The sequence below is a fragment of the Amia ocellicauda genome, chromosome 21, assembly GCF_036373705.1.
Source record: "Amia ocellicauda isolate fAmiCal2 chromosome 21, fAmiCal2.hap1, whole genome shotgun sequence".
Classification (NCBI taxonomy): domain Eukaryota; kingdom Metazoa; phylum Chordata; class Actinopteri; order Amiiformes; family Amiidae; genus Amia; species Amia ocellicauda.
This window is the reverse complement of record NC_089870.1, coordinates 14,897,996-15,112,623: the sequence shown is the minus strand read 5'-3', so window position 1 is coordinate 15,112,623 and position 214,628 is coordinate 14,897,996. Positions and strand designations below refer to the sequence as shown.

The 214,628-nt window shown below is 42.4% G+C and overlaps 12 protein-coding genes across 16 annotated transcripts; 6 read left to right on the top strand and 6 right to left on the bottom strand.

Moving 5' to 3' along the window:
• Positions 1-18,627: 18,627 nt before the first annotated feature.
• Positions 18,628-21,827, bottom strand: arf6a (ADP-ribosylation factor 6a). Its single transcript, XM_066694064.1, has 2 exons — positions 21,679-21,827; positions 18,628-21,530 (listed from the first exon to the last, which is right to left on the bottom strand). The coding sequence occupies exon 2, from the start codon at positions 20,669-20,671 to the stop codon at positions 20,144-20,146; it is 528 nt and encodes a 175-aa protein (XP_066550161.1). The 5' UTR covers positions 20,672-21,530; positions 21,679-21,827; the 3' UTR covers positions 18,628-20,143.
• A 6,003-nt stretch (positions 21,828-27,830) lies between these two features.
• dorip1 (dopamine receptor interacting protein 1) lies at positions 27,831-33,820 on the top strand. The gene is made up of 5 exons (XM_066694748.1): positions 27,831-28,137; positions 28,948-29,472; positions 30,126-30,215; positions 30,948-31,082; positions 31,323-33,820. The coding sequence occupies exons 1-5, from the start codon at positions 28,055-28,057 to the stop codon at positions 31,504-31,506; spliced, it is 1,017 nt and encodes a 338-aa protein (XP_066550845.1). The 5' UTR covers positions 27,831-28,054; the 3' UTR covers positions 31,507-33,820.
• An 18-nt stretch (positions 33,821-33,838) lies between these two features.
• On the bottom strand, positions 33,839-48,440 carry klhl28 (kelch like family member 28). Its single transcript, XM_066694747.1, has 7 exons — positions 48,344-48,440; positions 48,098-48,179; positions 45,864-46,124; positions 45,048-45,685; positions 43,278-43,721; positions 41,656-41,864; positions 33,839-41,382 (listed from the first exon to the last, which is right to left on the bottom strand). The coding sequence occupies exons 3-7, from the start codon at positions 46,122-46,124 to the stop codon at positions 41,219-41,221; spliced, it is 1,716 nt and encodes a 571-aa protein (XP_066550844.1). The 5' UTR covers positions 48,098-48,179; positions 48,344-48,440; the 3' UTR covers positions 33,839-41,218.
• A 1,479-nt stretch (positions 48,441-49,919) lies between these two features.
• Positions 49,920-72,863, top strand: togaram1 (TOG array regulator of axonemal microtubules 1). Of its 4 annotated transcripts, none has more exons than XM_066694247.1 (22): positions 49,920-52,207; positions 58,512-58,629; positions 61,948-62,067; positions 62,631-62,885; positions 63,137-63,348; positions 63,684-63,913; positions 64,445-64,545; positions 64,664-64,831; positions 64,943-65,011; positions 65,734-65,894; positions 66,100-66,298; positions 66,703-66,879; positions 67,073-67,193; positions 67,319-67,424; positions 67,514-67,749; positions 68,027-68,185; positions 68,477-68,603; positions 68,776-68,891; positions 69,039-69,219; positions 69,377-69,596; positions 69,982-70,068; positions 70,745-72,863. In XM_066694247.1, exons 1-22 carry the CDS (start codon positions 50,261-50,263, stop codon positions 70,999-71,001), a joined length of 5,367 nt encoding a protein of 1,788 aa, XP_066550344.1. In that variant the 5' UTR covers positions 49,920-50,260; the 3' UTR covers positions 71,002-72,863. The 4 variants fall into 4 exon arrangements, with proteins under 4 accessions (XP_066550344.1, XP_066550343.1, XP_066550345.1 ...); XM_066694246.1 differs by having other exon boundaries at positions 69,036-69,219; XM_066694248.1 differs by lacking the exon at positions 68,027-68,185 and having other exon boundaries at positions 69,036-69,219.
• Positions 72,864-75,878: 3,015 nt separating this feature from the next.
• On the top strand, positions 75,879-84,181 carry prpf39 (PRP39 pre-mRNA processing factor 39 homolog (yeast)). 2 transcript variants are annotated; one of them, XM_066694566.1, is made up of 14 exons: positions 75,879-76,033; positions 77,384-77,922; positions 78,099-78,224; positions 79,429-79,547; positions 79,890-80,057; positions 80,670-80,835; positions 81,134-81,241; positions 81,422-81,586; positions 81,910-82,036; positions 82,236-82,504; positions 82,762-82,943; positions 83,038-83,112; positions 83,324-83,441; positions 83,580-84,181. In XM_066694566.1, exons 1-14 carry the CDS (start codon positions 76,021-76,023, stop codon positions 83,634-83,636), a joined length of 2,232 nt encoding a protein of 743 aa, XP_066550663.1. In that variant the 5' UTR covers positions 75,879-76,020; the 3' UTR covers positions 83,637-84,181. The 2 variants fall into 2 exon arrangements, with proteins under 2 accessions (XP_066550663.1, XP_066550662.1); XM_066694565.1 differs by having other exon boundaries at positions 82,759-82,943.
• Positions 84,182-85,270: 1,089 nt separating this feature from the next.
• On the top strand, positions 85,271-87,842 carry faua (FAU ubiquitin like and ribosomal protein S30 fusion a). Its single transcript, XM_066694564.1, has 5 exons — positions 85,271-85,411; positions 86,015-86,096; positions 86,271-86,415; positions 86,815-86,870; positions 87,427-87,842. Exons 2-5 carry the CDS (start codon positions 86,022-86,024, stop codon positions 87,550-87,552), a joined length of 402 nt encoding a protein of 133 aa, XP_066550661.1. The 5' UTR covers positions 85,271-85,411; positions 86,015-86,021; the 3' UTR covers positions 87,553-87,842.
• A 238-nt stretch (positions 87,843-88,080) lies between these two features.
• On the bottom strand, positions 88,081-90,784 carry fkbp3 (FKBP prolyl isomerase 3). The gene is made up of 7 exons (XM_066694563.1): positions 90,638-90,784; positions 90,139-90,240; positions 89,841-89,945; positions 89,504-89,639; positions 89,063-89,130; positions 88,810-88,907; positions 88,081-88,359 (listed from the first exon to the last, which is right to left on the bottom strand). The coding sequence occupies exons 1-7, from the start codon at positions 90,740-90,742 to the stop codon at positions 88,305-88,307; spliced, it is 669 nt and encodes a 222-aa protein (XP_066550660.1). The 5' UTR covers positions 90,743-90,784; the 3' UTR covers positions 88,081-88,304.
• A 1,102-nt stretch (positions 90,785-91,886) lies between these two features.
• On the top strand, positions 91,887-150,842 carry fancm (FA complementation group M). Its single transcript, XM_066694559.1, has 23 exons — positions 91,887-92,448; positions 92,566-92,738; positions 92,840-92,917; positions 94,040-94,198; positions 124,684-124,815; positions 125,056-125,188; positions 125,814-125,918; positions 126,217-126,309; positions 127,732-127,925; positions 129,708-129,914; positions 130,062-130,293; positions 131,202-131,353; positions 131,680-131,838; positions 142,438-144,349; positions 146,258-146,346; positions 147,019-147,090; positions 147,368-147,481; positions 147,636-147,798; positions 147,942-148,048; positions 148,225-148,779; positions 148,906-149,230; positions 149,969-150,260; positions 150,352-150,842. The coding sequence occupies exons 1-23, from the start codon at positions 92,004-92,006 to the stop codon at positions 150,512-150,514; spliced, it is 6,054 nt and encodes a 2,017-aa protein (XP_066550656.1). The 5' UTR covers positions 91,887-92,003; the 3' UTR covers positions 150,515-150,842.
• soul3 (heme-binding protein soul3) lies at positions 96,643-109,105 on the bottom strand. Its single transcript, XM_066694293.1, has 5 exons — positions 108,522-109,105; positions 101,081-101,175; positions 99,675-99,816; positions 99,143-99,326; positions 96,643-99,003 (listed from the first exon to the last, which is right to left on the bottom strand). Exons 1-5 carry the CDS (start codon positions 108,769-108,771, stop codon positions 98,832-98,834), a joined length of 843 nt encoding a protein of 280 aa, XP_066550390.1. The 5' UTR covers positions 108,772-109,105; the 3' UTR covers positions 96,643-98,831.
• A 40-nt stretch (positions 150,843-150,882) lies between the features above and the next one.
• Positions 150,883-158,874, bottom strand: tpp1 (tripeptidyl peptidase I). The gene is made up of 13 exons (XM_066694561.1): positions 158,740-158,874; positions 158,205-158,276; positions 157,704-157,843; positions 156,704-156,854; positions 156,425-156,546; positions 156,121-156,299; positions 155,760-155,958; positions 155,469-155,657; positions 154,515-154,587; positions 154,032-154,152; positions 153,188-153,346; positions 152,973-153,098; positions 150,883-152,572 (listed from the first exon to the last, which is right to left on the bottom strand). Exons 1-13 carry the CDS (start codon positions 158,769-158,771, stop codon positions 152,432-152,434), a joined length of 1,704 nt encoding a protein of 567 aa, XP_066550658.1. The 5' UTR covers positions 158,772-158,874; the 3' UTR covers positions 150,883-152,431.
• A 547-nt stretch (positions 158,875-159,421) lies between these two features.
• Positions 159,422-169,205, bottom strand: mis18bp1 (MIS18 binding protein 1). Its single transcript, XM_066694560.1, has 17 exons — positions 169,177-169,205; positions 167,671-168,622; positions 167,149-167,316; positions 166,332-166,699; positions 165,940-166,013; positions 165,518-165,648; positions 165,325-165,415; positions 164,917-165,065; positions 164,652-164,818; positions 164,364-164,442; positions 162,122-163,844; positions 161,797-161,966; positions 161,418-161,554; positions 161,136-161,281; positions 160,931-161,015; positions 160,657-160,711; positions 159,422-160,508 (listed from the first exon to the last, which is right to left on the bottom strand). Exons 2-17 carry the CDS (start codon positions 168,518-168,520, stop codon positions 160,405-160,407), a joined length of 4,497 nt encoding a protein of 1,498 aa, XP_066550657.1. The 5' UTR covers positions 168,521-168,622; positions 169,177-169,205; the 3' UTR covers positions 159,422-160,404.
• A 59-nt stretch (positions 169,206-169,264) lies between these two features.
• Positions 169,265-173,175, top strand: LOC136717093 (uncharacterized). The gene is made up of 5 exons (XM_066694562.1): positions 169,265-169,320; positions 170,159-170,863; positions 171,280-171,474; positions 172,024-172,240; positions 172,558-173,175. Exons 1-5 carry the CDS (start codon positions 169,272-169,274, stop codon positions 172,745-172,747), a joined length of 1,356 nt encoding a protein of 451 aa, XP_066550659.1. The 5' UTR covers positions 169,265-169,271; the 3' UTR covers positions 172,748-173,175.
• Positions 173,176-214,628: the final 41,453 nt, after the last annotated feature.

Genomic DNA, 214,628 nt, shown 5'->3' with positions numbered 1-214,628 from the left:
TGTTGTAGTGCACTGCTTCTCTCTGCAGTGCATTTTCACTATTTCCTGTTTCTTCTGCCAGCAAGGGCTCCTCCTCAGTCCCAGTGGGTGGGTCCAGTATAAACACCTCACTGAATTGAATGAATCAGGGTTGAAAGGATGGGTGCAGCTCAATACAGCACCCCGGTAGTGTACCTACGACGAGAGAGAGAGAGAGCATGCTTTGGAAACGGACGCCCACTGATTTCTGACGTGCCATAACCCATGAACTCTCTTCAGATTTAACTTTTTGGGAAAATGTGATGTTGAAAAAAAAAAAATGTATATCCAAATCTTTAGTTAAAAAGGATATGGGTATTAACTGGCTTAACACTTACATACATTCAAAATGTGATATTACATTGCAGTGTCAAAGTAGAGTTGTATTATATCAGTAGGTTACCTGTCCTAAGCCAAACCTGCCTTTATCAAAATTTATATTTCCCAGTATGCCATGGAAAATATGGAAGAGAGGCATTTGAGGAAAATAAATTATGAATCAATTACATATATAAATCCTAATCATCAGGACAAGCTGAATTTTAGCTTTGAAGTTTACAGTGGCGTGAGCAGGCTGAGGGGTTGGTATGCAGCAGAAAATGTATGTGATGTAAGCATTACTCAGACTTGCAAAGGTTGGGAAACAATGCATTAAAGCACAGACATACTCGAGAAATTTCCCCACACCCAAAACGTGTTTACTGCCGGCAAGGGTTTAGTGAGGTCTGTAACAAACCCAGCAGCATAGTATGGCACGATAAAAAAAGGTTCAGGCTGTTGTGTAGATGTGCAGAATTCCAGCGATCCCATTGGCGGAGCAACGTTCCAGAACAGTTCCAGAACCCCACCTATCGAGCACATCAGGCAAATAACGGATTGCACCCCATAACGGGCACACATACAAACAGTGAGACTGCATCTTAAAATAGACTCACGTAATGAGGTCCTGGGGGAATCAGGTTGGAAGCTGTTCAAGAATCCTGCAAGGGCAGAAAAATGCAGGGAAAGCAGTTTAGAGAACAGGGAGGGGGAGATGGGGACGCCGGTGTTTTAAGTCGATGAGACTCGGCTACAGCACTGCTTTAGGAAAGCTAGCAGGTGCGCTGGAGACAACACAGCGATTGCATGCTTGCTTGTTTCCTGTTTAACACACAGGAAAGGGACATTTATTTAATTGTGTATTTTACAGAAGAGTCCTGGTAAATGTATTTAGGTTGTATGATTTATTGTGTTACACTTCTCATTTGCAGTGCTTATAATTGCATAACATTTTGTGGTTGCACTGGAACACGTCTCTGTATTTACACCCAATTACCTTAACTTCACCCCTCCAGCTGTTGGAAAAAATGTGTCTGAAACGCCACATGGCCAGGAAAGGAAGAAAAAAAAAAACGTGATCCCAGTTAAACAGATACATTCAAACTGAACTTTTGCATATTTCTCAAGTGCTTGAAAACTGGATAGGGGGGTCATGGTAAAAAAATCACCAAGAAAGCAAAAGCGTTCTCTTTAGTTTTGTTCCAGGGTTTATAGACAGGCACCAGTTCTTCATGTCATGGAATGATTAGTAATAACCTGCCCTCCTTGTTCTGGGCTCCACATTACTGGTACACACAGGCCTTAATAAGAGGAATATCCATTTAAGACCCTTCAATCTTGATCACGTTTTCCTGTCTGTTGATGGCGTATCAGATTAATTGAACTGAGACCAGAACTGACAGGAGAGTTCAATCTACACAAAACACAGTCAAATGACCATATCCTTCTCAAAGCTATAACTCTTGAGCTGTGCAAAGGATGCTTGGCTTTCTTTGCCTTCCTGTACATAAAAGGAGGGATTACAGCTTCCAAAGTAGAGGTCACATCAATCTGTATGTCCTCACGTGTCTACTCACACACACAGCAAACTGACGCCAGCCCAGACTGGTGCTCTGTAGCTCTGGTAGTGCTGTCCTGGTCTGTGTCTGAGATGCTGAGACTCTGTGGCCAATATCACAGCTTTTTTTTTGGAGTACAGCAACAAAAGCCACAAGGACAAATGATTCAGCAGAAAAGAAAAGCCCAAATCAGAATGAAAGTGTGCAGGCCGGTAAACAGGCAGGGTGGGTGTGGCCAGATCAGCACAGACACGCTGTTGTTCAGTGAAGACACAAGGTGGAGTTTTTTCACGCTGGCGGAGTTTCGGTTCGGGGCTGGTGACATCATCAGTGGGGTGAAATGCGATGCCTGCCTGGTATTCCATTCCAGTCAGTTCATCACTTCGTAGGAAACACAACTCCGTCACACGTCCCTCACCTTCCCCGGGCCGAGACCTCAGGTCGGCTGCTTTGGCTGCCCCCCTTTTGAAAGTAATAGCGAGAACAATTCATAAAGGTCAGCAGTCACTCACGGCGGTATCTTCTTCTACTAGCGTCCGAAGCAGATGTCTGCTTATCTCAGAGTGGTGGCTCGGGATTCAGTGGCTGTCCTATTCAGATTCTCAACCAGCTGCTTAAACAGTATTCTTTACATTTCATGATGGAGTGTGGGACGTTGTGGGGGGATGCATGAGGTGACAGGGAATAAAGAAGTGTCAGAAACCTATTCAATAAAGGGGAAACTTAATTTGCTAACAAACACTGTGACATCTTTGTTCCTCTTCGTCAGCGTCATGGCACTAAATAAGACAGCTGTAGAGATGTAAGCGAACAGAATAGGTTTTCTTTATGCTCCTGTAGTCCAGACGTTATTGATTTCCATTCGCGCTGGTTCAAAAGCTTAATCACTGTTGTGCTGCTTTTATAAAAGAGTCAGGAAAAGGTAAAAGTGAATGGCACTGTAATATTTTTAAAAACATATTTTAAAATGAATGTTCAGCACAAAACACTCACACAATAAGAACCGTTTCTCTTCTTAATGAATGCTTCATGAATGCAAAAACCTTGAGAACCTGAATAATGCTAGACATAGGAATGAAAGAAAGAATGAAAGGAAGAGAATATAGCCCTGAGATAAATCAGGCATTTCACAATGGTTCTGTAAAGGATGAAGAGAATGTCAGGCTGCTGCTGAGTGTGACGTAGGCTGGGCTGGGGGTCCGCAGCAGCTGGGGACAGGTGTCATGTGTCATTGATTCCAATAAAAGCTCTCCAGACCCAGCTAACACCCCAACGCACTCCAACCCCGGCCAGCATGGGCTGTGCATTCAGGAAAGCACCAGGGGAGCCGGGAGAGACATATTTCATTTTTGTTTTTTTGAGTCAAGGTCACTGGCAGCCCATTTCTTAATTAAAATCTATTCGTAGGAAGCTGCGTGTTTTCAGAAGCCCCCCGCTTCCCTGCTGAGTCGATAGCAGGATTTGATGCGAGGTGCTCTGCCAGCAGCGCACCAGGGAAAGCTTTTAACAAGTGCATTAGGACACACGATTTGCCTTCCATTCCATCCAATCAAGGGGGCAAATTGACAAATATATAGGAAGGGGCTGGGAGGCGTGTTCAGAGTGCCATTCATGCTATCAATGTAAGACGGGCCCTGTTGTGCCACACCGTTAGCTCTACAGGAGCCCCCCCACCCCGTTCACCGTGTGAAACCACAGCTCAGACTGCAGGGCTGCAACAGGCCTGTTTCCCCTGAATTCGTGCAAAAGCAGGTTGACACAGGCTTCACACGCAAACCATTAGTCAGATTTTGCAGTTTTTTTCCATTTTAGTTTCCACTGTGAAAAAACAGAGTTTCCACCAACCACTAAGTTTGAATCGGCCATCTCCTCTCACTCACACCTGAGCCAAAGAGTGCCTGCCAGGCTGGGGCCTAGCTGTGTACCCACTCTGGCGGGTGTTGTGTGTGAGGGCACGGCTCTGTCTCTGTCTCACCAGAACTCCTGTAAGTCGCGAATGAGTTATGTTTTCTTTACTTTTCTTTTCCATTTCTCGACGTATAACCTCGAGCCCCAGATAAGGCAGGAATGTGTCCAGCGGCAAGGCACAGTCAACATTGTGGCGGAGTTAAATTATCAGAACTGTTCACGAGCTTGAAAAGTGGAACATTTACATATTTGACCGTTTTTGGCTTTAGGATCCCCCCCCCCACAGCCTCCCTCTTAGTTTGCAGATGTACAATAATCCACCTTAATTGCGATGTGTGTGTGTTTCAGTCGGGCACATGAGATGCGCAGCTCTGATTACCCCTGTGGGTGCGCGCAACATCAGGTGGCAGAGCAGGGTTCTCACCGAAATGAGAAAAGGAAGAGCTCACATCCGAGCGCTTGAAAGCTTGCTTGTGCTGATCAGACAGATTCAGCTCTCTTTACAAGTGCACTACTGTTGTTTTAAGTCACTGGCAATGGTTAGCGGTGAGCACAGCGTGAGTCATTAACACTGTGGCTCCACCTGACTGACAGAGCAGACTGCAGGGCTGGGCATGGGATACGGAGAGGGGAGGAGGGGAGCCATTTTGGGGGGTATGACCTCACTCCCAAACAGTGGCCGCACTCATAAACACTTCCTGCCTGGCTAGGTCAGCAGAGCAGAGAGATGATGGGCACAGATGTGTCAGGGCTCAGAAGAAGAGTGACACACAGGCAGCCAGTGTCGACGGGCCAGGCGAGGAGTAATGAGTCAGTGTCTCTTGTATCACTCAGACTCAAGGCTGCTGCGTGCGTTTGTGAGCCTAGAGCTGGAGCGGAGAGCTGCAGGCTTGTGCGTGGAGTTTCTTTCTGTTTTCTTTCCTTTTTATTTTCCCTTCCTTTTTCGGGAGTTTTGGAGGTACTCCACGCTGCGTAGTGGAAAGCGCCGAATTACTCCAGAGCTGAACTGAAAATGAAGTCATCAGCCATGGTGCTGCTGCCAGGCCGTTGCCACAGGAACGGGGGGAAACAAATAGAGTGTGTTTTGGCAGCTTCGAAACTGGCTTGATGCAGGCTGAGGGAGCACCAGGAATAGGAGTGAATAATCTCTCTTCAGCAGATACTAACACTGCTTTTATGAACAATTGCCATGCTACAGCACCAAGCAGCAGTTACCATGCGATTCTGCTTATTGTGGGAGCTGATGATTAATGTGCTTTGACAAAATCTCCCTGCACTTCCCCATGGCTCTCCTGTGTTCACGTGTATTTTGCCCTTGTCCAGACTTACCTCTATCACATCGTTGAAACAGACTGACAGCATCTGTGCCAGTGGTCAATACTGATAGCTACTGCCATCAGGTATCAGTAATTGCCATTCATGCTCTGACCGAGAAGGGCATTGCTACACAATAAATATGTGGGTTTTTAAGGAGTGCATTAAATCTTATAGACGCACAATACGATTTTTACGGGTTTTCATTGGAGATTCAAGGGCACATTTAAGTATGAAATTACATGAAATAAATGTTTTGTATTCACATACTGATGAGCTCCATTGTGTGGCCACATTAAAATGATTTACACAGTAATGTCGGAAAATCATGTTCCCAGGATAATTCCCTAATTTCATGAGTAAGCAGATACTGTGTAACATGCTGATTTATGCCTCAGCAGTTACCCAAGAATAACCATGTGAAAAGATCTTTATTCCCTTCCCCCCCCCAAGCTCCCCCGTTTTGAATCATCTTAATTATATACCATATGTGATTTTCTTCCTGCAGATATGAATTAGAGTGACTGTACGGCTGATTATCATGTGAGTGTCGTTGTCGGGAGCAAGTTATTTTTTCACTGAGGTTGCGGCAGGGGTTTTGGCAGTTGCAGTGGAAATAATCCGGGAATCACCCGCGCATATCAAACCATAAACCTTATTACAAGTGATTATAGTACAGTTCACACAGTGATGTCCTAATTTTGGGGACTTTTAGATGGGCAGCCCCACCGTTTGCCAGTGGAAAAAGCTGCTCTGTATGCAAAGTCTATCTCGGCCACTCCTGCATTCCTGTAGCCCTCACAGAAGTTCCTCTTATCTACCAAAATGAACCAAAACAAACAACAACCAAAAATCTCCCAACATCACGTGTCCGGCGACTGTGCTTGCCGAGACAGCGATGAGGTAAGTCAGCTGATACCTGGATTAAACCAGGGCTCCCAACATCTGAGCCCATGGTTTCGGTTAACCGGATTCAAGCAGAAACTGTTCAATTATATAAACTGCTATAGAGTTTCAACTGGGTTCTCATGCTCCCGGGAGAGGAAAGACGCAGAGGCACAGTAGCACAGCACTGCAGATCACACACTACACGCCTGCTCGGGCAAAGCTAGACAGCTGGGGACATTTAATTCGTATCACACACACACACACACATATATATATACTGTATTATGTAACAATGTATTGTATTAGCACAGTCACTGAGGGGTCAGCGGACAGTCTGTGTGCAGGGTGGCCTGGGGGAATACCTCAGGACCACCTTCCCAGGGGAGTGGCTGTATCTTTGCTCGTCTCTGGCGAGGGCTGTAACAAAGAAGGCCGCTCCCCTTGACTGGGATTGATGGCTGTCGTAAAGGAATACAATCTTTCTGTAATAAAACGTCTGGTTGAAAGAGTGACCATTACTGCCCAGTTAAATTGCAATTACCGCCTAATGTCAGCCCTTATCGCCTCGCCTTGACTGACTGCAGGACGCCCCACTGCACTCTGGGACCGGCGTCAGAGCCAGCTTTCCTATTTCATCTTTGACGGATTCTGTCTTCCACGATGACAAAATGTGTTTGCCGACAATAGCACCTTTGTTTAATCGGAGGAATGTCACAAAATGTACTTCACACGTCATTAACTTACCTTTTCTTTCCTTTTTTTTTACATCTGTTTTCATGGGCCATTTTACTTATTCACCAGGAGTCAGAGAATGTGTCATCAGAAGTGTGTGATGATCTGTCTATACCGCTCTGGCAGCTAAATGTAGTAAGTAAGGTTTGACTGTATTGTCGTTTGTCACAGGTGAAGCTTGTATAAAGTGTGCATTGTGTGTTCATAAAAAATATTCTTCACCGGGACAACCGAATCAGGAAGGGTCGCTGGCAGAAGTCTGAGAAATCACAGCACTGCAAACAGAAAGAGGCTCTCTCCGTGAAAACCCCTCTAGGAATGAAACAGAATCTCGTGTGTGCGTGTGCGTGTGCGTGTGTGTGTGGCAGCAATCACAGTTGAGCAACTTTTCAGGCCAAAGAGCGTAAAAATCTATTTATACATCTGAATACTCATACTGTTCCAAAAAAAAAAAAAAAAAATCCACAGTCATTCAGTAAGACCAAGAGAGTGTGTGCGCAGTGTGTCTCCGTCCCCTGCTGGGCGTGTCCGTGTTTGAGGCGGGGAGTGTGCGTGTGTGAGAACCGGACAGAGCGTGCGTTTCTGAGGCAGGAGGGCTCATGCCAGTTCCCCTTCAACTGTGTGGGAGGACGAGGAGGCGCGGAAGCATGCATGCGGCCGATCGTGGCTTCTTCTGGCCTGCGAGTGAGAGGGTGACAGAGTGAATGTGTCTGAGGCCGCCTGCAGTGGAAAGAGTGCGTGCTGTTTCCAGATCTGTGTGTGAGTGGGGTGGGCGAGAGTACAATGGAGCGTATGACAATGCACACTCGCCCACTGGCTTCTTTCCTGGCCAGCTCATACTCCACCGGCCCGGCCCTGCGAGGATTATCAGTATTCCTGAACAGTGCAGCTCCCCCACTCTCCTCTCTCCTCCCTCCCTGCAGAACAGAGCCCTTTGTGCCACACTGCTCACTATCGCTGGCATCCCTCCCAGGCAGCGCAGCAGCATGCTAGGAGAAGTACAGTAACAGAGCTCAGCTGCTACCAGTCCATTAACACCAATGTTACCATAACCCTTCATTTGCTGGGGCACACCCAAGTAACATGTTTCCACCCCATCTACCTGCTGGCAACTCACTTCGATTGACACACATGGCATGATGATTCCTGGACGGGAAATATTATGGACCCCATAGGAAGGCATGAATTTGGCGTCTCCATTCTGGACAGGCATGACATCATCAAACCACATGGAGAGTGATGGATTGTGGTTTGTCCGCATCCCGTCTTTGCGTAATCCCCTCTGTGCCGGGTCTCTTGCCAACACATCCATGCTGACAAAACACAGAACCAGAATCCCACTTGAAGCACTTAGAAACTGTTTGTTGTGAGGAGGGCCCGTCTCTTTAATAATCCCAAACGCAAATAAAGAGCCTCCTCCAATCTGGGGTGGGATCGCGGTGTGTTTGTGGGGGCAGGGGGCACTCAGCCCTGACAGCAGATATGACTTTCTTTCTTTATTAGGAAGCGGGGGTGCTGGGGGATAGACTGAGACTACAACACAGCTGTCAGAGAGACTGACCAACCCAGGCTGATGAGGGCAGGGAACATAGCTTTTGTAGAGCATGGGCAGTTGCTTTAACTTGTTATTATTTAATTACAACACTGCTGCATTCAGCCAAAAAAAATATATACCACGGCAACATAAAGTGACCGAAAAACCCCAAAACAACTTTAATTGATGCCGTTTTTTCCTTACAACTAAGGGTGTTTCCCAGAATTCCCTGGGACAGATAACCGATAGCAGACTTGATTGGGACTCGCTGGTTAGGAGCAGAGCACGGCTGCATCCAGAGACCCCTTGTGCGATTGTGTAATCCTCTTGGGTGGTTCGTATGACTGCAGTATTGACTTAAATAATTCGGGGCTCGTTAGATTGACACCAGAGCGTCTTCAGAGCTGCTCATGCTCTGCACTGCCTCTGAATATTGATGGTTTAAGCAACTGCCCAGTGGTTATAGACAGTCCCAGTGATGTAGTGTGTTAAACAGCCTTTGGCGTTAGTAAATTCGGGTTGGGGGCTGGGAATCCTGGTTGGTGTTTGAATACTGGAATTTAATCCTTACTGAAGGGGCTGCAGAAATGTAATATTTTGAGCTGCGACTTTGTGGTGTATAATGCAATTCTAATCAGAATTTTTAGTGGAACTGATTACAATTTTAAATGTGTTAGAACCTTTTTGAATCGTCTTTTCTTTACCCTGTATTTGTTTTTAAAGATGGTTATCAAGACCTAATCCATTACTGATCGCATGCTGTGTTGGTGTGTTTGGCAAGGCACAGATTGTGGACCCAGTTTTACTGAATTGACCTTGCGTGGGATACGACTACAATCTGTCAAAATATTCCTGTTAATAGGAATTGGTGGAGTCGGCCACACGTTGGTAATATGCCAATATTACACTGTAACACCTGCCGTGTGGATTTGAAGAGGTGGTGGTATTACTCTGGGAGAGAAACCCCAGTAAATCATCCCTTATCTGTCACAATGCATTGTTCATTGATCAGGCCGACTCCTCTGTAGCAGCCTTGCGAAATCTCGGCCATGTGCAGCGCTCTTGTAATGCGGTTTGGGAGTTACGTAAACGTTTGCTTCCAGGAATTCTGTCGAAGGTTTAACACAACACCTAATAAAAATACAGGTCTCTAATCCACAACGCTCCGCCAACCCTTAGCAGAACGCTTTAGTATTGCCCAAAATACTGCCGTCGGCCCACACAATTGCCATTCAAAACATCTTGGTCAGGACTATAAACACGCTTTTGTTTCCTCAAAACAGAAACTCGTATTTTATTCCTCTGTGTCTATGTATCTTCCTCTCTTTGTCTTGATGTAGGTTGGTGTGGCATTTTAAGTTTTTATCTATTTATTTATAGATCCCAGACCATCAAAATATGAATCCAGCTGGCAGATACCTGATCCAAAAATAAGGTGGTTTTAACTTCATGACAGAAAATCTAGGCTGGTTCTTTGTAGGCTTCTCGGCTGCAGAAATCCTAGACTTCTCCTTAACTTCTCCGAGTCCAGCCCCGTGCTTCTGCCTCCCACTCGTGTGACCTGGGGCTTAACGGTTACGTTTGTCCAACACTGCGGATTTCTCCAGTGCTTTATTGTGAAACCAAACGAAAGCAAATCAATACTCTGTAATCGAGCCTTTTTCTTGCCCGTAGTGATGCTGGACTGCGGGATATTGACGCTGGGGGCTGGGGGTGCTCCTGGGTTGTGACCGCTCTGTGCACATTGATCCCCACGGGGAAATGGGGTGGGGGGAAGTGGTCGAGTGGAATTGCAACTCAGAGAAGACTCCAGCCACCTGGGCTCTGAGAAGGATGGATGCATTTCCTTCTCTCTTCAACTGAATGAGCACATAGGACAAAATGGAGGTCTAAAGAAGTGGAAATGGCATATAATATATCATAATACGGTCTGATCATGTCAATCTTTTTATTCTATTCTATTCTAGTGTGAAGGCCAGCATGGCTCTCCCCCCACACCGCTTCTCTACGGCCCAGCTTTACTTTATTGCCTGGAAAGCAAAGCATGCCTGTTAACTCCCTCCACAGCCCTGGAGTTGATGTGACGTGCAAGGGACAGGCGAGGAAAACTAAAATGCTGCTGAAGATTAGTGACAACGGGAACAGACGCAGCTGTATCCTATGAATTTGAGCTCATAAAGTTAATTATACCTTCTTATTACTAAATCCAGAGAATCCACGCCCCTCTGCAGCTGGCCTTCAGACGTTTGTGAGGAGGATGAGCAGATGATGCAGGGGGTACGGTCTCTCTGAATCACAAGGTGAACACACCCACAGCCTCACCAAATCACTGTAGGACACGATAACTACACTCAATACCAGGGAGGTAAAAAGGGGAAATATTACATTAAATAGGAAGTAAGAGGAGTGAATTTCCATATATTTAATAGAGCATTGGGTGTGATGGTAGTTTCTGTTTTTAATCCCTAACAGGATCCTTGCAGCCTCTGTGCCGGTCTGTGCTTTTCATGCAAACCCTGCACGAGTCCCGATAGCTGCAATGCAGTCACTTCAGTAACACAATCAAAGGCGAGCAGCAGGACAGAGCTGTTTGTGTACTTCTGAGCAGCACTGAGGCCTAGTGACTTCCCTCCCTCCCCCCCCCACGCCCACAATTAGACGAGTTTTGCATTCCTTCCCGGCTGGAGCGAGCGAAGCAGGATCCCTCCCTGCACTGACTAAGCCGTGCAGCCGACCTCTCCACGGGGCTGCACTCCCGACGCTCAATGGCTTCTGGCGCTGCACCTCAGCCGTACCACAGTATTGCACAACCTGCGTGAGGTCCCAGTGTGCAGCTCAGACACCCCTGCCTGTAGCCAAGCTCGTAGACATTGAACTGGCAAAATCATGATGATCCGCAAACCACGGTTTAAGTTGCGTAAATGCTGTATTTTGATGTGCTTTGTACCATTCTCTGAATTTTGACAAATGCTCTCTAAGGGGAACACACTGACCCCTTATCATGAATAAGTGAGCTGTGAAGCACACGGAGGAACAAAGCCAACTCTTAAGTTTAATAGCAAGGCGGTTTAAATATTAACACCATTTTTACCGTCCTCCCAATTGTGGTTGCCATTACTACTCCCACCTGACACCCCTCTCTCCTGCCAGCCGAACAGGAAGAGCCCACAACCTGCGGCCCAGTGCTGGGAAACTTTACATCCCACCCCAAAGGGTAGTGACATCACCAAAACACCTCCACATGATTTAGGTGGAACTTATTTTAGCTGGATGAACGAGAGGAGGACAAATTGTGAGGTTTTAAGTTTGCTGGAATAACAAATACCTCCTCTCCCCTGTCCATATCAAGAAAAACTGAAATGTTAAAACAGCTCACTTCATTTTACAGCAGAAAAAAGAAACTATGCATTCTGAGAGAGAGAGGGAGAGAGAAAGAGAGGGAGGAAGGAGGGGGGCTTACTGGAGGGGAAATGAAAGTTTCAGATGGTGGCTGACTTAAAGACATTGTGCGTTGCATTCAGTTTAGTCACGCTGCTGAATAGCACACACCGGAAAGTGACTAAAACTGTCCGTGTGTCAAATCCCGAGCTCTGAAAGCTTTTCCAGAGGCCAACACTGACATCACACCGCAGAAACAGAGCGAACCCGGAGACCACCATTCTGCACTGTGGAAGAAACAGCTATCATCAAGTCATCAAGTTGCTTTATTAAAAAAAAGGTGTATTTACACATTTATGGTAAATATACCACTAATAAAGCAGATCAATATTTGAACTGAATTATTTAAGGCAACAAAAGCAAGGAAACCATTCGGCCCTGGAGAAGCAGAGCCGTGCAGCCTGTCAAAACTTGGCCCGTCAGTCGCCCGGTCAGCTCTCATCTCTCCGAGGTTAACTGAGGTCAGTCAACTCCAGCACTGTGTAGTAGATGGTCACACAGCGTGGCCTTGCAATGGAGTTCTTAGTTTGTCAAAGCCTGTGATCGCTTCATAAAGTCCTGCTCAAATACTAGCTGTGTGTGTGTAGAGAGAGAGTGTTGACTTGCAAACTAATCTTTGGTCTCAGTCTTTTCTTTCGTTAAAAGCGAAGTGAATATAATAGCGCTCTGTGATTGCTAGCAAAGGAATGCAAGGAATTCAAGATCACAGTTCAGAAAGACACTTTTTGTTGGTCTGTTTGTTTACTATGTAGAAGTCCCTGCGTGGCCGTGTCTCTTTTCCTTCCAGTTTCACATACATCAAATACAAACACCGGTAGTAAACTGAAAGAGACTCCTCAGAGGAAAGAAATTCTTACGTGGCGCTCCGTCTGTGCAAAAAATAAGAGGAAGGGACGTCTTTTCAAACTGAATTAGCACGATTTGTCAGGAATCGAATGCAAAGGGATCATCTCTTCTCCTGTGTGTATATATGCAAAATGCAAAGAACTGCTCCAGTGAACACATTCTGAGCTTAAATTTGGAAAGAGAACATCATGCCTCTCTAGGTCCAGGACTGCCAACCTTTGTCCCCAAGAGCAGGCCAGTACAGGATGTCTTTAACTGCTTATAATCCAGAGAGGCAGTGGGCCATGTGGACCGGGGATCTGCACTGACGTCTGACACTGAAATACAGCACATTCGGTGCTCGGTATGGAACAGGAAACTGTCTGCTAAGATGCAGTGCTCAGAGTTAACAGGCACTCCAGATTGTAGAGGAAACTCAGACACTACAGGGCAGACATTAGGGCATCAGCAGCAGGGCTTGAACTCATTTACAAAGAAAATAAGCTTTCAGTCAATGTTTTTACCATGTTTGCAGATAGATTTGCAAATGTTTTTCATGTGTGGTCTTCTGAAATAAATGTGTGTGGAGTCCTGGTTAACAAGACTTAAAATACTTCTTAAGTGCCTTTTTTATAGCTACTTTACTACACACCGATAAGTCACACAGGGGTAAAAGAGACAAGGTTGGAGACTGCAAGGAGGCCACAGTCTGCTACACAGACTGAAGTGCTCAAAGTCCATGAAAAGTCAATGTTTAAGCCAAAACATTCTGCCGTGTCAGATAGCACGCAAAAATCCCCCACCAAAAAACTGCAGCTTAAAAAGTCACCCTGTACTTTGGTTTTCGCTTACTCATATGGAGCTATAGGAACAGATGTATGTTCAGAATGAGTACAGAGGTTAAAAAAAAAGTAAAGCAAATAAACCACACACACAAAATAAAACCACCTAGTGTATAATGTAACAATTGAACACATATTTATCATGTAAATATTATGTAAATATAGGTGATAATCACAGAAGAGCCGAGGCTAGTTTGTATGGGGGCATAGCAAGTGTCCACAATTCAGGGAAATAAATAAAATCAGATTTCAGGTTTGTTACCTTGTGATCACCCTTACAGAGCCCAGTCCCATAATCAGATAACCTTCATCTTCATCAGCCACTCCTGGTTCTGTTGCTGAAAATCTGTCCCCTTCCATTCCTCTCCAAGGAGCAGCACTTACCTGGGGTCAGAGGTCAGCTCCTTTCCCTCATCTCATCCTCTCTTCCCTCAGGCCCGCATGCTGCGGGTCCAACGCGACTCGAAAGTCTGTCACGCTGCTATTACTGCACCAGCACTTCTGTCTATACACTTAAATATAGCTTGTAACCAAACTGCATCTTGGTCCGGTTTCCTTTGTGAATTTGACGTGAACTGTACTGTAGTGTACTGTACTGAAAGTCCCACTGTACTTAGATATTCCTCCACCCCTCCTCCATCCTCTCACACCCACAGCAGCAGCATCTGAAAATGCGGTCTTTAACTTTAACCCTCTTTAGAGAGCAGGGTTTATGATGTGTATACAGTCCAGAACAGGCTGTCAAAACGGGGCCACCCCACCATCACCACCAACCCCACCTCTTAAATCACCAGGCCGTCACGTTGCTCTCCACACATCAGAGAGAAGCACATGTAAAACGTGGAGAAGCTAAAGGCGCCGCACACAGCCGGCGAGCAGTAACGTGTTTTACAGCCTCACTTACCGGGTTCTACAGTTGCGCTGAAGGGTCACAAACAGGTCAAGCGCAATTAACCAAGGTCTCACACACACACAGGCATTCCTTAACCAGCGTGGCTGTCTTTATCGGGCGAGAGGAGGGGGGAGGGTAAACAATGGCCCTGTTGAGACTGAATGCGTCGTAAATCTGTCGTCAATTTCCTTACAAATTCCGAGGGTGTCAACAGCGTGTGGGCACGTGAGCGCCGGGGCCGTGCGTGCCGGGTGACAGAAGCGATGCTCTCAGACAGCTCCATCTGCGCCCCGCCACTTGCAACATACGCACACAATCTCCTGCAACATTACAGACAAAGGTGCGGTGGGGAAAAAAAAAAAAAAAAGAAAGAGCACACAATATAAATTTAGTTCAGATTAATAAACGAGAACTTGCAGTGTCAGCACGTGCTTCTCTCATCTCTTATCAGGCCAGACCATCAAAAACAATCCAACGGCATCTTCCCGAAGGCAATCAGCCCACACGCGCAGTACACAGCCAGGACAAAGAAACACTTCCACCTGCAAACTCAACATCCCACGGTTCACAAGAAACCGATTCGCCATTTGCAATGCCGGAACGCTTTCCTTGCGGGAAAACGAACCTGAACGCTGCAGCCGTCATCATCCTTGTAAGGTGAAACTGATAAGAGGTAGTAATACTAGGCTTGAGATTGCTTTCTCCTTTGTGTAGGGAATCAAGTGGGAATGTTCGTTTTTAGTTAAATTTCTCCTCTAGAAGCACTGGAAGGAATAAACATGACATCGTACACAGCCAAGCTAGTTTGCTTCGGTTTCGGACTCAAATATCCGCATACGTGGAGGCCCTGAGCACTACAAACCCTCGGAAGTCCCCAAACTCTCACTGCAGGTCTGGATCGGATCACTCACTGAATGAGATCAGGCTCAGAAGTGGCACTGGGGACAGCTCTGTTACAGCTCCGTTTTTAGGCACTGCTCACCACAGCCACTGCCTTAAGCATAGTGCTCGACCCATCAGATCCTTATGAAATCCTGCTTGAGGTCTAATCTGCTAAAATATGCATATGGTGGAAATGGCCGATTACCTTCCAAACTGTTCAATCTTACTCATTCTCCTATTGTATCGGTGGAGTTTCATTTTCTGCAGTGCATCATGGGCACTTCAGATTGAGGCGGTTTCTCCTCAGGTCTGAACAGTTGCGTGTGAGGCATTAGGTGGCTGGATTTCATCACGCCCGTTTCTTCTAACAGTGACACACTCACAGCCTTTTCCAATAACGGGTGAATAGAGACATTTACTGTAAAAATCCAAACTTTGCCACAGCTAAACCACAGGTTTCAAACATGGGCCAGAGGCTTCCAATAAGGGAACCTGGTGCAGCTACACAGACCCCACCCATTTTCAATTTCAGTGATGCAATCTCTCTTGAATTGACACAAATACAATAAACGTAGCTCTCTGTGGTCAGACTGCACAACCAAAGAAGAGCCTATCAAAGGGAAATCTTTTTCTAGACTTGATTTCCAGGTGATCATGTATCCAGGTGGTATCAAACCGACCTTAAGCAGAGGTAGAAAGCAAACCGAATTCACTGGTGCAATCCATGAGCAAATTATATTTTGATCACTACCAATAGAGCTTGATCACATTATCTTTACCATCTTCTCAGACACCAAAGGCACCAAAACGGTTATTCTCAAAAATTCATCTAATGATAAAACTGTCTCTGCTGGTTTAACCACTAGAAACACACACACCCTCGAGAACCAGGAAGTGAGAGATTGTGATAAAAGCTAAAGCACTGTAAATAAAATGTAGTAAAATGTATGATGGTTCCTGGCACAGGGAAAATCACTGAACTGAAGGGTGTTAAAAAAATGCAAAGCTAAAATAACCCAGTTAAATGAGGATATTCAAAACCACTAATAAATGAAAGGACATTAATAACTGCAACAACTGCTGATGCTCAAACTGTTAAAGACATATGGTTTTCTTTTTTTTGTAAAAAGCCACAAACTCAGGAAATCGCAGCTGACGGCAGAACAGTTGAACATGGCTGAAAGCAAGGCTGAACTGACACGAGTCCGATATACAAAACTGCACCACGTACAGCAGCAGCTGTAAAAGCAATTCAGAAGTGGGTAGAGGGTAGAAGTGCATGGTGACCTTTTTATTTTATTTTTACAGCCACTGGAGCTGTTCGACAGTTAGATACCAACTAAAGGGAATTCAACTTTGTACGAGGAGTAAAAGCTAAGTTTAAATAAATCTTTAAACTGTCTTTTTCCATTTTCCAGCCGATAAAAGAACAGCATCATTCTAACAGGTTATTTAGTCACTTGCACCTTTCTGAATGAACTCTGAACAACTTGGTGCTTCACTTTGTGTTTAGTCACCAAGGGCAGTTTAACAGGAATCAACTCTTTGCACTTCAACATACAGAGGAGGTGGAACGCACTGCATTATTGCCAAATCACAATGTTTAATCTTCAACTCAGTGCTAGGTCAAACTCCACGGCTATAGTTACTGAAAAATAAACACATTTTGCAGGTCAAAACTTGCAAGCAGATCACCTAGCAGAGACAAGCACAGCTTTCTGCAAACCTTTCACAATCCACAGCCTAAAAATCTCAGTCCACTGTAAGATTGTGCAACACACAAAAAGGAAACCCCTTCAGCAGGTTGTAAATGCTACATTATGCATGCATTATTACAAACACACATACACGCTGCTCAGCTCGACTGAACACTGAGCGTTTGTTCTCGCAGGAACACCTTTCATCTCTCAAGGCCACACCTCAAACGGCAGTTTCATCAGGTGGGTTTGTGGTTCAGTTCTGCGGACGTGTTGAAATTAAGGAACAGCAACTGTAATCGCTAAGTGATTGAACTGAAGGTGCATTAATTGGCCGTATTGCTCATCACTCCCCGGAACAAGACCGATAACCGCCTTACCCATCACATTTCTGACCTGAAGTGTCTCATTACTCGCTCTAGAAAATAAGTTTTCTTAACAGTTTTCATGAGCAGAGATTACAACGAAACACAGGACAGGCACACAAGCTAAAGTATAAAACTCTTCACCAATTAACTTTGCTTCACCCCCCACCCCTTTTGCTGCTGCAAGTGATCTTTACCGGGGCACTTTATTTTGGTACACTATTTTACTATTTTAATAAATGTGATTTTTTTATGTAAAACAGGTGCATTTCAAAAAGTGGTCAGGAAATCAAGCATACTATGACAGAAGGCTGAAACACTAGAATTTGATTTGCTCCTTACACTAGGGGTGGTGAGTTTTACTATATTTATTAACCACAGAAGACTAAGGCCAACTGGCAGATGTAAGCTCTCATGCAAAGAACACTTGAATTAGACCCATCTCCTACTGTGAGCAGGCCTTGGAGTGGCTTCGTTTCAGTTTTCAAAGGAACCACAAAACTATTTTGGATGCATTTTCACAGTTCCCTATACATCTTGTTTGACACCATTGCTTTCAACACCTGCAGTTTGACAGGGTTAATTCCATTCATAAAAAACATGAAGAATAGTGGCGAATATTTTACTCTGTGCTTCTTGTCTATTAAATCATGGTTACGATTCTTACCTTCACTGAATTTCCACTCCTCTACATGGGAGCTAGGATCAAACTCTGACACAAAGCAGAAAAAGAATGACTTACAAACCCTCTGTATATGAATAATAAATCTGTTTTGTAATCATCACAATTAAAGTATATCTTTATGACTCAAGTTGCATGCAATAAGTATCTTATTCACTTTCAGTACAAGATTCAGTTAAGATAAATAATAAATGTCTATTGATAGTGAAGAGGCAGCAACTCCAAGACTCCTCAAGTTTGAATCAGGAAGTCAGACTTTCTCCCAGAAGTGTTTCACCTATCCTTAATTGAACCCAAAACACAGAGGCAATGATATAGATATATACACTAGTATTCTACAGTATATGGCTTAATTCCCCTCCACCATGTTGAACATACAAGACAGACTGTCTCAAATAATGTGATGCAGATTTTTTTGTTTACTTTTACTACTTGAAAGATTTTTTTTCTATCCCTTAGAAACACAAGAGGGAAAAAAGTATGCAGAGCTTATTAAATCTTACCCACTGAGTCACAATTACAAAAACAGATAATGGAAACTTTTTATTCCACAGTATTTTTTTTTTTTTTTTTACACCAGCTACACTATCAAAAATCCCCCCCCTTTTCCCGATGCCACTAATGTGCACTAAAACGCAATGGCAACTGTTCCTTCCCAACACATGGGGCTGAACCACAAGGATTATGTATCCCCCGGATTGTTACAGTCTTGTTTGTGAAAACGAGAAAGAAATCATTTAAATGGCTAGTTTAATAAGATTTGTTACAATTACATTATGTCGTTCTGTACATTTTTTTTTATTTTTTAATCAGCATAGCAAATAGAAGAAAACAAAAAAAAAAAACAAATAAAACATGAATTTATCATTTAATTACAGACCATATAGGATTTTTGTAAATGTATGACAAGAGCCAATCCTTAAGCTGATTTTTTTTTGTTGGTTGTTTTTTTATAAGAAAGTTTTAAAATCACACACCTTTTGGACCAGTTGTAGAAATGAAACTGGGAAGAAAGAAAAACGCGTTAAATGTGGAAAAAAAAGGGTCAGTTAAAAACCAACTACGTGTTCCTTTCAACTGCAGGATTAAGTTTACTCCCACCCTACTAGTGCGCTCCGCCTAGCCGGCGCAGCCCTGCTCAAGCCTCCTTCTCTGGATGCGTCATCTGCTGTGCAGCTGCAGATGAAGCAGTGCTGGGACTATTGGGCAGATAAGAAACTGCAAACTGATTACAAGAACTGAGCAGGGTCTGTCAAAGTCCAGCACTCCGGGCCCCCAAACGTGTGCTCGCCTAGGCTTGTGTAATAATACTATGACCGCGCTCCTGCAGCGCAGATTCCCGCAGATCTGCACAATCCCACCGCTCCCATTGGTGGAGCTGGAAATCTGCGCAACACGAACGCGACCTAAAAGTCGATTAAAAAAAACAACTTTAAAACCTGTGGAAAGGGGTCCTTCAACGGGACGGGAACGCTTAGGAACGAATTTAAAAAAATGCATATATATATATATATATATATATATATATATATAAGTTGAGCATTTTCTTGTAGTCTGTGTACTTAGTACAACAACTACAATAATACTTCACGACGTTTGTAACAGATCTGGCTTAAATCTTGAAAAATCAAACGAAAAACAGATGGTGGCCCTTTCAACTCAAAAAGCCCCGCCACAGAAATGGTTAATACAAAATTTAGAGAGAGGCCTTATCTTGAGGATTTAAACCAATATTTGCGTTTACTAATTGAATAAACCGCAGGCCTGAACAGCATACATCAGCCAAATGAATGAAAAGTCGCAAATCTACAATCAAGCTCTAAAGAGGAAACAGGAGAACTTAAGAAAAGAAAAAAAAATCTGAAAAGAGAGAGAGAAAAAAAAATCCCCCGCCCAGTCAAAGGAAATGACAGAATAAAACGAAGAAACCGAAAGACTTTGCAATAATCTCTGTAGTTCCTATTAAAAAAAAAAGTCTCTGACGGGATATCACTCCAGTCATGAATAAAGAATGACCTTCTACAGAGCAAGCGCCAAACTAAAGCCAGCCAAATGGTCTTTTAAGAGAAATGATTAGTTATAGGGGTCATCATAATAATCAAAAGAAAAAAATATAATCAAAACTTCTCTTTATTATATATTCTTCTGAGAAGCCATGTTATCTGTTAATTGCTTCTTCCTTATTTTATTCTCGTATTATTCTTTCGGGTTTTTTTGCTTGTTCTATCTAAACAGTCATCGGTGGACCATTAAGATTTGTAATTAGAAGTCAGCCAGGTGAGCCCCTCGTACAGTCCGTCCCCGGTGGTCGCGCAGGAGGGCTGCACGTACCAATTCCTATCCCGGATGCGGGTCAAGCCCAGTTTCTCCTGGATTTCGTGCGGCTTCATGGCATCGGGCAGGTCTTGCTTATTGGCAAAAATCAAGATAATGGCGTCCCTCATCTCCCGGTCGTTAATGATGCGGTGCAGCTCCTGCCGGGCCTCGTCTATCCGGTCGCGATCCGCACAATCCACCACGAAGATTAACCCCTGAGTGCCCGTGTAGTAGTGCCGCCACAGGGGCCGGATCTTGTCCTGGCCCCCCACGTCCCACACGTTGAATTTGACGTTCTTGTAGGTGACCGTCTCCACGTTGAAGCCCACGGTGGGGATGGTGGTGACGGACTGTCCCAGTTTCAGTTTGTAAAGGATGGTGGTCTTCCCGGCGGCATCAAGTCCAAGCATCAATATTCTCATCTCCTTGTTGCCAAAGATCTTTGATAGCATCTTCCCCATCTTGTAAACAGTGCATAAAGATCCAATTGGAGAAAATCGGGGTGTGGGGATGGGTGGGGGTGGGGGTGGGGGGTTCTCGATCACGTCTGTACTTGACACCCGATTATAGCAAATGCCCTGAATCTGGTCTGGTATTGACTTTGAATAATCCCTTTCCCCCGATCACAACAATGCGTTGGACACCATTGACGGGACACCAGGTGAAGAAATTCAAAAAATGACAGCTGGCAGCAGAAGTGGATACAGTTGTAAACAATGAAGCAACTTTCAATGCCGATACAGTAGCAACAATGTGTCCATGTGAATAGACGACTCCCTCTCGGTGTCTCTCGTCTGAACAGCCAGGATAATCCACAAGGACACCAGGGCAGTCAGAGATCCTCTACAAAAGACACAGGTGGCACGTTTGGGGCAATCACAAGTCAAACGAGGCCATCACGGCCGTCACAAGAGCGCAGGAATCCAGCTGCCTTTACAAAGAGGGTGTGGGGGGACAGCGATTTCAAATCCGGATTCAGGAAAAGCGCCGGTATCCACACAGGCGTCCCCTAAAAAACCGGGCCTGCACGTCCTCGGAAAAGGGGGGATCAACTTCAAAAATAAAAAAGTGACTCGGCTGGAGGAGCAGCACGGTCTCCGAGCAGGCCCTCTCGAAAGCCTGCCGTAGTTCGCACACTTCCTCTTGGCGTGTCTCCTCCGCGGTGTCCGCCGGCCCCGATTCGGTTTTTTGTTTGTTTCAGCGAGTCCTGGCTTCGGGCTCCCGCCGGGTCTCCCGCACGTCGGTCGGCGACGGAACAGCTTGGGCTGCGGCAACGCCAAAGGTCATCGGCTCATCCGAGCGCTTCCTCTGCTCGTCTCCCTGAAACACAAGAGCGGTAGAGAAAAGGGAGGGGTGTCAGAGAGCACAACTTTCAGCGCCGGTGCCCGAGTCCACACGCCCGCGTCTGGGGCATTGCTGGCCAGGGCTCCGCCTCGGCTCCTGCCGCGGTCGAGTGTCTTTGTGTTACCTGCTCTGCGGCCCCCCGGTCCCCGGATTGATCCACCCCGCTCTCGCCTCTCTCTCTCGCCTGCTCGCCCGCTCTCAGTCGCTCAGCTCGGCGGCTCTGTACCGGAAAAGGCGCGGACCCAGATCACCCGCCACTTCCTCTCGCTTTCAGGCAGCTTTTTTTCCCCCTCCTTCTGGTTTCCCCTGTGCGCATGCGCGTAGTAGTTACAGCCGGCAGACTTTGACAGCGCCGGGCGCGTTACGAAACGGAAGCCATGTGGGCTCCGGTGCTCAGAATGGGTGGAGCCAAAATGGCGGACAATGGGGCTTCGGTTTCATCACATGGAGGTGCGTTTTTATTCTTCTGTAATCGTTTTCCTGGATAACTAACCGAGCTAATGCGGCTGTCTGTTTGTTTCTGTTATTTGGAAGACTTAGCAGGTCGGAGCAGGGGTGGGCAAGAGGGATCCAATACAAGAGCATGCAGACAGCCTGTGATGCAACGTCATCGTACGTGAAGAGGTGGTTCGTTATGACGTAGGCGTCTCTCAGTGGGCGCTGCGACGGATTTCAAATAATGCCGCAGACCACGCCGCACTGGTGATTGACAGCAGGCCCAGCCTCTCCCGGAGGAGTGCTCTCTGTCTGTGCGCTGTCTGAGACACCGCCTCCCAGCTATATTAGCACCCCCCGTGTAAAAATAGTTTGTGTTAGTGTGTGATGCTGGTGTAAAAGTGAAGTGTTTTTGGTTTTATTTGGGCTGTTTACAAATGCATGATCCTAAAAACGTACCAGTACCACAACTTGTCATAGCTCCTGATTGCATTTTATAATGAATTTTCCTCCTACTTTGAAAGTAAAATAAACTGTAGGGAGGTAGTAATTACACACTGTCAAAATAGTGCATCACCTATTTCTAATAAAACCCATGAATTGCGGCCAGTATAAATGAAGCACTGTTTTAAGTCAGTAAGTTTCCTTCTAGTGGTTACAATAATTGTGCCAACCTGCATCTTGCTTTTGGAAATATAAAACACTACAACTTTTTCTTTTTAATCCTACATGGGTAAAGTCCATGTGCTGTAAATAAAACATGCACCCGACTTTTAGTTGAAGGATTCTAGTTAGGCTTACTGTGAACCACACAAGTAGAAGTAGAAGTAGGTCTTTCCAAATATAGTGTGTGCAAAATTGTATTTAAATACACAAAACAACCTCTAATGCAACTTTAGTACAAGTGGTAGTGCTCCCCAAGGCCAGTGTTCAGGGCAAATAGCCATTTACTGAAAGCAATACACGTGAGATTCAGCATGAATCAGTTGCAAACATTTTTGCTCCCCTTATGTCGAAACACTAAAGTTTTACATCAACATCATGACCCCAGGGGATTTTTACAACAGCTGCACAATTCACATGAGTTGTGTGTTAAGCAATTTTAAATAACAAAACAGATGCTTTTTTTAGAGGAAGAAAATAGAACAATAGTCCAAATGAATTTCACGAAATGTCTTGACGATACAGCTCGATGACAGTTGGAAACACGCTCTTCAACATTGGTCTGGCACAGTTATTTATAGACATTAACAAACCCAATTTTGTTTCTGTTGGGGTTAGGAAGTTGACACTATCTGTAATCAGATATACTGAGACCATTAATTAGCTCAAATAAGCAACACCACAGTGTGTAAACAGCTAAAGAATTTGATGGAAGGCCAAGGCATTATCAAGAGAATTATTTATTATTTATTAGATCTGTATAATTGTAAATATAAAATATGGCTAGTATCCGTTTTGGTTTATGTGATCGGTGATGTTCCTTTAATAAAATGTGCTAACATGAATCCTTTTTACATGGTGGTTGTTTTACAATTCTCTCATTCCAGGAAGTGTGTCACATCCTGAGACCGACCAAGAGATATACATAGATAATTTGGTCAAATAAAATGCTGAGTCCAAACACCCATAGGTGACAGAATCATCAATGATACTGAGTATTCAATTACACACACAATGCAAGGCGTTGTATTGAAGTTAGATGCCATAAGCTTTCTTTAATAGTTTCAGTTCAGTGGACGGCACAGAAAGACTAAACATATCTAATATTAAATCACTGACATTTCCATGCCTAAGTAGGAAAACCAACCTACTTTTCTGTATCCGGCACACTTGGCAGTTGGAGGAGGAATGCAGTCAAATCCAAATGTCCAAAAATATTGCTTTCTTAACCTTGGCTCTGATGGTCATTTTCACACATTTTCAGCCTGCCTCACTCTCAGTGTTTTACATCCTTAAGTTCCTATTCACATTATGGGCCTTCATGACTCAGTTGATCTACCAAACAAACATTTCCATTTATTTCCGCTGAGATTAGATGTATAATATAACCAAGATTGTGTAGAGCTCACACCATTGTTTGCAAAAATAGAAAACATAATACAAATATGTAATAATGTTCACAAACTTTAAAAATACACACACACACACAAAGTTCCATGTTATTTTCTTTGCATATCCTTGTATTTAAGTGTTCATAAACTGCCTACAGAAGCTTCTTGCACCCAGGAGCTATTCAGTATAACCTGAATTATTCTAATATTTTTTTTAATGATCAACTTGGAAAATAATGTATTTTCTTACAGCACCCAATGGGATACAAACCCAATTTAAATAATACATTAAACTCTCATTTAGGGCATTCAAGTTGAAATGCTAAAATACAAATGTGAGAAACAGCACCTCCTTCTGTCATGAAATGCACACTGCATGAAGCTCTAGTTGAACGGTACCTGGTACATTAAATAACATTTTTATATAGTTTTATAGAAGGTATAAATATGGGGGAGAGAGAGTCTGTTATTGGTGATCATTCAGTTGCCTATTTGGTCACCCAGCTAGGCAAATTAATTCGCTAAGGGGCATTAAATACATATTTCACATTAACTGGTGTCTTTAATTGGACTCACAGGCACCAGAGTTCCCAGTTTCTGACCCACACTGACAGAGAGCCCCAGCTTCCTGTGACCTGGACCCGAGGGCAGAAGGGGACAGGGGTTCTGTGGGTCCCAGTGAGACTCACAGTGGAAGTGTGCCGAGACAGAGGGGCCGGGGACAGACAGCAGCAGGTGATGCCACTTCCTGAATGGCTCCTGTGTGCGGAGCCTGGCTCTGTGCCGGTGTTTGATGTCTTCGAAGGACAGGCGGGCCCAGTCAGGTTTGCTGTGGCTCCTTTTGCTCAGCCTCTTCCCTTGAGCACTCTCCCCCATCCCAGGCTGCTCCACATAACTGCTGGCCCACCTTTCTGTATCCCTGCTCTGATTCTCTCCCACCAACTTGGACCCCAGCTGCTCTGCCTCAGTCGCACACTCACCTCTCTGTGATCCCATGCCCTCCACTCTCTCACCGCTTGGCTGTAACATATGCAGGGCTGGGAAAGAGGGGCAGGGCTTCCTTGCTGAGTTGAGAAGGGGTTTCTTCCCAGACCCAGAGGTGCTGGCGGAGCTCAATTTGTCCAGCATCCTGCGGTAATGTCTCTGCTGCTGCTCAATGCTCCTTAGGTTGTAGTGGCACTGCAGGTCCAGGCTGCGGACCAGGCTTCTGTGCGCTCGGGCCTGGCATTTTGGAAGACTGTTTGAAGTGTCTGGCAGCCACTTCTGCATTGTGTTATATATCTCCTATTAGGAATTAAAATGAGCATGACAACTGATGTGATGAAGGTTGCACTTTTAAGTGAGAAAAGTTACTAAAATGAGAATGGAACAGAAAAATCTCTCTGTATACACTCTTACTAACACACGAGTACATATAAAACAATCTATATAGGGACTGCGATAGTTCCCCTTTAATGGATATTCTAAAAATGAAATGCATATCTTTATTATTAGCTGAAGTTTACAAAGCATTTGTTTAATCATCCCTGTCTGATAAAACACCTTGCAACCAGCAGGCAGTGTTCGTAGGTTCTGTGTGAAACTGACTTGCAGATGCCAAAACAAGTGAGAAATGAACAATGACAGAGGAGAACAGTCTCACTCTCTCGACTACAGACAATGCATTTCAAATAGAGTCTAATGGACTTACCTTACAGTTTCAGCATCTGTGTGTGTGGTGTGTAATTACACTCCCCGAAGGCACCTTGTAATAATAGGAATTGTAACAGAAATAATGACAGACTCACTTGGAATGTAAACAGGTATTTAGAGCCGAAACCTGGAACGCATGCTGTAGTTCCTACATTCCTATATTACAATCTGCAAAGCTGTTACGACGAAGTTACGACGGGAACAGGGGGCTGCCGCAGTATACAGAATGAGAGGTAATGTAATATCCCAGTGCATGGCTGTGGGCGCTCATGTGATCCGCTGATTAACTGTATTTACAGGGCTTCACTTGTCGCTGTATGACTTGCAGTTTAATTTGGCTGTGTGGCTGTAGCTGTGGTTGATAGTTGACACCATCTCACAATGGTGCAGCGTGACTTTCTTCCAGGGGCTCAGAGAAATAAAAAAATGAGAGAATTACCTGATTCAAGTTGTCACCTTCAAGATTAAACATTTTATCTGGTTGTATAAGAATGACTGTGTTTTTACCACAATACACCACACTTTACTGTATTTTTACCACGGTACACCACACTACACTATACTGCTGAGGTAAAACAGGCAGGGACTGAGGCCTGTGCAGGACGGGACGATCAGCACTTGTCCACAGTATACAGGAAAAAGATAATGCCAGGTCGATGGCCGTGTAATATTAAACCATGGCTCAGGTAACTTTTTTCCTCATTCACAAGGCAGTGAAGGACGACATGACATTAAAATTTCAACAAGCACTGTTCTTTCCTTCATCATTTCTTGCTTTATTTGTTTGCCATTTTCAGCTTTTTATCTCCAGTGGATATGGGACTAGCCAACTGAAAATAAATAGATGTAAAATATCAGCCAATGCCCAACTGAATCAATCGATAGACATTAATGTAGATGTTATAGAACCTTTCATAGTGGGTACTGTGTATGAAATTGCATAACGAGTCAGGCAATATAGGTGTGTGAAGTAAAACAGAACAATAAACAGTTCAATCAAGTTTGAGAATAATAAAAAAAGAAAAAGTATGTAAACAACAGTTCTAATTTCAATGAGCTTTGTTGGTTTTGAGAATAATATGAAAGTTTTCCTAATCACCTGGCACGATTGTGTCATCTTAACTAAACAAAATAATGAATGAATAAAAAATCTCCTTCAAGCACTAGATGGCACCATGCTACACAAAGTCCAGAGATTGCTGGAAATGACTGGATTACACTGGCATGAGCTCTGCAGTCCCGTGGCCTCCTGATATTAAACAACACAACATTGGAGATTCAACTCATCAAGTTACCAACATCAAATGAGTCATACAGTTATGTTCTTTCTTTACAGGCATATTCACAGCAGCAAACATTTGTATTGTATCTTAATTTTCAGAAGAAAAAAAAGAAAGAATTAGGCTTAGTGTCAGTATTAAGAAGGTTTATATATTGAGGTTAAGGTGTTAAAAGGGGCTTACAATGTGTATTTCTAACCCTAGCAATTGCAGAATGCCAACTTTGTGTTGTTTCTGCTATATTCAACCAAAGTTAAATTGCAGTTTCAAGCGTAACCTGATTCAAGCTGCTAATCCTAAACCTAAACCATTTAATTTCACGGTGAAATGTAGCTAAAACAATAACACACAAATATGACTCTAAGAAGATAACCCAAATATAACAAGCACCTAAGTACCCCTATTGAAACCATAACCCTAACCTTGACCATAACCCTAATTACTGAGAAACCTAAACCAAAAAATCAGAATCACAACATGCACCATTTGAGCACATCTGGGTTGTGCTAGCCTGCATGCTCCAAATCAGGGTATGTAACTGTCTTGTACTGTACTTTATTATCACTAGCAGTTGATTGTTTGCTGTAATTGTAATTTAATCACCTGTATATATGTGACTTTGGCACTCATTTCACCGCCTCCAGAACGTCGATATTGCGTCATAGAAGGTGAGCGGATCAGGCCACTGTCAATCAGTATGCGGCGAGATCTGAGCAAGCCCCGCCCACTCACGTACGGCTTCGGACGTGCGTTACGTGCTTACGTGATTACGTGCGTGCGTGAGCGGCGCGTCTGCCGAGTGTCGGGCAGTGGTGGGTTGTGGCCCAGAGAGAGAGAGAGAGAGAGAGAGAGAGAGAGAGAGAGAGAGAGAGAGAGAGAGAGAGAGAGACTCACACAATAACAAAGCCAGTTCCGTGTGTGACAGGCAGGGACGAGGGCGGTTTAGGTCACACGAAACGACAACGACAAAAACACCAGAGAGCTGCAAGAAGACCCGGGCGACAGGCCGACGTGGAGACATGAGGAAACCCAGAAGACGATGGAGAGTAAATCCTACTCGGTGAAATACACACAAGACCTGAAGAGCCTGTACGCACACGCACACGGCACGCAATATGAGCGGTAGGGCATCTCTCTCTCTCTCTCTCTCTCTCTCGATGTGTTTGCATTGAGGCTCATGTCGCCCGATTGCTTCTGTGTGAGCTGACAGGCTCATTTGATCGGGGTCTGCATTGTGCACAATATATACTAAAGAGTCGATGGACGCCTTAGCTAAGTGGCAATATTTAACACGTCCACCCTGTGCCCTTGCATGGTATTGGTATTGCAAAAAGTAGTAGCCTATATATATATAATCATAATATAAAACTTGAAAACCAGATGCATTTGTAATTTGATATCTATTGTAATCCATGCACAGATCACTTGATTCAGTAGGTTATGTTTCATCATGCATAGAGATAGTATATTAGTGGGATAAATAAACTCTATGGTGCATCTTCCAAAATATATGTATCATGTATGCATTCCTATACAAGCATATGAACACATGATTATGACTTCATCAGCGTTACTAAACCCAGTGATCATTTTCTAACGATCAGGCTTGAAGTGTGGCAGGGGTAATCTGAGTGCACCCTGCCTGCTAAACACTAATGGTGCTCGGAGTGAAGAGTGTTAGTGCTGTTGTGTTTTGTGTTAGCCTGCAAACTGTCCACATTGTGGTTAAGCCTTCTTCTGTTAAAGCTTTTGAGCCTGAGCCAGCTCAGTTCCGCCCACGCTGTTGGCAAGTCTGGTGCCTCGAAATGAATAGGAATAATCTTGTATTTGATCTAATGGAGCAAAGGAAACGTTACACATAAACAGGTCACAGTGTGATGCACTTATCTTTTTTCCATATGTTTTTATATCTGTATATATTTGTATTCAAAGGACAAAGACTTTGTTTGAAGAAATCCGTGCCTCAGTCAACAATAATGATAACCAGGACCGGTCCTTCTGGAGACCCGTGCTTCCCTGGGGTGGGGTCTACACTATCAAGGCTGGGCGGAAAGCCATCTCCTGCACCCCCCTGTACGTCAAGATTAACCTGAAGAACACGTGCACCATCGACGGCTTCCTTATGCTGCTCTACGTCATCCTGCGGGAGAACCAGACCTTCCCCAGAGAGGTGTCCATCTACCTGGGGAAGGAGTTCGTCAATCACTTCTTGTACCTGATGGATTCCTACAACTACACCACGGTGAAGCTGTTGTGGATCTGGGACAAGATGGAGAAGCGGCAGTACCGATCGGAGATCCACAAGGCTGCGCTGGAGATCGACCTGTTCGGGAACGAGCACGAGAACTTCACCAAGAACCTGGAGAACCTCATGTCCACCATTCAGGAGAGCTACTGCACCAGCTGGAACTGTCCTGCCCGCTTCCAGGAGTTCATCCAGAGGACAATAAACATTAAGTAAACAGGCACCCGTTTCTTACTCTTTGGTTTGTTTGAATGCTGATGGACAAACTTTGTTATTGTGAAGTATTTAGAGAGAGTGAGGTCAAACTAGCTAATCTGAATCTACAAACATGGTGATGAACAATAGATAGAAACAACAGCTCATATAATTTGTATTAAACTTCTCTGTTTTCCACCAAGTCAATGGCCTCTAGATATACTGTGAGCCTATAGCACAAGTATCCAAATTAACCATTATCATATATAAATGTACACATGGTGACCTATTAACAGCAAGTTATGAATTCTTGGTGAGAAATGAAATGAGTATTGATGTTTTCTACAGTGTAGTGCTTAAGGCAAACACCTTAGCCCAGAAATGTGCTTTGATTTCTTCCCTGGACAGTTCATCACACTAAAATAAAGTACAGCTGTCCACTGCTGAGTTCTCTGTACCGATGGGAAGGAAAGCTGATCGGTTACCAACTGTAACGGCCGTAATTGTCTTCTTTCTGGGTTCGCTGGCTATGTGATCGACCCTGGCCAAGCTCAGGGGGTTTGGATGAGGTGTGTGTATAGACAGTGGGATGGGAGGGCATCCACCTCCCCTAGCATGTGTTTCAGCTGTGGGGTGACATTTAAATTGAACTTTCCTTCCTCTCCTGCAGCCCTCCACATGAATTGCCTCACAGAGACCTCATTCAGTCAGCAGTGGATGAGTTCTTCTGTCCCAAGATAGTGCTCTGTGAGGAATTGGGGTAAGACTAACACAATACCGATGCACCTGCTTGTGAGCTGAGAATTAACTGCGAAAAGGACGTTTAGGAATGAAGAAAGAAGGCTTACTTTTCAGATGTATCGTTTTCTTTCTGATGGTATACAAAATTGGAAGACTTGCGTGTAGAGTTTCATACACCAATTGTGGTATGCAAAAAGTCCACAGCAAAGACAAAGACTTCCTGAAAATCGTAGGTGCAGGAGGACTGTTCATCTGAAAGAGAAGGGTTTGTATCATTCCTCCTGTGAAGTACTGACGTGGTCTTCCTTTATCTAGGAGTACTGCTCTAGGATCTCTGAGTTACTTGCAGGAATTCTTTGGCACTGCCTTCACATCTTAGTAGGTCAAAGCTATACATTTCAGTATGTTTGTCAGTGCAATAAAATTCCAGGGTGTCTGTGCTGTTTTGTGACGAAAAGGTCATACGAGAAAACGATTGCAAAACTTCAAATATTTATTTTTAAATGTGTTTTGGCACTGTATTAATTCCAGGCAGTTGTTTTTAGTATCATATTCTTTTTATTTCCATCTTCTGATGATTTATTTATTCAGGTGCTTGCATACTTGACAGTGTATGCAATATTTCAAATTGCATTGAATGCATCCTCTCGGCCAAAAATGGCGGAGTACATTGAAGCGTGCAAATGACAAGGGAGCACACTCCGTTCGTGCAGGTGTGTTGATCGGGGCTGTTGGCTGTGCTGCCTTGCAGGTGTGACGGGCTGAGGGAGTTCTCTCCCAGGGAGTTCTGCCACGGAGCCCCCCCCTTCGTCATCCTAAACATGCAGCTGTGGAAGTCCGAGGAGCTGGCGTACGTGCCCTACCACCTGGCACTGTCTGAGCACAGGTGAGCAGTCCAACCCCACGCCAGTGACCCAGAGATCCCCCACTGTATTGACTAAAGCGTTTAAATATGTACTGATGCCACTGATCCATACAAGAGCTTAATTAGGTACTGGTTCACTTTTGGTAGACATGGTTCTCAGAGCTGACACGGGATGGCAGGGACCACTGCTCAGCATGGTCTGATAGCTTCAACCCTGGCCGAGGAATAACGCGCTTTTGTTTTCCATTTGACGTGTGGCAGGTATTTACTAGAAGGAGCCACACTCTTCAACAAGGAGGAGCACCATTACTCGGCCGCGTTCCAGATCGACGGCTATTGGATGCACTACGACGGGCTGAGGAATGACAACCTCATCCTGCTGAACAAGCCGCCGGAGCTGCTGCTGCTGTCCTCACTGGTCTATATCCGCGCCCCTGAGAAGTGAGCGCGCCGGGCGGCGGGCGGGAGAGGAGGCAAAGGGAACAAAGGGTGTTGTTACAAACCAAGGAGTTTCTATATTTTTTAAAAAGGGGGTTAAATGTATACCTTTTATAAGAGAGAACCAGCCTAAATTTGTTCATTCACTTAAGTTGACGCAGTTAATGTTTTATTCCGTTATACTTTCTCACTAGGGCCCTGTGTTTTGCGTAGTTTGCCACAGCAATTGAATGCACAAATCACACAAACCACATGGCCCTCTTTATCACAGTATTGTCTTACCCTTTGTGTTGTAGTTATTTAGCACTGATGAATTGGGACGAGTTCAAGTCAGTATTTTATTTGACCACAAACAAACAAAAATAAAAACCTAGGTGTGCGTTTGTATATAATATTGTCAAATGACAATATCTGGCACAGAAGTACAGCCCTAAATATTTTGTTAATGGTAGCTTTACTGTGCTTTGTTGTCTGTATACCAAAAGTTAACCCACTTATTTAAACAACGCCTGGGTTTAGGTTTAAGTGAATAGAGCCCTATTCTGCCAGTCTGCAGTTATTCGAAAATAGTACTCGGCTTGCAAATTTGCAGAGCTTTTGAAAAAATGTTTTGGCTTGCTTGGAATCCAAGAATATATCCCTGGACTATAATAGTTCTGATTTCAGATTTAATTAAAAGGTGCTTTATGGGACGCTTGCAGAAGGAGGTGGCGAGAGTTGCTCTGTAACGGTGTCAAACCAGTGTGGTGACCAGCTCTGTGGTGTTTGGTATTTGGGAAAGATAATATTTTATTCTCGAGCGTCAAGATTTAGTCTGTGTTTCACCTGTGTGGGTTTCTAGTTCCTCAATGTGCATTTCTGTGACTTCCAAACATTCGTCGGAGGAATAGTCTACCTGATGTTGTGTCTGAACTGATGGATGTGGCTCTTTAAAGATAAGGAGACTTATTTAAATAGTTTCCCAGTTCAAGGGAAGCAGATAAGAGACATATTTGCTCTTAGATTCGAAACTCGATTTAGATTGCTGGAGGCTATTCAGTTCTGAGCTGGTTATTGTGAATGAAGACGGGAGCTAAGAAGAGAAATGCCCATCGGTACTTTGTGGTTCTTCCCGGACACGCATGGAACTTGGGCTTCTCCACATCACATCTCGGTAAAGACCGGAGAATCAGAGGACGGATGCACTTTGTCTTTCTCTCTAAAGCGAATCTTAGCCCTCAAACCATTGTTCTGCAGTCTTGCACAGATGTTAATTCCTTAATACATGTCACCCAGTAAGGATCACAAAGGAGTAACTTGTACAGGTGCGGTGCTTTAGAAGGATGCTTGCCCATATCTGCAGCAAAAATAGCAATGACTTATTACTGCTTTTACCGAATGAAGATTTAAGACGTGATCTCTAGGGTGCCAAAGTGATATTTGCTTGGAGGACTCCGCTAGGGGAAGCCAGAAGCCATGTTGACTTGCTTTCCACTCCGTTATGCGGGTGTTAGTTCTAGCAGGGTACGTAGAAGACGTTTTGGACGTTTTATTTTTTCCAGGTATTCTTTTGGAGATAGATTGTATAGATTCATAGGTAAACAAAATAAGGATCAGGTGTTAAGTAGTGTCCATTAGGTGAACTAGTGTTCTGTTTGTACATGTTAACAAGCACAAGACAACCGGGGTGTTTGACTTTATCAAAGCAGTGCAGAACATAATGGAGTTTTTAGTCGTTTAAGTGAGGAGATGTATTTTGTGCACCAGCTATCAAAATAGATAAGAGGGTCATTCTTGAGCCTTTTATTGACATATGATTCTTCACAACATTGTCCCAGCTAGGCTTCCATAGTAAACTCTCGAAGGAGGGGAAACATTTTAATACATTTTTCTGATTTTATCTGAAGTAATCTTTCACTGAATCAATGATTGGGAGGATTTTAACACTAGCAACACTATGGTTTCTTAACCTCTTCGCATTAATATTTTGTAAGCTCATCTTAATATTTACAGATCATGAATGTTTTTGAAATGTTCATCATAACCTGTACAGGGGTTCATTTCCCATTCCATATTTTCATATCTTGAATACAAATACATACTGTAATTGTTAATTGAACTTAGCACTGTTTCATGTTTATAATCAGAAACTTGTTTTACAGTCAACCCCCAACTATGCAGTTATTTATATATTTTGTTTTGTAAAAAGGGAAAATATTTTTGTATTCAAATATTGACCATAATAAACTTGTTTAAAGCGACTCCTTTTTCTGGACAGTACTTGGTCTATAGTGAGAGACATTTTAATATGAAGGAAAAAATAAAAAGGTTTTTACTTGTAAAGCAGTCATGAATGCAGCTTCTTTTTCTTTTTGTGTTTATTTAGGAAAGATCACACATTCAATGGAATATTGTAATAAACAGTGATTAATTTTGCAGTTTTCACAAGAAGCATGTAAATCTAAACACTGCGCTTTGACAGATGCGCAACAATGATGAAAACGTATGCAACAGTCATTTTGCTCATCATGATAATGTAAACGAAGGAATCCCGCAGGAATCAGTTTTAATTAACACCACGACACAGCAGTATATACACAGAAGAGCACGTTTTAAAAAACATCGACATTCACAGACTTATACACTCTTGCCGTAATCTGGGACCCACGGACAGTACCCCCATCAGACAAAAAGGTTTTAAGAAGTGTTTAAAAATTTGTTAGAGTTCTTTAGAGGAAAGCACAGCGCATAAGGCAAACTTTTCACTATTCTCGTCCAATTCTTTTTTGTTTCGTTATATCAGGGTTGGAGTCAACTGCAATCACAGCTACAATATTGCGACCGTATGTATGTCTGCATGACTAATTGTCGTTGACTGCAACTCTGGTATGTACACACAAACGCACACGCTCACACACGCGCTGCCGTCTGAAAACTAAGCAGCCCAGCATGAATATACTTTAGAACTGAACATCTTCACAGAATCTATCCTTTGCATCTGAACTAAAATGATTTTCATCAAAAGCCAGAAATCCATCAAGTTCACTCAGAGCAGTTTGTTTCCAGCACCAATGTGTGTATACTATATGTGTATACAAACATATGGTGAATACAAAAATCAATATATATATGTATATAACCATGGACAAAAACTATTTGCACACCCTTTTGGAAACTAATGATAATTGAATGACATGTACGCACAATATCAATGATGAGATTGATAACATTTAAGACAAATTCGGGCAGCCTATAGGAGGATGAGCAAACTTTGTCCATGACTAAAATTTTTCAAATAAGTTAAAAATCTGAGATGACCTTTCTTTTGTTTGTTCTATTTAAGGCAGGCATATATTTAGCTTTTTAAGTCAGCTAGCACTATTTCTCACATAAAATACCTAACCCCCTTAAAGATATAACGGCTACCCCTTTTGAAAACACACCTCATGTAGTTGTTTCCATGCATTTACAGACCTTCTCTTGCTTTTGCAAAATACTGTGTTCTGAAGCACAATGCTGAATGATTGAGAAATATTCAAATGCATCTGTCTGGAGAATTGGGATCATCGTAGTACTGCTGAAGACAGGGGTAAGAACATTTAATGCCATTTCTTCTCAGGTATATGAGTGAAGACCCATGTGAATTGTACAACAGAACTCAAGATTTTGCATTGAATTGAGATATGAATGATTATGTAAATAATGCTTAATATTTTCTGCTGGGCAGCCATACAGAACTTTAGGGGTATGTATCCAAACTACACAAGAAAAAAAAAAAAAACATAGAAAATAAATACAAATAAAAATATCAGTATTGATACACACTCCATAGTTATGCATCTATTCCAGTAATGAGACACTGTACTGGGGATGAGGGGTGGGTAGAAAACGCAGTTCTACACCTGGGATTCAGGCACACACACACGGGCTCAACAAGAGGAACTGGGTGAACGAAAATTTGGCTAACATGACATCAGTTTGAAAAGATTGGTTTTGTTTTTTAGAGCAGAACAAGTTACAAATCCGACTTAAAACAATTCTTAGCGGCTTACTCGTCTTCCATTCCGATCCTTCTTTAGAAACGAGCACTTCGGTGAAAATGATGGCAAGCAGGAATGAAGCCAGGCAATGAAAAAATTCAAGGTTTCCCTACGCTTATGAACACTCCCAATTGTTTTATGGAATATTTCCATTTGTTAACGCAACAGATCCACCATGCATCTTGGAAACAAAAAGTTAAATAAAATCAACGCAATGATCTGCCAGATAAAAGCAATAAACCTTAGACCGCTTAACCTCTACTGATTTTACAGCCTCAAACCTTTTCAAGGGGCCCACAAACATCCCACAGTCCAGTAGTATCAGAGTGGTAACACAGCTCAGCACTTGTGTGGCTGTTCTCATTGAAATGTGAATTGTGTAAACTCGACAGATTTGTCCAAACACAAAAAAATAAGAAACGCTGCTGTACAATTCCAAGTGGATGTCACAGAGTGAATACGAAGTTTGATGACAGCAACTTCTTTCACATCCACAATCCTCTGTCCCAGTTCCCTGCAGGGAGAGTTCGGTCCCCCCAGAGCAGGTCTGTGACCATGTGTGCTCACCACCAGTATCAACACTCGAGGGTCCTCAAATGCATCACACTTATTGCTAAAGGCCAAACAAACAAACTAATAACAGCCTGAAGATGTTCATTTAGGTAGGCTTCCCTTGACATTAATGAATCTTGCAAAGCCAAAAATACAATCAATAAATGAATGAAAGGGGGATAAAGAGGCTGATCTTATGTGAACTGAATGTCATAACGAGTTTGAGATTGTATTTCTTTCCAGTGAAGAGCTATCATGATTGAACATGGAAGAACATCTACCGAGCTACCGACACGCATCACCAAGAGATACAAATAAACCATAACAGATACGTACAACAATAGGTCTATGCATTTGATTCACTTACATATAAATAAATGGCTAATAGAAAAAACCTGTACAAAATATTATTGCACTATATCGTATAATACCTATATACATGTATATTAGACTCTTGACATCAAAAGTTCCATGAAATGATGGTTTCTTAGTATAGGTTTTGGTCAGGGCCAAAGCGGAGGTTAGAAAACAAGAAGTGGGAACACAAACTAAACTATAGTCTTGAAATAACTGGATTGAATAAGACTTGTATTCGAATGGCTTGAGAGGTTACCTGGTTCCTCTGGTACCAGCAGCTGGTTTAAGCTGGCAGGCTTATCCCCTGTATCTCCACTAAGGTCTTCCCAAATCTTCACTGAACTGGACACAGAGTTTGGGATTGGAAATACACTTTCCTTAATGAAATGCAACTGCCATTATATATTTTTTTATCCCAGGGTAAAACCAAGACTACATGGTTAGAATGGCTAAGTGCTCTTGCTACCAATTTAAAAATAAAACTGCAAAAGAAATCCACAGGCATTGTTGTTGTCCTTTAATTCTTTTCACACAGTTTCAAATGACATTAAGGACAATTTGCCATGTTTTCACCATCCACAGTTCTACTGTTGCCCCTCTACCCTGGGACAAAATTTGAGAAGGGCAGTAAAACCCTATCAGGAGGCCCAGGGCTCAGTGCATGCTGAAACCAGCAGGAGGGTAGTTTGGCTGGCCTGACAGCTCCCAGGTCACTGTGTTGGCACGGAGCAGCACAGAGATTGGCTGACCTGCCCTCCAATCACATGGCACACCCCTGGCTGCACAGCTGCAATCCAGCAGAGGAGATCAGTCTCTTAGCTCCTTCCAAGGAGCAACGACCGATAAATGGTAGGGAATTAAATCAATACACAAAGTAAACCGACAGGAGTTTAGTCTCTCTCTACTACATACACAGCTTGTATAAAAACACGGTACCACTCCCAAGATCATTTGCTGAGAATGCTACTTCAAGGCAACTCGTTGGTTAACACAAATTCCATCTCTGCTATTCACCGATCCCTCTTCCCGGGCCTCTGTAGTAACCGTACCTGCACACAGTGTGGCTCAGAAGTGTGGGAGACCTTACCTACACTGCAGTATTATTTGATTAAACTTAATTCCAACAGAGGGTAATATTTCAAATATGGAATTTATAGTGTTGAGTAACACCAATACTATCTTAACTACCAAACAAATCTATTATGCGTTGTCAATGCAAATGGCTCAATTTCACACTTTGGATTCAATCTAGAAGAGATTTACTGCAGTGAAGTCAAACCAGAGCCAAGGTTTTAATTGTAATCCAACTAATCTTTTGCTCTTAATAATCTCTATTGAAATAAACAATAGCTTAACTTTTGTAGGGAGGTCCGATACTACCGAGCAACACGGTGTACACCGATAAAACCAAGGTGATTATAATATTGGTGGTCCCTTTTTACAGTTTGTAACTATAAGAGAGGTGCAATTATGGCGAATGTCAACACTGTAATATACAGTACAGTCATTTATTAAGAGTGGATTCACATTCCCAATATCAGTTGAGAAGAATGCTGTTGGGTTCCAAAATGGCCACAAACTTAGAGATATTATTCAAGTACCTGCACAAGGCAGGGCCAAGATCAAACAACTATCAATAACTGCTCCCAGTGACAGATGTTAACTTTGGTATACCTGTGTTTTAAAGGTACATGTTAAATAGGATCAACTTTATAATCACCTGGCTTGTCTGCATGTGTATGTATATGTATATTACATACACACACACATATATGTATGCATGTTATGTTTATATAAATAAACATAACATACATACATCCAGAGAGAGAGCGAGCGAGAGAGAGAGAGAAATTCACAACAATGTGGTTGGTTTCTGAAGGCAAACACAGACAAGAAGAGTAACAGATGAGTTCGGAAGGATATCATTTCTCTTGACTAAGTGGTCAAAAAAAGACAAGAAAAGGAAAGAACAGCGCTCATTACAGCATCTCCAGCACTGCCATGTGTCTGCCTCTCTCAACACACTCACAAAGTTGTACTGACATTGTTTACATGTTTTACATTTCCATCAATGCAATGTCAGAGAAACCTCAGCTCAAGGGGAACTACACATAATTACGGTATACAAAAGACACAAACACACGCACAAACAATTTCAAAAATAATATTCATAATAAATAAAAAATAAAAAAGTCTTATTGCATTCTTAAAAAAGCAAACAAAAAACAAAACAATGCTACGGACCTCAATTTAAAACAATATGGGCAATATCCACTAGATTAGTTGGTAAGTGCAATGCAGTTCTCTATAGTTTTCTGACATGCAAATATTATAATCACTCTCTATATTTTCCGTTTCCATATGGCCCAAAGTACATAAAGAATCATTTTTCCCGCAGTTAACCCCTGACCCCAGTGTAGATCTGCAGAGTCCCTTAGTCCTGCAAACACCCTGACTGCAACAGAAGTCTCACTGCGCCTCACTTGCCACCTCAGCTATATGACACGGGTGCCCTCCCTGCCACTCTGTGGGATTCACAACAGGGCTGAGATCTGTGGAGTTACCTTCTTTTCTCTGGTGTGCTTTAGTACACTGTTCTGCTCAGGAAAGATGGGATAAGGGGATGACAAAACCAGGGGGTTCAGCCAGCCCTCTCAACCAACATCATACTAAAGCTACTTTTAATTGCCTTTCATATCTATTCATGTACAGCTTTTTAAAGGAAAAAAATAGGAATTACCAACACACTTCAAAGACCTCACAGCAGTCTCAACTCCATCAGCAGCATCCGTATGTTTGTGAACGCTGAGCTGAGCCATCATGCTTAACATGTATCAACTGTCCCCAAATGGCTGAGTTTGTATAGTTATGCGTATGTCTGTTGCATTAACGGCACCTGTAGCTGCAGCAGAACCCAGGAGTGGCACGAATTTGCTCACAGGGACCAGTTACACATGTGGCATCTGTTCATTCATTTTTGGCACTTTTAACGTGGGTTGCTGCTTCCTTATGCAGGAGGGTAAAACCACAAGCAGAAATCCATCTCCAGCACTCCCAAGACACCAACCCAACTCACACAGGGATGCGCGTTCAGTAACCAAGTACACCAGAGAAAGGAGAGGATAACTACGACATGACTTGACTGAGGCCTGTTTACAGTCTCTCTGGGGTTTTAGGTGGCAACAACAGTACTAAGGGATGCAGGCCTACTAAGGCACAGCGATTTATTGCATGGAGCCAGCTTATCAACCTACTTATATATTTTTATAATGATACAAATTCAGTCATGGAAATAAATTGGTAAATGAGGGAAGCGGGGGACTCACAGGCACAAAATAAATAAAAACACACACACAAAATAAATACATATAAAAAACAACTAAGAAACAGTTAAAGTAATTCATGCACTGAGGAACGTTACACTACAACAAAGACATCGTTAACAGCTTTATCCTGAATCCTATGATAGCACCAGATAGAGTATCATTTACAAAATCCGTCTGCAGTGGCTATGCGTGAAGGATTACATCGTTCATATTCCATACGTGTAAAACTACGGGAAATGTTGGGACAAATGTGAAGAATTGTTTAGAAACTGAAATGTAGAAGCTTCTTTACAATTAAATTGGTTAAACTGGAGATTAAAGTCAGTGACCTAAAGGAGGGTAACGTCCTATCACTTCTATCGCACAGGAAGCCAGGAAAGTGACTTGCACAGCTCAGTGAAGTGTATTGCGCTTGTTTATTCACTATTCACTCTCTCAGCCACTCGCTATCCCCCCCCCCCCCGCACTCTCACCTCCCCGTCACCCCAACGAGAGACCCAGTGCAGAAAACATTTACAGGCAATGCACTAGAGGATTTTTTTTTTTTTTTTTTTTTTAACTTTGATTATTTACAGAAAAAAAGGCAGCCCTTTTTAAGTGAACAAGTTTGTATAAAGTTTTTTCTTTTTTTTTTTTTCTGTGAAGCATTGGTTCGTTTTACGTTAACAGATGCAGTCAGACTTCTTGTGACCGGAGAAATGCAACCTCCAGGCTACAGTCAGTCAGTCAGACAAACCACAAACACACACCGATACTCTCAACCCTACACACACACACACACACACACACACACACACACTAAGGATTAGTAAAGAAAACAGCGTTTCTCTGCCAACCGCCAATAGCATTGGAAAAATGTAAATACGAAAAATGTAAAACTAAATAAATAAAAACAATATTAAACAAAACAAAACAAAAACGACCATTAAAACCTGGAGTGCAGCTAAGGGGGGGGAAAAGAACAATACATTATAAAAACCACAAAGATTGCAGAAATGTGGCTGCCTTTCTACCCCTGACTGGTACCTCCTCCTTTTCTCCACTGGGCACCAGGTTAGGGCAGCCCTCTGCTCCACTCCAGCAGAAATCAAACAGCGTAGCGCCCAGCCTCTTCCTGCTTCGTCCACGCACAGCTCCTAGTCCCACCCGGCATCGGCAGCTGTTCGCCGTTTCCTCTTTGTTCATCTCCAGTCATTCCATCTCCTTTAGTTCCCATTTCCTCAAGACCCTCTCGCCAAAACACATCATGCAGAATTCAACGTCTGAGTCCCATCCAGAAAAATGGGTACTTATCCTACTTTTTAGTTTCACATTCTTCTTTTTCTTCACCTCCTTTCCTCATACCCTATTCACATCCTCCTACCACCCACTTAAAAAAAATAAACAAACAAAACTGACCAAAAACGAAAACAACAAGCAACAACCCACCAGTCCATACCTCCCTGTAGTCCAGTCACTCTAACGGTCAGAGGGCAGTCAGGCCGAAGTTACAGCGACAGTACTTCATGCCGCTGGAGTCCAGCCAGCTGTCTGTGATGGGGTCGTACCTCTGGACTGTGTTCAAGTACGACGACCCCGAGTGACCCCCGACCACATAGAGGTAGTTATCCACGATGGCTGCGCCCACCCCTGCGTGAGAAGAAAACACACCCATCGGTCAGCACGGTGCAACACGAGTCTGACACACTGTACAGCACAGCACAAGCCAGAATCGGCACAAGACAGAAGAGTTCATTAGGTTTATGGCAGTCACAGTGCCCCCCTAGACCTGCCAATTCATATCACGGTCATTTACAGAGCTGCACGATTCTTATTAGAGTGGCCTGATAATATTTCAGTGCTAAAATTCTCCAATAACCCCGTGAGCAGTGCAATGCTGTTGCTAAAGGAGCAGTCACTCGCCTGTCCGCGGTTCGCTCATGGGCCGGCACGCCGTCCAGTGGTTCTGATGAGGGTCGTATCTCTCGATGCTGGACAGGTGAGAGACGCCGTTGTGTCCGCCCACCACAAATATAAACCCCAGCATGACGCCCACCCCAAAGTTTATTCTCTTATCCGCCATCGGGGCCACCATTTCCCAGGAGTCCTTACTGGGGTCGTACCTCTCCACACTGCGAAAGAAGCAAGAGTTTGAAATAAATCATGTGCATGCTGGGAGTTAAACAGTCCGAGAGCGAATACCTTCTCTATTCACAAAGGATACCGGACAGAAAAATCCAGATCCCAGTCGACTCTATGTTCTCTTTGAGGTACCAGAGTGTCTAAGAGACAGTAACTGCAAGAGAGGTTTTGTCTAGGGAACAGAGCTCCATGGCAAATGTACTTATTGTTCTCATATATCCCAGTAACTCAAACACATACTGAAAGCACAGTACAGCAGTTAAAAATTAAAAAAAAGTGTGGCGTTGATCAATATCTATGACCTGCCCGTCTCCTTCTGTCTGAGGCTAGGCACAGATGTATCTATTCATGTCTTGTTCTAATAAGTACCTCTTCAGATTGCACCCAATAATCTTGCTACCAAAAATACATAAAAGGCAGCAGTATCTATTTTTCTTCAATCTCTGGGTTTGATGTGTCACTCAGCCTCCAGGGATCAGTGAGTGAGGCTTCCGAGAGGCCAGCGTGTCCCCTGGCTTTGCCGTTTGATCGCCTCACTGGGCAAGAGGGGGCAAGGCAGAGCTACTCTCTCTCTCTCTCTCTCTCTCTCTCTCTCTCTCTCTCTCTCTCTCTCTCTCTCTCTCTCTCTCTCTCTCTCTCTCTCTCTCTCTCTCTCTCTCTCTCTCTCTCTCTCTCTCTCTCTCTCTCTCTCTCTCTCTCTCTCTCACACACACACACACACACACACACACACACACACACACAACCATCCTGCCACACAAACACAGCCTGTCCCTGCTGGAGCAGAGGGGCTAGCATCACAGCGAGATAATCCACTGTACTCATACTGCCATATGGTGTTCATTTTTTGACTGTATGGTCAACCGTCCCTCAGTTTTTCAGCTTTCTTCAACCTGCCGAGCGCTGGGATTCATTCCCAACACTACCGATGTAGACTTAACAAAAGGAACCAGTTTGAGAGACTCTCCATTCCCAGGACAGCAAGCTGTTTTCATGTGAACGTCCTTGGGGCCCGAATGAACATTTTCCTTGATTCTGCTCACTGGAGATGCTCAATGTTACATAACTACCTCTGTGACAAGTATTTATAATAAAAGTTGTACTCTTCTGTGGGATGAGACTCAATTAGCAAAAAGCAACAAAGCCCTTGCCATTATGTGGAGTGTGAAGAAGCAGTTAAAATTCTGTTCCTCTGCATTTAGTTAAACATTTTAAACCATTCAAATTTTTAAATTCTCTCTGGAAAATCTACCCATCTAGACCAGCCAGGCTGCCCCGTTTATAATCTTTTTACACTCAGTAAACTCTCCAGTGAGGGTGCACCGGTGTGACTCTGCGTTTGTGAATTTTTGTGTGAACACATTTGCAATATGCGTGTTTGTACGTGTGTGTACATCTCTCACCTGTTCATGTGTGCAGGGCCGTAGCCCCCGATGGCGTAGATCATGCCGTCCAGCACGGCTGTGGCGAAGCAGCTCCGGGACTTGATCATGGGCGCCACAGGCTGCCACTCCCTCACCTTGGGGATATACTTCTCCACCGACTGCAGGTAGTACTGTCCATCATAGCCACCCAGCGCGTACAGCTCCCCCGCCAGCACCACCACTCCCAGCGTGCTGCGGCACTCCGCCATGCGCTCCACGGCCACCCACGTGTTGGTGTCGGGGTCCCAGCTCTCGACGGTGCTCTCGTGCCGCCGGTAACTGATGCCCTGGCGCATGTGCGTGGCGATTCCCCCCACCACGTACACCTTCTGGTCCAGCACCGCGATGCCGAACTCGTACCGCGGGACGCTGAGAGGCGCCAGCCCGATCCAGGAGTCTGTCTGAGGGAAATACATCTCCATACTGGGGGGGAAAGACAGGGGCAAAGGGTTACTAACCAGACTGAGGGGCTCCGTTTTACATCACAGGGGAGACCAGGAGAGGGAGCTGGGATTGCTGGGATTTCCTCTCTTTTGGTTTTTCAATTAAATGTTTACACTTTAGAATAAGAAATCTATTCAAGATTTCCTCAGTGTTATTTTTGTCCATTTTTAAAGTGGTTGCATTAAACACCTCTCTCTCCTTTTGGGGGGTCTAGAACATTTCCAAGATAGGTTGAAGATGAAAAAATAATGGTACCGTACTATACTAAGGACATTACATAAGCCAGCAGTGAAATGCTTGCTCTTGGGTAATCATGCACCAGAATACCAAAAGATCAAGCTTTTACCATCTCCACTCCATTATCTAGATTTAACGGTTATTCTACCAAGTTAGTTACGTTCAGAATACACATACACATTTCTGAACATGGAATTCTGCCAATCACGTCGGTCCAGCGACTGTGCAACCAGAACAGATTTCCTGTCCAATTAATGGCTCCAGTATTTCTGCCGTTTAAATTACACTCACACACCCATAAATAAAAACAAACTTTCTTCCTACACTGTGTGTAAAACATGGCCTTCTTTCATAGCTCTTTCTAACTGGTACTCAAAAAAGCTTGCTCAAAGGGACTTGCAATTCAGTAACAGACCAGGCTGAAGATTCAAGGATAAGCCTAATCGACCACCAGAAGGTGACAATATAACTCTGCACATTCTTGTAGTTTTCACACGCTAGGAGTCCTAGCCAGGGCTGTACAGCAATAGGCCTAGCACAGGAGTTGGAATACCTTTCAAGAATGGCACATATACAACACTGCATTATGACAACCAGCACAGAATATCCCTTTAAAACACATCTGAGGGACCTTCAACAGGGTTTCTCTGTCAACAACCTCAGCTATGGCACAGAATCAGTTTTAAACACTGGGACTTGAACCAGAGAGCTCACTACTCGCATCACTCCCCCAAAGCAATACTCAAAGACCTACTGAACTGGCCGTACTAAGGACCCGGGTCAGGCCAGCCGAGAGTAAAGCCACCCAAAGATTAAAAAACAACCTGGATCTTGGAGCCAATGAACTGGAATCATGGCATTCCAATAACATACCACACATGTACATTTTTTAACAAGCCAACAGACTTTTGTTTGTAAATCAGAAATCAGGACTACATAAGTTTGTTTGTTTGTTTTTAAGGGGGATAAAATTCATTCACACTAGTCTTTTTGTGCCTTTGGATTTTGACATGAAAAGACCCATGCTGTCACTCTATAACCTGCAGTCAGGGGAGACAAAGACGTTACCTCTCCAGCGTGGCGAACAGCCCGGCCTTGCCTCCCACAGCGCAGAGCACCTTAGGGGCGCAGCGGGGCCGGGTGGACAGTATGGTCTGGTAGGACAGCCGGTGCTCGGGCATGAAGTGGTACTTGAGCGCCTCGTTGAGCAGGTGCTTGCAGGCGTGGTCATCTCGGATGAGGTGGTTGGCCTCGTACAGCCTGGTGAGGAACTTGACGCTGAGCAGGGGCAGACGCACGCAGTGCAGCAGCTGGGCCAGGTACTGCTGCCGCTCCGTCACGTCGTATTTGATCCAGGACTCCAGGGCGTAGAACACCGTCTCCTCCGTCACCACGTTCAGGCAGTCGTTGGACACGATCTCGTCCAGCTCGGCCCGCGTCAGCTCAAAGAACTCCTCTGTCTGGCACACCTCCTCGAAGTTCTGGCAGATGAACTTGGTGGCGGCCAGGAAGAGGTCATGGCAGCCGTACGTCTCGGCGAACCGGGAGATGCCGATGCAATTGCCAGCGTCCAACTGACTCTCCAGGAAGGCACAGCACTCCTTCAGCACCAGCTTGACCTGCAGCAGGTTGGCAGCGGGCAGCAGGGACTCCACAGTGTCCTGGGAGATGAACACAGTGCCAGTGTACGCGTACTCCACGATAGCCTGCACAGAGACACGGGAGATTACTGAGCATGAGCTGCCACCTCCAGAGCAGACAGCACCTTCACTCATGGCAATAAATACTGTATACAGCAGTGTAATTCTGATCAGTCTAATCCTTCTATCAATACATAGATCTCATGCCTGAAACTCTAGCTGTGTAGAACCAGCCTGTGTGTACCTGCAGTGCCGCCTCATCAATGCACTGGAACTCCACCTCCGAGTTCTCCTTCTCCGAGAGGTTTCCCGTGAACATGGCCTTGAAGTAGGGGCTGATGCTCGCCAGCACCACCTTGTGAGCGTGGATCTTGGCGTCCCCGACACGCAGGACAATGTCACAGAGCTCGCGGTGCTGCCGGAGGAGCTGCAGGCCCTGCAAGAGCTGCTCGGAGTGCGGCCGTGTCAGACTGGCAAGCATGTAGGACTGGGCTTGCTGGTCCATCTGGGGGCACAGGAGAAGAAAAAGCCGCAATGACCCATACAGCCCCACACGTCCCAGATTTAAATTGATGTGCAGCTGTTCGCAGTCATACTACTTTACTGCTAACAGCTTCAGTTAATGTCAACTGATCCGCCTCATACTGACAGGGGCAGCACCTATTCACACAAAGCAGAAGCTGTCCGTGGTTATACTACTATTCTAATGCTAGTCTATATTAAACTTAACCTACTGTAAAAAGTCTAGAAACAAATATAAAAAGGGGACAATTAATTTCACAATGTTTACCTAAAAATGAATGCAGTTTGTTTTGCAGTATTAATAGTGATTAAACCCCTGGATCCAGCTAGCTTAAGACCAAAAGATCAGATCATTGCTACCAAAGCAGGAAAGGAAATGAGTCGAGTAGGGTTTTAAAATGTGCTGGAGGAGCTTGTGCATCTGCAGGGTGCTGTTTCGAGCAGCACGCCCTCCTGCAGTCTGTTTCTATTTGCTTTTAATATCTCTGCTAGGGGGGAAAAAAAAGAGATTACAATAAGCAGATCTCTAAAACATTATTGTAAAGCCTTTTTTTATTCTTGCTGATGTTGGACAATGCTTTGAAAAGGTCTTTAAAAGTTCAAACCACAGACTGGTTTAGCAGTGCTGTCAGTTCTGCCTACTTCTCCTCTGACTGTGCACAATCCTCTGTGGGCCAGTTTCTATACAGTAGCAGGTCTCCCTCCTGGCCTTTGGGCCAATTAAAACAACACACTCAGTACACAGACACGATTCTTCCAATTAATGATGAAAACAACCCCCCCTCACCACCACTTCTTCACTTTAGATTTGTTTGTTCAGCAGAATCACTTTGAGCAATTTCTGAAGTCTTACGTCAATTTGTAATCTTCATTGATGTCTGGTTGGAAGTTAATGATACATAAATGTTAATTCAATTTGCTATCAACCAAAATGTCCAGTGTTTGAAAAGTCTATTTCTAAAGGAAAGCTTCCGTGTATTTATATATTTTTTTATTTTCTAGTAGCATTATTATAACAAAGAAGTAGAAAAATCAACAGTATTGTATGTAACTTCTCTAAAGCTGGTGTGTCGGTGGTATGGTTAGAGTACTCCCCCGCCACCGGTTCTCTCATGAGAAAGCAAACCTTGAACTTGGTACAAGTTGTCCCCACGTTTATCAGAGAAGGAATCAAGCCGCACCAGAAACCAGATGTACTTAGCTTGACATTGTGGAGGAAGCAATCAATCATAAAATAACATTGTGTTGTGTTTATGGTGATGAGACAATATGAGACATAGACATGATTCAGTATAGGGAAATACAAACAACGATATCAAATGTTATAGCACAAATTGATGCCGATGTTGTAGGCTGTGAAATGAGTTATTAGGCTATACCACACCATCACACGGTTTCTATCTGAGCAATTATTTACTTTGTTGTCAAAATGGCCACAAGATCTAACATAAGTACAGCAAATCGTTTCTGAAGTGCATGAAGAATGTTCCACCTATTCAACTGATTTTTGCAGCACATATGTACTGTTCCTTATTGCACATTAAATATCGATATAACATTGACACATGTGTTAAATAGCACTACTATCACATTACCTACCTGGTTACACTGGTCAATAAGAACAGAAGGATAATCTAATAAATACAAAAAAGGTCTGGTCAAGAAAGATGCGATATGTAATATGACTTATGCATGCACCTTAATGCATGCTCAATTTTGTCAAGCAATTTTATTTTCCTTCTTTACTCTGGGGGGGGCTGTCTACATCAGTTAGCAGCATGATATAAGGGCTATTGCGGGCCTTGAGTGTGACAAAACAAGTGCATTTATAGGAGTATTATTACTATATAAAAACGTAAACACCACCCAGCTTTACCTCCTTGAAAATTAATAAATAAATACAGATTAGATGGCCTATTTCTCAATGCACCGGCAGATATCCAAGCACAGACGTACCTGTTTTGCGCTTCTCTGTGCCGATCAGACGTGTGTTTATTGCGGCGGCGGAGAGGAGCCCGGCAGCAGGAACCGCGGTCGTCTGTCAAGAAAACAAACACAGACAGGTTGGGCCTGCGTACCGTCCGGGAAGGGCTTCGACCACAAGGCAAACAGACGTCGTTTTCGGACCCTTAAAACGTCGCATTTGCAGCGATCTCCATAACCCCGATTAACGGCGGCAGAGTCGGCCCGCCTGCACCTTACCGCTTATGCATTTAGTCAGCAGCAGCCCCGGTCCGCCTGCTTCACGTTACGCTGCGTCCTTCTCCGTACCCTTCCTTCCCGTCTCTCCCTGCTCTTCCCTCTCTCTCTCTCTCTCTCTCTCTCGTAACCTCCTCAAAATAAAGGACTACAACCCCCAGCGTCCCAAGCGTCACGCATAACAAACACGTACCGCTAGTGGCTTCTTTTCATTGAAGAAAACAAAAAGGCATTGTGGTCTGCATGAAGCATTATACAGAAATAATCAGGCCTATACACCGATCAGCCATAACATTATGACCACTGACAGGTGAAGTGAATAACACTGATAATCTTGTTATCATGGCATCTGTCAGTGGGTGGGATATATTAGGCAGCAAGTGAACATTTCGTCCTCAAAGTTGATGTGTTAGAAGCAGGAAAAATGGGCAAGCGTAAGGATCTGAGCGACTTTGACAAGGGCCAAATTGTGATGGCTCGACGACTGGGTCAGAGCATCTCCAAAACTGCAGCTCTTGTGGGGTGTTCCCGGTCTGCAGTGGTCAGTACCTATCAAAAGTGGTCCAAGGAAGGAAAAGCGGTGAACCGGCGACAGGGTCACGGGCGTCCAAGGCTCACTGATGCACGTGGGGAGCGAAGGCTGGCCCGTGTGGTCCGATCCAACAGACGAGCTGCTGTAGCTCAAATTGCTGAAAAAGTGAATGCTGGTTCTGATAGAAAGGTGTCAGAACACACAGTGCATCGCAGTTTGTTGCGTATGGGGCTGCGTAGCCGCAGACCAGTCAGGGTGCCCATGCTGATCCCTGTCCACTGCCGAAAGCGCCTACAATGGGCACGTGAGCATCAGAACTGGACCACGGAGCAATGGAAGAAGGTGGCCTGGTCTGATGAATCACGAGTTCAAGGTGTTGACTTGGCCTCCAAATTCCCCAGATCTCAATCCAATCGAGCATCTGTGGGATGTGCTGGACAAACAAGTCCGATCCATGGAGGCCCCACCTCGCAACGTACAGGACTTAAAGGATCTGCTGCTAACGTCTTGGTGCCAGATACCACAGCACACCTTCAGAGGTCTAGTGGAGTCCATGCCTCGATGGGTCAGGGCTGTTTTGGCGGCAAAAGGGGGACCTACACAATATTAGGCAGGTGGTCAGAATGTTATGGCTGATCGGTGTATGCTGTCCTGTCATAAACCTGTTTCCTGTCAGTCACTTCTGGCATACATTTTTACTTCCACCAGACGTTTTGGAACATGCACACCTTTTTATTTCACCACCTGTTTTTAAATTCCACCACTCTTCTTTTAATTTCGCCACCTCGTTTTTAATTTTGAAACCTTTTTTGAATTTCACTTTGCCCTTCATGGACATTGTAGATTAGCACCAGTGTGGGATTACCTAAATAGGCTAGTGCTAACCGTGGGCTGTGAAATCAGCTGTAAAACTACAATTCCCACGCTGTCCTCCTACGTCACTTCCATGGAATGGTAATCCTGGCGTCACCATGGAAGCGTTCCGTTTGTTCACATGACATCTATTGATACGTCAGCGGCCATTTTGAAGTCACACTGTGTTGTGGTTGCTGTGGGATAGCAACAGTGCAGCCAGCGCTCTTTGCATTTCGGAAATGTTGCGGCGCTGGATGGTCACAGTCTGTAGAGGGATGAAGAACGCACTGAACATTGGCCATCGGAACCATTTTGATTTTAGACTCTGGATTTGGTAACCGACCTTCTCCTTATCTTTACAAGTACTTGTTTAGACTTTTCTTTCTGCTGTGAACTGGTTATATTAGACAACGTTTTAAATACGCGGCGTTACCGACTGGTGCGCTGGCCAAGTTAGCTTAAAATCAAATCAGTCTCGTCTAGCCTATGGCTTCAAATTCAACAAATTACAGAGGAAAGACGACCATTCATAAATGTCAAATCAGGATAGCGGAAAAACAGTACTAGTACTTCCAGCGCTGCCGCCAGGCAAGACTCGGGCACCCTTTGGCACCCCCTCGTTCAGGAGCAGACGGACTCCTTGTCCCATTGGAGAAGATGCCATCCTTGAACTTTTGCAAAGTCGCAAAGCGAGCAGGCGCATCGAAGCTGTCCGGCAAATCCGTGCACATCTGCGGGTAAACGCCGGCAAACTGCTGTATGCCAACAAGGCAGATGTGCTCGAAGCTATTAAAAGGGTTTTTCAAATCGATAAAAGAGAAGATGTCAGCAATGCCTGCACACAGCTCGTGTTGGAAATAGTTGCGCTCCCGGATGATGATCTGCACTGCTTCAGGGCACAGATTTTGCAGGAGCTGCTGTGTGAACTGGGCAGTGTTACCCCGGCCGTGCGCAGATGTGTGCTGCAGACTCTGCACAAGTTTCTCCACAACAGGCGCAGCCCCGATAAGCTCTTCCTCGGTGTAACTAGACCCGAAGTGGAAAACCAAGATGGTAGCGTGAGGGCGGCCACGTTTGCCATTCTTGCGGTCCTGTTCAGCCTAGAGTCCCAAAACATTGACTTCTATGACTTGATTGCATTCCTGACCATAAAACTGCACGTCTGCGCTGAGACGGACGACCCCCTTCTGCCATACATCACCTTGGAGCACATCAGGCGGCACCTTGGAGAGGAGACGTACAACTCCTACATTGAGCGCTTGCCACGGTCTCTAAGGAGGCTGCACAAGCACTTTGTACAGGACCACTCTGTGTTCATTTCCAATCGGGGGCTCCAGGGTGAGCTTCAGTGTCCACAGCCACACCAGGATGTTCAGCCATCCCCTCGCAGGCCGAAAGTCTTGCCGAAACTGGTTCCAGAAAACAGGCGCTACCATTTACCTTGTGTGACTGGCGCACTAGTCCTCTACCCTGCCACCATGAAGTTTGGATTGATACCCCACGAGTTACATGAGCGCCTTCTGGACAGCAAAAACTACCAGAGCCGGACCCACGGGGTGGATGAGCTGAAGAGCATCATCTACGACCTGGACATAGACCCAGTGCCTCCTGAAAACATTATTGATTTCATCAGTTTCACACGGACACTATTGGAAGACAGCAATTTTAAAGTCTTGTGTGGCACTCTAGAAGTCCTCAACTTGGTCATTGAGAAGTTGGGATACAGTGTGGAAACCTATCTGAAGAACTTCGTTTCTGCTGTGGCTAAAGTCCTGGGCGATACCCGCGCCGTTACCAGGAATGAATACATGAAAGTTTACATGCAGCTCATGAGGATTGTGGGGCCGCAGAAAGTGCTGGATCTTTTGATCGTATACCTCAAGCATAAAAACTCCCGAGTCAGGGAGGATGTCGTTAACATTATCACCGCTTCCATTCTGACCCACCCAAGAAGGGACTTGGATATAAAACATCTGTGCATCAGTGTGTCTCCTTGTCTGGCCGACAACAAAAGGAAAGTCCGCCACGCCGCCCTGGAGCTTTTCGCCTTGTTTGCGCACTCCATGGGTTCTGGCAAAACGCAGCCTCTGGTGAAGGCTGTGGACATGGTGGAGCTAAATGGAAACGTGGAGGGTCTGATGGCAGCCGTCCAAGCCCGGATTGCAAGACACAGCCTCCCCAAACTGACCCCGGACGGTATGGTGGAATATGCACTGACTATCCCCAAGCCGGGCCAGCGACGGGGACCCCAGTTCGGCTCTGGAGCTGATGTGGAGTGGTTGATGGCCGGGGGGCGCATCCAGAGTGCCCAGAGCCACTTGTCGGAGTCGGACCGGGAGCCGCTGTGGACCGAAGCCGAGGAGATCTCTGTGAACAAGCGGATCATCAGTGCTGGAAAAGGCAAGAATAAGCTGCCGTGGGAAAAGGACAGCCTTCCCGCAACAGGAATGTCCCCGACAGACACCAAGTCCACTCCTGGGGTAGGTTTCCCTTTTTTTGTGTAATGCTTATGCTCATTTTTGACGTTATTTATATACAATTAAGTTAATGCGCAATTCTTTAAGAGGGAGACCGTCATATTTGGTTTTGTCAATAATGTTAAATATGGGTAGGCTAAGTTACAAAATATTTAAGGCACGCACACGCATATAGACAATATCAAATATAGAGTCGTAAATTTGATTTATTAAGGAATGCATAGAAACGATTTTTACGATTATAAAATGTGTATGATGCAAAGTATCATTTAGACTACCTAATATTACATTTTGAAAGATGTAACTATTTTTATATTACGTCATACTGCTCATAATGTATCGACTTGGGTACTTGCGTTCGAAACAATACGTCATAGTGTTCAAAGGATTGGTCACATTAAAGATGCCCCCATAGAGTACATCTTAATCAAATCAGACATTTAATCAGTCCGTTCATCAGTATTTATAACCATTTAGCCAATTATTTGATCAGCCACTAAATCAATCAACCAATTCATCAAGTCTGATTATGTATCAATATGTAGTCAGTTGATCAATCTACTCTTTGGATATGCAATAGTCCATTACATCCCATAGCAGGCTTACATTACATAGGTAATCATTACCTACAACACCCACTAGTAATAAATGGGCCTATATAGTAAATATTAGAGGTAACCCATTCTATAATAATAAAACCTGTGCTTTTTTCCCCTCAACTAAAATGAAGTATAGGCCTATATCCTGAGCAATATTGCAAAGATAATTTAACAACTAAAATAATGTAAGTTAATACAGTGGATGATAAATACATCAGTTTTTTTTGTTCTTTTCATGAATTAAACAATTACTTTCCCCAAAACACTCTACAAGAGATACATGAGAAGCAGAAGGTCCTCGCCTAGCTTGACTTCTTTTCTGTAATAATCTTGTAGTTGTAAGTAGATCTAGGTTCTGTGCTAAATGTATGCATTTCATTAAACACTGCCTCTCACACAGCACTTGCACTGTACCCAACCCACAAGCTTATTTAAATGGTCTTGTTTAGAGCGGTGTCAAGGGAACAGTTGCATATAACCCTCAGTATGGAATGTAGTTGTTTAATGCAGCTTGAATTAATTTAACAAACATGTTCTGAAATGCTTCCTATAAACTGCAATTTAGGTGCAAAGCTTACCTAGTGCATTGCCATGAGAAGATGGTTTAGTGTTTTCCGGAGGGAATTGTGAATAAACAGTAGTTTTGTTTGGGAGCATTTGACACTGTTCTGTACACAATGTACCTCTGTTGCTAGTGTCTTCAACTGGAATACACTCCATGTAACATTGAGAACATCTTCCAGTCCTGAGTCATATCAACACTTATATGGACACGCACTACTTAGCCTACATATTGCGCTATCCCTTCAGGCAATTTTCCAAGCCTCCTCTTGCTATCAGGGTGTCCGTCTAAAGCAGTGCTGCTCAAACCCAGACCTTGAGTGCCCCTATACAACAGGTGTTATATGTAACCCTCAATCTTACATTTCTTAACACCTGGAACATTTTCATTATGATCAATTAAGCAGGTGAATTGTTAAATTTGGTTGTTAAGAGATCATTTGGTATAAACAATTAACTATCCTTTTCAGACGTCAATGCTCAAATTATTTGCTTAATTGATCAATGACTTGCCCAGCGATGGCCTGGCATTCTGTCCTGGGTGTATTCATACCTTGCGCCGTATGCCATGTTGTGATCGACTCCGGCTTCCCCGCAGCCCTCACCAGAATAAGCGGTTTCGAAGATGGATGGATGGATCAATGACTTCAATGTGTTCCCCAGTCTTTCTAAACTAACACTTTCGGGTGTCTGACAATACTAACTGGATATGGGTTCTCCAGGACCGAGTTTGGGCTGCACTGATGTAAAAGCTGTTTATTTCTCACGGGGCTTTTATATTGGATTTCAACATGTCACTGTATTCGAAATACATAAAAGCACCTGACACTTTATTACTGTACGACAATCCATCTCGAAGTGTTTGTGTTTAGGGGAGTATCTGGCATTCTTCCACCTGGCAGATTTTCTAAATCAAAATCAGGGCTAGTGGATAGTAGAAAAGATGCGCCCCAAAATAAATTAATACAAATAAGAATATTTCGACAGTTCAGTTGTCTTCTTCAGGATAAAAACCTGGCTAGGGGCTATTTATACCATATAATTCCATTTTGCACTAATGCTGTTATTTCCTGTATCAGTTCACTGTACTTATATAATCTGCTCAGTTTCATGTAATTTATGCAAATTGTCTGCAGCCTTTCTCTTGAAATCTTCTTTGCATTGTTTGTTTGCTTCAAATTACACTCTGAATGGTATACTGATGAAGGCCTGAAGTATGACTCACACTTAGATCACTGATTGAATATGGTTTAGCTTTCCTTTTGTCAAGCTGGAAAAAAAGCATCTGAAAGCATGTATTTTTAGAGGAGATGCTTTTAGTCTAGTGTGACATGGAGGCCTAGCACTGGGAGGGGTGCTGCTGATAATGCACTCGTTTTCTGCCAGCCTGAGATCACGGTACTCCTCTGGTGTGGAGCAAAGCAGATTTGATTAGTGTCAGTTATGGCACAGAATATTGCAGCTTGCTCTGTCTAAAGTTCTGCACACATTGGACACCGTTTGAAAATAGGTGTAATAAATGCCAGAGAAAAATAAGAATCCATAGGAGAAACCCCCAAATTCAGCCTTGATTTATTCTTTCAGCATTTCAATAGAAGCTGCATTCTTTTTCCTGTCACTGTGGCGCTAAGTTGTATTGGCATGCAAGGCCAAATGATGCTTTCCTGGGGGTTTTGTGCACTCACGCCACAGAGGCTGATTCTAAATCCATTTTTCTGCAGTTGCTATGATACAGTGTGGATGTTTGAGAGCTGGGGAGGAGATTGTAGCCCCCCCACACAATCCTCCCACCACAGTGAGTCAGAGCTAGGTGCAACTGGCGGCATGCTGGAGGTGTGGAACTGAGACCCAAGGGATTCAAGGAAAACGAAAATAGAATCACGCTTGTGCTCGTCTAAGTGACTTTGGACAGTTATCATTGTTAAATATTAAAACGAGTCTTGGTTGTCCAGTAAGGATCTTATTAATGTTGTGTATTTAGGAGAACTGTTTTTGGGAAAACTGTCAACTTCTAATTTTATAAATCACCGCCAGTACAGCCCTGCAACAATGGGTGTTATTTATAAAGTAGAAGCACTTTGTCACTTCGTTCTGAATCGATGAGTAAGTGGTCTGTGTGGAGTCATGGTATGTGTAATTCATGAACGGCCTTGGCAGCGAGACAGGCCCACTCTCGATGAACTGTAAACCTGGCCCTTTTCTGATTGGGCGATTGAGGTGGGACCGGTTGAGTGAAAATGTTATCAGGGACTCTGCCTGTCTTTGCTCTCTCTCTTTACCTCCCTAATGGATTAAGCTCTGAGCTTTCAACATCAAAGTGCCGTTAATCCCTGCTGAGGAAACCCTACTCCTGTGGCCCTCTGCGTTGATCAGCCTATGCGCTGGGCTGTGGGAAATACAGTAATTGGAGATGGAGAAAGAGTAGCTCAACCTACCACAGCTGACAATCGCACATCTGTAGATCTTCATTCTAGGCTTCAAGAGCGCTCAGATATGGACAGGTAGCCTAGATGTTTAAAATGTTCGGTCTACTGTATTTCGTTTCTTCTAGTTATGCTATGATTTGCTTTTTCTTTCTTGAACTGTAGAAAATAATTTGTCGCCATTCAAACCCTAATAATCAAATTTCACTGATTGGACACAGTACTCTATTGTGATTTAAATAAGTCTAATGCCCATCTTAACTATACATTGTCTTTTTGACAGTTACCTTAATGAATCAAGTGCTTGGCAACCTAATTGCAAGACTCCCTTGAAGAGACTAATCAGTATGCAGGCACGAACAAGCCATAGCTTTCTGATATATTAGCTTTCTGGAGAGCAGCGACTTCCTCTAGTTACATACTGTACAAGTGTTATCTTCTGAAAATGAGATGGGGATCATGTTCCCAGATGAATCTTGACATGCCGTGTGCTGTTAAAACAAGAGCCGAGCCCTGTGACAGATTTCCGAGAGCGCTGCACTGCGTCGTTCCTAATACAGAGAAGTAACCAAGGGTGTCTTCTGAAAGGGTGCTGCGTGTGGTTACTCTGTAAAATGACACGTTTGTTAAAAACACATATTAAAAATTTGTGTGGCAGGGTGCCGGCCGTATTAGATTGCAGTCCGATTCGCCGTAGCATGTTTGAACGCATGACCTAGTTTTGCTTTGGAAACCCTATTGTTCTGATAATCCTTTCAGTTTTGAGGTGTTCCCAAAGTGACGTTCTTAGAGCTCATCGTCCGTCTGCAATACTTTCTTTTTCTTTCTCGGAGTACTAGATATCGGCCTGTTCCTATTAGATTAAAAAAGTAGCGGGCTTTGAAGGCTATCCAGCCCTAATGCAAGTCTCCCCTGTGAGTTATGTCAAGAGATTGCTCCAGTATTTTAAGAATGGGTACAGAGATGTTTAGCTTTTTGTCCAGACATTGAAGATATTGACATAGGATTTTGTCTACTGTAACACCTTGAACCGGCTGACATTCTTCATATTTCTGTTTTTCCATCTGAAGACCCTGCTCACCAGTATTCTTTGTGTTGTTTTTATGTAGCTCACATTGGGGAACTTTAGTTTGAAAATGAACTAGTGGATATTGTTTATTATGGTTTAATTTTAACTTGATATGCTGTTCATCTTGTGCTTTACCTTGTAGTTTATGATGCAATCACTGGCATATGTTCCTTTATTTAGACCTGATTTGGGAATTTGTGCTTTGAGTGAATTCTGGTGCAATGTGTTAAAGAGAAGTCAGGAGAACCTCTGCTCATTCATGGAGACCCCTACTGGATGGAGAGATTGAAAGAAGAGCCCATTGGTGGTCTAGTCCAGGCCTTGCTTTCTAAAGCCCCAGAGATCTGATTTTTCACAGTAAATTCAATTACTGAGTGAGAGAAACCTTCCTTTATCTCTATGGATTTATTCTGTTTAAATTAGTTGTTTTCCCCGTTCTTCCTAATTGCCGTAGTTGAAACATCTTAAATTCATACCAGCTGTGTGATGGTAATTAGTCCTTCTCCAAGTGTAACCAATCATTAGAAATAACACGCTTTCTGACTTATTTGAATTTTATACGTATGCGGTTCCATATCATTTCTGTCGTACCAAGTGAAGTGTGAAATTAGATTACAAACCCACGGACTGAACCCCTCTGAGGCACGGGGGTGCTGGAGAAGAAGTGACGCTTTGTGCACATCAGGATTAGGGGTCCAATTCAAAGGGTTTTCACTTCAGGCATTTATTTAATATATATCCAAAAGTATTAATCAAGGCACTGACTTTTTTTCCCCACTGCCTCAAGTTCCACTATTGTAAAGATGCTCCTTTTTTGACAGGTAATTTTAATTGTGGTTAAACACACACGCTGGCAATGAAGTACCTCTCCTGCCTCAGTACCTGGTCTATGTGGAGCGGTTACTACAGAGAAACGCTGATTGCAGTAGCTACAGCAGCCCCACTATGTCTCCAAGCAACAAAACTCGACAACAGTGCTTTTTTAGAACAGCTGTAAATGTTACATAATTGCAATGCAGAAAAATTAACTGTTTTACACTCTGCTTCCCCCCTGAAGTTTGGGTATCTATAACAGGGGGGTTGATAAGCCCACCAGTCACAGGTTATCTGCATACTATACCTCCTCATGCAGGTGTGTAGCTCACCAAGGACATTTTACTTCACACATATAGGACAGTGTTGGTATGAAATGAGCAGCAAAGAGGTCAGGGATAAACTATGGCACTCTTGGACTGGTGAAGCACATTGTTTAGATTTGAGGCCCCTTTAGTTTTTACTGTGCACTGGTATGTAAACATTATACAGACAGCAGCATGAATTCCTATCCAGTCTACTCAGTTTATCATCGCCTTTCGCCAGCAGTCTGTGAGTGGTAACTGGCCCCAAAGACAAATCCTGGCAGTGTTATGGAACTTGTTTATTACTGAGAATACATCACGGCCTCCTGGGTCCACCTTGATGGACGTATGTGTCTGAATTATCTTTATTGTTTGTAAATATATAACTAGTATAGGAGGGAGACATACAGTTAATTAATTAAAAGAATGCTTTATGCACTGGTACACTCTGTCTCACAGTATGTATTAAAGACTTTTTAGCCAGAATACCTTTATTTTTATTTTTAAATGAACCCCTCACCTTTTGTTTCCTCACAGGTTTTCAATGTGGATTTTCAATCTACTAAACTCACAACCTCCTCTCAAATACGAGATAAGGACGACTTGTTTGTAACTGGAAAAGCAGGAGAGAAATCTGCCAAGCTGGATAGCTCTGGTAAGTCCGGTTTTATGTTTTAGATTGCTTTTAGTCCTTTAATTTCCCTGTCTGTAGTTTCAAATTGTTTGTCGATACAAGTAAGCGATAGTAGTACATTGTTAAACAAGTGGTGCCTCTCAGCTCACTTATACTTAGCTTATGGGGCAGAAATGGTGGTAGGCTAACTTGTTTGAGTAGCTCCAGGTTCTTTGACAGCTCTTGCTTGATTAGCAGATGTCGTGGAAAGAGGCTTCCCCACTGTCACTGTTAGCGAGGAGGAAGCAAGATCCAGATAAATTGGATTGAAGACCAAATTAGCAGAGTTTTGATTGGATGAATCTACTTAATCAAAAATAACCGGCCTTGCCAAGGTGCAGCATTTTCCAGCTCTTGTGTGTGGGGGAGGAGTCATACGTTGCGATGATCCCTGGATTTCAACTGCTTCCTCCTTTCTTGCCTTACATACCCCCTGCCCCTTCCCTCAGCTCAACCCAGTCAGGAAAACTGTCTTCTTTGCTCGTAAGGCATTTGAAGGAAGACATCAAATGTTATTTGACTGATCCAGGCTTTACAGACCTGTGACAGATGTTGCTACCATATTAGAAAGCAGCTCTGTGGCTTTTCCAACCCCATTTCTGTAGAAAGCTTCAAAGATGTATTTGATCATTGTCATTTTTACTTCAGGTGCTTATCACTAACTGACCTGCTATCAGCTCTTTCCTTTCCGTCTTTGCTTTTACTTGGGGGCCCTACTGGCCCTTACACACTGCAGGTGCTGACAGCAGGTGTTTTTTATAGTAAGACGGAAGCCATTTATTTGTTCTGTAATAATGAGTACTAACACCAAGGCAGCACTGATGGCGTTTTAATTTCTCCTGAGGTCAGTGTTCATTTCCCTTGGCTTATTTTCTGTGGCACCACTGTGTTTACACTATATATATATATATATATATATATATATATATTGTTTTCATAATCTGTCCACTATATCTGATTCTATGGCCTAGATGGTATAAAGACTTTGACATGCCTGCAAATTACAAACTTGTACCCTGTGGAGTTTCTAGTTATAATTCGTAGAAAGTGTGTGTGTGTGTGTGTGTTTTTCTGACTGAGCTCTGTTAGTTCTCTGTTCACCTGCCTCTTGGGAAGTGGTATTCCTGTGATGGCAAATTATTGAAGCGTAAACATCCTGTACATTAGACCCCTCATGGACAGAAATTTTAGGAAATACTGTATTGAGTTGTGACAGGATTGAGCTTTTGCATCATTCAGATTATCTGTTTGTCAGTTGGAAGTACAAAGGAGTTGAATTCTTTAGTTATTTTGAGTTCACAGACTATACCTGCCTGCTCAACATGTACAGTGAGATCAGCTTTGTGCTGCCTCAGCGTATGCCTTTAAGCATTGCTGCCCACCTACCAACAGTTCACAGCACCCCCAACCTTTTGCAGGTCTTTGTTTTTCCAGGAGGAGTGTGATGTAGCTCTCTTGGATATGGAAATTGGCCTGCACTGCTGTAACTGGTGGCTAGAGCTCTAGCATAGTGTGAATGTTATGTAAGAGGTTAACACTGTTATACACAGGCTGTTTTTAATCCCAATAACAGATTGATTACAGCAGCCAGCGGGTAGCAGCAGATGCATATTAACATTTCATGGTAGTCCTACACTCAGTGCCTGCCTGTGTTTTGTGAGAGTGCATTGCCAAATGCTGGAACAGAAGTTTCTCAAGGTGTGGGGAGAAACATCCCACAGAGACCCCTGTCCTCAAACCAGCTCCTTTCTACTAAGCTCCCTCCAGTCAATAGATTTGCTGCTGTTTGTGGTCTCACTGCTATCTGCTGTTTGTTGTCATTGTATCGCAGTTGGTTACAGCTGAAATTGGTGGTTTCTGGAGAAAATCAGCTCAAGTGATTGGCTTTGCAATGTTTTCTAAATTGGGTCTCTTAGAGACCATGATGAGGCAGACTACCAAGCATTTCCAATCCAAATGTAGGCAATTTGGTCTGCTTTCTACTGGGAGTTTGACAGCCACTCTGGAAATCCAGCCACTCCAATATCCTTGCCAATGTTCGCTCACATAATTACAAATTGCCTTTGAAGCACTGCGAGATGAGGGCTTTGCAAAACAAAGATTATCACAAGGAGCAATCCAAGATTGATTTGAAGTACAGGAGCAGAGCTGCTTTCAAATGCACTGCGCTTTTCTTTTCTGCTGTAAGTTTCAGAGCAATTTCAGACCCCAGAAGCACCTTAGGAATGAGCGAGATAATTGTGTTTTGATAGGACTCAGATGGAAGTTTCTGGACAATACTCCAGGATTGGTGTCACTCACATGTGATTTTGTGATTATATGATTGTGTTTTCCTGCTCTGGCTGTTGCCTTGAGTTGCAGGCTGCTACAGGGTCAGTTCTCTTCCGCTGTTTTTCCTCTGTCCCTGTGTGTCTGTCATTCCAATCTCTAATCAGGGTAAACGTTTTAAAACATGTCAGAAAACTGCTATGCCTGTGTTATGAAAGAAACATCAAGATCTGTTGTGAGTTTAAAATCTCTATTATTAAAGCAAAGCAGAGGAACTGGACCTTTTCCGAGTCTTGGAAATACACGCAAAGCTATTGTATTACATGTTCTTCGTGTCCAATTTAAATCTGTATTCCTCATGTGCTCCATCGCCGGGGCCCCCCTGTTGGTAACTGGTTTGTTTGATTTGGTCCTTTCTGGGAAATAAAAGATGCTGGGTGCAGTACCGACAAAATGAAAGTTGGGTTGAATGAGAAACACCCTTTTCTTCAAGTGAGTGTGTGTGAAACCCTGATTTTTTGGCAGTGGAGAGCGTGTTATGAAACGGTGTTAAGTGTACTGCTCTGAGCTCTCTGGGCAAGACTGGGCCTGCTTTAACAGGAGCTGTGTTGTTTGCCTGCTGCCTTTTACTGCAGAAATGTAGCGGATAATACCTGAACAGCACACTCCACGATCAGAGAACCCCCATGTTAGCTTAGTATTATTGTACAAATGCTTTTAGCCCACAAATGCCTAGGCCTAATCTAAGGCCTTTATAGATTAACACACAGTTAACTGTATGGGGGTGTAAATAAAGGTATGATAAACTGAACAATACACTCTTTTTTTTTTTTAATCTCTAAGTCACAGAAAGGTTTATAATACTCCTCTGCGTTGGCTAGGTGGAAACGCAGCAGAATTAGAGGCAGGATCTGTGCTCTGTTTAAGCAAGAACCTGGTTGGTGTATGTACAAGTGAATACACACAAGAGATGATGTTATTGAGAATGAGGTGGTAAATTCAGACCAGTGATAATGCAGTTCCTCCTTCCAGAGCCCCACCAGCCCCGGATCTCAGGGAAGAAAGGCCTCCAGGAAATGTCCCGGAAGAGCGGCAGCGTCGACTCTGATCTGCAGCTCCTCGAAGGGTCCAACTCTTCCCGCAGAGAGAGAGGTGAGACCGCAGGGGGTGACACTGCAACTCTTAACGTTTTTATTTGGTGGATGTCAGGGGGAGAAAAGCATTGCCTTAAACTCCTGACTCCCCCTGTCCAGCAGCACACTCAGTAATGCTCAGGTTAGGGATTTCTCACTCACTGTTAAACCTTTAAATCGCCCAGAGGTGAGAGGCTGTGAATGACTCGGAGCAGACGAAGCATCAAGGATGAGCAGCTCTGCTGTTACAGCTTTGCGTCACATTGTGTCATTGGCTTTGACTGGCAGTTCTTCTGTTCCCAAAAATTGTACAATTTCGCTCTCTGCTTTGCTTTCCCCTTTGGCTGATGGAACTAACCTGACCTTTAGATTGCAAGCAGTTGAGATTTCATTACTTTCCAAATGAGATTTTTCATTTCTTAACAGAGCAATCACCAGGGCATTTAAACTCAGAATTGCATGTGCGTGTGTGTGTGTATGTCACATCTGGTATGTCTGAGAATAATATTGATAGTAATTACAATACAACGGTATTAAATTCTATTCTTCTGTGACTGATTGTGATATTTTTTGTTTCCATAGTGCCAGTTCACGGCAGCACCACTTTGTCTGCCAAGACCGCGCGCTCTCTCTTCGGACATCACAGTGTTGAGCGCACCCTCTCCTTACCCTCCAACCCTGCGACTCAGGGCATCCTCATCCTGCCCTCTTATCCCCTTGCGTCCCCTACTGGGGGGAGGCAGAACTCCCCGCCGCTTCACAGGACAGTAGACGCGGCTGTCCACATGTCCGGCGCCAGGTCTGTCCAGTGGGAGAGCAGCCCCCAGCACACTGCAGGCAAGCGCTCGCCGGTGTCCGATGCTCCGTTTCCTATTCCTTGTCGTTTTACCTAAAGTGGTCCTTTAGCGACACCGGTTCTTCTGAAATCTCTAGGGTCGTCTCAAAATGTTCATTAGGTTTACTTGGATATTTTGAAACCGTTTCTTACCTCTTTTCTTTCCACCACAGTTTATCTGCAAAATCAAGTTAACACTGTTAAGCTGAGTTAAAATATTTTGACCGTAACTCCTGTGTATTGTGCCCTTCAGATGAAGCTGTTCAGAAAAGGCTGTGTCCTTCCACCTCCCGCCGTGGCCTCGTTGGGGCCAGGCCTGTGCCTCCTATCCCTCGCGGCACAAACTCCTTGCCCAGGGACCACACGATGGCCGGCCACCCACTGACTCCCTTGGAGAAGTCAGCGGAGAGGAATCTTCAGCTGGATCTGTCCGAGCTCACGACTAAGGACAAGGATCACGAGGAGGTCAGGGAACACTGCGTTTTTCTTCATAAGGGCTACCTGCTGGGCATTCTGCTGGACAATCGAGGCGTCAAGGCTATTGCTGTGGAGAAGAGAGTTTGATCACTGGGCATCCACGCAAAAAGCTCAAATAGTATGGAGGTTTCAGAATGCAGTCTCTTTTGTGCAGCAGCAGTAATTTCACCTGCTACTTGTGCTCCTCATCAGGTTCCCTGCTTGCCCTAATCATCTGTCCTTTTCACAGCAAACGTCTGCTGAGCCTGCTCTGTAGCCCCTGTAGCTGTCTGGCTGCGTAAGGCACAGGGGAATAACACTGCCTTTCTGTGTGTTTGTTCCAGATGGCTATCTCTCTCCAGTCGCTGAGGAACAGTGCGGCGAAGAAGAGAGCGAAGCTGAGTGGTTCCGACCCGGACCCCGATAGTCCTGACTCGGCCGTCAAGCTGGAGCCGAGTCTGGACTCGTCCTCGCTCACCTCGCCCTCTGTCGGCAGTCCTCTGAGCGAGAGTGGACTGTCCAGCCTGCAGGACTCGCTCTGCTCACCCACAAACACCTTTCCCAGCGGCAACAAGTCAGTCTACCCCTTTTCCTCTTCCTCTTAACATACACAAGCATCACATATGCATAGACAGGCACATTGTTTTATCCCAGAATAGATTTATTATAGTTTTATGGTAATTATTCTTATTTTTATTATCATAAAAGTAATTTAACAGATACCTCTGTCCAGTATGACCTACTTGATTGATCAATAACAAACCTACAATGTGTCACGTGTAGGCAATATTACCATTGTCATTATACAAATTAATCTCTGTGAATAACATTAAGGTATGAGGGCAGGAAAGAAAGCTCTGCTGGTGTAATCTAAATTGATTTGTTTTAATGAGGATGAGGGAAAGTGCTTTTAATGCTCCGAGGGCAGCCGATTCTGCCACTGTGGGGCAAGAGAGCAGACCGATCGAGATGTGAGAAGGCTGCAGCAATGATGAGAAGAAGGAGGAACTCAGTCAAGATGGATACATAGAACAGGGCCAACTGGACTGGTGCTTGTAGAATATGGACCTCTTTAGTGTGTACTGAACTGAAGTTATTCCTGCAGGTCCGGGAGCTCCATTAACGTGGCTACGAAGCCTCGCCTGGTGAGACTCTCCTCTGCCAAGCTGAAGGCAGCAGGCCCTCTTGAGTGCAGCCCCAACCAAGGTACCAACAACAAGAGCTGGTGGACTTTGATTCACGTGGATGTGTTTGTTTGTATTCTGTGAAATCCTGGAGGAAGAGGCTGGAAGCATGCTGAGGTGTTGTATTTTTTGCCTTGTAGGGGGTTTGCTCCAGGACAGGGTAACCTCGGATGTGAGTGTGGTGGGCCAACGTCTCCCCTATTCTAACGGGACAATTGAAACGGAGGAGGACAAGCAGAGAGGGGCAATTTCGCCCTCTGCCAGGACACTGGTCCGAGAGCCCCCTAGAGCTCCCAAACCCCCCAGGGGTGAGTTGATGGCTTGGGTGGTATGGCTAATCTGGAAGTGGATCTTCAGGTGCCCTCTAAGGACTACCACATGCTGCTTCAGTGGGAATTCATGTAGTGTTTCTCTTCCAGGACCACCACCATCCGGTACGAACGGATCTTCCCCTGTCAGCGGCATGAGTGAAGGCATTGTGGGCAGAGGTCAGTTCTCCATCTCCCCACTTCATTGTGCTATGGTGGCTGGTTTTGGTTATGGTTATGTGCCACCATAATGTTTGATCTCTCCCTTACTGCCTCCCTGTTATGTGAGGGTTCCCTATAGGGTGTCTTCAGTTTCCATGCCCTTCAGTTCTTCTTCTCTTATTTGGTCTGTATGCACATGAAAGAGTGTGAAGTAGTTTGATCTTGATTGGAAGCACCATTCCCATGCCTTTTGGTAGCCGGTTGTGAACTTTAGCTTTTTAACTTACCTGTGGTTCTTCCTCCAGGAAATAAAATCTATTGACTGAAAACTGAACTGCACTGGGGGATAATAAATGGTAGGAAATATTTCACCAGGTCACCAGGAGACCAACAGGATAGTATCTTTCAGAGGTTTAGTCAATTTGAAATCTTTAGATCACACTCCACCTGACACAACTTGGCACCAGTGTCTCAGCCATTCATCCTGTCGTATCCCGTCTTCCTGGTGTGTTGCTGTGTTTAACATAGCAACTGGTTTCTGATTGTATGGTGTCTGCTGCTCCCGCAGTACCTGGAGTCTTCTGGTTGCCATGCAAACACAAAGCAGTCAGACTGGAGTGTTCAATAGACACGGCTTTCAACAGGCTCATTGTGCCGGGCTGCGTTGTATCGGGCCATGCACAGTATAAAGTGAGCCGAGCGCAGTTCCAGTCCTCATTGTTGTCACACTGTGTTTACAGGAGTGTTCGGGCATTCCAGCCCACTCTCCCGTCAGATGTCCTCTCCGGAGCATGGAGACGGTCTTAGCAAGCGCAGCACTGAGCTGTCGGTCTCCATGTACCCAGAGACCGTCCAGCACAAGGACCCCAATCCCCCCGAGGACAATGAGGAGCCTGTGGGGGTAAGTAGAAGCACTTATTTTCCTGTTGATTTTAGTTTTGTTTCACCCATTCATGTATAGAAAGCTACTCTCCTGTGCTCAGTGAGTTCTCAACCCAAACTTTTTAAAATATATTTGTTGAAGGCTTCAGAAAATTCAGTGTTAAGAAAAACAGCCGAGGCTGGTCTGAGAGTGTGAGTGACTTGTTGCTGGTCTTGCTGTGCAGACTAAAGTTAAGCTGTCCAAGTCGGCCCGGGACAAAATGAGGATGCGTCACCTGGAGGAGCAGAAGCACTTCAGCCTCCAGAAGGAGATGAAGAAGATGGAGAACAGTCAGCAAAGCTTGCGCATGATCATCGGGGAAATGTCTTCAGAGGACCCCGTGTATCTCACCGCGTCACCTCCAGATACGCCTCACAGTGCAGGTCAGAGATGCGGCCAACCAGACTCTTAACAAATCCGTACAGCATGTTAATCTGTTCTCTCTCTCTCTCTCTCTCTCTCTCTCTCTGTCTTAATCTATAATCTTTTCATTTTTATAAACTTACTCCATGTCAAGCTGGCATTTTCACTTAGACGTCCAGTAATGTGGAGCAATACTATTCTCTCTCCTTTCTGTTTTCAGTCTTGCATAAATCTCTGCACAATCCTTCAAGAACCGATTCTGTTTAGCTTTTCTGTGAATGTTTTTCTGCTTTGTGACACAAACTCATCATCCAAAGCAAAGTTATCTTGTGATAGGATTATTCATTTGACTTGGGTTCATGCCTAGAAAATCTCAGTTCTTTGTGACGTACAGTCATTTTTTTGTTTTTGTTTTTGCTATTAGGTCGGAGTGTGAATGGCAATGTTCGCAATTCCATGGTTGCCTCTCGGAAGGTCGGCCATGTTGCCAGCTCCCCTCTATCCCCTACTAGATTCCCTGCAATCCCCAGCCCACAGCCTCCTCGTATCAAGAGGGCCACCAGCTTGAAGAAGGCTCGCTCCAGACTCTCACACAGCTCAGGTCAGCCTCATTGTTAAACCATTCATTACAGACTGTAAACTGGTTTTGTTACTATTAACATGATGTTAGCGAAAAACAAAAAGTAACAAATTAAACTTTTATAAGGGGTTTTTGGAAATCCACAATTCAGTGTGCTGTTGCTAGTACTGTGCTTCTTCTCCCCACCAAATGTGTGTAATGTTGTGGCCCCCAGATGAGCTGTCGGCTGGCTCTGGAGCCCAGAAGGACGGCCCTGAGGCTCCCGAGTTGAGGCCCTTTTCCAAGCCTGACGTGGCTCTGAGCCAGGTGTTCGAGCTGCTGGAATCGGATGACTGGTAAGCGCCATAGCATCATATGATCTCTATTTTATATATTTATTGCAGTACCTTTGTAGTCAGCCTGCTTTATACCTGGTGAGCTCTGTGGTGTTGATGTATTTTTTCCTTTGGTTTGAATGCAGGCAGAAGAACATTGAAGGCGTGACTTTTGTGAGGACCCTGTCACTTTATCACACCGATGTCCTGGTGACCCGACTCCACGAAGTCTGCCTGGCTGTCATAAAGCAGGTGTGCCCTCTTTCCTGTGAATTCCCAGAATGCTTTGGGTTGTTCTATGTATTATTGTGGTTCAGAACTGAGTCTGCGTGTGCGTGCAGGTGAAGAATCTGCGATCGGGTGTGTCACGGATGGCACTAGTGTGTCTGGGAGACCTGTTCGCCAATCTGCAGAGGGGGATGGACCAGCAGCTGGATGAGGCAGTGAGGGTGCTGCTGCAGAAAGCTGCAGAAGCCAACGCCTTTATCCGGCAGGATGTGGACAATGCGCTGGACAGCATGGTGCAGAACTGCAACCCCATCCGTGCCCTCAACGCTCTTCTCAGCGGGGGTCTGAGGTAAGGTCCAATGCACTCGCAGTCAGAAACCAGGACGGTGGGACAGGCACACACTCAATATGATTGAGAAAAATGCTCTCGGGTAATATTTCTCATGAGTAAACCCATTAGACTGAAAAATCAGGCTTTAATATCACAGACACTCCTAGAAAGACACCAGATATACACTGACAGGCACACAGCGCACTTGCTTGGCACGATGAGGGCACACTGGGAGCTGGGAGGATGTGTTGTCAGAGAAACGAAATGGCTCACACACACTGTTCTGTGCGCACAGTCATCTGAACTCCTCGGTGAGGAAGTGTATGGCCCAGCACTTGGCTACCTTGGTGGAGAAGATGGGCTCAAACCGTCTGCTGTCGGGCACTAAGGACGTCACCGACCGTTTCCTGCCTGCCGTTGCTAAGCTGTCACAGGACTCCTCTCAGGAGACCCGGTTAGTACCCACACTCCCTCAGTGGCCTTCCCCTGACTGCACTGGGCTGTCGACTGAATGTATATCTAATGGTGCAGCTTTGACCAAAGTATGAAGTTAGGAATTAGGAATTTGTCAAGACTAACACAAATCAGAACTTAAGATTTGAATGATGAGTAAATCCTACATCGCCTGCTACTGAGTGTGTCACTGAGAACAGCCATTCACTACGTAGGTGTTGCTGTCACCCAAAGGAAGGCATGTGATGTGGTTATGCTGGGTTGTGCTTCTCAATATCGATCTCTCTTTCAGATACCATGCGCGGCGGATGTTGCATTCAGTCATGTTCCACGAGAAATTTGACCGACTGATTGAAAAGAACTTGCTGGCTAATGATTTGGCCCATGTCCAGGATACTGTCAACAGCCTCCGATCAAAGGTAGTGCGTCTGGGGTCTGGGCTCCTAAATGTTGACCCAATTCTGTGAATAGAACAGAGGTTGGTGTGGGGTTGTGTGTGTTGGAGAAGCCCAGTTTGCTGTTGTGTGTTGTGTGTTAAAGCGTTGCAAGTCTGTGAGCAGCAGTGTGATGCCAATCCTTTGCTCCTGGCAGGGTTTGGGAGATATGCCCCTTGATGCCTCCTCGGCTAGGGGTCGGCGTTCTCTTCCTGGCAGTGGCACAATGCGGGCATCATCACTGACCCGTGAGCCACGCTCCACTTCTGCCAGGTAGGCTGTCCACAACACGTCTCCTCTCAAAGGGCTTCTTTCACCCCATTCTCTGGCATTGATACATCTAATTTTCCAAGTTTCTTCATAGTGGGGACCAGGGCTCCAGTTGCTGAAGGTGTGTGTGTTTTTCTACTGTCCTAGCAGAGAGACAGGGGAGGGCACCTTAAAGGGCACCCCACGCAACCTGAGGAACAAGACTGAATACATCAAGCAGCTGACAGGTCTGCTCAATTCAAAAGACTTCCGGGATCGCATCAAGGGCATCGACCAGTTGGTCACCGACTGTCAGCAGCACCCAGATGTGATCATCTCCAACATCTTCCCGGTAATTCAAGCCCTTTGCATGGCCATGAGTGCGGTGGCCTGTCAGAGAGAGTGTCCCTACCAGTGATCACTTAATTGCAGCTATGAAAATTTATATTTAAGCTGTAAGCGATTTATATATGGGGAATCATCTTGTCTTTCTCCTCTTTTCCTCTTAGGTTTTTGACGCTTTTACAGCCCGCCTCCAAGACTCCAACAGCAAAGTCACTCTGCACGCCCTGGAGTCCCTGCAGACGATGGCCACGCTGCTGAAGGACGGCCTGTCGGAAGTGGTCTATATCGTGGTGCCGGCTCTTGTGGAGAACAACTTGAACTCCAAGAACAATTCCATCTACAAAGCAGCCGCCGATGCGGTCCAGGCTCTCATGCAGAATCTGGGTGAGGCTCTCGACACAACAGGCGCAGCTCCTGTCAAATGTATATGAAGGAATAACAGACACTATGAGCAACCAGTCAGCTGATCTCTGTAAAATACAATGATCTAAACAGCCAATTCTCAGGCTTTCTGGTTGTCACAGCAGCTTGTTATTTGTGAGGATATGCTAAATATGACTTAGATTTTTGTAATTTGTTTTCTGCATAAATACCTCATTGAAGAGCTTACTTTAAAGCATATACAGCTGTATTTCTCAATGTCCTATAGCATACCTGCAGGGATTCCTATTATTAGAGCTGAACAGGAGAAATGGTTGCCAGTGACCCATTGATGCTGAAGTGCAGGTGTGAAGTGCCAAAACTGAACTGTCTCTTTCTGCTATTGTAGACAACACCCTGCTTCTCCAGCCGTTCTGCACCAAGGCCAAGTTCCTCAACGGCAAGGTCAAAGTTGACTTGATCGAGTGTGTTGCAGGTAGGCCAGAAGTGAGGGAATTGTTCTGGAACACAAAAAAAGAATGTTCTTTATTTTTAAAGTAAATTGTTATTAAAATATCTGTTTACAAAAGATCAAAGGAGGCAGTAACTATTCAGACCTGTTGAAGACGGAATTGTAAGTTTCCAACACAGTTCGAGTCATAACTTAGTCTCCATATTAAACGCACAACTTATGCCTCGAAAGGCACCATTTCCAGAAGAAAAAATGTAAAATCCCAAATTAGGTCAAGATCACATAACTTTGATTTCTTCCATTTTCTTTAACCATTTTTATTTACTAAACAGTTTTTATCGATAGTCTATACATCTGATATTCTAGGCCTAGGAACTGGTCTGAAAAGTGGACGGTAAAGACAGACTGGCGCCATCTAGAGAACTTACAGTGCTAATGATACTTGTCTAATGCAGCCACTGCCAGATATCCCAGAATTCCATGTGGTGGTGCTTACCCAATATAAGATTAAACATCACTTTAATTTAATTCCATTTTAGTTTTTCTTTGTTTGTGTAAAACCTCCTGTGGATTATACTGAAGTATGATAATCCTCCACCAGATGTGTTGCCATTTTAGATGTCAGGGGAGAATGACGTCTTTAGAACGAAGTGGTGCAATGTGCCGGAAAACTACCCTGCCTCTCTCTCTTATCCTTCAGACCTAGTGGCTGAGCTGTATCCTAGGAAGCCACAGGTGGTGGAGCAGAAGGTCTTGCCCCTGCTATGGCACCTCCTGGGCAGCTCTACTGGCAGCGGCACCGTTCTGGGGCGGGGCGGCAGCTCCCGGACCGCTACTGCCAAACTGTGCCAAGTCCTGCACGATCACATGGGCGAACGCCTTGCCGAACTCGGGGGAAACCAGCCCCTGCACATCACAAAGAGCCTCAATGAGGTGCTCACAAACCTCCCCTCCTAACAGCACTCATGGGCGCAACATGAAACAATCTCGAAGACTGGACGGAAATGAGTCAATTGAAATCCATTTTTTAGGCCTCCGTGGATTTCAGGTGTCACGGTTTGAGGGAGCATGCGATTGGCCTGCTGACTGCGGGAATGTACTTTAGAGTGGCCTTTCATTGTCAGCTCATGAACATCTGACCAACACTTTACATGATGCGTTTGTTTTTGTTCACTATTTAGATGGATTATCAGTTGCATGCATGTGTCATCAGTGAATGTGCGCAATCCGGTTGCAAAACATTCAGCACTCTGCCTTTGAATGTATTGGCAGGGACACCTCACCTCAAGCCAGTCTAAAATAAAAAAATACAATATTAGACAAAGTATTGCTGTGCAGTTGGGTGTCAGAATGAGAAGGGCCTGGTGGAGGATCTTCAATCTTACAGCATTACTTCTAACCAGACTGCTTATAGTGCAAGAAGGAGGACTCTTTGCCTGCAAGCTCCAAAACGGGGAGAGTCTAAAGCGTTTAATGTAGAAAACTCGTAACATGGATTACTGTACATAACATGTAACCATTTATATCCAAAATTCAAGCTGCTGGTCTTGTTGATAACAGCCCATGTCTTGTACATCTCCGCTTTATGCCCCTGCCACTGGCTAGGTAGCACTTCTGTTCGGAGTACACACAAATCAACCGGCAGGTCTTGATAGAGAATATCCTGGCCATGTCCACACAGAGCATGATTGTATGCTTTTCGCAACCAGGACACGACTGGGTTTCTGCAACCCAGCTGCACGCGCAGTGGCAATGTTTGTAAACCGTGAAATCGTCTATATATCCCAAAAAAGAAAACCTTCATATTTTACTTGAAAACGGAGTTCTACAATTCTCACAGTGCCTGCACTTTTTTTTTTTTTTTTATCACAGTAAGACTTTAAACACCCTGTCTTAAAGGGAAACAGTGCTCCCAGGAATCATCTCTGAACCAGCAGGAAAACAAACCAATAAAGGAATAAATGACTTCAATTATTGGCATCAGGTTTTATTTATTTTCTGTTGTCTCTGAACTATTTGCTCTTTTTGCACTTTGAAAAGTGGTACACTATTATGATTGTTGTCATGGTTAATATTGTAATTATTTTTTATCATAGATGTTGTGTATCCTTTTGATCACCCATTTCTGAACTGATGCTGCAGAATGTACCATTTAAATGCACAAACTAAAAGGACTTATGGATGTATTTTTAATGTTTTGTTGTTATTTTGTAACATAAAATGCGTGATTGTTTCATGAGGTGTCTTAAAATAACTGGGGTTTTGTGTGATAGGAGTCATGATTTGTGAGGGAAAACAAATGTACTTATTTTTATTGCTCTCCAGTTGTGTTATTGCACAGTATTAGCTTAATCTTACTGCTGTTATGTTGAATTTTGTCTTGGCTTGGCTTGGCTTCTGACCATAACAATCCAGCTATTGAGAGGTATTCAGAGTTGCTGTAATAACATGTTACAGTTTTGGTTTGATCGAGATTAACAAATATAAACCGGAAAAAGAAAGATTAATATTTTTGTTACATATATTTTATATGTACACTCTTGCCTAAATCAAGAAGTTGCAGGTGTTGGTTGCAATTATACTTTTATGTGCAAACAAATGAAAATGAACTAGCTTTAAACTATCGATTTATACAGAGATTTATGCCCAGTTATGTAATTCTTATGACGAATAGTGCCAGTTCTCGATTTATAACCTTTCAAGAAATGGATAAATTGTACTGTACTGGTTTTAAGAGAGAATGTGTGTGAGAGAGCGAGAGAGAATGTAATATTATATATAAATATATAAAATATAAATAAATGTTTTTATTTCTGTAATGGTTTCTCTTCTGATTTTTTCTAATTACCTTTATTAAGAAAGATTTTGACATCTGTATTCTTCAGTGACTTATTTTAGTGCATTATGTGTGTGGAATATATGTCTAATGTGTGATTTAGGAGGTTCAATCCCCCCCAGCATCATCAGTGGTACTACTGAGTCTTGACAATAGTGGGGTATATCACATCATTGTGTTTTGGGATAATTTTATGTGAAGTGAAATCTTGAAATACTGAAACAGGAGTAGTTCAAATGTGCAAAATGGCATGGACACTCATTTTGATGGGGATAGTCATTTCAGAATGACGGGAACTATACTACATTTTGCAAATGTATCTATATATCCCTTATGTATATAGTATATAGAAAAAAATGAGAGTGCCACTTTTACTGATTGCCCACATAGTTTTACAGACTGATTAATTTACCTATGCTTGGTACAAATGCTGTTACTTTAATAATCTATGCATAATCCCTGTGAGTAACTAAAGTTTAGTGCCTAAACTGCTTGCATAAGGCAGCTTGAATACCCTTCTCTTTATCTCCAGTACATATATATATATATATATGACACATAAATCCCACATCTGTAAATCTAATCATGATTAAGGCATGGGTCCTTAACCTCTACAATTCTATCATTATTATTATTTATTGGTTGATGCCCTTATATAGGGCGACTTACAGGTTACACATGCATTACAATGACCAATTCTCTATCCCCTATTAATATGACAATTGACATTGGCAAATGTCCTAGGTAGCAGCAAGGTAGCAGGTTACTACGGCAAGCCAAATAATCATTCAGAGATATCTCAAAATATATTTCAAGATATCTTTAAATATTTTGAGATCTCTAAATAATTTCAAGATATCTTGAATTGAATTTCAAATATCTTTAAACCATTTACAGATATATAATTAAGGTGCTTTTTAAAGATATCTCTAAATGATTTGCAGACTTTTCTAAATGATTTAACTATATATCTAAATGATTTAGAGATCTCTAAATTCTTTAAAGATATCTGCATATCATTTAGAGATATCTGCAAGTTATTTAAACATCTGCAAATTACTTCCTGATAATTTAGAGCGATCACTAAATCATGTTGAGATACCTGCAACATACTTCCTGTATGTTGGCTGAGATTATCACTTCCTGTTTCCTCATTCAGTTGCATAGAAATTAATGAACACGTGAACGGGAAGTGATCATCTTGGGCGACACACAGATATCTCCAAATAAACAGGAAGTAGTTTGCATATATCTTTAAATGATTTAAATATATCTATAAATGTACTTTTACATAAATATATTTAAATTAATTCAAGATATCTGTAAATGATAATCTGGGATGCCATAGTTAACTGCAACCTTGCTGTAAGTTAGCAGGAAGGTTGCAAAGAAGATTCTGGTTTATATGTTAGCAGGAATGTAGCTAAAAAAGATCACTATTTCACTGTAATTCATATTTTATTGTACTACACTGCACAGGACAATACTGTACTATACTGAAGTACACTTTACTGCACGTATGGCTTATTCTGTTCGTGAATTGTAAGTTAACAGAGTAGCTAAAACATCTTCTCTTGGTTCCACACACAGTAAGGGTGGGCATCTAACACTGGTGGAGTGGGACCCATTCTTATATATTAATCTCTTTTCAGTCAAACTTTTGGCATAAGAATTATAAGAGCAATCAGGTAAATACATATTATTGAAACTGTGCTTTTTAGTCCCACGTGAAAGAATTAGTAAAGCATTTATTTGATCTTGTTGAACTATTTTAGTTTTAAACAGTAATCACTCCTAACACCAACTCACACTGAACCTCACTGGTCCTGGCACTTCTGCTCCTACAGCTGGATTCAAGGGAGACGTGTCACAGGTAGTGACTAAAATGGATTATAGTTTTATGAATGTCTACCGTTGTAACAATTCCTATTTTTTACACATTTTCAATTAAAATGATATGATATAGGCAAACGAAACACATATCTAGGATTGCATAGCATTCTACTCTTATAATCGCTTAGGGGGGTCGCATAGTGTTCAATATACTGAAAATGAATCCATGGAGTTTTAAGAAAAAGTTTTTACACCTTTAATGAACTAGAACATCAGAGATAAAATCCAAAATTGCTTTCATTCATAGTCCCTTCTCCTGCGTACCTGTCATGACTGACTCTCTTTTAGTTAATATTTTGGGGTCTGACTAGTAAAAATTATAATTAATATAAATTAGCACACAGAAACATAATTCTTAAAGGAGTACACCTGACCAAACAATATTATATTCGGTCTAATCACTACAAAATATCTAATGATTTATCCAAAGAAATAAGGATAGGCTACATACAGTAGTAAATTGTAGTAAATAAACATATACAATATATACAAATAGAGGTAAATCTTGTGAACAGAACAGTATTTCAGTGTAGGCCTATATCTCGGTTCAGTGTATGAGCTGGTCATTTTAGTGCAGCACATGTTTCAGTACAGTGTAGTGTATTCTTAGAATAGAGCTGGTATGTTTTATAGTGTATATATTAGTAGTTTCTATCAGCTGGTAATCTTGTATGTGAGTCAGTATAGGCCTACATAAAGTGTATGTTAATTTATGATCTACAGAAATATAATCAATGCATTACAGATCTTTTTGTGGTGTTTTTATGTTTTTAGAGAGCCACATCTTCAATAAATAAATAAATAAAGCAGTACAGATGTTTGCTGCAATATTGCTATTAAATACAATTATTTCTGTTTTGTTTTTATACTTATATTCTGATATTTCTTAATGTCTGTGAAAATGTGCGGACTGCAGAGATGAACAAAGCATAGACACATTCAAATCACACACTCAATTTTAAAGGCAGACACAGCCCCCTGTTGGAGATTTGTAACTCTCCTCTTCAGCCAATAGCCGCTCATTTCCGGTAACAATACTGTTTCCGGTGTTCCCGCCCCCCCGACCGTTCCCGGGTCGAAAGGGTTAAACCAGCAGGCGCCCGGCCCCTACAACGCATGCGCACAACGCACTTGCCCGTTTCGGAGCTAGAGTAGGTACCGTTGGAGAATGAGAACGGCAAAACACGTCTCTAAACTGGATAGATAACATAAACCCAGACGAGATCAGCAGTTATTCACACATTTTGATGGAAACTCCCGGTGAGTAATCGTGTATTAAAGGGGTAAAGCGAAAAAGAAACGGGTTTTTCGGCGTAGTCTGAAGCGGGCACATGCTGAAGGCTCGGTCGGGCGGAAAGTGGAGCTAGGCCTCAGGCTTTGCGCTGCCGACTGCCACGAAGTAAATACACAACAGTATATGTATTTCTAATGACCTAAGTGTACTTCTACTCGGCGTTTAATGTGAAATGTATGCAGTGGATATATTTTGAATTGTGTAGCTCATTCGCCGGGACGGGTTTGGGCTCATAATAAAATGTGCGTAACACAGTTGTGTGCTGTGAAGTTGAGCGTTTTCATTTGTTTTAAACTGAAAGAGTGAACCAAATCGCATTGTATATGTTTGACTTTACAAACAGACACAAGTTAGCATGTTCAATACACGGCAATGTAAGGGAAAATTAGAAAAATAGAGACAGGATAAGTTTAGTCACTTAATCATGCAAATATCTGATCAGGCACTAAGTTGTAGACGATAGTTACCTTAAAACACTTCCGTACTGCCCAGAGCCTCAATTGCAACATTATAAGTTACTTTTAAACGCTACAAAATAATACTCATTATATTAAGTAGCCTATATGATAACAATGAATGCATTTTAAAGCACATCGTTTCTTTATAGCAGTTTAAAATCTTAATTGTAACCAGTGCAATCTAATTCAGTCATTCAATTATTTTATAACCATTTCGTCTGTTTAATGCTGATATAGCGCAGCAGATGAATACAATTTAAACAATTTGTTCCGTGAATTAAATGTTTTAATGGCGTAATACGCCACTACAAGGATATATAAAGATAACTATATAGGAGCAGCCATAGAAGTAGAATTGCCTGTTTCTCGGCTACAGAGGATCACATGCCTTGTGAAATCCCCCCCAGATGAACTGTTGCGCACACAAGCATGGCTGGTCGTTTCCTTCATGCTCGGCTTCAGATCTAGTCCAGCGATTCCTATTTGGGAAGCATCTGTGTTTCTATAAATAAGCGAGTCTTTCACTACTTTCCCTGGGGGAGGGGCAGCAGCAGCTACTGTTGATCTGCTTTTCAATGAGGTGTGTGTTGAAGGGGTGGGGCAGGAGAGATGAAGTTGTGTAATTTCAAAATAAAATACGCTTTTGAAGCACTTGTATATAAATGTTGCCAACATACAATATCTAGATGCTTAAATAACCAAACTGCATACAAACACTTTCAGATTATATTAGCAAACCAATAGAACCTTTTTCTGTTAATAACTGTGATTGTAGATCCCCTTTATATTTGAAGAAAGTGACTAAAGGGCTAAAGTGTGGTGAGTACAAAGTTCATGTGATTGCGGTTTCCCCCCCAGATCAATCCCTTGTTAACGAAGCAGCTGAGCCAATGACGGGCATCCTCGACTCGGACACTGCCGGTGATTGTGGGTCTCCTGGTGCTGAGGCTGCCGGCGCAGTGGAGACCAGTGAGCCTGACGCACCTGCCGATGCTCTTGTGGTACCTCCTGCGGACACCCCTGCCTTGGCCTCTGCGGTTGCTCCTGCTGACGCTCTCGGTGATGCCCCCGCTGACGCTCTCGGTGATGCCCCCACTGACGCTGCTGTCAATGCTCCTGTTGGCACCCCGTCCCCCGCCCCTGAACCGGTTCCTGAAATGGCAGCTTTGGTAGAAGATGAAGCGGGGCAAGTGCTGGATTCAGAAATAATACCAGACAGTCCTTCCAACATGGAGCTGGAAGACACTTCAAAGGAGGGCCTGGAAGATGGGTTAGATGAGCTTGTTACAGACGAGGTGCCTTTCCCTGCAGAGTATGAGAAGTTCTGGAAAGTAGTGGAGGAGAACCCAGAAGACTTCACTGGATGGACCTACCTGCTACAGCACGTGGAGCAAGAGGTGAGTGGCTTCAGAGACAGGGTGTGGGGGGATTTTAAATGTTAAATATGTCTCCTTATACTTCTGTGTTAATGGCAAATACTGCAGTTCACATAAAAATATGCTCATGGCACCATTTATCCCCCAGCAGTCAAGCTGACTGATGCCTAAGAATATTTTCTGCAATTTTGTTTCAGAATCACCTTGTAGCAGCCCGGAAGGCATTTGACGCCTTTTTTTCGCGGTACCCATACTGCTACGGCTACTGGAAGAAGTACGCTGACATTGAGAGGCGGCAGGGGAACATAAAGCAAGCAGAGGAGGTAAGCTGTGGACTTGAGAGGGAATCCCATTCCAAACACACCTGCTGGAGAACAGGATAAACGGCTGGCAGTGACACGCTTCTGATCTGTTACTAAGCAGACTGAAGGGGAAGGATTTATCACCTCTTTTTGATTACTTCATTAGCTTTCATAGTTTCATAATTTTTTTTTTTTTTTTTTTTTTGCATTGAATTCAACATTTTATTGTGTTGATGTCATTATTTGTCTCCTAAGATCCTCCAAGGAGTTAATTTTGGCAATATGGCAGTCCCATATTTTGTGCTGTAAAACATTAGAAAACCTTTTGGATTTTTTCCCCCCCCATTACAAATATAGTAATGCCTGAATTAAGGCAGGCATAGTACAGTTATTCTGAAATTTAGTCGGTGCCTTTGGATTTTAAATGGATTGGTTCAGGCAACGAATTTGACAATTCCAGTGGTTTTTCATTTGACCTGTCTAAAAGGAAAACCGCCTAATCAAGAGAGATTTTTCCCAGAATCTACAGACATATGTTTGCATGACCAATACTGCAGACGTCTGCAAGGAAGAATAATGGGACTCCTTTGTATGTCTTCAGTGGGATCTTCATTTCCATAGTGGTCATTGGTTTGTTCATCCTGTTTTCCAGTAGCTCATTTGGATTTTTGGCAGCCTGTGGCGTCCCCCCCGTCCCCCCCCCCCATATATCTAACATGTTTCTTTCCTTTGTTGACAGGTGATCTAACATATAGAGCTTGCCAAGCTTGCAGTGATAGCCACTGCATTTTAAAACCTCTATTGCAGGGTAGTGTCCTCTTTTTATACTAGTAAGGAAAAAACATATTTTTAAATGTGGATATTCCAGTTGTATGTATCTGCTACATCTTATTGCATTTTTGGTCAGACGCTGTCAGTGATGCTCTAATGGGTCTGTGCCGTATGGTCTGTACCCCCCCAAAGCCTTACCCTCAGCCTGGTCAGAAAGCAGGACCCTCCAATCTCGGAAGAAACCAAGACCCCTGCTCCCCTTGGAGAACTGAACACTCACATGTACTTTTGCAGCCTCCACCTAAATGGTAATGGCAGATTATTTAAACAAAATTCCAAGTTCATTTAGCATTTTGTTAAGGTTGAGCGGTAAATACATTTCCAGTGTTGGCTCTCCACTGGAGGCATGGTGCTGGCCCTTGGATTCAGCGCACCGTGGTGTCTCCCTCTCTAGGTGTACCGCCGAGGGCTGCAGGCCATTCCCCTCAGTGTGGACCTCTGGCTGCACTACATCAGCTTCCTGAAGGACTGTCTGGACTCCAGTGAGCCTGACACTGAGGCTAGGATACGATCGTAAGTCATCACAATTTTTATGTCCTGTCACTCTCTGGGTGATGTTTGTCCCCCCCTTTCCCTAATTGTGTTGGCAGGAGACCAGGGAGGGAGAATAGTTATAGGTGGATATAGCTTTAACTTACACAGTGCTTGCTTTTTGATCACCTTTGAATCTCGTATTTAAAAGTTTGTGTCGGAGAAGCTGCTGACATTTGTGAAGGGTTAAACTGTGGGGCTGTGATGTAGCCTGTTTACTGCGGCTCTTGAACATGTGACATCGGCTGTGAAACAGGAGACCTTCTCTGCTTCACGAAGTGTCTCATGGGAAGCAGCAGGTGTTTAACAGGTTTTGTTTTGCAGCGTGTATGAAAACGCAGTACTGGCAGCAGGCACAGATTTCCGCTCAGACCGTCTCTGGGAGGCCTACATTAACTGGGAGATGGAGCTGGGGAACCTGGCAAATGTGACTTCTGTCTATGACCGCATTCTGGGAATCCCCACTCAGCTGTACAGCCATCACTTCCAGAGGTATGGAGTATATTCTTAACATTAAACTGTAAATGCATATACCAGTAGATTAGTCCTGCAAGCTTGACTATTAAAATAGTCCAATATTCTATATTTAATATTTATATGGGTTGAGTTAGTGAGGCATTTTTTTAAATTAAAATACTATGCAATAAATACATAGTTTTGATTGAAATTATTCTGATGCCACTACTTAATGTATATTGTATACTTGTAATGTTAAACTATCATGCTGTGTAAATTTATAGTAGGCCTGTATGTGAATTTAATTTTTGCGAACTAAGAGCAGATGGACTCTAATCAGGTTAATCGAATACACGAAAAATTAGGATCACAAGTATTTGAATAGCAAATTATTCTAAATTCCCATTCTTAATGTTTATTACTGCATTTATGGACCCCCACTCACTTACTAGGTCATTTCTGTAAAATGCGTGTATAATATTGAAGTGTATTGCTGCCACCTGGAGGGAAACAAATATGTGAAAATGCTGCCACTAAAAAATCTTTTATTTCTTCAATGGTTCACTTCAGGTGATTCTTTATCAGTTTTTCAGTATATATGTTTTTGCAGATATTCAGTTTTCAGGTTTTGTGGTTTTCCCTATGCAGATTCAGAGAACATGTGCAGGGCAATCTGCCAAAGCACTTCCTGTCACTGGATGAGTTCATTCGGCTGCGGCGGGAGCTGGCGGTGGTGAATGGGCACAGTGGGGAGGAGGTGCCTCCTGGCGATGACATCCCCCCCGGCACAGAGGACCTCACTGACCCTGCAAAGGTTAGGGAACTTATCTGGCATGACATTGATGCATTTGCAATTGTCATCTAGTATGCTTTTAGGATTGATCTCGGGCTCTGCAAAATCCCTGTACTGTATAATGAATCTCTTATAAAGAAATGATGCATCATCACGTACTGGAAACGATTATGACAAGGCCTGCTTTATGCTTTAATAATGTTCCTGGCAGGGCTTCAGTTCACACTCGCTGAATCAGGCATGTGCAACTCCATTGTAAGCCTTTTCTTTATTTTCCTGGTCATCTCCCTTTTTTTTCCCATCCCCTTTCGTTTCTCAGCTCGTCACGGAAATCGAAAACATGCGGCACAAAGTCGTGGAATCTCGTCAGGAAGTGTTCAATCACAACGAGCATGAGGTCAGCAAGAGGTGGGCCTTCGAGGAAGCGGTGAGTGCACTGAATCTCCTCCACTTTTTCCTACAGCCTGACAATCGGTGTAGCTCTGCAGGACGTTGAGTCAAACCGGTGTTTTAAAGCTAGTGTGAGGGTGATATTATAGGGGAGAAGCTGTCATTCAGAAGGCACATTTGTGTAATAATTTAACCTTTCTTCTTGCATGTGTTTCAGATTAAGCGTCCGTATTTCCATGTGAAGCCCCTGGAAAAAGCCCAGCTGAATAACTGGAAGGAGTACCTGGACTTTGAGATAGAGAATGGGACCCCAGAACGAGTGGTGGTGCTGTTTGAGAGATGCCTGATAGCCTGTGCCCTGTATGAGGACTTCTGGATCAAGGTAACTATGGAATCCTGACAAGCGTCTAAAGCATTTCAACTCCTCAGTAACTTTCTGCACTATTTAATTGTAACGTTGATATGTGACTGTATCTGTTGTATTAGGGGATGGCCGGCTTGCCACCAGATTTGACTACTGCATTTGCCAACTACGTTGCATCTCTTCGTCCTACCTTACAGAAACTAATCTTAATGGTTCGATGAAGGTGCTGATGGGTTTAAAAGAATTTTAATGTTCTGTAAATGTATTTACTCACCAGAGCCGTTCAGAAGCTTATTATAATTTGTCTGGGGGTTTTCTTCTTCCTAAATTTCTCTCCTAAGTATGCAAAGTATCTGGAAAACCACAGCATTGAAGGCGTAAGACACATCTACAAGAAGGCCTGCAAGACTCATCTGCCCAAGAAGCCCATGGTTCACTTCCTTTGGGCTGCCTTTGAGGAACAACAGGGTAAGCTTGCTTAATATTTTTTACAATTGCATCTCTCATGCCTCTATAAACCAGTTCCTCCGAGATGAGTTAGTTGTCAACGCAAGAGAACTGATCATGTCTGTCACACTGGGCTGATGTGAAGCGTGGCGATTTTGTCTGAACGCGTGATGAAGCCGGTTGTGCAGTGGTGTAACGTGTCTGTGTCTGTGGGCCTCAGGGAACATCGAGGAGGCACGGGGGATCCTGCAGGCACTGGAGGAGGCTGTGCCGGGGCTGGCCATGGTACGGCTGCGCAGGGTCAGTCTGGAGCGACGCCACGGCAATCTGGAGGAGGCGGAGAGTCTGCTGCAGGACGCCATGAACAACGGGAAGAACGCCAGCGAGGCGTCCTTCTATGCCATTAAACTGGCCCGGCAGCTCTTCAAGGTGCAGAAGAGCCTACAGAAGGCCAGAAAGGTGCTAGTGGAGGCCATAGAGAGAGACCAGGTAAAATTTTATTTTAAATGGATACATTTAGAATCTCCAATTTCCCTCCACCCCACCCCTTTCATCTCACTTTGGAATGACCACTTAAAGATCTGTCCTCCCTGCTCTGTGCTGTTTGGGAGCGATGTGGCAGTGCAGGGGTCCTCCAATAGGCAGCTGTTTCTTTCACAGTAAGCCTAGAAGGCCTACAGTCCATCTATCGCATCTGTCTGTTCTAACTCCATGTAAAACCAAACATGTTTATTGTCCTTTAGCAGAGTCCCAGGCTGTACCTGAACTTGCTGGAGCTGGAGTACAGCAGTGACGTGAAGCAGAACGAAGAGCAGATCCTGTCGTGCTTCGACAAGGCGCTGAGCAGCCCGCTGCCTATTGAGACCAGAGTCACCTTCTCTCAGCGCAAGGTGGAGTTCCTGGAGGACTTTGGCAGTGATGTCAACAAGTATGTATTTTGTTGAATATGCTTCTATGAAGTTTCTTTATTTTGAATAATGGCAAAGTAGCAGCTTTTGATATTTCAGTGTTTTCTTTTTTAGGCTTATGTCTGCCTATGATGAACATCAAACACTTCTGAAAGAGCAGGAATCAACAAAACGAAAAGCTGAAAATGGGTAAGGAAGACTGCTACTGATTTAATTCCAATGCTTTATTCCAATTAATTTGAATGGTTCACTTTACCTTAATGAAAAGTACTCCATGTGCATATCTCAGTATTTTTTCTTTTGTCCTGTTACATCCTGTCTGTATTTGCAGTGTGTGCGGTCTGAAGATAGATACACCATTGTTATAAGGAATAAACAGTGTTCTTGTGTCCGCTTGCAGGTCTCAGGAACCAGAGCCGAAGAAGCAGCGCACCGACGACACCGCGGCGGTCACTGGGCACATGATGGCAGGTGACATGCAGACCAACCACTCGGCATACAACTACAACTGGTACCAGGTCAGTGTCTCCTGCTCAGCGCAGAACTGCAAACTACACACTTTGAACAAATGCCTGCCTGGGAATGAATCTAATTGATTATCTTTGAGTGTTTCTTGGATCATAACGGCGTTTCTAACAGACTGTTCTTTTCCACAGTACAACTACCAGAATCCATGGAACTATGGGCAGTACTATCCACCTCCACCGACATGATTGGGCACACAGGAGGACAACAACACATCTTTTTAACAAAGCTTCATACTGTAGTCTGCAGTGAGCACCTTCCTGACCCCCTTTCTAAGGGAATTTACCCCGTCACCATTTGAAATAGTTTCAGGATGTAGTATCTGTTGAAGGGCAGGTGTTTTTGATGATTTCATAACATTAATCGGTTTCTTGTACAAAAATGTGAATTAAAAACGGAGGTATAAAGTGTTTAAGTTAAAATGGGGTTATTTAATTAGCTCATTGAGTTTCAGGAGATAAATTGGGTATGTAATATACAGGTCCCAGGGACTTGTAAGAATACAATGTTTTTTTTGTAAATGCAGCTTTTGTTTGTTACCCACAATATTTTATTTGATGTGAGCTTTCTACTAGGTGTATTCCCAGCAACCTGATTTTGTTTCTTCTCCTTTTCTGGGAGGTGTGGGTTTATTTTGTGATCAAATACTGAACTGAACTAAAATGAGGGAATAAAGTCTTTGTTTTTTATTGTGACTTCATACTTTAATTTCATAATAAAAGAACATAATGGACATCCTTTATTCATTTTTTATTTGTCTACCTCTACTGGAATAGCACCAATGATTTTCTCCTGCTGCTGTTGAGAAATCTCATTGCTTCTTTGCTGTGCCACTCTTCATGTACGTTTGCATAAAGTGTAATACCATTGTACTTTAACTTGGCCCAAATTTGTGTGACCCATGTGGAACTCCAAATACCATTTTTAGGAAGGTGGAGTATTACACTTTCTGCACTTTCTCTCTTGAATGAGCTATGCCAGCCGCTTGCATTTTCACCATGAGCCCCATGTTTCAGGGTGTTTCATTTTCTGCAGAGGTCTCTAGTGTTCCCTACTATTCAAACATGGGAACATGGCCCCTTAAAAAAAAGTTCTAAAGCAGCTCAATCATTCTAGATACAATTTATCACAATTAGGTATTTCCTTCTAGTTGTAATGGGGGGCAAGTCCCTCTGTGCCAAGGAATTGTACATGACATGATGTGCTCTTCTGTGGTTGGCCTTGTGTACATCCAGTATTTTCTAACTGCAACATACTGACATGATGGCATTTGATGGGCAGGATCGAGACAGGGGCACCTGGTTCATACCATTTAAACAAAGCTGTGAATGTGATGCTTTAAAGAGAGAAAATGAGTTCAAAGCTTGCTCTGTCTTGGCTTTAATAGAAAAGGGAAATCGTAGGGATGGACTGCAATGCATGATCGGGATCAGGCTGTAGAGATCATCCTTTTGTAACAAACTGCTGTGGGAGTGGAGGAATAATCCTATTTTACCTATAATCCTATAAACAATTTTACAACTAATGTAGGTCAAGTAGGGGCTTGCACCCTATTAAAGTACATATTGTGATGGGTAATACACATAGCTTACCTTTGCTGCTTTAAATATGATAAAATGTGTGTTTAAAACAGTTTTCCAAACTAAATTTCTACCCCTTTAAAATGTTATTTAATGAGCATAGGGCGCATACTAAATTGATACAGGGATTTTGCCTTATATGCCATTTCCCATATTAGAAAATGTGAAATGCGTCTCAGCATGCGGAGCATAAAATGTAATCGCGCTAATTCTACTAACAAATCTCGCGAGAGTGTCCCATGAGGCCCTGCTCTGGCGCATGCGCACATAAACAAGCCCTTTTCCTCCGCGCTGCGAGAGAGACACATTGCCGAATAAACTTCGGGGTTTAAATCGCACTACACTTTATATTCTGCCATCTTTCAGCTTTTGTTATTTAGCCGGTAAGTACCGTGACCGACAAAGAGTGCTGTGAAGCGTTTTTATATATTCATATCGTAGCTGGTAATGTATTATTGCTGAAAAGTTAAAACGACGTATATGTAGTAACTAAACGTTGTTTCGTATCGTAACAATTCGGAGATTGGGTATGCGGTTGTGTCTTTTTAAAGTCAATTTTTATGTTTTTTAGTCTTATCTTCTCAGTTATAATCCCAAGACTGCGTTTCTGTGTTTGGTTAAGTGTTAGCAGCGTAGCCCTGTTTTAGGCCCGAGCGCAGCCTGGCTATGGCGGCGGACGTGGGCAAGGCATTCAACCACTATCGTGCATTTTATTTAAAGTATTGTAGGCGATCAACTTTCATATGATGTGCATAACTCTGACTTCTGCTTTTTCTGTAAGCGTTTATTTATGCGTGATACTTGTTATATGGTGACATTGACTGATTTATTGTAGCTTAATGTATTACTGTGAATACCTAAACTGAACTTTTTGAATGGGCCCGTGAACCACAAACGGCACATTTAGTGTACAGATTGCACCCAACATCGTAATAATCGTGTTGATACTCTTGCTGATGGTGATTGCATGCTGCTTTGTTGCTCAGGATCAAGATGCAGCTGTTTGTGCGCACTCAGACCACCCACACCCTGGAGGTGACAGGGCAGGAGACCATCAGAGACATCAAGGTGAGTCCATACCCCCCGTCACCCTGAAAACTACACACTTCCTCTCTCCTGACATGCTTTAGAGAGAGAGAGTGTGTCATAGATGTTTTCCAAATTGTGGATCAGACATCAGCTGGTGTTACACTCCTGCTTCTGAAGCGTCCTTAAGTGCTGTCGTTGTGGGGTGTTTTGCAGGCTCGGATCCAGGCTCTGGAGGGCTTGTGTGTCGAGGAGCAGGTGCTGCTGCTGGCTGGCACTCCCCTGGAGGATGATGCCTCTCTGGGTCTCTGTGGCGTGTCGGAGCACTGTACCATTGATGTTGTGGCAAGGATGCTGGGAGGTGGGGGACCTTTGCTCTCTAGTTTCTAGTCTGTGTCATGTAATGCGATTGGTTTTGGCGATGGTAATGAAGCAGACTTGATTGGCACGAGTCTGGGATCTCCCCGATGAAAAATTGCATTGGAATATTCAATGACCGTGTTAATCTTGGTCTGCCAAACTGGTCCCCGAACAGTTTTTTAGGTGACATTTAAACTGCCTGCCTGGGAGTCCATCTTCCTTTAATCTTGTTTTGCGTGTGTATAATGTATTGTAGGCATCTAAATATATAATTACCAACCCCCTAAAATGTCTGCTGTGGTACAAATGATTTGATAATGGCACATTTCGATGAATACAAGCTTCAAAGACGGGATTTCTTCCCGTTTCGTTGAATCCATCTTCATTTCCCTCTCACTAGGCAAGGTCCACGGCTCTCTCGCTCGAGCTGGCAAGGTGCGCGGACAGACGCCAAAGGTCAGTACAGGTCTAAACTCCGGCTTTGTATTCAGTCCCCACACTGTAGTAAAATGGCCAAGTCTTAAGTGTCTTATCTATTTCCAGCAGAACGATCTTTTTCAAACCAAATGCATGTTTTCTGTGTAAAGGATAGACTTGCAAAAGTGTGTGAAACTGGTATCGTATCATATGGAATGTCCACTGTGGTGTAGTTTATCACAGCAATTGCATTAACATACTTTTAAACCCCAAATCGGTCAAAAATGAAAAGCAATTTACTGTATATGTAGGCCTATGCATATATATTTATTATAATTGACATTTCCCTTCCTTAAATCACAGTAGTTTACAGTAGTAACACATTTGAAAAACAAATACTACAAATCTGTATTTTAGATTTTAATTATCTTGAATTCAGTACAAGTTCTTAAGCTGCAAATGGCTTCCTGATGCATACATCTTGCAAAACTCAAGTGGTTATTCTGCAGGAATACATGCTTGCAGTCTAGGATGAGTGTTGATCAGGGCCTTCCACACTGGCTCACCGCTTATTTGACCTTCATCCTTTACCCAGGTGGACAAGCAGGAGAAGAAGAAGAAGAAGACTGGGCGGGCGAAGCGTCGTATCCAGTACAACCGCCGCTTCGTTAACGTGGTGCCCACATTCGGCAAGAAGAAGGGACCCAACGCCAACTCCTAAACTCTGGCCACATGTGCGTGCAGCTGAGCACATCACGGATTCTAATGCTTTCCTTATTCAGACTCGGTGGGGGCAGTGATTTACCTCTTGTACTGAATACACATTCTGCATGAGCAAAGATCTCTGTACATAATATGTATATCATGTTTTTCCATTAATAGTTTAACAAAATTCTGAAAGGCATTTGTTCAAATTATTAAAACTGAGGGTGGGAACTGAAGCTTAGGGTCAATCCGTGCTCTTGTTCAGGAATAGAGTCATAAAATAAAAACGTGCATTATCTATTCTAACTGAATTGGTTTTTGAAATGAACATCTTTACATTCTTTGTTCTGTGTGTGGGGTGATTTACTATCCTTGTAGCAGTTTGTTCTGGAGTAGACCTATGGGATAAACCTCCAATAAACATCACTAATCGAATTAAATTTGGTTTTTATTTCGGTTTACTCCAGCCTAATGTTGAAGAATCAATTCACTCCACATTTGTGACCTAAAATCAATCCCACTGAAGAAAGACACTTGAGGCAAGTTAATGTGTTCAAAATGTTTATTTAATAACACCATGCAAAATAGGGGGAAAATATAAGCAAAAAAATAGATGCAGGATCTCCATATCTGTTCATCTCATAATACTGTAGTCCTCACCACTGTGGAGGAACTAAAGTGCTCAGTATTTACAGTGTTTCATAGTCGGGAACAGGGTCTCGGGATAGTCGGCTGCATTCCAGGGCTCTCGGCCGAAGACCTGTACAATCAGTCGATTGCAACCAGCTCCACTTCAAAGATAAGCTTGGCGTTGGGTGGAATTCTGCAAGAAGTATGATTTAAGGAAAGGAATGCACAGAAAAACGATAACTATAAAGGACAGCCATCAAGGCCTTACTTTGAACAGGGGTTCTGCCAGAGAAATCTGTAAAGCCCCTGTGCTAATTCTGCCTAGTTTTTGATTTCTTGCTCCAAATAACCATTCCTACTGGTTCAGAGTTATGCACAACCCTCTCCTACACAGAATCCTAGGAATATTGTAAAACTGCACTTCAAGGTAAAACATACACTCTAGGTATCTCTGCCATGGGAACAATTCAAATCAACAAAGACATTTCTGATGCTTTTTGGGGCAACCAAATATCCCCTTTGCATCTCCAAAGTCTTCATTATCTACGTAAGCACTTTTGCAGGCCCTAGCGTCAGATTATAAACAGGCTGTCGATACGCTACGACTGAGAGATGGTGACTCGTGCTCTGCAGCAAAGGATACTTGGCATCGGGCAGCCCTTTCTTGCCGTATGCCCACTCGGGCTCTATCTCCAGACAGGCCTTCTCTCCCTTGCTCATGGTCAGCAGGGCCTCATCCCACTACGAAGAGGACACAAGCACAGGTAAGCATATCCACTATCAAGAGCATAGCTGCCCGGGAGTCAAACAACATGTAGAAGTACAAAACTTATGAAAAGTATTTTAAAACAAAGACCAAAAGAAAGGTGTCCAGTGCCCTCCTGGTGATGACTTACCCCTCGAATGACTTTCCCCATTCCAACCTTGAAGCTCAGGGGTTTGCTTGACTTCCTCTTCTTGGCAGCTGCAACAGAGAAAAGCAATCGGGATTACACAAGGGTGCATTTCTGAACAATGCTATAAAACAAGCATGCGAGTCACAACCTTTTGTTTGTAATCTGTATGATGGTTGTATAAGGAGATTACTGTCCTAAACTGCGTTGGACTAAACTATTTCTGAAACACACCCATCATTTGTCGGTTTCAGGCGTACTGGCTTGTGGTTTGTTAGAAATCTCCTGTATCTATCCAGTGGAGAGAATATATCATCTATTGAGTGTAATGGTTTGACTTCCACCCAAATGCACCATTTCAATGTACAGAAAGCAATTCATTTGAAGTGGTCTGGGCCGCAGAAACACTTCTCATAACGCCGTCTTCTGTTCAGCAGTGCTTACTTGCGGCTACATTGGTATCGAAGACTGTGCCGTCCTCCAGAGTCCCAGTGTACCAGCAGCTCACAGTGTCACCTTTCTTTGGGAAGCTGGCCTTGTCTCCCTTCTTCAGCACAGATTTAGTGTATCTAGGAGGCCCCTGTGCCAAAGACAAAAACATCACTGTGACTAAGGAAGCACAGGACATTTGTGGAAAATGGACATTAAACGCCCAGTATAATTCCAACAGCAGGTATGGATAATAAATATAATTCTAAAGCAAAGAACAGAATGAAGTTTCCAGAGAAGGAATGCACTGTACTAAAGTGCCAAATTCCTTCAGTGGCCAAGAAACCCTTACCTCATCCACCGGTTCTGCTGCCTTGGTGTCTTTTGGCTTGTCTTCGATCTTCACCTCCTTGACCTGCTGCGTCACGTCCTCCACGGGGTCGGTGCCCTTGAATCTCTGCACACAGAAACAACAAGGGTGTCAAATCCCACAGCATTGGAGTTCAATCAATACGTGCAGCCAAGGCCTATAAACCAGGCGTTCGAGTTGAATTTTAAAATAAGTGGGTGCTCTGGAGATGCATGTTGATGTTCAGTAAATCACAACCCAATAATGACTGACATACAACTAGGAAAGCTTGCACACTCACCTTGCTCTCGAACAGTTGATTGTAGGCTGAAACTAAATTCTCCTTCTTTGCAGTTTTGGCAACATTTTTGATATTCCCCATCAGTTTGTGCTCTGCAAGAAACTAGAGACAGAAAGATGGATTTACAGAAGGATAGGATTACAGGTAGAGGCTGTGCAAATGAACAAGCATGCAACATTAATTTAGCTATAGCATGCACCGTCCCCCATTTTAAAAGTCATGTTGTGATGCTGTGAAATCCGAGAATGTCTTTTTAACCAAATCTTCATCCTTGCAATTTGTATATTTAGATTAGTGCATCTTATGCATCTGATTCAAACATAACTTCAGCTTTCATACAACTGAAACGTGAATGACTGTGTTAGTTCCTATGCAACTTTAATGAGGGGCAACTCCACGCAGCATGCTTTGGACCAACGGGACGGAAATCTTCGTGCATTTCACCACCTGTGCCACAGCAAACAGAGCAGATTCACACCGCGGGTCGTGGTCAACCTACCGAGTTAGCAGCGTTGTCTTGCAAAAATGCAATGATGTCTTTCTTGGGTAGATCATCACTTTTCAGCTGCTCTTCGCTCCATTGCTTGCTTGGTTCAGCGGCCATCTTACACCTCAAGTCGATGACCTTTCACCCCTCACTGTGGGAGGAGACAGGAAACATGTGCTTTGGCTTATTTGGCTTTCGGTGCAAACAGTGCCTAACAAAAAAACACGCCCGTATTTGTTTCAGGTTCTAGCAGGTACTCGTTAATTAGTCTGCAAAGTGTCAGTGTACATATGTGTGCTGGTCCTCCGCTGTGTACTAGTACTAGCACAATAACTAACAGAATAATACAACAGCCATAGCCATAAATAGGATTTTCGTGCAGTTTCCTGACGTGTGTTCAGTCGTATTGCAGTTTTGTTTCCCACAACTCTTTCCTCTGCCATGCATGTGAGAGGACAAACCGCTGATGCCTTTTTGCAGGGAAGCAGTTCTGCGCGGCTGCACCAATAGGATCGGTGGGATTCTGCAGAGCTGCGCAGACCTGCGCCGCAGGGACGCGACTACAATTCCTGCTTAATAGTGAAAGTGTTGTCATGTTCAGCCACTATGTAGACCTGAAGAGATAATGTATTTCTCACGTACAATATTTAATATTTACACCTATATATGTCCGATATTTATATTACTTTGTGGGATGTCGATGCGCCAGCGTTCTGATTTGCAATTGGAGGATCAGGGCAGGATTTCCTCCAATCAGATGGGCGAGGAAGTCTGTGACCTTTAACCCGCCATCTACGTCACCAGACAGCGCCACTTTCAACAACACAGTGCGGCGATTACAGCAGGACATGTTTTCTGTCTATCTTTACATGGTTAAAGCGCATTTATAGTTTAATTTACGTGTCCGTTGTCAATTTGCGGCGATACGTATTAAAAAACAACTATATATATATATATATATATATACATACACATAATTCTGCTGTGCTGTCGTACTTCCTGATGTTATGAAACACCAGCCAGAGTGCAACAGATCCTTGCATAGGTCGTTTTTTTAATCAATCATGCATTTGTGTTGGTCTGGTAGCATGGACTTGTAAAATGTTTAGGATTGCAAGGCAAGAAGAAACAAATGAACACAGAAGCGATGATTCAGACTTGGGGATCAGCCGTCCCTGCAAACGTGGGCAACCGAGATCCAGCCGCCGGGCACAGGCTGCCAGTGAAGCGTAAGGCCGGGCCGAGCAGTGGGGCAGGGAAACCCAAAGAGAAGACCCAGGCTATAGCTTCAGCGAGCCGTCCTTCACTGTGGGGACAGATCGGCAAGTCTAACTCTGCAGACTGTGGCTTTGAGAATGAAGATGATGATGATGACTTGATGTTAGTGGCTGTTTATGAAGCGGAAAAAAGCTTGCAGAGCGTTTCCCACACCTGGCAGGAAGATGATGCCAAGGCCAAGTCCACTCCACTTCCAAGTGTCCCTTTGCCTGTTGCTGCCACCACCACCACCACAGCGTGCCCTGAAGACCTGCCTGGCTTTGACCCCTCCTCAGCTGATGTGTGGATCTACCCCACCAACTACCCAGTCAGGGACTACCAGCTGAAGATCTCAGAAGCGGCCCTCTTCCAGAACACCCTGGTGTGCCTGCCTACTGGGTTGGGAAAGACATTCATTGCCTCGGTGGTCATGTACAACTTCTACAGATGGTACCCTTCCGGGAAAATTGTGTTCATGGCTCCCACGAAGCCCCTGGTAGCCCAGCAGATCGAAGCGTGCTACAAGGTTATGGGAATCCCCCAGGAACACATGGCGGAGCTGACAGGTACGGCTGATGTCATACAGCACTACAGCATGGTAGACTGACAATAACGTCTTTCTTTTCAATTGTAGGTTTAACAGCTGTATCAGAAGTTTGTAATACTGTCACCCCTCTCCACAGGAAGCACTCAGGCGCAGACCCGGAAGGAGATCTGGAGGTCCCGGCGTGTGTTCTTCTTGACGCCCCAGGTGATGGTGAATGACCTGTCCCGAGAGGCTTGCCCCGCCCCTCAAGTCAAGTGTGTGGTGATTGACGAGGCCCACAAGGCCCTGGGCAACCATGCCTACTGCCAGGTACAGCTGTGACTGAGGGCACATGCAGAAACGGCAATGCTGCTTCCCCCTGAGGATGCCCTGGTGATCAGATCTGACATAATTCACTTTTTCCTCTCCAGGTGGTGAGGGAGCTGGGGAGCCACAGACGGCAGTTTCGTATCTTGGCCCTGAGTGCCACTCCAGGCAGCGACACTAGGGTGAGTGACACGGGCACATTACAAAGAAATGTTTACATTAGTATTAGAATTGTATTATGAGGCTTTTATCCAAAGATAATTTACCGATCAAAAGTTTTAGATCACCCCCATGTTACCAGTTTTTATTGAAATCTAAGCAGTTCAAGTCCAGTGAATAACCTTTAAAGGTAAGCGGTAAACTGCCAGAGGTTAAAAAAAAAAACGTTTAGGTTACCAAAAACTGAAAAATAATGTACATTTCAGAGTTCTATAGTGTGCTACTACACCCCCTTAAGCATTATTTGGCAGTGTTACGTGCAGCTCCTGTGCATAGAAGTTTCATTCTCAGACACAGCTGATTTACAGTGTCCGTGTCGCCCGCTGTCATTCAGAGCCCGGGGGGGTAAACGCGCAGTCTGCTCCAAATAGCCTTGTTTTGTTCAGAACAACCTAACGATTAATCCAGTATATATTATTTGATGTTCTATCAAACACAGAGAAGTTCAGATCCAATTATGTAAAATTGTTGTGTGTTAGTACACTGTAAACCATTTTCTATCTTGATATTTTTGATGTCTCTACGGGTCTGTGTTACTTCTACCAAAACGTGGATGGTCTTGTTTTGATTAGTAGACTATCTGGTTCCAGAATATGTCATAATTGTCAATATTTCTGGGATTTTGTATTCCTACTCAGACCAAATGTCCTCCCACACCCCATTTCGGAATGCGCGAGGGGGATACAAAAAACATCAGAGAATGCTTCACATTCTTAGGAAGTTGAGAGTCTCAGCTTTCATGGGATACCAAACACTTGTGAAGAGTACACATGGAAGAGAAGCACACAGATTTGGTGCCCTTTTAAGGGTACCGGAGGGGTTTGTCATCTTAAGGGGTTAACATTTCTAAAACAAAACGATTCCATGATTATCCCCAAATGTTTATTTGTTCTATGCTTTAATTTCATAGTACATCGAGACATTAAACTGCATACATTTCAATACAAACTGGAAAAATGCAGGTGTTCTAAAACATTTGACCGGTAGTGTATGTGCAGAATATCAATCTGTTTTTAGGAAGAACGGATAATTTAACACCTTGTGTGGAGCTGTGAACATGTGCAACCCTTCTCTCTGTTTGGCAGGCAGTGCAGCAGGTGATTTCCAACCTCCTGATCTCTCACATCGAGCTGCGCTCCGAAGAGAGCCCCGACATCCAAGCCCACTCTCACCGGCGCAGCCTGGAGAAGATGGTGGTGCCGCTGGGAGAGGAGCTCTTGGGATACCAGGCCCGCTACCTGCAGGTAGGCAGAACATCTTCTCACACTGGATTTAACAGGGTGTCGAACATTTTCCTGTTTATAGGTGTTTCCCAAATGTCTTCGCTAAGCCTGATGTGTCGGTATATTCCTGTGTGAATGTGTTGGTGGTTTCTTTGGTGTGTGTGAATGTAGCCTACACTGTAGCCTGTACTGGGAGTTTGCTGCTGAACTGGGAGAAGGGGGGGGTCAGGCTGAGCAAGACCAGAGGAAATGCTGACAGACAGGAATTAAATTACATTTTTTTTGCCTAGGTGGTTTTAGTGTGGTGGTTTATTGCTTCCCCCTTGTGGGGCAGACGGCAAACTGCATAGTCAGAACAGAACAGCTTTGTGTGCTGTCAAAGGGGTGATCATCAATATTAAGCTACAGCATATCCACTTGTGTTTTTATGTCCAGTTTATTTCAAGGTTGTTTTCTCTTTTCTTTTCATTTGCGTTTTCTGGTGTTTTGTACTGGCTCTTGCTGTGAAGGCAAGTTCTCCAATAGTGCGCCTGTTTGTCAAGTTTGGTCTGGCACGACTTCATTGTTTCCGTTACAAATCTACAAGTTTGTCCTGGGAACTAGTTCTCATTAGTAGCTGGACAGTGTCTGGCCTGATCTCCTACAGTTTGCTGGAGGTGTTCAGCATGGCTGTTCAGCAGGGTGCAGTCTGCTTTATGTTCCTGCTTCCTGTATCTCTGTGTGTCTGGTTGAGCTGGAGATCGTGGAGGGATTGTGGATTCTGAGCCAGCAGTCTTGACAGACTCAGCATGAGATTTGAAGGCAGTTCTGAAGAGATGTGTTTTGAGAATAATGGCCGGCAATTATAACATTTCTCCTTCTCACAGCTGTAACTCTTAATAAGTTCAACAGGGCTTGAAGAACACCACCAGCATAGACAGCTGAAGCTTACGTTTCAGCTACTGGTGTGCCAGTATGCCTCTCTTAATCAATCAATCAAACAATGAGTCAATCAAATGGTTGCCTCCCCTCCAGGCAGTATATTTATATGATACAGCAGCCAGGTCATCAGGAGGTTGTTAAGTTGTGCTGCTAGCTGTGGTCCTCCCTATAGTGGGGGTCCCTCAAAAAGAGAAAATTGTGCTCAGCTACTGATAGTAAATTTCAGGAGATGACAGAATACATTGTACATAGCATGTCCATGGCACACCAGTGGCACTGTGGGTTATGAAACTGTTCTCATGTCCTTAACTATGTGGCGGTGCCAGATTATTTTGGGTCATAGTCCGATCCTTGGGAGATGTTAGGTATTGCATCCTGACATTTGAAGACTAATGTTTCTGCTGCTATACTGCTTTCTAAAGGATACGATACTAATAGACTCGATGTGATCTTTGGATCACTTAAGTATTAATAGACACCAAACGAGCACAATGGGCCTAATGGCCTCCTCTCGTTTGTAAACTTTTTGTTTTTTATGAAACAAAAGTATTTGTTTTTTGGTTTCCTTAGGAAAGACTAAGATGTTACTAAGAAGTTTAGTATAATAGTCATCATTGATTTCTTACGCTCTTACGCAGGGAGATAGGAGCAGTTGTGAATTCAGTTGAGACTGAGCTTCCCAATTTCCCATCCAGCAGAGACACAGAGTGGGATTGTCTTCCCTCTCCCACCCTGATCACTGGCTCACCCTGGGGCACCCAGACAGTCATGCTGTGTGCTTGTGGTGTTCACACTGTTATTTCAAAATACAGTCTTCTCAGAGACCAATGTAAAAATAGCTCCCAGTCCAGAATCACACTGGCGGGCTGGGGTTGCTGGGGATCTGCTTATCCCTCCATGCGTTAGCTGAGAGGAGCTGGAAAAGAGGATGTAGAGGGTGGGGCGGTGGCTGGAGTTACGTGCCTGTTCGTAAGGCCAGAATGGAGGGTTTCACAGGAAATGAGCTGTGTGTCAGTTGAGCTGTGTTCTGCATGCACTGTACTGCTGTACAGAGAAGAGATGGATTTATCTGACACTTTCTGAGATTGGGATTTCCGTGGCTGGTCAACTGTGGTTTCGTTTCTCGGTGCAGGGGAAGCTTGTGAAGGCTTGTGGCTGAACAACAGCATCAGATGTACAGACATGCTGTCAACCTTTCCATTTCACTGACTTGGATTTCATGTAACCTGGGGCTCTTTCCAAAGCAACCCATTGCACTGATTGTGACCACATAAATCAATACTATTTACAAAGTGACAAACCTTCTTTCTTATGTGTGTGGTTTTTACCCAGTGTGCGTGCCATCTATTCTGATATTTTGACAGTTATCTGTAGTTACTGTAAGAGTGTCTTAAAAATGTGACATGATGTTTCATTTAATATCTGTTTTAATATATGATTCCTGTCTTAATAACTCTTTGCCACAATTGCATGCTTTTCTAATGCTCCCATGACGACCCCAACATACAACATAGATCGGAAACACACAGAGTTCTTGAAAAGGCTCATAGTTAACATTTATTTATTTATTTATTTATTTATTTGTATTTTGTTACAGGAAGGAAGAAAGAAAGACAACATTAACATAAAACAAAAACATAAATCCACAGTAGCTCTCATCTTTTCACTTCATCAAAACATCTTATACAGCACACTTCTACAAAACACTTACAAAAAAAGCAAAACTGTAGGTTCTCAATTATCCAGCTTAATTCAGGTGTTTAGTAGACCTGTTTCTGGTCGCTGAAGGATTCTGAACGTCGAACTGAGCGAACCCAATTTTTGTTTTCAAATATATTTCTAATGCTTTGCCTCCCCTGAGATTAATCAGGTTTGAAATCCAGCGAACTTCAAAGAGCATAAAAAGCGGCAGAAATGGCCTAGTTCAAAAGCAGCTGAAGCCATTTGGTTTTAATTGGGAGATTTTGTTATAGTTCTTTTTTTGTTTTTTGTATTTTTCTCCTGTCGTTCCCATTTCACGTTTAACTGCCGAACCCCTCGCATGTCCTGCACTGGACTGAAAACATCCAATCTGTTTTCTGGGTCTAAACCCTTTCGTTTCAACTTCTGAGGCAGAAACTGCTTGAAGAGATCTCCAGCAGCATACTTCCTTTATTTGTTTTAAGTAATGTCCCTGCTTACCCTGTTTATGTACTGATGCTGGCAGTGCTGTTCTGTACAATACTATAGTGTAATATAGTATATACGTGTGTGTGTGTGTGCTTGTTTATTGTATACACAGTATATAATGGATAGACAGTTTCATCAGAATAGAGTAAAGTGGTACGGCAACTGAGATCCTGTTTTGGGCTGCATTTAGCCATGCTGGCTGATTCTGAGAGAGCATGCCCTGGCCATGTTTCTGTTTAGCAGAGCCCACAGTGTCTGAAAAGCATCAGGGCACTATTTAAGTAGCATGCTCTGTCTTCATTTCAAGTATCTGCGCAGAGAGCTCTTTAAAACCACATCCTTTACAGACAACCCGCCCCAATCATAGCATCAGTTGTCACGTGGTTTAACACACACCTATAATGCTTTGATTCCAAGTGGTCCAGTTTGTGAACATGTTAAACATAAGTCACTTTAAACTAAGGGTGGTATTCTTAAGTATACGTTTAGATTTATAGCACTGTAATTATTTTAAACCATACATGTCATTAAAAAAATCATTGGTGATAAAAAATACTTATTGGAGTACATAATGTTGAATTTGAGTTTCTTTTTAGTAATAACATCTAGAATAGCTACTAGCAATGCAGAACATTATTTGTTGTTGAGGTGAATAAAAAATTTAACTTCGTAAGCCCGTCATCTACTGACTACTTCAGCTGCATCGCTAAGAGTTTTTTTCAAAAAATATTTAACAAAAATAGCATTATTAATGTGAATATAATTCTCAATACTCTAAACTCACAAGAAAACATATACATACATGTGCACATTCATCTCTTTAACGTAGCTGGGTAGTATTACACACTCACTAATAGTAATGTCTAGGACAGCTAGGAGCCCAAAGAGATATATAGTAATAAGGGTGGGGACATGGCTTCCAGACTGAGGAATGCATTCCTTCTCGATTGTCATACAGCAAACAAGTTCAGTGATTCTATTACATGCAGACTACGGGAGTGGTAATTTGTTCCGGTATCTGTCGTGCAGGTGTGTGTATGTGCTGGCGTGGGTCACTGTGTCTGTACAGATCTAGAAAGATATATTATTAATTGTATTCCATAATTGTAGCAATGCTTTGCTCATTCTTTTCCATTATCTTACTATGAGAAGAAAATGTTCATAATAGTATCCACATTTTTATAACCCTACACCAGGAATAGACCGAACTTCAGAACCAGGCTTTGCCAAGATTCAGATTATTAAAAATATTCCAAGTTGGTATAATGATCAACCAAAGTATAGAAGATCTTTTATTTACCAAAATATACTTTTTTGCATGCTATGTTTAGTAACTTGATGCAGTCTCTTTGTGCATCAGACCTGAATCCACCACAAAGAACAAGATGTGAGAAGTGTTATCTTGGCATAGCCTGGCTCCAATCACTCACTGTGGAGTGTGGAATAGACCTGTGCTGGCCAGGGGGCTACTGGCCGTGGGAGCCAGCTGAGGCCGGCACTGTGTTTTCTGGTCCAGGAGAGATTGGAGGAGGGAGGTATAAAGGGAAGGAGGGAGCAGTGCTGGTCAGGGCCGCTCCAGGAACCAGATCTCGTTCTGTCTGTTGGCGGCAGCAGGGTTGGTGTAGCCTGCCACGATGAAGGATTCCTGCGTGCGGATCTCCGGGCACTCCAGCACCTCTGCCAGCAGGCTGATCTCGTTCAGGATGGTGTGCTCGTTGGTGGCCCCGCTGAAGGGCCTGCGAGAGCAAGGGAGAGTCACTTATTAATAGAAAGTTAAGACTGAACACATTGCCATTCATCTAAACTAGCAAAAGAACACTCCCATTGTGTATGCCTAATAATACTTTTCTCATGTCTGAAAAGAGTGAAACCGACCTGGCGTAGATGATGGTGGCAGGCCACTCCTCGATGACAATATCCGCGTCGTAAGGCTGAGGTGGTTGTGCCTGGTGGTGTGTGGGCAGGTAATAGGCGACACTGACCTCCCGTGACAGGACGGAGTGCGAGTCTGCAGTGCGCACCACTGTCACTATGGGAATGGTCAGCCCAAGGTAGCTGCCTGCAGAGAAGGAGAAGGACAATTGGCTGTAGAACCAAAGTGCTTGATGGTATCTTAAATCAGCCTGTTTCAGTAACAGAACTGTCCTATATGTTAAAGATGTTCTGCTGAATACAATTGAACATTTAGGACTTGAGGTCTTGAGAATTATGCTCTTTGTAAAGCTTCACTCAACCATGGATTGTAGAGGCTCTGATGACCTTGCTGGCCCACTGGACCAGGCCTTCACTGTTTGGATCCTCAATGTTACACTCAATGACTTGCATCTGGCTATGCCCTTCAGCTCTGCTCAGAAAGCCCACTCCGCCGGGAGAGTGGGCGCTAACAATAGCAGTCCGGAGGAGTCACCTGAGGAGTTCTGCTGACAGATATATCTCATGAGCTTCATGAAGCCGAGGCAGATGCTCTGCTCGTACTGCTCCTCGTGGACTGTGATGCACGCCCAGTTGGCCTTCTCATAGTGCCGTTTCTCGTAAAGCATGTCCCCACACTGCAGAAACACACACACACACACACACACACACACACACACACACACACACACAGGTCAGCCCCCTAGGTCCTCTGCTGGAGTCAGAATTGTTATGCATGTTATCAGGCATTGCTTTCAGGAAGACAATGTAAAAACCTGTCTCTTTAACTGGTTAGCCTGCTGTGAAATGTAGAAGACTCCAGTGCATTACATTTTTTGAGGGAATATGTGTTCAGGAGCCCCCCCCCCAACTTTCCCACAAAGACCATTCAATCATTTACAAAGGCCTTCCTGTGGAGCTGGGCGGACTGCTTCTTGGTTCTTTTGAACTGTCGAACAGTTAATGACAAAAAGCCCCTGCTGATGAGGTAAGCGTATTAGACAGTGATATTTATACTTTCTTAAGGATACTAGTTAGCTAATAGCCTTTGCTGTGTTTAAAATAAAATGTCTGCTTCTCACACAAACTCATATGCCTTAAGTAGGTTCAATGTGTTGGTTTGACAAGAGCCAGCCCTCTGTCCTGAAGTGATACGCTGACCTAGCCACCCCCCCCGATGTTCCTATTAGTGTGGTTTGTGCGCTACTTATTCCCTGCTAATAGAGATAACACCTGCCCCTCGTTTAAATCTTAGCAAGGGTGGAAAGAATAGCAATGTTAATGAAGACATGTTTTAGATCAATTAAACATTAAGTAAGTAAAAAACACTTGAATAAAAAGATGCATACCTAAAAAACAGTGATTAAAAAAACTAAAGACAAAACAAGCTCAGATTGTTTGTTTCAGTCAAGGTAGTTTGTGCGTTTTGCTATGTGAGAGCTGGGATGGGTGGGGGGGTGGACAGTGCTATCATCATGACGGCAGTCTTTCAGTCAGCAGGTCATGTCACGGTAACTCAAGCAGATGAATCGGGAAAGCAGTGACCTTCACCTCCTTTCTGCTTTAGCCAACCACTGAGCCAGATGCAAACCACTGGCTTTAAATTGATTTCTGATGCCACCTCCGATGGGCACTTCAATCAGATCCTGACTTTCCATGCTGATGGTGGTATTTTCCTTTCGACAATAATAAACAGCTGCCCTGTGATTTAGTAAGGTTAATACAGCGGTCTCTGTATTCGCCCTCAGCTCTCAGAAGTAGGTCACAAGAAACAAATATGTTTGTCTATCTCTGTGTGTGCGTGTGTGTGTGTGTTTCTTGTTTTGTTTAGTATATCTTTCAGCAGTGCTTTGTGAGGGGTCTGCAGTGAAAGCACTTGAGATGCCAGGGGGTTGGACTCACCTTCTCTTTGCGGGTGATGAGGGAGAAGGGCACATTCTCTCTGTCCTGTGTGCCTTGGTTGTTGCTGGTCAGCTGCTGGATGGGCGCGGCCATGTCTGGGGAGAGAAGGGTGGCTGTTAGGGTCACCTGGCCTGGCAAACGCTAATGCAGAAAAGCGTTTTTATCAAAGTCCTGGGTAACTAGCAGAAGTCATGGTGGTTACATATTACATTTGTCTGTATAAGGCTGGTACGTTTGGTTTAGCGATCATTCAAATACATTTTTTATTATTAAATGATTGTGGGTTTATTAAATGGCAGTTGTTGCACACCTAATGCAACTACATAATTAAGTAAAGGTTAAAGCAGGATTGATAGTCTTGTTTTGTGCCTCTGAATATTAAAATACTGTACAATTGTAATACCTTACTATTTTGTACCGCTTTCACACAAAATTGACTCACAATTTGAAACTGAGCTGTCTCTACAACGGCATGTTATTTCGACTTGTGGCTCTCGAGAGCGCTTGGCAGGCGGGGGTGTATCCAGTGAGGAGGATTATCAGAGCTGCAGTCGAGCCGTGTGCGCTGTTAATAGCCTCAGAATCTGTGCACTCGGGGGGGTCGGGCGGATGGGTGGGCGCAGCAGCCCGTTAGTTGATAGACTGGGAGCTACGGGCGCCCGAGATGCGTCTGCTGGAGTTCGGCTCGCCTCCAACACACTTGGCACCATTACAGTCTGCGGGAGGCCAAGGGAAACCAGAGCACATTTTTCTTTAACTTGTTTACAATAACTTAATGACTTTGGCATTAATTAGAACTTATTAACACTTTTGCCATTGTGCTGTTGCCAATGCGAGGGGAGAGGGAGCGGCTCGGGGGTGCTTTTACGGTTGTTCTTTACTGACCGTTTTAATCTTGGACAGAGGCTAAGCACCATCTTCTTCCATTTGGAAATGGCAAACAGGCAAAGTGGAAGGGAGTGAGATGTTGTGAACTTGCCGAGGAGTTTTTTTTTCTTTTAATCTACATAATGCTGCACAGCTTGCTCCCCCCCCCCCCCATCTTCCTTTCCCTGAACCCCTTTATCATTCATCTTCTGCTAATGAACCATTCAGTGCCAAGAAGTACAAGCAAGCACTGGCACGGTTGCGATGTCCCATTGACTAGATTATCTTCTGCACGCATGAGCTCAGCAGAAAAACAGTGTCACACGACTGCTTAACTTCCTCATTACAAAACTCTGGAATGCACGAAAGGGTTGCAAAAACAATACAAATACTGCCACCAGCTCCCTGTGCTATCCCAATGGGGAACTGAATTCTCTGACCTACTTAATTTTCTGTAGTGTCAGCAGATCTGCATTTGTTTTTAAGCTTTTTGTGATTACTATACCTTAATTTTAAACAATTAACAACCCATCACTGTCATATTGTGGTGGTTTGGTTCAGCATTTCCCAACCAGTGTGCCATTAGGCATGAACAGGAATGCCACAGAATTTGAATGAAATAATACATAAAGGAATAATATTATAAATACATATTTAAATTAAATAAGTTACTAATATAATTAAACAGATTAATGTGCCTTATTGTATTACATTAAAAGATTACTTACCTACTTTATATATTGAAATATTTATTCCACACTAGTTAAATCAGTAGAAAATCAACCCTAACTTTAACAAAAGTCTACATTTACTGGGGACCCTAACCCTAACCTGGACCAAAATATAACTCTAATTGGACTACATGTAATTTGAATGCATACATCAGCAAATTAATCAAAATCACATATTGGTCTTACCAACCAAAATATAACTAAGTCCATTCGTACTTTATTGTATCTCTAATTTAAGTTCAGCTTGGTCAAATAGTCTTAATTTCAGGTGTTATGTTTTTTGTGATATTTAATTGTGATCTATACTTTTCTCTTAAAAAAAAATCACATATTCAGTTAATACAGATTTGACAATTAATTAGCCTAACATTTAAATAATATCCAGAAGAATATCATTATTTTGTTTGATTGCAAATTCAGTTTTCCCAATCTCTGGAAAGCAGAAAGCAGAATCTGGGAAAAGTTCTTGGAACAGAGCCAAAATGTCCCAGCAGGCTGTCTAATGTGTCCTAGTGCATTTAATGGTTAATACCTTATCAGGGGACTCTTCCCCATCAGTCCAATCAGTAGTTTGGTTTGCTCTGGGGGAAAGAAAAACAAGCCAAATCTCTTGCTTTGAAATCGAATACCTTAGCCTTACTCTTTGAACCACAGCCCCAGTGACAGAAAGAAACAGAGTGTGAATGTATGAAGAGTTGATTTTGTGGAGACTCTGGGTTTAAGGTTGTTAAAATACATTGCGCTGTATACAACTACTGGGATATTTCCTAACATAAAATGCAAATTCATTGTTTAAAATCTTATTTGCAAGTCAAACAGTTTATGATCTGACCCACCCAGAGTGTTTTCTACTTTACTTAACCTCAGTATACGATATTCAATCACATTTGAAGAAATTTGAGACTTATTCTTGCTTATTAGTCAAAATGTCTGGCTGCGGGTAGAAATAGGTGTGTTATCTCCCTAGATAAATCTTGGGAAAAGATGCCTTTGTCATGTTTCCATCATCTTCCTCCTTAAATCCAGATGTCAGTGGTTGTGTTGCCACTTTGCCAGGTATTTAACCTACAGGCATCAGGTGTTCTAGGCTAGACTACAGTGGGGTTTCCTTACAAAGTTGGATGATCCTATTGGTGGCCTTGGCTGTTCTGCTCAAATTAGACCATCAGATGGAGAATTCCCTGGCACACAGGAGGAAGATGATGGAAACTTTATCAGCCCACCAAGTGTACTTGCATTCACTTAAAACTGGTGGACTGGCTCATGCTTATTAAATAAATGTATCCATACAGGCTGGAAACAATCCCATGTTGCCATTTGAAGCCACTTCACTGACACGGACTTCAGCGTACGTGCCTGAAAACTTGCAGATTTAAGGAAGATAAAGGTGAAGTTAACCACAGAAAGACTGTGGATAGTTTTGATGAATCTGCTCCACACTGAGCTGAAAAAGACACATGGGTCCAAGCTAGTGAGTTATGGTTGAGTCTCCTCAGGTTAAAACGCATTGACTTGTTTGTACTCTGCCCCCCATTGCACAGTTAGACCAACTCCTCACATTTCCAATGCCATCACCCGTGGCTGAACAAAAACACATGCCTGTATTAAACGAATTGCCTGAATTGTGGAATCTACTTTTTTGTTCAAACATAAAAAAAACACAAACTGCTTCCCCTGAGCGTGTGGTAGCTGCATGCCTGAGAGGCTGCCGATTTGTTGTGATAGTTTGCTCTCCTGTGACTAGGAGCTCCTGACCTGAGCAGCCCATCGTCCTGCTGCAGCCCATCGAGCAGCAGAGGAGAGGTCATCACAATGGATGGGCAGTGCCGAGCAAGGAGAGAGTGGCACTATGGGCTGAGAGAAAGGGGCGGGAGGAGGGCAGTGATTACACACCTACTGGATTTTTGTCAACTTCCTTCATGGAACTTGTTGTGCTCGGTAACTATTTGTTGGCCAGTGTACAGATCTGAATTCCTTAAAAATTCTTGTGATGATGACAGATAGGAGAATGAAAATCATGCCTTACGCTACAGCTAACGATAATTAGGGGGATTTTCAAAGAACCAGGAAGACCGCTGTGCAAATGTCACATTATCCAGTTCAACTGGAGCTGATGCACAAACCACATATTTTCGAGGTATTATTATTTTTTAAATCTTTTCACTAAACCCTTAATTGGAAGTGATTAACATCAAAATAGATGAAAACTGGCAAGCATCACTTTCCAACACAACTTGTGGGAAAATATGACTTCATCATGTTGGCTAATTTAGATTGTACAAGAGCAATACTGTCAATCATGTTAATAATAACAAAAAAAACTAATGCAATAGATCCTATTTCTAAGAGGACAAGTGGGACTGATTCTCACATATACAGATGTGGTAATCGATGTGACGTGATCCCGGAGAGCGTGCGGCTGAAACTGCCGTACTCTAAGAACAGCTGGTCTGGATTTGATGTACTTTTGAAAGCACTTGTACTGCATTCCTATGTGTGGAAGTAGGTCACACTGACTATCCACCACTGCTGCAGGCACGGCTGTTATTTATAACACTGGTAGCAGTTTCCAAGTAGCAGACATACATGCTGGTTTATAGCAATGAAGTCACTGTGTTTGACAAAACCACAACTCTACATCCATCAGCCAACAACACCAAAAATTGGCAGGAACTTGTATTCCATGACAAAATGAATAACGAACAAGGAACAGCATCACCTTACAAGTGTAACATTTCTCATCTGTGTGGGACTGGAAATAAGAGACTGAGGCAAAGTGTTCCTGTGCTCACTGGCACTTCATGAAACCTGATCCTAAAACTCTTGCCACTGCTCGATTCATCCTTATTGTTGGCAAACTTGGTGTACTTATAGTTTGTGTTACTACTAACAAGCTGGACATTACACAGCAAACGCAGTACTTTCAGTTTCTATCAATAGCTTTTTTTGTTAGAGGAAGTGGAACTCAGTGGAACTGCTGTCTCCGTCTTTAATTAAATTAATGCCATACATATTCAAATATATTTATAATCGTATATATTCAGGAACGTTTGTGTTTTTGCTGCTTCAGAAGAAAAGTATAAAGCTCATTTAATTTAATCCAGGGAACTGACTTTGCCAACAAAGATAAGGGCCGTGTCAGCGGAGGTATCGCCCAGTGTGCAATATGCCTGCGAAGCAGCAAGAGATGTCATGTTTGCTGGGGAACTCTTCATCCAAACTCATGGTGCTGCTTTCAGAGGCCATGAAGTAATCTGAACTGCAGTCCTGCCGCTGAGGGGGCGAGGTTCAGACTGGTGGAGACAGTAACATATCTGTGTGAACTACTATTGCAGACCGATATGTTGTTCATATATAGTGTACAACTAAGTCAAAAATTCAACTTTGTTTGTGTATTTGAGAATTGCTCATTAAACCTTACAAATTATTATTTCCCCCATACATCTGGGAATTACTGTGAAGTAGCTTAGTTGTAGTAGCATTGCTGTGGGGAGCACATGGTCACCGTTAAGAAACTGAGGTTTGCAGGCATTGCATCTGAAGCCAAGTCTCAACAGCACCACTGCAGTGTGAAGCAGTGATCTGTGTACATGTTAGATCCTGTTACTATTCCATGTAAGTGCTTGGTATCATTGTGCTTCAATGCATTATAAACTATTAATTACCCGTTTGGAATCAATTTCACAGATTACAACTGCTGTAATAGAAAGGGGTGGTAAATCTGCTGCTGTTAAACAACAACAAGCAAAGCCACAAGAAGTATTGGTTTTACTAAGCAACAGGTGTTTTTGTTCTGGGTGGAGTTTATGTGCAGTCTATGCTTTTTGGAGATGAAAGTGCATTTAGTTGATGAATAATTCCACTGCATTCCTTTTTAAAGAACTTAGTGTTGTAGTTGCGTGCATGGGGCACATGGTAGGGAGCAGCTTGTGTAATACTATGCAAGAGGAAAAGCAAAGATCACATTGACTAAGCCAAGACTGATTCATCCTTCTATTCTGGGTCATTGGCTTCTATCGTTTTGTTTTTATTGTGGGAAGCCTGGCAGCAACAGACCAAAGTGGGACGGAGGGGGTGGAGTGGAGTGGAGTGTAATGGGCTGGCATTTGTGTGGTTTCGGCCAAGTCACAGGCTTTACATTTATTCCAAGGTTAATTTACACCTCAGCTTGTGGCACCTTCTGATAGCACTTTCCTGATGCAGGTTATGATGAACAGATCTGATTTAAATCTTGCACATGCATACACAGAGAACCTGGAGAAGTAGTAGTAAGCAACAAGGGTAGCATGACAAGCATTAACTTAATTTTAAGGAAAAATACAGAATCAATGTATAGCTTATAAGTGTTATTAAATGTACATGAGCAACACTAAAGACCCGCATAAGTGAAATATCTGGCAGACTATGCTTGGTATTTACCTACAACAATGAACTCTAGAAATCGTTATAAACAAATCGTAACCCAGTGACACTTGACCATTTATACAGCATCTACAAACAAGGATTTGAGATGTGAGACTGTGCTTCAATTTAAGCAATATATTCTTGCCTTGCATATGACCAACTTGCAGTCATTAGTGTGAGTGTGTGTAATTTTTAAGAAAATATATCCTTCCATATTGAAGGTATGAGGTGCTCAGCAGGTGATGATTTGTAAACAGCCTAGATTGCACATCAGTAGTATTACACTGTCTAATTGGTCTAAGGAATGTTTATTTTTAGTCTTAAGCTTATTTGCGGCTACGTTGTATCTAATGCACAATCTTCAGTTGAAGGAAAAGGAAACATAAATCTAGTCTAGTGCTTTATATAGTGTTCAAAATGATGTTCTCAAGAGTGCTTACTTAGAGGTTTCACAGCAACTGACACACTTCAACTGGTAAAATTGACCACCCTGTTCATTTTATTTTTTATCCTGAAATCTGTGAACAAATCTTTGTGTTCTGTGATTTGCATTTTTGTATTGTTTCATGAAAGGTTCCTTTGTTTTGTACAAAGCTGATCCTAGTTTATATGCAAAAAATCTTTCTGTATTATTTTCCTTGTGGTGCATACTTAATGACTTGGGAAAAACAAAATAAACAACATTCCTGCTCTTAGTGGAAAACAGGCTAGTGACCAGAGTGATTTCTCTCCCTAACGCAGTTAATGCCACTGCTGCTTTATTAGCCATGCACTGTTACAGTTAATGACCAGCACAGGGACATCTTTTAATGGGACGTCCTGGGACAATTCTCTCTCCTCACAAATCGCTTAACAAAAAGCAGTGTAGCCTGTGAATTCAGAAAGAGACTACGACAGAGAGAGAAATTAGTAGTGGTGCTGCTTAAACTTGTGCTGTATCTGACTGGCTTCCAGATGTATAAACTGTTACCACAGAGCTTAATAGCCATGCTTCCCTCTCACCCTGACAGCGGGGCATGAGGATGTCTTTCACTGTACTACTACAAATGCAAAGCACAGTGCTCATTTAACCCCTTAGGTACTGTCCTAGCCAGCAAAGAAAGTTATTGCCTACAGACTGCAATACTGAGTAAACCAACATCTAGATAGAAACTGTCAAAGACACAAGGTCTTTATCTTCTAACCCTGATCGTTTTCCTTGATAGATCTTAGCTGATCATGGATTAATCACAGAATTAATTTAGACAATTTAATCTAGTTTGAATAGTTTTATTTCACACACTTAATATGTACAAATACCAGGAAATGAAATCGTCCCATTAAAAAAAAACTACAACTGCAATGTATTGGGTCGCTGCAAACTTGTCTGTCCCCTTTCCCCCCCCCACACATATAAGCAACCCTGGTTAGTTCCCCCGGCCCCCTTCTCATGCTCTTACCCCTGGGCACATCCACTTGATGCCCCCTGCCCACGTCCTGCCAGTAGTGCAGCAGCCTGTCCTGCTCCTCCTCCTCCATGGGCTCGGCTTCGTCCTCCAGGCTGCCGTTGCTGTTGTACGCCGAGTCCGAGTGCTGATCCTCGGAGAAAGACTCCAGGTCCTCCAGGGAGATCATCCCCAGGCGCGATTCCGATTCCGTCCCGCCGCCCTGCCCCCCACCGCCATTTAACCGACAGCCTCCCCTATCCATGGCCTGGGAACCGGTGTGTGAATGGATATGATCAATGCACCCGGATCTCAAGGCGGACTATTGCTATGTTCAGATCAAGGCTGCAGCGGTTTGTTTCCACACTTGTCTCTCTTGCAACTGCAGCTAAACTAACAAAATAAGACAAACTTTCAGCCTTTTAGTTTACTGATCATGTCTGGCACCCTGGCGTTTCTGCCTGGATTGATTGTATTGATGCACAGTGATAAATGCGCAGAGAGGAAAACGAACAGGCTGATGCCCACCGACTGCCCACCTCCCGCCCGTAAAGACGGCAGCCCTGCTACGGGTGACAGTGCAGCTCCTCCACGCCGGGGCACTTCGTTTATAAGAAGCTGTGGCCGGTGACGTGTGATGACACCCTCCTCGCTGCCGGACTTGTAGCGCAGATGTCCGCAGGTCTGCGCAGATGTGCCGAATCCCACCGATCCCATTGGTGGAGCCGCGCAGAACTGCGACAGGAGGAGTTTGTTTCTGTTACTAGGTATTTTACAATGAGAGTGTTTACGTTGCTTTCATATTATTGGCTTCCGTGTTTTTCTTATTATTCTAGAGTTTAATTTGATTATTGTGCATATAGTTAAAAAACAAAACAACCCCTATAGATGCGATAAAGCAAAAAAACAATACAAAATGTGGAATTTCCCATTTACACGTTAGCTTACTGCATTGGACGTTTTCTTCTGTGCAGTTATTAATAATATGTATGTTGCATGTAATACTGCATCCATATGTTGTTTCCTATACTGGTGGACACATATCAACCGAGCGTTTGTGGCACAATAATTTGACTTAAGGTGCCAAGGGCATGCATCTGCATATTGTTGTGGGGGCATTACTGCCATCCGGAGGGCAAGCGGAGTCTCCACTCAGTCACCCTTGCTCTCCTAGGACTTTAAATTGTGCTGTGGACTGAAACAGAACCCTTCTCTTCTATAGAAGTATTATATATGATACATGCATGCGTTTTTTCCATGCATTATAGCACAATTTCAGAGATAATGGAATCAATGTCATTTTGTACAAAACACTGACAGGATAGAACAGGTTACAGGATCCCAACCTGGAAGATATCATGAGCACATCGGCTTTATCGTCAGGTAGGAGTTCCAGATGTCAAAGCAGCATTTCCTGTTTTATGTTGTGTTTTTCCTACAATGATTTGAGTTTTTTCAATCTTGAATTCATGTCTTTAAAATAAATTAATCGAAAGATACTGCAGGGTTAAAAACTGATCTATTTATTTCCCATAACAGTACTATTACCACTAATGTGAAAATATATTAACATTGTTGTTGTTATTATTATTTTCATGGTGTTCAGGAAAAAAAATGAGCTGTTTACAATTCATGACTGAGATCTCCATTTAGGGTCTGCTTTTTCTGGATTTAACCCTCCCCTCAATCAGTGGTGATATTGCTACCTAGTTCAGTCTATCAGTAAGACCCCATTATTACCAAACATGTGCTTTACTTATCTGGGCTATTTAACCACCCACAGTATAATTTGCATTTTACTGAAGTTGTGTGTGAAGAAAGTGCTTTGATGTTGAGATATTATTCCCTCTCCTTCATTTCTGGTTCACCGAAGAAGCAATCAGTTGTCTGCTTTGATTGGTTAATCACGTTAATATTACCACCCCCCACCCCCCACTATAGGTTAGGGTCAAGATCACCTTAGAAACTCTCATCAGCATGCACAGTGCCATGCTTAACCTTGATGGATGATTGAGAGATGATGTCATGCATGTCTACCTGTCTAACTCTCTCCTTTATGAATTGAAAATGAAAAAAAATACTATTTTCATAAAGGCTTTAGTCAACACTAAAGACAAAGAATGAACAGGAATCATCCCCAGACAATTTACCCACTTCTACCTGCAGCACTGGAATCTAGATTTTTTCAATTTACTTAAAGTGCATTTATTCACAGCTGCACATCTATTAGTTTTGCGTATTTTGATTGAATTGTCACGATTCTTATATCCCCAAATGGTCTTTGCTCGATGAGGGGAAAACTAATTATTCTATGTCACTTATTTTTTACCTATCTATAATAAGCATAGGCACAATGTCACTTGTCAACCCTGCCATTGCCCCCTCTTCCTCTTGGGATTCTGCTGGGGTCTAATTTTACCTTCACAACCGATTCCAAAGGTCACACTCCCAACTCATCATCTTTTTCATCATGACAGCACAGTTGTCAATGTTCAGGCTAATGAGGGAGAGAGGCTGGGTGTGATGAACCACAAAAGATTGGCACAAAAGGGCCACATTCACAGAGCCTTGTATTAGTTTGGTTGTGATTTGCTTCTGGCTTCTGTGAATATGTCACTGCATCACCTTGTTTATTTAATACCGTTTTCACCTCTCGCTCAGGAAATGAGTGAACTTTAATTAGAACCCACTCCTATTACTAATCTGAATGCTCTCCTCAAGTTCTCTTGTTTTTAAGATGAATACCTATTTTAATTCTTTGTTTCTCTTCCTTTTGGACCACCATTGATGGTAAAATTTATTTTTAATAATGAATACAATTATCTGAAGAATAGAAGAGTCAAGATAGGTGACAAAAACAGACTTTGATTCAGGTCAGTGACTGATTTCAGACACTGGTCTCTTTAGTCCAATCTAAGATATAAAATTATTAGAGAGAAACACAGAGGGGACATGCAGTCTCCTCATGCTGTTAACCATGTTCTTTTCACTGTTTTGCATTGAGTAGGTCAGGTCCACTATATCCATCCAGCAGATGCAATCAAAGGTGTTTGTGTGTGGGTCTCATTCAATACTTGTTTTGTGTCCTGTAGCCTATGTTTTAGTTTGTTTAAAAATAAATAAGGGTTTATTAAATGTTATTTTACAGCAATCACAAATAATTCTGTCATCCTCTGTTGGCTGAGAAAATGTAGAGAATGCAGAGGTGGCCTACTGTTGTGTTTTGTAGCACTATCCATTTACTTTATTATTACGGACGTTTATTCCATTAATTTCACAGGTGCTTAACTGTGAGGCATTTGGCTGCAAGGGACTAATTGGAGTCCTGCTCATCTCTTGAACAAGAGAGAACCTTTTATTTCCATTCTTCAGGAATTGGTACAGCATGCCTTTTTCCATGAACAGCGTGTCTCTTTGAATAGAGCACACAAGACAAATGGAGCTAGAATAAGGGCGTTCTCATCATTATTATAGATCCAGCCATTTCTATTGTGACATTATTGATTGGCAATAAGGAGCGTGCCTTCATCCTGGTAGATCTTGAACAGGGAGCATGACAGTTAAGACCCGGGCGGACTGTGTGCTCCTGCAGCTTGTCCCCGCTGTGCGTCTGTCCGAGTATTATGCCCCGGTTACCTGGTGCCGTTAATCTTGTAATCCTGCTTTCGTCATGGTGGGTGAAATCTGTTCTCTATGTCACCGTGAACCTTGTAATCTCTCATTGCTTTGAAAAGCAGGATCCTGCGTCATTTACTGCCCTTTCTCTTTTGAACGCCCCTTATCTCTCTGTCCCACTTCAGTGAACCACTCTACCTCTGTTGATCCCTTCAGACTTTTTATTTTCCAATAGTTTCAACCCATCTGTACTCAGTTTAATCTCTTATCTGATTTCTATACCGAGTTTGTATAGTTTTCCAGAGTTCCATGGGCGCTGTGGTTATATTTTGCCACCAATGCTGGGTTTTATTTGTGGGCTATTAATTACAGTATGGCACTATTGCCATTCATTCTTAATTTTCTGAGTTATAATACAGTTTTCATACCATTCAAAGTCAAGACTTAATAAAGTGAGTTGGCGGAAGGAATCTAGTATAATGTATGGAAAGTATATTTACGTTTTCTTAAAATTGGATTGCCTGACAATCGTAAGTGATGTGGTTATAATTTGATCTGTAGAGCCCAGAACTGTGTAAGAATCACAGACAATATTGCAACAATCTCTCACCCTGTAAAAATATATATCAGTGTCAAATAACAATAATTTAAAAAGAATTAAGTCAGTAAAAACAAACCAATTCTAAACGATTCTAAACCCTCTCAAATGCAAATGGATTTAAATAAGCTTTTTGGTTTTATATAAACAAGAATTTGTAATTTTTGCACATGGAAGAAGGTTAGAGGTTTAAAACCACTGAATTAGCTGAAGTGTGTTCGTGAAGAAAAGCCTTTTGATTCATGAGCCTTTCACCTCCACTCTCCCTTCACAGCCTGCTAGACCCTCGACCACATGTGAATAACAGTCTTTGTTTGTCCCTCGCCCCTCCAACAAACCCATTTAATCTCTGCCTGTAATCTGGCTGTAATCAATGGTCTTTACAATCTATCTTTCTGTTTTGACTTCCTGCCCCAGTTTGTGAAGAGGGTGTTCCTGATTGGAGGCAATGTTATATTTGTTCTGGGTGGCAAGAGAGAGTCTCAGCCACTGGTTTCAGACCTCCACGGTTGTGCTTATCCCGTGTGTGCGCCGTGTTATAATAGAGCGGCCTCCGTCTCTGTCTCCTGTCCCTGGCTCCCTCACATTCACCCCTCAGAAGGTGTAACCACCCTGTGTGTGTGAGTGTGTCTATTTTCCATCATGCAATAGGCGCTTGTGTGTCTTCCCAACCCCCTGCTACCCTCTCCATCTGCTCTCTTTCAGACACTGATTTTGTAGCTATTAAGATTTCAAGTCAAATCAACAAGTAGGTTTCTTTTCCTGTAAACATTGTGCACAGCTGCTTGATGTCATCATTGTAGTATTGTGGCTGGCAGTCATCTAGGTTAATGCAAAACTAACCATGATCATTGACCTCATGCCTGGATTTTCAGGTCAACCCCGACTAATAGTTTTCATATTCATTTCCTACGGTAACTTGCTATAGTGATTTTTACTCTGCAGCATTCAACTCAAGCTGGTTTGCAGAAGTCTGATGACACCTTTATTAAGAGACTGAGGGACTGATGCTATCAGTTTTACTGCCCAAGCTTAGCCAAAATGGTTGTGTTCATTCCAAGTATTAGTGGCTTTTTATCAGGCAGTTTTTCTTTCTTAAAGTTTTGCTTACTACTGAACCATGAAACAAATGTGACCTTGGGGGCAGTGGACCTCTTGCAGAGTATCCAAGTATGGTAAGAACACAGCGTAGCTCCTGACTAGAAGCAAATTGTTTTCCCTGTGGATTTACTTTTTTACTTGGATTTACTGTTATTCTCCGGTTTTCTTTTCTAATGGGACTATTAGTTATTAAATGTGAAACTGGAGTTGTGTATTTTATTTTTAAACATGGTATGGATGAGAGATGGGTGGTGTGTGGTGACGCCTGCATACTTGGCACTTGGTGTTCCAAAAAAATAGCATCAACTGGAAGTCTTTGGCTTCCTGAAAGCTTCCTTTGATGACAGCTCTCTGCTTTTTCCATCGAGCATTTCAAGTTTCTCGGCTAATTTTAATTGACTAAAGAGCTACGGTTTAGAACTGCTCCCTGGAGACGGCATTTCATTTCCTAGTGATTGTGTTGGGGTGTGTGGGATGGGTTTTACAGAATTAATGTAATAGAGCAAGTAACCTTTTTATGAAAATGAGGATTAAGAGATTTAAAGCTTCTTATGGTGCTGTAGGCCATTAAGGAGCATACAAGTGAGTGACCTCAGAGGTCACTGGGGTTTGTTGGGTTCTAACTTGAGCTTGTTGCACATTCATGGGAAGGGAATCTTTATTGTTTTGTTTGTGAAACTGACATCAGATTTCCCTAGAAAATAGATGCAGACACCAGGGGAGTTGGGGTGGAGAGTTCGGTTTTTTTTTGGCAACTGTCCTCGACTGAGCACCAGAGACTGTGGCCAAATTGTAATGACACTGCAAGTATTTTCTTTGCAGGTGTCAAAAAGGTGCTGCATGCATGGAAGCTGTGCCTCGTGCTGTTGGCCTGTGAGACACACCCCAGGTGATCGGGAACCCCATTGTAGCAGCCTCCTCTCTCGTTCTCTCCGATTTCTCAAATTTAATTTAGGGAGCAGTTTATTATTGATAACCCAGTATGAAACTTGAATCGGCACAGTGCAAGTGGTTTGTGGGAATGTTTGGAAAGCTCAGGGAGTTTCCCACAGTGCAGTGAGGATCCTCCTCGGTCTGAAGTCAGCTGTCTTTGTTTGTGTATTTATTTTCTAATTAACAGGGTTTCTTTCTTTACCCTTTGGGAGAAGATGAGGCACAGTTCCCTGTGACATCACACATTTTAAATGGTGTACTTTCAACATTTTGTACATCAGATGCAGACATTTGAGAATGTTTTGGGGAAAAATAGTACCACGAGAATTATATTGTTTAAAAGGAGATTGTATTCACTAAATTAAATATGGAACTTTGTGCCCAAGTGTAATACAACAAAGATTTGTTTGTTTTTTATCTAATCATTTCCTGGAATAACCATGACCTTACATCAAATTAGTGAATACTTATAATTTACTTGTCAGTTTGCAGTTTGTTGATTTTCTAATTTTAATTATATTACATTTATTTTTAATAGTAATAATACAAAAGATGCAGTAATTAACTAATTTCAGTGTTTACCAAAAGAATCCAAAGCTTGTTTTTGTGTAGATCTGAGCCAAAAAGCAAGACCTGCATAGAAAAAGAAAGAAAGAAAATATAACATTACAAAACTAGCTATGTGACTAAAACAAAAAGCAAAACAGCCCTCACTTGATAATGAAGTTTAAAAAGGAGATGATGAAAAGAGGGAAAAACAGTCTGATTTAATTATGCTTTGTTTGTGCATTTCAAACATCTAAACTGGAAAACAGTTCAGTGACAAACTAAAGCAGACCCAGAGCAATGATGCCAGAGACTCAACCAGAAACAGACCCACAGCGAGAGAGAGGGAGAAAGAGAAAGAGAGGGCGAGCGAGCGATTGAGCGAGCATCAGTGGAGGCAAAGCTGGCCACCATGCTGCAGAGTCAGCCTGTCACGTATGGGAGCCGGGGTGTTGGCTGAGGGAGGTGGGAATAGGGACCTGTTATGTAATCACCTCTTACTCACTAATCTGACCAGCGAAGCGCACGCAACGGACAGGGTCACAGCCCTTCCTCCCCAGACCCCTGCCGGATTCACTGAGCAGCACAGTAAAGGGAACAGACAGCACATGCCAAGAGAGAGAGTGACTGAAGAAACACAACACAACTAGCTTATCCCCTTTTGAGCTGAAACTAAATCAGAAATAAAAAGAGATTTGTAACATTCTTGTAGTTTTTTGCTGAAGGTTATGAATTACTTGGAGTGTATCAATTTGTTTTACATACATAGTGTAGCTGTAATTTGGGGTTCAGTGTGTGTATATCTTTGCACAACATATATTGCTCTACTTTTGCAGTTTGTATTATGGCATACAAATATAAGTTATGAACTGAATTAGCTGTCTATTGTTGCAAGTGTATAACAAGATATTTCTGTATTTCAGTAATTTTTGTAACTAAAGGTCAGGTTTTTCTCTTAGTAATCGTGACGATTGAGCCATGCTGCGCTGGCACCGGTCCAATGGCACACAGAGGGTCATGAGTAGATTCATGTGGAAGTCTGACAAAAGGTCAGTGGTTTATCTGGCAAAGGTTGTTGGCTTATTTTACTGAATTTTTTCAAAGTTATTCCAGAAGCTAAGAACTGCAGAACTGTTGTTAACTGATGGTGAAGTGGATTTTTTTTTACTGTGGGCTTTTTTGTTTGTTTGCTTTTGTAAAAATATGAATGATGAACCGGTTTTCCTCAGTAAGCAACGCAGCCCGAAGCAAAGACTAAATGTGTTTGTCAGTTACAGCATTCAGTATAGGATAAATTAAAAAGGCTAGGAGGAGCAGACTGTTGGAGACCTGGAGTAGAAACAAGGTGAAGCAAACTTAAAATAAATAGGCTACATAATCTAATGCATCACATGTGGGCTCTGCCAACAAAATGGTATTCTAGTAATAATTTTTCCTTGTGTCTGAAAAGACATGTGTTTCTAGTTGAATCTTCAATTTTGTGTTTGTGCTTGAATGTATGTATATTAAACAAGTACAAGATGAATCCTTGTATCTGAAGCTTCAAAGGAGAAATGTGACTTCAGTGGCATATGGTGAACTAAAGGACTTTCTTCAGGATCAGATCCTTCATAGGCATAATAAAGCTTCTTTGAAATGTTCTCGTCTAACCCAAGCATAACATGGTTTATTCAGAGTGGAAAACCTGAATCTTTAATACCAAATTTGTGCTCGGCTTCTAGGTCTTCCAAACCTGGCATCAGGGGTGGAAGTGAGCTGTGATGACCCATGTATGACCCATGGTTATGGATTTTGTTTTGCTGGGATTAATGGCAGCTTTGATTGCAAACTGGGACTGAAACACCTCAAGTTGTTTCGAGTATATACTAGCAATGTACAATATAAAGTCTTCTCTTTTCAAACCTGCTTTTTCACAAAAACATTTCTGCCCCTCCCATAAAAGTAACATTATGAGTGATGCATCATTTATTACCTTTTATTGGTCCCATCCTGTTAATTGCATTTACCCTGCTTCCTGTGCTGGCTCGGCTTTCACCCTGTAGATGTTGTGCCGGTGATGTTATCAGCCATGCTGTCATTAAGGCCCTGATGTTTGTCTCCTGGGTGGAAGGGCCTAATGCAGGACACCTGTAGCTAGGCAGATCTCCTATTAGCGCAGGGCTGTACTGTGCATTAGCAGACATACGACGGGATTACTGTCAATCCCTCTGGTACGGATTGCTGGGCCCGTGTATCTGCCCGGGAAGGTTATTAATAGTCGTGTAACCGTGGGCTGGTGGGTGGACGTGCTGCCCCAGCACCTGGCTTACGCTATTGACTCTCAGCTTTGTAAACGGGTGCTCTGCTGGCTTCTCGCTGTAGGTGCTGATAACAATCTCCTCCTCATTTACAAGATCAATAGCACATCTGCTTTTGTTTTTCTGTTGTCATGGTGGAAAACATCTTGATGGAAAAAGTTAATAAAATAAAATGTAAGAATGATGACTTTTCTTAAAATGCAGGGAAGGTGAAGATAAAAAGAAACAAGTGTGTATGTAGTAACAAGAGAGGACATGTTTGTGTACTGTGCATGGTTAATTCTCCATTTTGGTGGCTCTTTACATCTACCAAAAGCATGGAAGCATGTACCCAAGACTGTGCCCTTTTAGACCATTGTAAGTGTAATCTTATTTTCAATCACCAAAAGGAAGGTGTGTGTTTTAGTAGCGTTTGATTGCTTGTTTCATTATGTGGCATTTATGGTATTTAAATTTCTAAAGCCAGATGTCGGTTCTCTTTTGTGAAATTGCGGATTCAAACCCAAGGCCAGACGACAGCTGCAGTGTGTGCGGTTTGTAGGCAATTGTAGTGCAGCTGTGTGGGAGTATGTGGAGGAGTGCGGGAGCTGAGCTGTGTGTTGCTGATGAAGAACCGTGCTCACAGATGGGAGCTGCAGGTGTGCGTTTGTTCCCATACAGAGTGTGACAGGGCAGGTGTGGTCCTCTTGCACCTCAAAACTACTTCTGTATTAGTCTGAACAATACAATGAACTCCGTCTGTCTGCAGTCCCTTACTATTTGTAGTACACACTGCCGTGCTTGTTCCTGACCCCCAAGACAGCTCTGCACGTCGCACACCGAATTGGATCCCTTCACATCACCTTCACTGTACAAGGTGACCGTGTGAAGCTGGCCAGAGGGAACTGATGCAGAGCTTGATTGGTTTAATGTCACTAATCAGCAGTGGGAGTTTCGCTCGGGCAACAGGAGTCACCTGGAGTCTACTGGAGCAATGGCCTTTTTTCTAAACAACTATTTAAAACAGTGGCTGTGCATACAGAACCTCAAATTATATATCTCCTACTGATGTAAAATCTTTTCTGCTAGGCTAGGCTTTGCAGATAAAACATCAAATTTAGCAATTAGTCAGCTTGCTGCAGAGCAGATTAAGTGATGCACAGGCACGCATCTGGTTTGATAAAAGCTGTAACCCTGCTGTTTCTTTTTTCTTTTGCCATGTGACCTGAATATTGTACCTTTTCATTACTCTTCGGCATGAATAAAGCTTTTCTTTATTTATTTCCTTCTAATGTTAGGTTCAGGAAGAGCCCCAGTAACTGTGCTTAACTGTTTGTAAAGGTTGTGTAAGACCTTTACTAAAAATATTATTACTGATTTGATTGTTTTCAGCCAGAAAACATAAAAACATAAACTCTGTCCCATATACATATAGGTTTACATCTACTTTATGATTGCAAATAGCAAAACACCTGATTACAAATGTTAAAACATTGCCCGATGTTACCAAAGTGAAGGCAAACAATGAGCTACTGTTGTGAGACACATGTGGAATTTGTTTTTGCTGTTTTGGATTAGATTTTAAATCAATCTGAGCATACGAATCTTGAATGCATGTGAAATGCGTTACTAGATGCACGTTGGAGTAACATTTCAGTTGTTTTTGTTACCGAAAGTAAGCATAGATGGAAAAAGGCAAGAATGCTTTGTAAAAACCTGAATGCAGTTACAGGAAGTGGCTGTTTTCATCCTTTTTCATCCTTTCCTTGTAAATGTGGGAACAGTACATTGTGTTCTGGATCCTGCTGCTAAATGGAAGAATATTGTGCTGCTGGAAGCGGGAAAGTTTCCAATCTTGTCAAATTGCAGTAAACTGGGAGCTGTGATTGCATGCATTTTAAAACTGGTCTCATAATTGCAGCTTTATGGCAGTAACAATACAATACAGTAGGGGAGGGACACTGAAGGCTTTATGCTGGGGATTGTCCAAAATTACATGCAAGCCACAGGAGATTGTGATTGTGTCTCGCTGAGCAGAGAAACAGCGTACCCCTGCTCAGGGTTCATCCAATAGTCCTGCCTGGGTTCCCCTGAAGTGTGTCTAGAAAATGAAATGAAGCTGGTTAGACCTGATCCACAACCAGGCCAGTTTTTATCACTTGGCACCCTACTTCTGTGTGCGACGCAGTTGAGTAGAATTGAATTGTGAAATACTGAATCAGCCACAAAGAGATGTTTGGTTTACTGATTCTGCTACACTGGTAGAATATTGATACAATTGGCTGTGATGGTATAAACTAAGCAATGTGAAAATGAAACATAGTTGTCCACTCATACACAAGAATGGTTGTATCCATTTATTGGCTCCTCAGTCTTTTTATTTATTTGTTTATTTATAAGTAATTGTATTACCAGTACAGATAAACTAGTTCTCAAGAAGGATAATTTATTACATGTGTTCTTTTAGTATTTGTAGAAAGAGAATGTGTAAGCAGGTATGTCTGTTGACGTGTTAAAACAAGATTAGGATTGAATAAATAGGTCAAGTGTGTGGTTTGTATGGGAATGTATAATCACAATTATTTGTTCACACTTCTTTCTGTTGATGGGTGTGGGCACTGAGGTAAGGCTGGAAGTAAAGACTGTGCCGCTCCAGGAAGTGTGTGCCCCAGCCAAATCCTGTGTTTGTGCTCAGTCACATTGCACCTGTGTATTCAAAACCCATTCTGACAACAAAATAACATCTTGCTATGGATGCTGCAATCAGGGTCTCTATTGTTGTTTTGCCTCTTTAGTCCCAATGGGTCACTCTTTGTGTCTCCCCTCCCTATTTGTGCAAAATCTCTGAGAGAGCGAGAGAGAGAGAGCCAGAGCAAGAGCAAGCTCCGGCCCAGAGCCCCATGTTAATGCATTGCAACAGGTGTGGCAGAGCATACTTCAGACTGGAATGCACGCGTGATGTTCGAAGGAAGACTCACCTTGATGGTCTGTTCCCTCTATCATCACCTCACCTCACCTGACTACCAGTAAGCCATTTCATTTCCTGGTCGGGAGGTATTATTGTACAATCTGTGGTATTCATGACCGCTCTGGCCCTCTAGGGTAGACTGTAATTGTAGATCATATTTTTCCTCCTTGCATCACTGCTGTCATTATTGTATCTTGTGATTTGTAAAACTTTTTTTTACATCTGAGATGGGCTTTGTTGTTGTAAAAAGAGGACATCATTAGAGTCATTATAATAAGTGAGAGAGGCCAGCCTGAACAACAAACCGCATTGCCCAGCACAGGTCACTCTCTCTGAAGTCACTGATGCTGAAGAACAGATCTGCTGCAGCTTTGAAAAGTGAGTAAAGTGTCTCCCTTCTCTTTACACTGCCCAGAATGGTGCCAACGCAGGCCTGTGATCCCGAATGCTCCATTTGTGTCAGTGTATCCAAAATATTCACCTTAATATGCTTGACTCGTCATTTTTTCCAATTGGGCTCTTCTTACATTCCACATAAAGCTGCATTACATCAGGAGAGTAACGGCACAAAATGAGGCAGAGCGGATATTGTGTGTTCAGAGGGGTAATATACTTGCAAGGAGCACATGTTTTCTAACAAAACCAATCTGGCTTGTGGAGCACTGACACAGTACTGGTGGGGGTGTGGCACCAGAGATGGGCTAGAAAGTGAGATAATTTTGTATCGTTTTGTTCTGGTTTGAGTGCTGCACAATGCTTCTCTGCTGTGAGGCCTTGTGTACACACTGCTGTCCATGGCTTGGGGCAGTCAGTGCTGTCTGATCTCTGATTTTTCAGCTTGTAGTGAGCAGGCATCGCTTAATGGTACAGTATCAAATGACGGCATGATGGAATTAACATGGAAGGGGAATACAGCCTTCCTCAGACTCAGGGGAATGTTGAGCCTTTAAACAATGTAGGTCACTGACACACAGTGGCTCTCAGTAGCTGAGACTGGGGCACTTGTGGAGGGAATATGTGCCTGCAGCTCGGGGGTGAAGCAGCCATGCAATACAGAGTGCTCTCTCACTTTATATGCAGGGGAAGCTTGTGAATTGTGATTTGCATTACTGATCATTACAGGCATGCTCTGTGATGGGCAAGAGGGAAATGCCATTCAGCCTGAGGAAGAAACTATGAGTTTGGATTTGCAGTTATGTGTGACCTCTACTGTGCACAACCCTTTAATTAATATCCTTCACTTCCAAAGAGTCTCGGACTTGGACAGCTTTTCCTGTAGACTCTATATATTGAAATATAGTCTTTCTGAACTCTAGGCTGTCATTTCATAGCCGCAATCCCTGGGATCTTCCATTTTCTCCCGTGTAATCTCTGTGTGCCTTTAGGAGCTTCTGTGGTGAGTGTGTTTTCTCTGCAAGTGTGAGATATGGAGAAAATTAATCAGGAGCAGCCAGCCAGTTAGCAGGCCGGCAGAGAGAGCTCCAGGAACTGTGCAGTAGTGAGCGAGCTGTGTCTTCATACTGCAGACTGATTCTGTAGCTCAGGATGCTACTGACCACCTGTTTCCCCTTGTCGTATCTCTGTATCTTTATGGTAACAATTCAAGAACAATAACCAGTTCTTCATCTGCCCAGGGAAAGGAAGAGTGACCGTGCATTCACAATGGAATAATTTGTTTTTATAATGGTGGAAGTTCAAAGATTGGGGGAAAATGTCCTTTAACTGGAGGATCAGTTTGTGTGTACAGTATTTCAGACAGAAGCTTGCTCCTCCCCTGCTGGTGTTTGTAAAGCTTCCTTCGGTTTGTCTGTTTTGCTGAGCACTCCTTGTTTCTTGTCTTTTTTTGTTTTTTGTTGTTGATATGGTTAGCTTGTTTCACTAATTATGCACAAGTTTCTGCTGCAGTTTCTGTTTTTGACACCTGCGGTGTGCCTGTGCCCAGGCAGTGGTTACAGCACTCCCTCACTGTATAAACGCAGAAAACACACACCGACACCGGAGTCAATGCATAAAACACACACACACTCTAAAGCACTGGAGTACACTGAGAAAATGCACATACGCCCAGGCCACTGAGCACAATGACCACAAAGTGCAGAAACAGAAACACACACACACAAAGCAGCCACGTGGCCGAGTTCAGGTGGACATTTGCGGCCTCTACATGTGGCTGTTGGGTTTCCCACATGAATACCTGGGATGAAACGTGCAAGAAGATGAAGAGGAATCGGGAAGGGCAGTTAAAAGTGTTAAAGGGACTAGTTAAGCCTCTCTGTCTGTAATTACTTTCTTTCCTGGCGTATTCGATGCACAATAGATACATTAATACTGTGTCACAATCAAAAAGGTTAACAATTTATCCCAACATTTATCAGAGCAGTGGGCTATAAGTGTAAAGCAATGCATTTAGAGATATTACATGCGAGTTAATGTATATAATTATGTATTAAATTAATGTACATATTACAGATACTGTACTGAAGGGTAGTATCTGTGAAGCCCAAGGACTATATTATCATGATTATGTTTTTACCTTTACTGATTAGTGGGTTAATAGGCATAATCTCTGTGTGCCTGTCCAGTTGTATAGAGCCCACAGAAGTGTTGATTGAGGTGATGAGTTCAGCAGGAGTGCAATCTGCTCCACCACAGCCGATAGCCAAGCAAACAGCTGGCCTGTGAATATTAACAGCTTTACAGGCTGCGAAAGGACAGGCAACGGTCACTGGTGCGCAATTTAATTTAACTAAAAATGTGCTTACTTAATCACTTGTAGCAAAGTCTATTTATGGCCTGTCTGATCTGTATTTGCTATTAGTCTGTCATGGCTGGATTGTTTGCGCTGCTGTCTGTAGAAGGTGTATGAAATCACAAAGTCGTGCATTGCACTGCAATTGGAAATAACATGAGCGGCATTAATATTGAAGTAGTTTTATATATTTTCATAAAGATTTATGATTATATCACCATTACCTCAGTGGTATGCTGGAGCACAAAGGCAGTAGTTAACACTGTGAAACTGAATCAATGTTTTACACAGTACTTGGAAGGGTGAAAACGTGTTCTACAGAATTGTAATAATTAAGGGTTGATATTCATTACAGAATGCAAATGAATATCATACACCTTTCTAAAGACAATAAAGCCATTGCACACCAAGGGAGGGTCTGAATACTTTTGCGAGGCACTGTTGTGTCTTTGATTTGTTATTTTATTTGGATACATATTTTATTAAAAACTAGTAAACATTTCTTAATGTCTATGACACGGATATGTGTTCATTATGTATGTAATCTGTGTAAAGATGCGCCATTGTATTTGGACTGGACATTTGCTAGGTGAGCTCTAGATTGCCTTTATTCATTGTGGCCATGATGTGAGAGAGAGGTTGCCTGGGAACCTAATGACAGCCTTTTAATAAGCTGGCCACACATTGACTGTCTACAGTAAATTGATTATTGAAGGTGACTGGTTTCAGTCATGGAAGAAGCTCTTGTTTAAATGTTTTACAATACCTATACTAAATTATGTTATAGTGTAATGAAGCAGGTATAGACAAACCCCCCAACTCCCCCCAACTGAGTACATCACTCAATCTGCAAACTCAACATTAATACATTTTTTTGTGGGTTGTAAAAAGGCTAATAAAATAATGTATGCTTTATTGGTATAAATTGCATTTGAATGTACATATGCTGCTGAGTGATTAAGGCAAGATACTTTGTGAGTAAGACAATTATGCACATTTATTAACACAAATCTTGTTTTAAATTGAGATGCAGTTCTTATATTGCTTAAGGTAAATTAAGAAAGGCTAAAGTGTCAGGACTATACACATATATAGTTACTGTGTTGTTTCTGCCGAGATTTAAAAAAACAACCACCAAAGAAACAAAGGTATCAGTGCTTGACAACATGACTGACCGCAGAAGATTACATAAACAATGAAACCTTGCAGCATGTAACCCAACTCGCATTGACATGCTGAATAGAAAGGAAATTCAATATGAGCAGCATATGGTGAATCGGAGCTTTCATTTGAATCTCTGTAACGGGGGAAATTAGATTGCAATTGCTGTCGGCGAGTAACCTTTAGAGATTTTGTTTTCTTTGTATTCTCTCTCTCTCATGTCTCTCCAGGTGCTCGACCGGTTCACCAGCCGCTTGACCCAGCTGAACGCCCTCTCTCACAGAGACATCCGCTCCCTCACCAAGTACCAGCTCATTCTGGCCCGGGACCAATTCAGGAACATCCCCCCCTCCCACATTGCGGTAAAGCACCTGGGCCCACCCTCTCCTCGCCTGCTACCTATAATAATAATAATAATAATAATAATAATAATAATAATAATAATATTTATTGGAAGAATCTACAATGCACTGTATTTTTGCTCTGAACAACGTGTTAATGCAATCGCTGTTCTGACCCGTGTGTGTCAGGGCCGTGTCTCCTGACTAAGCGGTGATTCATTTCACTCGCTGTCCTGACCAGGCTGTGTATGGTGTTTGCAGGGTGCCCAGCTTGGCATGTTGGAAGGGGACTTTGCCTTGTGTATCAGTTTGTATCATGGCTACGAGCTACTGCTGCAGATGGGGCTGCGCTCGCTGTTCCTCTTCATGCAGGGCATTATGGACGGGACCAAGGGTAGGTGCCCCAGTCGTACATTTTGCTGTCCTTCCCTTCTTAAGTGCTTTAACAGTGCATGCATGTGGTGCCCACACCCAATACTAATAATGTGGTTTGGTTTAGATGTCTTGATCATTTCAAGATGCATTCTAGCTCACAAAAAATGTTGCACGATAGCTTCTGTGCAACTGAGTTAAGCACGAGTAGTTTTATTTCTAATGAGTTCCCTTTGTTTATCCTGACAAATCAAATGCTATTCTTATTGCATTATGAATGAAAACCGGTCTTGGTGCGGCTGTGTGTCAGCTACGATGTTTCAAAACCGTTCCGTTCCAGTGATTGTTGACGTGCACATTTTGCTTCCATGTGACAGTCAGTGTTTTCTCTGTCGTTGTGTGTCTGGTCCTGCAGACAGGACCAAGAAGGCAAGACCCCCGGGGGAGTTTTTCTAGCACTAAGTCTGCTGCTCTGCTAGAAGGCAAAGTACCCTGGGCTACAGTAACCCGTCTCAGTGGAATATCCCTCTGTCATACCTGTGCTGCAGTGGAATCGGGCAGCTTTACACTTTAACAAACACGTTACACAATGTGTAATTGTGTCCCTCCCAAGTGTGACGGCGTTCCGTGTGTCTGTGTGTCTTCAGAGATGCCGAGGGCGAGGAATGAGCTGCAGCGCAACCAGGACTTCATGGAGCTGTATCGGGAAATGGAGGCCCTGTTTGTGAAACCCAGCAAGGGCCCGTCCACTGGTAACTGGCCTCATTTTCACTGTACTTCCACACCTCTTGCTAGCTGAGAAGCAATTCTGCAGAAAACAAACAACAAAAACACACTTTTTAAGAAGTCTTATCTACCATCAAAGAGCATTGATCCATGAGAGGCAACAGAACAAAGTACTTGTTGACCAGTTTCTAGATATTAAAAAAACAAACGTTTAAAAAAACGTGCCAACTTTGCAAAAATTGATAGAAATCTGCCCGTTAATAACTAGAGGTAGCACTTTATACTGTGATGGTCCCTAAGCCATCTCTGGACTGTCGTTGTCAGGACTGGATGAGCCGTTCATCTACAGCCACCCCAAACTGAGAAGACTGGAGGAGGTGGTGCTGGAGCATTTCAGGTCATGGTCAGAGCCCAAAGGTAAGTGTGGAAATAGTGGCCTTACAGGCAGAAACCGTGACAGACACTTAAGAATGTAAAATCCATTCCTAAACCATTTTATCCGAGCTGAGCGCATTCTGGGACGGCCACAGATTGCTGTGAATGGAGGCTGGAGAGACATAGATTTCTGAAGCTTTCAGGTGTCCCCAGACTGGGCCAAAAGAGCATCCATCTTAAAAAGTTCTCAACTCTTCAGTAACCATTGAGTTTTTATTCAAGTCAACCATGACCTTGACATTTCTAACGGAGAAATATATGTGAAAACAGTTGTTGTAATAAATGTACAGTGGGGGAAAAAAGTATTTGATCCCCTGCTGATTTTGTACGTTTGCCCACTGACAAAGAAATGATCAGTCTATAATTTTAATGGTAGGTGTATTTTAGCAGTGAGAGACAGAATAACAACAAAAAAATCCAGAAAAACGCATTTCCAAAAAAGTTATAAATTGATTTACATGTTAATGAGGGAAATAAGTATTTGACCCCTTCGACTTAGTACTTGGTGGCAAAACCCTTGTTGGCAATCACAGAGGTCAGACGTTTCTTGTAGTTGGCCATCAGGTTTGCACTCCAGGACCTTAATGTCATTGTCATGCTGGAATACCCATCCATGACCCATTTTCAATGCCCTGGCTGAGGGAAGGAGGTTCTCACCCAAGATTTGACGGTACAAGGCCCCATCCATCGTCCCTTTGATGCGGTGCAGTTGTCCTGTCCCCTTAGCAGAAAAACACCCCCAAAGCATAATGTTTCCACCTCCATGTTTGACGGTGGGGATGGTGTTCTTGGGGTCATTCCTCCTCCTCCAAACACGGCGAGTTGAGTTGATGCCAAAGAGCTCGATTTTGGTCTCATCTGACCACAACACTTTCACCCAGTTCTCCTCTGAATCATTCAGATGTTCATTGGCAAACTTCAGACGGGCCTGTACTTGTGCTTTCTTGAGCAGGGGGACCTTGCGGGTGCTGCACCTGTACCTGCACCTGTCACCTTGTCACCAAGCTGCTTGGCGATGGTCTTGTAGCCCATTCCAGCCTTGTGTAGGTCTACAATCTTGTCCCTGACATCCTTGGACAGCTCTTTGGTCTTGGCCATGGTGGAGAGTTTGGAATCTGATTGATTGATTGCTTCTGTGGACAGGTGTCTTTTATACAGGTAACGAGCTGAGAGAGTAACTCCTTTAAGAGAGTGCTCCTAATCTCAGTTCGTTACCTGTATAAAAGACACCTATAGACTGATCATTTCTTTGTCAGTGGGCAAACATACAAAATCAGCAGGGGATCAAATACTTTTTTCCCTCACTGTATATATTGCATAAATGCATGTCCTTAAATAAACTATTGTTCCTCAGTTGCCTGGAGTCACGTCTCTCTCTCTCTCTCTCTCTCCACATTGATCCAGGGCCTGGCGGTTCAGAGGTGCCGTCCGATGGCGTGAGCACACGCGTGATGATCTTCTCCTCCTTCAGGGAGAGCGTGCAGGAGATCGCCACCATGCTGAACCGACACCTGCCCCTGGTCCGGGTCATGACCTTCATGGGCCAAGCGTCCGCAGGGAAGGGCGTGAGAGGCTTCACACAGAAAGAGCAGCTGGAGGTACCAGACAGAGGGACACACCACCCTACCTCCACACGAGCTGATTGTGTGTTGCCGAGTTAATCTTAACAGACCCGCAGCGGAGCCCAGTGGGATGGGATGTGAAGATTTTGAACTCCATGAGCGCAGTGAAGTGCTTGTGTTAATTCGTCTCTGCAGTGTGGGTGCTTCACCCAATTGAAAAACAATTGATACAATTATCTAAAGTTTCCCCTTAAACATAATAATGTGATTGTTTATCATTATCATATTTTTTTTTCAAGTGCATATGAAAAAATGCAAAATATTTGACTTCAAAAGCATCATATGAGCCCGCAGATAGGAGAGAGATAGCAAACTGGCGTGGGTACAATGGAGTCTATTTTAATTTAGTGAGGCAAACAAAGCCAGCGCTGTCTGATGAGTGCCTTGTTGTTGTCGCAGTAGAGACTGTGGGCTGGCTTGCTTCTCTTGTGCACTGCAAGGAGATTTTATCTGTAACACATTTACATTTTCAGTAACACACATTATCTGTTTTAATGGGGAGATCCTCGACCTATACGTGCTAACTGAGCTGTAACAAATGCCTGCAGTTCAGTTTAGTCCTCTGTTTGAGTTAAATATAGCTTCTGAACACTTCCAGAAATTCCAGAAAGCGTACACAGCTTCTTCAGAGTATTTCTAATTAATATCTTTACTACAGCTTTTTGAAAGCAGTAGTAAAACTGTTTAACTATCAGTTGTGTGATTCAGAACATGGGCTGGAATTAAGTGTGTTGGAATAGAAAGTAAGAGAAAATCTAGTCAAGATTAACATACTATCCTATTGTGTTTGTTTTCAGAAAGGGTGTAATCAGAATAATGCTTTTTTTTTTCTGGTGTAAAGGCATAAGGTGTTTCCTTTTGGGCCATATGTCTGTTCAGTGAATAAGGGGGCATCCATCTGTGACTGGCTGGAGACGACACTGAAATCTGTCCATCTCTCAGGGAGGTCAGGGGCACAGGGCGGGCATAGCAGTGGGGTCGTCTCTGGCTCTGTGGCCGCGCATTTCCTGCCATCGGGAGAAGAGGCTGAATAAAATCTATTTTAAGTCAAGAAGAAAATGTGCTTATTAACGCTGACATGATAGCTTCTGAAGTTGTGCCCTTACAACCAAAAAGTTAGGGAGCATTATCATGTTTTAATTATTTTTGACTCGGAAGGATTCACAGAAGGGATATTTAAAATGTATGGACGGTTTAATTATATAGAACATTATGCATGCGGAAGTGCTTTTAAGCAGAAGTATTTCCTCATTACTTGGTCTCTTGAGACATCAGCAATGGAGGCAAAACTAAACTACTTCTGCGCTTTAGTATTAGTGTAATAATTTGTCACATCACTTGGAATTAAATTATTTTGAAGAGATTGCTCCTCCTTGTACAGGTTGTGTAGCAGGGCGGCCCCCAGCTGTCATTTCATTTCAGGAAAGTCCCTAATGAGAACAAAGCACGGAAGTTTGATAATTGGAGCAGAAGTGTAAGGAGTCCACAAGGCACAATTGGCAAACCAAGCCTTAAAAAGATTAAATGTATTTATTTATTTATTTATGTCTGGGAAGGTATTATTTCAGCTCCTTCAGTCAGCATTTTGTTTTCTCTCTTTTATGTCCCAACTGTAGAAATTAAAATACACATAGTATTAGTTTGAGCCCAAAAGGGGAAAATCTGGAATCAGTGTTCAGTTTTGTCTCTCTCTCTCTCTCTCTCTCTCTCTCTCTCTCTCTCTCTCTCTCTCTCTTCCTCTTTCCCTGGCTCCTCCAGGTGGTGCGTAGATTCAGAGAAGGTGGCTTCAACACCCTGGTGTCCACATGTGTGGGGGAGGAGGGACTGGACATTGGCGAAGTGGACCTCATCGTATGCTTTGATGCCCAGAAGAGCCCAATCCGCCTGGTGCAGCGCATGGGCAGGACCGGGCGCAAGAGGCATGGCAGGATCGTAGTCATCCTGGCAGAAGGCCGAGAGGAAAGGGTGGGTCCCGGTTCTGAGGGAGGAAATCTTGGTTCCCGAACTCCAGGAACAATCCAGAAAACTAGTAATTTTGCAAAAAAATAAGTAACGAGCATAAATTACTACTTTCTACAATTAGCTTACAATTTTTTTTTTCTTTCTGTCTAGACGTACAACCAAAGCCAGAGCAATAAAAGAAGTGTGTACAAGTCGATTTTGGGGAACAAGCAGGGCTTCCACATGTACCCCAACAGCCCCCGCATGTTGCCTGTGGGCGTGACGCCCGCTCTGCACAAGATGTTCATCACCAGCGGGCAGTTCGAGCACAAGGATACATCGCGCCGCTCCTCCAAGGGCAGGAGGGCAGACGCAGAGTCCTTTCTGTATCCGCGGGCACCGGGTGAGCAGCCAGGCAGCACAGACCCCAGGTTTCATAGTGGTTAACGACCTTAATTGGAGCCAGTTGTTATGTCACTTCACTTATGCTGCTTCATTCGGGACCGTTGTTGGCATAACTGAGTTCTATGAAGGCCACTGGCTCTACTTATTGTCATTTAATTGGCTTTTAAGTGGCTGATGCTTTAAATTCACTTATGAAATGTAATGGATAGTTGTGCAGCACTGGAGTTAGACACAGAAATTAATGTGAGATGTAGTTTTAGCTTCTTGCATCGCATGAGGCTGAAGCTCACCGGTAGAAGAGAGATTGAGTCCTGTGCTGTTGTTACCTGGTGGTTTAGACAGCAGGAGATCTAGCACAGTTCCAGCACAGCCTAAGGCCAATAGCCTGGCTTTTATGAGGTTCAACATTATTGGGTTTTGGACCTGTACACTTTTCCCCCAAATCAGAAGCCTGTCTGCTAACCTGCCTTTCCCAGTTCAGTGAGTTGCTGGCTCCTCTACAGCAAACGTAGCCACCAAGTTGTATAATATTTGAGCACAACCATGTGTGTGAGGGGGTATCTGTTCCTTGCGGTAATAGCACTGGAATGCTCCATTAGCTTCTTAGCGCTCGGTCTTCCATCATAATGTGTAAAACTCCTTAGTGACAGCTAATTTTGAAGCCGCTGCGGTTTCTTTGGGTTGCTTTTGTGGAAAGGCAAGTGTTTTTAAGAAAATGACCCCATTCTTTTAAAATTGACTTGAATGTGCCAGAATATTAGGAGAGATAATAGGAAATTGATATACAGTCTCGCCATAAGCAAATGGATACCCTAGTTTGGAAACACCATTTTGTCAAATGTCCCGTCTCCCCCGTGTTGGCATCTTGATGGTGGAGCTGGGTGTTTTTCGTGCTTGGTGTTGCAGGGGGCGGTGCGGGCCCTGTGAGGACAGATGGGCTCCTCAGCCCGGAGGAGTTTAGCATCTGGAGTTCCTCAATGCGCCTTGGGGAGGAGGAGCTGCGGCCCACAATGCCACACTCCCGCTTCCTGTCCATTGCAGATGAGGCTCCGCCCATGGTGAGCACACTGCCCCCTTCTGGGACCTCTAAGCACTTAACACTGCTCTGTGGGCGCTCTCCTCACAGCTCTGTCTACTCCTCTGGTTAGCACTTCATCTGAGTACCTTTAGTTAAAGCTTTACTATTTTATAATCTCTGCGTCAAGCGAAAACATGGTGCACCTATGAATATATAGTCTGCAACTGCATGGTCGCTGTTTGTGCATGTGTGTGTTCATCTGCTATACATCTCTGAATCTGAATAATGAATCTCTGAATGTCTAAATAAATCTCTCCGTATATCTGTCACTGAAACGCCCACCTGCCCGTGTGTCTGTGCCTGCAGGAGGGCGTGTCAGCTGCCCGATCCCGGGAGATGTCCCTGTGGGAGTGGAGACACTGGCAGAACCGTCTGTTCCCCGTGTCTCGGGTTGACCACTCCAGCCGCTGCCAGCACTTCACCGAGATCATGGATCTCATTGACAGCATAAGGCAGGAGGACAAGGTGAGAGCCCCTTGCACCGGCTCGACCACATGCACATTTTTTTGTTTATCCCGATCTCTTTTTTTATAGTCCCTCACCTCCCAATGAGAGTGGTTGCAGGATATTATTACTTAAGTTTTAGTCTTGGTCTATCGATCTGTTGTTTGGGTGGTGGTGTTCGTTCCTTGCATCTCAAGACCCTGATGTACGTTTAATGATTGTCTGCCCTCCAGTTCTGCACAGCACAGCGTGATCCCCAGCTGTGTGAACGGTGGGATGGTGGCAGGGGCAGGCTGGGCTGTGTGGTAAATCGAAAAGTGAGACGCCCTGCCAGTCCGAAGGCAGCCCACCTGTGGCTCAGTGCCAGTGGCTTTGGCCTTTCACTGCCCCCCCGCCACCTCCACTGTGGGATGTCACGGAGAGTTCAGCAATATCCGGGTGGCTGAAAAGTTAACTTAGAAAAAAATTTGTTGTAAGAAATTTCGAAACAACGTAAATGTTTGCATGATGCACTGATTGTAAAGCCCAGTAGTGCGCAGTCTGAGAAAATGACAGCAGTAGCTTTTAGATCAGGGGTGGGAAAACACGGAACCTGTTTTTGGCAAGTGTGTTTTCCAGGTTACTCCTTTGGTTTTGAAACCTGGAATTAAATACTGATCATTATATTATTTTCAAAATCCTTATTTTTAGATAAATCATAAAATGAGTTTATATTCAGGCATGTAACACTATTTTTATTTTTACAAAATTTTGCTAAATCTCCGAGATTGCAAAGTGTGCGGTTTCAGAAACAGGATAGATTTGCTCTGGGGCTTTTTTTTTTACCAACTTGCATTGGTTCAATCTGAGTGATGTAATTTAAAGAAAATGTAATTGTTTGTCTTTAATGACCCTAACACCTAACATCTGCCTGGTTTATTTTCCTGCTGGAAATTGTATCCCATAAGGAGCCTTAAGGACCCATTTGCAGATGTGTACCCTCTAATTGTGTGGCTGCTCTGTTCTCGTTGCTCTGGGGGATTGATATGAACACTTCAAGTTCATTTCCCACTTGTTGCAGAGCTGCTAGGCCCCCACTAACACCAGGAAGTATATCCTAATTAAGGTTTCTATTGTGGCAAGGTGGATGAGGAGATTACAATATAATTAGTAAGATGTATTTACTCCCTCTGCCATCCCTTAAATACCTAACATCTTTTTTCAGGGGTCTAGTTGTCAGTTATCCATCCCCACCTCATTTTAAAATGGTTCACTCTAACTTTATCAATACTGCTTGTTCCAGTGCTCTGTATTGTCTCTCTAATGGGATAACTGAGAGTTAGAGGCTTAAAGAATTATTTTGAATACTTTCATAAATCCGACAGTAAAATGTAAAACCAAGCAGCGTAGTTGTTTTTCTTTCTAGCTTAAGAATCAAATGTATTGGCTGTTGCAATAGTGAAATGGCTGACCGTGCACCTCAAGATACAATTCCTGGCTTATCAAGTATTTCCAACATGGCCATATGTATGACAGTAAATTAATTAGGTTTCTGAAGGTATGCATTTAAATTTTGCAGAAGGGGATTTCTTATCTTTCAAGGTCTGTCCCTCCAATGACATTCCTTTGGCTGTTGTGCAGGTGGGTGATTCTCACGAAAGTCTCATTTCAGAGTGATCCTCTTTGAGATTTTTAAAAATGATATTGACCAACACAACAATTTTATTTGGAGTGTGCTTAGTATGGTCTAAAGTCACTATAAATGTTGATTTCATAGAGATTATTTACTTATTTTTATACATTTTAGTGCTTTTTTTTAATTGCTTGATAAAAAGTAGCTCTAACCTAGCTATAGTAATGGACAAAATATAATGTACTTAATATATTTTCAAGATTTTCTCATTACCAAAATATACCTCAAGAATGCGATCGTAACATTTAGGATAATTCATGTTTAATTACTTACTAAGTTTTGTTGAGTTCCTACAACAGCTTAACTCATAGTGTTGGTCTATATTATGGAAAGCTTAAATGAAGGTGCAGTTAAGGTAATAATAATAAAATTACTTCATATTTCGGTAATGAGTGAATATTTCGGTAATGAGAGTAACTGGGTAGCCTATGTAAAAAGCAATAGTGTTTGATTTCATGTTTCATGTTAATCAAATAACATTGTAAAATGAATAGATATGGTACAGCATAAATATCAAAGCATAAACCACTAGATATGATTCTTGAATGTAAGTTAATCAGGGCTGGCTCCAGGCATAGGCTATGCAGGCGGTCACGTAGGCAAACCCATCCAGGGGGTTGTGATTAAAACATATTATTGATTTTATGCCTAATATTGCCTACTTGTGAATGAATATAAACATGATAATTGATGTAGTTGTAGTTGAAGACCCCTAGACCCTCCTCAGTACCATTTACCCTCATAATAAATCACATTCCACAAATGTTAGGTGGGTCAAAATCAGACATTTGCAGTTAATCGCATGAATAATGTCTAAGAGAAATAACAGTGGCGTATTTAGTGGGGGGGGCCTCTGGGACCTGGACATTTTGAAAAAACTGTGATTCTTTAAATCATGCCCAAGACTATCCCTGAGTTCCAAGCCCGAAGTGACTAAACCATCTCCATTAACGTCTTTACCTCAGTTTGACTGATATACAGCTTCAATAGTGAAAGTGAAACTGGAGCAGAATCTAAGATTTCTAAAACTGAAAGGAGGGGGTAGCAGGATGGTAGTCTTTATTGACAATAAAGTTAAATATTTTCCAGAAATCAAAAAGTTTCTGATTTAAACAACTAGCTTCAAACCTACCTACCTACCCAGTTCTGAGAACTCTTTAACGGATTTTTGCAACTATGCCAGTAATGACAGCAAACACGGGAGTGATCATTCAGTGGCTAAAACTACTCAAAACATATTTGCGCTCCACAATAAAAGACAAAAGACTTAATGGACTTGCTCACCTGATAAAATACTGTTAAAAGTTAAAATATTGAGAAATGCTTTTCATCATTACCGCAAACTGAAGTTCTCATTACCGGAAAAATCATAAAATAGCGGGAAAATACATTGCGGTGATGAGGAGGCCTAGTGAAAAATGCTAACAATAGGGGCAGCCTTTTTGACTGGGCAAAAATGAATAAATCATCTTGTAGAGCAATTGAATTGATATTGATCAAAAATGTATAATCAAAATAATGATACAAATTTATCATCAATAATGAGAATCTATAGTGTCGGGAACAGGGGGTTTAGATACAAGTACAACATTTTTAGTGAGTAAAAGTGGGGAGACTAGCATACTTTGTGTCCATCTTTGTTGTTCTCCCCCTGATGATGCATCATGGGAGAATAAAACTTTATTGACAAAATTGTTATGATTTTGACAGGGCAATGAACAAATATTGCGGTAATGAGAAATGGGGTTGATCATGTTTTTTCATTATATTATCCCTATAATGATTTTTAAATAAATTATTTTTATAGACTGTTGGACATTTGACACAACATACACTGTTTTTTAATAACAGTATTTTACTTTTAATACATTAGATGACCATCTTTTTGAATTGGGGACACATTGTGGTAATGAGAAATGAACTGGAAAATGTATACAAAATCTTAAATAACCCATTTAAAAGTTGTAATATCTTTGTGTGCAAGACAGAATACATGTACAGTGAGGGAAAAAGTATTTGATCCCCTGCTGATTTTGTACGTTTGCCCACTGACAAAGAAATGATCAGTCTATAATTTTAATGGTAGGTGTATTTTAACAGTGAGAGACAGAATAACAACAAAAAAATCCAGAAAAACGCATTTCAAAAAAGTTATAAATTGATTTGAATGTTAATGAGGGAAATAAGTATTTGACCCCTTCGACTTAGTACTTGGTGGCAAAACCCTTGTTGGCAATCACAGAGGTCAGACGTTTCTTGTAGTTGGCCACCAGGTTTGCACAAATCTCAGGAGGGATTTTGTCCCACTCCTCTTTGCAGATCCTCTCCAAGTCATTAAGGTTTCGAGGCTGACGTTTGGCAACTCGAACCTTCAGTTCCCTCCACAGATTTTCTATGGGATTAAGGTCTGGAGACTGGCTAGGCCACTCCAGGACCTCAATGTGCTTCTTCTTGAGCCACTCCTTTGTTGCCTTGGCTGTGTGTTTTGGGTCATTGTCATGCTGGAATACCCATCCACGACCCATTTTCAATGCCCTGGCTGAGGGAAGGAGGTTCTCACCCAAGATTTGACGGTACATGGCCCCGTCCATCGTCCCTTTGATGCGGTGCAGTTGTCCTGTCCCCTTAGCAGAAAAACACCCCCAAAGCATAATGTTTCCACCTCCATGTTTGACGGTGGGGATGTTGTTCTTGGGGTCATTCCTAGTGTGTTACCAATTGTTTTCTTGGTGACTATGGTCCCAACTGCCTTGAGATCATTAACAAGATCCTCCCGTGTAGTTCTGGGCTGATTCCTCACCGTTCTCATGATCATTGAAACTCCACGAGGTGAGATCTTGCATGGAGCCACAGACCGAGGGAGACTGACAGTTATTTTGTTTCTTCCGTTTGCGAATAATCACACCAACTGTTGTCACCTTCTCACCAAGCTTCTTGGCGATGGTCTTGTAGCCCATTCCAGCCTTGTGTAGGTCTACAATCTTGTCACTAACATCCTTGGACAGCTCTTTGGTCTTGGCCATGGTGGAGAGTTTGGAATCTGATTGATTGATTGCTTCTGTGGACAGGTATCTTTTATACAGGTAACGAGCTGAGATTAGGAGCACCTAATCTCAGCTCGTTACCTGTATAAAAGACACCTGGGAGCCAGAAATCTTGCTGATTGATAGGGGATCAAATACTTATTTATCTCATTAACATGCAAATCAATTTATCATTTCTTTGTCAGTGGGCAAACGTACAAAATCAGCAGGGGATCAAATACTTTTTTCCCCTCACTGTATATCTATTGGATAAAGGTTTGCTGTGCGTGACTTCAGTTTCAGCTTAGTCATCAGTAAATAAACAACCTTCATTGTGGAGATAAGAGGCTCCCCAAACTGGGTAAATCTCTACTTTAATGGTGAAATCAAGCTTACCAGGTTAATTAAGGGCTGCCTGAAGGGTCTGATCAAGATTGATTAGGATTTGTGGGGATTTTTGTTCTTCGTGACAACTGTGCCAGTCTGTGTGTTGCGGTGCCAGCCTTGCCTCATAAAACCCCACTGGTGAAAATCCTGGGTGGTGTTGCTGTGTAGTTCTCTATATTTGTATTCATTCTGCGCTGAATACCTTTCGCGTTTGAATGTAGTAGTTATGAGACATGCTTTTTTAACAGAATATTTATCAGGAAGGCCTGTGGTCAAGTTTCTGAAGAACAGACCATTCAGCCTAAGAGAACTTTTGCTTTTCCTTTAAACTACCACCCATCCCTCAGTTGGTGTCCTAGTCAAGATATTTAGGTTCATTTAGGTTATGCTTTTATTCATGAAAATAAACCTCTAAAATCTTCAGCACTTACCATTGGATTCATCAAGGTTTGCATTCTCCTGTCTGTTATTGTGTCAAGAAATGAAGACAATATGTAATCTGAAACATCCATATTGCCAATGAACTTTGCTAGGATCATACTTGAAGAGCAGTATTTGTTAGAATACTTCTCTAATGATCAGTGGGGCACCTAGAAGCGAGCCAGAAACATCTCATTTTAACAGCCTACTGGAAATCAACAGGCAAGTAGGACCTAAAGCATCTATGTACTTGGGTGAACTTCATACTGAATTAGTAGAATTTGTCTGTCTGCTTTTCCACCCTTATTAAACAAAGCTACTTTCAGCACACAAGTGTGTTTGTTTGTGATAACTGGCACTTTTAATAATACTCTAAAGAAGCTTTCATTGCGTGAGCCTTTGTGACCTATTTCATTTTATTTATTTTTTTTATTCATTCATTCATTTACATTCCTCTCTTTCTTTCAGAACAACTGACTCTCAGCTAATACAGTGAGAGTGACGTTAGATAGGGCTTAGTTAAATGGCCTACATTGTACAACGGTCTTGTGTTTTTTGTGTTTTGTGTTTTTTTTTTGTTTTAACCAGAAAGAAAAAGATAGCGGCTTTCCAAGCAGGCCTGGAGTCAAACCAATGTTTATTAAAACACATTTTATTAGAAGCCCACATAATATAAATCTGTCGAAGCACAATTTATTTATTTATTATTAAAATAGCATTTCATTTATGACAGAGGCACAAGGCAGTCTGTACTTGGGTTATGTAATACATTACAGGAACAATTATATAACCACAGGAAGTGCAAACTAGGCCAGGCCTCACTGAACTAGATAAGAGCCAGTGATGATTGGAGAGCTGGGATGGCTGTGAACGATGACTTTCTCTGGTATTATGAGGGCCTGTTTTAGCTCTCATAAAATGCACAGCTACATGCTTTTTGTTTACCCAAACTTTTCAATTGTTTTCTATTTTTAAATTAAGATTTAATTCAAGGAATATGCAACACTGTGTTTCCTTTTGAAAATGTTTTCTTCTGGCACCGATGCACTTGTCATACAGTTCTACGTCGTCTTATGATTCAGTCCTGTCAGTTCTCCCTGTAAAGATGATATACCCATCTGCTGCTTCATAAACGCTTCTATTGGCCAAACACGCATGCACACATGCACACACACACACACACACACACACACAATTATTCAGTATTACACCAGAAACACTAAGGGCAGTGTGCTAGTGATGGCTTTCAAAACCCTTTTGCACTCACTTCTTTTGCAAGGGACTCTGGAGACTGCTACAAAAAGGCTTATCGAAGCCTCCCTTCGCTTGTCCTTTAAACCCTGGTGCTTTTAATCTTTTAATTTGATCAGCTTAAAGAAAAAAGAAAACCACAGGGGACTGCACAGTCATTATTGGAGTGGTTTAAGCAGCGATGCAAAACAAGAGCAAATGAGTTGACTTCTAAGGAAGGTTATACACAATTGGGAGAGGATGGTCTGAACTGTAAATATCGCTCTTCATCTGCAGTTATTTTCTGTGCACACCATCAATAATTGTCTTGCTTTTCTCAGTAAAAGGGTGCCTGGGCCAATACAGACAGCGAATTAATAGATCTTATCAAGTGGCACTGTTTGCGTTGTCTTTAAGGACCGACTCGCACACACTGGGTCTCGCTCAGAAACATTGTGTCCCTTTCATCACACTTTCCAGGAACAAAGATCCGGTTTCACCTCTGCTGCATAACGAAGAATATGTATCATTACCTTTTCATAGGAACAGTGTGAGTCGAACTCATGTCATATGCAGACACATTGCACAGAGGCTTTTAACTCCTAGGAAGTGACACACATTCGGCAACTTCTGTCACATAAATGAGAAAACTTTGAAGACCTGGTTTTGCCGCACTGGCCTTGTTTTCTTCTGTGTGGTTGTGAGTGGAGGGGAAAGCAGCCCAGGCCCGTGGGATAAAATGAGATGAGCTTCCAGCTGTTTGTCTTGGAGACAATAAATGTCTTGGAGATTATAAATAATGTAAAGCAACAGGTTTTGGAGGCCAGATTACAATTCGAGTTTTGAATAAATCTCTCCACTTCAAACTAGTTCCTGTCTAGATATGCACCAATTTGCAAGATTGCCATCTACACGAGAATGCCAGAAACACAGCTGAAAGGCGACTGATAGGTTGTGAAATAATCTTCCACTATGAGGGGAAGATAATTGTCAATGATTAATGTAGCGTTGTCAACACCTTTCTGTTTATAATTTAAATGAATGCAGTTGTCTTACCACAGTTGTTCTGCATGAGGCTCAATAAACTCTGGTTTTCCTCAGGAGTATGTTGCACTGTAATCACACTTAGTGGGTTTGTAAAGCCTGAATATTGGCAGTGTCATTTTCCAATCCCAATTTGGAACTATAATCAAACTGTTGTTGTCCTATTATTTTCAAAATCATATTTTCTTTGTAATGATAAGACTGCTTAGCCTTATGTATAAACCTACAGTGTCAGACATATCTCATACTCCCTGCTGCTTCAGAGAGCATACACAGATAAACAATAAAGACATGCTTTCAGTAGGAACATTACATAATACTGTGCCATACTCCTATTATCAGCTGTTAGTTCGGTCTTTCCCTCAGCTGAGTCATGATGCCAGTTGTCTGCTAAGGATGCTAATCCCATTACTGTAATGCATATCAAAGTGTGGGCCGCTGATCCCTGGGGGACTGTGGCTGCAGTGCCGTTCAGAGGCTCCCTGTTATGTAAGTGCATTTGCAAAGCCACAGCTCTTTGACTTCCCTTGCGGTTGGGTTGGCTCGGCTGTGCTCTCGGCTGGGGCCAGGTACAATGAGGGAAAAAAGTATTTGATCCCCTGCTGATTTTGTACGTTTGTCCACTGACAAAGAAATGATCAGTCTATAATTTTAATGGTAGGTGTATTTTAACAGTGAGAGACAGAATAACATCAAAAAAATCCAGAAAAACGCATTTCAAAAAAGTTATAAATTGATTTGCATGTTAATGAGGGAAATAAGTATTTGATCCCCTATCAATCAGCAAGATTTCTGGCTCCCAGGTGTCTTTTATACAGGTAACGAGCTGAGATTAGGAGCACTCTCTTAAAGGGGGTGCTCCTAATCTCAGCTCGTACCTGTATAAATGACACCTGTCCACAGAAGCAATCAATCAATCAGATTCCAAACTCTCCACCATGGCCAAGACCAAAGAGCTGTCCAAGGATGTCAGGGACAAGATTGTAGACCTACACAAGGCTGGAATGGGCTACAAGACCATCGCCAAGCAGCTTGGTGAGAAGGTGACAACAGTTGGTGCGATTATTTGCAAATGGAAGAAACACAAAATAACTGTCACTCTCCCTCGGTCTGGGGCTCCATGCAAGATCTCACCTCGTGGAGTTTCAATGATCAAGAGAACGGTGAGGAATCAGCCCAGAACTACACGGTAGGATCTTGTTAATGATCTCAAGGCAGCTGGGACCATAGTCACCAAGAAAACAATTGGTAACACACTACGCCGTGAAGGACTGAAATCCTGCAGCGCCCACAAGGTCCCCCTGCTCAAGAAAGCACATGTACAGGCCCGTCTGAAGTTTGCCAATGAACATCTGAATGATTCAGAGGAGAACTGGGTGAAAGTGTTGTGGTCAGATGAGACCAAAATCGAGCTCTTTGGCATCAACTCAACTTGCCGTGTTTGGAGGAGGAGGAATGACCCCAAGAACACCATCCCCACTGTCAAACATGGAGGTGGAAACATTATGCTTTGGGGGTGTTTTTCTGCTAAGGGGACAGGACAACTGCACTGCATCAAAGGGACGATGGACGGGGCCATGTACCGTCAAATCTTGGGTGAGAACCTCCTTCCCTCAGCCAGGGCATTGAAAATGGGTCGTGGATGGGTATTCCAGCATGACAATGACCCAAAACATACAGCCAAGGCAACAAAGGAGTGGCTCAAGAAGAAGCACATTAAGGTCCTGGAGTGGCCTAGCCAGTCTCCAGACCTTAATCCCATAGAAAATCTGTGGAGGGAGCTGAAGGTTCGAGTTGCCAAACGTCAGCCTCGAAACCTTAATGACTTGGAGAGGATCTGCAAAGAGGAGTGGGACAAAATCCCTCCTGAGATGTGTGCAAACCTGGTGGCCAACTACAAGAAACGTCTGACCTCTGCGATTGCCAACAAGGGTTTTGCCACCAAGTACTAAGTTGAAGGGGTCAAATACTTATTTCCCTCATTAACATGCAAATCAATTTATAACTTTTTTGAAATGCATTTTTCTGGATTTATTTGTTGTTATTCTGTCTCTCACTGTTAAAATACACCTACCATTAAAATTATAGACTGATAATTTCTTTGTCAGTGGGCAAACGTACAAAATCAGCAGGGGATCAAATACTTTGTCCCCCGCTGTAGCTGTTGCCGAGACCTCCCCCTGCCCCCAGGTACGGGAGGGCTTGTTTACAGCACACGGCCGCTGTACTGCCTGCCCCCCTCTGTGATCACATCAGCCTCCAACGCAGCAGATCAGATGCACAGGATTGATCAGAGCGGTTTGGAATATTGATGTGACCGTACGCGGTGGCATTTGCACGCTGGTCTGACTTCAGCAGGGGATGTAGCTTTCTATTAGATTCAACAGTTGTTTACTCTGCCCTCAGGGCATCTTCAAATATAGTTTACAGCTTTGTTTACTGACACTGCCAGTCATGGAACAAAAAGCCCTAACACGTCTCCACTGAGGGAGGAGAGCACACTATAGGGTAGGATTAAAGCACAGGTGAAATTGACACTAAACTCATATCTGGGCCAACTACAGAAACCCAAAACAGACGCTTGAAGGGATCACCAAACTTTGTTTTAGGCTGCGCCCAGTCTGTTTGGCACACTCAGACTCATATTTTTCCTAACTTCAAGGACTGTGGTGACTGTTTGATATATTTTGTATGGCACTATGTTGCACTAGCTTCATCTTTGCATAAGTCCTTTACATAATCAAATGGAGGCATACCTCATTTGTTTTGTTATTTGATATTAAATCTTTCTCCCTCTCTCTAAATACATATTGACTTATAATTTGTCTCTGTTTTTTTTGACAGGGAAGCTGTACTTACGAATTAGAGCTGATGCCATTTCTTCAGAAAGAGGATGTAATTGGCTATAAAGGGGATGGGGCTCTTTCTGAAGGTCTTTGTGGTCAGAACAACCTCAAGTTAAAGAGACCTAGACAACTGGGGTCTAATCTCAGACCTTTCGGCTCCAAGCAGAAACATTCCTCAAGCTCATCCTGCCTTGTAGGGGAGGTGGACAAAGATTTTGTGGTTCCAGGAGGGAGCTCATCAAAGAGAGCGACTTCCTCGTCCACATCTGAGTCACCAGGCACCTCGATGGTGAAGGATGGTGTCAGTGGACCCAAAGGCAATGGAGTCCAAGCAGACCTCTGTGAACTGCTACAAGCTGAGGCAGGCTCTGACATGGAAGTATATGATTATCTTGATGATGAATGTGTCATCATCACTGATGAGACAGAAGATCAGGTGGTCAAATCTGTAGCACAAAATGAGCTGAAGATTGACAATCCCAGCCCAAGTTCATCAGATCATATTAGTGCTGTGGAGTGTGATGTCTTCTGCCAGGCTGCAAAATTAAGCGCAGATACAGGCTACAGCAGTCAGGCAGAGGAAAGTTCTTCAGATTTGACAGGTATGTTTTATTTGCCAGAGGGCAGTATCATCTCAGAAACAAACCCTGCCAGAGAAATCCCAGATAATATAAGGATCATTTTGGCAAAAGTGCAAAACTTTCTGGCAAGGTCTCCTCCTAATGAATCTGACTTTGAATGTCCCTTGGAGCAGACAGAAGCCACTGTTCACCCTGAACACCAGCAGTGCCTCCCTTTCCAGATTAACTTTTCATTGGACGATGAGTTAGAATCTGAATGCGAGGAGGAAGACTCGAGCAGCAGCGTCTTGTCCAATAATGATATGGAATTCAAGCCTCAGGTTTCTCACCATGCACTGACCAAAGAAACACCTTTACTAGATAACAGCACCTCCAAGCATACTGTCAGTAGAGCCCTCAGTCCCAGTTGGGATGAAGTATTTGATGACATCACTGAGGAACCCTTGGGCCACGATGATGAGGATGCAGGATGTGGAAAAAGTGGACTGCTTCCCCAGCCTGACACTGTAGTTGATGAGAACAGTATCCACAGTCCTACAGGCAAGCTGGGGCACCAGAGCCGTATCTACCACAATCCACCCACTAAGATAGATGACAGCATGGACTTGTTTGAAGATGATGATCTCTTCCTGCATGTGAGCATCCCAGATCCTAGTGCCAGCATGACACAAAAACAGGAATGCCTTGCAGAGCCAGTGCAGGAGGTAGACAGAGCACAGAGGAATCCTGTGGCTCTTGGAGAACCAAAGGCACCCTTCCTCAGTCCTCTCTCGGATCAGCAGAAGTTGCCAGATGAGAAAGAGCGATACAATTGCTCAGAGGAGCTCTTCTCTGTGAACTTTGACCTGGGGTTTTCGCTTGAGGACTGTGAAGATGAACTCTCTGACGAGGACACTGCCTCTCGACACGAGGTGGAGTTGCCAGTCCACAGTACGGGGGCTTCCACTGGCGAAGGGGATGCAGAAACACATCTCCGAGCAGCAGAGAGTCTCGCATCTTCCCCAAAATCAAGGCCTGCAGTGGACCCCCACAGCAAAAAATTCTCAACACCTTTGGCTGGTCCATGTGACAGAAGGGTGCCTCCGATATTAAAGGAGCCCTCTTTGTTTTCACCCATTGCTCAGCCATTTGCTACCCCTGTCTCAGCAACACTCATATCACCAGCTGGGAGGCTGCAGAGAGCCCAGTCTGCCACTTTTTTGCCTGTCAATGATTCAGGGTCAGCACTAAGATCCAGATCAAAGGGACGTCTGACTTCTTCTATCAAAAGAACTCTGCTCCCAACAGGAGACTCTTCCAGTGGAAAACGATTGGTGGACCATCTTAAGGGTAAGAGGGAAAGACTTCTTAATTTGTATTTATTGATTTGTGTTTGATACTGTGACTCAGTTGCCATTGAAGAGACACAGACTCTAAAAATAGAGAGAGATTATTGTTGTATATTGTTTATATCAGTGACATCAAATGTGTTAAAACTGACAAGGGAAATTAATTGGAAAATAACATTAAGGAAAAAAGAAGGAAACAGACTCTCCTTCTCTGGGGTCCTTTGTAAAATAAGGTTCACATGCCTATCAGAGTTATATTTATCCACCTTAAACTGGTTAAACAAGTTTGATTTAATTGCTCCTTGCTATGTAAAAATGTGTAATATCCTCTTCATTTATCAGAGGCATCAGCCTGATTGTGGTGAGCATGCCTTCTTTAGCTCACCAAAAGCTCTGGCATCATGTTTGTAATTTATTTTAGCTGAAGAACAAAACTGCCTTTGAGGGTCTGAAAATAGAACAGGCAAGAAGCATGTCATGCGTTCATCTGACCTTTCTGAATAAGTCTTGAATCTGTCAGCTCCCAGGCTGCACGTATACCATAATTTGTTCAGCCACCTAGTGCACATGGGGAATATTTTTTGTTTTTGCATGGTTTGAGCAATTGTATGAACAGCTTCAGGGTGCTATATTGTGTTAACTGACCGGTTGGACAGACCTGAGAGAGAGTCAAAAAGTTAGTCTCCTTACGAGACTTTTCTTCCAGTGCTCAGAGATTGTGCTGGGGAAATTCTACACTGAGCCGTACTATTGTTTGCCTCCCATGTAGGCTGAAGTGGGTTGTGCTGGTGATTACCTGCTCTAATGTGATCTGACACCAGGGTTTGTGTGGGATTGGGAGACACACTGCCATGATAAAACCACGGTACATGAACAGTCTTGTTCTCTTGCAAGATCCTTAATATTATAATAATTTATTATTATTGCATTCGTCTAAACACTGACTCTTACAATTCTTGCACTACACATACCAAACTTCGTACAGCGGTTAATCATGTTACCAGTTACTTTGCTTGTGCTTTTTGTACTTATATGATCACCGATTATGGATTTGTAATTGATCGAAAATACAAAATATGTAAACATTTCTGCATCCCCCCACACACACAATCAAAAAAATGGGGGTGGGCAAGGGGGAGTTCGTAGGGGACAGGGGGGCGTGTCGTATAGGACAAGTGTGCAGTCTGGTCTGTGTGTTCATGTGTATACTATACCATATTGTAACTATTTTACCACAATATTCCATGATTTTACCATACTACACTTTACCATATATTACTATGGTACGCCACACCACACTTTACAATTTTTAACCATATTTGTACCCGTGAACTATACGTTACCACACAATTACCATTCTACACCATATTTTTTACCACAGTACACCACACTACAATCATGTAGGGGCTAAAGTGTCACAGCCTCATATTAGACCCATGATCTCATATGACATTTCTTATTCCCTTATGACACTTTTAAGCCGCCTTCTACCACACTAGCTTTTCCTTATTGGTTTTGCATTATTATAGAGTGTTTATCATGTAAAAGCAGGATAATTACTCTTGGGGCTGTTTCCATTGTATGATCGATAATAATAATAATAATAATAATAATAATAATTATTATTATTATTATATATACTAACTGATATACTTTATCATGAGCATGGACATTAATTTTACATACTATTCCTAATGCATACTGATGTCTATTCGCACCACTGTTGCAGTAAGATTGTGTATTTCTTCCTATCAATACCACTTATAACCTAAGTGATACAGTACTATTACTTTGATTGCAAACCATCACTGATGTTAACCTGCATGTCACACTTATATATATAAGCATATAACCATATAGCATACAACCAATACATGTTACATGAAGTGTGTGTGTCGTCTCCCTGCAGGGGTGAGCAGCAGCGACAGCGAGGAGGAGGCTGTGTTAAGGTGGCAAGGGAAGCGAAACAAACCAACCAACCCTCTCTCCTCTCCGGCGGTGAGTGCCCTGTTTGTGTCCGTTCAGCACCAGAGCTGCCCTGTAGTGCCCCTGCAACACATCGCCCATGTGGTTTTATTTTATTTCATTGCATTTTATAGTCGTGTGTGTTTCTGTGTTATATATACCTATTTTATATTATATATTTTTAATTATGCACAGCTACTTACCACAAGAATCAGCCATGACTTTACCACAAAGTCAGTTGTGCAGTATTCTCTCTATCTTTCTTGTTCTGCTGTCCTCTCACTAATATATGTGCATTCGTGTAGATGTGGGAAGCATACATATATCTTGCTTGGGGTGAATGAAGGGAGGAAAATACAATTTAAAGCAATCTGTGCCTATGTCAACGTGCCTTAGTGCTGCATTTTTGTGGCTGTTGTACAAAGATGGGATGTGGGCGGTCAACGTATCCCACTATTTCTGTCCAATAACCCTCCTCTCTCGCTGAATACCTTCTTTCTGGCCTTGAAACAATATGTGGTTGGCATGGGAACAGACCACCTTACGGAGTTGCTTAAAATACCGTTCCTCTGCCGAGCGCAGGTCAGTTCTCCCCCTGCTCTCTCCTGTCTGTGCTCGGCCATGTATTGTTTGTCTCAGTCAGCTGAGCCCTGAAATTAAAGCGCAGGTCAGCAGTGTCATGACTCATTCGTTTCCTTCTTTCAGTCTAAAACCGCGAGTGATGCTGAATCACCCGTTCACGTAACCCGGAGACGCAGGGGAGCGGCACTGAACACAGTAAGACTGATGTACTCTGTGCCACTGAGCCCATATTATAAATGTAATGTGTTTTAAAGCCTACTGGAGGTCTTAGAGGTGTCATGTAATATGCAGCTGGTTGCATACTGGGGAAATGGTCATTTAGACTAATTTGTAGAGATAATTAGTTAAATGATGTAATAAAGAGGTGATGTGGAAGGAAAGCTTGAAGAACCCAGAGCAGATGAGTGGCCTGTCCCTGGTCTTAGAGGTGGGCGGTGGTTTGCTCTGTTAACCGGGTCCGATGTTGTTTCAGTCAGAGGAGAGCGAGCCGCTGTCTGACCAGGACTTCCAGGAGAGCTCGGTGAAGTGCCCCAGAGCGCCCCGGCCCAGGTCGCACACAGCGGGGGACCGAGTGCGCAGGCCCAAGGTAACCCCCTCCCAGCACAGCCTGCCTTTCACGCACTGTAGCTTAGAAATATAAAACCCAGGGAGACATTTTGCACACAGCTGATGATTTGTGTCTTAAGGAGATCTCACCCTTTGCATTCTCTCCCCCTCTGTCTTTATCACTTCTTTGGTAGGCAAAGGGCAGAGATGGTAGGAAGTTCCTAGACGAGGAGGCGGAGCTCTCGGAAGAAGGCGGGGCTCCTTCCTCAGATGAGGTCTTTGATTCGTCGGCCGAGCAGGACCACTCGCTAGGTGGCTTCGTGGTTGACAACGTCGCACCCTCGCAGGGCCTGGATGGTACTTCAACTTCATACTCACTTCCGACACCTGAGACTGCACCCTGGCCGTCTGAGCTCATGGATCCACTGGCTGGTTTTTGCTTTGTTTATTTTGTAGAGAACAAATTAATGTTAAATTAATGTTTTTTGTTTCTCTACTAGATTCCGATATGCATGGTGTCTATCTGAAGTCTGTGAGAAGCCCGGTTGTCCATAACAAGTATAAGATGGTTTATAAGCCCAGGCAAGACTTGGACATCTACTCTCAGGTGAGGGCGTTGCTCTTCTATTGCTGTGCTTCGAGGATGTGTGAGCAGAGAGAGTTGGGGGAACCAGGCCACAGGGTTGACTATGGAAAAGGCCCACACAGCCGGGCAGTTCCCCCCCAGGCTGAGCTGCAGTGAAATGGTCTCCTGTGGGCTGAGGTGGTTGTTTCTGCCATCAGGTGCCCGAGGCAGACGAGAGCTACATGGAGGACAGTTTCGTGGTGCAGGGTAGTGAGGAGGAAGGTGGTGCCAGCGGAGAGGACAGTGATGAAGAGGAGCTAGGTGGGGTGGAGTTGCTCCCTGAGGACTCCTTCATCGGGGGGAGGAAACTGTACCCCACGCGGCGACGGGTGCGGCTTCGAGAGGCCAGGGGAGCCAAAGGGCCCACGGCCGGGGCTGGGAAGAAAACCAAACCCTCCCGCATCATCATCCAGGACGACTCCAGTGAGGAGGAGGAGGAGGAGGGCAGGAGGAAGAGGGTGAAGGGAGACCCTAGTGAAAGCACTGCATCCCTCCACACGCAGGTCGAGACCCCCAGACTACAGAAGCCTGTCTTTAAGACGCCCCAGGCTGCAGCCCCCTTGGCCCTGCGCAAGGCTGGGCCGGGCCCAGCGGTTCTGGGGGCCTCCCTGGAGGAGCGGTGCCGGCAGCAGCTCAGCCTTCAAGCCTCCGTGTCCGAGGCCCTCGCCTTCCAGCACCCGGCCTCCACGGAGTCCAGGCCAGCAGGGGAACAGGTATGCACACGCCCCTTTTCTCTCATTCAGCTTGACAATTCACTAAAAGAAACTAAAACATTCAATTATGTATAGCTTCATGTTTTTAAAAATACACTGATTAAGAAAAACTTGCTCTCTTCGCAGGCTGGACAGTGTGTCATCAGTCAGGCCACGGGGGGGCAGGACGTTGTCCATGCCCAGCACATGTGTGTGCTGGCGGACAGCCGGGGCATCGGGGGGGGGCCGGAGGTGCTGTCGGGGCTGCGGCTGCGGCACGGCGTGGCGGCGAAGGTCAGCTCGCTGGGCGCCTGTGACTTCATCGTCAGCAACAGGATGGCGGTGGAGAGGCAGACGCTCAGCGAGATCTCGAGCAGCACGAACCACGGCCGGCTGGTGGCCAGGATCCAGAGCCTGCAGAGCTGCTTCGACAGGGTGTGCCTCATCGTGGAGAAGGACCGCACCAAGCCAGGTGCGCAGGGTCGGGTGCGGGAGCGTCCTCAGTTTACACACCCTTCACAAATGTTTTTACTTCTTATTAATAGTTAGCCTTGGTTGCTTATTGTTCTATTATAATCATCAGCTGCAGATGCTAGATTTACATTCGTTCGTACCCTGTTGTGCAGACACTACAAGGGCACAGTGCTGTGTTTTGGTAACTGAAGTACCGGCCGGGCGGCCAGTGTGTGGTGTGCCATGTCTGCAGGGCGGGCTGCGTGTGAGGCAGGCGGGTCCCTCACTCAGGTCGGGGACGTGCTTGGGCTATTCCGGGACGGGAGTGTAGTGGATTAGGATTAGCTAGCGGTAATGGATTTTGCCAGATGTCATGTTGGATTGCAAAGTCAGGGATTCAATTTGCAGGAATGTGACAGTGTTGGGAAGGAGAGCCGAGGGACACGATTGTGGCCCATAAATCCAGTTGAAATCACAGGGGATCCCAGCTGTTTTATCCTAATGCAAAGCTGAAGATAACATTTACACAATTGTATGGAAAGCTGAATGTACATTCCAGGATATGAAAATGTCAGTATTGAAGTACATTATTTAATGCAGTGTATTTTTTACCAGGTTAATACTCTATGAAGAAAAACAGATTATTATTGAATAATTTCAGTTGACTTTACTTTATTCTTCAATGTATTGCCAAGAAAACATTGAATTAAAGTCACTGCAATAATGTTTGCACTTTCTAAACGTCACTTTTCCGCAGGCGAGGTGTGGCGGCCGCCCCAGCGCTCTCGGTACTATGACAGCACGCTGGCGGCGCTGATCCGGGCCGGGGTGCGCCTCCTGTTCAGTGACGGAGCGGACGACACCGCCGCGCTGCTGGCCGAGCTTGCCCGGGTCGAGCAGAGGAAGAACTACGCCATCACGGTCCCCACAGAGGTCAAGGGTCACCGACAGCAATGCCTGCAGTTCTACCTCACCATACCTGGAGTCAGCTACGTCACTGCCCTCAACATGTGCCAGCGCTTCAGCTCTGTGTGGCACGTGGCAAACAGGTAATCTTCTGCTCACCCGCCATGTTCGTCACTCTATTGCGGAGTTAAGATTGTAGTTAGAGGCTGACAGTGCTTTTCCATGCTTTTCCAGCTCTGTTGATGCCCTGGTGTCTGGCGCCTGCGTGAGTCAGCAGAAAGCCGAGGAAATCTACCGCTGCCTGCGCTACACCTACGACCCCCACATGCTGCCCAACCGGCCGGCCAGCAGTGCCAAGAAACGCAGCCTCAGTGCCACGCCGAGGGATAGCCGGTGAGGACTTTGGTGGATGTTGCCTTACTTATGTAACGCATCGTCAGGCTTGTACTGAGGATCATGTTACTTTATAAGGGCATATCATAACAAACACAAACCTGCAAGTCAGCATTGGGGCATTTTGCACTTTCAAAAGTGATGCCTTTTCAGATATATTCATACAGACTGCTACCTCTGAAGACTAGGCTTAATGCTGCTGGGATTGTTTTCTCTCATAACCATGATGTGAACCCATTAACACAGTTCACACCAATACAAATCATTACAAATTCTTATTTTTTCCTTCAAAGTGTAATTGACCTCATTCTTAATTTCAGAATCAATATAAGTGACTAATTATACTAACTTTATAAATGAGCAGATACAAAATACAATAAAAAGCACTTTATTTTTGTAAGTTATTTCACAATTGTAAAAATTTGTAAATAAAGAAAGTATTTCCCACAAAATATTTTGTTCTGGCTCGACTTGCTGTGCACACCAGTGTTGTCCTTCATGCTTCGCCTTGCATGGCTGATGCAGTGTTTACAGGATTGACTACATCTGTGCCCCAGCTTCTCGAAAACTCCCTGAATCCTCACACCGTTAATAGAGATGGACCTGAACAAAGGCCTGGACCCAATCAGGCCTCTGACCGCCCCACAGAGCGCAAATTACAAACCTGCCCTCCAATGTGCTTCACTTCTTCTAAATTAGAGGTTTCTAAATTGCGATTCATGAGGAGGTCAGTGCTGATTTGGTCTAGGCCGACAACTGATTGAAAAAGCCGTTCAATTTAAACATTTACATTTTGCTTGACAGTACTTACATTTTTAAACCTTTTCAGCTGCAGGATATGTAGCCCTTTAATGATTTGAACACAGTAATGAATCATTGCTTTAACATTATAAAAATAAAAAACACAACCTATGGATTTATTTGCAGACACCACAATATTCTATTCGTAGTTTTTATATTCAGCAAGCTAAGCGCAGCCCATCAGGTTTGATTAGGAGTCGGATCAAGCTGCTATGAGCTTTTTAAATGAAATGCATGTGAAATGTTCTTAATACGTGCTTATTCTCTCACAATGCAAGACAGGCCAGAGTGTTTCGGGTGGAATAGGTCTGGCTCTGCAGTGTTTATGCTATAACAGCAATGGCTGCATTGAGTCTGAATAGGGCATTTTCTGGTCAATGGCAATTGAACACAAACAATCTTATGTATTAATAATATTGTATTCCACCTCAGCCAGTTTTTGGCCTGATGTAATGTCTACAAAAAGAATTGCACACCAAAAAATAGATATTTAATTTTTTTTATATAGACCCTGTATTCAAAATAGACCTCAGCAACAATGTGTGGATGATTACATTTTAATTTTATTATTCTCCACCACCTAACTATATTAATTAGCTTTCTAATTGCCTTGATATGTGCAGGTTAATGAATGTCCTCTGCAAGGTCCATTCAGTTCACTAGGAAACTCTGTACTAGATGAAAGCCGTTTACAATTTAATCCAGGCTGAGGAACCAGTCAATTAACATCAGAAGAGCCTTCAAAAGGACCAGCTTCCTGATTAGCTTTGAAATTAGATTTTCTCCTCTACCAATCATTGCATTGCATTGTAACAGGCTCTTTAGTGTGTCATTAAAAAAACATTTCCACAATCAACATGATTAGAGTATCTCGTATAGAAAAAGGCTTGCACTGAGCTATTTTACTATCCCAACTAAAAAGAACAAAACCATTCACACGTCATGTCACAAGTGTACCTGTTGTCTCCCTGCTTGTGTGACTGCACTTCATTCCACTCACCCACCACTCCAGGGGCCTTGAGTCACACAATGAAAGAACAGAATATCTGTACGACAGAAGCGTCCGGTCCGGGCGTGGGTTGCTGGCAGCTGAGGGGATCGTTCGACGGGGAGGCAGCGGTTATTTGTCCAGCAGGGCCGCCAACAGCGCAGGGTAGTTGGGCGTCCCCCAGCCCGTCACAGGGTCCCAGGCTGGAGCCGCGCAGAAGCCCTTCCCCTGCACTTGCTCGTCCAGGCAGCCCAGATGACACCCCTCCGTCACCTGCACAGCGAGAGTCAACACACAGACCAGGGTGTTGGTTACAGCATGCATTTAAATTACAAACCTGCTTCAAATGCAAGGGTCTTCATGACCTGAACACTGTCCCTCCATTGTCCCACAGCTCAGAGAACAGCCATCTCAGCCTGACACACTGTGCTCTTAACCATCTCTCTCCTGACACCTAGTGTTCAGTTGTAATGCTGCCTATTCTCACATACTTTCATTTTAAGATTAGAATTTGGCTGTTCCAATCATCGCAGTGAGTTTTTAGTTCTGAGCATCATGGATAATCAGTGTGATTTTGATTGTGTAATTCCTACTAGTAGGCATTAACAGGAAGTGAATTATGGCCACACCACACTGGCACCATTACAAAGTTAAATAGTCTTGTGGTACTCACGTCAAAGAGTGCGCTTCCCTGCAGCTGGTACAGCCTGGGGTTGAGGAAGCCCAGGGCAGGCTGGCCTTTGAGGAAACGCTGGTCGTTTATGAGAGACAGGATCCCGCCGAACACGGGGGTGGAGGCCTGCGACGCAATGCACACAGTTAGAGACACAGTGAGACCGAGGGGACGCTTGCACTGTCAAGGCAGCAGTAGCAGTGATTGCCACTCACCGAGGTGCCAGAGACCCAGGGAATGGGCACCCGGTTGGTGACGACCCAGTAGTTGTCAGACAGCGCTGCCAAATCCGGGTAGGCCCGCCCGCTGGTGTTGTAGTAGGTCTTGGGAGGAAGTGCTTTCATGCCTTGCAGGTAGGAATTCACTGCCTTCACCTACAGGAACCGAGCACATTAACACCCCTGACTCAACATCGAGAGGTAAAAAAACACAGAACATCCCCCCTCCAGAGTATCACACACGGCAGAAACACAGACAGCTGAACATTGCACCACAATTGCACATTGTACATATTTTTAGGTGATTGTTTTGTTTTCAAACCTTGCACGTGTAAATGACGTAAAACCTTGTTTAGGTTTTCATACCTTTGTAAGAAGTATGTGAAGTGCTGTAAAACATTTTGTAGCTTTTATAAAGTTCTAAAGTTAATTTATTGCTATCAAACAATAAATGTTTTAACTGCAAATTGGAATAATTGTCACAAAATGAATAATAGGCTTTTTTTTTTTTTTCAAAATGTTTGCATTATTTTAAAATTTGAGGGTGTCCTTTGGAATAATACTGATCTGTGCATTGTTTTTTGCAAATAAAGTGCAGTTATTCCAAACACATGGTCTGAAATGTTTTCATCACAAAATTAAATTGAACCTGAGCAGCCTGACAGCTGCAAAATTACTGCACTGCAAAGACAACTCAACAGTGATATTAGTAACCACCATAAAGTACACTTTCTAAAACCCTTTTACAGAAACCACATCAGACAATCAATCCTTAACCCTGCCTTATTTCAGATGTGCAGTTTGAAATGTATTCAGGTTCCTGGTAGATTTAGGTTCTCACCTGGTAGTCGGGCATCTTAAAGACGTTGCTGAATCCGCCTCCGCTGATGTAGTCCGTCACCTCGTAGGTCACCTTGAAGGGATTCTTGAATGAAGTGCCGCCCACCGTGGTCACGTAAGGACTAGAGATGCAAGAGGACAGCAGTGAGTGTCCAATTCACTATGAAGTTACTTATCTTGGATTGAGACCAGAAAATAAACAAATATAAATTCTCAAGCCAAAATGCAAAGTACGGTGGTTATAGAGGGGCCACTCGGCTGTGCTAGTACTTATTCACACTGAACCCTGCTCACAATGCGTGGTTGTTCACACAGGGCATAGAATCACTTTAATCAGAGGAGACTTACGGGCACATTCCTTCTCAATCTTAATCATGTAAAACACAAGAGCGCTACATCAATAAGAGGATTTATTTGACCTGTGGATGCTGTAAGTCACGTTTCACAGTGACACAGTTTGTATTGTTAGTTTATTGTTCCTTACCTTGAAGCTGGAAAACTTGGTCTGAAGACATTGCTTCCTTTAGAGACCTGCTTGCAGCCGGCGCCGCTGTCCCCTGAGGAGAGACACAGAGTCAGTGCACAGACCCAAGTCAGGGGAGAGAGGGCAACCGCTCCTGTACACGCCGTGAGGGATCCACGGGCAGCACATTCACACATTACACAGGTCGCTGGCAGGAGGAGGAAGACTGGCCAGAACAGAGTCAGTACAGATTATTACAGTTACTCTTGTATTCGTGTAGTGTGTGTGCTTATTGGATTTGGTACTGATTGGATCAACAGCACTTTGAAATGTTTTGAAAACGGTTCTTGTGCAAAGGAAGTCGCCCCGGGGTAAACTGAAGAGCTCAGAATTAAATACTACTTTTAATATAAATAATAGTAACATGCATTTTTTTTTTACTAAAGATGGTGGTTTGGCATTAAGTCACATGAAGAAAATTAAATACTGCAGGTAGGTGTATGTCTAGGGTTTGGCAACTGCAGTTAATGCTCTAGGTAACAGCTCTCTGATCCTTTCTGATCAGAACATACGGTTATGCAAATCCACACCCAAACAGGAAGCAGTGAGGCCTGGTTTTGGTCCTGGTGTATTTCACTCGTCCGTTTTTATTTCAGATGGATTTCTGAGCACTACAGACTAGTTGAAACAAATCCCTAGTGGACGAAATCTAGTTGTCCAAGGTGATCAAAATAGTTTTTAACGGCTCAGAATAATTAAAGCACCATTCTTTCAATGCCCTCTAATTATCTCCAGTAAGACACTTTAAAAATATCTTCAAAAGGTCAAAGTGGAGTGAATTTAAATTGCAAGATCAAATGAGGAACAAAAAATGTAATCCAGAATTGACACGTAGGAATCTCTCCCCCGATATAACGAACGCTGAGAATAAATGACAGACTTTGAAAGACGCTGGAGTGAGTGGGAACAGCGTACCTGAGGCGAACAGCAGCGTGATGCCCCTGACTCCAGCCTTCATGAACTCCACGTTGATGCGCTCCATGTAGGCGGGGTCCAGGCTGTCCTCGTCGTCTCCGTAGCTGATGGTGTGGACCCAGGGCACGGCCGTCAGGTTGCTGAGTAGAAGCAGCCACTGCAGGAAGGGCTCCTGGGACTCGTGTCTCCCTGGAAAACACCACACACCCCGTCAGTCCACACTGTGGTCCATGTTTCCGGACCCACCTACTGACTGCCACCCCCACGCTAAGCTCACACCCCGTCACCCACCCGGGTTAGTGAAGACCCATGTGGAGATGTTGGCTCCCGTGCTCATGATGTACTCGATATCTAGACTGGCCTCCAGCCCAGCCTTGCCGCCCCCTTGGGTGCCCACAACCCGGTCCACGGTGGAGTGGTGCTGGAACCCCCCGCCGAAGAGCATCATGAACTCCGCCAGGTCGGCAGGGTGGTAGAACTGCTCTAGAAACTGCCCAGACGAGAGAGAGAGAGGCTCAGAGCGGAGTTCAAGTGTCCAGCCACATCTCAAGCGCTACAGTTGGTAATGGGCTGCCCACAGGAATTATTTGCGATGAATTTAAACACACACACACACACACACACACACACCGACCCACGTAAGTCCCCGTACCTGGGCTACCGCCTGGCTGTTGTTCTGGGCGGAGCCGACATCCTTGGCTGTCAGGTTGTAGCGCTGCCTGAGAACAGGTGGCGTCACTCCCAGGTGAAAACCCGCCTCCCGCTGCTTCCCATCGGCCCAGGCCCGGCTGACCGCCTCCGCCTCGGAAGGGAAGCGGTGCACGCCCCCCACTGACAGGAGAGAGGAGAAGGTGTGAGGCAGTGCTGAGCTCACCTGGAGGAGTGCAGCTCCTTTAACCACAGGCCTGACCCCGGACCTCTGACCCGGACAACCCGCGGCGCCGTGTGGCACTCACCGAAGTCCAGGTGCTGTGCCAGCTCTGGGTGGACTCCGTACAGAGCCGGGGACCGCACCAGGGAGCGACTGCCACGGACATAGCGGTGGAACTCACTGCCAGGCAGCAGAGTCTCGGCCACGCTGAAGGGGTGAGAGGAAACCCATCACAACCCGACCAGAGACGACAGATGGACGGTTATGGTTTACTTTTGAAACGAACCCGCAATAAAACCGTGAGAAATCGCATGTGAGACTGCCGAGACCTCCACATCCTTTTTTCTCTCTGCACGACTCTTACCGCACGGTCATATCGCACTGCAGGAAGTCCCGCGTCTGTATCGTCCTGCAGGCTCCGACGCCGTGGCTCTGCAGCCAGCCGCTCACCACCTTGTGGGTCAGCTCGGAGGGGCGCACCAGCCACGAAACCTCCTCCAGAGACAGGAACTTCCCTGAGGAACAGATACAGCAGGGCTCACAGGCATGCTAGCATATCTCCCTAAAAACAACCTTTCTGATGTCCCACTTCCACACAGCCACGCTTATGGTTTAACTGACTCAAGCTTACAACAAAGACTGCCTGTGTCAAAAGTCTGAATTCAAACAGCAGATCAGGTTAAGATCCTCATTTTGGTTTTGAAGACAGTTTCCTCTGAACTGTTGCGCTCTTTACAGAAAGCACGTTGGATTGTGAGTGCTGTTTCTCTGAATCTCTGTTCTGAACATGTTTAACACAAGACAAACCCCCCTACACGATCGCTCTTGATTGATTACCAGTTGTAACTTTAGAAACGAAAGGCAACTAGTGTGAAGAACTGACTCGCTACTTAAAATCAGATCACTTGCTGACCTTCATGCTTTTTGCCGAGACAAGCACATTTGTTTTGCAAGTTATTTGAAAACATCACATGCCTTGTTAAGATTTTGAAACGCAGTCAAAACTTGCCGGGTAGCTCAAAGAATTTGATGAATAATGCATCACATTTTTGTACTTCTCCAAATGAAAACACACAGATTTAAGGACAGAGGATCTAGCCACTAAAACAGTCAAATACCTGGCAACACAGTGAGGGAGAAAGAACCAGAATCAAGCAGAACATTAAATAAAACCCATGAGTTTCACAGCAGTGCAGAGCAGTCTTTTCCCCTCAACAAACCTCTTATGCTAAGAGAAAACAAACATTGACATTGCCGGGTAAATTCAGTCACTCTACAAGAAAGATGAGAACTGTGTACTGTTGTACTCGCATCCCTGGTTCCACATTCAGGATATCGGAGGAGGCTAACAAATGCTTCCTTACCATACTGGGGCGAGCCGGAGTCTGACACCCTGTCCAGCAGCTCCCTCAGCCTGTCCACGTTTTGCTGCTTCAAGGCGAAGGTCAGCTGGACCCGGTCCGAGGCAGCAACACGGCCCGCTTGCGTCCAGCCCTCCGGGACTCTGGCAACAGGAGGGACAACCCAAGAGTGTTTCTGTCACTCATCAACCGCTGCTAAGCAAGTGTTCACAGGCCAGGCTTTGCTGACAGCGATTGTGCATTTGTTTCTGATAACCATACTTAGGGGCTCAAATCAAGCATCCGTCTATTGCACTGGACTCGTACACTTGTAGCCGACCTGTTTGGTATGAAGAATATTTCAACCAGGAAATGGCTACAATAAAACTACTAGTACGTTTATTTGTAACACCGTCATCCTGAACATGTTTTACTCACTACTCTCATTAAAGCTATTCTTAGGCATTACAATAAATAATAAGTGATTTCTGTTAGACTGGGGAAGAGGAAGTGTAGAAGTCTTACGAAGTGTCCTGATCAGACTCCAAGAACACACTGCGCACAGGACAGCTGCCCAACAAGGTAAGGACTGGGAACCTGGAAGAAAAACAACAGTACATAAATAAGGGATGATATTGTACTTTATATCATTTACTTTATTTAGGAACAAACAAATACATTACAGAAAAAGGCCAGTTTCACATGGCCTGTGAACTAACATAACGTGTGCTAAAAAGTATTTGATTTGATTTCCTCGTTCTGACAGTGATCATGCACACTATATGTATAATTGTATATGTAATAGGCAATATTTAGAGAACCACATAGAAACTCTTTACCATACCTTGCATCTGTTCAGTTTAAACCCAGTAGCATTTAAATGTATTTATTCATCAACACAACCTGCCTGTTCAAGTAGCAGCAGCACAACACAAACAGCAGCAACAGTGGCTGCTGACAGCACAGCCCTGCACTGCAGAGCGCCCCATCAAAGCCAGTGCAAAGCAGGTTAATATCTACGAGGCATGGTGTGTAAAAATATGAATATAAGGCCACTTACAGGATCCACACTGTGTGCTCCGGATTAAACATCACTGCTTGCGATGGTCAGAGGTGACTGCGCTGCGACCCCGCGGCTGCACACTAGAGCTGCACACTGCCGGTCATGTGATCATCAGCTGACTGCGCTTGAATGCGGAAGTGGATACAAATCACGTTTCGTAAGGACGTAAATACAACTCACTCTTAAAATGTCAGATGTTCGACATAAAATATAAACGTTTTTTTTTTTTTTTTAACAGTAGGTGATAAAAGCCTAAGTGATACATGGGAATGATATTGACTTATTTAGGGAAAAGCTATGATAGTGATAGCAGTGAAGGAAATGGCAGCCATCTTGAGAAGGTCAATCCTGTCAAATGTCCCTCAAGGTCACTGCAGTCGCTTGTCAATGTGTATTCGGTGGAATTTTGATAATTATGAATTTGTCCTAAAGACTTCAAAGATGATTTTTTAATTATCATTGATTACATCTGTAATTAGGTCGAGTGGGAAACATTAGTGGCCATTAAAAATATTTTGCACATGTAGCTACACATTAAGCATTGAATTTGTATCTTTTGGAAACATTGTGCAAGCATCTAATTTAGGGAAAAGCTGTTATTTCAGTAAGACAGCTGTAGATTGAAAACCATTGCTTTGGATGCATTCTCCTATTTACTTCAGACCACCATCTCATAGAAGACTTTTGATATGTTATTTTTTATTTTTGTGCATATCCAAATATCATGCATTTGATACAACTCCCACTGGTATTTTTACCAGAGGAAATTGAGCCAGACCTTGTAATGCCCAAGGTTCTTCTTATTACTGTGCAATTATAAATAAAAACAAAAAATCAAATAAAACAATATGAACATTTTTGTAGTATTTTTTAATACAAAATTTACTATAAAAAGAAAATAAATCCAGTTAAGTGATATGAATGATTTCAGCAAATTGTACAGAAAATATTTACATGGAGATTTGGAAGAAAACTAACTATATAATAAAAAAATCCATTATTTGTACAGTTTCAATGCTCAGAATTTAATCAGTAATTTAAAAAGTTCACAAACGTTGTTAACTACACAGAAAATTGTGAGTGTATAGCTGGAGAACCTTTAATATTTACAGCCAGGAAGGGAAACATTATAGCCTATGTATGAAAACAGAAATTAGCTTGTAGGCGAATTAAGAAACTGCTGTACATTTTCATCTAAATTAAAACAGGTGTAGACAGATGCAGAGTCTCATTATTGTAGTGGACACAAAACAATGAGTACACAGCCTCAACCTAAATGACTTTACATATATCTGAGCATAGAAAGTACTAAATGTATGTGGAAAGCATCTTCTGCTCTCACTTTGTATGAAGGTTTGACGAAACGGCACAGAAACCTGTTTTCCTATGATCTCAGACGCTATTAAACATCCCCACTGGGCACCGGAGGGATTAAAACGGAGGGAAATCTGATCTGAACATTGAATTATTGAAAAGAGTTTAAAAATCAAGAGGAAATAAAACGCACAGTGTAAGTGCTGGTGGTGATTTGTCATTTGCCGACCCCCCGCCCTTTAAACACCTTTTGGGGTGTGTGGATATTTTGTGTGCATACCATTTAACACTCATTATCCACATCACTGACTAAATGTAGTTCAAAGGCCAAAATACAAGATCCATACATCAGTCTTCCAACGAGAAATAAAAATCTTCCTCGGTGCTGTCATCTGAAGCAGGTTGGACTTTATCAGTGAACAGCTTCCCGACAATGGAGGACTCCTTTTCACCTGCAAGGCAATCGCGCTGTTAATACGCTGACATGCAAAACCGCCGGGGCCTCACACTGCTAGCAGGAAACAACACACGATCTTGTAGAGAAAATGAATGGAAAGAAAATGAGATTTGCCACATGTTCTGTCTGTGAGATAAACATACCATCAGATTGTCTCTCTGCATGTTTCCTTGACGGTGTCAGTACATATTTCAAATTCTGTGAGATGAGAGAGAGAGAAAAAGGTAAATAAATAAAAAAACAAAACTAAATACACAAAGGATAAAACACAATTCACTGCTATTGTGTTTCTAAAATAAATCTTTGTTGAATTGCAATTCATTTTCCTATGGCATTACCTGTTTTACAACCCAATTTCATGTTTAATCATCTTAATAACTATAATTTCACACACATTCACCACTCAGACACGCTCACCTCCTTCCTGACGTTCGACCATGACTTCGGTTTCCCTTTCTTATGTTTCTTTTGCAGTTGGAATACGTACTGGTCCGCATTGTTTCTTTTCAAAGCAAAGCGGGGGAAACAAAGGAAATGTCGTGTTATGCATACGGATTATGCTCACGTAAAGTTTGCTACCCGATTCTATACGTCCGATTTCCCTTCCTAGAAAAATCCTCACCGGTGTACCGAGCCCAGCATGCCAGGGCTGATGTGCAGACACTGAGGGGTTTTCACCGAGGGGAAGTTGGCCGACGAGGGAGTCTGGAGGTTTTTCTCCGAGAGGCTGAAAGCATCACCGTCGCTGTTCACGGCAAGGGAGGGCAGCTGGAGAGGCAAAGGGGAGATACAGCTTCATACAGGATGTGTACAGACTGAGAAGATGATAAGATATTGGAAGACAGCGCAGAGAGAGAGAGAGAGAGAGAGTGATTCACAAGCGGGAGGGAGAACTGTGACGCACCTTCAGTCTTTTACTCTGCAGAGGGGAGGCGGCGAAAACATCGTCGTGGTCTTCTTTCGCCATCTGATCGAGGAAATTCCACATCTGCTTCTTCCTCTTCAGCGTCCCAACTTTAGCGGTTATCTGGACCGTCTTGGCTTTAATGCAAGGGATATTCAAGGAACTTAACACCAATAAAAACAAGATTCACGGATATTTTATAGTCAACGCAGAGCTATACTAGTTTTTGGCCCAGTTTTATATGTAGGATACGATTTCCCCTATTTGGGGATCATTCACTATAGAGAAAGGTAGAATTGCATAGTTGTAAACGAGATTCATTAGCCTGGAAACACAGTTGTGAAGAATGGGAATCACACAGAAACAACATTACATGTACCTGGCTCCTCCTTTTTGGAATCGGGCTTCTTCTTGGTCTGCCTAGACTGCTTGCGCGTGTTCTGATCATGCGTGTACTGCTGCTGACACTCGTCTGCCGAGCGCGTGCCCACAAACATGGCAACGTCCAGCCAGAAGCCGCTCTTATGCTTTGAAAGAGATGCCACCGCTCTGCAGGAGAGGCATAGGAGAGCAGTGAATTAATGGACAGTTAACTTAATGAGTCAAGTAAGAAGTGAACAATCCACTTTACATTTGAGGAAAAATTATGTTTATTGATATTAGGCCTTACTGCCAGAAAGTCACATAAACATGCGGGATCTTACTTGTGCAGCTTTTCCAGTTCTTTCTGAGACCAGGCACTGTCGTCGATCTCATCCTGCCCCCTCTTCTTGGTGGCTTTGGTGGCTTTCTGGACCTCAGGGTTTTTTCCTTTCGCAGGTCTTTGCTTTTCCTGATTTGTACTCAATGTTGCCGTCTTCTCGGTCCTGCTCTGTCCTCGCTTCAAATTGGCCCGAGAGTCTTTTTGCTTTGAATGGCATCTGGATTTACGGAGGATCTGCAGGTCTGATCCAGGGTCATTCAGGTCAGACTCGGATTCGAACAAGATCCGTTGCCCGGTTTCACTTCTGCTACTTTGCGTTGCTCTTGAATTCTTACTGCTGTGTGGAGTGGCTCCCAATCTCAAAACAGGCACTGGTGCAACATCACTCACATCAGGGTCCGACTCCACTGAGCTATTCAGACTCCTGTGGTCGCTGCTCACCTCCACTGGAGATCTGGCAAACCTCAAAGTATTTGTGTCTTGTGGAGAGGAAGGCTTTATTGTATGATTTTGGGGCTCAGGACCTGGCTTCTGCTTTATTGGGGTCGATTTAAGTTTGGTGTTTGAATTCTGCTGCCAGTACTCTCTGTTTTGGGGTATGGCTACGTCAACTGAACTCAAGCTGTTCTTTGAAGCACTAGAATCACATTGTTCGGACTCCAGTTCACGCACATATTCCTGATATTGTTTCAGATTGTTTTGCTGGTCGGATGAATCGAGATCCTGCGCATCTTCTCTTTTGCGAGAGGCAGATCGTGACCTCAAGTTGCGTTCTGGAGCAGAATCACTTATTTCAATCTCAGATTCCTGTAGGCACTTTTGGCTTTGTTTAATCTTAATAATCTGCTGAGGTGTGTTCATGTTTTTAGAGCCCCTCCGGTTTCGTGAGGAAGACCTTGTTTTTGAGGTATGCTCCCTGGTTGTGGTTTCCTTCCGACTCCGTCTCTTTTTTCTCCTCTGCTCCGGAGAAACAAAACTATTTGAATGCCTGTCTTGCGAGAGTGATTGGGACCGCAAAGTTCGTCTTCCATTCGAGTAGCTGACTTTAGCGTCTAAATCCAACAAGTGATTCCTCCTTTGCTTGCGAGAACTGAGAGGTACTTTCTGGGGTGAACGACATTTCTTCGAACTCCTTGTATTTTGTGACACAGATCTGGATCTCAACTCATAATCTGTATCAGAGTACCGCACTGTGCTGTTGGATTTATTTTTCCTTCTGACGTTTTCGTTGGACTTTGATGGCCTGGGTTGCTCGACCAGGTCTCTCGGAGGGTTGGCTGGGCTGCTGGCTGAAAACCCCAGCTCCCGGTCACTTTTCGAATGGGGACGAACCTGCCCGTTTGGTTCTCTCTTCCTGGATCTTCCTGGTCTCTGGTGCACCTTCACTTTCCTCTGGAGAACCACAGTCTCTTCTCCATCACTGGAGGACAGCTGCTTTGCCTTTTTAACAGATTTATGGCCTTTGCTGCCGGACAGTGTGCCATGTGCCTCCACTAACGTCTCGCTGAGTTCACCTGTCCTTTGTTCAGAATCACTTGTGTATGCAAACCTAAGGTTGTGTTTCAAGCACTCTTCTTTCAGCTGGGAAATAGTTCTAACTGGTGTAATGCACACTTTAGAGTCAAACTTGCCCACATTTATTTTGTTGTTTCTTTGCTTTTCTCTGTGGAGTGGCATTGGGATCTTACTGTTAGCAGATTCATCACCGTCAGACGAGTCCCTCCCTTTATAACGAAACCGTATAAAGAAAATTAGTGGAAAAACTGAAACACAGCTTTTCTAAATGCAACACTTACATGAAGTTAGTCCAAACTCTAGTCTCAAACAGAAACCCCAATATCCCTGGTGCTGTGTGAGAAGCAGCCTATTTCCTATGTGCTGGCTGTCACAAAACATTCTTATTCAACTTTGATACTCCTATTCAGTGGAAATAAAATGATAATGTGACCTTGAATCTCATTCATAAATGCACAGAATAAGTCACCCGCCTAGAAATGACACACAGCCTAGCAACATTGACGTCGTAGCCTGGAATTACTGTTCCAATAATCAGCAGCTGTAACATTTGTACCAAAACAATCCAATTTGAACTTCATCATTGAATGTATTTAACAACAACAACAACAACAATCATTGGAACGAATAACAGGATGGTAAACGTATGTGAACCAAAGAGAAATCAAGCCTGTGTTAACTACTACGGTCAATGGACTACAACACCCTGAAACTAACATAGACCTTACCTTTGTCATTTCCTGTGCGGCTTTTGGATGGATTTATTTTCTTACTTGATGATCTAGCAGCAGACGCATTGCTGGAAGTCTGTGTAATTAAAATCAGACATTAAACCATCTCCAAATCTAACAACTCACATTAAGAATACATTCCAGACAAAGGTTAGAATAAATGAGTACTGTTGCCTCAGCCTGGCACGACACATAATATAAAATAATAAGAGAAGAATTGACCCCCATTCACACAAAGAATCATAGAAGCGAAACAGAACAGAAAACAGAGAAATGAACACTTACTGCCTCATCCAGGTAGTTGATGCCCCCTTGGTTGAAGACGACATTCAGATCCGAGTCCACAAACACCCGCTCTCCTCTCCAGTACTCCAGCGGGGGTTTGATGCACCGGCCGCTGCGGGAGACCTGCACGTGGTTCTCAAGGCGGCTGCCACTGAACGACTCTTGCACTGAAAGAATAAATACATTAACCCAAATAGTCTGACAGCATATGGTACACTAAGAAATCTGACAGGCAAAAAAAAAAAAAAAAAAGTAAAACCCTTACAGATGCTGTGATCCACTGTGGAACACCTGGCCTTGGACAACGTCTCTCTCGGTCGAGGGGTCTTCTTTTTCTCAGACATCAAGTCTTTTGTCTTTTTCTTGGCTTCCTGTTCTTTTGGACCCTGTCTGTTTGTCACTCTAGTCTCAGGACTGCAATTAAAACAGAGATTCAAATACTTTCATAAGTACTGGTTCTGGTTTCAGACACTGTCTGAAAGTCCTGCGCTCATTTCAAGACATGACGTGTGACATGAAATGACCTGCTAATGAGACCGTCAGTGTTGGAGTCAATTCTAAATGGAATCGGAATTATTGTATCAATTCCAATTCAGTTCTGACACTGGGACTGGGATTTGAGTTGAATATTCATGGGTGGAATTGGAACTGACCAGACTGAATGTGGACATACCTTTTCGGCTGTGAAACATAGCTCTCAATATAATCCTTCCATTTCTCCGGGAAGCCAAAGAGAAATTTCTTTAGGAACCATCTTGGAAGAGCTGAAAATAGACAACCCCAAAAAAGTTGTAGACCAAATATGCCTCTGAACGGTACCAGTTTATGAATAAAGTCTCAATAATGTAGCCGTCTAATTTCCTTACATTTGCAACTTCTGTGATCCATGTAAATTTTTCCCACCAGAATATAAATGCTGCCAGTGATGGTTCTCACAATGTTGTGCTTGATCCGCTCTGCAATCACATTGCTGTGCCAAGGACACTTCTTCATATCCCTAAAGGATTCAGAGTACACGTGTTAGTTTTCAACAGTGCATCATGGAAAGGGCAATGGCAAATAATGATGATAATGATAAGACCAAGTGAGTATTTATCATTCCAAAACAATCTTCACAATTTTGATTTCCCACATGAATGGATTTAGACACTGCTACTATACACATGCAATTTCTAGGTCTGTGAGTTCAAATGAGAAAACAGACCAAACAATTGGCTTCATGAAAGCAAAGGAAGCTATTTGAGGTCTTATTCAACAAGGGCTCCCTCAGTTGTGGAGTAATACTCACATCCTCAGGCCGTCTACACACACTCCATCGTTTATTATTTTCAAACACCATCTGCTCAGCCGGATCTGCTTTTCCTGCAAACAGCAAACAAGAGATAGTTATGTAAGGCTTGGTCCCCATGCACTTTTAAATCCTAAAAAACAGACAAGTTATTGTGTTCGAAAAAAAATATTTAAGATTCTCCAAGTATGTGTCAATGAGAGAGAAATGGAGGAAGTTTTCATAGAAAATTGTAGACTTTTACTTCCTGCCCCAATGTATTGTACAGAAGACTTTCAGAGTATCTGTTCATTGCTGAATCTTGAGGCCACAATACAAAGTTATCAAGGATTATTTATTTTATACTCTTCATTATAATGCATGAATTGATGAAGATAACATGTTTAACTCACAGAAACGTCTTCCTCTTCATTTCCAGACTGGCCTTCCTCCTGGTCGTTCTGGGGCTGAACGTTGGCTTTCTGCTTCCTGGGAATGAAGATCTTGGGAGGTCTGAGCAGAAGCTGGTTCGCTTCGGCGTTTTGGTGCTGCTCAGTGACAGGCCGATCCAAGCCACTGAGGTATTCTGCTAAGCGCGGTATATAGTGACTCTGCCGGACGCCTGCGGTGTTGGCAGCAGTTTCTCCACGGACAGTCCCTGCAGTGTGGTCACTTTGGAAGGTCACTGCACTGCTGCCCTCTACATCTTGGGACATCTCATCATCACCCTCATCCCCACTCATCGGCACTGTGCTCAACCTGGGGCTTGGAAGCACGTGATCTGCAAGATAAATCATACAATTCCTTCATTGTGCAAATACTTCAAACTTTCTTGCATTTCTGGCAAGTAAGTAGTTGTACATGAACAATGCCCATATTTAATTAAATTCGGAAAGCTTGCAGACACAACCGGACAATTTGGTTATGATCATGGAAACAGAGATCTGTTCTTTTTTTTGTAGTATAATCACTATCATCAGCAAAAAGTTACCTACTGCTGCCAGCTGGACAGATTTAATTAAACAAAAAAGCAAAGCAAGATTGCCTCAAAACCTTTGCTGAAAACAATCAATAGCAGCTTTTGGTTTGTTAATGATTTTTTTTCCACAAACCATGGAGCAGACTGAATTAATGTTCAAAGACCTTATGGTGAATCCCTCTGAAACATTACTTTCAAAAGCAGAAGAGGAATTTAAAAAAAAAAAAAAAAAAAAAAAAAAGGATACAGACCTCCCTTCCTAATATCCACCGTGCTGCTAACTTGATCACTGTCCTGCTGCTGTTTTTGCAATTCAACTCTCTGTTTCATCCGTGCAAAAATATTAGCAGGAGACTCTTTTGTGAAACCAATTTTGGGTGCGGAGAAAAAGGCCATCTTCTTAAGAGGAACTCTGGGTACTGTCAAATAGAAAAACTGTATTAAAAAATATGTACATTTGGATTGCCATTTTGAGTGACATTTCCTTTAGTATTAATAATTATTTTTAAATAGTCATTAAAAACACCTTAAATTACTGATCTGTGGTTTCTGTGGCATAAACCTAATGTAAATACAAGATGGATACACCCTGAAATCTATATACATTTTAAAATTATAACAATTATAAATATTTAAAAACAAACCTAAAACACTTAAACACTCTGAGCCACACAGACATCAGAATACCTCCGGATAGAGTGAAGTAGTGTTTTATTCATAAAAAATAAGGTACCTAATTTAATTTTCTTCAGATGATTGATAAACCAACATACCAATGAAAATCAAGTTTTCCTCCGTGTCCCTGCTTGTGGGTACCTGGCTGATTCCTTGTTTCCCATTCACAGTCTCCACTGCTGCAGGAGCTCTGGGAGATGGAAGAGAGTAGGGAACAGCAGTTGGCACACAGTCTCTGGGGTGGTTCCAGTTGGCCGTACCACAATTCCTGCCAGGTGTGCGTTGTACCTCATGCGGTTTGTCTTTGCTAGGTGTCTGATGGTCATGTAGATAGTACGCTTTGCCAGGTGTCAGGAGCAACTCCTGGTCCTCCCTCTGAAAAAGCTCTGGGTGTTTCTCCAGCTGCTCATCCACACTGGGCTGGCCTTTCCTTGGTGTGTGGGGAAACCCAGGCTGTTCTTTGCTCGTTTTCGTGTTTTTCAGCCCCTGCCCGGCTTTACTTCCCTCTGAACACAATTTCTCCTCTTCCAGTTTCTTCTTCATCCTGGCGAACACCTTGGCGGGGGACTCTTGGCGCTGCATGCGCACTTTGTCCAAGACTTTGCACTTCTTCTGCGTCCCTACGAAGAGGTTACCGTTCTCGAGCACTGCGGACTTGTCCTCTGCCATTATACAACTTAGATCACAATGAATGTCTTTGTACCCACTACCTCCATACAGCACAGTAGAGCTTATAGCTTGTCTTGTGGTCTCTGTGCATGTTGTGGGATTTGGAGGATTTGGATGGTACACATTCTCAGTTTCATCAGAACAGACTGACTCAATCTCTGCCAGCCTCAGTAACTCCTTTAGAGGGGTGACAGTGTTGTGTGGGATTGTATCCAGAGGTATGGATTTAAAGGGCAGTCCTCCACTCCCTTTATTTATTTTTAATGGAGTGATGAACATTTTTTCGGATAGTGTCTCTATTTGGATGCCAACAAAATAATAATAATAATAATAATAATAAATCTATCCAGGTATTCCTTTAAAAAGAATCATGCTTTTTGGCTGCAAAAACAAAGAACATTTTAAATGTTAGTCATTCCGGAAGAGTACATTAAAGCAGAAGTAATCCTAATATCTCAAATATTAAGATTATTCGCGTTAGCAGCCAAAATATAAATCATTTATTGAGATCATAACATGATCATAACACCCATAACTAGTGCAACATTGTAAACGTCTCCAATCGAACACGTTTAGTGTAACAACATCGATCATCTCGACAATTAATATAGATGCATGTGCAATTCTATCTAGGCGATGACAACTGGAAATTAAATCAGTTGAAGGAAATATACAAGTGTGGATCTTGTGTTAACCGATACACACAATATACTGAAACCACGCATATTGTCAGCGAGCACTAACCGCCTACCGGAACTTTTAATTTAACAAAACAAACACAATGTAGCGGTCGAAAGCAGGTTTTTCCCCCTGCTAGGTGTCAATGAAACACACATTTCCCCGCACAGCAGAACACCAGTAACTTAAAAACCAACAAACACCACAACAACTACATAGAAAGACGCCCCAAAAATATCAATAGTGTCTACACTTACCGCATTACAGTTTGAATTTAATAGACAAGACAGCGGATTGGTTGTCAGCGTCCGATTGCATCACTTCCGTTTAGAGGGACGTGTTTGGGCGCTTAATGATGATGTCATGCAGAGCGACAAAGTTTAGATATGTTAAACGCACAGGTAATATATTAGTTCATTTTGATAAAATCTGGGAGTTGTATTATATAAAAAATGGATTGTTAACACGTTTCACTGTACAAAAGTCTGTATTTGTAATGAATAATTTGATACGATGTATTTGAACAGATGTATCTATCAGAGAGAGAATCGATGTGGTGTATCGCAATGTATGAAGCATGTCATATTATATTTGCTGAAGTTAAAAATAGAGCCGTAACATTAGCAATGGATAACGGTGTGTGGTCCTACGTGCCTTTTGCTAGGGAGTGTGGTGTTAGTAGTACTGTATTCAAGCAATGATAATTATTATTAATAACCCCCCCAAAAAATAAAATACTAAATCAAAGACATTGACATATTCTTGACAAAATGAAATATTCGATTTGATTTGTCTTTATTATTATTATTATTATTATTATTATTATTATTATTATTATTATTATTATTTTATAATTTGCTGTATTATTGATATCCTTTTTTAATAGAACACTTTGCCACGCCTCACATTCCACATCACATGGTTTTATCCCAGAGATTAATAAAGCAACATTATTATTATTTTTATTTCTTGGCAGACGCCCTTATCCAGGGCGACTTACAACATAAGTGCAAACAAAGTGCAAAAATACAGTGAAGTACAAGGCATCAATCATTACAAATTCAATTTAGTTAAAACATAGCAATTCAAAATAATACATTTTACAAATTACAATTTACAGAAGTACAGTAAGTGCCTGTTGGGAATTCAATTTTGTATGCTATTTGAATTGTGTGTTATGTTATCAATCAGTTGACCAGCGCATGAATGATAGTAATATAGTGAATACATGTTCCACAGGAGGAGGCAGGGCAGGATGCTCCAGCGCGGTGGTGGCTGTGTCAGTTGTTCAGCTCCCGCAGGAGATATGGCTTCACGTATTCAGACTCCTCACTGCCCAGGAGAAAGGGGTTGTTCGTGCCACCTGCTGGTACTTCAAGCAGCTGATAGACCAGTCAACCCTGTGGAAGAACAGCAAGGTGGTGTTGAAGAAAATCGACGCCTATAACCCAGCCTTCTGGGCCACGTTGCGTAAGAGGGGAACCAGCGCTGTGGTAGTGCGGAAGATGGGCACGAAGCAGTGGAAGCAGCTGGCCACGAAGATGCCTTGGGTCACAGCACTAGCTATAGAGGAATGGTCGGATGGCAATGTTCTTGCGACCCTGCCGCAGTTTATGAACCTCAAGAAGCTGGTTATCAGAAGTTCTCACTGCCCTCCGGGACTGCATGACCTCTTGGCCTCTCTGCAACAACTCACTCACCTCACGCTGTGCCAGTTTGATTGCCCGCAGAGAGCACAGCTCATAGACACTGTTTCTCGCCTGACTCATTTGAACTCGCTGGTTTTCCATGAAGGTTTGGAACACATTCCTACGCATGCTTTCCACAGCTTGCTGTCTTCCCTGCCCAACCTGAAAGAGCTTTCATTAAATGTGAAAACATTTTCTTATAAACCCCTGCCAGCTGATTATTTTGTGCTGCCCAAAAGCATTAATGAAATTGAAGGTGAGGATCAGGCATTTCTTTTTATTAGACAATTGCACACACATACACTTATAGTCTGTGAAAGTATAATTGAGTTTCAGATGAAGACTCCAGGACATTCTTGACAACATTAAATGACGAATAACTTGTGAGAAAAACATTACATTCCTTCTTTTAAATTCCCTGTAGCTTAATTCATACAGGGTCTTTGTATAGCTAATTAAATCAAACTGGGGAAGTATTGTAACATGAAAACCAGACCAAATGGTCAAAAATGCTATGAATTTCACAGAAATCTGCTTGTGAATGTTTAATTAATTATTCTCTCATTGTATCTTTAGCCCTCTCTACTATAAATTGGATAACTGTGCTTTTGTTTGAGGCTGATTAGAGCACATTTATTAAAGGGTTTAATTGTCTGTCTTTGATTACAACAGAGCCGTATGTTCCTCAGCTTGGACTGACTAAGCTGGAGCTTCTGAATTACAAGGATTCCTTCCTCTCCCAGTCATCCATAGAGCAGCTGTCTGCCCTCCGGAGCCTGGCCATTCATTTCGAGGACCACACAGCCGCTCCTAGCTTGACAACGTTGTTGAGTAATCTCCCATGTTTGAAAGAACTCACAGTCCAACGTAAGTGTCCACACTTTCCCCTTTCAATTTTGAATTATAGGAAATCGGAGAATTTTAAGTTTGCTCAGTACTGATGCACATGTGGATACATTACACAGCCTATGTGGAGTAGATGATTGCTGGATTTAATTCTCAGCATCTACAGCACAGAAAATCCTATTTAGGGATTAACCCCTACAGATCAGAAACCAATCATGGTTCTCTTCCTGCATGGAGCAATTCTGAACCAGTCTATCTGTACATGGAGGTTAGTGTAGGTCTTTACTGTATGTATGTATCCCGTGCCTCTTACAGGGATGAGATAGTCTGGATGTTAAGAATGTTTTAAACCTAAACCCCAGTAATCAACCCTGAACTCCAGCTACCCTCTGCTTTTTGACCTAGGACTAGGGAATCGACACTGAATCTTCTGGAACGCGCACACTAGTCTAATATTAAAAATAAATTATAAACAGCAAAAAAACGATTAATATCCCTGAATATTGTGTATAGTGTAAGATTTATGATGCAGACAGCATTGGTTAAAAAGTGCAATATTTGTGCTTGTAGGAGGCGGTCCCTTCAATGTCTATGTAGGGTCAATTCCAGCCACCCTGGACAGCCTGTCTCTGTCTGGGGTGTTCGTCAGCTTAGAAGACATGAGGACTCTGAGCAAACAGGCAGCCGGTCTGAGGCACCTTCACATGGACCTCAGTGTTAATAGCACCCATCTGAGTGTGCTCGACTTTCCCCAGCTCTTCCCACACCTGAGGACCCTCCAACTTCGGTAAATACCTGCTAAAGCTTAAGTGAGATGCATTCCACATGGTTACTCTATTTGATTCTGCTCAGTGCACCTGTTCGTATTTATACAAGGAACATTCATTAAGGTTTGCATATCCTAATGAGACCGCTTGTAAAGCAATGGAACCATCAGTCAGCTGTACTGTGGCACCCAGTTTACAAAAACATATAACCAAGAAAAAGAGTTACATCACTGATATGGGAAAAATGACTATAGCTGTTCTTTAAGTGCTTTGATATGCAGTTATAAGGAAGCCAAAAGTTGCTGCTCAGTGGTGACAATGCCCTGCTTGTTTTCAGACATTGTAACGTGACCAAGGAGGAGTTGCTCGGCCTCGCTCGGCTACACTACCTGGAGAAGCTGGCAGTGCTGGGTTCGTGTCCCCTTGGGATGATCCAGGACTTCAAGATCCTCACAGACAACAGGGTCCAGCTGCTCCAGTCTTTATTGCCTCTGGATCACATGACCTGCCTTTGCATGCAGGGCTGAACCCTCTTTGACAGGAGCAGTGTTGCAAACTAACTCCAGTCCAGTGAGCAGTCATTGCCTGTATGATATTCCACACAGCAAACTTAAAACAGCCATTTTTTTTGTATTATGTATTACAGGACTTGTTTATTTTCTTCTTACTTATGATCTGCTGATTGATCATCTTTTTTTTAAATCTTTTTCATTTGAATTAATTAGAAGGGACTGTATCTGTTGAATACTAAGTGATTTTCAAAAGGGGCAAAGTAACTTCTAAAATCTCATTCAGTCCCTTAACTCCTTTCAAATGGATTATATAAAATGTATCCACATTTTGCACCTTGTTAAACATACAAATGTAATGATTCTATTTAATTAATTGTGTTCTAATCCATGCAAATCATACTCAAAGTGTTACATTTTCTATTAAAAAGAAAAATAAAAGCTTAGTGGTTTTTTGTAATCAAAAGCATTGATAACATAGGATGACTATTTTTAGAATCACAGTGGTTATGAAATGGTTTATAAAAATATTTTTTCAATGGGCTAGAATCACAGCTGTGTTGCAGCCACACGAGGGCACTAAACACACATGGAAACATACATCTCTCAAAAAATTGTTATTTGTACATAAATCTAAAGCTGCACACACACACAGATACACACTCACAAAATACACTTCATCTACCATAAGACTGGTGCTAAATTAATGTTTCTGACTGTTGCTCCACCAGATGAGGTTTTAGCATATTTGTTACTTTCCACTTCTAAAATTGAAGAAAAGATTTCTGTGTTGAAAATTGTGCATCTCATCTCAACTACCAAAAATAGCCTCTGTATATTTAGTAATTAGGGGGCTGGTTTCAAAGCCCCAAATCAGCACTACTCTTAGACCTCCCATAATCATAATCACTGAGCTTCTTTTATTTTCCTCATTGTCCCTCAAGACAGTTGAACGCATATAGAGGAAAACATTGAACATTGTTTTATATCCAGCATACACCCTCTCTAATCTCCAGACCACATCTACAATTTGATCTAAGTGCAAACTGGCATTTAAAACATTTAAAAGGAAGGTGAAGAAGTTGTTAACTATTATTGGAAAAGTGGTGATTGGCCAGTGATTGGATTGTTACATCAATATCCTACAGTGGGTTTATTTATATGTAGCCTTACCAAAGCATGTGAATGTGATCTCATTCTAGGAGCTTTGTAACCTGGCAGCTCATTTTCTGTAGTTTCTGTATTGGTACATTTTATTTTTCCCCTCAATAAACTCATATGCTATGCAGCTTTAAGTGTTCACAATGTTAGAATCTTAAGTTTCCTTGGATAAAGGCTCCAGACAAATAAATAAATAAAGCAATATTCTTCCTTGCAATTACAAACGTTCCCTTCAGGAGCCCTTAGACCTTGCTCAGCTTGGGGTTGAAAAAGCATTTTTTAACCTCTTGTAAAGACTGAACACAATAACCAAAAGGGAAATGGAGAAATGATTAATACAGCCTACTGTGAGCCGGACATCCAGAGTTGGTTTCCCTCAGACTAAGTGATTCCACTATTTATAGAGCGTTTAAACATATTTTTCACTGACATGTACATTATTTATATACAGAAGGGAGGCATTAATAGCATAGGTCAAATATCCAATTTGTATAGGAATCAGTACAGTCCCAATGTATACGTTCATATGGAATAGGGGAGCACACAATCCAAACTGGGCAGCGCAATGAAAGGAGACAATCTTCGCTCTGAAGCGCACACACCTGTGTGTGTGATAACAGCGCGCGGTCTCTGGAGACGCAGTAGTGGAACGCCGATGTTACAGAAGTGCTGTAAACAACAGCAGGAGATCTGTGCACAATGGCACCACTTTGAATGCACCGAGTGCACACTGGGAAATGAATCTGCAACACTTATCTACACTTGCTTGATGTACTGTTCAATAAAATTGTAAGATTTTCTGACACTTACAACAGTCTATTGTATGAAAAGAAATAGGACTGTCAGTCACTGCCTAATAGAATAGGTTTATATTGAGGACTGCACAAAATTATTTCTCTTCTTGATATAAATATAGTGTGTAAACATTGTTTATCCTCTTATGTAACTATAAGGACAGTGTGAGTGTATGTGCAATAGGCTATATACTGTGTTTTTCCCCCACATTGTTTCTCTTTAGTCTTGCTGTAGTTGACCTCCAGTGTGGGTAATTGCACAGTTAATGTCTTTGTCTGACATGCAAAGCCAAACCAAATTCTTATACCCCCCCACTCTGAATGAGAGTGTCAGTGGCAATTATGACTTTAATACGGTATTACGTCTCAGTATTTGTGCAGCTATGGCAAGGTTAGGTTATTTGACCAAGCTGAAAATTTGAGGCCTTCGGGAGATTTGTTTGGCCTGCGCACAATGATCTTTCAGGTTTGAATGAGGCTTTTTCGTTTTTTTGATTCACTATTTATTCAGTCAACAGCAGTGCATGTTCACAGGGCTTTGAATGTATACTGGCCTAGAGTTATGTCTGCTGGAGAAGATGCAGACAAGGCCACTATTGAACAATGTATGTCTGTGTCTGCTGAGCACCATAGTTCAGAAATAAAAACTTGTGGGTAATAGAAAACAAGTCACATGTCAGTTATAAGGCCACTGAAAAAATTAGTTTGTGTTGTGACGAGGGACGTTGAAGAGTGATAACTTTGCAAATGCTTTATCCCTGACTTATTACAGTCATTTTGACATTGCTTTAATGTTCTGCTTCTCAGACACTGAGTTTACTTCCATCCCACAAGGCAGTCTTTTTTTCCACAGTAAGTGTTCAGAACAAAAATAATAAATACAAAAACAATTACGAAAGTTGTGCAAGGCTCCTAGGTGGAGGAGTGCTGTGATGAAGTGCAGTTCCCTGTCGGGCTCAGGGTTGAGGGGATATAGAAAGTATGTGGGCTTTGGTGCAGTGATTAACCACATCTCCTCAGCCCGGGCTGTCACTGAGAAGAGGGACTGGGTGACCTGGGAGGATGCCTATTGTTGCTGAGGGATTTCTGATCCAGCTGAGTGAGTGATCAGCGTTAGAAGGCAAATAAATTGATACGTCGAGGCTGTGGATGCCCAGAAAAACTTACAGTCTTTGTGAAAAATAAGGGTGTGAAAGCAATCAACAACAGTGAAACTCTGAAGATGGCGTCTCTTCAGTCAACGGAAACAAATAAGGTTGCTGGATAAATATGACGCGCCCAGTTTGTTGCAACAGCAGAAAAGAAAATATGTAAATTCAGAATCATCGGTCAGATGAAGTTAAAACTGATTAAAGCTTTATCATATAACCATGGGGGAGGTCCATGCCCCCCTGCAGAGAGTGTGTTTAGCTAACCTGCCAGGCAATCAGATTAGCAGAGAGCAAAGGCACCTTTGAATTTGTAATGTAAATGTCATTGCTTTGTTTGATCATGGGCAGGCTTAGATTAGATGTGTGTCTACAGTAATTAAACTGAAGGCAGACTTGCTGGTTCCCTAGAGGCTTCTTAACAAAATAGGCTTGGTTTGAAGAGTTAACTACGCAGGTCCAGTGCTGCTGCACTGAGGAGAAGATGGACTGTCTCAGCAGTGAAGGTGCCAATCAAACCTAAGAGCTGCCTGAGGTTACGTACACAGCAGATTGTGGACACTAGTAGAGCCACTGTTGACAAGAGGCAACTAGAGCTTCCTTGATTCCCAGAAGGAACGAAAAACAAAAGAACCAAGAACAACGCGCTACACAACTGAGATTGACAAATGACCACAAGTTCTTCTGGAAAACATCATGTGTATGTGTTTTAAAGCAAGAGGAAGGTCCAGAGAAGAAACAAGGGTTCCTTCTAATCCGATGAAGAAGTAAAACATTTCTTTGATCCGTCATTAGCGTAGAAGGGGGTGCCAGGGAGGCAGTGAATTGTAAACTCTATAGTCACACTTTATATCGAATCATAACAGTGAGATCTTGGCAGGCAATGGAGAATACAGCAGCCAAGGCCACTTTTACGCTTTACAGGAGAAACATTTTCCAATTACACCCCCCTAAGCCACGTTAATGGAAAAGACATGTCTGTGTTCCTTTTCTCATTGGGGGATGAAAGCCCCTGCCTGAGGGATCAATTTCCCAGTACATCTCAGTTCAGGCTCAGATTAGTTGAAGTGCTTTAGTTCAGATGGGGTGGAATTTACAGTTGGATCCATCATAATCCCTAATCTTCCCATTGGCACAGTTTTCCAGGGGCCTGTTTAGTGTAGAGTCACTCCCGGGCGCAGACTCTGCATAACTTAAAAGGTTTTATTCGGCAATATGTCACCCAGAGCATGCTGACAGTTGTGTGCGGGGAACTCTTGATAGTACAGTGTTTCTGATCCCCGACAGAACGGGCCAGGTTCACATGCCAGGCTGAGCTCTCACACCTTGCTGTTAATTTCCTGTCTGCAGATGAACAAGAAGCTCTGGGGATTACACCCCTGACCTCCTCCTCACTCCTACACACACAAACAAACACACACAAGTGCTCTTCTCTTGACTGCAGAAGCAAACCCACTTAAAGCCAACCAAATTATATGCACAATGATATGAACCTCAGATTTGAAAACAAGTTGGAGAAAAACCCGTGGAGGATTATTTATACTGACCTTTTTGACATTTTGGGGGGGATAGAATAATTTTCTTTAGTTTTGTTGTTGTTGTATAATTTGTGATCATTTATATTTTTTATTTAGAACATTTACATTTCCACTGATTTAGCTGTTATTACACATGTTTAATTGCCAAATACGAAGGTAATGTTTTAATACAATTATTGTAACCAATTAAATTACAAAACCTCTTTATAGAGTCCAATTCTTCTTATTATTATAGTAATGTAATGGGTCTTATTGAGAAGTAATGCCTGTCCTCTCAGTTTAATTTTTCAGAGGTGAGCAGAGTTTACAGATTAACAGGGCCACTGCTGTCTAAACCTTTGACCTTATGTACCCTCAGCTCAGGCAAAGAGCAATTCCATTCTCCCAAGGTATCCAATTTACTAACTGGTGCTGCGAAATGTATTGCTAGTCTTGAAAACTAGAGGTCCTTTACAAACCAGCTTGTACAATAGAGACTGGGGTTTGACTTCAGTAAGTGATTGTGTGTTTGTTTCCTCCAGAAGGAAAAACATGAATTCCTACTGTCTGTTTACTGCACAGAGAAATATCCCACAAAGAGACTGTATCACTGCAAAGGTGGAATACAAATTTAAATGACTGGGGACTATATTGTCAGTGAATATATCCTGCTGTGGTCTTGACTTTCACAAGGAATTGCAAGTCAAAAAAATACCAAAACTTTTGGAGTAATTTTTTTCTCCAATTAAAAAAGAAAAATGAAAGCTTTTCTCTTTTTTTCTGCACACTCTGCAGAGGAAGTGAGCTGTGGCTTTCCAGTGGAGTATTTTTCCCCCGAACTCGGATAAAGGCCAAAGGGATCAGCAGAAGGAAGGCTGGGCTCTGCTGCAGTCCTGGCCGAGATATCAGGGTTTTTATGGGTTAACATCTCACCCTTCCCAGTCCAGAATCTGAGGAGTTTTTGATGCTTCGCTCCGTTAGTGGAAAAACGATATATATGAGGTTGCAATTATTAGGCATTTAATATAAATCACACATGTTTTGATAAACTGACACATCTGATACACAGAATACATGTATGTGCCTTACATGGAATAAATCCTAATCTACAAAACACTCAGAAACAGCGACACACACAAACCTGACTTCGATACACCACGACTCCGGAAGTTATAAATGTAGTGCAGTAGAAATATCACCTTTGGATAATATACAGTATTAGCAGACTGTCGACAATCAGCTCAGATTCTTTCAATAACATCCTTAAAAAAGAAAAAGCGGGACAGTGAAATCAAACATCCTTAGAATGCATTATTAGAGAAGCTCCACATTGCTGCCCACAGGTCGTAATGAAGGAAGACAGCTAATCTGGGTTTAGCAATACAATTCTGTTTGTCCCAAAAGGTTCTTTTTACTTGAGTAACTTTAAATAAAGATAGTTAGACATTTACTCTTGTCTACATCTGTGAACACATTCAATGTCAGCAGAAGGAACTTAAGGTCATTGAGAGTGTGGCAGGTTTTGCTTATCGGTCTCCTCTCCAGGCTACACGGCCTAATCTTATATTTCTTGTCAATGGATTTGACACAACATGCATTTGGTGTACATGCTGCTTTATGTATATGTACACATCCATCCATCTATTGAACACAATCCGAGAATAGCTGATAAATAAAATAAAGCCAGAACTTTCTTCTTAGCAACATCCATCTGAAAGCCAATTTTACATGAAAGTCAAACAGTAAAGAATATATATATTTAACACACCTCCACAATCCAAATCCAGCAAAATCATAATTTAACCTCAAAAGTAAACAGAGAACACAATCTCATTAATCACACTTCAGCATGTTGATCTAATAACCAGCTATCACTTATGATATCAATTTCTATGGAAGAACATTGACAAGGGAATGGTGGCCAAAATTAACTAAAGTTCTGGGCAGGGTGAGCTAAAATCAGTCTCCTAGATGTGAAGCAATACATCTGGGAGCAATACAACTCTAGAATATATTGCAGAATACAACAATTCATTATTTTACACTTTAAAAGAAAAAAGGTGACACACTTTGCAGAACTGCAAACATTTATCAATTTCACTGTTTTTGGATTGGATAAAACTACAAAGTGTTATGTTATAGCAATCATATCTGGGGCAGCCAAAGTATATTTAGAAATGCATCAAATCAAAGTTAGTAAAGATGTATTCTATAACTAAGCTAGAATTAGTATGTTAGAATAGCCAGGCACACACACTCAACTTTAGTTTAATTTGCATCAGTCCCACAATCAACAAGTACCCTGGCATTTCAAATTCATACTCAAAGTCATAAATATTCATGAAACAAAATTAAATGAGAACAATCGAATAAAAAATAAAAATAAAATAAAAATTCCCTTACTGCAATATTAAATCAGCAAACATTACCCAAAATTAGCTAAGGGTGTGCAAAGGATTTGGCTCTCTCATTCTCAAGAAGCATTATCCTAATTAAAATGTCATTACTATGAGCCATAAAAAAATACACCTTCCTTTGTAATAAATGGTGTGCAGGATCTTTTTTACACTCCTGGGTTTTAAATTGGTAAGAGGGCACTATGGGTCAATGTATTGTGGCTCATGGAGGTCTGCAGCCCCTTGAGAAGTTGCTGTACCATGAATATGAACATGGAGAATCAGTTTCAAGGCAACATAAACCCTGCCAATCCCAGAATGTTTAGTTTTTTTATTCTTGGAAATGAATGGCTGGTCTATAAGATTGTATTGTTCTAATCTGACACACAGAAGGTGATTGCAATACTGTCTGAGAGAGAGAGAGAGAAAGCCTTTTAAAGCACACTCAATCTTTCAGCCTCCTACGGTAACTCCACTGTTATTTATTTATTTATTAATTAATGTATTTATCTTTTTCACCTGCTGCAAGTATCAAAGTAGCTTCTGGGGCAAAGAACTCAAAGAGATACAAGACAATCTGTAATTTACAGATAAGGCATTTATTTATATTTTTTCCCAAATATGCAAATCACCTCGAAATGAGTCCTTGTAATTGAATTATGTTGCACATGACATACAATTTGACAGAGGGAATCCAGCCAGGTTTAAGCGCGTGCCTTGCAGTGCACAGCTCTGACTTTGTAACTTGTCCATCAGCTCAGCTTAAACTGATTGCAGATCAACAGTGCGATGTTTTGTCTGATATGACCAGGCAATGTCTTGTTGTTTTACAGAGATAAAAACAAATCTGCATCTTTTAAATTTTATTTATGTAACCGTTTATCCCTGCTGCCTCACTCGCTTCAGATATCATAGGCTTCTCCGTGCCTGTCACTCAGGATATTTGCACATTCTGCGCTGAGCTTGTGATGCAGTCGGACCCCTCCATATGCAGAGAGCAAGACCTTTATCTGTATTTACATAACAACCATTTACTGCAGTATACCATGGTAAAACCGCAGTAATGTGTAGGAAAGCAAAGTGATATCATGGTAAAGCATGCTGCAAACTGTGGAAGGCCATGGCAAGTGTGAGATTCCACAAGATACCATCATATGATGTAGGTGTAATCAGACATACTCACCACATTAAGTACACTGTAAAAAAAAAAATATATAAAAAAAATAACAAAAAATAATAATAAATCATAACGTAATTAAGTTTAATGTCATGTTGTTAAAACTAGTAATAGTACAATGTAATTACTGACCCAGTTATATGATTTATACAGTAATTACATGCCTTCACCATGGTTTTTATAAAGTAATTACAGTGTAAGTATAGTGTATTTAATGTACCTGTATTTTGAAATGTATCCCATACTTAATGGCATTGTAGTTGCATGTTGCCACACATTAATTGGTATACTAGCACACTGGTTAAAAAACTAAATATGTTGTCATCTTTCTGTAGTTGTCAAAACTATTGAAGAACAGAGCTTTAGTATTACCAATCAATCACTTAATCATTTTTTCCCAAAAGAGTTTTAGGACTGGGGACTTTCAACATGTGGTAACAGACGCAAACACTAAGGCCAATAGAAAATAGCTTAAAGAGCTCTCAGATTTTGTCCACTGTATCCTTAGCTGTGATGCCTATTGTTTTTTTACAGGCTTTAAATGCTGCGATCAATAGTAATTTGGTCATAAGTACAGAGCACACACAGACAAGAACCAGGACTCCTCTCAGAGCACCCACTAATACCTGCCCCTCTCCACAGCTGCCCAACTTAGTAATTACACAGAAGATGTGTTGGATGTATGTAAACATTGGGAGATAATGGAAGGGGGGGGTAACATATGTGTTGCATGTATGTGTGTGATTCACTCAAAACTTAGCAGAGCCTACAGGTGTTCTATTGTATTAAGTCCCGGGGAGCCGTCTTGCTTTAAAAAAACGTTTGTGATAGACAATATTTTCAACCACTGGGCACTATGATAAAAAAAAAAAAAATCAAATAAAAAATGTCTGTTTGGCTGACAGGAAATGAATTCCGTGGATTATAGGTATGAAATATTATAATATATCAAAAGAAATAGAAGAAGCCGAATAAAAACACATTTATTATCATTGCTTGCCTCTCATCCATGGAAGAGCTTACAATCCCCCTTTCCTGCGTATCATGAGCCGATTATGCCCATCAGAGCATAGCAGTAAATGAAATGCCATTTGCTCATAAAAAGTGAATATTTTAATCTTGTGGAATGACATTGGCAATTACTGATTTATTTCCCCAGCATTGCCAGCAGACACCCGGCAGAAACAATGTCATAGTCTTGCTCTTAGCACAAACCGTAAGTCCTCTGCCATTAGCATCAAATGCTTGGCAGGTTTTAATATCACATTTAAAAGGCATAAGCCCGTCTTCTGTCAAATGAAGGTTGTTTGTTAGATTACTGTAGCCCCTGCTCAGAGGTAGTACCACATGCATATGAACCTAGATCATGCAAAAAGAAAAGGAGGAGGAAATCGAAAGCCGCAATATACTTCAAACTGTCAACTATATGCCATAACCCCCCAACTGCCTTTTCCTTTATGTGGCTCGGTTTATACAAATGGCTTTGGGAGATGATTTCATATCATGCATATGCTAATGGCATGGCTACAAACTAAGAACAGGACTGAAAGACATTGAAAAACTGAAGCACCGATGAAGATTGTCATGTGAAAACCAAATGTACACAAAAAACACACACTAAATACTAGGGGGGTCTGATTCTTGTATAATGACTTGTATGACAATACGAAAATACTAAAATGTATGTACATGAATAAATATTTTAGAGTAAAAACAGCCATTTAATCATTACATTTTGTTAATCAAACCTTTACAGGTGTGTTCACTGACTACCTAGTTACACATTGGGCTCTCGCAGTCTTGGGACTCGCAGCACTAGTTCTGTCTGTGTTTTGGAGGGGTTGCTTTGGGGATATTGTGTCATAACACTGTATGGTAATTTTAATGAGCCTGTTAGCACAAATTAATCAATGAGCTATGCATATTTTGTCCCAGGATTTGTATGATAGCTTAGTGAGGTATATTCCATTTTTTTTTAATCAAGATTTTCTAATTTAATAATTAAACTTATCTTTTTTTTGTGGCTTTGTCCTTGGCTGTGTAATAGTGCCCTGAAACCCTGCTGTATGACTCAACAGTGATGAACAAAACTGCCTTCTCTCAGTGCTCACTGTGGCGTCCATTGGTCCAGATAACTGGCAGCTGTGGGCTGTTCATATATCACTGCTGCGCTGCTGTAACAGAATGAGATGCTGGCAAAGATGTGGTCCCTGACTACAGCAATGCCAGGATCTTGTCTTGGGTTTATCTTAGAGCAACACAACGCAGTGCAGGAAATTACTACTCACTTCCTGCAGCCTTCACGTTCCAGTGCAGTGCGGACCCCTGTGCCAGAGCTTTGCATTACCTACTTGGTATCAATTACTTCGATTCATCCTCCTCCAATCTTTCATTCTGTCCCTGCACACCTTCCAGTCTCTTCTGTGCTCCTCTGTGATTGGCTGAGCTTCACAGATCCCCCTTGGCATCTGAACGTCATTTTTCTGTGTTTCATGTGGCTGCCCTGAGTGGGCTGCATGCTGGTGACAACAGTGCTTTTATTCTACTGGGGACGGCACTTTTTCTTCTCCTCATGAAACAGAATAATCTGCTTTTTAAATCCCGTTCTCTGTTCTGCTGGGATGGTTGTTAAAGTCTGGGTTAGGTTGTTGGAAACGACAGCTGGATCCCAGTGGATTTTCCTAGCTTATATGTGATCAGCTGGATGACACCTATAGGGACATGTTAATACTCTACCTGACATTCACCTGTTGCTTTCCCCTGGTAATTATGGAAATGTGTGAAAGTTTTAGTTCGAGAAGCACTCCTATGATTCGTTCCTAAGCAGTTGCCACAGTTTAAGGCCGCTCCTCTGACAGAACGCACCCGTGGGGCCTGGTGTTATCATCCCTTCACACTCGTGCAGTTTTGTCAAAAACCCAGAAAGTGAGAAGCAGCCTTGAGCAACTTCTAGTGGAATTGTAGGTGGGGCGGCAATTATTTTGTATTGTACAAATCTGTAACAAAAGATAAGCGGAAGAAATCACATTTACTAGCACATTTAGTACTGAGCTACTGAGTACTAAGCTCGAGGGCAGAAGTAAGGGACTGTATTAATAAAGCAGTCGCATATATGGAAGAGGTACAATGCACTATAGCACTCAAGTGCATGACTAGTACTGTCTTATAAATCTTCCCCCAGAAGGACTGCAGGGGATATATATTTCACAGTGAATCAATTTCATGGAAGTGTCCCGCTTTGAACTAAATGCTATGCTGCTTCATGAGGGGAAAATAGAATCACATGAAAAGTTATAATTTTTCCAGCACTGATTGGTGCTTAAAATGAGCTCTAGGCTTATAAATCTCATACAAAATCTGTCTTAAGTTTTGCTAAATAAACATTATGCACTTTTTTTTAAACGTCAGTATTGTGTAAATGGTATGATTTACTTTCTTTATTTTGGACGATTCTTATAAAAAGGTTCAATTTATAAATATACATATATATTGGGGAGGCCTTCATCCCACAGTAAATCAATAAAGGCTGTTGCCACAATAAGTACTGAATACATACCAAAAAGAAACAATAGATGTGTGCATCACGATAGGGACTAGATTAGTGCAAATTAAAAAGTGCATTGAAGTTAGAATGAAAAATTGTCCAGGAGGGGTGGGCAGTTATAATGCTCAAATGAGTTACAGCAGACCCCACCCATGCAATGCACTGCAGCACACTTCGGGTTAACAGTGAGAAAACACGAAGAGATATGTGGCATCCTGTAATACAAGGATCCCTGAACTCTGTGCATGAGGGAAGCTGAAAACTATTAATAATGCACACGGCAGATGTGACAGGCAATGCAACAGTGATTCAGCACAAGAGATGAAAGATCTTTCAGTCCATTGGTCATAGATCAGAGGTCACATTTAAACCGGTGGAGCAGACGAAGTTATGGCACTTAAGTGAAGAGGTGGGGGCAGAGTACTGAAAATTAAGGTTTCATGGGCTTTGACTTAGAGACACTGGTTCTGTGGGAGCTTTGAATGTTTCAGTGGAATTGCACTGGAAATCAAGTTAACTGTTAGGAATCCACACAGATGCAAGACGCAGTGCCTAAAGGAAAGATCTACAATTGCTGTAATTTACATTATTTCTGGTATCCTCAGGTCACCCAGATCAAATGAAGTAAGAGACACGGCCATCTGGAGAGAGCTATTTCATGGCATCACTCAATACAAGAATTGCATTTGAATTAAAATATATTTATCTTTCATTTGCAGGATACATTATATAAAAATATCAAAGATAATCACATAATTCAGAGGATGACACAAACACAAACAACCCATTCATATATAAGTTACAAACATTTTGACTGATTGGCAGCTCATGCAATACAAAACTTTTGTAATAAATCATTACTTGTTTGTTTATTTGAGTATACACATATTCATCAGTTCATATTATCCAAACCAACTTGGTACAATTTGCTCCAGGAAGGAAAAGGCTGACAAAAACAAACACAGGCGATATACATTATTCATGCCAGTATAGTCACTATATAAAATGAGTAATCAGTTTAATCATGAAGTTATAATGAATCAATCACATTTAGAAGATAATTACTCAATAAGTCTTATCACTGTGTGCCCACTGACACCATTTCCATGCCAGCACAAGTACAGTCTTGCACCCAGCATTCCCGCCTGAGTCTCCACAAGCACGTGACATCTCAAAATCACGTCTGTTAAAACTGCAGTTGAGGAGTGTCAAGCTGAATTTATTTGCATAAAGTATGTGTACCAACAGGTTGCAAACAAACACACAGATAAGTACACAAATAAATAAATAAGTCAATACAAATAAATAAACAAATCAATAAATACAACAAATAAAATCCATCATCCAGACTGCAAATTTGTGGAAATTTAATTCTGACTCCCACTGCATTCTTGATCTTTCTTATATGGGTTTCTTCCTGCCCAACTAGCTAGGATTTAACGGATTAGTTTCCCCAGGACTACCTTGGCTGATGCGTTCTGTATTTTGTCATTTGAATTTTTCTCATTTGTCAGCTGTGCACATATGTTCATTATAAGCTATTTAGTCTGTGAAATTGGATGCTCAGGCAGATGGCTTTGAGAAGGCTGCTGATTGCATAGCCTGTGCCTCTACATCTATTTAACAGCTTGACATGAGACGCTGTCATAGGGCATTAAAGCAGCTGCGTTTATTACCTGTCATTACAAGCCTATGCTGTCGCAAAGCCTGGACAGACAACACTGAAATCCAGACCCCCCTTACACCCCCAACCCCCCTGACTCCCTACCTTACACACTCCAGTAGATCCCTCCACACACACACACTCCTCTCAGTGGCAAATGCTTACGGACTCCAGAGTGAAATCCAGTGAAGGCTGCAGGCAGGCTGTAATTTTAACACAGAAATGTGTCACTGGATCAGCGCAGAGCAAGGCGGGGGAACCCACAGTGAGGGATTTTCATAAGTGATTAAGCCATCACAACAGCAGTGTCTGTGGACTGCAGTCTCAGATCTTGCACAGTTGCATCTAAACATCCCCTCAAAGTGGGCGGAAAATCCAATGAAAACTGTCTCCTTGGGCACAAAGCACCTGGTTGATTCACTCAGAGAAAGCACGGCACAGACAGTATGATCCAATGAGAAACTGACCGAGTCGACAGGAGTTAAATTATACTTTAGTATCGGGTTGCTTATGACTTGTTATTAATGCATTGTAAACATGGTATTAACTCTGCTTTTTGGGTAACATTTCAGATATAGAGGCTGCAAATTGCATGCATAAAAGCTTTAAACCTTGGGATATATTCATGAATGAGTATTGCTATTAACTTGTTATTAACTCAGTCAATCTTTAATGATTTCAACTTATCAATTGTTCCCATATATTCATACTTTATAAATGTATTATTCTGGTGTAACAGATTTGTTTATAAATCATATATACACTCACCTAAAGGATTATTAGGAACACCTGTTCAATTTCTCATTAATGCAATTATCTAACCAACCAATCACATGGCAGTTGCTTCAATGCATTTAGGGGTGTGGTCCTGGTCAAGACAATCTCCTGAACGCCAAACTGAATGTCTGAATGGGAAAGAAAGGTGATTTAAGCAATTTTGAGCGTGGCATGGTTGTTGGTGCCAGACGGGCCGGTCTGAGTATTTCACAATCTGCTCAGTTACTGGGATTTTCACACACAACCATTTCTAGGGTTTACAAAGAATGGTGTGAAAAGGGAAAAACATCCAGTATGCGGCAGTCCTGTGGGCGAAAATGCCTTGTTGATGCTAGAGGTCAGAGGAGAATGGGCCGACTGATTCAAGCTGATAGAAGAGCAACTTTGACTGAAATAACCATTCGTTACAACCGAGGTATGCAGCAAAGCGTTTGTGAAGCCACAACACGTACAACCTTGAGGCGGATGGGCTACAACAGCAGAAGACCCCACCGGGTACCACTCATCTCCACTACAAATAGGAAAAAGAGGCTACAATTTGCACAAGCTCACCAAAATTGGACAGTTGAAGACTGGAAAAATGTTGCCTGGTCTGATGAGTCTCGATTTCTGTTGAGACATTCAGATGGTAGAGTCAGAATTTGGCGTAAACAGAATGAGAACATGGATCCATCATGCCTTGTTACCACTGTGCAGGCTGGTGGTGGTGGTGTAATGGTGTGGGGGATGTTTTCTTGGCACACTTTAGGCCCCTTAGTGCCAATTGGGCATCGTTTAAATGCCACGGCCTACCTGAGTATTGTTTCTGACCATGTCCATCCCTTTATGACCACCATGTACCCATCCTCTGATGGCTACTTCCAGCAGGATAATGCACCATGTCACAAAGGTCGAATCATTTCAAATTGGTTTCTTGAACATGACAATGAGTTCACTGTACTAAACTGGCCCCCACAGTCACCAGATCTCAACCCAATAGAGCATCTTTGGGATGTGGTGGAACGGGAGCTTCGTGCCCTGGATGTGCATCCCACAAATCTCCATCAACTGCAAGATGCTATCCTATCAATATGGGCCAACATTTCTAAAGAATGCTTTCAGCACCTTGTTGAATCAATGCCACGTAGAATTAAGGCAGTTCTGAAGGCGAAAGGGGGTCAAACACAATATTAGTATGGTGTTCCTAATAATCCTTAAGGTGAGTGTATATACAAGTCAACATAGCATTTGACTTCTTCAGTTATCTTTTGATCGATTTCAATTTTCTTAGTTTTAACAAGGTTGCCGAACATGCCGAGTCATTTTTTTTTTTACTTCCAACACCCAGAGTTCTTGAATTCGAAGCTGCAGATTTTCAGGTGATTTTGCAAAGATGACAATGTCATCAGCAAATTGTAGGCTGTTCAAGTAAGCTCCATTTATCTTGATTCATAAATGATCTACAGATCAGTTGTCTGCATCATTTAGTCTACTCTCTATACATGCAAAAAATAAAACATCCTGTATCCAATATGTATTTTTCATTATTGTTAAAAGATAGTTTGTTTAAAGGAAACTTAGAAACTTTCAATATAAACTTTTGAGGATTATCATGGATTTATATACACAAGAAAACCAAGACATATTGAAGGATATATGTCTTTAAACTCTTTTGTTTCTTTTTTAACAAGAAACACTTGAAAGATTCAGGGCTCCTGCAGGTTAGAGAGAGCAGAGCAGCTCTGTGTTGAAGGACCATTCTGCCTGAGGATCAGGACAATCCCGGGGCGGCCAGGATGCCTTTCATATCCTCTTCACAGGCTACTGTCCCCCACTCTCTCATCTCTGGGGGGGGGCAGTGGCTAAGAGGCCTCGGCTACAAATATCTTTAATATTTTCCCTTCTGTCCTGATATGAAGACCCCCCACCCACCTCTTGCACGCACACAGACAGATTCACTTTACAGGTGAGGCGGGTTCAAAAGTTTCAAAGAAAAGTCTGAGTTTGGCTTTGTATCATAAAGCTGCCAAAACGACTGCCAGTAAAAAAAAACACTTTCTGAAAATAAAGTAACTCATACACAAGGGGAATATCTTTGGAATATCTTGCTGATCCTCCTATACAACATTTGTACTATTTTAACTGCTCAGTGGTACCATTTTATTTTGTTGAATAAAAGTAACCACATGTATATATATAAAGCTATATATCTGCACGTGTGGTGTTATAGGGCAAGCTGTAAGTGATTTGTCTTGTCTTGTGTGAGAGCAGGAGGGGGGTGTAAAAACGTGTGAGAGTGGGGGGGGCTTTGCTTTAGCGCACCGTGCTTATAATTGTGGGAGGGTCCCTGCTAAATTAAATCCCACTTCTAACACCATTATAGCATTCACAAGGTTTTCCAACAAGTAGGACCAACTCATTATGTCTTGGTCCTCTGTGTGAATCGCTGTTTGAAAAAAAAAAAAAAGCTGTTGTTCTACCTGTCATAATGAGTTGGTCCTACTCCTTGGAAAACCCGGTGAATGCTACAATATATTCTATTCTACTCTCAGTTTACATATTCTAATTCATATCATGCATTGTATTTCAACAATGCACCTCTCAGTTTCCTCAAGCATACACTTCAGGGTGAACACACCTGGCAATCCACAGGTGCCAAGTTGCTCTTTCACAGCACTGTAGGGAATGCAGCCTGTACTGAACATTAGGGTTGAGTTGCCATTGTCACTGTAGGCTGTCTTACTGCTGCCCTATGCAATTGATTAGTCTGCCCCTGCAAATCAGAACCTGGCTTCAATTAAAACTACCAGCTAGAGAAGAAGACACAAAACACTCTTTAGTCAAGGCACTTCTTTTTGTATCACTCATATTTAGTACTTATGATTTTTTATCACTGGGACTTTGAAACTGCAAAATTTAATAGAAATAAAAATCTAATTAAAAAAAGCAAACTGGCAAATTACTTTTAGACAAGGCAAATATACCGCACCAGTGGTAGGGTTTTTAACACCTTAATTTGACAAACTTTTAAGATTCATAACCATCACTCTGCATCACTCAGCCACCCCAAATTAAAGAGTGCTGTAAGGGAAATTGCAGGATGAGGTCCACTGTTCGAATACAGAGCATATTATAATTCATAGACCAGTCTCAGCTCGGAGCAGCTCCCTGACATTCATAATGGTGTTGGTGTGGGGAAATAATTGGTAGAATTTATAGCAAATATACATTTTGCATAGAAGAGAGAAATTAAAGAAGACACCTGGTGAAAACTCTATATTTGCAGATCAGACCCCAATGGCTCTCTCTTATGGAGGGCAAGCTGCCGTTTCTCCCTCATGCATGTGGCAAACACTTCTCTTTGAATTCCAGATTCGTAAAGTTTCTAAAGTAGGTCTGTGGTCATTAAAGCATTAAAACATCACATCCCCCCCCCGGCTGTTAAACTCCCCCCCCCCCCCCACCCCATTTTGCTCATCTTTATGTTTTGGCCTTGAAAGGAGCAGTCTTTGAAATACAGACAGACGCTAAACCTCAGCAGAATGTCTTTGATGGCTTTGGCAACCTGTTTCAATTAAAGGATGTGTGGATGGAGAAAACTGTAGCCTTCCCCTTCAATCTCCTTCCCCGTTATTATGATTTGGAAGCCTTTCAACCAAGTCAAGCAGTCCTCCACTTTTTACAACTAGCTGGATTAACTAGGGCTTTGACTGACTGAAGAAAAAATTGACTTGCTCAGTTCTACTTCACAATGAAAATGGCCGACACCAATATGGTGCAATGTTTTTATTGGTTCACAATTTTAAAATGTTATGCATAGGCTTAGAATACTATGTCATAAGTACAGTGAGGGAAAAAAGTATTTGATCCCCTGCTGATTTTATACGTTTGACAAAGAAATGATCAGTCTATAATTTTAATGGTAGTTGTATTTTAACAGTGAGAGACAGAATAACAACAAAAAAATCCACAAAACGCATTTCAAAAAAGTTATAAATTGACTTGCATGTTAACGAGGGAAATAAGTATATGATCCCCTATCAATCAGCAAGATTTCTGGCTCCCAGGTGTCTTTTATACAGGTAACGAGCTGAGATTAGGAGCACTCTCTTAAAGGGAGTGCTCCTAATCTCAGATCGTTACCTGTATAAAAGACACCTGTCCACAGAAGCAATCAATCAATCAGATTCCAAACTTTCCACCATGGCCAAGACCAAAGAGCTGTCCAAGGATGTCAGGGACAAGATTGTAGACCTACACAAGGCTGGAATGGGCTACAAGACCATCGCCAAGCAGCTTGGTGAGAAGGTGACAACAGTTGGTGCGATTATTCGCAAATGGAAGAAACACAAAATAACTGTCAGTCTCCCTCGGTCTGGGGCTCCATGCAAGATCTCACCTCGTGGAGTTTCAATGATCATGAGAACGGTGTGGAATCAGCCCAGAACTACACAGGAGGATCTTGTTAATGATCTCAAGGCAGCTGGGACCATAGTCGCCAAGAAAACAATTGGTAACACACTATGCCGTGAAGGACTGAAATCCTGCAGCGCCCGCAAGGTCCCCCTGCTCAAGAAAGCACATGTACAGGCCCGTCTGAAGTTTCCCAATGAACATCTGAATGATTCAGAGGAGAACTGGGTGAAAGTGTTGTGGTCAGATGAGACCAAAATCGAGCTCTTTGGCATCAACTCAACTCGCCGTGTTTGGAGGAGGAGGAATGACCCCAAGAACACCATCCCCACTGTCAAACATGGAGGTGGAAACATTATGCTTTGGGGTTGTTTTTCTGCTAAGGGGACAGGACAACTGCACCGCATCAAAGGGACGATGGATGGGGCCTTGTACCGTTAAATCTTGGGTGAGAACCTCCTTCCCTCAGCCAGGGCATTGAAAATGGGTCGTGGATGGGTATTCCAGCATGACAATGACCCAAAACACACAGCCAAGGCAACAAAGGAGTGCGTTTTTGTGGATTTTTTTGTTGTTATTCTGTCTCTCACTGTTAAAATACACCTACCATTAAAATTATAGACTGATCATTTCTTTGTCAGTGGGCAAACGTACAAAATCAGCAGGGGATCAAATACTTTTTTCCCTCACTGTAGATACCTTTTGTGAATCATAAAACGTAGGGCATACTAACTGTTACTTTCCATGTTAGTTTCTCAATTTTGATCTCATTCCTGTAAACACAAGCTCCTGGTTTAAAATGAAACAGAAAAACAAAAAAACAAAACAGACAAAATAAAGAACAGCAGGAAATAATTCAGGGACTGGTACATGCATTTAATTCAAACACTTATGTAACAATGCCTAAAAAATACTGGGGCCTACAAATGCATGTGTCACTGTAAACCATTTGTTTTGTGACACAAAATTGTTCATAGTGTTTGGATAGTATATAGGAGCTCCTGTCATCTGTATAAAAGGTCACAAATGTTGGCTTTATGACTTGTAAGTAAAGTCATGTATCAGGATCAGTCAAGTTGAAAACTGTAATTAGCCAGACCAAAGTTACCAATGAAACCAATGTTACCTTCTGTCCTACCGTTACACCCTGAGGGGCAGAAGTTACCAACCCAAAAAACTCAGCACTGTAGCAGTTTCATGTAAAATTCTCCACAGTAAAGTATTTAATTAGATAGTGTTTCTGCCAAGCTGGTGAGTATCTAGTTACTGTCAGTGGCCCTAGGCAGAATAGTTTGAGAAGATGAGGACAATCCTACATTGCCTCCCTCTTGCAGCACACTGCTTGCTCAATGGATGCATGAAAACTCAGAGCTGATCGCTGGAACCAGAGCCCAGAGCTGATTTAAATATCGCCTCATTTGAATGATTCTAGTGCCCGCTCCAAAGGTTTTCGAACGTAGCATAAAGAGCTTCCGAAATCGTCCGTTTTTAATTTCATTGGATCAGTTTAGAAAAAATAGGTAAAATTCAGAAATAAAACATCTTGCAATGTGAAAGAGTTTTTGTTAAACAAACATTTGAATAGTTATAATACAAGCACAATAGGAGGTATCAGAGTATTAGTATTGACAAAGTTCCCTAGAAATTAGTTTATGCTCCAGGACCTGATGTTCTCCATATAAGATTGGAGAAATTATTATATATTTTTGTTTATATACCAAATCCCTTAGATCATTGTTTTTCTTTTTTTTTGCTTAGTACAACTCCAAACTGCAGCCCAGCTTCATTGAAATGCATCCCCAGATTTAATGAGCAAACAACACAGGCCTCTCAAGACTTCAGTCTTCAATACACCCCCATTTGCTGCTCTCTGCAGATCATCTGCTGGTGTGCATACTAACAGCTCTCACTGCAAGAAGAACCCATTTAAAATCTTCTTAATAATTTGTCATACACATGGGATAAAATGTTTTATTTTCAAGAGCAGTTAAAGAGGGTTCAAAAGAAAGTCCAGAGAATACGAAAAAGATTCTCAGTCTGGCATAAATGCTAGCCTACTGCTGTAATCTAAACTTGTCTGTATATTGCATTATGGAAGAAATCTCCTTTTCACCAAATACCCTACCTTTTAAGAACGTAAGAACATAAAGTTTACAAACAAGAGGAGGCCATCCGACCCATCGTGCTCGTTTGGTGTCCATTAATAACTAAGTGATCCAAGGATCCTATCCAGTCTATTTTTGAATGTTCCCAAATTTTTAGCTTCTAACACATCGCTGGGGAGTTTGTTCCAGATTGTGACGACTCTCTGTGTGAAGAAGTGTCTCCTGTTTTCCATCTTGAATGCCTCGAAGTCCAATTTCCATTTGTGTCCCCGGGTGCGTGTGTCCCTGCTGATCTGGAAAAGCTCCTCTGGTTTGATGTGGTCGATGCCTTTCATGATTTTGAAGACTTGAATCAAGTCCCCACATAGTCTCCTCTGTTCCAGGGTGAAAAGGTTCAGTTCCTCAGTCTCTCAGTAGGACTTTCCCTTCAGACCTGGAATAAGTCTGGTTGCTCTCCTCTGAACTGCCTCTAGAGCAGCGATGTCTTTCTTGAAGTGTGGAGCCCAGAACTGTCCACAGTATCCAGATGAGCTCTAACTAGCGCATCGTACAGTCTGAACATCACTGCCCTTGTTCTCAATTCTGCACTTTTGATAATATACCCTAGCATTCTGTTTGCTTTTTTATTGCTTCCCCACATTGTTTGGATGGAGAAAGTGAGGAGTCCACATAGACTCCTAGGTCTTTCTCATGCGATACTTCATCTAGTTCTATTCCTCCCATAGTGTCATTATAGTGGACATTTTTGTTACCTGCATGTATGTAATACCTTGCACTTGTCCACATTGAATTTCATCTGCCAGGTGTCGACCCTTTTAGAAATATTATCATATTGTTTTTATCAATGAAATATATTATCCTTGTGCATATACCATCTCACTCACAACACATCACGTGACGGTTACGCCAGTGTTCCCAAAATTGCAGGCTGAAGGACAGACTTGTCATGGTAATGCAAGAATGATGGGAAAATGCCTGTGTGCCATTATTACAGACAAGACAATGCACATCAATTCACCACTTTATGAAATTTCATAAACGTTGTTTGTTGCAACTGCTAGTTGTTTTGTTAATAACACCTCTTCTGAGTTGAGTACACTGGAGGTCAACAGCTGCCAGTGGTTACTCCCCCATGTGCTGTCACTGCCAGGTAAAGTAGGCTGTGGACTGGACCTCGGCAAGAGCCCTCTACAGCTCCCTCGCCCACCCCTTCCCGAACCCAGCCTCCAAAATCCTCCCCAATCGGACAAATCTGCATGCCGTAGCCCCTGGCGGACGGTAACCCCTGATGGCTGGAGCCCAGCAGGATGCGTCTACGTGAAGCTGCAACATTAACAATATTTTCCTTGACCCTCATGTGGCGCTTTACTGTGAATACATTATTTTCCACTGCAGTGGCTTGACTTAATGCAGGATTTATTAACCCCACTGCCTTCCTCCCTCCAGCCTTTCTTAGTGAATACACAATTACACTCTGTCAGGTGGTTAGAAATGCATTCTATCATATGAATTGAAATTAAATTATTTATTTTTTTAAGTAGAAGGGAAGCACTTATTTGCAACTACAAAATGTATAAAGAAATACATCTTCAGAAATGAATCTCTGCATATTGTCGAGTTAAACTAGTTGTGGGATTTAATATAAATAGATTAATCTCTTGGAAATGTTTAATTTGATTTTTTCTTCCCGAGCAATATTTAAAAGTGCCGTTCTTTCCCCTTGTGATGTTCTGGGGGAAATGAAACTCAGCACTTCTGAAAGAAGCTTGCCTGCTGTGTTTTGATTGTATGATTTCTGGAAGGGATCTGTTTCTTTTTCAACTAAAAAAATTGATGAGAAAAAAAATCTTGGTCTGCAGTGGCAACTTTGCTATGAGGATTAATCACTACGCTTCAGTCTGTGTTACTATTCAGCTGGTATTCTGCGGTAACCTTGAAAAACATAAAATAGATTAATACTGACAAAAATGACATATTAGTAAGTCAAACACTCTTCAGTGGGCTTATTCTCTTTAATAGTAAGAGCAACAAACCTGTGGAACTTAAATAGACAGCCTGACATTACTGGTCAAAAGGGAATTTGGCCTCCACCTGCTCCTTAACTGAGACACAATTCAGCCAAACAAAACCAGGATTTCTGCAGGGCTATGAAGTCAAAATCATAAAAATATGAGCATATCCAACAGTGATGCCTTACATTTGAACTGGATTGCATTATGTAGCCAACAGGAATATTGTGTTTGTTTCTGCTCCTACAGAGAGTCCTCTGATCTGATCAGACTCGCATAAGTGTGGCTGAGACAGCGGTTCGAATCAAAGTGTGTGTGTTGGGGAGGGGGCTCTGACCGCACATGCTAAAATGGTGCTGTAACTTGGATCAATGAGACTGATGCTGTTCAATCGCTGAGCTTCCTGCAGAGTTCAGAGGAGGAGACTAGAGGGGGAGAGAGTAACAGGGCTCACTGTATGAAATACCAGAGTCAGAGGACTGGTATTTTAGACATGTATATATTCAATGTTTATTTATTGCTGATCCACCTGTCCTTTATCAGATGTTAGGTTGATTCCATTTAAAATAAAATACTGTTAGACTAAGAAATGCAGATCACTTAATAAAAATATATATAATTAAAGCTTAAAGGCAAGGGCATCCTCAAGATGTAAAGACTGAAAACAGAAATCCCTGCCTGCATATAGTATACAATACATCTGCATGTGTAAATATCCCCCTCTGTTTTCATACATGTACAGGATGAAGTTATGTGCAACAATGAAAAATCCATCACTGCACTTTTTCCAATTAAAAAACGAACAACAGCTCATTGTCCAATTTTACTGAGAAAAAATGTTTAATCTTTTTAAAAGTACATCTTTAAACTATGTCCGTCACTACTGAAAAAGGATTTGAAATTCAACCTGTTAGTATTTAGATACAAATATTAGCCACTGTTTGCCTCACACCGTAGCTATCATCAGTACGGCATGCTAATTATGATTATACAGTCAGTGTGATTAGTCTTTCTGGGAGGAAAATTAAGGTAATGACGACAACAAAGTAAATCATATTTAAAAGCTAGTAAGTACAAGGAACATGGTTTGATAACGTCCATAAACCTCACTCAAAGGAACTGATCAGCTTCTTGTCAGCGACTGAATAAAGATTCCCACAACACAGAATTTACAAACAGCTGCAATTACTTCCAATAGCCTGTTTCATCCTTCAATTCTGGTCTCTTTGAAAAATGCAGCCTACTTTTAAAAGATACAAAAGACAATTAGAGTTTCCACTACTTCTGGCTATCGCTGTACTTTGTACGCATTACGGAGCTGTAATTGACTGGTGAGTTGCCATGACTGAGAATACCGAGGTGCATGCATGTGAAACCAGACAACAAAATATCAGCTTTCTAGTCAGTGAGTAATTTTTCTATAGAACCTACAGCCTCCTAGTTTTGCCTGAGCGGCCAAGAAGACACAAAATTTAATCTTTTTCTTCACCACAGCGGATCAACTTAACTGTGCTGTATTTAAGATGATTTGCCACAGAGAAGATTACATTTAAAACATTCTTGGGTGCCTCTGCTAAATCCCAGAGCTGCTGGAATAGCGCACCATTTAAACCCCCCTGACGGAGAATTTATCTTCTTATGGCAACGCAGGAATGGTAATGCTTTGTAGCAGTGACCCACTCAGCAGAAACGGCATCAGTTTAGAAAATCTGGAGGGAATAATAAATTGAAGTAAGATAAACAAACAACAATAAACCCCCCCCAAAATGGATGTCAGGCGTATTTTCAAACACAGGTGGCGTATATAACAAAATAATGAAACAAATAACCACTGTTTTTCAAATACCTGTGGTGCAGTTTTGTTTAAATCACTTACTGGAAAGCACTACAGACTAAGCTGGTCTCTTCACAGGACAGGTAGGGTGACATTATACTTTCTGCACGTCTGATCCTGCTAGCACATCATGCATTCAGTCTTTACTTTACTTTAGTGTTCTTTAGAACTCTGCACTAAATAAAAGAATATGAAAAATGAATTTATCACTTCTACATCCAAAAATCCTCCTTGATGGATATATCATAAAAAGGGGCAGTTCTGGAGATGAAGAAAATTACACCCCAACCCTCTGCAAAAAACCTGTATGCAGGAGTATATGACAGAGAAGTGGAGAAGCAGCTGAAAAACGCCCACAATGTGTAATTTTCCACGCTGCTCATGAAGGCATTTCAAAAGGATTCAAAGCCTTTGCCTTTCACATTAAGATAAACCATTCATAATATGTTATGACAACAAGTTTTACAAAGCTTACTGTTTTCTTTGATTTGTACTGTTTGAAGAAGTGCAATGTTCTGGAAAAGCCAAAAAAATTAAATAAAATTGAAGGCTGACTCCACTTTTTAGTAATTTGATCAAAGCATCTGGTTGGAATGGGTTTATCTGGGTAATGGAGTAAAAAGTTACTTAAAAAAGCAATCAGTTTTGTGTAAACACAGTGCCATGCAGGTTCAGAAGGGCTGTCAGGGTTGAGTCAGTGTTAGCACTGAAATCAAAATTATACACCCAGTAAAGGGTGCTTCTTCTGCCTATATTTAGGGATAAACAGCAAATAGATAATAATCAGTGTGTGTGTGTGTGTGTGTGTGTGTGTGTGTGTGTGTGTGGGGGGGGGGGGGGGTCCTTATTTCAATATAAAATAAATAATTAAAATAACTATACACATACATTTCCATTGTGGAAGTCTAATGCAAGATTTCTTGAAGGTTTAGATCATTCAAAATTTCCCTGTGAAAGAACATATAATAAAATGTACTTATCAACAGACGTAATAGTTAGCAGTTTCAAGCAGGCTCTGATAACAGATCAAATGCAAACTTTAAAATCGTCAATACATATTTGGATCATTCCTGAAACTGGGTATACTCAGTACTGCGCCATCCATTGTATCCTCCAGGGACCTCATCTGCCAGTGGACATAATATTCGGAATAGGAAAAAATGTAAAATATTGCTGGATTTGCCAACTTTCCAAACGTGTCCCCATAGACATCTATTTCTTCTTTGATCATAATTGATTTTAATACCATCAGTATGCATATATGATGAGAAATCACAGCATCTGTATGGCTCATATTGCAGCTGTATACGCAGAACTCTCATTGATGTAATTTTGTTTGACTATTGTTTCTAATACATTTTTAAAAATAATTTTCGGAATAACAATGACATTCTCCATTTACTGACAGACCTGTTCTTTCCAGTGGGTGTCACTGTAACAGTAATAATAATCATATGAACCTGTACAGAGGGGGAGAAATGGTGGACGAAAGAGAGTGAAAGGGAGAGAGAAGAAAAAAAAAACATGAAGGAATTGGCAAGTCAAACAAAAGCTAAATTACAAGGAAAACAAACAGGAGAACAGATGTTTTCATCTAATTAAAACTTCTTCAATTTAGAAACATGAAGCCACTCCTGCATTTAAAAACTCACTTCCATATTTTAGCAATCAAAAACTAGCCATGCATGAAAGCGTGAGACAGTAGTCTAAGAACAGAAGGACTACTGTCAAAATCCAACCACAGCAGCAGATATTTTATACCAACCAGAGCTCTCCCATGTATCATACTTTTTAAGTTTTTCTGATAGTGGAGTTAATTTACAGCACAGGCTGAGAAATGCTTGTGAATCTGTTTTATAGAAAAAAATATATATTTAATTGTGAAGCAAGAATAAATAACATTTATGACACCATGGACATAATATTTTAAATCAAAGTTTTATAAGTTGGAGAGCCTGTGAAGTTTTGTGAGGCTGATTAAGACAGGCAAACAGAATGTAAAATGGGGTAGTTAACTAAAGCAATGGGGTCTCTCTCATTTCCCACTAGCTGTGGATGCTATACATGATGGCCCTGAATCTGGTTATGAAAAACATTAAAGAAATCTTCAACCCCACTGAGGACGAGGAAAAATTCTATTTTATGATGTGAAAAGTGCAAAACTATCTTACTGGATCTGAAACCAACTTTTGTATATATATATATATACACTCACCTAAAGGATTATTAGGAACACCTGTTCAATTTCTCATTAATGCAATTATCTAACCAACCAATCACATGGCAGTTGCTTCAATGCATTTAGGGGTGTGGTCCTGGTCAAGACAATCTCCTGAACTCCAAACTGAATGTCTGAATGGGAAAGAAAGGTGATTTAAGCAATTTTGAGCGTGGCATGGTTGTTGGTGCCAGACGGGCCGGTCTGAGTATTTCACAATCTGCTCAGTTACTGGGATTTTCACGCACAACCATTTCTAGGGTTTACAAAGAATGGTGTGAAAAGGGAAAAACATCCAGTATGCGGCAGTCCTGTGGGCGAAAATGCCTTGTTGATGCTAGAGGTCAGAGGAGAATGGGCCGACTGATTCAAGCTGATAGAAGAGCAACTTTGACTGAAATAACCACTCGTTACAACCGAGGTATGCAGCAAAGCATTTGTGAAGCCACAACATGTACAACCTTGAGGCGGATGGGCTACAACAGCAGAAGACCCCACCGGGTACCACTCATCTCCACTACAAATAGGAAAAAGAGGCTACAATTTGCACAAGCTCACCAAAATTGGACAGTTGAAGACTGGAAACATGTTGCCTGGTCTGATGAGTCTCGATTTCTGTTGAGACATTCAGATAGTAGAGTCAGAATTTGGCGTAAACAGAATGAGAACATGGATCCATCATGCCTTGTTACCACTGTGCAGGCTGGTGGTGGTGGTGTAATGGTGTGGGGGATGTTTTCTTGGCACACTTTAGGCCCCTTAGTGCCAATTGGGCATCGTTTAAATGCCACGGCCTACCTGAGCATTGTTTCTGACCATGTCCATCCCTTTATGACCACCATGTACCCATCCTCTGATGGCTACTTCCAGCAGGATAATGCACCATGTCACAAAGGTCGAATCATTTCAAATTGGTTTCTTGAACATGACAATGAGTTCACTGTACTAAACTGGCCCCCACAGTCACCAGATCTCAACCCAATAGAGCATCTTTGGGATGTGGTGGAACGGGAGCTTCGTGCCCTGGATGTGCTTCCCACAAATCTCCATCAACTGCAAGATGCTATCCTATCAATATGGGCCAACATTTCTAAAGAATGCTTTCAGCACCTTGTTGAATCAATGCCACGTAGTTCTGAAGGCGAAAGGGGGTCAAACACAGTATTAGTATGGTGTTCCTAATAATCCTTTAGGTGAGTGTATATATATATATATATATATATATAAAAATCGTAGGATATTGAGGGCAAAATATCTGTAATGCCATGTCTAGGGTAGTCTGCTTTTTTTAATAACTGAAAAAGACAGCTGACAGTCTTCTCTGTGTGTCAGCTCTGTCTCAATCCTACACCTGCACCAGCCATCCAACCCTTGAGTCATCACAGGCAAATGCACAGCTTACGCCTGAAAGGGCTGGATTATAGCTTGCTTTCTGAATACAACTCTGAAATGTAAGTGCAGTAGCAATGGTGTATTTCATGTTTGTTTTATGTCATTGTTTAGTTTAGTGTCATAATGATCTCTTCTAGCCCAACATCACTGACACCAGGAGGTCGTTGGACACCACTGGGCCAAAAATCTTGGCCTGTGCTGAATGAAACCTGGACCAGCTGGTCTTGAAGGCAGGACGTAGTCAGGAAAGCATGTCAGAAACATTCCTGTCTAATGTTAGGTCATAGCATTTTGCAGACCAAATTTTCCATCTGTCAGCAAGCTTTTGTTTATTTCACTCATACATATCTCAGCAACACACAGTGTTCAGTGTCCTTGCTTGCTCCTAAACCTGTTCTCACCAGCTTCTTTAGTAAGTCAAGCTGAGTCCCACACTTACTTTGACTTTGACAAATTGACTTTTGAAGCCCAAACTGCAGCTTTCACAATCTTCTCAACTGTATAGCCCTACGTGACACACAGGGAAGCATTTAATCAACACCCATTTTCTTGGATATGAAAATAGATAACAAGATATCAATGTCATCAATGTTAACTCTATTTACATTACTGGATTGTGACTCAGTGACTCAACTTTTGACCAATAGTTGGATTGAGCTCTAGTGCTTTAACAGCATGCAGTTACAGGCGATGTCCTGCAGAGGGAGATCTTTATGTTTGATTCCACTAAAGCCAGGGTCCCATTATTATTGTATTAGTTGTAGTATTAGTAGTATTTTATAATTTGAATTAATGACTGAATAGGGTATATGTGACTCTACAGGGATATCAGCTGAAAAGGAATTGTTTTTACATGTTCCACCAATGTGCAGTGGACACTTAACCCTTACAGAATAAATATATAACCTGAGAATTATGTAATGTATGCACTCACATACTACTCTTTTAACAGTAATGGTTTTATTGTACTTGCTCCGTTAAACAGCTGTAATAGGACGAATGCTGATATTGTTGTGGTCTTTGTTTTGCAGTGAGGTTGTGATACCATTTAGAATATATATGTCTTGTATGGGCAGTGACCTTTTGGACTGGCTGTTTTCCTAGCTAACGCAGCCACAAGATTGATTAGACTTCTTTTGCTCTTGCTTTGATCAATAAAAAACGAAATAACAAAAAACTAAAAACTACAAAAACAACACAAGACCTAACTTAACAAAAAACAAATCTATTTGATTTGATGCAGTTTATTGTTTTTCCTCAACCACAACACACATCTGTTCATTTGGTATACAGCCAAATGCGATACAACTAGCAAGTCTTATTTCTCTTTGATCTTACTTGACTTATTTATTTAGTATTACTAAGAAAGTTAGTGCAGCACAAACAGAATTAAAGAAACAGAACCTGAGTAAATGAATCAAGCACATGGAAATGGGGTGCAGGAGAAGACTGCTGGACATCTATCCATCTATCTATCTATCTATATAAAAAAGTGTATGAATTTCTTAAGCAGGCAATAATGAGTTTTGACACATCGCCAAAAGAGCATCATAAAATATGAAAAGCGTTCATAAATCATAAGGCTAAATGCAGAGCTTAGCAGTCTGTGGACTGGAGGAGAGTTTTGTCTTGAGATGAACACGTTTCGAGGGAAGACACCTGACAATTCACGGGCTGCTCCATGTCCCCAGTGTGGGGCACTCTCTCCATATTATCTACTGATAGAGTCTGTATTACAGTTATTCTCTCTAGTCAGGAACGCTCATCTTTAACACATCCTTTTCTCTGCTCTAGGAGAAAGATCAAGACCAGATATTTGTTTCTATTTAGTTACTCAAGGATAACGATTGATTTTTGCACTGTTTGTTACTATGCAGTGAGCTTTCAATCCTTCATAATTCATAGTAAGTACAGTTCATTAGGCTTGTAGAAACAAACTGTTGCAAATTTACAAAAAGGATGACATGAAACAACAAAACCAACATTAGCAAAGGCTAGAAACCTTGATGGATCTGAGTAACCAGAAACATGTAACACTTTGATAGATTCTTGAAAGAACTGACAACCTGCAGGAGTATCCCAAAGAATGCATATATTTATTGTTTATTGATTCTTTTTTTAACCTCTAACTGCTGTATTGTTTGCTAACTACTATTGAAATATTGTATAAAATCAATACGTCAGTGCATTGTTATATTGGCAGGTTGTCAATCCATCCATCTAAAAGCTACCCAGGAGTGTCCATTGCATCTGGAATGTCCCTTAAACTCCTTCTGCTTTAATCGTTTAAAGCAAAGGAATCCTTGGATTGTTTCATGCTCTAAGGTTAGACATGTGAGGACAAGAGAACTTCTTAACAGAGAGGGTTATTTTCGTTATATTCTTTATATTATAAATAGTTTCATGTTGTTAAATTATGTATACAAGGCAATCACTAGTTTGTATTTACTCCTTTTTGGGGGCTGCTTTAATTAATAGTTCTTAATGAATTTTTGTCTGTAGGTTACTTCAATCAACTACTGTCTGTAGGTTTTTTCAATCAACTAAAATAGTTAAACAGTAGATTTGTGTGTTTTGTGGCACAGATATTTGATTGAGGACTTCAAACAATGTCTTTGATAAACATCTGCTGTCTCAAGAATGCAGACCAGCACCAATCACATCTTTTCTTTTCTTCACTTCATGTGAGAGGAGGGCTCCGGGTTAACCTATATATATGTTTTATGTAATAAACTTGTTACTTCTTCATCGGTGTATCCTGAGAATTCATAAAACCACTACAGGGTTATATTCATGTTGGTGTGGAGATTGTGGTGTGGTGTGGTGTGGGGGTTGGCTGTTGGGATTACACTTCTTTACAAAAAGCAGAATCTTAAAGAACTGAATTAAGATTCTAGAATATGTTCTTTACCAAGTCCTTGTATTCTGTACAATGCGCAGTGTTTTGCATTACTAATACTTCTTTGCTCGCCCGTTACGGCAGTACCTGTTTTGCCAGTGTGTTTCTTTACTTTGCCAGTGGAACACTTTTTGTTAAATCCCCTAAGGGGAGAGATTAGATGACAAATCGAGCACTCTGAGCCTTTGCGCTCTCACCACTAGTTTAATTTGTTTACTAGGATCACCTTTAAATTATCAGCATATTCTCTTTGATATTAGTCAATGCAAACCATTTGGGCAGTGCAGGTCATCAGATCAGGCCTTGTGTTTCTAGAGCTGTATCAATAATTACTGAGATCTTTCCATGCATGATAGATTGCTGTGCCGAGCAGAAATAGATGAACTTCTAAAGGTCGTAATTCTCTGTGTAGTTGGGATACCCAGGTTGATGCCTTAAGCCAAAATGCAGCCCTGAGGGCTACTAGATTTTTTCTTGCAACACTGACATCTATGCATTTTATAAACCAGGCTGTAAGTCAACAGTATGAGGATTATTATGTACATAGTTACTCTTGTGCATAGGATGCATTGGATAGGCTGATGCTGGTCTGGAAACTGTTAATATTTTGCTACACTTGAAAATGGATACTCCATGAATTACATCAGTGGTGCCAGGTTCTAGTCTTTAGTCTTAGTCTAAGTTATATAGTCTTACTGTTATACCAAATGTTCTTTTTGGGCTAAGTACGAAACGGAACCATACTCCTTGGCTTTCTCTGGCAGTCTCATTAGGGCCATTATTCATCTACGACATGTTAGTTTCAACAACACATCTTAGCCTTGCTGCAGTGGTAAACAGGTAATTTTAGAATATGATGGAATGTTCCGGCAATATCTGCAACCTGGACCGTGTTTATGCAGGGGAAAATATTACCATATAATAGGGTTCAAAGGAATAATTGATTATAAGAAGCCTCCAGCTATAGTGCAGAGAGAGTCGAGATATTAGGTGTGCCCTGGAAGAGAGCTCAGATGCTTTCGTCAGTGTACTGGAGAACAGTATACGTTATCTACTGTAATAGATTAAGATATTTGGCTTTTCCAAAACCTGTTTATGTTTATGCTTTTAAAGTTTATGCTTTTAAAATTCACCAGAACAGCCCATTCCTCACTGAAAAAGTACAGCAATACATTTTTTATTTATTGTTGTATGTCCGTTATTTTTTTTCAACATTACATGTACATTATATCAAAGTATCAGTCTAGAAGTTCTAAAACCACAAGTTTATGAAAGTTTATAAAACATTCCTAGTGGTATACCAGTTCTTTAAGGATCACCTTCATCTTTAACAAAGGAATATGCTTTACCAAAAAACTAATTTCATCCTGCAAATGAAGGTAGAGCAGCTTTGTGAGATGTTCAATATGAAATACGATCATCTTTGATAATCTTTCCCTTGCATGTTGGCTGTTCACAGTGCGGCCACTTATACGAAGGCTTCCATGCTCATCAAAAGAAAGGATTACAACTGTTTCACAACTTCATATTCTGAGATCATCATCTTCTTTTTATAAATTAAAATAAATAACAATTGGATAGCTTCAATACACAGCCATTAGTCCTGTAGGAGCTCCCAGCTGGAAGCACAGAGACCAATTTGAAGTGAAGAATCAGTATGCGTATTATGATGCTGTTGAATAGTGGAATCGATAGGTTTCCCCATGGGCTTCTCTGATGGCAAGAGATTTAATATAATTCAGAAGCTCATTAGAGGGTGTGAGATATTTTGTTCACTGAGATGCTATAAGTAACTCCTCTACACATAAAGAGTGTCCCAGCATGGTGGTTTTCGCTCAACAATTGCCATTAAAGGCAAGACAACATGCCCGAGCTGTCAGTCTGGTTGGACCACCGCCATTCATTAACTTAAGGTAACGGTTTAACTCCTTCTCATCTCTTCAATTAACTCACCTTTAATCAATGAAAGATAGCATGGAAGGTCTGTCTTCTGGCTATGATGCAAGTCCCATATTAAATGACAGATTACTAATTATGTGAAATAAGTGATTTCCAAACAAGCCTCTTTGGGACGAAATGGGAGCTCATTAAAGCCTTCTTTGGCTGGGTCCTCTGTGGGAGGCTGTACACACGAACTGGCCTTTGTGTAGTATTACACTTTAAAAGGGAGAATTGCTTGGCTGATGCAAAGCATTTCATTATAGGAAAAATGCATATTATATGAATAGCAAACATACACAGGCAACCACCCACATGCAGACACACGAACACTTATTACTGAACCTTCAGTAAGGTCTAAGTCAGTTAATCACTCAGATTATAAGGGGATTCAATTAATGAATTAGTTAAGTAATTATGAAAATAAAGGTTGCGAATGCAGGGCAACAACACTCAGATATTCAAAGGCAACAAACGTGGAGAGAACATAATGTGATGACAAAGATCTACATTATCATGAAATATTTTCCCATAAACTGAAACAGAAAAACAAAGATTAATCATTCTCCTAAATCTTTATTAAATATGAAAAGTAAATTGAAGAAATGCACGTAAACTTTGATGTGTACATACAAGGATGAGGATTCTAATGCAAATAACAAGTTAATGCCAGATGGAGAAGAGCATACCCAAACCAACAAAAAGTGAAAGCACACCTGTGCACCTGGTTGTTGTGTGTGTGTGGGCAGATCAAAAGCAGAAGGTAGTCAGAGCCTGAAGCCCACCAGGGCCTGAGATACTGTGCAGTTCCTCATACGTGTGAGGCAGCTACCAAGCATCTGCTGCTTTTCACACACCCATCAAATAACCCAGGACATGGTAGAGTAGGAAGATGATAACGTGCTGGCGGATTGACAGCATTCTTGAACAAACATGACGCAATACATTCAATACACATCTGCCCAAACTGCATTGTTGGAGAACTATTTATCACATTCTAAAAACAAGTTTGACTCGTTCTCTTGTGTTGGCAGACGTGTATAATATTACTGTCCATTGTTCAGCTCTATTGTATTAAGGACTTTTAACACTGAAATGGTTAACCCTCACCCCAATAATAACAGTTTGCAAAGAGGCTGAAGGATTGCTGCTTGTGCATTTTCAAGATGCATCGATCAAACACTTAATGGATATTAAAATAGAGAACATTAAAGCACAGGATAATTACTTTCAATGGTACCTTAGTGTATGATCCATTGCAGTGGCGGCTGGTGACTTTTTTGACAGGTGAGGCAGGGATCAGAAAAAAAACAGAAAAAAAACAACAGACTGCAGGTTAATTGCATTTAATGTGTTTCGTAGCCGAGTATCCTTTTTAATTAACTTCACAACAATATATTATTATTATTAATATTAAGTATAAACGCCATAATATGTGCATGAATTTAAAAACGCAACACCAGCACGTTAAGCACAGATTATAGATTTGCTTTAAAAACATTGATGAAAAAAACAACATATGTACCCATTCAATTTATACTCATTCGTTGCATGGACACAAAACAATATAAATACACAACATACATATCACAGAATTCATTTAACAACAACAACAAAAGTGTAATGCTGTGGCAATACATTTATCAAATACCTCCATTAAAAAAGAAAAAGCCTCATCGCTCAGTTCCTGCTCCTGTGATGAGCTGTACAAAGCGACACTTCGTCACAGACTTTTCCAGTCACAGAGACCGGTCAGCCATTTAATTATGTACCCCACACCAGGACACCTGAAATTGCCTTGTTCGTATCCTGTCTTTCTTAAAAACGTCCAGTGCAGGTTTTATTCTGCCCTCCTTCACAAAGACATGTCTCTCTTCATCGGACCTTCAAACCCGCTCACTGACAATGTCGTTCTGTACAGAAACACAGCAAAACCAATGATATTCTTCACCACAAGACTGCCATGTTCAAGTTCAACTCCACTTCCGCTGGCACTGTACAGAGTTATGGGACACAGAGGGGCTGTGGTTCCTGTGACAGCCCCTTCATACAGGACTGGCGAGCACACGGCCTAGTGAGGCCCAGAGCCTCATGTCCTGTTTCTAGCCTCTGCGAACATCAACTTGGCGCTACGAGCCTGATTTCAATGTTATACAAAGAATATGTTCTGTTGCATATCATTTTTAAAATTTTCTTTCAACAGATTAAATAAATAGGAATATGCATTATATTATTATGATTAATATTTTTATTTAACGTTTTGGAATTCTAATTCAATTCTAGTTAATTCTTAGTGAAGCTGTGCCTCAGTTGCCTATTCGGACGAGCCACCTCTGATCCATTAATGATGATGATGATAATATCAAGACAGTGTTTGTCTCATTGTTTCATCAAAATGTACAAATACCCCGGTGTAAGTTTGTTTTTAAATTCTGAATCTCAGTTTTAAGGAATTATCATTATGTACAGAATTTTATCAGCAATGGACCTCAGGTGGGAAATGTTCTCCCATGGAAAAAAGAGGACAGGAATATCTGGCAACTGTTCTGCTTTCAGAATATTTTTATTTGAGCCTTGGAGACACATGGGTTTCTCTGTCAGACATCAAATAACAGAAGGCAGTTTAAGTTACAGCTGCCTGTCAGAAGTCTGTTATTCTTTATCATGCTTCGGTAGTGGTGGTTCCCACTGCTTTCCCTCCTGATTTCACACCTGACGGTGGGAGCATTGGCGCTTAAAACAGCATGAGCAAATGCACCAGCCACATGGATAAAGACACGAGCATTCAGTCTTCAGCTTTGATCAACACACGTGAAATGGATGGAGTCATAATCAATGTAGTATGCAATGTCTCAGAGGTTTTGTTTGAAACCATTGAAGGCTTTAGTTTATTCACTTTTATAGCTGTCAGTGTTGCTCTTCCTCTGCCATTGTTTAGAATTAGCAATCCTCAGTCAACCAGACAGTAAACTCTCTGCCTAGATCTGGAAGAAGTGAATTCCAAACATGTCTTCAAGTATGATGGGCCAACAACTTAATTTTGAACTACAATTCATACAATTCCAACAACAAAGCTTTAGTGCTATTCAGGGGATAAATACACTGAATGGAAATGGTGATCCATATGCCTTAAAACTTAACCTCTTCTCCAGGCAAATAAACCACTCAGGAGTCAGTGGAAATCATATAATACTCTTCAAATTCCCCTATAATTCTGTATTATTATAGTAAAGTCAAGACAAGTTTTAGAAGCAAGAGAATCTATAGATGAAAGTATGGCCAAGATCCCCACAATGGTAGAATGTGAAGGCCTGTGAGCGAAATATCTAGTTGATATCAAAATGACTAGATCAGGGAAAAACAAGACCAAAAAGTGTTTAAAATGGAGGTTAAAATCCCTGGTGAAAAAATGAAGCCTGTATCCTGATCTGATAAATGGAGCTACCAGACACATGGCTCCTAAAACTCCCACCGCCCCCTCCCAGCTGATAACCCACTCTGCAAACAGAGTTATTGCTTGCAAAGCTGTTGTGGGATAGCTGCTATAGCAGTATGAATGATTGCTTCAGTGGCACCAAGTGGAGTTTACCTGAAGTTCAAACAGAAGAAGGGTGAAAACAAAAAGTGCTATGCACACAATGCATTTATTTAAGAGGCTGCATTACATCTCAATAACTCCACCAGTGCAGTAGTTACAGGATGAGCAAATATGATTGGATTTTTATAATTTCTCCTTTAGCGCACAACACCAGCAGGGGCACATCGAAAATTACAGAAGTGCGAATTAATCAGCTTCGGCGAGCTCCCGGATCCCTTGGCTTCGGAAATGCGTGATCGGAATCAGACGGAAAACAAATGAACCTTCCTGTGTTTCTGCAGTAGTGCATCAATCAGGAGCTGCCACTCACACGGCTGACTGTCAGCGGCAGCCACAGCCCAATGCGCCAAGTCTGTGTGGGCAACGTCAACAAAATTTATTTCTGCTCCCACTGCGCATTACTCACTTTCTGGGCATTTCATCTTTTCTGGCAATCAGAATAAATTGCGTCTCTGTAATAACACTGTTGCCAGCCATTCTTTAGTGAAGCGCCGGACTGTAATGACTATGTCTTACATTTGCATTAATTCTTGAAAGATTTATGGCCGTTGAGTGAACGGCTCCCTGGCAGACCTGTGTACTGGAGGAACAGAGGCAGTAACAAAGGTAGGTACGGGACAATGCAGTAATATTAACGAGGAAGAAAAGAGGGTGATGGACTCAAGTGGAGTCTGGCAGAGATCCTCATCTCTCTTGTAAAAACGACAAGGTTTTCCAAATCTATCTGAAAAAGAGAGGCCATGCTTCTTACTCACGTACAGGTTTCTCTTTAAAACTCTATCACACAATCTCTGCATTCACCTTCTGACCACAGGTAGGAGCAGCTGGCAGTTCATTGAGCTTTTCGAAGAGAAATGTATGGGGTTGTAACTCAGACACCCTTCTGAGACACAGAAATGAACTTAAATAGACAAAAATGTGGTAAGAGCAGTTAATGATTGTCATAGCCTGTCAAGTAGTAACATTGATTGCAGTTCATGACAGCCTTTAAGAGTCACCTAGGTACTTTTCAGTAGTCATATGGATTGTACATTTTTAACCAACACATACAGCTGTGCATTCTTTCTGGACTTTTTATGCTTTTCAGACTGGGAAAGTAATACAAAATAAATTTCATAAATATGCCAAAATGATATTAAGGTATACATATGTTAAATGTAAGAATTGTCTTTCACATATACATGACCTTTTGAAATTCAGGCACATGATGGTTTCCATTCAGTTCAATGTCAAATTAAGTGAATTCAACTGCTTGTTTTCTTTTTCCACTGTGTTTTAGACAAGAAAAATAATTTAGTAATTCCAAACAAATTACTCATGCTGTAGGTTAACTAACAGGCTTTTTAATTTAAAATACATTGACAACTAAATGTGCATCCTCTACCACCATTATCGACTTGAAAACCAGATTCCCATAGTTTAAATGGATGCATAATTCTTTCCTGGGTGTCAGGAGCAGAGTTACATCCCTTACGTGATCAAAAAGTAACTGGAGGTTTAAAGTGAATAGCAATCTGTTCTTTTTCAAAAGGTACTTCTATATCTATAGGTTTGTTTGTGTGTGTGTGTGTGTGTTTATATATATTAAACACTACTGTGAGTATTTCTCTATTGCATTTAAAATATATTTTTTGAAAACTGATTGCCCTCTATTTATTATACCTGTCTGCTAATGATCTTGTTCGGCGATCTTGTCATTTTCCTCCTTGTGTTTGGCATGTTTCCTATCTCGGGTAATGATCTGAAGGGAAATGCATTGGCGACACTGACACTGATCTCCTAGTATCTGGACTCTTGAATCACATATTACATTCGAAAGAGAAAATTGTCTTTCCCACAACATAATATAAAGAGAAGTAACTATTTTCCATTCTTATTCATAGGGTCTTACATTGTCCATTCTGTCTGTATAAGAAAAGGAAAAAAAAAAGTTATTTTACCTCATGACACATGAGATCCACTCTCAAGATTCCGGCTGCCAGTATGAATGAGCTGAATACACTTTCCTAACATTTCCTAAAATGTGAGACCAAATGCCATGAACTTGGACTGCTTTTGACATTGGACCGGTTTTGCGTGGGTGGTGTCTGTTTGTATCTATAATTTGAGAGGAACCAGAAAAAAAGTGCCGTTACTCGTCAAAGAGCTGAGGTTTCATTTCATTTTTCCTTTTCTTCTGTGACTTTCTGCCACTGAAAATAATAAATCACCTCTTTCACCTCATCCTCATACTAGTATATTTAGAGTCTGGGATAATGTAGGTAACAAAAAGAAGAATTTTCAATAAGATTTATTTCAATATCACCTCTATCAGCAGAGGGGCTTTCACCAAACCAAAGGAAGTAAAATCAACATGTATATGTATGACCTTAAAATCAAATTGTGAAGCTTATTGTCATTGGAATATGAAAGGCAGGCATCAAATAACGAACAGTGAGCTGCTTCTGTATTCAGACAATTTTATATGGCTGACTCACTGACCGTTCTTTGCTGGCAATCACACCATTCATTACAATAAAATACCTTGATGCAGGGTTACCAGATGGCTCCTTGTTCAAGGGGATAGTCTGAGACAGTTTACATTTAACAGCTCAATCTCTGATTTATTAAACAGGTATCTGCGGTAGCAACACTTGGGGAATGCAACTGTAAAACCAGGAGATTTTTTGATGAACAAGAAATATATAGTCATGCGACATTCCTGGCTATAAACATGGAAAGGACTTTGAATATCGATGTTTTATGATAGCCTCCAACACACTATGCTCCTCGAAAAAGGGAAGACAGCTGACACTCGTTTTCCATATCACCCTACTGTTTGTACATGTACAATCCCACTGTCACACACAGCCATGCTAGAAAAGCCTGCAGGTAGCTACTATTTAGCCAGCATAATAGCTAATCAAATACATGTCTGCTTTGATGGTAAACCTTGTCATGGGGGCTCTTAAAAGGGGTTGTCATTAGGCTTCCCAGAACAACATTAAGGCACCCATGAAGAAGGGTCTGCTTTGTGTGTTGCAGTTTCACTGCTTCCTTTCAATCCAGAACAAAGCAAATATGTCTGACGCACGAGTCCTGAAAAAACAATGGGAGAGCAAGAAACACAATGTTTTTCATGGTCTCTGCGCCTAGAAGAGGAAGTATTTACTGCAAAGCAGTGCAACTTGAATGGGGGAAGAGGGGTGACAGATATGGGCCTCCTGTTAGTGGGGCAGGATGGCACAACCCCTTACTAATGGTGAGAATGACCATATCTGCTTGGGGAAGAGTTCTGCGCTTCTGCACGAGGAGTTGTCTGCCGGATGAGTGGTTCTGAAACAGCCGGCCTCTGCAGACATCAAGAGAACAAGCTCCTTCCTTTCAAGTAAACTTGGCAGGCTTGCCATGCTGCCAAGAAGTCCAGGTTTTGTTCCCCTGTAGGGCCCTTAAATGTAAAGTCCTGCTTTCTGCTGATTTCTTTGGATACAATCTGTTTACATATCTCTGGGCTGCAGATTCAGCCCAACTGGACACCATTTGCACTACTTTTGTTGTTTAGTCAGCATGACTAAATTTATTCTAAGGGAAAAGGGCAAGCTGGTGAGTGCAAGCCTATAAGTCTATTTTCAGTTTCAATTACAAAAGAAGCTTCTCAAATAATTCTGAGCTTGCTTACTTCAGGAGGCGGTGTTGAAACATAATTTTCCAAAATGAAATTAAATATACCACCTTAATTGGTTTCTCTAAGCTTCCAGAATACATTCATTGCAAATGACATTTCTTTTAATTAACAGTAAGCAGGCAAATTTATTTCTGATTTAATTGTGAGTTGATCTTAAGCAACATTTTCTGTTCATTAAAATATTATTTAATTATATTTTTTACTTCAATAAAATGCAGTGAACTGTATTCAGTGATTTACTTCCCTGGAGGTCAGCAAGTCTGTTTGCCATAGACAATACAATGGATTCAGACCTGACTGAACCCTGTTGTCAGTCAAACCCCAAGACAAAATGTCCCTTGAACCCCTCCGAGTCTGTCATTACCTCCTAACACTCATTTTGAAAGCACTTGTGACCTTTTGTAAGCAGATTGTACACCAGCCAAAATGCCTCCACTTTGCCTCGCCGGGGTCATTTGCGAAATGCCATCAAGACAGTTCATGGACAAGGCTTTTGATCTCACTAGTGTTTCATCCTCCCAGTTGACAACTCCACCTGCTGAGAGGATGAAAGCTTTGCAAAGATCACACGCGAAGAACCAATTCTGTCATGGGGATTCTTAGGTAGGAATTGGACTCTGTAAAAACCTCCACAACTTGCTTATTAAAAACTGAGTCTCCTAACATAATTCCACATTTGAATTGATTGGATTTTCAAAGTCTCAGAAACTTGTCCCCAAATACAGTATCTGAGAGAAGTAAGGGACATTGTCAAAGCTTTACTATATCTATATAGTGTGAGAATACCATATTTTAATTGACCTATTCTATGAATCAGAGTAAAAGAAAAATGCTTATTAAGATTTACTCATCTGGAAAGAATGAATGACTTACACAGGACTTATGTAGCAAAGTACAAAATCCTTCATTTTCTCAATGTGTGTTTATGACAGTATTGCAGACATACGGTAGTCTGTAGGGTTGAAAAGGCAAAACATATTTTATTCCTCATGTAAATATTAAAGGTCGTAAATTATGGTGGTAATATAGTTAAATACCTTCTATTTATATAAAGCAATGTAAGAGAACAAATGTGAGCATGTCAATAGGGAATGACAGCTGGCAGTGCTCTTATGGCTTTGTCCTCTCGTATATGAAGGATTTTCAGCGCAAATGGGAGATTTTCTTCATCCTGTTGTGATTCATTTACATTCCTGATGACAAAGACCATTAAATAGGTCCACAACTGTTCAGAAACTAAATTAAATAAATGACAAACAGCTAACTCCTTTTTAAACTATTTTGTGTAGGCTTCTCTATAGGTTTGGGTGGCTACTTCACTCACAAACCTACAATATAATGCAATGAACCGCAAAACAAGAAAAGCCTCCTTCTATCCAAGACCTAATATTCCAGAGAGAGAGAGCTGTCTCTGACATGCCTTATTTATAGACAAGGCACACTCTTAATGGCAAATAGGTGAGCCTTGTTAACTCAAGGGAAGGGATGAATTGGCCATTCCAAGAAGGACAATCCACATAACCTTCTGGGACATGTAGTCTGTCACAGCTCCCCTGATGAGCATGAAGCTACAAGATGCTTATATGAAGTTTACATGGGGTAGAAATCCCTAAGCACCTTGGGCCCAAAATACACCCCCTGTATAAACTTGCCTCATGTTATATCACAAGTGG

Coding starts and splice junctions, on each gene's coding strand:
- fkbp3 (XM_066694563.1), bottom strand. CDS start 90,742: ATGGCCGCTGAACCAAGCAAGCAATGGAGCGAAGAGCAGCTGAAAAGT. Junction 89,946..90,138: donor ATCAACTGTTCGAGAGCAAG/GTGAGTGTGCAA, acceptor TTCTGTGTGCAG/AGATTCAAGGGCACCGACCC. Junction 89,640..89,840: donor CAGCAGAACCGGTGGATGAG/GTAAGGGTTTCT, acceptor TCTTTGGCACAG/GGGCCTCCTAGATACACTAA.
- klhl28 (XM_066694747.1), bottom strand. CDS start 46,124: ATGGACCAGCAAGCCCAGTCCTACATGCTTGCCAGTCTGACACGGCCG. Junction 43,722..45,047: donor CTGTTCGCCACGCTGGAGAG/GTAACGTCTTTG, acceptor TTTCCCCCCCAG/TATGGAGATGTATTTCCCTC. Junction 41,383..41,655: donor CATGAGCGAACCGCGGACAG/GCGAGTGACTGC, acceptor CTTCTCACGCAG/GGGTGGGCGCAGCCATCGTG.
- mis18bp1 (XM_066694560.1), bottom strand. CDS start 168,520: ATGTTCATCACTCCATTAAAAATAAATAAAGGGAGTGGAGGACTGCCC. Junction 166,700..167,148: donor GGTGGATATTAGGAAGGGAG/GTCTGTATCCTT, acceptor TTTATCTTGCAG/ATCACGTGCTTCCAAGCCCC. Junction 160,712..160,930: donor GGTCGAACGTCAGGAAGGAG/GTGAGCGTGTCT, acceptor CTCATCTCACAG/AATTTGAAATATGTACTGAC.
- faua (XM_066694564.1), top strand. CDS start 86,022: ATGCAGCTGTTTGTGCGCACTCAGACCACCCACACCCTGGAGGTGACA. Junction 86,097..86,270: donor AGACCATCAGAGACATCAAG/GTGAGTCCATAC, acceptor GGTGTTTTGCAG/GCTCGGATCCAGGCTCTGGA. Junction 86,871..87,426: donor TGCGCGGACAGACGCCAAAG/GTCAGTACAGGT, acceptor TCCTTTACCCAG/GTGGACAAGCAGGAGAAGAA.
- togaram1 (XM_066694246.1), top strand. CDS start 50,261: ATGTCAAATCAGGATAGCGGAAAAACAGTACTAGTACTTCCAGCGCTG. Junction 65,895..66,099: donor ACAATGAGGAGCCTGTGGGG/GTAAGTAGAAGC, acceptor CTTGCTGTGCAG/ACTAAAGTTAAGCTGTCCAA. Junction 67,750..68,026: donor CTTCTCAGCGGGGGTCTGAG/GTAAGGTCCAAT, acceptor CTGTGCGCACAG/TCATCTGAACTCCTCGGTGA.
- prpf39 (XM_066694565.1), top strand. Junction 82,505..82,758: donor AGGCCATAGAGAGAGACCAG/GTAAAATTTTAT, acceptor ATTGTCCTTTAG/CAGAGTCCCAGGCTGTACCT. Junction 83,442..83,579: donor ACAACTACAACTGGTACCAG/GTCAGTGTCTCC, acceptor TCTTTTCCACAG/TACAACTACCAGAATCCATG.
- soul3 (XM_066694293.1), bottom strand. CDS start 108,771: ATGGATAGGGGAGGCTGTCGGTTAAATGGCGGTGGGGGGCAGGGCGGC. Junction 99,817..101,080: donor TCATCACCCGCAAAGAGAAG/GTGAGTCCAACC, acceptor GTGTTTCTGCAG/TGTGGGGACATGCTTTACGA. Junction 99,004..99,142: donor GCCACCATCATCTACGCCAG/GTCGGTTTCACT, acceptor TTGCTCTCGCAG/GCCCTTCAGCGGGGCCACCA.
- fancm (XM_066694559.1), top strand. CDS start 92,004: ATGTTAGTGGCTGTTTATGAAGCGGAAAAAAGCTTGCAGAGCGTTTCC. Junction 92,918..94,039: donor CTCCAGGCAGCGACACTAGG/GTGAGTGACACG, acceptor TCTGTTTGGCAG/GCAGTGCAGCAGGTGATTTC. Junction 126,310..127,731: donor GTCATGGTCAGAGCCCAAAG/GTAAGTGTGGAA, acceptor ACATTGATCCAG/GGCCTGGCGGTTCAGAGGTG.
- dorip1 (XM_066694748.1), top strand. CDS start 28,055: ATGGAGAGTAAATCCTACTCGGTGAAATACACACAAGACCTGAAGAGC. Junction 28,138..28,947: donor CACGGCACGCAATATGAGCG/GTAGGGCATCTC, acceptor TTGTATTCAAAG/GACAAAGACTTTGTTTGAAG. Junction 29,473..30,125: donor CAGAGGACAATAAACATTAA/GTAAACAGGCAC, acceptor CCTCTCCTGCAG/CCCTCCACATGAATTGCCTC.
- LOC136717093 (XM_066694562.1), top strand. CDS start 169,272: ATGATGATGTCATGCAGAGCGACAAAGTTTAGATATGTTAAACGCACA. Junction 169,321..170,158: donor TAGATATGTTAAACGCACAG/GTAATATATTAG, acceptor CATGTTCCACAG/GAGGAGGCAGGGCAGGATGC. Junction 171,475..172,023: donor GAAAGAACTCACAGTCCAAC/GTAAGTGTCCAC, acceptor TTGTGCTTGTAG/GAGGCGGTCCCTTCAATGTC.
- arf6a (XM_066694064.1), bottom strand. CDS start 20,671: ATGGGGAAGATGCTATCAAAGATCTTTGGCAACAAGGAGATGAGAATA.
- tpp1 (XM_066694561.1), bottom strand. CDS start 158,771: ATGTTTAATCCGGAGCACACAGTGTGGATCCT. Junction 156,855..157,703: donor CTCCGGCTCGCCCCAGTATG/GTAAGGAAGCAT, acceptor TCTGTTCCTCAG/GGAAGTTCCTGTCTCTGGAG. Junction 154,588..155,468: donor CACGCTGCTGTTCGCCTCAG/GTACGCTGTTCC, acceptor GTCTCTCCTCAG/GGGACAGCGGCGCCGGCTGC.